Source organism: Phyllobates terribilis, unplaced genomic scaffold, assembly GCF_046119375.1.
Source record: "Phyllobates terribilis strain yellow unplaced genomic scaffold, ASM4611937v1 Scaffold_1__5_contigs__length_1240528914, whole genome shotgun sequence".
Classification (NCBI taxonomy): domain Eukaryota; kingdom Metazoa; phylum Chordata; class Amphibia; order Anura; family Dendrobatidae; genus Phyllobates; species Phyllobates terribilis.
The window spans coordinates 874,461,047-874,749,404 of NW_027362761.1; the positions used below are offsets into that span (position 1 = coordinate 874,461,047).

A 288,358-nucleotide genomic window follows, 5' to 3' on the forward strand; every position below is an offset into this window, starting at 1 on the left:
GGAGGATCTAAAGTAGGAGGAAGTGATAAACAGTGTCAAAGACAGAGGACAGGTCTAGGAGGAGGAGTATTGTCTGTTAGCTTTGGCAGTTAGGCTGTTTCAATGGAGAGGTGGTGAAGGAAGCCAGATTGTAGTTTGTCAAAGAGTGTGTTGTCAAGGACACAGGCCCCTCAAGTTCAACCTTTTTCTACCAGTTTTATATTCTCTATCGCTAAATTATTTATAACCCACAATGTCATCTGTTGTGAAAAAAAAACATCTACCTCTTGTGGTAAGTCATTCTACAGTCTGATTACTCTAACTGTAATAAACCCTTTCTTATTTAGACATCAGAATCGCCTTTCCTCCACGCGCAATGAATGTCCACTGGTCCTTTGCAAGGTCTCAGAAAGGAATTAAATCGTGTTAGTACTTTGTATTGAAAACACATCTAATTATACATATACAGTGATGAGAAAAAGGGTAGCAAACAATGTTTTGAACTTTTAATTTTCAGGCTCCATATCCCACCATCCACTACTGCTTTGAATGTGAGACTACCATCATTTTATAGACAATCATCTTGGATATCTCATACATAAATTTAACTTGCAACTATTTAGCATATGATTAGTTATGCAGATTCTTGTCATGTCACTGCATTGTTACTGTTTTGCTCCTAAAAATCTAAATTAAAATTTGTATTATTTTGTTGGTATTTTGTAAATCCACTTTTGACTTTCAACACTGCCTGAATCCTTCTGGGCATGCTCTCGATCAGATTCAAGCGTGTCTCAAACTGGTCGACTCACTTGGGTATGTATACAGTTTATTTCTTCAGCTCTACCCATAAGTGTTTGATTTGGTTGAGGTCTGGGGACTGTGAGGGCCAATCCACCACCTCTACTTCATTGTCATTGAACCATTTCTTTGCCAATCTCAACGTATGCTTGAGTTGTTGTCCTGCTGGAACACTATGCCATCCTTTTCATACCCATAGTACTCGAGTGTACAAAGTAATTCGTCTTGTAGGATACTCACATATAGCTCAGCATTGAGACCACCATCGATCCTGGTCAAGTATTCAATGACTTTGGGTGTGAAAGGTTTCCTTCACCAAACTTGACAGTTCCTTCATTTTCTCCATCCGTTAACCCCTTTTTCCCTTGTTTATTGCATACTGATATGCAACCATTAGAGCCTAGTCTATTGACTTTTGTCTCATCACTCCAAATCACCGGCTTCTAATCTTCATCTGTTCAGTTTTCGTACTTTTTTGCAATCTCGAGTCGACGCTTCTTATGACGATATTGAAGTTGAGGCTTTTTCACCTTTTTTTGAGCCACCATTCAACATGCATTGCACGATGCTTGCATAGATGTCTGTGATCTCACTATTACTAAGCTTACGAGTCACCTCCACTACCGTGTTTGCCGCACCAGAACTAATAGACCTTGTGATGAGCCAAATTGTTGACTCCAAAATTTTGCTTAGATGTCCACCTCTTGGCTTTGGAATGGATGGACAGACTTCATTTCGTATTCTTCCAACTGTCGTGGCACTTACATGATGCAGTTTGGCAATTTTCTTGGCCAACAGACAGCTATTGATGAGATGGATGATGCTGTTTCTTTTTTCTTGGGAAATCTTCTTCATGGATGCTTCTCGATTCAAACCAGTGACCTTTCCCTTGGTAACCAACCTAATAACATGCTGAGCTATTAGGGAATGTGAGAACAGGTTGTATTTTGTAGAAAACAGGAAGAAAAAGATTTTTCCACCATCAGGAGCAAAATAGTAACAATGCAGTGACATAACAAGAATCTGCTTAACTTATCAAATGCTAAATAGTTGTAAGTCACATTTATGTATGAGATAGCCAAGATGTGAAGTCTAAAAAATGATGGTAGTCTTATATTAAAAGCAGTAGTGGATGGTGAGATATGGAGTCTGAAAGTCAAAAGTTCAAAACATTGTTACCCTTTTGCTCTTCACTCTAAATGAGATCTGAGTTGTATTTTTTTCTAAGCTAAATTTGACAAGTTTTTCTAATCTATTATTATAGGAGATATTCTGCACCTTTGAACTGAGTTTCACTTCTGAATATCCTTTTTAATATGTGGAGCCCAAAACTGGATCCCATATTCAAGATATGTTCTTAACAGTGGCCTCAGACATATTGTTAAAGAGTTTGGAAGCGAACGGCGGTAGTGATATGGCGTGATAGCTAGATGTAGAGGTTGGTTGATTGTACAAGTCATGGCCGAAAGTATTGGCACATGCTTATTTCCTTTGTGTGTATTGGAACAAAACAAAAAACTAAGAGAAAAGGGCAAATTGTACATAATTAAACATAAAACCCCCAAAATGGGCCAGAAAAAAATTGTTGGCACCCTGAACTTAATATTTGGTTGCACACCTTTTGGAATAAATATCTGCAATCAATCGCTTCCTATAACCATCAACGGGCTTCTTACACCTCTAAACTGGAATTTTGGAACACTTTTCTTTTGAAAACTGCTACAGTGCCTTCTCCCAACAGCAATTTTAAGATCTCTCCACAGGTGTTTAATGGGATTTAAATATGGACTCATTGCTGGACACTTCAGAACTCTCCAGCACTTTGTTTATATCCATTTCTGGGACTTTTTGAAATATGTTTGGGGTCATTGTCCTGCTGGAAGATCCATGACCTAGGATGCAAACCCAGCTTTCTGACACTGGGCACTACATTGCGACCCAAAATCCTTTGGTAATCTTCAGATTTCATGATGCTCACAATCAAGGCACCCAGTGTCAGAGGCAGCAAAACAACCCCAAAATATCTTTGAACCTCCACCATATTTGACTGTTGGTAGACTGTATGTCTCTGTATCAGCAGTGGGGTCCTCCTGTACCTTCTGTCATAGCGTTTCATTTCATTCAAATGTCGACGGATAATTTGCGCTGACATTGATGCACTCTGAGCCTGCAGGACAGCTTGAATTTCTTTGGAACTTGATTGTGGCTTCTTATCCACTATCTGGACTATCCTCCATTGAAGCCTTTCATCAATTTTACTCTTCACGTCCAGATAGATTAGCTACAGTGCCATGGGTTGTAAACTTCTTGATTATGTTGTGCACAAAGGAACATCATGATCTCTGGAGATGGACTTATAACCTTGAGATTGTTGATATTTTTTAACACTTTTAGTTCTCAAGTCATCAGACAGTTCTCTTCTTTCTATTCTCCATGCTTAGTGTGGCACACACAGAGACACAATTCAAAGATTGAGTCAACTTCTCCCTTTTTTATTTGGTTTCAGGTATGATTTTCATATTTCCCACACCTGTTACTTGCCACAGGTGATTTTGAATGAACATCACATGCTTGAAATACACTTGTTTACCCACATTTTTGGATAGGTGCCAACAATTTTGTCCTCCCCATTTTGGGGGTTTGTGCCTTTTTTCTGTTTTTTTTTTTGTGTTGCTCCAACAGACACAAAGGAAATAAATATATGTATAACAAAACGTGTACTTGCAATAATTTTCTGGGAAAAATACTTCATTTTTTGGAACAATTTCAAGGGTGCCAATGTTTCATCAGACCACGGCACTTGCTTTCACTTATCTAATTGTTGAGTGGCCTAATTGAGGCATTCAGGTTTTCTCCTGGTGGCTCTTGCAAAGAGATCATGTTTGTGAATGCAACACTGCACAGTATACCTATTTACCACCACTTCTGTTTTACTTAAATATTACTGTTTGTCATTTGTAGTAAAGTAGTTTCTTTGCATATCTCTCCAGTTTAGTGGAGATATGTATTTTTCTAAAACAGTTTCACACTTCCACCTAAGAAGTTGTCTGAGATTTAAGAAAACGTTCTGCCCTTTTTAAAAACAGTGACACTTTTGTTCATGGTTTTCTGGTATAAACTTAGGAATAAGCTTCCGCACCAGACATAATCCTTTGACAAGAGTGCCACTGTTTCTGGAAAAGCTCAACCCTTTATTCAACCTTTATACTTCAATTTCATATTGACATGTCAGACAATGGATATTGCAATTAGAAAATGTTTAGGCTTTCTTCTCCTTTGTGAGAATCAATGATCTTTTTTTTTATATGCTAAGTCGCTTGTTCTGTGTAATCATTGGCTGTTTTGTGCAAGCACAGCACCCTTACAGCCTTCGAGGTTTACATAACATATCAGACAGGAAATAAAATATAAAAAGTTCTGAGACCTTACAAAAAATCTTACTGATGAATCGACTGAATTATGACTGGGTGAATTAGTGAAGTGACGATGACTTATTTCTATTGCAAATGTTAACTTTATTACAAGTAGACAAATCTTGGGTTCTTCTGTTTGGATTGTTCAGTGGTATGGTGGAGAGTCGTTCCAAGCTAAGCAAAGGTGTAATAGGAGAGATATTTTTCTACTTCCAACATAACAGCTTTCTGGATATCTATATCCTTTATCTAGCTGTTGGCCCTGTATAATGACCATAGAAGAACACAACTCATTGCAAAGCCACACACTGGGCTATGAAATCCCACCATGTAACATTGAGGCAGTCTTATATTTAAACAGCTTACAATTAAATTTAGTTAAACTTAAACTAGATGTGCCAAATCCCAGTGGTTAATGTTGAATATTAAATTTAAGACCACTTTGCCTTATGTCATTACCTCCTTAGTTTAATTTAGACCTCTTTTTTAAAGTCGAAAGTTTTGTACAAAGTGGCGCATCAGGCCCATTTCCACAAAGCAATGTATTTTCCTCATAAAGCCATGACCATTGACAAATCAGGCTCTAGAAGTGTTCAAAACATTTAATAAACGTGATGTACGGCATGTACACCAAAATTCTGACTCAATTTGAATAGTAAATCTGTAACATTGACATTTATTCTTATAGCATGTTTTTTCTGAGCAGTAAGTAAAACTGTAAAACTTACCTGGAACATAGTAAAAAAAAAGAAGGTGTCACAAATGTAGATGTAACATTACTATATTGTTGAAGAAACTAGGGAGCAAAAGCGCAAATAGGGTGATACCCGCGATACAAAGGGTGAGAAAACAGGGGGTGTAAGCTCACCTTGTTTTGTTGCAATTGCAACAATGAATATGCTTGAACAGCTGCCGCAGACTGGGGGTGATAGACCATTAGGATAGTAGAAGGAGATGGACGGCTTTCCTGCACTGTTGTCAATATCCCACAAAGGATAACGGAGAATCAATACGATAAAAACATTTGTTTATTCTGTAGTGTGGATCTATGCGTTTCAAGGTACTCCAACCTTGTCCTCGGGAAACAACCACATCAATGTGCTTTACTCTGAAATTTCAGAGAAAATACACATCAAAGATCCAACCGGGGACCTTAGCTGAAGTCCATATCAGTCCTATAGCTGAAGACCATCTTAGTCCGGCTACACCCTTAGCCAGCTATTCCCAGCACTGCCAGAGGTGAATAAATGGTCTCTACCATAGCAAGTGATCTGTTAATCACCTGCAGCGGCGCTGGGAATAGCTGGTTGGGGGTGTAGCCAGACTAGTCCTATCTTCCGCTAAGGTTTACTTATCCACAACTTTCTTACATGCAAAACTATACATTTTTTATGACTCTTGTAAGTATATTTTTTTTAAATAGTTTAAAAATTGTCTGGATTTATTTTACATTATTGAAGAATATAGGTGTCAAGCTAGGTATGGGGAGAACCAAGCGTATAACGATGGGAACAGGGGAAGGAGGCCTACAACTAGGGAAATGGGAGGTGGAAATCCCTAAGCAAATCTAACGACACCCTGACTCCCCTATCAACCCTAAATAGGTTCCACACCTATCATCAAGCAGGGCACCTTAGCCCTAGCTGACCCAAGAGCTAGGCCCTAGGTAGGGAGGGGAAGGGGAGAGCACTAGTCAGCCCAACTGCAAAGTAAAGTACAAACGAGGGAGACAAACAAGGGTATACACTTAGCTTAAAGATGACACCGGAGAGAACACGGCTACAATCCACAAAGGAACTCCAAGGAAATTCTAGCTGACTTCTAGAATTCCAGGCGTGAATAGAAGAGGAAGCTATCACCAGCAACTCACTTGAGAAACTGAGTGTATTTAAGGATCCAGCAAGGGTGTGGTAATTAGCAGCAGAAGGCGAAGATCACCGCTGGGTCCTAAAGGTATAATCCCCAAGCAAGGTGAAGATAATGAGAGAGGGATAATGAAAGGATCAGGAAAATGTGTGCAAAGCCAAATGCAGTGACCTTCTACAGCCGGATCCTGTATGACTGTCTGTCAAACCTGACACACCTGTGACAATAGGCCTATAAATGTTATATAAATTAGAATAAATTTTGCATTCATGCTTACATTTGCACACACAAACCGTCCCTTTCTCCCATAGCATATTAGTATACTTCACAAGCACTTCGGAATTCATTTTTTGAGACTATCACAATAGGCAACCAACAACGCCATTTCCTCAGAGTCTGCCTGGTACTTGCTGCAGAGGGAAGCAATGTTGACAAATTCATTAAAAGAGTCTGAAGTGAAACTGAATAAGCTCCTTGGGAAAACGCACATGTATAATTATAGGATTCTGAAGATTAAGGTTCTCTCATAAGCACTTTACTTTCAAATGTGGGTAATGAAAAACCACACAGAAGTCTTCATATGACTGCATAGATTACTATATGTAATTAGTAGTGCTTCGGTGGTGCTTCTTACCTTGCACCATTTGCAATAGAGCTATGAGTTAAAGAGAACCTCCCCTCTATCCCTTTCTAAGATTCATTTGCCTCTGCATATGTGGTATGGAAATTACTTCATAATTATTTTTTTCCTGACTCAAGGTTTATTTGTCGTTACTTTATAAGCATTCTTTTCTTGCTGAAATAGAAATCAGCTCTCCATGCACTGACGTCCTGCTGAGCCTCCGATAGACTTGTGTTCTCCATAGCAATCAGTTCGTATGATAAGGAAGAGAAACGCTGTGAAAGCCAATGATGAGACAGAGGTGTGTCTCAGACTAGCTGTAGACAATATGGCAAAACTGAAATCACAGGTCACAGCTCTGTCCTAATGGAGCTAAGTTAAAAAGCAGCCTAGCAGCAATAACTGAAAAAAAAAAAAAATAATTGGTAAATAGCCACTGTAGGTAATGACTTACATATAATTTTAAGAACATGACAAGACAGTGACAATTCATTCTTCTAACAAAAAAAATGAATTTTTGATTTGGTACAAATCATGCTGATGCTCTATATGACTGGAGCATCAGATATGTAACCATCAATCGATAATTATCAATCGGTCAGAAAAAAAAAAAGACGTTCAATTTTTATCCAATTTGTGGGCCAAAGTCACCGACTCAGTTGAATGGGTTTGTAAAAAAATGGATATCATGCGTATGCTATTCGTGTGTCATTTGAGTGATGTAGTTTTTCTACTCTCTTATAGGGGGAGCTTTGTTTTTTTTGCCATATGATGGTAAAAACTAACAAGGACAAAAAAAGATGAAAAGCAGATCCAGAACACTGAAAAACAACAGTCCTGTTATATCCTTACCTGGATCACATTCAGCAATGTCTGCCTCAGGTACCAGGAGGTGCCATATTCACCCAGCAAGCGGCGCTGGTGATGGAGGAGGCAGTACTACCGGCAATCCTGGGCGATGCAGAAGCTGCTCAGCTAAGAATATTGGTGTGGCTGTGACTTGCAGTGTAATTTGTGTTTATATATGCTCTCGAACTGCTCAGCAAGTGTAATCATCTCCCTGCTGTGGCATAAGGAGCAGTACCACACCCAATTTAAACTCCCACCCGTCTACTGGCAGTTGTCAGATACTGTTCAGCTTTCCTTGTATATATCAGTTGTTGTTTATCTGCTTATCTCTAGGACCTCATCTGGCTAAGACTTGGTTTGCTCTCTCAATCTCTTCTGATTTTGAAGAGATTAGGCTAGTCCGACCATGCTATTCCTGACTACAGATTTGTCTCCTGCTTCAGTCCCTGGTTCATAGAATCATAGAATCATAGAATCATAGAATGGTAGAGTTGGAAGGGACCTCCTGGGTCATCTGGTCCAACCCCCTGCTCAAAGCAGGATTCACTAGATCATCTCAGACAGATGTCTGTCCAGCCTCTGTTTGAAGACGTCCATTGAAGGGGAACTCACCACCTCTCGTGGCAGCCTGTTCCACTCATTAATCACCCTAACTGTCAAAAAGTTTTTTCTGATATCTAATCTGTGTCTCCTCCCATTTAGTTTCATCCCATTGCTTCTAGTCTTTCCTTGTGCAAATGAGAATAAAGATGATCCTTCTACAATGTGACAGCCCTTGACATATTTGTAGACAGCTATTAAGTATCCTCTCAGTCTTCTTTTTTGCAAGCTAAACATTCCCAAATCCTGCAACCGTTCCTCATAGGACATGGTTTGCAGACCAGTCACCATTCTGATCGCTCTTCTCTGAACTTGCTCCAGTTTGTCTATGTCTTTTTTAAAATGTGGTGCCCAAAACTGTACACAGTATTCCAGATGAGGTCTGACCAAAGAGGAGTAAAGACCGATAATGACTTCACGTGATCTAGACTGTATGCTTCTGTTAATACATCCCAGAATTGTATTTGCCTTTTTTGCTGCTGCATCACACTGTTGACTCATGTTCAGTCATGATCTATTAGTATACCTAAGTCTTTTTCACATGTACTGTTGCTTAGCTCTATTCCTCACATTCTGTATATGCTTTTTTCATTTTTATTGCCCAGATGTAGTACTTTGCATTTTTCCCTGTTAAAAACCATTCTGTTGGTTGCTGCCCACTGCTCCAGTTTATTTAGGTCTTTTTGAATCCTCTCTCTCTCTTCTCTAGTATTAGCTATCCCTCCTAGCTTTGTGTCATCAGCAAATTTAATCAGTTTACCCTCAATTCCTTCATCTAAATCATTGATAAAGATGATGAACAATACAGGTCCCAGGATGGAGCCCTGTGGTACCCCACTTGAGACATTCATCCAGCTGGATGTGAAGCCATTTACAACCACCCTTTGAGTCCGATCACTAAGCCAGTTATGAATCCATGTAGCGTCGGCGTCCCTGCCCTCTGCTAGGCAGGGACGCTGTTCCCCTCACCTCTCTGCTCCGAGCCCGGCGTCCTCCTCCCGCTCTGCTGGCAGCGCGCGCTCCTTCCCGGCCACTGTGCTTAGGGCGCGCGCGCGCTTCCTCCCTCTTAAAGGGGCCGAGCGCGCCGTCCTAAGGAGTCCCCGGCCAATGGCCGGAGGACTTCACCATATATAAGGCACCTCCTCCAAAATGGAGGTGCCCGAGCAATGTTGTTGCACTGTTCACTACTCTGCTTCAGCCCTCAGGTCCCGTTGCCAGTTACCTGCCTGATTCCTGCCAGAGTCCTGCCAGTTTGCTGTCTGTTTCCTGCCTGATATTCCTGCTACCTGCCTGCTAGCCTGAGGTCCGACGGTCTGCCTTACTACTCCTGTCAGTCTGTCTAAGGACCAGCTTGCCCGCTCACCTGGGAGCGCACATCAACTACCTGCCTGCTTGCCTGAGGTCCGACGGTCTGCCTTCCAACTCTTGTCAGTCTGTCTATGGACCAGCTTGCCCGCTCACCTGGGAGCGCACATCTGCTACCTGCCTGCTAGCCTACCTGGAGGCTCTGCCGTCACGTGCTGTGACCACCTGCCTGTCCAGTGACTCCTGCCCGATCACCTGGGAGCGCTCATCTGCTGCCTGTCTGCTAGCCTACCTGGAGGCTCTGCCGTCACGTGCTGTGACCAACCGCCTGTCCAGAGACTTCTGCCCGCTCACCTGGGAGCGCTCATCTGCCGCCTGTCTGTTGGTCTTCCTGGAGGCTCCGCCGTCACATGCTGTGACCATCCGTTTATCCAGAGACTCTCGCCTGCTCACCTGGGAGCTCACGTCTACCATCAGCCGCCACAGGTCGTACCAACCCTTTACCCAGAGACTGCCCCGATCACTTGCCGTGACCTCCTGCCCGTTCATCCAGAGACTGCCCCGGTCACTTGCCGTGACCTCCTGCCCGTTCATCCAGAGACTGCCCCGGTCACTTGCCGTGACCTCCTGCCCGTTCATCCAGAGACTGCCCCGGTCACTTGCCGTGACCTCCTGCCCGTTCATCCAGAGACTGCCCCGGTCACTTGCCGTGACCTCCTGTCCGTTCATTCAGAGACTGTCCCAGTCACCTGCTGTGACTGCCTGCCCGTCTACCCTGGTCGCCACCCGCTCCCTTACAAGGACCGCCCCCTTGTATAGTAGCTCAGAGGTTCCGCCTCCCAGACCCGTTACAGTTTGCTCGGGCCATGGAACCCGGTGGCACCCAAGCTCCCTCGCTCTCGGACCTCTGTCATGAACTGTCCCGTCAGAGGTCCCAACAGGAGTCCATCCTGGGTCACCTGCGGAATGTCAATTCTCGCCTGGACACTCTGACTGCTCCACCAGCAACCACCGCCAGTGCCCTGACTCGCAACCCGGCAGCTCCGCTGCCCACCAATACCATGGTATCCTACCCCGGACCCCGGCTTTCTGCACCTCCTCACTTCGGAGGCGACTCCGCCCAGGCTCGGGGCTTCATAAATCAGTGCACCCTGCACTTTGAACTCCTGTCCCACCAGTTTAACTCCGACCGGGCCAAAATTGCCTTCATCATGTCCCATCTCACCGGGGAGGCCCTGGCCTGGCTAAATCCTCTATGGGAGAGAGGAGACCCCCTGGTGTCCGACTTGCCTGCCTTTCTCATGGCTTTCCGGAAAATCTTCGACGAACCCGGACGGAAGACCTCATCCGCATCATCTCTGCTACGCCTCCGTCAGGGAAGTCTCACCGTGGGCCAATATGCCATACGGTTCCGTACCCTTGCCTCGGAGCTGGCCTGGGATAATGACGCTCTGGTATCCGTCTTCTGGGAGGGTCTGTCCGGCCGTATTAAAGATGAACTTGCCGGTCGGGACATTCCTACCACTCTCGATGACCTAATAACTCTTGCCACCCGGATTGACCTACGGTTCCAGGAGCGTGCCAAAGAGGTCACCCGTGAGAGGAGGTTTCCACGTCTAGCTCCTACTTTTCAGAAATCCGTCTCTCCCCAGGTACACTCTTCTGAGCCTATGCAGGTCGACCAGACCAAGATGGTCAAAACCCGTCAGGACTTACGCCGTGCCGAAGGGAGCTGCTTCTACTGTGGCAGTAAGGAGCACCGGATCCGTACCTGCCCGGAGAGGTCGGGAAACGCCTGTGTCTAGGTTCGCTCAGAGAGGTCAACCTAGACAAGAATAAATCCTCTCCATCTCTGCTACTGTCAGTCTCTATTATCTGTGGGGAGAATCGTTATTTCGAACTAGCCCAACTTGACTCTGGAGCGGCCGGGAATCTTATCTCACAGTCCCTGGTAGAAAAATACCGCATTCCCACCAAACCTCTGGCTGTACCATTATCTGTCGCTGCTGTGGATGGGGGCCTCTTACCACGTCCCATCCAACTCATCACCGAATCCGTAACTCTGCAGGTGGGAATGCTGCATTCTGAGAGCATCTCTTTTCATGTTCTGCCTGGACTCTCTCACGCCCTCTTACTAGGTCTACCTTGGCTCCAGAGACATGCACCCGTGCTTGACTGGCAGACTGGAGAAGTCCTTCGCTGGGGACAGGACTGTCATAAGACTTGTTTGGTTCCTGTTCATCCCGTCCGTCCTTCTCCTACCCCAACTAATCTACCTGGACTTCCGATTCCCTATTGGTCATTTGCTGATGTCTTTAATAAAAAAGAGGCAGAGACATTACCCCCTCATAGACCATACGACTGTCCTATCGACCTGTTACCCGGTACTACTCCTCCCCGTGGGCGTATTTACCCATTGTCCGCTGCTGAGACCCGGTCGATGTCCGAATATATTGAGGAGAATTTGGCCAGGGGATTCATCCGGAAATCTACCTCCCCGGCGGGAGCAGGCTTCTTCTTCGTAAAAAAGAAGGACGGCTCTCTCCGTCCCTGTATAGACTATAGAGACCTTAACCAGATCACGGTGAAGAATAAGTACCCCCTTCCGCTCATTCCAGAATTATTTGATCGCCTGAGGGGGGCTAGAGTCTTCACCAAACTGGACCTCCGTGGGGCGTACAACCTGGTCCGTATCCGTCAAGGGGATGAATGGAAGACTGTATTCAACACCCGGGACGGCCACTATGAATATCTGGTAATGCCCTTTGGTCTCTGTAACGCTCCTGCCGTCTTTCAAGAGTTGGTCAATGACATCTTCCGGGACCTTCTCTACTCCTGCGTTGTGGTGTACCTGGACGACATCTTGGTCTTCTCTCCGGATCTCCAGACTCACCGGAGGGACGTTCGTCAGGTCCTGCTCTGGCTCAGGCAGAACCACCTCTTCGCTAAATATGAGAAGTGCCTCTTTGAGCAGACCTCGCTTCCGTTTTTGGGCTACATTATTTCTCAGACCGGCCTACGAATGGATCCAGAGAAACTGTCTGCCATCGAGAAATGGCCCCGACCGGAGGGGTTGAAGGCCATTCAGCGGTTCCTGGGCTTCGCCAACTACTACCGCCTCTTCATACCGCACTTCTCTTCCCGGACTGCCCCAATTTCCGCGCTCACCCGTAAGGGTACTAATCCCAAAGAGTGGCCGCCCGAAGCAGAGGAGGCCTTTCTTTCCTTAAAACAGGCCTTCTCCTCCGCCCTGGTGCTGCATCGTCCGGACGGCAACAAGCAGTTCTTTCTGGAGGTTGACGGCTCCTCCTCTGGAGCCGGAGCTGTACTTACTCAAAAATCTTCTTCCGGGAGGATGGTAACTTGCGGCTTCTTCTCCAAACTCTTCTCCTCTTCTGAGCGCAATTATTCCATAGGAGACCGAGAGTTATTGGCCATCAAGCTGGCATTGGAGGAGTGGCGTTACCTACTCGAGGGGGCTCTTCATCCGGTAATAATTTACACTGACCACAAGAACTTGGCTTATCTCCAGCATGCCCAGAGACTTAATCCGCGCCAAGCCCGGTGGTCCTTGTTTTTTGCTCGCTTTGATTTTGTTCTACATTTTCGCCCGGCTGACAAGAACATCAAAGCAGACGCCTTGTCCCGATCCTTTCTGGTATCTGATCTCGAGGAAGAACCTAAACATATCATCGATCCCGCCAGAGTAATGCAGGTGGCTCCCGTGAGTCTAAATCGTCTCCCTCCCGGTAAGACGTTCGTATCGGTACCTGATCGGGAGAAGATCCTACATTGGGGTCATTCGTCTAAACTAGCTGGCCACGCCGGTCAGAAAAAGACCCTACAGCTTATTTCCCGGCACTACTGGTGGCCTAACCTGCGCAAGGATGTAATAGACTTTGTTTCTGCCTGTGTGTCCTGCGCCCGCAACAAAGTTCCGAGACACCTGCCAGCCGGTCGCCTTCTTCCTCTGCCAGTACCTGCTGCCCCCTGGCAGCATATAGCGATGGACTTCATAACTGATCTTTCCGTCTCTGCCGGTTGTACGGTCATTTGGGTGGTCGCTGACCGCTTTTCCAAGATGGCTCACTTCATTCCCCTGCCAGGCCTCCCGTCTGCACCCGAGCTGGCTAAAGACTTTATCCGCCACATCTTCCGTCTTCATGGCCTGCCCCGTCACATCGTGTCGGATCGTGGGGTACAGTTCACTTCTCGTTTCTGGAGAGCCACTTGTAAATTACTAGACGTCACCCTGGACTTCTCCGCTTACCATCCACAGTCTAATGGTCAAGTGGAGCGGATCAATCAGATCCTGACCTGTTACCTCCGGCACTTCGTTAATGCCCACCATTCTGACTGGGTGGATCTCCTGCCATGGGCCGAATTCTCGTACAACAATCACGAGAGCGAATCTTCCTCCAAATCCCCGTTTTTTGTAGTCTTCGGTCAGCATCCTCGGATCCCGTTTCCCGTCTCCACCTCGGTGGACAATCCGGCTGCGGAATCTCTTGTTAACAAATTTTCCTCCACATGGGAAAGTACCCGGTCCGCACTCCTTCTGTCATCCGAGCGTATGAAAAGACATGCCGACAAAAAACGTCTGGATCCTCCTCAATTCCGTCCAGGGGATAAGGTCTGGCTCTCGTCCAAGTATGTCCGGCTCAAGATTCCTTCCTATAAGTTAGGGCCTCGGTTCATCGGTCCTCTGGAGGTCATCAGTCAGATCAACCCGGTGGCCTATAAATTGAAACTCCCGGCCAACTTACGGATCCCTAACTCCTTCCATGTATCTCTCCTCAAACCTGTGGTACTTAACTCTTTTTCCAAGTCTACAGGTACGCCTCCTGCTCCGGTTTCTGCTGAGGACGAGTTTGAGGTAGAGAACATTCTTGCCACCAAAAGGGTAAGAGGAAAGACCTTTTTTCTAGTAGATTGGAAGGGGTTTGGTCCTGAGGAGAGAACGTGGGAGCCCCGGGAGAACATCCATGCCCCTCTCATTCTAGCTAAATTTCTGTCTGGCCTAAAAAAGGGGGGGCCTAAAGGGGGGGTACTGTAGCGTCGGCGTCCCTGCCCTCTGCTAGGCAGGGACGCTGTTCCCCTCACCTCTCTGCTCCGAGCCCGGCGTCCTCCTCCCGCTCTGCTGGCAGCGCGCGCGCCCTAAGCACAGTGGCCGGGAAGGAGCGCGCCGTGACCTCCTGCCCGTTCATCCAGAGACTGCCCCGGTCACTTGCCGTGACCTCCTGCCCGTTCATCCAGAGACTGCCCCGGTCACTTGCCGTGACCTCCTGTCCGTTCATTCAGAGACTGTCCCAGTCACCTGCTGTGACTGCCTGCCCGTCTACCCTGGTCGCCACCCGCTCCCTTACAAGGACCGCCCCCTTGTATAGTAGCTCAGAGGTTCCGCCTCCCAGACCCGTTACAATCCACCTAACAGTTGCCTGGTCCATTGCATACTTGGTCATTTTTTAAATAAGGATGGTGTGAGATACTTTGTCAAATGCTTTGCTGAAGTCAAGATATACTATATCTGCAGCATTTCCCTGATCCACCCAGTCAGTGATTCTGTCATAGAAGGAAATTAAGTTAGTCTGACATGACTTGTTAGTTACAAACCCATGCTGACTCTGGTTATTCACTTCATTCTTATTCATGTACTTACATACATGTTGTTTAATAATTTGTTCAAAGATCTTTCCTGGTATAGAAGTCAGACTCACCGGCCTATAGTTCCCTGGGTCCACCTTCTTCCCCTTTTTGAAGATAGGAACAACATTTGCTCTTCTCCAGTCTTCTGGGACTTCTCCTGTTCTCCAAGAATTTTCAAAGATTATGGAGAGTGGTTCTAAAATTTCTTCTACGATCTCCTTCAGTACTCTGGGGTGTAATTCATCTGGACCTGGAGACTTGAACTCATTTATGTTAGCTAAATATTCCCTCACAATCTTTCGGTTTACAGATAACTTGGATTCCTCTATTCCTTTAAAAGGACAGTGAAGATCAGTTGATGTTACATTTTCTTTCTGAGAGAAAACAGATGCAAAATAGGAATTAAAAAGTTCGGCCTTCTCAACATCCTCTCTTACCATTTCTCCATTTTCATCCTGTAAAAATCCTATAGCATCTTTGACTTTTCTTTTACTTTTGACATACCCCCAAAATCCTTTTTTATTGCTTTTGACATCTCTTGCAAGCCTTAATTCATTGTCAGCTTTAGCTAACCTGATACGTGCCCTGCAGGATCTGCAGACTGCATTATAATCTTCTTTAGATATGCCTCCCTCTTTCCATTTAATAAACATTTCTTTCTTTCTTTTTAGCATGTGTTTAAGTTCTGTGTTCATCCATCCTGGTTTCCTTAAATGCTTCCCATTCTTCCTACTTTTCGGGATTGTTAACGATTGTGCTTTGAGAATCTCATTTTTAAAAATTTCCCATCCTTCCTGGACATTTTTGTCCTTAAGGTCACTCCAGATGCTCACCAAGCTAGCTTGACTACTCTTGCCACTGGCTCACTCCTATAATTAGCAGCTACTTCATGGACACAACACAGGTGACCCCATTGTAGTCACAGATCTTTGTATCCTTTGATGGCCTCAGACAGACTTTACGTGGTTTTTTTTTCGTACACAAATAAATAAATGAATGCCTAAGGCTATGCTTAGATGAAGATTACCATTCTTGGATCAGTCATGAGTTAGTGGGTCTAAATAGATATGTGTGAGCTCTGATTCTGTTTGCGAAACACACATGTACAGAACATAGACCAATTATACATTCGACTGAACATTGCCTAAACTAGATTTCTATTGTAATAATTTTAGCTCTAATGTACAATAAGTTTAATCGGGAATAGAAAAGGAGAACAATTCTAAGTAAACTTAGACAAACCATTATTTCTATGTACATTCCCACACTTGCTGGTTCTTTAGAAAACTGTAAGCCAACACCCATGTATTGTGATAGTAGTTGAATTATTTAAAATATTTTTTAAAAAGTTGTCTACGGGTATAGTGTTCATTAGATTTAGCTTCCATTATATAGTGCATTAAAGGGGTTGTCTGGTCTAAAATGAAAAATTTGAACTTTGCCCTGGGAGGATTTGCAGGTTTCAGAGCCGGGGACGGCAATGATGTATGCAATATGCAAACTCCCAAGAAGAAGTTGTCTGGTGGGCGTGGCCTCACTCCAAAGAAGTATATTGAGTGAGGCCATAAACACTAGATGGCCGCGCCCGTTGGAAGCCCGCGCCCACTAGATGATAACGCCCTTGATCCATACACTTATATGCAATATGCGTACTCCTGGGCAGAAGCCGTCTAGAGGGCGCGGCCTCGCTCCATACAACTGTATGGAGCAAGGGAGCGGGCGTTTAGTGGGTGCAGGCATCCAGTGGTTGTGCCCGTCTAATGGGCGCAGCCTCATTCAATACACTTGTATGGAGCGAGGCCGCTCCCACTTGACAGCTGCTGCCAGAGAGTATGCATATTGCATACATCATCGCAGTTCCCGACTCAAAAATAGCAAATCCTCACCACACACAGTGCGTGTGGTGGGGGAATTCAAAAGTCTGCAGCTACATAGAGTGACTACAGACTTTTTCATTTTGAACCGGACAACCCCTTTAAAGTTAGTAATTTAGACTATAATAAAATTGTGGAAACAAACCTTTTAGGCACAGTAACAATCCTATATTGAATAACTAAGCTTGACAGGATCTTAGTATATTATTTAAATGTATTGAAATATGTGTACTTTGTAAACGTAAAAAAAACACATTGATAGAAACTAATTTTTATAGATAAAATGCCGATATTTTGAATACTAAAGTCCTTTATTTAACAACACAGAAATGTCACAAAAACAACTTTACCGGGCAAATTAATGTGTATTTTTTTAAAGTTTTTTACATGCCCCATAGGTGATTTTTTTTCTCATAAATACACTGTTTTCCAAAACTGCTTTTTCCATAACTGCACAAGCATACATACACCTTACACATATATCTGTTAGAAAATGTCATAGATTACAGCACAGTTCAGAAATAGGAGAACATCGTGATAGAAGTACATATTAGTGGGCCATAAATTTAAAAAAAAATAAATGCTGTTCCCATTTTTTTTATAGTGTGATCATTCTACCATCCAGTAGGAGCTGTCTTTTATTCGCTAGGAACATAGTAGATCTCAGTGTGAGACTGCCAAATTTAATGACAAACAAAATCTGGAACATTTAGTTGCTACATAGAACCAACTGTTAGAAATCACTATGCATCTAGCCATGATCAAAGACCTACTACTGTTATTTCGCTGAAGATATTCGACCCTAAATGGTATGTTCATTTAACACATTCTTTCCTCATTACCCGATTACAGATGTAACCAATATAAATATTGTTCTTCTTTTGAATTAATTGTAAGAGTTACATGCCAAGATTCTCAAACACAAATACGCTTCCTTATTTTTTTCTAACTTACAATGCAAAATTAAAATTTTACTCATTTTTGTGCAGGTTGAAAATAGTATTTTAGTACTGTCTATACCCTATATAAAAAAAAATCCACCATAACAGAAAGTGAACATCCATTTGGTAAAAAATGTTTGCTCATAACATGGGGGAGGATAAAAGATCATAACAATATATTATTAAAATGCCCATGTTTCTGCTGTCAGTTACTGTTTCACTGTATAACGACCATGATGATAAAGGCCCTCATACACATTAGATTAACATTGGCTAAACCCGACAATATCGCTGAACTTGGCTGATAGTCTAATGTGTATGTGGGTCTTCTGATGCTCTCCTGACACATAATGATGGGGGAGATAAGGATTTGGTATGACTGATTTCAGATTGCTGATTGATTTCTCGATTAGATAAGCAGTCGCCAGTGGAGTCGACAGCTATCTATTGTGTATGGGGGACTTCACAGCAGAAAACATCTGTTAACAATGTGGATACAGTAAATAAAAAAACAGAAACAAAAAAACCTAAATTTCTTGTACATGTGTTCATCAGCTAGCAGATACTATTAAAGGGAATATGACAGCAGGATTTCACACCCCAAATTATTTATAAGCACATGTACCTCTATGAAAGACAAGTCCAACAATACCTTTACATGTTCAGTCTGTTGCTCTATTACTGAGAAATCAGAGTTTAAATCGATCTACAAATGAGACTGAAGGACTATGACAGATCTGAATCCTGTCACTCCAGCTTTATCACCGCCCAGTGTCACCTCCTCCTTCTTGCTTGACTGACTGCTCCTTTGCCTGAAGTCACACAGCATAGAGGCTGATGCTAAAGCAGAAATAGGCAGTGCTAAGCAGGGAATAGAGCTGGAGTGATACAGGCTTCAGATCTACCATAGCCTTTCAGCTTCATTTACATATCAATTCACACAATGATTTCTCAGTAACAGAGGAACATTCTGGCAATGTAAAGGTATTGCTGGACTTGTCTTTGAAAGAGCTGCATGTACATATACAGTGGGGGGAAAACAAATATTTGATATACTGTCGATTTTGCAAGTTTTCCCACCTACAAAGAATGGAGAGGTCTGTAACTTTTATCGTAGCTACACTTCAACTGTGAGAGACAGAATCTAAAAATAAAAAACAGAAAATCACATTTTATGATTTTAAATAATTAAATTGCATTTTATTGCATGAAATAAGCATTTGATCACCTACCAACCACCAAGAATTCTGGCTCTCACAGACCTGTTAGATTTTCTTTAAGAAACCCTCCTACTCTGCACTCTTTAATTGCACCTGTTTGAACTCTCTACCTGTATAAAAGACACCTGTCCACACACTCAATCACTCTCCAACCTGTACACTCTGGCCAAGACCAAAGAGCTGTCTGAGGACACCAGGGACAAAATTGTAGATCTGCACAATGCTGGGCTTGACTATAGGACAACTGGCAAGCACTTTGGTGAGAAGGCAACAACTGTTTGCACAAATATCTTCCTCAGTCTGGGGATCCATGCAAGATCTCGCCTCGTGGGGTAAGGATGATTCTGAGAAAGGTTAGGAATCAGCCCAGAACTACATGGGAGGACCTGGTCAATAGACCTGAAAAGCGCTGGGTCCACAGTCTCAAACATTACCATAAGTAAAACCCTACGCACTCATGGATTACAATCCTGCAGAGCACGCAAGTTCCCCCTGCTCATGCCAGCACATATCCAGGCCCATTTGAAGTTCACCAATGACCATCTGGATGATCCAGAGGAGGCATGGGAAAAGGTTATGTGGTCTGATGAGACCAAAATAGATCTTTTTGGTATCAACTCCATTCACCGTTTGGAGGAAGAAGAAGGATGAGTACAGCACCAAGAACACAGTCTCAAAAGTGAAGAATGGTGGGGAAAATATCATACTTTGGGGGTGTTTTTCTGCAAAGGGGACAAGACGACTGCATCGTATTGAAGGGAGGATGGGTGGGGTCATGTATTGCGAAATTTTGCCCATTAACCTCCATCCCTCAGTAAGAGCATTGAAGATGGGTCATGGCTGGGTCTTCCAGCATGACAATGACCCAAAACACACAGCCAGGGCAAGTAAGGAGTGGGTCCATAAGAAGCATTTCAAGGTCCCAGAGTGGCCTAGCCAGTCTCCAGAACTGACTAAATAGAAAATCTTTAGAGGGAGCTGAAACTTGAAACATCTGGAGATCTGTATGGAGGAGTGGGCCAAAATCCCTGCTGCAGTGTGTGCAAACTTGTGTGTGCTCAAGAACTACAGGAAACGTCTGACCTCTGTAATTGCAAACAAAGGTTTCTGTACCAAATATTAAGTTCTGTTTTTCTATTGTATCAAAAACTTTTTTCATGCAATAAAATGAAAATTAATTATGTAAAAATCATACAATGTGATTTTCTGAATTTTTTTTAAGATTCTGTCTCTTACAGTTGAAGTGTACCAACGATACAAATTACAGACCTCTCCATTGTTTGTAGGTGTGAAAACTTGCAAAATCAGCAGTGTATCAAATACTTATTTTCCCCACTGTAGCTTGGGGGCTTTAAATCCTGCTGACAGATTCCCTTTAAAGAGGTTGTCTACTACTTTTAAATTGATGGCCTAGGCCATCAATGTCTTCTCGGCCGGGGTCCGACACCCGGCACCCCCACCGATCACCTGTCATCTGTGTTGGCAGTGGCGTACGCTTGCTGGAAGTAGTCACTTGCCGAGCTGGTCCATCTACTTGTAGTGGCTGCTGCAGTGTACTACACATCCGCAGACTATTGATTGAAATAGGAGATGGATGTGAAGTACCCTACCCCGGCCACTACAAGAAGATGGAGCAGCTTGGCAAGTGAGTACTTCCAGCCGGCGTCTGCTGCCAACACCGATGTCAGCTGATCGGCGGGGGTGCTGGGTGTCGGACTCTGGCCGATCAGACATTGGTGACCTATCAATGTAAAAGTAGTGGACAAGCATCTGCTGATATAAAAAATGTTTCTGCTCCCTACTTCCTACCCTTTCAAGAGTTACATGTATTGTACCCTAGGCACACACAGGCTGTAGGAATTGTGTGTCTTATTACAGTACTCCCTATAGTGCTGTATAATGGAAATGTGCTCCATTAGAATGTGATATTCAATGGAGTATGCCTCCATAGGAAGTCAGGGGCTTTCAAAGGTACAGTAGGGCTCTATAGGCTCTATGGGTACCATAGTATAGCGCCATACAACTGGGAGCCATTTTCCACTTGTGTGCATAAGATCTTAAAGAGGTTTCATAAGAGAAGAGAAGAAAAGAAAAATATGCTTTTTTTCCTAGAAAAAGTTCCATTATTGCTCATGGGCTGTGTCTGGTAATGCTGAACAAACATGAAACCCATTAAGTTCTATGCTCTGTACTGGGAACTTACCGCTCATTTACCAGTATTTTTTTTGCAGTGTGGATGGCAAGAACAGCTACTTCACACCTATGTAATAGAGCTCTGTGCAGCCATTTCTCCCAGAGGAATATACTGTACACAGCTGATAGAAGCTGTGTTATTGTATAACCTAGTGGAGCTCCACAAAAGTGACATTTTATTTTGTAGTTAACTTACCATTAAAAAAAGATACAAAAAAGACCACATTTTAAATTACAAATAAAAAAAACACTAAAATATATTCTGATTAAACATATATTCCAGGTTTATAAGTTGATTTTTTTATATAAATTGTAGAAGAATTACAGGATTAGCATTGCAGTAAACCTTCTTCCTTATTCTCTGTAATGTATAGCTTTAATTGGATTGGACACATAAGCAACACAATTACAATATACAGATCAACCAGTTTTTTAAAACAAAAAAAGCACACAAAAACATGCAACATTAGGGTATCAGACAGCGAGTACATTGGTAAGAAGAACTGTAGATATTGTACACCTAATGTAGCTTGAACTGAATCATTTTACATCTCAGAGAGAAAAATTACAACTTTTAGAAGGCTAAGAAAAAGTACTAGTAAAAGTGCAACAAAGGCTTTACTTGTGTCTGATCACTATTAGCGGATTGATACTTCTAGATAGTATCTTGTATTGGATAAACAGTGATATATAAAAAAAATCCTATTTAGATTGGTAAAGGTGGCTAATCAGATGAAATCATTTCTCATGTGTCTTTAAAGCTACCTAAGCATTTTAGATCTACTCAATGTAATTTTAAAACATTTACAAAAAACCCACAAAATTAAAACATTCAAGACTCACTTATAAGATACATACATAGCTAGAACATTAGGTAAAAATATTTATCTGCTGGAGGGGCTTTTAGATTGGTGCTGTTCAGTAGGTCTAACAAAAAAAGGACCATAAATTTCTACACAGGTATGAAAATGTCACAAGTATCAGCATGGTATAAAATAAAACAACATGGTGTAGGCAATTCCAGATTTGGAGTGATACAACTGACAAGGCATCCCATGGTAGGTATCAATGGGGCTTTTCAGTACAAGCTATCTCTAGAAGCTTTATTTGGTATTATGTGAGATAAAACAGTGCTACGCATTAGATCAGGGGCAGATTGAGACCTGGACCTTGGATTTATGATGTCACCTAATATGAAGTACTCAGTAGCTGATTGGCTGGGTTGACATTGCGTTTGGGTCATACGTTAGTGGCTTCATCAGGGCTTCCATGCAAAGCCATTGAAAATGGGATTGAGATGGATACCCTAAGAGGCTTCTTCACTATGAGGCAGATTGCGTCACTGTGTGTTCAGTCTAGCCTCCGTTTCCAGTGTGTACATCTTCTTGAGACGGGCACAAAAGCATGGTAGGTCCATCTCAAGAATGCAATGTGAACCTGGTCTAACAGCTCGAAGCAGAGACTATCCCTGGACTTGTCCAATGTGTACTGATAAACAAGGTCCTGAGAACCAACTTTGGAATTGGTGATGCCCAATAGTCTGACCACTCAATCTATCCCTGCAATGAATAAGGTTTTATACTAAAATCCTTCAGAAAAAATCTTCAAGTCTGGAGTTGCCTGGCTGTATCGGACATGACCTATATATACAGAAATATATATATATATTTATCTATATGCATGTTTTACTCTTGTCAATACAGTGAGAATGCATTTATATTTTACAGTGTTTACAGTTACTATAGAAAAAACTTAACCAGAAGGCATGTACTCAGTTACATGGTCACAGGACACTTCTGTTTCCCTGAACAAATAATTCAAAAGACTGGTCCGATCGGACAAACTACAATACCATATGCTGCTTTTACTCTGGTCTACAAAGCAGTGAAAATTGGGTCATCTGTGGTAAGTGCTTCTGGGGCAAATCCTCTTAATAACACAAGTGCTCACCCACATAGAGGTCAGAATGTTTGCATGGATTCCTCCTTTGATACATAAAAAGGGAGTATGGGCTCAGGAACAGGAAAATATCGCCGCGACGGACAGAAGACACTTTCCATACAGTTGACTGATTTGACAGTAGTCAATGTGTGGATCACATTTTTTTTAGATTTTGGAATTGCAGGTTTATTTCCTGGAAATGTACAGAATGCATGGCAAAATAAAAAGAAAGACATTGTGAAAAAAAAAAATACAATAAAAGAAAAAAAAGAAAACAGTGCTGTTGCTGCTGTGACTATCCAGCTGGCGAAATAATGTTTAAAGCTAGAATTTATTGCTCCAGATTTAAGTTGCAGAACCACACTGCTGCTTACAAACTGTTAATCTTCATATAGATGCTCAGACATGATTGTCTCCTTGTGTCTAAACGCACAAAATACAAGCTGCTATCTGTACAGTTTACAGTACTGAAACACATATTTGGAAATGAAGTATAGATATGATAATTTCTCAAAGATACATCATATTACAGCAGGGGTTTACCCAAATCTCTCCTTTTGTAGCCACTTTAAAGTAGACAACAATATCACTGTTAATTATAGCTAAAGTACATTAAAGAAAGAACCTGTGTACTAAATGTAAGTAAACCAGCCAGGCTCTGGTGACGTTTTTTTTTTTTTCTTTTTTTTTTTTATTATTATTATTATTATTATTATTATTATTTTTGCTTTTTTTAACATTATTTATATTTTTTTTGAGGAAACCCCTGTACACAAATGAAAATAGTGTCTCAGCATAATCTTCAGTCACGGACTTAGCAGTTCCCATAACAAGACCAGTGCTTGTCAATCACTTCAGAGCGCCTTGAAAATATGATATACATCTGCTTAAAAGAACCATCGGAATGCCTCAGCGCTGGGGACCGGTGTTCTCTGCAAAAAAATAGAAGAGAAAAGAATAGGTTACTATGCGGTAAATAACATTTCTGCTTCAATATCAATCTAATCGTTTCTAGATCACTTTAGGCGAGTTTAATATAAATCAACTACTTAAATATGGATCTTTTTTGTAAATTGCCTCCAGTTTTAATACTACAGTAAGGAGTTTTCAATTAAATCACTAAAATAATTTATGAATTCCAAATGTTTTAACTAATAGATTAAAATGGGTTTGAGATATCTCACACCTTTATCGAAGGAGAAGTGCTTTCTACGGTCCAAGATTAAAAGGAGCACTACACCTCAAGCTCTGAAGACAGAAAGGCATCATGTAGGTGGCTGAATTATACAGGTTGTCTGGCTGATTTTTTATCTATTAAGAGGGCTCAGAGTAAAAAAAAATAAGCGAAAAAAGTGACACTCGCCTCTCTGGTCACTCCCATTTCAACATTCCCCCACTGGTCTCTGTCTCCTGATCCCTCTGTAACACGGAGAAAATGCTACTCAACCAATCACAGGGTGACATCTTCAACCAATGATTGCCTGAGCTGCCACTTTTTGTGTGTCGATAGGAAACTAAGGAGCCGGGACCGTCGGGGCAGGAGCCATCACTTCTTCTCTTTTTTTATTCCATTCAGCCATAAAAATATTGATCAGCCAGGCAATCCTCAAGAGGTTCTCTAAACTGTAGCTAAATGAAAAAGTTAAAATCGTGAGATTTTTTTCATGGACCCCCGACCCCCTATCTGTCATCTCATTAATTAAAGGGAATCTGTCAGCAGGTTTTTGATACCTCACCAGAGAGCAGCATGATATAGGCAAAGAGAACCTGATTCTAGCAACGTATCACTTAGTTTACTGGGGGCATCAGTTGTGACACAATCAGAGTTCTTAGATGTAACTTGCAGCAGAGCTGAGAAACCTAACCTCGCCCACACCACAGCTCTCTGTGTACATAGTGTATTGACAGTGAACTGCTTATCATAGGAGGGGGCAGTGTCAGACGCCTTGGTACAGGGCAGCTAGTTACAGCAATGATAATGTCCTAGTGATAAAACCTTTATTGTAAGTAAACAACAGCACATAGCTTGATAAGTGACACATATCTGAATTCAGTGTTTTAACCCCTATCTCATGATGTCCTCAGATTACATAGCAAAAACCTGCTGATAGATTCCCTTTAACAGTACAATTAAACTTTCCCCACTTGAAATGTCTACTAAAAGGCAATAAATTACATGAAACTGTGCTGAGAACAGATATTAAATTCACTGTAAGTTCATTGCCCCTTTGGCAATTTTCAGAATCAAGCTTCCCCTTTAAAGATAGGGAAGTTCAGAGCAAATAATTTACTAAATTAAAAAAATATATACAGCTGATTTCAAGCTAAAAAATTGGGACTGGTCACCTATGATGTCAAGGACTTTCACCGTAAAAATTTCAATGTCACTCTGGGGCCTGTCAAAAGATCTGATCTCAAGTAGATCATATTTCCCTACCCTGTAGACTGTGTCTTCATCTTCTTGGTAAGCAATGATTTCAGAAAAAACACCTGTAAAGGTCTGGCCCAAAAAAATGACACCTGCTTTCTATTCTACATGGAATAGTAAGAGTGACTGCAAAAAAGGTGACCAAAATCCAGGTCTTTCTGACCCAGGATGATGGACAGAACATGGGTCAAGGAACAGCATCATGAACATGTACGTTCTCAGTTCTTGAACCCCTATTTCTCAATGATTGCTCTTGTTTAATACATATGAAGAACATATAGTAGAAGGCTTACCAACATGATTTGCCTGCTGTACACTTAGTAATTATTGCTATACAAATAGTAATTATTCTAATTAATAGTTTCATAGTTTGCCAAAATAAAGACAATATAATTCAAATCTAAAAACAGTAGGTAAGGCGGGTGGAGAGAATTTCATTTTCATTTCTATTAACAAATAATTGTATATTAGCAAATCTGGAAAAATTGGGAAAAATGTTAACCCATTAACAAACATTCAACATAACAGTATGTCTAGAATACAGATAAATTGTTCCTCAATATCGGCCCTATGCTTTCTCTGAAAGTTTATGGTGTTAGAAGAGTAAAAGTAAATTCATGCTAACCTTGTACATTGCATGCTATAGTAAATGTCTGTTATTCTGAAAACAAAAAAGAAAGTATAGATTAACACAGAGCTAAATAAAAGAACAAAACACATTCATCTACCATCATTTCTAAATAAAACTGCAGGACAAGCAAATTTTACAAAAACGTAAAATTCCATTCTGCAAGAATTGCTCTGTTTTAATTAGGATGCTCGATGCTGTAAAGCAATTAAATAGGTTGAAACAATCTCCTTCCACTGATTTTCAGAAAAATAGGGCATGCGATTGAATTATTCGAAAATTCTCAGATTCCTATTGTCAAATACATCTAGAAGATGCCAAACTAGAAGAGTCTTAAGTGGCAAATGTTATAACAGGTCAATTCAAAAAATGGTTGGCAATACACTGGCACGGAGAGATATGGGTTGACTCTCAAAGGACTCAACATTGCACAAACCACTGGAGGTGTCGAATGGAGTCTAGGAGCAGGAAGATTTCTTATTGACCATAGTCTTTCTACACATTTAGGGTTGGCTGATTAGTTTCAGAAATTTCCAGGACCATCCAATTCATCTATGAATGAGGCTTATATAAATACATGCACATGTTGCAGAATACAGAATATGCCCCAGTCACATGTATGAAACATTTTTTAAGTTGCAGATATTCATGTACAGCACCATGGAATCAATGGTGCTCCAAAAAGAAATAAAAATAGTAGAATTCAATCATCTCCTATAAGATACAGATGTGTTAACAAAAAAATTCAGTAAACAAAATAAAATTGAAATAAAAAAATGCAAAAGATTCAGTGTGGTGTAGTAAAAGTAGTCTTATTAAACTCTTATATAGTGCCTACAAGTAGTATTCAACCCCCTGCAGATTTAGGTGGTTGACACATGCGGAATTAACTTGGCATTGTGACATTTGTACTGTAGATCAGCCTGGAAGTGGGAAATGCACTGCAGCAACTTTTTTTTTGTTTTTTTGTTTTTTTAAAACGTTAAAAGTTAATTCAGAGTGTCATTTATTATTCAACCCCTCAAACCACAAGAATTCTGTTTGGTCCCCCTAAAGTATTAAGAAGTAGTTCAGGCACCAAGAATAATGAGCTTCACATGTGTGGATTAAAGATCTCTTTTGCCAGCCTTTTCTGACTATTTAAGACCCTCCCCAAACTTGTGAACAGCACTCAGACATGGTCAACATGGGAAAGACAAAAGAGCATTCCAAGGCCATCAGAGACAAGATCGTGGAGGGTCACAAGGCTGGCAAGGGGTACAAAACCCTTTCCAAGTAGTTGGGCCTACCTGTCTCCACTGTTGGGAGCATCATCCGTAAGTGGAAGGCTTATGGAACTACTGTTAGCCTTCCACGGCCTGGACAGTCTTTGAAAGTGTCCTCCCGTGCCGAGGCCAGGCTTGTCCGAAGAGTCAAGGCTAACCCAAGGACAACAAGGAAGGAGCTCCGGGAAGATCTCATGGCAGTGGGGACATTGGTTTCAGTCAATACCATAAGTAACGTACTCCACCGCACTGGTCTCCGTTCCAGACGAGCCCGTAAGGTACCTTTACTTTCAAAGCGTCATGTCAAGGCTCGTCTACAGTTTGCTCATGATCACTTGGAGGACTCTGAGACAGACTGGCTCAAGGTTCTATGGTCTGATGAGACCAAGATCGAGATCTTTGGTGCCAACCACACACGTGACGTTTGGAGACTGGACGGCACTGCATACGACCCCAAGAATACCATCCCTACAGTCAAGCATGGTGGTGGCAGCATCATGCTGTGGGGCTGTTTCTCTGCCAAGGGGCCTGGCCATCTGGTCCGCATCCATGGGAAGATGGATAGCACGGCCTACCTGGAGATTTTGGCCAAGAACCTCCGCTCCTCCATCAAGGATCTTAAGATGGGTCGTAATTTCATCTTCCAACAAGACAACGACCCAAAGCACACAGCCAAGAAAACCAAGGCCTGGTTCAAGAGGGAAAAAGTCAAGGTGTTGGAGTGGCCTAGTCAGTCTCCTGACCTTAACCCAATTGAAAACTTGTGGAAGGAGCTCAAGAATAAAGTCCACATGAGACACCCAAAGAACCTAGATAACTTGGAGAAGATCTGCATGGAGGAGTGGGCCAAGATAACTCCACAGACCTGTGCTGGCCTGATCAGGTCTTATAAAAGATGATTATTAGCTGTAATTGCAAACAAGGGTTATTCCACAAAATATTAAACATAGGGGTTGAATAATAATTGACCCACACTTTTATGTTTAAAATTTAATAAAATTCAACTGAGCAACATAACTTTTTGGTTTGTAAGATTTATGCTTCTATTCATAAAACCTACTCTCGTTTGCAGTTTGAAGGCTCTAACTTATTTGCATCTTATCAAACCAGCTAAATCTGCAGGGGGTTGAATACTACTTGTAGGCACTGTATGTACAGTACAGACAAAAAGTTTGGATACACCTTTTCATTTAAAGATTTTTCTGTATTTTCATGACTTTGAAACTTGTACATTCACACTGAAGGCTTCAAAACTATGAATTAACACATGTGGAATTATATACTCAACAAAAAAGAGTGAAACAACTGAAAATATGTCTTATATTCTAGGTTCTTCAAAGTAGCCACCTTTTGCTTTGATGACTGCTTTGCACACTCTTGGCATTCTCTTGATGAGCTTCAAGAGGTAGTCACCGGAAATGGTCTTCCAACAATCTTGAAGGAGTTCCCAAAGATGCTTAGCACGTGTTGGTCCTTTTGCCTTCACTCTGCGGTCCAGCTCATCCCAAACCATCTCGATTGGGTTCAGGTCTGGTGACTGTGGAGGCCAGGTCATCTGGCGTAGCACCCCATCACTCTCGTTCTTGGGCAAATAGCCCTTACACAGCCAGGAGGTGTGTTTGGGGTCATTGTCCTGTTGAAATATAAATGATGGTCCAACTAAACGCAAACCGGATGGAATAGCATGCCGCTGCAAGATGCTGTGGTATCCATGCTGGTTCAGTATGCCTTCAATTTTGAATAAATCCCCAACAGTGTCACCAGCAAAGCACCTCCACATCATCACACCTCCACCTCCATGCTTCACGGTGGGAACCAGGCATGTAGAGTCCATCGTTCACCTTTTCTGAGTCACACAAAGACACGGTGGTTGGAACCAAAGATCTCAAATTTGGACTCATCAGACCAAAGCACAGATTTCCACTGGTCTAATGTCCATTACTTGTGTTCTGTAGCCTAAACAAGTCTCTTCTGCTTGTTGCCTGTCCTTAGCAGTGGTTTCCTAGCAGCTATTTTACCATGAAGGCCTCCTGCACAGTCTCCTCTTAACAGTTGTTGAAGAGATGTGTCTGCTGCTAGAACTCTGTGTGGCATTGACCTGGTCTCTAATCTGAGCTGCTGTTAACCTGCGATTTCTGAGGCTGGTGACGCGGATAAACTTATCCTCAGAAGCAGAGGTGACTCTTGGTCCTCCTTTCCTGGGGCGGTCCTCATGTGAGCCAGTTTCTTTGTAGCGCTTGATTGTTTTTGCAACTGCACTTGGGGACACTTTCAAAGTGTTCCCAATTTTTCGCACTGACTGACCTTCATTTCTTAAAGTAATGATGGCCACTCGTTTTTCTTTACTTAGCTGCTTTTTTCTTGCCATAATACAAATTCTAACAGTCTATTCAGTAGGACTATCAGCTGTGTATCCACCAGACTTCTGCACAACACAACTGATGGTCCCAACCCCATTTATAAGGCAAGAAATCCCACTTATTAAACCTGACAGGGCACACATGTGAGGTGAAAACCATTTCCGGTGACTACCTCTTGAAGCTCATCAAGAGAATGCCAAGAGTGTGCAAATCAGTTATCAAAGCAAAAGGTGGCTACTTTGAAGAACCTAGAATATAAGACATATTTTCAGTTGTTTCACACTTTTTTGTTAAGTATATAATTCCACATGTGTTAATTCATAGTTTTGATGCCTTCAGTGTGGATGTACAATTTTTATAGTCATGAAAATACAGAAAAAAATCTTTAAATGAGAACGTGTGTCCAAACTTTTGGTCTGTACTGTATAAACCAATATCCCCTCAATAGAAATAAACCACAAGAGCAATATTAGCATAGATAAACATGAAAGATACCGTAATGACTAACGTCCCCAAAATCATGCAGATTTTGGTGTGGATCTTGCTACCAGTTTCTACATGGTAACCAGCCAAGTGCAAAATAAAAAAAATATTCACTTTCATCACCTCCATTAGAGCTTCAGAAGCTTCCTAAAGTTGAACCCTGCTGGTCTTGGTAGAATATGTCCTTCTGTGATGATGTCTTGTTCCTGCAGCAATCACAAGGAACGTGACATCATCGAATGAGGCTGGATTATAAAGCGACCAGCAGGGTGCCAGCCTGAACTACAAGGAGAGCAGAGAATAATTATGGCTTTTTTGAACTTTCAGATTTTGCTCCAGATTCACAGTTAATCTGCTGCAAAATTCATGACAAATGGGGTTTGTCAACTTCCTCATTGAGCTAAATTGTGTGCAACTACTGCAAAATATAAGTTCAGATGTTGCGAATTTTAAATTTGCAGACTGTGGATAACATTTGCTAAAAACTCATTTATTTGCTGCTACACAAATATTCTATGGATTTCCTGCCCATGAATCCAAAAGAAAAATAACCTGAATATCTGCTACATGTATACTAACTAGTGTTGAGCGAGTATGTTCTGTTCCGAGTACGCTCGGGCCGAGCTCCGAGTATTTACAGCTGCTCGGTGATATGGTTGAAGCGCTCCCGTGTCGACATTCCTCACATGTAATAAAGCTGTCAAACAGTTGCAAATCATGCACACGGGAGTGATTCAAACATATCACCGAGCAGCTGTAAATACTCGGAGCTCGGCCTGAGCACACTCGGAACAGAACATACTCGCTCAACACTAATACTAACCCCTTAGGCCATGTTCATACGTTCAACACTAATACTAACCCCTTAGGCCATGTTCATACGTTAAGTATTTGGTCAGTATTTTACATCTGTATTTGTAACCCAACAATCAGAGGAAAAGTATAACAGAAACACGTTACCACTTCTGTATTTTTCACCCACTCCTGGTTTTGGCTTACAAATACTGAGGTAAAATACTGACCAAATACTAAACGTGTGAGCGTGGCCTTACGGTCTAAATCTTTACCAGAGATATACAGTGGGTGCGGAAAGTATTCAAACTCCTTTAAATTCTAAAAAGTTCATCTTTTTTTCTCATTAAAGTACACTCTGAAAACAACAAAGGAGTGGCTTCAGAACAACTCTGTGACCATTCTTGACTGGCCCAGCCAGAGCCCTGACCTAAACCCAATTGAGCGTCTCTGGAGAGACCTGAAAATGGCTGTCCACCAACGTTCACCATCCAACCTGATGGAACTGGAGAAGATCTGCAAGGAAGAATGGCAGAGGATCCCTAAATCCAGGTGTGAAAAACCTGTAGCATCATTCCCAAGAAGACTCATGGCTGTACTAGCTCAAAAGGGTGCTTCTACTCAATACTGAGCAAAGGGTCTGAATATTTATGACCATGTGATATTTCAGTTTCTCTTTTTTAATAAATTTGCAAAAATGTCTACATTTCTGTTTTTTTTTTCAGTCAAGATGGGGAGCAGGGTGTACATTAATGAGAAAAAAATGAACTTTTTAGAATTCACCAAATGGCTAAAATGAAACAAAGAGTAAAAAATTTAAAGGGGTCTGAATACTTTCTATACCCACTTTATTACTAAACTGGAACAAATAGTATGTTTGGTTCTTTAGTTTAGCTTCCACTTGCATAATCTCGGAGAACCCCTTTAATGTCAATTTAGTAAAGACTTTGAGCAGCATTTACATAATTGGAGCAGCATTATGTGCTATGAATGCAGGTGTCGAACCAAATGTTCTCCACTAAAGAGGTAATATCCAATTTTAATAAACTGATCCCAGTTTTATTAAACTCTGAGGCATTTGTCTACTCATTGCTTTTAGGTAACATTTATAAATGTCAGGAATTAATTTTTTCTGAAGATGCTGGAATTTAATGCATCTGTTGAAAAAAAGCTACCAATTTTTCATATCATATTCTTCACAATAGAGGCTCATGCATGGACGCTTAAAGAGGATGTCCACTACTTTATCATTGATGATCTATCCTTAGGATAGGTCATCGCTGTCTGATCGGTCAGAATCCAACACACGGTACCCCCACTAATCAGCTGTGCTGCTGCCCGGAGGTGCTCAATTGCGAAGCTACTCCATCTTCTGATAGTGGCAGGGTACTGCACATCCTATTGATTTAAATAGGAGGTGAATGTGCCGTACCCTAACGCGGCCAGTATCAGAAGACAGAGTAGCTCCGCAATTGAGCACTTCTGGGCGGTAGCCGCCGCCGACACCAGGAACAGCTGATCAGTGACGGAACTTGGTGTCGGACTCCAACAGATCAGACATTGATGACCTATCCAAAGGATAGGTCATCAATGATAAAGTAGTTTTCAACCTCTTTAATAAGGCATCTGCACATTAATAATTATAATGTACATCACTCGTCACGTATAGAGTACCTATAGAAGGATGTCACAAATTTGCTAAGCTGCTTATAAATAAAGTCTACATCACTATTATTTTATGTTTCGTCTACAACTCACATGTGACTATATATTTCTGTGCTCCACATTGTTAGTGCCTATGCGACAGTATGCCTTCAATGGTGAGAGAAAACATACTACTCTAAGATTAGTCTGAGAGCCTTGCAGCAGCAAAGGGATTATTAATATTTAAACGTCAAAAGCGCCGACCTTCCCCACTGTATGCACTCTAGTGCCTGAATGCATGTCTATCCTTTTATCACTTTCTTTGTTTTCTATTATTGCAGAATACAATGGAAAATCTCAAAGAAGCACCAACTGCGAGAGAGCACGACATGCCAAACCTTATGGAAAGGGCAGTGACTTAACTGAATATGCTAAACACACGTGTCAACAGTAGATAGACAGATGCATACATACAGATGTGCATGAAAGTTTGTGAACCTGTAAGAATTTCCATATTTTAGCATAAATTTGACCTACAAAAACATCAGATTTTCAAACACATCCTAAAAGTAGATAAAGAGAACCAAATCAAAGAAAAGAGATAAAAATATTAGTTTGTTATCTTTTTATTGAGATAATGATCTATTATCATATGTCTGTGAGTGGCAAAAGTTTGTGAACCTTTGCTTTCAGTATCTGTGTGACCGACCCCCTTTGTGCAGCAATAATTGCACCTAAACATTTTGGGTTAATTGTTGATTAGTCCTACACATCGGCTTGGAGCAATTTCAGCCCATTCCTCTTTACAGAATAGCTTCAACTCTGTTATGGTGGTGGGTTTTCTCCCATGAACTACAGGCTTCAGGTCCTTACACAACACTTCTATAGGATAAAGATCAGGACTTTGATTTGGCCATTCCAAAACTGTAAAGGCATGTGCACACGTTAAGTATTTGTTGCAGACATTCCGTATCAAAAGCATGTCTCTTGGAAGGAAAAACACTGCATAAAAAAAACCTGTTTTTGATGCTTTTTGTATCTGTTTTTTTTTCCCTATTCATTAAAATGGGTGAAAAACACTGCAAGAATGCTCAAAGAACTGACATGCTGCAGATTTGAAACTGCTTCAAATCTGCAAGGAAACAAAAAAGCATTATGTGCATGAGATTTCAGAAATCTCATTCACAAAGCTGAGACACAAATATGCTACTTTTTTGCGGCATAAGAGTGCTGGGAAAGCGCAATGTCTGCACATACCCTAACTTCACACTTCTTTAACCAATATTTTATAGAATGACATGCATTTTGGGTGCTTGGATTTTTTGCATGACCCATGTTCTCTTAAAATGCAGTTTATAGACAGATGACCTGACATTTTCCTTTAGAATTTTCTGATATAATTTAGAATTCACTGTTGCATCAATGATGACAAGCCATCCTGGCCTAGATGAAGCAAAACCCAAACCATGATACTACCACCACCATGTTTTAGAGATGGTATGAGGTTTTTATGCTGCAATGCAGGGTTTTTTCTGTGTACACAGATAGTGTTTCTAATTTAAACCAAAGGGCTCTATTTGGTCCCATCTGTCCACAGAATATTGTTCTTAAAGCCTTCTGGCTTGATAAGATGATCTTTAGAAACTGCAAATGGGCATCGATGTTATTTCTGGAGAGTAGTGGCTTTAACTTTGCAATTCTGCCACGCACATCATTGTTGTTCTGTGTCCTTCTGGTGGTAGACTCATGAACATTTATATTAGCTAATATGAGAGAGCCCTTTAGTTTACCTTGGGTTACTTTTTGATCTCGTTGACTATTATACACCTTGCTCTTGGACTGATCATTGTTGAATGACTACTCCTGGGGAGGGTAACATTGGTCTTTAATGTCCTCCATTTCTCTCACTAAGGATTGGGGGCGAAACAACTCTTTAAAGTTGGTTTTGTATCCTTTTCTTTCCACATGAGCATAAACAACTCTTCTTTTGAGTTCTTTAGAAATCCATTTTGCTTGTGCCATGATACACTTCCACAAACATGTTGTGAACATCACATTCTGATAGATTCTTGTCCTTTAAATAAAACAGGAAGTGGAAGAACTGGAAAAAACAATAGCGAAATATGGTACTGTTAAAGATAGGACAGATGGGTGAGGGATTTGTTCACTTTCCTTGGGTTGTGCGACCACAACTACAGAATTCACTTAGAAAGGCTACTGCAGACCCACATGAAAGTATAATGCAATGCAATGGGAGGAGACGGGGTTAATCCTATGCTGCCTATTCAGATGAAGGATGATGGATGGAGCCAATGAAGAGTCAGATAAATGCAGTTAATATGTTGACGCGTTTTGAAGTATGTACACCTTCGATAGGGACCACATAACATAATTGACCCATATCAGCTGTCCGTCATCGGGAAGACCCGGGACACAGGGGGCGGTGATGGGGAGCTGGTATGCGCCACCATATGTTACCTTGTCCCTATGGAAGGTGTATATAGTTCGAAACGTGTTGACAAATAAACTGTATTTTATCTGATCCTTTTGTTGGCTCCATCCATCATCCTTCATTCGAAAAGGCAGAGCAGGATTAACCCCATCTCTTCCTACCACGTTGCGCTAAATAAAACAGATTGCCTACTTACACCCAATTGAAATACTATTGATTGAAAACAGCAGACTATAATTTCACCTTCAAATTATTTGCTAATCCTAAAAGTTCACATACTTTTGCAACTCACGGACATGTGATATTGATTTATTTTTCTTAATTACAAAGTCTAACATTTTTTATTCATTTGTTTGATTTGGTTCTTTTTAACTACTTTTAGTTCTTATGTGAAAGAAAATCTGATGTAGTGCCAGGTCAAATTTATGCAGATATATGGAAAATTCTGAAAGGTTCACAAACGTTAAAGCATCACTGTAGAGGGTCGCAAAAACATGTTGAGAAAAAAACACAGATTAACTGCCAAAAATTTGAGAAGAATATAACATGAAAGGATCGGGAAGCCATTACCCTCCAGTGCTATCATATTCCAGAACTGCAACCTCCCTGGAGTGTCCAGAAGTACAAGGTGTTCAGAGCTCAGAGACATGGCCAAGGTACGGAAGGTTGAAACCGAAACCCGACCACCACTAAACTAAACCCATAAGTCACTCTCATTTCATCTAAATATTTAATTATGAAAAAAAACACAAAATTCTTAGGCCTCAATTCATCGTTTGCGAGGTTTTTAAGTCCCCTTTCTTTTTTGTCTTCTTGTGTTCATTGCTTGTTTTTCCAGCAAATATTCAAAATGGTCCATGTGGTTCATGAATTTTGCTCAAAGTCAAAAATGGTCTTTATTTTCATCATTAACCTTTTTTATAAAGACGCACACTTTGTAAAATGGCAAAAAATGTAGCGCCTTTTCAAAAATTCACAAATAATAAATCAGGAGAGAACATCAAGAAACTTTAAATTTTGACTCACAATGGCAAACAAAAGAAAACCCAGGTGAACACATATAAATAGACCTTAAAAAAGGCGCAAATTACAAGAATTAGGTGTGAATGAAAAACAGGCGAAAAACACCAAAAACCTAGCAAAAAAGGCATAAATACAGTTATTAAATGGGCCCTTAGTATTCCTAATATAGTGTCCATAGTATATTTTATATATTTTTTAATTATTATATTTCTTACACACATACACCTTATTATACACACACTTTACATTTAGCTTTCATTTTATTTATAGCATATATCATTTTCCATTATTCAATGAGAAAAAGCGTACTTTATATTTAGAGATTATTATTGTCTCCATAGAATTGGTCCTAGTTGTGGTGGCGCAGCAGCAGCCTATAATGGTATTATATGGAATAATTGTGGCATTGAACACTACCTGTCTCTCTTCAAGGACAAAAACACAAAGCTGCTTGTTGCATCGGAGCTCTTCTTAGTATATTCAATTTGAAGGAAACAGTAACGAGGCTGTAGTGGGTATGTTTGTAGAAAAATATCCACCTTCACATGTTCCAATATATGAGAGACATATCAGCAATGGACAAGTGGTGGCACACAACCCACATGCAGCCCTCAGTATTCTCTACTACTTCAGGTTCCCATTATTTTTATCTATATTTTGTACAGATAAAAAGGAAAGTGTTAATAGAGCGGTATACTATGAATAATCACAGAATTGAGACGGTAATACTGGTGCCACCATACACATTTATAGTTAATTTAGGTTATGCCATAAATAATTGCTTGGTGAAAGTTTGAAACTCTACAAAACCAGTCTTAAAAACACAGGTCCTGTGTTGCCACCTAGAAAGTCACCCCATGCTACACTTGTAAGAAAAAGATACAGTACCTGCAAATGGAGTTCACCCATATACAATATTAGAGAGTGACTACATATGTATTTCCACTGCACTGTGGAAAACATGATATATTATTGGTGTTCTATTGGATGGATTTGAGGGTTTTTACACTATATACATTACATGGTCAAAAGTTTGAACACCACTACTCATGCGATGGTTTTCTTTGTTTTTATTGGAATGTGCTCATTGTAAATCCTGACTGAAGGCAAAACCACAAGGAAACACATATGGAACCAAATAGTAAAGAAAAACATGTGAAACTAATCAGAATGTGTTAAATCTTAGATTCCTCAACGTAACCCCTTTTACTCTGATGCTTGGAATTATCTGAGGCAGATTCATCAGATAGTCACCTGGAATGACTTTACAACAGTCTTGAAGGATTTCCCAGAGGAGCTCAACACTTGCTGATTGCTTTGCCTTCACTCTGCGGTCCATCCCACGCCAAATCATGTCAACTAAGTTGAGGCCTGGTGATTGTGGATGCCATGTTATCTGATGCATCACTCCATCCCTCTCCTTCTCAGTTACATAGCCTTTACATATCCTGGAGCTGTGTTTTGGGTCATTGTTCTGATGCAACCAAAATGATGGTCCCACTAAGTGCAAACCAGATGTGAGGGAATGTCATTGCAAAATGCAATGGTAGCCATGCTGTATAAGTGTGCTTTGAATTTGGAAACAAATCACCAACAGTTTCACCAACAAAGCACCCCCACACCACCAAGCCTCCCACTCCATGGCTTCAAGGTGGGCACCATGCATGTAAACCCATCCATTCACATTTCTTGGTCTCACAAAGACATGGCTGTTACTCCAAAAAGTCTAAAATTTTGACTCATCAGGCCACAGCACAAATGTCTACTGATCTACTGTCCAGTCCTTGTGTTGCATGACACAAACAAGTCTCTTCTTGTTTGCAGTCCTCAGTAGTAGCTTGCAGCAATTCAACTACAAAGGACTGATGCTTACGATCGCCTATGGACAGGTGATGTTGAGAGGTGTCTGTTTCTTCATTTCTGTGCATCATTTAGGAGAGCTGTTATCTAAGGTGCCATCAATTTGTGGTTCCTGAGGCTGGTAGCTTTGATGAACTTATCCTCTGCAACAGTGGCAATTCTTGTTCTTTCTCTCTTTGGGCAGTCCTCATTGGTTCATCAGAGATTTATGGTTTTCAATGATTGCACTTGATGATACCTTCAAGGTTATAGTACATTTCTGGATTGATTGACCTTTGTATCTTAAATTAATGATGGACTTTGCTTCTTCTCTACTTAGGTAAGTTATTCTTTCAATACACTGACTTAGAACAATGTGGAATAGGGCTCAGCAATGTATGGGAATGTGTACCAACATTACCTCTGCAAAACACACCTAATGATCACAAGTACTTTCTGAAGACCAGTGATTCAATAAATTAACTGTGATGAGGCATACCGGTATACTGGAACACATTTCCAAGTGACTACTTGAAGCTGCTTGGGAGAATAAGAAGAGTGTATAAAACTGTCATAAGAGTAAAAGGGGGCAACTTTGAGGAATCTAACATTTAACACATTCTGGTTTGATTCACACATGTTTCGTTGCTCCTTGTTTCAATATGTGTTCCTTCATAGTTTTCCCACCTATAGTCTGAATTTACAATGTGCCTATTCTAATAAGAAGAAGGAATCTCAGGAGAAGGCATGTCCACACTTTTGACTAGCAATGTACAGTTTAAGCAGATGTGGTAAAATGGTGCAGAGTTAGAATGCTTTAAAAATAGAAGTGTTATTAATTTATTTTATTAATTAACAAAATGCAAAGTGAATGAACAAAAGAGAAAGCATGATTTGCCTTCAAAACAGCATCAATTCTTCTAGGTACACTAGCACACAGTTTTTGAAAGAACTCATCAGACAGGTTGTTCCAATTATCTTGCATAACTAACTACAAATCTTCTGTTGTTGTCGGCTTACGCAAATTTTTCTGTCTTATCATGTAAATCCAGACAAACTCGGTGTTGAAATCAGGGTTCTGTAGGGACCATATAGTCACTTCCAGGACTACTTGCCTGCAACAGAAGGCAGTTTCTTTGCTAGAACAACTGGAGAGCAGTGCAATAATAATTGCCTACAGGCAACAGTGAAGCATGGTGGAGGTTTCCTTCATGTTTGGGGCTGTATTTCAGCAAATGGAGTTGAGGATATGCTCAAGATTAACGGGGTCTTAAATCCTGAGAAATATAGGCAGGTATTATCCATCATGCAGTACAATCAGGGAGGCTTCTGAATGGCTCCAAATGTATTCTGAAGCCGGACAATGACCCTAAACACACAGCCAATGTCATTAAAGGGAATCTGTCACCACTTTGGAGTTATCAGATCTCTACTATGGCCATAAAGGGTATAGAAAAGTAAATCTATACATACCGGTATGGCCCATAGTAGAGGTTTGATTGCAGAGAAAAGCGCTTTAATCAATTCTATTTTGTACAGGCTTGGCGTCGGGGAACGCCAAGCAATCCCCGCCTATGTGCTTATTATTCCCCCAAATCCCCGCCTATCTGCTTAATTATCATATTCCCCCCCTCCCCTGCATGTCACAGGGCACTGTGACAGGCCCTGTGACGTGCACTGTGCTCCCTGACTTCCCGGGTATGCACAAAGCGCCGCTCACATAGAGAGCGCTTTTCTTCATCCTGGCCCCGTGTGCCTGTGCACTGCACTGCAGGGTTCTATTGCGCAAGCGCCGGGAAGTGACAGTGACTCCCCGGCGCCTGGGCAATAGAAACCTGCGGCGCAGTGCACAGAGAGACGGGGCCGGGATGAAGCAAAGTGCGCTCTATGTGAGCGGCGCTTTGCGCATGCCCAGGAGGTCAGGGAGTAAAGTGCACGTCAGAGGGCCTGTCACAGCGCCCTGTGACGTGCAGGGGAGGGGGGGGGATATGATAATTAAGCATATAGGCGGGGATAGCTTGGCCTCCCCCGACGCCAAGCCTGTACAAAATAGAATTGATTAAAGCGCTTTTCTCTGCAATCAAACCTCTATAATGGGCCATACAGGTATGTATAGATTTACTTTTCTATAACCTGTATGGCCATAGTAGAGGTCTGATAACTCCAAAGTGGTGACAGATTCCCTTTAAGAACTATCTTTAGTCTAAAGAAGAACAAGGAATCCTGGAAGTAATGGTATGGTCTCGATTGGGCCCTGATTTTAACAACATCAAGTCGTTCTGAGGTAACATGAAGAGACAAGAAGATTTGCACAAGCCTACATCCACAGAAGATCTGTGGTTAGTTCTCCAAGATGTTTGAAACAACCTCCTTGCCAAGTCCCCTCAAAATCTGTGCAAATGTAACTAGAAGAATTGAAACATTGATGCTGTTTTGAAGGCAAATGGTGGTCACACCAAATATTGCTTTAATTTGGATTTCTCTTTTACTCATTCACTTTACAGTTGGTTACTTGATAAAAATTTACTATTAACACTTTTATTTTTCAAATGATTCTTAATATGTAGCATTTTTTTCACATCTGACTAAGATGTAGACAATTGGGAAAGGGGTGTATGAACTGGAAGAAAACTTTTCCTCAGTCTTTAAATACAAAAAAAGCAAACAAGAATATGTCAGAGGGTGTAGAAGGGTGCACCTTTATATAAAACTAGCTAATTGAGCCCGTTCTAGCTGGTATATGGTCTCCCATGCTGGTATGTGCTGCCCCCATCCTAGTATTTGTGCTCCCCAATCCCGTTCCCCTATCCTGTTATGTGCTTCCCTCATCCCTATCCTGGTATGCATGGCACGCCTCACCCCCAATCCTGGCATGTATGGCCTCCTCTTCCCCAAATCCTTATATGCATGGCACCCAAACCCTCATCCTGGTATGCATGGCTCCCTTATCCCTATCCTGGTATGCATGGCACCCCTCACCCCCAATCCTGGTATGTATGGCCTCCTCATCCCCCAATCCTGATATGCATGGCATCCAACAACCCATCCTGGTACGCATGGCACCCCTCACCCTCAATCCTGGTACACATGGCACCCCTCCCCCCCAATCCTGGTACGCATGGCACCACTCACCCTCAATCCTGGTATGCATGGTACCCCTCATCCCTATCCTGGTATGCATGGCCCCTCATCCGAATCCTGGTATGCATGGCCCCCCCATATCCCTACCCTGGTATGCATGGTACCCCTCATCCCCCAATCCTAGTATGCATGGTACCCCTCATCCCCCAATCCTGGTATGCATGGTACCCCTCAATCCTGGTATGTATGGTACCCCTCACCCCTCAATCCTGGTATGCATGGCACCCCTCTTCCCCCAATTCTGGTATGCATGGCACCCCTCATCCCCAATCCAGGTATGCATGGCACCCCGCCATCCCCAATCCTGGTATGCATGGCACCCCCCATCCCCAAGCCTGGTATGCATGGCACCCCTCATTTCAAATCTGGTATACATGGCACCCCTCATCCCAATCCTGGTATGCATGGCACCCCATCTCTCATCCTGTATGCATGGCACGCCTCATCCCAATCCTGGTATGTATGGCACCCCTCATCCCCCAATCCTGGTATGCATGGCACCCCCGATCCCCCAATCCTGGTATGTATGGTACCCAATCCCTCATCCTGGTATGCATGGCTTTCTCATCCCCAATTCTGGTATTTATGGCCCCCTCATCCCTATCCTGGTATGCATGGCTTTCTCATCCCCAATCCTGGTATCTATGGCCCCCTTATCCCTATCCTGGTATGCATGGCACTCCTCATCCCCCAATCCTGGTATGCATGGTACCCCTCATTCCCCAATCCTGGTATGCATGGTACCCCTCATCCCCCAATCCTGGTATGCATGGTACCCCTCATCCCCCAATCCTGGTATGCGCGGTACCCCTCATCCCCCAATCCTGGTATGCATGGCACCCCATCTCTCATCCTGTATGCATGGCACGCCTCATCCAAAATTTGATATACATGGCACCCCTCATCCCAATCCTGGTATGTATGGCACCCCTCATCCCCCAATCCTGGTATGCATGGCACCCCCGATCCCCCAATCCTGGTATGTATGGTACCCAATCCCTCATCCTGGTATGCGTGGCTTTCTGATCCCCAATTCTGGTATCTATGGCCCCCTCATCCCTATCCTGGTATGCATGGCTTTCTCATCCCCAATCCTGGTATCTATGGCCCCCTCATCCTTATCCTGGTATGCATGGCACTCCTCATCCCCCAATCCTGGTATGCATGGTACCCCTCATTCCCCAATCCTGGTATGCGTGGTACCCCTCATCCCCCAATCCTGGTATGCATGGTACCCCTCATCCCCCAATCCTGGTATGCGTGGTACCCCTCATCCCCCAATCCTGGTATGCGTGGTACCCTCACCCCCAATCCTGGTATGCATGGTCCCCTCATTCCCAATCCTGGTATGCATGGCACCCCTCATCCCCCAATCCTGGTATGTATGGTACCTTTCATCCCCCAATCCTGGTACGTATGGTACCCCTCATCCCCAAATCCTGGTATACGTGGCCCCCTCATCCCTCAATCCTGGTATGCATGGTCCCCTCACCCCCAATCCTGGTATGCATGGTTCCGTCATGCCCTAATCCTGGTACGCATGGTCCCCTCACACCCCAATCCTGGTATGTATGGTACCCCTCATCCCCCAATCCTGGTATGCATGGTCCCCTCACCCCCAATCCTGGTATGCATGGTCCCCTCATCCCCCCAATCCTGTATGTGTGGCCCCCTCATCCCTCAATCCTGGTATGTATGGTACCCCTCATTCCCCAATCCTGGTATGTGTGGCCCCCTCATCCCCCAATCCTGGTATGTGTGGCCCCCTCGTCCCCCAATCCTTGTATGTATGGCACCCCTCATCCCTTTCACTCTGCACACATACAAAAAAAATAAACACTTATACTCACCTTTCTTCCCTGTGCTCCAGCGCTGCTGTGTCCTGTTCTGCTGGAAGCCGGGGGAGGAGTGCGGCGCCGGAGCACCATGCTGTCTGGCGTCATTTTGATTAAGTAAATTCGCGCCAGATAGCGATATGCGCATGCGCCGATTCCGACGCCTTCACTCCGCCCCTGGTCTCCGGCCAGAAGAGAGGCACCGCGGCAAAGCTCCTCCCGGTCAGGTAAGTATGGCGCCGGAGATCACGGTATGCATTCAGTATCTTCGCATACCGCGAACTCCGGCGCCATATACACCCCTCTTACCTGTAATGGCTCCATGCGTTCTTCAGTCTGGAGCCAGAATGGGTGTCGCGCATGCGCAGTCTATAGAGGCATCAGACAGAGGGATGCTTGGCCGATTATATTATAGATTCTATAGTCTACCCATATCTGTGCAGATCTGTGGACACAATTAAAGAACGGTCTATGTAAATGGGCATAGCAATACTGGATAGTTGCATTGTATTTCTCTGATCACAATATTCACAAATAACAGGCTGCCAAAAACAGGAGCTGTAAGCAACTAAGAACACCTACAGGGTAGCAGCAGGGAATTGGCTGTGAAAGTCTATTTAAATTATTTCTGCTTATAAATTAAGCAATTCCAATAATTGCATTATTACCAGAAATTGCTGCTCCAAGATGGAGATTTCTATATGGGAAGTGGTCAGTTACTTCTTCTAAATAACACTTTTAACTTAGAATATCTATAAAAACATACCATGCTAAAAATGCATTTATTAAGTGTGGATTTAATTGTATAACAACATCAGACAAGTAAAAGTAACATTAATAATTATATCTCGGCTTTACAGTAGCAGAAAGTAAAGCAGGATACAATACAGGTGTCATCCAAAAGAAAATCACTCTATATAGAGGAGATGCTGACCTTTGGGATCTAATTTTCTATGATTCCATTGTGTCATTTCCAAGTCTCATAGAGAAAGCCTGAGTGCTGCTTTCCCCGCCCACACACTGCTGATTGACAGCTCGTTTTGTATGAGTTTCTAAGCAGGTTGAGCTGTCCATCACTATCTGTGGACAGGTCTCTGTGAGTCATGGCAACTGTTAACATAAAAAAAATTAAATAGAAAACTATGGCCCGGACACATTTCCATTTTTATTTTAAGTAACTTTTCTTATTGTATTGTGGTATTTGTTGCCATTTTTGTGTCAAATTCTTCCAAAATGGCGCACATGGTTCATGAATCTTTATTCTGGGGATTGTCCAGGTTTGGCATGAAAGTTTGCAGTCACTCTATTTGACTGCAGACTTGTGAATACTCACAGCACGCTGTCACAATCTTCCGATATCCAGGCGGTCCTGTGACTGCAAGTATGCAATATGTACACTTCCGGCCACATTCCGACTAGACGTGCGTGACTTCGCTCAATTCACTTGCATTGAGCAAGGCAGAGCACGTCCAGTAGTGATGTGGCCAGAAGTGTGCATATCACATATTTGCAGTCATATGACCACTCGTTTCCAGCACCGGCATTGGAGAATCCTGACTGTGTGCATTGTGAGGATTCACAAGACTGCAGACTTTTGTGTCAAACCTTAACAATCCTTAATGTTTTTTGTACTTTGGAGCCAAAGTCACACGTTCCACAAAATGCACAAAAATTGCTCCAAGTTATCTGGATTTCATAAAATTACTGCAGGGGAAACGGGAGTATGCTGACGACAAATTTTGTGACTTTTTGAAAAATGATGACTCAGGCAAAATACATCTAGAAAACCTAAATTCTGTCCACAATAGTGAACATAAAAAACACAAAATAGACTTCAAAAAAGGCACAAATGGATAGATGAATGTGGCACAAAAAAATCTACTAGATGGTGGCCCGATTCTAACGCATCGGGTATTCTAGAATATGTATGCGGCCGACCGGGCGCAATCAGCAGAGCGGTGTTTAAATTTGGCGCCAAAATCGCTGATTGGTCGCGGCCGGCAACCGCGACCAATCAGCAAAGCGATGTTTAAATTTGTCGGCAATATCGGTGATTGGTCGCAGGCGGCGACCGCGTGTTAGTGTTAGTGAGGACTGGAGAGCGTGTTTAAATTTGGAGCCAAAATCGCTGATTGGTCACGGCCGGCAACCGTGACCAATCAGCAAAGCGGTGTTAAAATTTGGCGCCTATATCGCTGATTGGTCACGGCCGGCGGTCGCAACTAATCAGCAGAGCGGGGTTTAAATTTGGCGCCAAAAATGCTTATTGGTCGCGGACAGTGAACGTGACCAATCAGCAGAGCGGGGTTTAAATTTGGCGCCAATAATGCTGATTGGTTGCGGCTGGTGGTCGCGACCAATCAGCAGAGCGGTGTTTAAATTTGGCGCCAATAATGCTGATTAGTCGCGACCGCCAGCCGCAACCAATCAGCAGAGCGGTGTTTAAATTTGGCGCCAATAATGCTGATTAGTCGCGACCGGCAACCGCGACCAATCAGCAGAGCGGTGTTTAAATTTGGCGCCAATATCGCTGATTGGTCGCGGCCGGCGACCGCGACCAATCAGCAAAGCGTTGTTTAAATTTGGCGCCAATATTGCTGATTGGTCACGGCCGGTGGTTGCAACTAATCAGCAGACCGGGGTTTAAATTTGGCGTCAACACTGATGATTGGTCGCGGCCGGCGACCGCGACTAATCAGCAGAGCGGGGTTTAAATTTGGCGCCAATAATGCTGATTGGTCGCGGCCGGCAACCGCGACCAATTAGCAGAGCGGGGTTTAAATTTGGCGTCAATAATGCTGATTGGTCGCGGCCAGCGGCCGCAACCAATCAGCGTCGTATTAGTGATTACCGGGGAGCGGCGCTGCTTGTGCAGGTACTTCCGCTGCGAGCAGCTGGGAGATGAGTGGCTGCTCGCAGCAGAAGCATCTCGACCGGCGGCGCCGCTCCCCGGTCCTCCGTTCACACTTGCCGTCGGGAGATCAGTGGCCCCAGCCGCTGATCTCCCGACGTTAGCCGCATGGAGGTCAGCGGCGCCGCCGGTCGGGGTAGTTCTGCTGCTAGCGCCGCTCATCTCCCGGCTGCATCGACGCTGACCTCTGTCCGGCAGATGAGCCGCTAACGGCTGCCATCTTTTTTTTTTTCTGAAATCCCGCGTCGCTGATTGGCCGCGGCCGGACCAATGAGCGACGTGGGATTTCCTGGACAGACAACGGCCAGACCAATGAGCGACGCGGGATTTCCTGGACAGACAGACAGACAGACAGACGGGATAAGACAATTATATATATAGATGAGTCCAGAATTTTTCTCTCAATGCTATGATACCAGATAGGGACCTGACAGATCTGCTTTAGGGCTCAAGCACATGACTGTATTTTTTTGTCCGGGGTGCTATCTGTTTAAAAAAAAAAAAAACGAACTTCGACCTATGTTATTCAATGTTGCAGTGCAGATGAATGATTATTTTCACTGTGTGAAAAAAAATCGCAGCATTCACAATTTTCCTCCAGAAATCAGACCAGACTCCCCCATTCAAGTCAATGGGTGCGAGAAAAAATTCAGAGGCCATACGCAGCTGATTTTTATGGATACATTGCAATTCTATAACACAGAAAACTGTAAATGGTTTTGTAAATGATTAATAGCTGCTGCTGTAAAAAAACAGACTGCGTATGGACTGAACGCAGGTGACAAGGGAGAAAATATTGTCCCACTTTTCTGGAGGAAACTCTGACCGATTTGTCATACTGTCCTGTGACCCCAGCCATAAAGAGGCAAGTATTATCCATTTCAAACATAGGAGTGACAGAACTTGCTATATCTTCAAAGGTTTATCTAACCGTTTACCACCGAACACCACGTTTATCATTTATATCTTATGTGGACAGCACGGTGGCCTTATAGCGCTGGGGGTCCAGGGTTCAAATCCCACCATGGACAACACGCGCCTGGAGTATGTATGTTCTCCTTGTGTTTGTTCTAGTATCTTCCTACACTCCAAGGACATACTGATAGGGAATGAAGATTGTGAGCCCCTGTGGGGACAGAGCCCATAATGTCTGTAAAGTGCTGTGGAATTAATGGCGCTATATGAGTAGAAAAAATAACTAAACAGGTCTAAAATTCTGTGCTGATTCCTCTTCTAATAAAGTCTTCATTAGGCCACATTTACACCTTCAGTATTTGGTCAGTATTTTTACCTCAGTCAAAACCAGGAGTGGAACAGAGGAAAAGTATAATAGAAACACATCTCCACTTCTGTATTTCTCACCCACTTCTGGTTTTGGCTTACAAATACTGAGGTAAAAAACTCAATAAATACTCAATGTGCGCACGTGGCCTAAGTGGTAGACCTCCAAACTTAAAGGGGTTTTCCCACAAACAAAAGTTAATTTTAATCCATGTCTATGTCTGAGCGTGTACTGAACATGGTCTGATTGTACCTGGTCAGGGGAGGAAGCAAAAGACAATACAGACATTACAGCAGGAGATCGCAGAGGATTCATTTTGTGAGGTAAAATATTTCACTGTCTGTTTTTAAACAATATTTTACCTCAAAAAATGAATCCTCTGCGATCTCCTGCTGTAATGTCTGTATACTCTTTTGCTTCCTCTCCTGTCCAGGAGATGTGGTATGATCAGACCATGTTCCTGTACAGTCAGACACAGCCATGGATTAAAATGAACTTTTGTTTGTGGGAAAACCCCTTTAAAGTTAGCATCAGTTTAGTTACAGAACTGATTTATAAAATTCTGCAGCTCATGCTCCGGAAGCTCTTGAAGAGGTTTTCCGGCTGCAGTTTAATAAACATACTCCGATTTCTGTTATTGTCTACAGTGCTGATGTCAACAAGCACTACAGCCGATAACTGAGCGCTGCGGCTCTTCCCGATTTGACGGCACAACTCACCGATTGCTGCGGCAGGGTCGATGTGACGTAAGTAGTGCAGACAATAACAAGTGCTGGGAACAGTGGAGAATCAATGCTGGACCAGAGGAGGGTGAGGAAAGCAACGTTTGTTTTTTTTAAAAAAAACTGTAGCCAGGAAACGAGAGTTTCTCAAAACCAAAAAACTCCTTTAAATGCCCGCTAGTTGTAACTGCAGGCAGCAACAATTTTATCATAGTTACATAGGTTGAAAAAAAGACACAGTCCAACCTTTCTCCACCAGTTATACATTCTGGATAGTTAGATTTATAACCCACAATACCATTTGCATCCAGCCCTTTTTTGAAAGCTGTTATAGTGTCTGCCATAACTACCTCTTGTGGTAGAGGATTCCACAGTCCGACTGCTCTAACTGTAAAGAACCCTTTCCTGTTGAAATTTACCTCTACTGTAATGTGATGGAATACAGGAAATTCAGAAACCTGGAACAGAGAAAATCATGGTTTTGACCCCTAAGATATATTATGAAATTATTAAAAGTCTAATTTAAACACTATATTGTTTCTTGGTCTTAAAAGTGTCTATTTATTTTAGATAATATAACATTGGACTTATATAACAGATACAGCATGGCAGTAGACACTTGTGCGTTTCCCCTTCTTGTCCATGTCCCTTGAGACGTCAAGTCACATAAACATAGCAGCTAATCCTGCCACTGCCCTTTAGAAATCAATATTTTATTAAAAAAAATGTAAAGCAAATGACCCATTATTCTATCATTTATCATCCTTTCTGTTGGACCATGCTTTTTTTTTTCTTTATGGAAAATGAAACGACGGACCGCAATAATGACAAAGCAATCAATTAACATCAGTATTTTCTGCAGGACGACAGGTAGCACTAAATCAGAAAAAGTAAGGAATACAATATTACATGTATTTTTATTTAAAATATTTTCGATTTTTTTACCTATAAAATGAGGTAAAAAAAAAATATATATGAACTGAGGAGCGAGCCCTTTAGAAATAACCATTAAGGTTTTGTATGAAGGTTCCTGGAAGAGGGAAATAAAGCAGCTTTTAGAGGTAAAAAGCAGAACATTTAGAAGGCAACTGTGTAAGATTTTCCCAAATTACTGCACGGGTCTTTGTCTCTCTGGGGTAAAGACTGGGCTAATATGACATTATTTCTCTTCTTCCTTAATGTGATAAAACAGATAGCTGAAAATTGCATTTTATTGATTTTGCTTCTATTCAATAAAATAAGAACCTTTGAATGAGGAACGTGGAGGACGAGGAGAACAATGTGCTGACCAATATTTCTCGTATTTTCTCGCCAAAATGGAAGAGGTTATCCATAGAAGAAATCTTGCTGCCAGACTGAGCACTAGCACATTAGCTGCTACGTGTTGGCCATTTCCTTTCAAGCGGTATAAATTCAAGAGACCCAGCTGGGGAATCAAGCTATTGATGAGATTACGGTGAATTTCTGGATCTCGGTTATGCTTGCAGGGAATCATTATCCTGAGTGACAGGGAAGACAGATTCCCTGGGAAATGAAAGCGGGGGAGGGGGGCGTTAGAGGATCCTGGCAGATCGCCATTGTCTGAGGCTGCCTTCGCTGCTCACGCAGGTGCAAATGCAGGCTACAGCAGCTCTGCTCCCTCGAGAGATAACACATGAAACCTGCAGCCATGACTCCCACTAAGAAGCAATGCCGTGAAGCAGGGTCAATGAATATATTATGCGCCGAAAACCTGAGCGGAATTGACCTTCACAGGCTTGACAGACGTAACCAGCTTTTCTCCAAAATTAAAAACCTTGCACGAGACCAGCGGATTGCGTATTACTCCGGCGATATTGATCATGAATTATGATGAGGGGTTATTAAGGGTGCAGTGTTTTTTGTTTTTTTTAAAGACTCCAAATTGGACATGTATTTAGCTTTTTGCGTCTTTTTCGACTTTACGCCTATGAAACAATTTTCCTATTCTTTTATTCTTTTTTAGCCTGATAATAAATTGCTAGTTAGGAGAATATATTTACAGAATACGTAACCTAAATGTTAATTTTAGATCAATACTAAAAGCCAATATAGATGATCCCTAATCTGTTAATCCAAGCCTCCCCCAAATAAATTCTTACCTCTGAGCCTCCCCTGATAGAGTGTAAGCGCCCCCCCTCCACAATGTAATATGCAGAATATCAGCACAATGCACACATATGCAATTACAAGGTAGAAAACTGACTGGGGGGGTAGGGTTGATTTTCAATTCAGCTACTGGCGTTAAAAGGGTCAGAGGTGAGGACTGCACTGGCAGAATTTGATTTAAGAAGCTTCCAGCTGAGCATAAGTCAGAGAGCGTGGGCTGTGCTGTTATGTCAGGTCTCGGGCTGGATGTCTGGTCACAGATGGATTTACCACAGAGGAGCACACTGCACCCTTGTAGACAGCTAGGGCTGCACTATACCACCTTAACGGCTGTACACTTATATTTATGTGACATGCTCAGCTCCCATCAGTAATATTTATGGCACAAGCTCTCGTCTCCCAGTAGTCTGTGCTTGATTGCATTTATGCACCTGCTCCAGGACCAGATATACAGATACCATATAGCGCATACGTTACACATTTCTTAGAAATGCATACATAACCTGTAGTAAATCAAATCATTTAAAATACATTATTACAACATCTTATTTGTTTATTATCCTATATAGTTTACATTTTTAAAGGCGTTGTATGGGATTACAGAGAGACGGCTGCTCAAAATAGCGCCACCCCTGTCTATTGCTTGTGTCTGGTATTGCAGCTCAGACACATCCACAAGAATGATACCAGGGTAGAGTGGATTTATGATATGCGCTGCTGATTAAACACAATCCAAAGGATATAATGAAAAAGTGGTTTAATGTCAACGCGTTTCAGAGACCATCTGACTCCTTCCTCAGGACAACCACAAATAAAAAAAATGTTTTGTTTCATTTCTGGTTGTCTTGAGGAAGGAGTCAGATGGACTCTGAAACGCGTTGACATTAAACCACTTTTTCATGATATCCCTTGGATTGTGTTTAATCAGCAGCACATATCATGAATCCACTCTACCCTGGTATCTCTTAAAACGCTCGTCAATATTGCAGCAACTGACATTTTTCGCCTTATCAGTGGTTGTGTCTTACACAACCTTATCAGGTGAGTTTATACCTGTTTTATCCTCACCAATTTGCTTGGATAAGACCCTATTGCGCCTTGCATTTTTTAATTTACCATCCACGGAATGGCCCTATTCATGGTACCACGCAACCACGTCTCTTATCTCATACAACCCTATGCTATGTAGCATTTCTTGAGTAAAGTATTTTAAATGGATCTCTATTTGTAAATACAGCAATAACAGTGTAGACTCAGAACCAAGCACTGTTAGCTATATGTGCTATAGCAGAACTAGTGCTGAGCAATATATTTCTACTGATACTACAGTTCTACTCACCAGAGCTGTCACTCAAGGAGAAGAGCCCACCCTGCCAGAAACCAGGACGTAAGAAAACCGTAAGGAGACTTCATTGCTCTCAACTGCTCAAAAGACAACTTGAGAATATGCCTTTAATTACACCTTTTTTCTCTACTCTGTGGTCCAGTTCTGAAACGATTCAATCATACCAAATATCAAAGAGAATCAGTCACCATGAAGATGCAGTCCAATCTGAAGACACCATGTTATAGGGCAGGGGGAGCGGAGTAGATTGATACAGGGCAGAGCAAAGTACTACACTGCGTATGCGCTGGGAAAGGTCAAAGAGCCACGGTGCATGCGCACTGCAGTACTTTACTCTGCCCTAGTCAGGGCAGAGAACTATGACTGCGCAGGAGCGCGATGCCGAGGAACATTGTGTGGATGACATAGGACGTGTCATCCATATGAAGCACAGAAGGAGGACAGCATCAAAAGAAGGGAGGCGCTGGACCAGGATCAGCGACATCCATCGGACCGCTCCGGAGGTGAGTATAATAAAGGATTTTTTCTTTTGTTGTAGGTCGGATCAGGGGCTTATATAGAGCATTATAGAATGCAGTGTATGAGGGCTGAAAGGGGGTGGCTGTATCTCATATGGGACAAACCTGGTGACAGGTTCCCTTTAAACCTTTGCTCTTTCTGGGATTTTTGGTCCAGTGGACGGGCCTATCAATGACCAACAGTTATCTATGTATAAGTGTGTATACAGTAATAACTGTCAGTCACTGATAGGACCACCCACTGGATCAAAAATCCCAGAAATAGCAGAGGATTAAATGATTAAACACAGGTTATACGCAATCTTTTCTCACAAAACTATATCTCAATCTGCTCCACAACCCCTACTCTATAACATGATGCTTGCAGATTAAACAGCATTTTCATGATGACAGGTTCTCTTTAACTTTTTAGCACTTTGTACTACATTATTTCTTATGAAGGATAAGACTGGGCAGGCACCTGATGTGTAATAATGAGCCCATGACTATGAAAGTGCCATTTAGTAAGTACTAATCAATTCATACCCGGACACCCCATAAGTTCTGTCTTTTTGAAGATGCTCCGATTCAGGAGTCTAACCATTACCAATTGATCTTGGTCAAAGTTGGTCAGATCTGAGGACCTGTCCATTTTAACTGATTCTCACAAATCAACCTCGAGAACTACCTGTTAATCTGCTACCTAATATATCCCACCCCTCAACAGGTTCTATTAGGTAAGGGCCACAATTAATTTGTTCCTTTGACCTAAGCTGTTGGGTGATGATCTGGCTGTTCTTTATGGTATTTCCATATTCAAAACTTAGCCAATCCAAGGCTGCATTTACCATCTATGAGAATGCAACAGATAGACATGAGCTATACTTGAATACCCATCGGCTTTGAATGAAACTTCGGTCACGTGCACTACCACGACATTCACAGAATAGACTCAAGACCAACGAGTCAGACCCTTATCAATTAGGCATTTTATCACCTATCCTGATAATTTTTTATATCAATTGCCAGACCTCAACCGATAATTTATATCAAAGAATCGATTCTGGAAAAGCCATAAATGTGCCCAAGTCTACAAGTAGATTACAGCCAGACAGAAGAGGCTTCTGTGCAAGGACAATATATGGAGGCCCTTGGCAGTCCAATAGTTCATTATAATGCACAATTCTATCTGCTTTGACACTGTAAGTGGGCCCCCTTATCTCTTGGGTCCCTATGCAGCCGCACACATTGCACCAATGGTATGTCCACCCTTGTTTACAGCTATCAAACAACAGCCATAAACTTCCTTGTATGTTATCATTGGAATGCTTTAAGGCCAGGGCCCCACTATCAGTATTTGGTCAGTATTTTTTCTCACAAGTGGGAGACAAAACCAGGAAAGGGTGATAAATGCAGAATTGGTGACTTGTTTCTATTATACCTTTTCTCTGATTGTTCCTCACCTGGTTTTGGCTTCCACTCCTGAGAAAAAATACTGACCGAATACTGACCAAATACTGATAGTGGGGCTGTGGCCTAAAGGGGATTTATTCTGATAAAACCTTATAATAAGGGACCGCTATTTACAGTGGTGGCCAAAAGTATTGGCACCCCTGCAATTCTGTCAGATAATACTCAGTTTCTTCCTGAAAATGATTGCAATCACAAATTCTTTGGTATTATTATCTTCATTTATTTTGCTTGCAAGGAAAAAACACAAAAGAGAATGAAGCAAAAATCAAATCATTGATCATTTCACACAAAACTCAAAAAATGGGCCAGACAAAAGTATTGGCACCCTCAGCCTAATACTTGGTTGCACAACCTTTAGCCAAACTAACTGCGAACAACCGCTTCCGGTAACCATCAATGAGTTTCTTACAATGCTCTGCTGGAATTGTAAACCATTCTTCTTTGGCAAACTGCTCCAGGTCCCTGATATTTGAAGGGTGCCTTCTCCAAACTGCCATTTTGAGATCTCTCCACAGGTGTTCTATGGGATTCAGGTCTGGACTCATTGCTGGCCACCTTAGAAGTCTCCAGTGCTTTCTCTCAAACCATTTTATAGTGCTTTTGGAAGTGTGTTTTGGGTCATTGTCCTGCTGGAAGACCCATGACCTCTGAGGGAGACCCAGCTTTCTCACACTGGGCCCTACATTATGCTGCAAAATTTGTTGGTAGTCTTCAGACTTCATAATGCCATGCACACGGTCAAGCAGTCCAGTGCCAGAGGCAGCAAAGCAACCCCAAAACATCAGGGAACCTCCGTCATGTTTGACTGTAGGGACCGTGTTCTTTTCTTTGAATGCCTCTTTTTTTTTCCTGTACACTCTATGTTGATGCTTTTTCCCAAAAAGCTCTACTTTTGTCTCATCTGACCAGAGAACATTCTTCCAAAACGTTTTAGGCTTTCTCAGGTAAGTTTTGGCAAACTCCAGCCTGGCTTTTTTATGTCTCGGGGTAAGAAGTGGGGTCTTCCTGGGTATCCTACCATACAGTCCCTTTTCATTCAGACGCCGATGGATAGTACGGGTTGACACTGTTGTACCCTCGGACTGCAGGACAGCTTGAACTTGTTTGGATGTTAGTCGAGGTTCTTTATCCACCATCCGCACAATCTTGCGTTGAAATCTCTCGTCAATTTTTATTTTCCGTCCACATCTAGGGAGGTTAGCCACAGTGCCATGGGCTTTAAACTTCTTGATGACACTGCACACGGAAGACACAGGAACATTCAGGTCTTTGGAGATGGACTTGTAGCCTTGAGATTGCTCATGCTTCCTCACAATTTGGTTTCTCAAGTCCTCAGACAGTTCTTTGGTCTTCTTTCTTTTCTCCATGCTCAATGTGGTACACACAAGGACACAGGACAGAGTTTGAGTCAACTTTAATCCATGTTAACTGGCTGCAAGTGTGATTTAGTTATTGCCAACACCTGTTAGGTGCCACAGGTAAGTTACAGGTGCTGTTAATTACACGAATTAGAGAAGCATCACATGATTTTTCATACAGTGCCAATACTTTTGTCCACTCTCCACTCCCTTTTTTAGGTTTGGTGTGGAATTATATCCAATTTGGCTTTATGACAATTCTTTTTGTGTTTTTTCATTGAAGACAAATTAAATTAAGATAATAATACCAAAGAATTTGTGATTGCAATCATTTTCAGGAAGAAACTGAGTATTATCTGACAGAATTGCAGGGGTGCCAATACTTTTGGCCACCACTGTATATAACTTCTGCTGATTACCCTATCAGTTTGAGGTGTAGTTTTGCACTGTTTTCTTTGCCAAGCATTCTAATAAACCAAACATTCTATAAAAGCATTTAGTTTACTGTGACGTGGGACTATCAACTGAATAAAAAGTACAAATCCTAAGTAATAAACATATAGAGGTCTTATTGGACAAATCCCATAATCAAACACCCCTTTATAGAATTAATTTCATAATCACTATAGACATCGCTGGGTACATATGTATGAAATCCCACAATTTTTTCTAAGCACGGAGACAAATATATTTCTGATGACAGGATACAAAACAGGTCTGCTGTGCTCTTAAAATGATAATGATATGTGGAATATTTGCCCACGGTAACCCATCAGATCCCATATGTCAGCAATGTCATTTTCAGGAGCTTAGGTTACACGGTAATATGGTGGTGACAAAATGATGCAGGCACAGCTAGTACAACCTCCATGGGTCGTGAGTAATATTGCAACATCACAGCCATCTATACAATGCAGACGCTTTCTAACAAAAAAGCTAGTAAGAATAAACATAGATACCTAGCTCTGGAATGAAAGGATGAATAGTTTTTAAAAATTGTATATAATGTAATTGTTAACTGCAACAAGGAGTCCCCTATGTGTCCATGTCCAATGTATGTTGCCTACATGAGAAACCACATTCTCCCAATTTCTTCTTGAAACCATACCATCATACAGAGAAGCAGGTCATATTTTTTACTTACGGTATCTATATTCAAATTGTTATGGACAAAATGACAATTTCTATGTATGCGACAAATAGCACTAAAAGGGGGATACAATTTATTAATTCTCAGTATCAATCCTAAATAGATAGCTAATAGTTTGCAGCTTTGGTCACCTTAATAATGCAGAAAATGGTGGGCCCTGGAACAGAAGCACAGCCAAGTAGGTCTAAAAGTCTATTACCAAGACAGTCCCGCTTTATTATAAAAAAATACCAGTGATTGTCTGCTGTCTCCTACATCATGTCCTGTATGTGATCTGCATACTTTCGACCACATTCCGACTAAATGAGTCTGGCTCGCTCAATTCTGGTGCATTGAGTGAGGCCGTGCACGTCTAGTCAGCAAGTGACCGCATGTATGCAAACCACATACATGCATTAGCTTCTGCCGGCGCTAGTACTAGAGAATCCTCACACCACGCAGTGCACACGATGTAAGGATTCACAAGTTTGTAGTCATGTAATGTGACTGCAGACTTGTACTTTAAGGCTGAACAATCATGGTACTACCATAATTCTCACCATAAGGTCACGGCCCCACTATCAGTATTAGGTCAGTATTTTTTCTCAGGAGTGGGAGCCAAAACCAGGAGTGGGTGATAAATGCAGAATTGGTGCACTAATTAATACTTGGTTGTACACTAGTGATGAGCGAACGTGCTCTCCACTACTCGGGACTCGCCAGAGCATCATGGTGATCGACAAGCTCGGCGAGTATTTACGGGTTGCTTGGGCAGGAACTCGGGTCCCTGCCCTGCATGTTTGGAGCTCTTTAGAGAACCAATGAACATGCAGGGATTGCTTGCCATGCACTGTAATGCCGCAGCCATGTTGGTTGTGGGCATTACAGTGATTGGGTGTCCGCACAGCGTCATCAGGTCTATATAAGACCTGGCTCCACTATGCATGTCACAGTCTACCCCGGAACCAGGCAGAGTAGGGAGAGCTGCTGCTGAGTCAGGGAGAGATTTGCTTGTTTATAGTTAGTATAGGTATTCCACAACATATATATATATATATCCATCTGAACTAACAATCCTTCTGAGGACTAATCCAGCTGCATATATTCAGTGGTGATAGCAGGAGTTAGGCAGGCAGGCAGTGTATGTGGCAGACTGCAGTGAATGATACAGCACAAGAGGGTTCATTGAACGTTCTGTCTGCTGCTGCTATTCTTACAGATATTTGTAGACATAGCCTCAGGTATCAGGGGCCAGGGCAATTTTTTTTTTATCGTAATCCTGGTTATTTGCTTAAAAAGTAATCCATTTGCTTGTTAGCATTGCAGAATACAGCCAGATCTTTTCCATGTTACAGCGATAAAAATCGAGAAATTTTAACTGAACATGGAAAATATTGGCCTCCTTTTCCATTTTGTTGCAGTGTGTCGGTCAAGCTATTCACAATAGGTCTCGATGAAGAATAATATTAGTAAACTACACGCCTGCTATTTAAAACCATGGCTCTGTCTCTGTCAGACGTATCACATATAACAGCTTTCCAAAATAAGCCATTTCTGCCTTCCATTTCCATTTCGTTGCAGTGTTTCGGTCAAGCTATTCACACTAGATCTCTGTGAAGAATAGTATTAGTAAACTACAAGGCCTGCTATTTAAAACCGTGGTTCTCTGCCAGACGTATCACATATAATAGTGTTCCAAAATCAGCCATTTCTGCCTTCCATTTCCATTTCGTTGCAGTGTGTCAGTCAAGCTATTCACAATAGGTCTCTGTGAAGAATAATATTAGTAAACTACAGGCCTGCTATTTAAAACCATGGTTCTCTGTCTCTGTCAGACGTATCACATATAACAGCTTTCCAAAATAAGCCATTTCTGCCTTCCATTTCCATTTCATTGCAGTGTTTCGGTCAAGCTATTCACACTAGATCTCTGTGAAGAATAGTATTAGTAAACTACAAGGCCTGCTATTTAAAACCGTGGTTCTCTGCTAGACGTATCACATATAACAGTGTTCCAAAATCAGCCATTTCTGCCTTCCATTTCCATTTCGTTGCAGTGTGTCAGTCAAGCTATTCACTCTAGGTCTCTGTGAAGAATAGTATTAGTAAACTACAGGCCTGTTATTTAAAACCTTGCTTCTCTGTCAGACGTATCACATATAAAAGCGTTCCAAAATCAGCCATTTCTGCATTCCATTTCGTTGCAGTGTGTTGGTCAAGCTATTCACAATAGGTCTCTGTGAAAAATAATATTAGTAAACTACAGGCTTTCTATTTAAAACCGTGGTTCTCTGTCAGATGTATCACATATAACATTGTTCCAAAATCAGCCATTTCTGCCTTCCATTTCCATTTCGTTGCAGTGTGTTAGTCAAGCTATTCACACTAGGTCTCTGTGAAGAATAGTATTAGTAAACTACAAGACCTGCTATTTAAAACCGTGGTTCTCAGTCAGACGTATCACATATAAAAGCGTTCCAAAATCAGCCATTTCTGCCTTCCATTTCGTTACAGTGTGTCGGTCAAGCTATTCACAATAGGTCTCTGTGAAGAATAATATTAGTAAACTACAGGCTTGCTATTTAAAACTGTGGTTCTCTGTCAGACGTATCACATATAACTGCGTTACAAAATAAGCCATCTCTCGTGAACGTGGAAAATATTGTCCTCCATTTAAAATGGGCAAGGTGTGTGGCAAGAGACGGGGAAGTGGACGTGATGGTGATGGTGTATGCCGAGGCCGAGGACGTAGGCAAGCTGATATTGTGCCACAACAAAACACCCACATCTTGTCGCTCGACCTTCCTGTCGCAATTACTGGGGGATCACAGCACACCAATATTGAACCCAGAGCAGTGTCAAAAGGTTGTTGGTTGGATAGCAGATAATGCTTCCAGTCACTTTGCCACCACCACCACCACACTGTTAAGTCTCAGTAGACGTGAGTCTGGATCGCATATTCCTCACCATGATCCTTCTTCCTCCCACCATGCCGAGTGCCCGGAGAAAACTGATCCCACACTTGGACACTCAGAAGAGCTGTTCACTTTTCCATTTGTAGATTCGGGTCTCTCGCCAGGCCAGCTTCAAGTAAGTCAAGAGAAGAACGTGTGTAGCGATGCCCAAATACTTGAGCAGCCACGGTCACACAAAGGTAACATTGGGAAAGTGCAATTACTGTCGCAAGAGGTGGATGATGATTATGAGACACAATTGGAGGAGGACCTGGGTGCGGGAGTGGATGACGAAGTGGTGTATGATATAGTAAATGACCCAACCTGGCAGGGGGACATACAGTGCGAAGACAGCGGCACACAGGGGAAGAGAGGCGTAGCGCCACAACAGGCAGGAAGAAGCAGTGTGGTGGCTGCAGACACAAGGCGGGAAAGCATTCCCCGTAACACCAACATGATGGAAGTTGCCAGTACAACTGTTAGGTCTTCTCGAGTCTGGTTGTTTTTTAAAGGCTCTGCAGATAACCCCAAAAAGGCCATTTGCACCACCTGCCAGGCCAGCATCAGCAGGGGTAGCAAAACTAGCAGCCTGACCACCACCAGCATGATCAGGCACATGGCAGCAAAGAATCCAATTAAGTGGGCCGAACCCGAGTTGCCAGAAACAGTGTCTACGGGTGACATCACTGTTTCTCAAAACATACCCGGATCTGCCAGATCTGCTTGTCAAAATACGCCGCGTGTGTGCCCATTTTAGAAAGTTAGCTACAGCTTCTGCCGCCCTTGCCGTGCTTCAGCAGCGCTTGCGAATTCCAGCTCACCGTCTGGTGTGCAATGTCCCCACGCGTTGCAACTCTACATTGCAGATGTTGGGAAGGATTTGTGAGCAGAAGAGGGCAGTTGTTGATTACCAGCATCAACAAGGCCATCGGTATTCAGTTCAGACTCCACATATAAGACTTCAAGAGTGGACATGGATGTCAGACATCTGTACCATCCTCCAAAACTTTGAATACTCCACTAAGATGGTGAGCGGCGATGAAGCCATAATTAACATCACCATCCTGCTTCTCTGTCTTCTGAAACGCTCTCTGCTCACAATTAAAGAGGATGCATTGCAGGCAGAGCACGATGAGGTGGAGCAAGGAACCATACAGGGTGATTCCACACAGCCCAGCCTCATCTCATCCCAACTTGTATTGGGTGACAATGCGGAAAAGGAGGAGGAGGATAAAGAACAGGAGCTAGTTTCCTGGGCTATAGACGGTACTACCTGCACAACTGTCAAACCGTCTGTTCAGCGTGGGTGGGCTGAGGACAGGGAGAAGGAGGAGGAGGAGGATGAGGAGGAGAGCATGGTCAGTCATCATCTTGGTGAGGACACGGAAGTCTTGCCTGTTAGCAGTCTGGCACACATGGCTGACTTTATGTTATGCTGCCTTTCCCGTGACCCTCGCGTTGTCCAAATTTTGGGCGACAGTCATTACTGGTGACACTTCTAGACCCAGGCTACAAGGAAAACTTTCTGTCTCTTATTCCTGCGCAGGACAGGCCTAATAAAATGGGGCAGTACGAGAAGGCCCTTGTTGCGGATTTAAAAAATTCCCATCTGAAAACGCTGTCGGCAGAGGTCACAGTTCATTGGACAACCAAGAAGTACAGATGAGAGAGACACAAATGCAATCCAGCAGAGGCAGGGGGACACTGTCAAAGTTCTGGGACAGTCTTCTCAGACCCTCCCGTCGCACAGGCCCTGAGGCGCGGGGTACCCTCACAAGGAGGGAAAAGTTTCGGAAGATGGTGAGGGAGTACCTTGCCAACCGTACCAACGTCCTCTGTGATTCCACTGTGCCTTATAATTATTGGGTATCCAAGCTGGACATGTCTCATGAACTGGCTCTCTACGCCTTGGAGGTCCTTGCCTGCCTTGCCGCTAGCGTTTTGTCAGAGCGGGTTTTTAGTGCTGCTGGTGGAATTATAACCAATAGGCGCATCCGCCTATCAACTGAAAATGCTGACTAGCTGACTCTTTTAAAAATGAACAAGGGCTGGATTGGGCCAGACTTCTCAACACCACCGAATGATAGCAGCGTAACATAAACTCAAATACAGTGTCTTTTTTTTTGGGAGGTCTAACTCTATTCCCATACACCTCTGTCTTCACACCCAGACATGGGTATACGCTTCCTGATTTTGCCTATTTTCTCTTGTCATCCTCCTTCTTCTCATCCTCCACCACCATATCAATCACCACCATATCTACCATATCACCATATCTACGTCTCTTGCAAGGGACATTAGAGTTCCTCCAAATTTTTGGCAGCCGTTGCATTCACTGCATAGGCAAACAGTATGAGAGACCCACTTCCTAATAATGGGAACATTGTTTTCAGGAGGCCCTCCGACCTCTACGTCTCTTGCAAAGGACATTGGAGTGCCTCCAAATTTTTGGTAGCCGTTTCAGTCACTGCATACGCAAGAACAGTATGGGAGACACACTCCTTTTTAATGGGAACATGTCGCTACTGTGGCCCAGCTCTATGTGTCTTTAAATTGTTATTGGGGTTTTTCCTAAATTTTGGCCAGCCGTTGGACTCACTGTATACTCTATAACTGTATGCAAGCCCTCTCCTTTCTAATGGGAAAATGTTGTACTCGTTATTGTGGCCCAGCTCCATGTGTCTTTAAATTGTTAGTCGGGGTTTTCCTAAATTTTGGCATCCGTTGGACTCACTGCAAACCCTATAACTGGATAGCACAACTGCTCCTTTCTAGAAACATGTCGTTACTGAGGCCCAGCTCTATGCGTCTTTAAAATGTTAGTGGGGTTTTTCCTAAATTTTGGCAGCCGTTGGACTCACTGAATACTCTCTAACTGTATAGCAGACCCTCTCCTTTCTAATAGGAACATGTCATTACTGTGGCCCAGCTCTATGTGTCGTTAAATTGTTATTAGGTTTTTTTTTCCAAATTTTGGCAGCCCTTGCAGTCACTGCATGGGCCACTATAGGAGACCCACTCATTTATAATGGGAACATTTTTTTTACTGAGACCCTCCTCTATGTCTCTTCAAAGGGGTATTGGGGTGCGTCCAAATTTTAGGCAGCCCTTGCAGTCACTGCATAACAGTATAGGAGACCCACTCTTTAATAATGGGAACAATAAAGCATAGCCGACTGCTGTCCCTTTAAGAATAGTAAGGGCAGCCTGATGGTCCTATAAAAATAATGTTTGTGACTTTCAGAGTCCCTCCTTCATAAATGAAACAGGATGTGTCTGATGATGTCTCACACACCACATGGCCAGATAAGGTAGTAAAATATTAAAATGACATTTCCCGGCGAATGCATGTTCCACCGTTGAAAGCAATGCAAAAGTGCAAAAATGCATCAAAAACGCTACGTGTGAACATTGCCCAAGGTGTGGAGGAGCATTTTTGTTTTTGGTTATTTATTTTGCCTCATATACTGTACAAGTCATTACCCTGGAAAGGATGTTTTAGCAGGAAAATCCATTTCGGTTTCATTTTTGTATGTTTTATTGTGAGTTGATAAAAGTAGCGCAATACCGCTGACAACATTGTTGACAGTAGTGACCTGGGAGTCAGGGAGCACTGTTCCCATCAATTTTGGCAGTTTTTAGGCTCTCTGCAGACCGCCGGGGGGAGGAGGGGGCCACCGGAAAAATGTTCGAGTTTCCCATAGACTTACATTAGGCTCGTTGCTCGGACCAAGCACTCGAGCATTTCAATTTGCGAGTACAAAAGCATTTTAGTGCTTGCTCATCATTAGTGCACTCGTTTCTATTATACCTTTTCTCTGATTGTTCCTCACCTGGTTTTGGCTCCCACTCCTGAGAAAAAATACTGACCGAATACTGACCAAATACTGATAGTGGGTCCTTGGTTAACTCTCAGGCAAGCCTGCTTTATTTACGTTGTATGTGAGTCAGATCTTTCCTTCATTCTCTATATCCGATCACTCACTTGCACCTTAGAATCATGCCTGCCCTTTTCTCACTATGGAACCTGCAAAAACACTAACTATTGCTCTGATTAAGTCACCTCTCCAATCTATCCTGGAAGAAACTGCAAAGCTCATATTTCTATCCAGTCACTATACTAATGTCTCCATCCTGTTCCAGTCATTGCTCTGGTTGCCAAGTTGCTTCAGAGTACAATATAAACTTATCAATCACGTCCACAAAGCTTTCCACAGTGCTGCACATGCTTACATGTCCTCCCTCATCTCTGTCTACCATCCTACCAGTGCTCCATGTTCTGCTAACTATCTATCATTAAAAAAAGGGCAGCACGGTGGCTCAGTGGTTAGCACTGTAGCCTTAGGGTCCTGGGTTCAAATCCCACCAAGAACAACATCTGCAAGGAGTTGGTATGTTCTCCCCATTTTTGTGTGGGTTTCCTCCGGGTTCTCCGGTTTCCTCCCACACTCCAAAGCCATACTGATAGGGAATCTAGATTGTGAGCCCCAATGGGGACAGTGCCGATAATGTCTGTAAAGCACTGTGGAATTAATGACGCTATATAAGTGAGTAAAATAAACATACCCAATAATCCGATCCTCTCACAACACCAGTCCTGTTTCCAAGGTGTTTCTCGTGCTGCACCAGTTCTCTGGATTGCACTACCCTATGCAATCTATTTCTCACTGTCAACAGCTTTAAATGTACTCTAATGCCACATTTTTTAGGCAGGCCTATGACATCACCTTACTAATTTTACTTCTTTCAGGTCTCCCTTCATACATCACTTCTCCAGGTTTCTTCTTACATTTGGTTCTCCTATACTCCATGCACTCAGTAACACTTCATATCAGTACACTGGTTCGTGACTAGTTAATTAAGCTTTACAAGAATACCCATATTTATTATAAAAGATGGCTGGACCATACAATACAAGTACTTTGTACCTTTTGTGTCATCCATATTTCCTTATAGTTTGCAAGCTTGCGGGCAGGACCCTCTATGCTAGTTTGATTTGTTGAATTACTTTGTATTCTGTTAGTCCATGTGCCCACAATGCAGAAATGCTCCGGATTTTTTCCTGAGCGTTTCTGCATCTCCCTGGCAGAAAAAACGCATGCGGATTGTACATGCAGATTGTACATGCGTTTTCCTGCCAGGGACATGCGGATGTGAAGCGTTCTTCACATGCATTTCCGCATGCGGGTTGACAAGCGCTTTCCAAGCGATTTTAGCATCACTTGGAAAAGTGCTTGACAACTTGGTCACACTATATAATTCCATGCAAACGGCATGGATTTATATAGTGTTTGCATGGATTTATATAGTGTGACCGTAAAGAATGTTAAAAAATAAAAAAATAAATCTATACTTACCTTCCGATAGCCCCCGGAGTCTTGATTCGATCCGTCCTGGCTTGCCGGCAGTTCGCGGTACACTGAAGGACCTGCCGTCACATGACTAAATGACGTCAGCGCAGGTCCTTCAGTCCACCGTGATCTGCCGGCAAGCAAAGACAAGCACACCGGGGTCCATCAGAAGGTAAGTATAATATTTATTTTTTATTTTATTCTTTTACAGGTTCTATGGTACCCGGGTCCGGAGGAGAGTCTCCTCTTCTCCAGACCCGGGTACCATCCGCACATTGAAACACTTGGATTCCGCATCTACAGATGCAGTGATGCGGATATCATGCGTTCCAATGCAAGTCAATGGCGGCGAAAACGCAGCGCTTCCGCAAAATAATTGGTAGTGCTGCGTTTTTTTCCGCAATGATAATCCGCAGCGGAAATTTCCACAGCATGTGCACAGCACATGCGGATTATCATTGGGGAACATGGCAGACCTTCTACCAAGCGTTTTTTTAAGCGTTTCTGCAGCGGAATTGCTGCTGCGGAAACGCTTAAAAAACGCATCGTGGGCACACAGCCTAACCCTGCAATGTCAGATATTGCTTGCACATGTACCCTCTCAATTGTATAGTGCTGCGGGATAAGTTGGTGCTACAGAAACTAAAATTATTATGTTAGAGTATCTAACAGTGCTAATGAGTGCACCTGTTAGAAAGCATGCTATAATAACTGAAGGGTTGTCTCACAAAGTTAACCCCTATCCAAATGCCTAATTACAGCATATGGATGTCACAGAAGGAAGTCCACCGCTCTGTGCTCCCGAGCCAGACTAGAGATGCCAACATAGAGCGCTCTCACTGTCACAGACTTTAAACATTAAAGTATTACATGGACATCTGTCCATGTGGTGCATCAGTGATGTGCTCTATTCAACTCTAATTACATTTTGGGAGCGTGCGATGAAAATAATTTCGGCACATATGATGTTACGTTGAGGCCTGCCTGTTTTTTTTTCATAAATTCAACGAAAATTCCCCAAAAATAAATTATGCCAAATTGTCCACAAAACTTTTAAAAGCACTGAGAAGAGGATAGATCATCATTGGTAAAAATCATTAAGGTACAGACCCAGGCATGAATTTATGAGTTGAGCTTCTCATAAACGTGTTTTATTAGGTGAGTAATCTGTCTTCTTATTTGATAACAATTCCTCTTTTTGGCCCAATTTTTTTTATTATTCTTTTATTTTCTTAATTTGCTTTACTTTAATGCCTTCCCTTGTGTAAAAAAATAACAAAATTAGGTTAACTGAACCCTGCAGGTCCACAGATGCCCTCAGATGTTGCCCATCACTGGGCTCATTGGTCTCATGCTACCTAACATCAGCATGACCATTGAGCCCTGTGACTGGACGCCGTCCGTGGTCACATACATCATGGGCGGCAACAGAGAAGAATCATTGTTCCGGTAACAGGTGAGATAACCTATTTAGACTGTGAGCCTGTGAGTAGACTGTGAGCCTGTGAGTAGACTGTGATCCTGTGAGTAGACTGTGAGCCTGTGAGCAGACTGTGAACCTGTGAACAGACTGTGTGCATACTGTGTGCATATTGTGAGCAGACTGGGAGCCTGTGAGCAGACTGGGAGCCTGTGAGCAGACTGTGTGCATACTGTGAGCCAACTGTGTGCATACTGTGAGCCGACTGTGAGCAGACTGAGTGAGCATGTGAGCAGACTGTGAGCAGACTGTGAGCAGACTGTGAGCAGACTGTGAGCCTGTGAGTAGACAGCGGGGACAGTGATAATGATGATGATGTCTGTAAAGCGCTGTGGAAGTAATGTCGCTTTATAAGTGAGTAAAATAAATGAGTAAAATAAATAAACCTAATTTCATTATTGTTACACTAGGGCAGTGTTGCAGCAAGTTTTTCGCTATGATATTCTAGCACTTTGTGATCTTGGAGGTTCTACCTGTTGGTTCACCGTCAATCCTTCTTTCACTTGCCTAGTAAAACCTCAGCCACCTATTGAGTAAGAAATTGCAGTTCCGTTTAAAGGGATGTTCACACTGCATCTTCTGGCATTTTTTCAGTGGTTCTGCTTATAAAAATGCCAGAAAAACTTTTAACTGTGATTGTGACTCTGACTGAAAACTGGAAAACGTTACAAACTTGGCACCATCCAATCAAGAGGCTGAAAAACACACTTCATGAAAAACAAAACCACTGCAAAAACGCTTGAAAAAAAATTTTCAAAACCGCTGCAGAAAACCCGAAAATCCTTGAAAAACTCCCCAAAGAAGTGGTTTCTAATAGAACACTTATGGGTTTTGACTGCAAGAAAAAAAAACTTGTACCCTCATTCGGGTTAATGGGGCTATTCTATAATGCATAACACAACTGCGAGCAACACTGTGCAGAAAAAATCTGAGAAAAGGAAGCAGAACTTTGCAGATTTTTCATTCTTGGGATGTGAGATTTCAGAGCTTGTAACCAATGGATCATAAACTGATGGCATATTATAACGATATGCCACCATTTTATAGGACAGAATCCTCTTTTAATGTCCCCACCCAACCATATAAACCTCTTTACACTGTGTGCCGAATTATTAGGCAAATGAGTATTTTGATCATATGATACTTTTTATACATGTTGTCCTACTCCAAGCTGCAGAGGCTTGAGAGCCAGCTACCAATTAAGTAAATCTGGTGATGTGAATCTCTGTAATGAGGAGGGGAGTTGACTAATGACATCAACCCCTATATAAGGTGTGCTTAATTATTAGGCAACTTCCTTTCCTTTGCAAAATGGGTCAGAAGAGAGATTTGACGGGCTCTGAAAAGTCCAAAATTGTGAGATGTCTTGCAGAGGGATGCAGCAGTCTTGAAATTTGCAAACTTTTGAAGCGTGATCACCAAACAATCAAGCGTTTCATGGCAAATAGTCAACAGGGTCGCAAGAAGCGTGTTGGCTAAAAAAGGCCCAAAATAACTGCCCATGAATTGAGGAAAATCAAGCGTGAAGCTGCCAAGATGCCATTCGCCACCAGTTTTGCCATATTTCAGAGCTGCAACGTTACTGGAGTATCAAAAAGCACAAGGAGTGCGATACTCAGGGACATGGCCAAGGTAAGGAAGGCTGAAAAACGACCACATTTGAAAAAGAAACATAAGATAAAATGTCAAGAATGGGCCAAGAAATATCTTAAGACTGATTTTTCAAAGGTTTTATGGACTGATGAAATGAGAGTGACTCTTGATGGGCCAGATGGATGGGCCAGAGGCTGGATAAGTAGAGGGCAGAGAGCTCCACTCCGACTCAGACGCCAGTAAGGTGGAGGTGGGGTACTGGTATGGGCTGGTATCATCAAAGATGAACTTGTGGGACCTTTTCGGGTTGAGGATGGAGTGAAGCTCAACTCCCAGACCTACTGCCAGTTCCTGGAAGACAACTTTCTCAACAGCGGTACAGGAAGAAGTCGGTATCATTCAAGAAAAACATGATTTTCATGCAGGACAATGCTCCATCACATGCATCCAACTACTCCACAACATGGCTGGCCAGTAAAGGTCTAAAAGAGGAAAAAATAATGACATGGCCCCCTTGTTCACCTGATCTGAACCCCATAGAGAACCTGTGGTCCATCATAAAATGTGAGATCTACAGGGAGGGAAAACAGTACACCTCTGGGAACAGTGTCTGGGAGGCTGCGGTGGCTGCTGCACGCAATGTTGATCGAAAACAGATCAAGCAACTGACAGAATCTATGGATGGATGGCTGTTGAGTGTCATCATAAAGAAAAGTGGCTATATTGATCACTAATTTTTTTAGTTTTTGTTTTTGCATGTCAGAAATGTTTATTTCTAAATTTTGTGCACTGATATTGGTTTACCTGGTGAAAATAAACAAGTGAGATGGGATTATATTTGGTTTTTATTAAGTTGCCTAATAATTCTGCACAGTAATAGTTACCTGCACAAACAGATATCCTCCTAAGATAGCCAAATCTAAAAAAAAAACCACTCCAACTTCCAAAAATATTAAGCTTGGATATTTATGGGTCTTTTGGGTTGATTGAGAACATAGTTGTTGATCAATAATAAAAATAATCCTCTAAAATACAACTTGCCTAATAATTCTGCACACAGTGTAGAAACCTTTTCTAAAATGTAAATCTTTCAACAGAAAACACATTTATTACAGTTATAAAAACTGTTTTCAAAATGTGCTGGAAAATACAAAACATAAAACCTAATTTATCATCCACACTCATCATGTAGGTTTTGAAAATTCTAAGCCAGTGCAAATAAACCTGGACCAGTTACCCAAAATTGGGTAAAAATGTTTTTTCTCTGAGGAGTAAGCATAAACTTATTACTTTAAAAGGAGTCTGTGCACCTTTCTTCTTCATCGAATGACAGGTCTGCATTTACAGGGGCCAGAAGAGGTCGAAAACAGAAAACAAGTAGGTGGGAACGTGAACTGGACTGATCGGCCATGCCAAAGGCACAATGAGCGCCTGTGTTTTTAGAAAAATCATTTGTGCTGACAGACTTCATTTAAAGGGAATCTATGAGCAAGTATGAGAGCAGCATGATGTGGGGGCAGAGACTCTGATTCGTTCGATGTTTCACTTAGTTTACTGGTGCAGCAGTTATGATGGAGTCACAGTTTTCTATGCTGCAGATCTAGCTGAGCTCAGATGTGGAGCTGTGTATAACCCACCCACACCTCAGCTTTTTGTGTACACTGTATAGTGACAGAGAGCGGCTAATCAATATTGGGGGTGTGGTTGGACTAGGACACGAGGACAGTTGTCCTCTAGTTATAACCTTCTGCTGATAAAACACTGATTGTATTGAAACAGGAAAACACAACCCAATAAGTGACACATCACTGTAATCAGGTCTCTTTTCCTGCATTATGGTGCTGTTAGATTACATAGCAAAAACCTGGTAACAGATTCCCTCATGAAAAATGTCTTTCCATAATCCATCCAATTATCTATGTAATGGTGTGTAACTATATTAAAATACGCTCCGGTCCAACATGAACACTTTGGAGGTTTTGCCAGCTAACAAATAAACCCCTGTTTTCATGTCACAAAGACGAGAAGTATATTAAAATGCTTCCCTGGTTTCCAATGACACTCTTGTCTGCATAAAGGGGTTTTCCCATGAACAAAAGCTTATTTTAATCAATAGATCTTTGAATAATAATAAGTTCCACAATTGGATGTGTTTAAATAAAATGTTCCTGTGCTGAGATAATCTTATAAACGTGCCCCTGCTGTGTACTGTGTAATGGCTGTGTCTGACCGTACAGGAACATGGTCTGATCATACCACATCTCCTGGGCAGGGGAGGAAGCAAAAGAGTATACAGACATTACAGCAGTGGATTGCAGCTGATTCTTTCTTTGAAGTAAAACATTGTTTAAAAATAGGCAGGGAAAGGTTTTACCTCACAAAAAGAATCAGCTGTGATCTGTGCTGTAATATCTGTATACTCTTGTGCTTCTTCCCCAGCCCAGGAGATGTGGTATGATCAGACCATGTTCCTGTGCGGTCAGACACAGCCATTACACAGTACACAGCAGGGGCACATTTATAAGATTATCTCAGCACAGGAACATTTTATTTAAATACATCCAATTGTGAAACTTATTATTATTCCAAGATCTATTGATTAAAATATACTTTTGTTTGTGGGATAAACCCTTTAAGGCCCATGTGACATGAAAACAGGGGTTTATAAGTGGACAGGAAGTCGTTTTCTCGATGTAAGTCTATAGAGTCTCATATTCTCATTCTGGGAAAGCAGCTACTGCTCCACACAGTACACACTGTGTTAGCTGGCAAAACTCTAACGTGATCACGTTGGACTGGAGTGGCACTGGAAACTCGAGAAGATGGTGATCGGTAAGCATTTTAACCCTTTCATGACCTTGCCATTTTCCATTTTGCTCTTTTGTTTTTTGCTCCCCTTCTTCCCAGAGCTGTAATTTTTTTTATTTTTCAATCAATATGGCTGTGTGAGGGCTTGTTTTCTGTGGGATGAGTTGTACTTTTGAATGACACCATTGATTTTACCATATAGTGTACTGGAAAACGGGAAAAAATTCAGCCTTGCTATGTGCAGCAGAAATGATTATCTCCTATGAACGCAGGCCACGGGCCAGTATTCATATATCTCTAATGACAGGCACACAGGTCTCCCGCAGACCCCGGTTGTCATGCCAACCCATCGGCGCCCTGTGATCATGCAACAGGGGTGCCGATGGGCGGGGTTTGTGACGCGCTTCCAGTAAGCGCGAGTTAGATGCCGCTGTCAGAGATTGACAGCGGCATTTAACATGTTAACAGCCGCGGGTTGATTGCGATTCCACGCTCGGGTGTTAGGGGAACATGTCAGCTGTACAGATAAGCTGTCATATGCCTGAAAAAGAGGAGGGAGGCGACCTATGACGTACCTATATGTCATAGGTCGTAAAGGGGTTAATTCACATTCACATACATAATCAGGAGAGATTCCGAAATAAAAAAAAAAATTGATGAGACTTCTTCTTTAAGATTGCCATGTATACAAAAATATATTTAAAAATCTATAAAGTATACCTATTAAGATGGAAATGGATGGAATAATGTAGAAATGACAAAGATCATTCAGAAATATTGTTTTTGTAATGTCATGAAGTAGCTCTTCTTCAGGGGTAATAATTATTTTCTGGTGAGTAGCTTTGGGTAATGAAGGTATAAATATAAGCCTATATTCACACATTCGAGTGGTACTACGGTTTTTCTGCATCCTTTTTTTTTCACTGAAGCAGTTAGACTGTTAAAAGTCAATAGATAGAGTTCAGACAATGTATCAGTTATAAACTGATTAAACTCAGAGGGAGCTATTAAGTACAAAGTATAGGGTTTCTGTGTGTCATCCGTTTTACACAGAAACCCTATACACTTTAATGACCGAATCTGATCTGCAAAATGGATGAGAATAAGACATGATGGAGTCTTGCAGACCAGATACAAAGATCCATTAAAAAAACTGAGGCAAGTATGGATCAATGAAACTCTATGGGTTCATGTGCTGTCCAAGAAAAAAAAAACTAGCACTTAGGCTATGTTCCCACATGTTGTGTTTTTTTTTACGTCAGAAATCTGCAGCAAAACTGATCTCTGGCAGGAAGTCAGCTGCGTCAAATCTGCAGGTTTTGCTGAGTTTTTGATGCGTTTTTTAACTGAAAAAAAACTCTGAAAGGCTGTGTGCCCACGATGCGTTTTTCAAGCGTTTACGCTGTGGACTTTCCGCAGCGTAAACGCTTGGTAAACCTTCCCCCATGGTCTCCAATGCAATTCCGCACTTTCAATGCCCATGCTGCGGATTTTTTTGCAGCGTTTATGCTGCGCTCAAAAATCCGCAGCATGTCCATTAATTTTGCGGAAGCGCAGCGTTTTCGCCGCCATTGACTTGCATTAGAACGCGCCAATTCCACAAGACAGCATCTGTACTTGCGTAATTGGCGCGTTCTAATGTGCAGATGGTACCCGAGTGTGGAGGACAGGAGACTCTCCTCCACACCCAGGTACCATAAAAAAAAGAATAAAATAAAAAATAAAGATTATATTCACCTTCCGACGGCCCCCGGACTCCTTCTCTTCGCTTGCTGACAGATCGCGCAGGACTGAAGGACCTGCGGTGACGTCACAGTCATGTGACGGCAGGTCTTTCAGTACAGCGTACCGCGATCTGCCGGCAGCCAGCACAGGAGCGCAGCAAGTCTCGGGGGCCATCGGAAGGTAAGTATAGGTTTATTTTTTTATTTTTAACCATTCTCTCGGGTCACACTATATAAATCCATGCCGTTTGCATGGATTTATATAGTGTGACCAAATTGTCACAAGCACTTTCCAAGTGATGCTATAATCGCTTGGAAAGCGCTTGTCAACCCGCATGCGGAAATGTCAGTGAAGAACGCTTCACATCCGCATGTCCCTGGCAGGAAAACGCATGTACAATCCGCATGTACAATCCGCATGCACAATCCGCATGTACAATCCGCATGCGTTTTTTTCTGCCAGGGAGATGCAGAAACGCTCAGGAAAAAATCCTGAGCATTTCTGCATCGTGGGCACATAGCCAAAGCAGTTACCTGCTCTATTTTCCAAAAACCCAACCAAGGCACAAAATACGCAGCAAAAAAAAAAAAGACGTGTGAACAGAGAATTCTGGTTTCTCATAGACTTTGCTGGTACTGCAAAACACAGCTGAAAATTTGCATAAAAGTCTGCAGCAAAATACACTGAAAAACCCAACATGTGTGAACATAGCCTTACAGAAGAGTCAGATGGCCACATAACTTGAATGGGATGCTCGGACTGGCCGGCAGCTTTCTCGACCTGAGCGTGACAACTGCATAGATATACATGCTGTCATGCTTTGGTCGGGAGACCCTCAGTCAGTCCGAGCATTGTGGTCCGATCCTCATCCGTCTGACTCTTCCCTAAGGAGCAGTATTTGAACACACTGACCGCAAACAAATAACATGTATAAAGTAGACTTTTCTGATAGCACTACGTGTTGCTATGCAGAAAGATGGAACACCATGAAATATGAATTTGGCGAGTCATCTCCACTTTATACACAGATATACTGTACATGCATAGATACTGTTATTTCCCATTTAACTCACTCTATTACTAATTATGACAACATTCACGAGATTGGTTAATTTTAGAGAACATCCATTTGTAAGGATCTCTAGAGCAAGGGATACTTTCATGCTGTCACTGATGAGATGTCACCATGTCGCTAATAAGATGCTATTACTTGTCACAACAATGCGGAAACCTATAACTGTGTGATGTCAGTGGAGATCACTCCTTCTATGTAATTACAATCAACGCCTGAAAGTGAAGCTGATGAAAACTCTTATGTTTGCATAAACCTATGGTAAAAATATACAAATATGCACTGATTTTCAACAGCAAAGGAACAGATTTCTTACTCTCAAAAAGCTAACCTATGAATAGTGCTAAAGCTTCAAAGGAATTAAAGAGAAACTTCCATTTTGGCCAACCAGTGTCCAAATTGTTAGGCCAAAACAGATCTATAAAATAAAGATACTTTGAAAACTCCCATATTGCACCTATAAGGCCACGTTCACACGTTCAGTATTTGGTCAGTATTTTACATCAGTATTTGTAAGCCGAAACCAGGAGTGGGTGATAAATACAGAAGTGGTGACGTGTTTCTATTATACTTTTCCTCTGATTGTTCCTCTCCTGATTTTGGCTTACAAATACTGATGTAAAATACTGATCGATTACTGAATGTGTGAATGTGACCTAAAAGTCTATATTCTAAGAGAAACACATCCAGTATAAAACCACAACACATGACCAAAAGACAACAAAATATATATAAACAGAAAGATACAAATGCAAAAATACAATCTTTATTCAAAAAGTACAATGAAACACTAAGTGTTAACAGGTAAGGAAAAGTAAATGGAGGTAAAATCAGAATCTGCACATGAAAAAGGAGGACATTGAAAAATAGCAACTCCAGTATAAAAACATTTAATGACAAAAAAACACCATAGTATTCATCCTAAATAGATTAGAGAAGGAATGCCAAAAGTGATAATGTAAAGTATTACGTGGAAACACTGGAGGGAAATCAAGGGGGCACGTTCTAGACAATAATCCTGTTTAACATGGCGAGCAAATAGGATAAAAAGTAAATCTAGACATAACACCCCTAACTGAAATGGTTAAAGAGATACAAGATCCACTTATGTACGTTTCGCTTCTACGCTTTGTCCGGGGATGTGACCGTCACCACTTGTGAAAGTATTTAAACCATTACCGACCAAATGCCACACCTTAGACAATATTCCCATATTACAACAATTCTGACCTACGGTAAGCCGAGATATAGACACAGCTAGAGACATTCAGCAGCAATGATGCAGTAAGAACCACACAGCAAGTTCCCACTGATATCACCGACAGTCCATGAAATGCATAGATGTGTCGGGGTCCTCCAGAGAGTAGAGGTCTAAGACAGAAGACATCCTTTGATTACTAAACACTCACACCTCACTCCTTGTTTTAGTTTATTAGATTTCACTTTTCAATGTCAATGAAGTGTATTGTTGATTTGGAGTCTAGTGCATAAAGAGCAGATTTTTATAAAATAAACAATTTTTTCTGCACCCAGTACCATATACCTAGAATGTTTTTTTGTCCAGATCACTAGAAATGGCTCTTCCTGGATAATACAGTCAAGGCTGAAAGTTTCAGGTGTGATTTTCATATTGCCCACAATGTTACTTGCCACATGTGAGTTTGAACGAGCATCACATGCTTGAAACAAAGCTGTTTGGAAAGGTGCAAACAATTTTGTCCGGCCCATTTTGGGGATTTCGTGTGGTATTATGTCCAATTTGCCTTTTTTTCTCAGTTTTTTGTGTTGTTCCAATACACACAAAGGAAATAAACATGTGTATAACAAAACATGTGTAATTGCAGAAATTTTCTAGGAGAAATACTTCATTTTCTGGAACAATTTCAAGGGTGCCAACACTTTCGGCCATGACTGTATGTGCTTGGCTTGCATAGCATTATAAAATGGAAAGCAGGCTATATTCATATATGATCGGCATGTTTAATTGGGAACAAACAAGAATTGATTAAAGGAGAAAATCTGAATATTTGACATCTAGTATTCTGATGATATTAGCAAAATGCATTTCTTAAAGTGGGATGTTCGTCTATTAATATTACAGTCAGGAATAAAACCTTCTCCCCTACAGATCAATGCAGGTGAGACTCACCCCGTAAGCAGCCATACTGACATCACCTTAGACACTGTAGCTAATGAAAATCAACAGTTAAGCAAACAATCACCTATGTGCCATGAAGAACAAATAATCACGGAACGTAAAGGTAGACCAGTGTTTTCAATCATTTATGTGGTTTGGCTTCCATATAATACATAGCAGGGTCATGTACGGAAGAGTAAGTTTAATTAAACTGTCTAAAAGGGGAAATGACAGATGTAATTAACAATACCAATCCAGCTTTTAAACCTTAAAGCGTAACCGTCACTATAATTTTTATTCCATAAATCAATAATACATGTGAAAATAAGCAACTTTGTAATATATCTTATCAGAAAAATGTCAATATTCAATACTGAAGAGCTGGGAAACGTTGCAAATCCGAATATATTAGTAAATTCTATGTTTTTTTTATATTTCAGGCGCATCTAATTTTTGGCAAAAAACAAAATCAAAAGCCAAAACCAGGAGGGGAACAATCAGAGGAAAAGTATAATAGAAACACGTCACCACTTCTGTATTTATCACCACTCCTGGATTTGTCTTACATATACTGATGTAAAATACTGACCAAATACTGAACGTGTGAATGTGGCGTAACACAATCCTATTCATTTGGGATAAACTGACATTCAGGCCCTCATTCATCAAAGAGTTTTTACCAGATTTCTGGCCTAAAACACTTTGATTAGCCACAATTTTTATGCGCAAGTCAAGGTTGCGGAAAAATAATGCGACTTTAGGCATGTTATAGTAAATGGGGTACACTGCTGGTGTCCAGTATGTGAGTAATCCGACATATGATAGTACTGTACATATTTCTGTGGGTTCCATATTACGGCTCAGTTCATCTCAGTGCCATATCACTGTTATATGTTGAAAAACAGCAAATTCTGAATAAACCCCTGCCGCTCCACCTTTGATCGCACTTTTTGCTGACTTGGTGTAACACACTGTAAGGCCTTATTCAGGCATCAGTGTTTTTCACATGCGCAAAAAAATGGAACTGGTGTCATTAGGGCGTCTTTCACACGTCCTGATATTTCCGGTACTGGAAAAAACAGTACCAGAGATATCCGTGTCCGTGTGCACCTTTGTGGCACCCAAGTGCCGCATCAGGAGCACACGTACCGGAGCTTGAGAATCAGCGGTACAGTTAGCGCTGTTCCCAAGCGCTGGGTGCTGAAAGCTGCCCTTATCATTGTCCCCTGCCGGCGCTGCGATCAGCAACAGCAGGGGACCATGATGAGAGTAGTATTCTGCTCCCACTGTCTCCAACTGTAAAAATAAGAATAAAATAAAAAATCCTTATACTCACCTGTCCTAAGTGTCCCCCGCTGTAATCTACCTGACCGCTCATGCCGAGGAGCTGGGGAGAATGACTCGCTCTAGCGAGCGAGCCCCGGAGCTGTGCTGAGCTCAGTGAGTGACAGGACACAGCTCGCTGAGCGCTGCTCAGTCATCAGTTTTTGGTGTGTGTGTCATCAGTGTTTGGTATGTGTGTCATCAGGGTTTGATGTGTGTGTCATCAGTGTTTGGTTAGTGTGTCATCAGTGTTTGGTCAGTGTGTCATCAGTGTTTGGTCAGTGTGTCATTAGTGTTTGATCAGTGTTTTGGTCAGTGTGTCATCAGTTACTTTCACGGATGGATATATAAATTACAAAGCTTCTCCTATCCTTTGCAATGTTAACTACGAACAGCACACTGGTGGCACATGGATGCCATCTGTGTGCTGTCTGTGTTTTTCAAGGACCCATAGACTTGTATTGGTACTTTTTATTCATGCTACCGGAAAAAAAAAAACTGACATGTGTCCATGATTTTTGCACGGACACACGGTGCGCAAAAAACATGGACGTGTGAATGGCAGCATAGAGTACAATGGGTATGTGTTCTATCCATGAAAAACACAGATATAACTTGTATGTGCAACACAGACGTCTGAATGAGACCTTACGATGACTTCACAATTATAAGATGTGCCCGCTGCAGCCAATCCTTGGGTTCAGCAGTCATGCCTATGTAGTTAGCATGAAACTGCTTAGCTTAGTGATTGGCAGCAGAGATCACGTCATGTTGATGTAAAGTCACCGATACAGCTGTGCCACCAAAAATTGGGGGTAATTATGACTCATTTTATTATCTTTAAGCAAAGAATGGCTGTGACGAAACAGCTTCTAATCTTAATCAGTCAGACGTCTAGATTTGTTAAGCCAAGAGAAATACACTATTGTGTCTGTGTTGACTTGTGAATGTATTTGTGCTTCTTTGGCTGGTCAAGGACAGTGACTCCGGGTGAAACAATGATGTTTGTTACTATGCTAAATTTATATACTAAAGCCAGCTAGATGTTGATTTAAAGAATCCCTCCTGCTATACCAATTATATAAATTGATTAAATGCACAAACAATGAGGCATGAGCCCTGTGGAATAATACCCTCCCTAATCCTTGATCTGTGGATGCGTACTTCAACGGACAATTGTAACTATTTTTAAGGGATTGAAAGAGACTTTACAAGGAGAATCAAAGATCAGACTCTCTTCAGACCATCAGCTTGGTAGCATGGCTTTATCCAAAGAGACACAGATTTGGATTCTACAGGCTTCCAGCCTAAGGGTATATGGCCCTGACTGGAAAGATACGGATCTGCTCCATTGACCATCAGACAACCCCTGGATACATTTGGGGAGACCAGGTTGAGACGATGAAGTCACCTGGCCTCATGGATATGTTGTTTGGGGGTTGCCAGGTGGGACCCTTTGGTCGCCTGGAACCCATGGAGACGTTTGGAGAAGCCAGATTGGGACCAGCCGGTCATCTGGCCCCATGGAAACTCTCGGAGAGACCAGGGTGGGACCCTCAGGTTTCCTGGCCTTGTACCTCGATGCACTGTCAGCTTCCCAAGCTTGCCTCCTCTTGGTGGGGGTCCGCCAAAAGCGGGGGGCCACTGGTTGAAGTAGTTTACTGATGTAAAATACTGACAAAACACTGAACGTGTGAACGTGGCCTTATGCATGTTTCTGAATCTTCTAACATACTGCACAATATGACGTTGCATTCTAATTAAATTACTGTAATTAGTAGTAAATTCCATGAAATGTTTCCAGTTGTTTTTATCAATATTCCTCAATGTGAAAAATTATCAAAAAGGCAACAAAACTATATCTAGTTATTTTTGGTATAAGTGTAAAAAAAATGCAACCTCTTTAATAGTTCTCAAAGCTCCAGTTAAACATTCAGCCTTTACTGCTACCCTGAGGGTCCGGAGTATTTATAGCTCCCAAAAGCAACTATTAAATGTGTTTTATAAGAAGAGCCCCCCAAAAATGCATGGCGGGAGATAATAAAAGCATGCTTGATCGGAGTGATTACAGTGATTGAAACAGGCATGAGAAGAATTTACATTTCTAAAATGTATTCTCCAAACAGCACATTTCAGCCGCTTCTAAGTGAAAGCAGGTAACGTGGCAGAAAAGGGAAGGAAACACAAATAAATATACACCTAATAAAAAGACAAGGATCGAGAACTGCTGGGAACATTCTAATGATGCCCATTAGGAGGCTCCCGCTGGAGCTGTTCCAGACGGATCCCAGAGAGAGGAAGCCCCAGGGCAGAACCGGAATACGCTGGAGAAATGAGATCTCAGCCCTTTGGCCTGAACCGCCTCTAAAGAGGGAAAGCAGCACATGACCAGACAAAGGGAAGCAAAGGCTGTGGATCTGCGCTCTGCGCTGCCATTACCCTCACTGAGAAAGACAGGAGGTGATGACGATGACCGTGATGAAGCACAGAAACAAGGCTTCACGAAGAAATACAACATGTGTAGCCAGTAGGCTGCAGTACATGCAGATAATTCTTGGTAAAAGTACTGACGGCTATTTACACACATAGAGGTAGGAAATCTCGGAATACAGCTCTACAGCCGACAACCGGGGAGAATTCCAGATCCTGCAGTGTTTGACAATCAAGCCTATAGCTGTCAGCGCACACAACAGCCTGCAGTCTGGAGCGCACCCAGGACAAGTGACAGACTACAGACCGCATGGAAAGGATGGGATCCCTGCAGCTGGGAGGCTTAGACTTTAGGGCAGAAGCTTTTACAGGGGCGCACAGATTCCCCCGCAGAGACTACATGTGCCGCCATATGGTTCTCTGTTAAGTGACATATCGTATGTACAAAGCATTCTATTACTAGAAACAACACTTGTAGGAAAGAATATCTCCGTAATGTGGAGATATACACAGGTATAGTAAGGCCCATTCATCACTATGCGTGACATATTATCACAGGTGGCTCAGTGGTTAGCACTGCAGCCTCCCTGGGGTCCTGAGTTCAAATCCCACCAAGGACAACATCTGCAAGGGGTTTGTATGTTCTCCCTGTGTTTGCGTGGGTTTCCTCTGGGTTCTCCAGTTTCCTCCCACTATCCAAAGATAGACTGATAGGGAATGTAGATTGTGAGCCCCAATGGGAATAAAGATTATTATCTGTGGAACGAACGGTGCTATATAAGACATAATTCACATGTTCTGTCCGTGTTGTACTGTTTTTATTTCACAGATGCCACACGTACCCATTATAACCTATGCTGCTATGCACATGTCCATGTTTTTCCCGGCAGCACAAATGACAAGTCTATGGGCCAGGGAAAAACACGGATAGCATCCGTGTGCCATTCATCTGCTGTATGTGTTTAACCCCTTAATAACATCTGACGTACTAATACGCGTCTGTGCCCTGGGACTTAAGAGCCAGACCCGTATTAGTATGTCATGGCGATCGCGCGCGCACACAGGCTGTGCGGGCGCGATCGCCGCCGGGTGTCAGCTGATTGTCACAGCTGACACCCGGTACTATGTGCAGGGAGCGGTCCTGCACCGCTCCCAGCACATTATTCCCCGCGATGCTGCGATCGAAGTCGATCGCGGCATTGCGGGGGCAAGGGGAGGTGATCGGCGATACTCACCTCCTCTTCCGGCTTCCAGCGCAGTCTGCAAAGGCTTCCCGGGTGTTGCCATGACGACCCGATGTCGTCATGACAACATCCGGGTCACCAGAGAGCAGGAAGATTGCTTGGGCATGCGCAGTGCATCTCCAAGCAATCTTCACACTGTGCACTTCTGACAGCCTTCATGGCATAGGGATGGTGCTTCATTCCTGTGCCATGCAGGCGATCAGAAAAAAAAAAGTGAAAGTCCCAGAGTGGGACAAAGTAATAAAGTGTATAAGCTGTGTGAAAGTGGAAAAAAAAAAATGTGCAAAAATATTATAAAAAAATAAAAAAAATAATACACCAAAAATAAAAATATAATGTACCCATCAATAAATATTATTATAAAAAAAACAAAACAATAAAAGTACACATATTTGGTATCGCCGCGTCCGGAACAACCTGACCTATAAAACTGTCCCACTAGTTAACCCCTTCAGTGAACACGGTAAAAAAAAAAAAAAAAAAACGAAGCAAAAAACAATGCTTTATCACCATACCGCCAAACAAAAAGTGGAATAACACGCGATCAAAAAGACGCATATAAATAAAAATGATACTGCTGAAAACGTCATCTCGTCCCGCAAAAAACAAGCTGCCATACAGCTCCATCAGCCGAAAAATAAAAAAGTTATAGTTCTCAGAATAAAGCGATGCTAAAAAATATTTTTTTCTATAAAATAGCTTTTATTGTGTATAAGCGCCAAAACATAGAAAAATGATACAAATGTGGTACCGCTGTAAACGTACTGACCCGAAGAATAAAGCTACCTCATCAATTTTACCACACGCGGAACAGAATAAAAAAAAAAAAAAAAAACAATTCCTGAATTCTTGGTTTTTGTTTATTCTGCCTCCCAAAAATCGGAATAGAAAGCGATCAAAAAATGTCACGTGCCTGAAAATGGCACCAATAACAACGTCAAGTCATCCCGGAAAAAACGAGCCGTCACATGACTGCCAAAATCTGGAAAAATTATAGCTCTCAATATATGGCGATGCAAAAACTAGATTTTACAAAAAATGCGTCTTTTAGTGTGTGACAGCTGTCAGTCATAAAAACCCCATATGATTCTGGCATTGCTGTAATCACACCGACCCGAAGAATAAAGTCGTCTAATCACTTATACCGCACAAGGAACGGCGTCAAAAATAAATTCTTGGGTTAGGATTGGGCTAGGGTTAGGGCTGGGTTTGGGGCTAGGGTTGTGCTGGGGCTAGGGTTGTGCTGGGGCTAGGGTTGTGCTGGGGCTAGGGTTGTGCTGGGGCTAGGGTTGTGCTGGGGCTAGGGTTGTGCTAGGGCTAGGGTTGTGCTAGGGCTAGGGTTGTGCTAGGGCTAGGGTTGTGCTAGGGTTAGGGCTGGGGTTGGGATTTTTTTCAAAAGTAAGAAAAAAAGATGACGATATGGCGACTAGTGTTGAGAGCAAGTGCTCGCTACTTGAGTTTGCATCGGGTGCTCTGGTATGCATTGAGTATCGTGGGTATTTGAGTGACATGCTCGAGTCTCTGCCCCATATGCTTCGCGGCCAAAAAACTTTACGGGGATTGCCTGCCATGCACGAGCGATCCCCGCATGTTTTTTTTTGGGTGTCTAATAACCGTGAAACATGCGGAGCAGGGACTCGAGCATGTCACTCGAGCACACGCTGTACATGGTGCATACCTGAGTACCCGATGCAAACTAAAGTAGCGAGCACTTGCGCTCAAGAATAATGACAACTTATTCAATATGATGACCTAATGTAAACAAATTCTGTGCCGTACCTCTGGGTTCAAAATGTTCACTATACACCTTAATAAAATCCTTGAGGGGTATAGTTTCCAAAATGGGGACACTTGTGGGGGAGCTCCACTGTTTAGGCACATCACGGGCTCTCCAAACGCGACATGGTGTCCGCTAACAAATTGAATGGAAAATCATCTCAAATTGTTAGCGGACGCCATGTTGCGTTTGGAGAGCCCCTGTGTGCCCAAACATTGGAGCTCCCCCACAAGTGACCCCATTTTGGAAACTAGACCCTCCAAGGCACCTATCTAGATGCATAGTGAGCACTTGGAACCCCCAGGTGCTTCACAAATTGATTCGTAAAAATGAAAAAGTGAAAAAAAAAACACTTTTTCATTTTTATGAATCAATTTGTGAAGCACCTGGGGTTCCAAGTGCTCACTATGAATCTAGATAGGTGCCTTGGGGGGTCTAGTTTCCAAAATGGGATGACTTGTGGGGGAGCTCCAATGTTTGGGCACACAGGGACTCTCCAAATGCAACATGATATCCGCTAACAAATTGTCGGCTCAATTTGTTAGCGGATATCATGTTGCATTTGGAGAGTCCCTGTGTGCCCAAACATTGGAGCTCCCCCACAAGTGACCCCATTTTGGAAACTAGACCCCCCAAGGCACCTATCTAGATGCATAGTGAGCACTTGGAACCCCAGGTGTTTCACAAATTGATTCATAAAAATGAAAAAGTGTTTTTTTTTTTCACTTTTTCATTTTTACGAATCAATTTGTGAAGCACCTGGGGATTCCAAGTGCTCACTATGCATCTAGAAAGGTGCCTTGGAAGGGTCTAGTTTCCAAAATGGGGTCACTTGTGGGGGAGCTCCAAAGTTTGGGCACAGAGGGGCTCTCCAAACGCAATGTGGTGTCCGCTAACAATTTGAGCCGATTTTCCATTCAATTTGTTAGCGGATACCATGTTGCATTTAGAGAGTCCCTGTGTGCCCAAACATTGGAGCTCCCCCACAAGTGACCCCATTTTGGAAACTAGACCCCCCAAGGCACCTATCTAGATGCATAGTGAGCACTTGGAACCCCTAGGTGCTTCACAAATTGATTCGAAAAATGAAAAAGTGTTTTTTTTTTCACTTTTTCATTTATACGAATCAATTTGTGAAGCACCTGGGGGTTCCAAGTGCTCACTATGCATCTAGAAAGGTGCCTTGGGGGGTCTAGTCTCCAAAATGGGGTCACTTGTGGGGGAGCTCCAAAGTTTGGGCACACAGGGGCTCTCCAAACACAACATGGCGTCCGCTAATTATTCAAGCAAATTTTACAATCAAAAAGTCAAATGGCGCTCCTTCCCTTCCGAGCCCTGCCGTGCGCCCAAACAGTGTTTTTTCCCCAAATATTGGGTATCTGCGTACCCAGGGGAAATTGCACAACAAATTTTGGGGTCCATTTTTTCTTGTTACCCCTGTGAAAATAGAAAAAAATTGGGTCTAAAGTAACATTTTTGTGAAAAAAGTTAAATGTTAATTTTTTTCTTCCACATTCAAAAAATTCCTGTGAAGCACCTGAAGGGTTAATAAAGTTCTTGAATGTGGTTTTGAGCACCTTGAGGGGTGCAGTTTTTAGAATGGTGTCACTTTTGGGTATTTTCTGTCAAAAAGACCTCTCCAAGTGACTTCAAATGTGATGTGGTCCCTAAAAAAATGGTTTTGTAAATTTTGTTGGAAAAATGAGAAATCGCTGGTCAACTTTTAACCCTTATAGCTCCCTAACAAAAAAAAATTTTGGTTCCAAAATTGTGCTGATGTAAAGTAGACATGTGGGAAATGTTATTTATTAACTCTTTTGTGTGACATATCGCTCTGATTTCAGGGCTTAAAAATTCAAATTTTGAAAATTGCTAAATTTTCAAAATTTTCGCCAAATTTCCGTTTTTTTCACAAATAAACACAAGTGATATCGAAGAAATTTTTACACAATCATGAAGTACAATATGTCACGAAAAAACAATCTCAGAATCAGGGGGATCCGTTGAAGCGTTCCAGAGTAATTACCTTATAAAGTGACAGTGGTCAGAATTGTAAAAATTGGCCCGGTCATTAACGTGCAAACCACCCGCGGGGCTTAAGTTGTTAAAGGGAACCTGTCACGTCCTAGCTGCCCTCTAGACTGCCCCCATAGCGTTGTTAGTAATGCAATGTGTATCACTAACAAGCTGTTTTAATGAAAATTGGTGCAGCTATAATGATTTTATAACGTTTAATATACTTAGATCCTACCTGACTTTTCAGTCATAGGGGCATGCTTGTCATATTCAGTCTGGGCGGGCGCATTCACTCACTGCTGGCGCCGCCCATGTATTTGAATCCTGCTCCCGGCAAGCGCTGATATTTTGGGGCGCAGGCGGTACTTGTAAATGCCTGGCCGCCTGCGCAGTGAGGCTGTGTGATTACCATCTTCACTGTGCACGCGCGGGGAACACAGCGTGTCATAGTGCATGCGCAGTGACACTGGTAATCACACAGCCTCACTGCGCAGATGGCCGGACATCTACAAGTACCGCCTGCGCCCCACAATATCAGCGCTTGCCGGGAGCAGGATTCAAATACATGGGCGGCGCCAGCAGTGAGTGAATGCTGCACCCGCCCATGACTGAATATGACAAGCACGCCCCTATGACTGAAAAGGCAGGTAGGATCTAAGTATATTAAACGTTATAAAATCATTATAGCTGCACCAATTTTCATTAAAACAGCTTGTTAGTGATACACATTACATCACTAACAACGCTATGGGGGCAGTCTAGAGGGCAGCTAGGACGTGACAGGGTCCCTTTAATATTGCAAAGGATAGGAGAAGCTTTGTAAATTAATGCTTTCTTTAACCATACTGAGAAAACACTGATGACCACGCTGATGGTAAACACGGACCCATAGATGACACACTGATGGAAAACACTGATGACACACTGATGACACACGGATGGAAAATACTGATGGAAAACACTGATGACACACGGATGACACAGTGATGGAAAACACTGATGACACACGGATGACACACTGATGGAAAACACTGATGACATGCTGATGACACAGTGATGGAAAATACTGATGACACACTGATGGATAACACTGATGACACACGGATGGAAAACACTGATGACACGGATGACACGGCGATGGAAAACACTGATGACACACTGATGGAAAACACTGATGACACACTGATGGAAAACACTGATGACACACTGATGGGAAAACACTGATGACACATGGATGACACACTGATAAAAAACACTGATGGTAACATTATTGTACAATACTAACAGCATATAGGGAATATCACTGTCTTTTATAAAACCTAGCTACAGGCAGCATGTCACAGAGGAGATCACATGGCCCCTGGCTGTCATATCAACCCATCGGCTCCCTGCGATAACATCGTGGGGAACCCAGTGGTCACCTGAGCTACCATCCAGGCCAGATCGTGAAAATTTAATGCTGCTGTCAATTACAGCATTTAAGAGGTTTACAACAGCGATCGGCAAGAGCACCGATCGCAGCGGTTAGAGGCAATAATAATGGTACCCATACGGCCCTGTTTAACAACCTCATAGCAATGGGCAGAAGTTATGCTTTTATACAGTGGGCTACTGCAAAAATAAGTAAACCAAGCAGTATATTTACCGTATTATTTTTACAACTGGGGCCAATGTATGATGTATGCAATCGTATGCCCAATATACACTGCTCAAAAAAATAAAGGGAACACTCAAATAACACATCCTAGATCTGAATGAATTAAATATTCTCATTGAATACTTTGTTCTGTACAAAGTTGAATGTGCCGACAACAAAATCACACAAAAATCATCAATGGAAATCAAATTTATTAACCAATGGAGGCCTGGATTTGGAGTCACCCCCAAAATTAAAGTGGAGAAACACACTACAGGCTGATCCAACTTTGATGTAATGTCATTAAAACAAGTCAAAATGAGGCTCAGTATTGTGTGTGGCCTCCACGTGCCTGTATGACCTCCCTACAACGCCTGGGCATGCTCCTGATGAGGTTGCGGATGGTCTCCTGTGGGATCTCCTCCCAGACCTGGACTAAAGCATCCGCCAACTCCTGGTCAGTCTGTGGTGCAACGTGACGTTGGTGGATGGAGCGAGACATGATGTCCCAGATGTGCTCAATCGGATTCAGGTCTGAGGAATGGGCGGGCCAGTCCATAGCTTCAATGCCTTCATCTTGCAGGAACGGTTGACACACTCCAGCCACATGAGGTCTGGCATTGTCCTGCATTAGGAGGAACTCAGGGCCAACCGCACCAGCATATGGTGTCACAAGGGTTCTGAGGATCTCATCTCGGTACCTAATGGCAGTCAGGCTACCTCTGGCGAGCACATGGAGGGCTGTGCGGCCCTCCAAAAGAAATCACTTTTCGGCAGTCTTCCTTTTTTTTGTGTGTTGTAGAAATGCTAATTCAGCTGTGTGAGCAGGACATGATCAGGACAGGTTTCCAGACACTGGAAGCAAGGCGGCTTTTTTACTTACTGATGAGTCCCAGAGCCCCAACTTGATTATAGCAGAGATTCGTATGTTCGACATCCTCTTCATTCATTGTCAATGGGGCTGCCAGAGTCCTGTTCTTGGAATATCTGGATGTCCCGTAGGTCATCAGCAACTTATCCATTCTCCTACTGACTTGTAATTTTGGGAAACCCAAAAAGTGCTTCTTTGTAGGCTTAACAGTTACTCAATTATTATACTATATAGTGTCCTAAAAAGGAAGCAAAATTTAGGCCAGGTCTAGTCCTCAATACATGTGCTCCAACAATATGTCATAAATCACTAGAATAAGCCATCATCTTCTACATGACAGCACCATCACTTATTCCCTGCTCAGCCAGGAACAACGCCGGGCAGGGAATGCACTGAAGGGACCCAAGTACCTCTGTTCTCATGATTGGCGTGGTTTCCATAGGTCGCACCCTCCACTATTGTACTGCTATGGCATATCTTAGTGTAATGGGAATAACCGTCTAATACTTTGATATATGATGGCTCAGTGTGATAAGTTTACATTGCTGGTGTTAATCATAAATAATGCTCATTTCTCCTTAACCCCACTAAAAATCGATTTCTGTTGCACATAAGCGACGCTCTCCTTATATCTGCCGAAACCACATAACGAACCATTTTTTTTCATACATGTGTGTTTAATTGTAGATCGGGGAAAGTGGAGAAGTGGTAATGCTCTGCCGGTGATATGTTACAGCGCAGGGACTACACAGCTACGCAATAAAAGCATATTAGCAGATACCAGCTCACAGTCTGGTGGGTAAAATTCACACGGTTACGGAAATGTAGCAGTAGAAATCCTGCTGCTCGCCTTGTGTCAGTGGGAGATGGATCAACCAGAAGGATTTGCACTTTGGTTTCTAAAGCATGGCCTGTGGCTACACAGAGGCGAGACCTCCTACATAGCGGGAGCTGGAAAGGGCTGAGCAGCTGTGTGTGGCCCACCAGAACTGTGCAAACAGCCGCAGATGCACAGAGCGAGCGCGGAGCATGGGTCCGTGTGTACAGCGTGGAGCTCGGCTTTCTATTATTTGTCAGCACTCAGGGTTAGAGCCACATTCTTAGAAATGCATGACAAACAAGTGTCACGGGATTAATAATGGATGCCCTATCACATTCCCAGACATTAACAAGTGTGGGGAATTATGGAGAATTGCTCGCACTGAATACATCTTGCACTTTGCTTAGTGCAGCGGTTTGAGATATTTCTTAAAGGTATTAGAAATACAACACTGCATAATTGTAACTATTTATAGACCTAATGGGGTATTTTTTATTCATCTATTTTTTTTTTGCTTATTGCCATTTTTTGTCGCTGAAGCTACAAGGCTATATAAAGCACAACTTTGTTTCCCCGCAGAAGTCGATGTAAAGTTTTTCCACAACAGGATATTACAGTTGAATTCTTAAAAAGGTTGTCCACTACTTGGACAACCCCTTCTCATTCATCATGCTTGGCCATTAAAATAAAAACACCTATACTTACCTCCGGTGCCGGCGCTATATCAGCTGTGTCGGTACTTGCGTTCTCGGGGCTCAAATGAGCCCTGCGCCCAATCAGCGCTGGTATCACTGTCCCAATCTTCGGACAAATCGAACATCAAGAGGAAGTCAGAGAGCAGCCGCAGCCCTGACTTCCTGTTGATGTTCAATAGGTCCGAACGTGGGTACAATGATGCCAGCAATGATTGGGAGCAGGGCTCACAAGACGCAACAACCTCACGTGAGCCCCGGGAATACAAGTGCCTACAAAGATGGAACGGCGCCGGCACGGGAGGTGAGTGTAGGTGTTTTTATTTTAATGGGCCAAATACGAGGAATGAGAGGGGGTAGTCCTAGTAGTGGATAACCCCCCTAATGCTTTCATACACATTCAATCCAGCTGAACCCATCAATATCAGTGAGAAAGGCCAACCAGCTAATATACAGTATATATGGGATTTCCCGACTCTCCAGACAGAAAGATAGGGCACTGACAAAGGTCAAGGTGTCTAGTGGTGACTTACTTCCCCCACCCATTGAAAATACATGAACGTTTGGCCAAGCTGAACATCCATGTATATGGGGAGAGTCGGGAACTTCCACTGCATAACCATGGTATCACATACAACTAAGGTTTTTCAATGGGATGTTCTAATGGATCTGTATTTGTTTCGTTTTTAACACATAAAGTTAATGGGTCGAATGTTAAAGCACGTTCAGAGTTTGCATAGTTAAATTTTTTAAATTTTTATAATTTTATATCAATTCTGTAACATTAGATACGCAGTAAATAAATGCTGAATCCTTTAACAAGAAAAAAAACATATGTAAGATGACAAAATGCAGCCACAAAAACAGAAAAATACAACATGGAAACCAAAACTGATAAAAATAAGTTGCATTGAGCACAATCAGTGTATAACATTGGCACCAACCTAGTAAATAGGTGGGGTGCCACATAACCAAAGCTTTAGCAATACAGCTAGAGCATAGCTGTGTGCAATATCACCACGTAATGGTAAATGTGAAAGCCAAAAACAATAAAATGGACATGAATCAATAAGTTAGTGCAGCCAAACACCTATAAATTGCATACAGTGCCTACAAGTAGTATTCAACCCCCTGCAGATTTAGCTGGTTGACACATGCGGAATTAACTTGGCATTGTGACATTTGTACTGTAGATCAGCCTGGAAGTGGGAAATGCACTGCAGCAAATTTTTTTTTATTTATTTATTTTTTTTAAACGTTAAAAGTTAATTCAGAGTGTCATTTATTATTCAACCCCTCAAACCACAAGAATTCTGTTTGGTCCCCCTAAAGTATTAAGAAGTAGTTCAGGCACCAAGAATAATGAGCTTCACATGTGTGGATTAAAGATCTCTTTTGCCAGCCTTTTCTGACTATTTAAGACCCTCCCCAAACTTGTGAACAGCACTCAGACATGGTCAACATGGGAAAGACAAAGGAGCATTCCAAGGCCATCAGAGACAAGATCGTGGAGGGTCACAAGGCTGGCAAGGGGTACAAAACCCTTTCCAAGGAGTTGGGCCTACCTGTCTCCACTGTTGGGAGCATCATCCGTAAGTGGAAGGCTTATGGAACTACTGTTAGCCTTCCACGGCCTGGACAGCCTTTGAAAGTGTCCTCCCGTGCCGAGGCCAGGCTTGTCCGAAGAGTCAAGGCTAACCCAAGGACAACAAGGAAGGAGCTCCGGGAAGATCTCATGGCAGTGGGGACATTGGTTTCAGTCAATACCATAAGTAACGTACTCCACCACAATGGTCTCCGTTCCAGACGAGCCCGTAAGGTACCTTTACTTTCAAAGCGTCATGTCAAGGCTCGTCTACAGTTTGCTCATGATCACTTGGAGGACTCTGAGACAGACTGGTTCAAGGTTCTATGGTCTGATGAGACCAAGATCGAGATCTTTGGTGCCAACCACACACGTGACGTTTGGAGACTGGATGGCACTGCATACGACCCCAAGAATACCATCCCTACAGTCAAGCATGGTGGTGGCAGCATCATGCTGTGGGGCTGTTTCTCTGCCAAGGGGCCTGGCCATCTGGTCCGCATCCATGGGAAGATGGATAGCACGGCCTACCTGGAGATTTTGGCCAAGAACCTCCGCTCCTCCATCAAGGATCTTAAGATGGGTCGTAATTTCATCTTCCAACAAGACAACGACCCAAAGCACACAGTCAAGAAAACCAAGGCCTGGTTCAAGAGGGAAAAAGTCAAGGTGTTGGAGTGGCCTAGTCAGTCTCCTGACCTTAACCCAATTGAAAACTTGTGGAAGGAGCTCAAGAATAAAGTCCACATGAGACACCCAAAGAACCTAGATAACTTGGAGAAGATCTGCATGGAGCAGTGGGCCAAGATAACTCCACAGACCTGTGCCGGCCTGATCAGGTCTTATAAAAGACGATTATTAGCTGTAATTGCAAACAAGGGTTATTCCACAAAATATTAAACATAGGGGTTGTATAATAATTGACCCACACTTTTATGTTTAAAATTTAATAAAATTCAACTGAGCAACATAACTTTTTGGTTTGTAAGATTTATGCTTCTGTTCATAAAACCTACTCTTGTTTGCAGTTTGAAGGCTCTAACTTATTTGCATCTTATCAAACCAGCTAAATCTGCAGGGGGTTGAATACTACTTGTAGGCACTGTATATATATGTAAGCTATAGATCAAAAATAATTACCAATAGATCACATACAAATGTGTACTATGTGAATGCTCAGTACAAAATATTAGGATTTGAGAGTCCTCAGTGGTTGATACCTTTTAATGGCTAACTGAAAATAAGGTAACAAATTACAAGCTTTCGAGCCTACTCAGGTCTCTTCATCAGGAGTGACTCTCAAAGACTTAGGATTTAGGACTAAGGACTCTCAAATCTTAATATTTTTCTATCTACTGGCTAACACGGTGCAAAGATATATCTTTTTCCAATACAAAATAGAACAACATATGTACAATACCAATAGAGTTCATTGAATCCATGTAGGCATATGACCTATGGTGCAACAAGGAAACGAAACAGGGAGAAGGGTATGAGCCCCACTTGTTCCACCAACTGTGGCTTTCTCAGGGAAATTATTTTCTCTGAAGAGGGGTCACTACACTATTTTAGTCACCAAAACTGCCTGTATGATAAAATTGAATGGACTGAGCCCCCGAAGCTCCTATCACAGATAACGATGATGACTTTATAGCTTTGATCACACAATTATAACAAAGAAGTTTACAGCTCAGGCTCCTGACTATATACTGATAATATATTAGCTAATTTAGTTGAATATAGTGAAAAGGATAATCATAGTGGTATCACAGAAGATAGAGATGGTACTGGTCCTTGATAATGCAATATGGGATTGAAAGCAGAGAATAGAGGAAAAATACAAGGTGAAATCTAAGAATCAAGATGGAGGCTGAAGAAAAGACAGAGGAGGCTGAACTACAGAGAAGTAAGAATACCATGTATATGATAAGAGCAGAGCGTAGCAGACATGGTGAGGGGGAAATGCTGGAAAAATAAAAGCTGTACTACTTTTTAAGAAAAATGACTCAAGGTTAAAATTTATCAAAACTTGCAACATAAGTAACTTTTCTTTTCCAAGTGGGCAGGTTCATCATGGTAGTGCTGTGTAAGCCATTGCTGCTCACAGCTCTGTGGTTAACAATGTTCACATTTGCGTTGGTGAGATGTATCCAAATGCATTAATACTACAGGTAAAAAAATAAAAATATCATCAGGAAATTTTAAGATAATCTGACAGTTTTTATCAAATGTTGTTACTTAGCAGTTTTCTAATTTGTGTGTGAAGCAATAATGGCATCCAGTATCTCCATAATAAAATAAATCAACAAAAAAAATAAAATATAAGCTTTCTTAAATGAACAATCTACATTTTTGAGAAATACGACTAGACCAAACCATAATCAATTCTACTACACAGATCCATAGCTATAATGATGAAGTACTAATCTACCTAATAAATCAGAAATTCCCAGAGGCTGCAAGAGTAATTAAAGGGGTTGTACTGATATGGACCACCCTCTGTTAGCCAGATAGTAGTGCTGCTACAAACAGCAACTGTCACAATGGAGCCCTCAACACCGCCATGTATTACCTGCTCATGTTCATTTGAATGTAATACCACAGCTCTCTTGCAGCAGTCACAGCAGTAAACATTTGCGGTCATCTGCACCTTTTCTTGGTGCAACCGCATCATCACTTAGGGAACATGCGATGAAGGGACAAAACCTTGAAAGGGACATCATGAGCACTCACATCTTAAAGGGGGTTTCCTATGAACAAAGTACATTTTAATCCATAGATCTTGGAATAATAAGTTCTACAACTGAATGTGCTAAAAAAATGTTCCTATCCTGAGATAATCTTAATAAATGTGCGCGTGCTGTGTCCTGTGTAATGGCTGTGTCTGACCGTACACAGCTGCTCCAGTTCAAGGTCAGCACATAACACAACTCTTGGCCAAAAGGGTAAGGAGCATAAGTCACTCACTCCTGTGTTACATCAGGCAGGAAAATGTGTCACCTCAGAAAGCAGAAGTTGCCCATACTGTTTCAGCTGTCCACTCACTTACTCTCATAACTGACTTATTCTATCTTGCCTGGCCAGGAGCTGTGGATGTGCCAACCATGAACTTGAGCAGCTCTGCACAGTTAGACACAGCCATTACATGGGGCAGATTTATAAGATTATCTCAGCACAGGAACATTTTTTTTAACACGTCCAATTGTGGAACTTTTTATTATTCCAAGATCTATTGTTTAAAATTTACTTTGTTCGTAATTAAGTAACTAAGAAATATATATATGTATAATACACATACATATATATATATATATATATATATATATATATTTGTAGCTGAGTGTCGCTCAGCATTTGATAGCTTGGAATGGTTTTCAAGTGGTACCTTGTGTGTCATTCACTGGAGAAATACGGCACAGAACAAATTGCAAAAATGCAAAATACTGAAACCATAGCGGAGCTTTTTATAGCCATGAAATAAATTAAGTAGAAGTCTAGGACGAGGGGAAAAAAAGTATTCCCATAATATTCGAGAGTAGAAGTTAACAAGCCTGCTGGGATCTTTTTAGCCCCTGCAGAGCTGAGACTTCAACATTATTAAATGTCTGTCGCATCTGAAGTATGGTGCAACGTAACTCAATAAACAACGGAAAGCGTATGATTCTGGGTGGGGGGAGGCATCACATTACCCTGCAGAATAATTCAGTTTGAGGACAGGTGTGACAGAACAAGATATGACTGGCGAGGAGACAGCGCGGCATGCTCCTTATAATAAAGTGTTAAACTGGAGCACATCAACATATCGAGCGATCACAGATGGTGACATCCTAGGGATTGTACTGAACCCTCTCATTGCCAAGTAGAGGCATAGACATATGATTGGACTATATATTCTCTAGTTATACAGTTTTATTTTAGTAAGCAGTGGAAGATTAAGTATTGTAACCTGTAGCAATAGTATATATTGAATGCACTGCTTTCTATACACCTAAACATCTGGAAATCATACCCTATAAGGAGAAATGAAAAAGAAAATGTACATAGGTTGAGATTTAGAGGAATTTAACATAACTTTGCATCTGTTGTATCTGTGAACCTTTAGCAGCTCAAATACATTACACCCCTTGTCCTATTAAGTAATTCAGATCATAAAATAAGGCATAATTGTCATTGATATATTGAGAAATGCTTGTAGTTGACCAAATCAGTTGAAAAAGGGCAAAAAAAATGGAAAGAGGTTTTGGACAGTCTAATTTAATGCGACCGGTACCATTAGAGGCGTATTCCCATCTCCAAGATCCTATCCCAATATGTAATAGGTGTAATAATAGTAATATTAGCAAATATCTCTAATTAGAAATGTAGTATAGCTTTTCTGATTCACTATCTCTTTCCTCATGTGAAGGCATCGCAGGACCTTAGGTATCCATGGTTACGACCACTAGCAACTAGCTAACTAAGGCTGAGTTCACATGATGCGTTTTTCATGCGTTTCCGCGGCGTTTTTGCAGTTGCGTAAACGCCGCGGAAACGCATGAAAAACGCATGGTAGAAGGGCAGCAATGTTCCCCAATGGAAATCCGCATGTGCTGTGCCCATGATGCGGATTTTTCCGCAGCGTAAACGCTGCGGTCAAAAATCCGCAGCATGTCAATTAATTTTGCGGAAACGCTGCTCTTTTGCCGCCATTGACTTGCATTAGACCGCATGGAATCCGCATCACTGTATATGTTGATGCGCTTTTCATGCGGTCTAATGTGCGGATGGTACCCGGGTGTGGATGAGAGGACTCTCATCCAGACCCAGGTACCATTAAAAAAAAAAGAATAAAATAAAAAATATATATATTCTCACCTTCTGACGGCCCGCGCTGCGTCCTGCCGGCTTCCCGCGCACTTCGCGGTTGAATGAAGGACCTTCGCTGACGTCAGAGTCATGTGACGGGTCACGTGACGCTGACGTCGGCAGGTCCTACAGTCTTCACTGCCGGCAGCCGGGACCGATGAAGCAGGACACCGGGGGCCATCAGAGGGTAAAGTATATATTTATTTTTTATTTTTTGACATCACACACTATATAAATCCATGCCGGCTGCATGGATTTATATAGTGTGAAGTTGACAAGCACTTTCCAAGTGATGCTAAAATCGCTTGGGAAGCGCTTGTCAACCCGCATGCGGAAATGAAAGTGAAGACCGCTTCATTTCCGCATGTCCCTGGCAGGAAACCGCATGTACAATCCACATGCGTTTTTTCCTGCCAGAGAGATGCAGAAACGCTCAGGAAAAAATCCTGAGCATTTCTGCATCGTGTGCACATACCCTAACTGTGACTTTATCTGTGGACGTAACCATGGATACCTAAGGTCCTGTGATGCCTGCACATGATGAAAGAGACATATTGAATCAAAAATACTATACTACATTTCTAATTGGATATATTTGCTAATATTACTATTACACCTACTATATATTGCGATAGGATCTTGGAGATGGGAATACCCCTTTAAGGCTAGCTAATCCCACTGGAGGCATATTAGGCCTGTTGATATTAGGCTTTCCTCACTGTGGAAGCCACTGGAAAATGGCTACGATAGATTCTTTGGTTCTAGTTACATCTACAGTTGTGCTCAAAAGTTTACATACCCCGGCAGAATTTTTGCTTTCTTGGCCTTGTTTCAGAAAATATGAATGATAACAAAAAAACCTTTTCTCCGCTCATGGTTATTGGTTGGGTTAAGCCATTTATTGTCAAACTACTGTGTTTTCTCTTTTAAATCTTAATGACAACCAAAAACATCCAAATGACCCTGATCAAAAGTTCACATACCCTGGTGATTTTGGCCTGATAACATGCACAGAATTTGACACAAATGGGTTTGAATGACTACTAAAGGTAACATCCTCACCTGTGACCTGTTTGCTTGTAATCAGTGTGTGTGCATAAAAGCTGAGTGAGTTACTGGGCTCCAGACAGACTCTTGCATCTTTCATCCAGCCACTGACAAATAAGTGAGTATTTTAATGTTAAAAAGTTACTCAAAGGTGAAAAAAACACAAAAAGACATGAAACGGTGTTACGATCCAAGGTGGCGCATGTGGTTCGTGGACCCATTGTGCCACGAGTCGGACTTACCCTAGAGGGGCGTGACTAAGCAGCTAACTTGGTATTCGCTGGAGCCTCTAGTGGTGAGGTCAGGCTTGTGCGGCAGTAGCTGCCAGGTGCCACTCCAGGGCGATGTCCGGCTGCAGCTGCTGACCCCAAAGGGCAGAGACGATACTTCAGATTCTCAACAGGGCAGGACAGCCACTCGGGATGAGTTCAGAGAGGACAGCAACTGGGACAGGTTCAGACTGGAGGGCCAGTGGGGCAGGTTCAAGCTATGCCGACAGAACAGCCACTGGGGCAGGTTCAGACTGTGCAGACAGGACGGCCAGTATTCAGCACCCAGGGTGGCAGACAGGTACTGGAGATACAGTCTCAGGATACGGACACCACCGGGCCTCACAGGAACAAGGGCAAACTAGACTGGACTAAAGTACTCCGGATACGGGATACAGGATAAATTTAACAGACTAGGGACGGGGGACCTGGCAACATACAGTTGCACACCAAACCAGCTAATATAACTATAGGTGTTGCTCAGGCACCTCCCTATTGGGTAGTATGCCTTTTATACAAGATGTCTCCTTGGCTGGGAGACACCTTGCAGGTGCAGACAGCTGGGAGCATTTAGCAAATGCGCACGCTGCCCCTTTAGGCGCAGGGAAGAGCGTGTGCACACACTAGGCGCACCGCCAGAACAGAATGAGGCGTGCATACCAGGAAGCAGGAGGAGAAACATACCAGGGACTGTGCCGAGGGCCGGGGTGGTGAGTAAGTCGGTGTACTTGCATGGAGGAAGAAGGGGACACCATGCAGGGGCCCTGGCAATAGCGCTATAAATGGGACGTAAAGAGCCCATGCAATGTGTTTCAACATTGGACCAATGTCTTCATCAGGAATCATGCTTTTTAACAATAAAATACTCACTTTTTCTACATCCTTTTGGATCCACTCTTCATTTCATCTGGACTTCCTCAACCAGTAGCACCCAAGGCTCAGTATTTCCATTCAGACTTTATTTTTAGCATTTTGCATTGATGTCCAGACATTACAAGTGCTCCTGAGCGGTGTCTGCAGCTGGTTCCTCATGCATTCAGATCTATACCATATGCTCACCCCAATGTTGTGCCTGCTCCCCACACAACTTCCTAAGGTGATCAGTTCTGCAGTGGGTCTCAACTAGCCTTGGGTTACAAACCCATCTTGAAGGTATTGTGCCGGGGGCTCCATGTTTTCTCCCTCTTTCTTTCCAGCCCTTTTCACACAACAAAAATGAAGGCAATGAAAAATCAGTCACATGATGGACAACAATGGCACTCGTTGGACACCAGTTACTATTATGGGGTTTGTAGGGTTTCTGGCATGGCACAATTCCCATTGAAAGGAGATTTCAAGAAAAAGACAAAAACTCTATAAAAGTCATTACTTTAAATGAAGAAAACTTCCCACCGTAGAGAACCTATCTAGGACTGAACAGCAAAACAATGTAACTGTAAAGGTGCAGCAATAGCCCATCCAGAAATTACAACTCTTACAACATGAAAACATCAACAATGTAGAAGATCCGTAGTAACAACTCTATGTCAGAGTAGGCTTTGTATTTGTATTAGTAGCTATGCTAGGGGCTCCAATCAAAAAAGTAGAAAAAAAATAGTGCAGCATGTTGTGCTATCTGTTTCCTAGTAAAATAAATCCATGACGGAAACAGAACGGACCCTGTTATAGTCACTTGGGTCTGTTGGTTGCTCTGTCACTGCACTCAATTTTGTGACAAGTCTTTTTCCGTTTAAGATTTCTGTTCCAAAAAATGAATCATACTTTGGGAAAAAATAGAAGCATCTAAAGACCAGACCCATATGGTTAGATGGCACTCACAGAAAAAGAGCACAATATTCATTTGTTCTTCAGCCGATGAATACAGTAAGTGCATACACATTAGTGACAATTTCCAAATATTCGGTTAAAAATAATACCATGAGGCTTTAAACTCTTGGCATCTTACAGCTGAATAGTAGCCAGCCGAATCTCTTATAATAACGTCGAAAGCCTCTTGAATTGGGCTTCACTTACAATTAGGACCTTTGGCTGGCTTTAAACACTTATGCCTTGAATTTAGCCAATAATTTACAATTTGGTTACTGAGAAGAAACATATAAAAGCGCAGAAATTCTCTCCTGTTCTTAGCTAACAGTAAGTTCATCACATTCAGAGTAAATGGGAAAAAAATTACAGAAAAAGCCTCCTTGGCTTCTAAAGTGTACAATACTTTGTCCATTCCTGGCTTGGAGGGTTTTCACACAAATAACTCATTTTCTTTATTAGAGCAGACAAAACACCGCAATTATTCACTAGGGATCAGTTAAAAATAAAACCCCATGCCCAGATATGATATTATGGCTGCTTTAGGTTTTCCTAGTAGGACCACATCATGTGGCCAGCACTGGTGGTCACATATGCCCAGTAGTTCAATGCCATAGTAGATCCTCTTCACCTATAGCAGGGGACTTATTCTCTCTATTGATCAAGCTGTCCAATAACAATCCTTAAACATAAAAAGTGTCTTCTTCTTTTTGACACTTGACACATTAGGTAAATGTCCAGAGAAGGGATCAAAAGAATAGCAAAGGCACCATAACAGGTATGTACCAGCAACACCTAGACACTGATTTTTTTTGCTTACATTTTGTTTTGTGTAATTGTAATAATTTTTATTGGATTCTTTAAAGCAAATATACTGTATTTTTCGGACTATAAGACACACCGGACCATAAAACGCACCTCAAATTTTGGGGTGGAAAATAGGAAAAAAAATATTTTTTATAAGATGGGGGTCAGTCTTATAGTCTGAATAAGTTTCTTACCTGGGGGGAGTTGGAGCGAGGGTCACAGGAGGCAGGGTCCTTCAGGAAGCCAGCAGAAGTGGGGCCTGGGCCTGTGGTGGGGCCTGGGCCTGTGATGGGGCCTGTGGTGGGGCCTGGGCCTGTGTTGGAGCCTGGGGTGGGGCCTGGGCCTGTGCTGGGGCAAGAGCCTGGCTGGGCCGGGTCCTGGGCCTGTGAGCGGCGTACGCTGCTGTCTGGTGGCTGCGGCGGTGCGGCAGAGCGGTGGTGGGTGCTGTGGTGCGGCTTTCCGATGGCCATAGCCATCTTCATGAAGCTGTGATCCACAGAAAAATGGCCGCCCGAGCTCCTAGACGGCGCATGCGCTGGCTCGGGTGGCCATTTTCCTGTAGATCACTGTGCACCCACGCTCTGCCTCGCCGCCGCAGCGCTGCACATCCACTCTGCCTCGCCGCCGCACAGCCGCTCTGCCTCGCCGCCGCACCCACCGCCGCTCTGCTGCATCGGCCCTGCCACCGAACTCACCACCGCAAGTATGTGGTAAGACGCACCCCCCATTTTCCTCCTAAATTTGGGGGGAAAAAAGTGCGTCTTATGGTCCAAAAAATACGGTATGCTAAAAAAAATTACAATATTCAATATTGTCTTACAAAATATATTTTTAAAATAAATAAGACAGCGTTGAGGGAGCATTATCCCAGTCTTGCTGATATAGAAGGCGCTGAATTCATTAAGAGGTGCACTCTATGTGGCGTACCCCTCCTTGCGCTGCGCCAGAAATATTACTCTAGTTGGGCACTGGAGTAGCATTACTAGAGTACAAAGTGCCAGCATTTTTCATGAATTTGATGCGTGGATGTGGCTCGCCCCGTACCACCTCAACTACACACATTTAGGCAGAGCTTACTCAAACTGTTCAAAAAAGGTCAAAGTCGCAACATTCTTGAGAACTTTCAAAGCTTTTACACCAGTTTTCTAGAGTAAAATCTTTGATGAACCAGCCCCTCTGTGAATCTCCTAGCTAGTCCAAGGCAGGTCCACAGTCGGCTTCCCCCTGCCCTGCTTCAGTTGTGTAACAGGTCTCTATGTGAGTAGGTAAGAAGAGACCTGTGAGTCAGTGAGATCAGGGCAAGGAAAAGCCGTCAGAACCCTGCCTTGAACTAGTCACCAGAGACACATAGTCCTCGGCCTGCTTTTCAGAGTAAATCATACTTGAGTGCAATCACGCCATCAATCAGACTTATACTGCTCGTGGTTTGGGCAGCATGAATGTGATGACAGCTTCCCTTTACTGTTACTTTTGTGTGGAGTAAAGATGAACCTTTAGAGCTACTTTAAATTGCATAAATTGTAGGTTTTACATTCCCAGCGGTTACGTGAACAATCTAGCTTAAGCTCACAGACCCTCACCAGTCCTATATTTGGCATGCCCAAGAATTAGCGATATGAAGATTTTGGCGGATCCTCACATTGATTACGCTATGTGGAAGCCTGTCACCTGAAGTGAAAAAAACAATAAGTCTTATTTATCAAACTGCCAAAACCTTGAACCGCCCTCTATGACATATATATGAACAACAGGGCATATGGGCAAAGGTTTTCTTTCTTAGACAATCCCTTTAACTGCTTAACACAAAAAGAAAGCTACACTATGATTAGTTGCTTTAGGCAACAAAGACAGTTTCAAATACACATTACAAACTCGTGTACTCAAAACCTGGCATGTTAAAGGTCTACTAAACCCAAAAAACATCTTAGGATGGCTAAACCCATAAGATAGATGGTAGTCAATTTCTTGTTTGAGTGACAGCCATTTCAGCTGAACTGAGCATACACATCCATGTATGGACGGCAACATATGTGTGTGTTCTCAAAGGGAGAAGAGAATGGGTTCCTTAAAGTGTGGATAATCTTCCTTGGCAAGAAAGGACTGGTCATGTTGAGATATAATATGCCTGATCCTTCTTCTCATTAAAATCTGCCTTTGACGAAGTGGAAGGACACTTAATAATAGAGATTATTAGTTGGTCACGGCCACCAAAATTGGCGTATTCGGTTGATGCGGGGTTAATATGTATGGTCAGCTTAAGGGCACCGTCAGACGCAGGGCTATGGAGTTGGAGTCGGAGTCCATTTTGGTGGAGTCGGAGTCGGTATAAAATGGACCGACCACCTCCTAAAATATATAATAAATTGCTTACAGTAGTTCAATGCAGTTTGTGGGGAATATTTTTCAGAACCGTTTGGGAAAGTTATGAAATGTCCTATAAATGTCTGTCCTATTCCTGATCTAAGGGTCTAGACTTTTAGCTGAGATGAATCTGTGCTACAGTAAATTTATCACTTAAACATGAGCCATGTATGAGGGAGTCCGAGTTGTGGAGTCGGTGTCATGGATATTGAGGAGTCAGAGTCAGAGGTTTGGCTTACCGACTCCACAGCCCTGGTCAGACGGCCGTATAACATGGACGACGATCGCATCGCAATGCTCGGACTGGCCAGCACCTCTCCAGACCAAAGCGTGAAAGCATGTAATTCTATGCAGCTATCACGCTCGGCTCAGGAGAGCCACCGGCCAGTCCATGCACTGCGATGCGATCGTCATCTGCGTTATACGGCCTTCTGCGCCCTTAGACTCCATGTTTGGTGTGCGTACAAGGGAAAATATCTTCCGATGTATACAGAGTATACATGCCGTATACTTGTAGGAGTTCATTATTATGCAAAAAGATTTTTTTTCTGGACTGTCGATTACACTTTTTAATAAAAAAGCCAGATAATAAAACCAGATATTTTAAAAACACACAAGTTAGACATATGTAGTCTACATAAAACTACACACTTCTGAAATATGGTCAGTCCTATAAATAGTAGCCTATAAATAAGTCAGGCATATACATGAGAAGATGTTATAGGTTTATAGCCAAAGCGTACACCAAATAGAGCTTAATTCATATTAAAAGATGTTTACTTGTGCAGTCGGTGTCATCTTTACAGACAGCGTATGTTATCATCAGCTAGTGTACAGCTCCATGTTGATGTATCTCCATGACATTTATCAACTCGGATATGATGCCACTTACTAATTAACCTTGAAGAAACACATCACAATTTCCTGAAGCCGGGCAACGTGACGCGCTGCTCTGGAAATGACACCCTGACTTATCTGAAAATATGACACGAGCTTCATCTTTTTGCAGAAATTCAAAGGCTTTAACATGCTCTATTAAAAACTATTTTGTGGGTAAAGTGGTAGGCATTGTTCTGTGGTACCAACCACGTACGCCGGGAACAGACTTACTGCACTGCCCATAATGTGGATTTCTACAAGCTTGCTGGATTCAGTAATCTCCCTGCACACTGCCAAAATGTCAACAGAAATATTCAAGAAACCTCTGAAAACTGATTGCACAAGTTTGTTACTCTTCCTAAAAGAGGACCTGTCAGCTCTTCTCACCTGTTATTTCATGAGGTAGTAGAGAAGAAATGGCGGTAATGTCCGGGAGCTACCAAGGATGTAATGATTAACCACGTGTTGAAGAAACAAATTTATTTTAAAAACAACGCGTTTCGCAGTTGGATCAACTTCTTCAGGTAACTGATCGACTGACAAAACACATTGCTTATCAAAAATAAATTTGTTTTTTCAACACCTAATTTATCATAACATCTTTGAGAGCGCCCAGACACCACCGTCGGTTCTACTACTTCGATCCTCGTCTCCACCAACTGGGTGCGAGTTCAGTGGCCGAAGCAGCAGCCTTCCAATGTTTGGTGTCACATGCACATGGGAGTTTTGTCGCGCACAACTCATCCAGGTGAGCAGCTCATATCCCCAATCACTATGCAGTTTTACACAGGGAGCGCTCACTTTCTCTTTTTCTCTGCTATTTCATGAAGAATTCAAGAGTTTATGAAAATTCTGGAGCCCCTTCTTAGTACTTTGCATTGTACCATCCCTCTGTTATTTCCACCTTGGAAATCTATAACTAATTTCCAACTTGGGTGTTTCCAATTGGGAGGGTGGAGTCCCTCCACACTGTCCAATCACTGGCAGCAGTGTCAGTCTGCATATCGACACACCGCTCTAACATGCAGAATGTTCTAGAACAGGGATGTCAAACTCAAATACACAGAGGGCCAAAATTAAAAGCTTGGACAAAGTCAGGGGCCAACCTTGATATTTATTAAAAATATGTCTACAATTGAGGAAGTTTTTCCTTATCAAATATAACGATAAAACTTTTCTTATGGAAACAAACTTAAAGGGGTTGTGCCACAAACAAAGTATATTTTAATTACTAGATCTTAGAATAATGTCCTCCACACATAATAATAGGCCACCTCATAGTCCTCCATACAATATAATGGACTCCACGTAGTCCTCCATACAGTACAATGGGCCCCACATAGTCCTCTATAGAGTATAATGGGCCCCAAATAGTCCTCTGTACAGTATAATGGGCCCCACATAGTCCTCTATACAGTATAATGGGCCCACGTAGTCCTCTATATAGTATAATGGGCCCCACATAGTCCTCTATACAGAATAATGGGCCCCACATAATCCTCTATACAGTATAATGGGCCCCACATAATCCTCTATACGGTATAATGGGCCCCACATAGTCCTCTATACAGTATAATGGGCCCACATAGTCCTCCATACAGTATAATGGGCCCCACATAGTCCTCTATACAGTATAATGGGCCCACGTAGTCCTCTATATAGTATAATGGGCCCCACATAGTCCTCTATACAGAATAATGGGCCCCACATAATCCTCTATACAGTATAATGGGCCCCACATAATCCTCTATACAGTATAATGGGCCCCACATAGTCCTCCATACAGTATAATGGGCCCCACATAGTCCTCTATACAGTATAATTGGCCCCATATAGTGCTCCATACAGTATAATGGGCCCCACATAGCCCTCCATACAGTATAATGGGCCACACATAATCCTCCATACAGTATAATAGGCCCCACATAGCCCTCCATACAGTATAATGGGCCCCACATAGCCCTCCATACAGTATAATGGGCCCCACATAGCCCTCCATACGGTATAATGGGCCCCACATAGCCCTCCATACAGTATAATGAGCCCCCCATAGTCCTCCATACAGTATAATGGGCCCCACATAGCCCTCCATACAGTATAATGGGCCACACATAGCCCTCCATACAGTATAATGGGCCCCGCATAGCCCTCCATACAGTATAATGGGCCCCACATAATCCTCCATACAGTATAATGGGCCCCACATAGCCCTCCATACAGTATAATGGGCCCCACATAGCCCTCCATACAGTATAATGGGCCCCACATAGCCCTCCATACAGTATAATGGGCCACACATAGCCCTCCATACAGTATAATGGGCCCCGCATAGCCCTCCATACAGTATAATGGGCCCCACATAATCCTCCATACAGTATAATGGGCCCCACATAGCCCTCCATACAGTATAATGGGCCCCACATAGCCCTCCATACAGTATAATGGGCCCCACATAGTCCTCCATACAGTATAATGGGCCACACATAATCCTCCATACAGTATAATGGGCCCCACATAATCCTCCTTACAGTATAATGGCCCCAAATATAATCACCCTGAGGGCCAGAGTTTGACATGTGTGTTCTAGAAGGAATAACAGAGGAAAGGAACAGCAAACAATTCTAAGAAAACATGTTCCAGAAATGTTTTTTTTCCATAGAAATAGAAGTATATATTAAAATACAAGTCAGAAGAATTGATGGGTCCCTCTTTAACCCTTTAAAGACCAATGTATTTTTCACCTTCGATTTTTTTCACTCTTGTGTTCCAAATGCTATAACATTTCTATTTTCTGGCCAGTGTAGTCGTATGATAGCTTGTATTTTCGTTAATAGGCCTATATTGGGGTACATATAATTTATCAGATTTTACCATTTCTTTTCGTAGCAGGGGAAAGCAAAAACAAAATAAGAAATATTGAACTTTTGGAGGGTTTGTTTTCTAGATTTTCTCATTCAGAGCATGGTATAAATGACAAATGTTAAATTTATATTGGTGGTCAGCACAATAAAAATGATGTCAAATTTAGGGAATTTTTTATACGTTATTATTTTTGTACAATCATAATTTGTTTTTGTGTTTCTCTTTTTTGAGCTATAACTTTTTAACTTTTCTGTGGATGGAGCTGTGTGGGGGGGACTTGTTTATATTTGCAGGATGACTTGAAGTTCTTTTGATGACTTTTTATTCTACGGATTGTGAGAAAGGACAAAAAGAAAAACACTTCTAATTTTTTTTTTGCAAATTAATTGAATTAAATACAGTGATCAGCTTATTTACATACTTTTATTTTTTCAATATAATAAAGCAATTTATATAGGAGAAAATGTTTCTTTGGGTGTTTTATTCTTATCAGTTTAATGAGTTTGAACCTAAACATTTTTTTTCTTGGGGGAGGTAGTACCTTTTTAGGTACTGACCATGTAAGAGACTGATAGCTCATATCATACGCTGCAATACCTCAGTATGGAGGAGCAATGGGAGCTGCCATAACAACCTCCTTGGCCTGATGTGATGACAATGTGGGAATGGAGGCTACAGAGTAACGAAGCCATTCACAGTGGCATCTAAAAGGTTAAACAGCTTTGGTACTGGCAGTTGTAGCAGGGGCAGGACTAGCCCATTCCTGCTGCTAATCAGTGCACTGGCGAGATCAGCCTGATATAAATGAACATCATGGTGCAGGAACTGGCATCCAACCATGATGTACATTTTCATCATAGATTGAGAAGGGATTAATAAAGCTAAACTACAAACACCTTTTTCATTCTTGTTCCTTAACCCCTTCACAACATCCGCCATATATACAGTACAGACCAAATGTTTGGACACACCTTCTCATTTAAAGATTTTTCTGTATTTTCATGACTATGAAAATTGTACATTCACACTGAAGGCATCAAAACTATGAATTAACACATGTGGAATTATATACTTAACAAAAAAGCATGAAACAACTGAAAATATGTCTTATATTCTAGGTTCTTCAAAGTAGCCACCTTTTGCTTTGATGACTGCTTTGCACACTCTTGTCATTCTCTTGATGAGCTTCAATTCGTACAGTTACAGATCTCCGACTAACATGGAACAACAATATGTGAGAGTATAATAAAACGTAACTTTTAATAAATAATTTAAGATCATAAGGGTGCTGCCTACACAGAGGACAGATTTCCTAACCAGGGTATAAGTAACCTTTTTGATGGATGGAGGTCTGTCTCTTTTATATAAAACCAAGGGCAACCAAACTATGATCCAGACTCCTCTACAGTAAGGCGGTCTTGGTAATGATAATTCAGGTTTGTATCGCGGATCAAGTGAGACACAAAGGACGATAGTCAAACCCCTGTCCTAAGGTTCACCATAATCCAAGACACAAATGTATCCTAATGCAGATTAGTTTTAGGACAATTGAACGTTATTTAGCTGTTAATTACATATAAATCAACACAAGTCATTTATCCAAATACACTAATACACAAATGCATCTCAATGGGGAGGGTGCAGCCATGCTGGGGGAAAAAATGGTCAGACGGATGGAGGAGCTTTTAAACTAGGATCTGGGGAGAGGGAGGGTATTCGTGCTAATAAGGGGATAGACAGAGTAGACAGAGAGAGTGGGACAGCGGTGGTTATAGAGGATCTGGGGGGCTGGGATACGCAAGGAAAGAAAGGAGCTGAGTAGGAGTCACAAATCTGCTAATGGTATTAAATGTCTGCTGGCAAATGCAAGAAGTCTCGCAAACAAAATGGCTGAACTGGAGACTCTTATGTCGGTCACAGAATATGATGTGGTGGACATTACGGAAACCTGGCTGGATGAAAGCCATGACTGGGTGACAAACAGAGGGATACACTACATTTAGAAAGAACAGGAAAGACAAAAAAGGTGGAGGGTGTGTATTTTTGTAAGATCCAACTTAAAACATGTGCTCAATGACGACATTGAGGGGAACTGCAACAATGTAGAGTCAGTCTGGGTAAATGTACATGGGGATGGCAATAATGGAAAGCTGCTAATTGGAGTTTGTTATAAGCCTCCTAATATGGCTGAACTGGTAGAGGACGAAATGCTGGAACAAATTAAAAATGCAGCAAATTATAATAGGGTCCTTATTATGGGGGATTTTAACTATCCAGATATTCAATGGGACATAGAATCTTCCAGTTGTGCTAAAAGCTGCAAGTTCTTATCCACAGTTCAGGACAATTACCTCTCTCAGCTGGTAGATGAACAAACCAGGGGAGGTAATCTGCTGGATCTGGTGCTGTCAAATAGACCAGATACAATTTCAGATTTACAGGTCTGGGAGTATTTGGGAAACAGCGACCATATTATGGTAAGTTTCAATGTAATATTCAATAAAACATTTCAAAAAGAAAATACAAAAACCAGGAACTTTAGGAAAGCTAATTTCAACAAATTAGAGGAAGAGCTTAATCGTGTAGACTGGGACCATGTCATGGTAACTGGGGATAATGAGCAAAAATGGGGCATGTTTAAGAAATACTACTAGAATCCTGTAGAAAATGTAAACCCCCTGGTAATAAAAATGTCCAGGAATAAAGAGAGATCATTACGGATAAATAAGACAGTACAAAGTTTAATAAGACAAAAACAAAGGGCATTCAAAATCTTGAAGCATGAGAATACAGAAATAGCATTATAGGAGTATAAAGACCTAAATAAGATATGTAAAAAACAAATCAAGCTACGAAAATTATCTACAGAGCAACAAATCGCTAGAGACATTACATTAAATCCCAAAAATTTTTATACAGGTGCATCTTACTAAACTAGAATATCATCAAAAAGTTAATTGATTTCAGTTCTTCAATACAGAACGTGAAACTCATATATTATATGGAGGCGATCAGCCTGTGGCACTGCTGAGGTGTTATGAAAGTCCAGGTTGCTTTGATAGCAGCCTTCAGCTCGTCTGTATTGTTGTGTCTGGTGTCTCTCATCTTCCTCTTGACACTACCCCATAGATTCTCTATGGGGTTAAGGTCAGGCGAGATTGCTGGCCAACCAAGCACAGTTATACTGTTGTTTTTAAACCAGCTATTGGTACTTTTGGCAGTGAGGACAGGTGCCACGTCCTGCTGGAGAATGAAATTTCCATCTCCAAAAAGCTTGTCGGCAGAGGGAAGCAGGAAGTGCTCTAAAATTTCCTGGTAGACGGCTGCGCTGACTTTGGTCTTGATAAAACACAGTGGACCTACACCAGCAGATGACATGGCTCCCCAAACTATCACTGATTGTGGAAACTTCACACTAGACCTAAAGCAGCTTGGATTGTGTGCCTCTCCACTCTTCCTCCAGACTCTGGGAGCTTGATTTCCAAATGAAAATTAGAACTCTGGGACCTTGTGGATTGTGTCAATAACTGCCTTCTGGACATCTCAAGTCAGCAGTCTTTCCCATGATTGTGGAGCCTACTGAAATAGACTAAGGGACCTTTTTAAACTCTTAGGAAGCCTTTGCAGGTGTCATTTGTTAATTATTTAAATTTTCTGAGATAATGACTTTTGTGTTTTCATTGGCTCTAAGCCATAATCATCAACATTAACAGAAATAAACACGTGAAATAGATCACTCTGTTTGTAATGACTCTATATAATATATGAGTTTCACTTTTTGTATTGGAGAAATGAAATAAATTAATTTTTTGATGATATTCTAATTTAGTCAGATGCACCTGTACATATATCACTGCCAAAAAGAGAAAATCAGATGGTTTCGCCCCCTTAAAAAATGATAATAACAAGATAATTATAGAGGACAAAGAAAAGGCTGAGATATTAAACAGACACTTTTCATCGATGCTCACCAACAAACAGTCTGTTCCATGGATCTTTCAGCAGGGAAAAAATCAAAGTTCACCACCTGATATAACTAGTTTAACACAAAAAGAAGTACGCTTGCGTCTGAGCAAATTAAACATTGACAAATTCCCTGGCCCAGATTGTATTCATCCACGGATACTGAGGGAATTGAGCTCAGTAATTGACAAACCGTTGCATCTCGTATTTTTAAACTCTCTTGTAACAGGGATAGTGCCACAGGATTGGAGGATAGCCAATGTGCTGATAGTCAGCAGTGGGGTGAAACAGGGATCTGTGCTAGGACCGATTCTTTTTAACCTCTTTATTAATGACCTTGGGGATGGGATTGAGAGTAAAGTGTCAGTTTTTGCTGATGATACCAAACTATGTAGGATATTAAAATCTGATCATGAATTACGATATTGCAGAACAATCTGGATAATATGACTGAATGGGCAGACACTTGGCAGATGAGGTTTAATGTAGGTAAATGTAGAGTAATGCACCTAGGACGGAGTAATCCTATTGCTACATATACATTAAATAGGAGTATACTCGGAACTATAGAACAGGAAAAGGACCTGGGTATTCTGGTTACAAGTAAGCTGAGCAGCAGTACTCAATGTCAAGCAGCAGCCGCAAAAGCAAACAGGATTTTAGAATGTATAAAAAGAGAATTAAAATCCTGCAATCCCAAAGTATTGTTAACACTTTATAAATCCATGGTGAAGCCACATCTGGAATATAGGATCCAGTTTTGGGCTCCACATTTTAAAAAGGATATTCAGAAGTTAGAGTCAATTCAAAGGTGGACAACTAGATTATTACAAGGGATGGAAGACCTCTCATATGTTGAAAGGTTGAAAAAGTTGAGCTTGTTTAGCTTAGAAAAACGACGCCTCAGAGGGGTTCTCATTTACATGTATAAATATATGTGTAGTCAGTACAAATGGCTAGCACATGACTTATTCCTTCCAAAGACCATACTAAGGACCAGGGGGCACTCATTACGGGTGGAAGAAAGGCACCTAAACAGGAAAGGGTTCTTTACAGACAGAGCAGTCAGACTGTGGAATGCCCTACCACAAGAGGTGGTGATGGCCGACACTATAACAGCTTTCCAAAAAGGGCTGGATGATTTCCTCATACAGGTAACATTGTGGGTTACAGTTAAATTAGGCAAAATGTTACACCTACAGTAGTACATTTGATCCAGGGTTCTTGAACTGATCGCCTTTCCTCGGGGTCAAGAAGGAATTTTTCCCCGTGATGCAAATTGTCCGAATGTGTGCTGAGGTTTTTGCCTTCTTCTGGATCAACATTTAGGTATAGGGATTTTATTAATACCATTATTAGAATCATAAGAGTAATACAAAATATAAACCTAATTAAAAAATTATAACTGGTTTGTAATTGTAAGTGCAGTAATAATAAAAATGGTTATAATACATTTGTGATGCCTAGTCCCAGTAAGTTAGTGTAGTGTTAGTGTAGGGATTACAATTGGGGGAGAAAGGTTGAACTTGATGGACCTAGGTCATTATTCAACCTACGTTACTATGTTACAATGTTGCACTCAATCAATAATCCAACCACTCCACCATGGTCAAGACCAAAGAGCTGTCTACGGACACCAGGGACAAAATTGTAGACCTGTATAAGTCTGGGATGGGCTACAGGACAATAAGCATGCAGCATGGTGAGAAGGCAACAAATGTTGTTACAATTATTAGAAAATGGAAGAAACCCAAGATGATTGTCAATCTTCCTCAGTCTGGGGCTCCATGCAAGATCTCACCTTGTGGGGTAAGGATGATTCTGAGAAAGGTCAGGAATTATCCCAGAACTACACGAGAGGACCTGGTCAAAGACCTGAAGAAAGCTGGGACACAGTCTCAAACATTACCGTTAGTAACACACTATGCCGTCATGGATTAAAATCCTGCAGGGTTTGCAAGGTCCCCCTGCTCACACTAGCACATGTCCAGGCCCGTTTGAAGTTCGCCAATGACCATCTGGATGATCCAGAGCAGTCATGTGGTCAGATGAGACCAAAATAGAACTTTTTGGTATCTATTCCACTCGTCGTGTTTGGAGGAAGAAGGAGGATGAGTACAACCCCAAGAACACAGTCCCAACCGTGAAGCATGGTGGGGGAAATATACTTTGGGGGTGCTTTTCAGCAAATGGGACAGGATGACTGCACCGTATTGAAAGAAGGATGGACGGGGTCATGTATCGCAAGATTTTGGCTAACAACCTCCTTCCCTCTGTAAGGGCATTGAAGAGGGGTCATGGCTGGGTCTTCCAGCATGATAATGACCCGAAACGCACAGCCAGGGCAACTAAGGAGTGGCTCCGTAAGAAGCATTTCAAGGTCCTGAAGTGGCCTAGCCAGTCTCCAGACCTGGACCCAGTAAAAAATCTTTGGAGGAAGCTGAAATTCAATGTTGCCCAGTGACAGCTGCCAACCCTGAACGATCTGGAGAAGATCTGATTAGAGGAGTGGGCCAAAATCCCTGCTGCAGTGTGTGCAAACTTGGTCAAGAACTAGAAGAAACGTCTGACCTCTGTAATTGCAAACAAAGGTTTCTATACCAAATATTAAGTTTGGTTCTCTGTTGTATCAAATACTTATTTCATACAATAAAATGCTAATTAATTATGTAAAAAATCATACAATGTGATTTTCTGGATTTAAATTTTAAGATTCTGTCTCTCACAGTTGAAGTGTACCTATGATAACCCATTCTTTATAGGTGGGAAAACTTGCAAAATCGGCAGTGTAGAAAATACTTATTTTGCCCACTGTATATATATATATACCCGATGGACAATTAAATTCAATTAAATAAACCTGTAAGGGACTTACTCCTTATTGTCCAGCCAATTTCCAGTAGTCACGCTGTGACCAGCTACAGCCATGAAGTGACTCCCGGATTCTTTAACAATATTTAAATGGCCCTTTTAGATGGGCTGAATTCGTACACTCAGCACAGGGTACTGGTGGTGTTATAATAACAGCGGGGGCTACTGGAAGCCCCCATGTCTGCCTTGCTTTTACTTCAATAAAGCTGCATAGGGGATTGTCAATTTTACAAAAGACTGCAATGCTGCATTAAAATACTACAGCACTGCAGTTCTAATTGCCCTCCTTTACCCAATTGTAAATAGCAAAATTCTAAGAAAAATAAAATAAATTTATGTTTGGTATCACTGTGCATAATCGTGCAAACTACGAAATTATCAAAATACGGTGAATGCCAAAATGGAAAAAGAAAAGAAAAACGTCAGAGTTGCTATTTTTTCCATCATCTTACCTGACAAAAAAAATAGAATAAAAAAGTCAGAAAATTGTATGGTAGTAAAAAACACTACAACTTATCCTGCAAAAAAACAAGTCTTCATACCACTTTATTTAACTGAGAAATAAAAAAAAGCTATGAATTTCATAATATGGAGAATAAATAACTGTACTGAATCGTACAGTTACAAGGTCATTTTTACAGCAAAATGAATGTTGTAAATACAATACCCAAAAAATGAAGCTGAAATTGTTGTACTTTTTTCAGTTCCATCCCACTTGGATTTTTTTCTTGTTTCTCAGTACATTATAAGGTAAAATGAATGATATTCTAAACTACAACCCCTCCTGCAAAAAAGCAAGTCATCACAAGACTAGGTCAATTCAATAATAATAAAAAAAAGCTATTACTCTTGAAAGATAAGAAGGAATAATGTCAGCGACTCCAATGGGCTAAAGCAGTGTTTTCCAAATCCAGGCTCACAGCCCCCCCAAAAGATCATGTTTTCCTTAAGATTTCCTTAGTATTGCCCAGATGATGGAATTATCAGAGCATCAGAGAATGTCACAGGTTCTCTCACTTATGCAATTCTAGGAAATCCTGACTACATGATGAGGAGTGGATCTGGGAAAAACAGGGCTATAAGTATACTAAGGCCACTGCCCCACTATCAGTATTTGGTCAGTATTCGGACAGTATTTTTTTCTCAGGAGTGGGAGCCAAAACCAGGTGAGGAACAATCAGAGAAAAGGTATAATAGAAACAAGTGCACCAATTCTGCATTTATCACCCACTCCTGGTTTTGTCTCCCACTCCTGAGAAAAAATACTGACCGAATACTGACCAAATACTGATAGTGGGGCTGCGACCTTAGAGAAAAAGTCCCAGCACTTTCTCAATCTCCTCCTTTTCTGTAATTCTATTTTGTCTCATATTATAATGAATACTAAAAAGTACAGTACCATACAAAAATTTTGGTCATGTGTGGAAAAAAAGTCTGCAAAGTACTGTAAGGATGCTTTCAAAAATAGAAGTGTTAATAGTTTAATTTTATCAATTAACAAGATGCAAAGTGAATGAAGAAAAGAGAAATCTAAATCAAATATTTGGTGTGACCACCCTTTGCCTTCAAAACAGCACCAATTCTTCTAGGAAAACTTGCACACAGTTTTCCAAGGAACTTGACAGGGAGGTTGTTCCAAACATTCCAAACATCTTGGAAAACTAACCACTAACAGCATAGTGGCTCATTGGTTAGGACTGTTGCTTTGCAGCGCTGGGGTCCTGAGCTTAGATCCCACCAAGGATATCATCTGCAAGGAGGTTGTATGATCTTCCCGAGTCTGCGTGAGTTTCCTCTGGGTTCTCAGATTTCTTCCCATACTCCAAAGACATGATAGGGAATTTAGATTGTGAACCTCAGTGAGGAAAGTGATTATGATATCATCATGTATAAAGCGCTGCAGAGTATGTTGGCGCTATATAAGCAAAATAAACAACAGATCTTTTGTGTGTAGGCTTGTGCAAAACATTCTATCTCTTAATGTAATCCCAGACAGACTTGATGATGTTGAGATTAATGTTTTGTTAGGCTATATCATCACTTCCAGGACTCCTTGTTCTTCTTACATTGAAGATAATTGTTAATGGCATTGGCTGTATGTTTGGGGTCGTTGTTCTGCAGAATAAATTTGGAGCTAAACAGATGCATCCCTAATGGTATTGGATGACGGATAAGTATCTTCCTGTATTTCTCCACATTCAGGACACCATAAATACAGTCCAAATCCCCAGCATTTGCTGAAATGCAGCTGTAAACTTGTAAGCAACTTCTACCATGCTTCACTGTTGCCTTGCAGATACTCAATATTATACCATGGTCCAGCCCCTCAGCAAAGTAACTTTTGTGACATCCAAATATTTCCATTTTTGACTTGCACATGTTTTTGCCCTTAGTTGAGTCACTTGGCTTTGTTTCTATGGATTTCTTCCATGGAGACCACTTCTGTCCACACTTCTCCAAGCAATGGATGGTTGCAGCTGGGTCCCACTGGTTGCTTCCAATTCTGAACTTATGGTACTGCTGGACATCTGATTTCAAAGGGAAGCTATTAGCATGATGTGTTTTTCATCTGCTGCACTAAATTTCCATAACTGACCACTGCGTCTATGGTCCGCAACGTTGTCCATTTCTTGGTGCTTCTTCAAAAAAGCTTAGACAACACATCTTGAAATCCAAGTCTGCATTGAAATTTTTGATGGCGAGATACTTTGCTGACGCAGTATAACTACCTTGTGTCTTGTTGCTCATTCTTAGGACTTGTGCACACTACCGTATTTCCGGTCCAAGTGCGATCTGACAAAACATCGGATCACACTCGGACTAATGTAGTCTATGGGGCCGTGCACGTGTCTAATTTTTTCCTCGGACAAAGTCTGTTCAAGGAAAAAAAATCACAGCATGGACTATTTGCATTCGATATTGCACTCGGCTATGCAAATCAATGAGTCCGTGGAAAACATAGGAATGCACTTGGATGACATCATGGACTGACAGAATGGACAATTAATTTTTTTCCATCTTCTTCACATAAAATACAGTGGTGTGACCTTAGCCTTACCGTGATGTATGACCGCTGACATGACAGTGTCTTCCACAACCTCACCTTTGTAGCAGAATTTGTCTGTTCATTACAGTTTAAATCCTTCTACACAGCTGTTTCTGTTTCAGTTAATGTCTGTCTTTCAACCTACATATAAAAATTATTAACACTAATATGCGTTTATTTTTTTTCATAAATGCCTACATATTTTGCACAATACTGTACACAAAAATATTGTGTTCCTCGGTAGCCCCCTTCTTCTCCTGTGTCTGACAACTGGCTGCAGCAGACCTCTCCCTGCTGTGCCCTGCCTACAATAGAACAAAGTATCACTAAGCTAGATCCCCTCATATAAGGAGGGACGAAGCTTCTGCCAGCCACCAGCCAAACCTGGAGATGATAAGCAGATCAACCATCTTCTCCCCAGGATTTCTACAAGACTGACTGTTTCAGGATCATGCAGAAAATGCTGGAGTTTAAGGGCTCATTCAAATGTCAGTTTTCACATGCGTTCTATCTGTGGTCAAGGAAATAATTTGTACCTATGTATTATAGTCTGAAGGGCTGTTCATATGTCCATGTATTTTTACAAACTGAGTGGTCCCCACCAAATCACAGAGACATGTCCGATTTTAATCCGAGGCATACATCAATCTTGCCAATGTAAGTCTATGGATCAGTGAAAAAAAACAGGACAGCAGAGGCAAGAATTCCATCACCTGTGCAATACTAAGGAGATCCTGAAAACATGACCTGTTGTTGGCTCTTGAGGACCAAAGTTGGGGAACACTGTCCTGCACTAACGCTGTTCCAGTGATCTCGGCGCCAGGTCACCCAAGGCTCGTTTGACATTGTTAGACCATGTAAATGCTGCTGCCAATCCGCTTGGACTAATGGGTTGCAGTTCTCACACTTCTTTTGGTTGTCCAAGTTTCGTCCGAGGAAGGGTGAGTGGAGCAGCCCATTAACTTCTACTGATTGTTAGGCCATGTGAATGCAGGAGCCAATGTCACAAAAGTGCTGGGAGACCTTGTGAAGATATCACTGGAAAGCCGTCAGTGCAGGCGCTATCTTACACTGGGGAATACAGTTTTTAAAAGGTTTGCTTGAGAAGTTGTGAATTAAAAAAAAAAAAGTGTTTCATGCAATGATCAACAATCTCTCGTAAGATTTATTCATGAATCACTTACACATCACTTATATTAAAAGAGGTAGCTTATGATCTATCAAGATTACTTGAGGAACTGTGTCACAGGAGGCTGACATCTGCTTCCACTGTATGTGACTGCATCTTAAAGTGAAATCTCCTTAAATTAATGGCTTGCTACTGGACGGCATGCTAGAAGACACGTATGTACTGTGCAGCACAATATATTTCTGCCTTACCTTACGCTGCAGCCAGTCAAGCAGAGCCTGAACAAATGCGTACTTTATAATGCAGCATTTAATACCTTAGCGCTGCCGCCATTTTTGGTGGCAATTTTATTTTAACTCCACCTCCCTAGAGCCATACCTTTTAAACTCTTTTTACAAGACGATTTGCATTTTGAATATACCATATACTATAATGAAAGAATTTCACTGTTCGGGTAGAAAAATATTTAGATTTGATAGTCCTCAGTGGTTGATACCTCTCGAAAGCTTGCAATTTGTTACTATCTTTTCAGTTAGCCATTAAAAGGTACAGTAGGTACAAAAATATATATTTTCACTGTTCGGGTACTGTTTTTGAGTTTCTTTTTTACGACACAATGTGTGGTAAAAATGACAAGTTAATGTTAATCAGCTGGACAGAACGCTATGATGCTACAGAATTTACAATGCTGCTAATGTTTTTATTTTAATGTTTATATTTGAAAAATGCTTTTTTATAAGCCTTACCTTTTATGTGTTTTCGATTACTTTTTATTTATTTTTATTCTTTAAAGTCTCTCACGTGTTGGACTTTACCTAGAGTTTCTGACATATGCGTTTTTTAAACTTCTAAGAGTATGTGCACATGATCCTTATATGTCAGCGCTTTGAATGCAGAATACTTGTGCTGCGTCCAAAGTGCTGCACGCAGGTGAAGACGCATGTGCTCATTGAACACATGCGGCTTCACCGCATCCTATCGTTTGCACTATAGAATTTCTCTTGCGGAGACTAGCGTCTCCACAAGAGAAATTGACATGCTGCGGTCTGTGAAGACGCGCCGCATGTCCGTCTAAGCGGGTGATCTGCAGGAGAACGGGAACGCATAGTGGGCATGGGATTTGTATAAATCCCATCCACTATGCTGTAACATCTGGCAGACAGAGTGACTGCAGACATCACTTTTGAGCGGACAACCCCTTTAGCCCCCCAAATCATATATATGATGGTGTAGTCCTTTAAAAGATTAGTCAGTCAATCTCTTTATGGCGCCAAAGCACTGCTAGAGCAGTGAGAAAGCACATTTTCAAGTTGTGTCTGTAAGTGCAAGATTCACTTACAGCTTCTCAGCCTCACACTGTATTTTGTACCTTGTCGCACCCTCTCCTGGCTGACTGACATGTCAGTGGCTGTGTTCCAGAGCAAATGACCTGCCAATCAGCCACGGGAGGGTGCTGATAGGATGGAAATCCAGTGTGAGGCTGAGGAGCTGTAAGTGCATTGCCATGCCCAATGTACTTGCAGATGTAACCTCAAAACTTGATTCCTCACTGCTAGAACATAAAGGGATTGACTGGTTTATCTTTTAAAGGGCTACATAATCATAATAATGCTTTGGGGATACATGTTTCTGACAGTTTCCCTTTAATATGTTTCCTGTAAGTTTTAGGAATATGCTATGAGGAAATTGTTTCGAAAATTGAAAGCCAGATGCTTTACAAATCTAATATATGTTTTGAGTTTACAGACAGCACATACAGATAATGTGATGGATGAAACTAAGAGCACTATACATGGATACTCAATCACTAGATGTAAACTTGTTGATTTAATAACAAAGATGTGGCAAACTATCTATATATATAATCGTCTTATCCAGTCTGTCTGTCTGTCTTTCAGTCTGTCTGTCCTGGAAATCCCGCGTCGCTCATTGGTCCGGCAGCGGCCAATCAGCGACGTGGGATTTCTGAAAAAAGATGGCGGCCGTTAGCGGCTCATCTGCGGGACGGAGATGCAGCCAGGAGATGACCGTCGCGAGGTGCTCACCTCCCGGCCGGTAGCAGCAGAAGGACATCGACCGCCGGCGCTGCTGACCTCCATGCGGAAGGGAGGACCGGGGAACGGCGCTGCGGGTCGGGATATTTTTGCTGCGAGCAGTCGCTCATCTCACGGCTTCTCGCAGCGGAAGTAACCTCACAGGCAGCGGCGCTCCCCGGTCCTCACTAATACGATTCCGCTCCCCGGTCCTCACCAATACGATTCGCTGATTGGTCGCGCTCTCCGCCCGCGACCAATCAGTGATCTTGGCGCCAAAGTTAAACACCGCTCTGCTGATTGGCCGCGGCCGCTGCCCGCGACCAATCACCGATTTGGGCGCCACATTTAAATAGCGGCCGCGACCAATCAACGATCTTGGCGCCACATTTAAACACTACTGTGCTGATTGGTCGCGGACGCTGCCCGCAACCAATCAGTGATCTTGCCGACACATTTAAACACTGCTGTGCTGATTGGGCGCGGACGCCAGCCGCGACCAATTAGCGAGATTGGCGCCAAATTTAAACAACGCTTTGCTGATTGATCGCGGACGCCAGCCGCGACCAATCAGCATTATTGGCGCCAAATTTAAACCCCGCTCTGCTGATTAGTCGCGACCGCCGGCCGTGACCAATCGGCGATATAGCCGCCAAATTTTAACACCGATTGGTGATTGGTCACGGTTGCCGGCCTCGACCAATCAGCGATTTTGGCGCCAAATTTAAACACCGCTCTGCTGATTGCGCCCTGTCGGCCGCATACATATTCTAGAATACCCGATGCGTTAGAATCGGGCCACCATCTAGTAATATATAAAAAAGCTTCATTAATATAAGGGCCCATCGCTGTCATACATGCACATGGATGTGTTACATGCACATGGCTGTCTTACATGCACATGTATGTGTTACAGATCAGTTTTGCACAGATCCAGAAAGTGTCATTGGAACATTATACAACTCAGAGATCACAGAATGGTATACAGGTGTCCTTTCATTAATGGGGAATCCTTGAGAAACAAAATGTGCAGTAAGCCCCATCACGTGCCATTCTATTAAGATGCATTCTATCATAAAAGCATTACTTCTATAAGAGAATACACAACAGTAGGGACTCTATTATAATAGAAAGACAATTAGGTACCAACATAAGATTTTAGGCATCCTCCTCTCCTGTTAAAGGGAATCTGTCAGTAGGATCAGCCTCCCTCCGCCGCCTATATGGGCATGTAGGTCATAGGAAGCTGAATAACATGATATCTTGATATCTGCGATCTGATGTTTTATTCTAGAGAAACCCATGTTTTTCTTATATGAAAATTAGCTGTCCCAGGCTATGAGCTTCTTATGACCTGCATGTCCATATAGACGGCTTAGGAGGGTTGATCCTACTGAAAGATTCCCTGTAAATTGGTAAAAACATATATTTGTTCCCTCTCTGTTTTTAAAAAAGGAGACAGGAAAAAAATGTCTACCTCTAATACTTCGATACAGCTGATCCTGAAAGACTGAAGTTTACACGGCCGCCACTTCCTATTGTCAATTCCAAAAAACACTAGCAAAATGAAAAAACGTCTGAACACAAATTTCTACAAATTTTGCAAGTGATGAAAAATGAAGAATTTGTATTTACCTGTGGTTTATTTTAGGACGAATGTGCTTCAAAAAGGTAAAAATGTTACATTTATTTCCCTAGGAAATACACTGACCTTGTTCTCTGCCAACTTCACAAACCACGGTTTCTTTATATAATTGGTATTCACCTGTTATAAACCTAGCACCATGCTCCTTATGATAAGCTCTTCCCTATTTCTACGTAATCCCCATCTCTTATCCTCAACAAGGCTCAGGAAATGAGGAAATTAACTTTTTCTGTGGTCTCAGGATACTTGCAAAATACGTCTATTCTAATGCACTACTGTACAAACCCACAGGTATGCTGGAAGATTTTTTTTTTTTTTATAGCTGAAGGAATCCATTTTTTGGAGACTTTAAAATGGCAAATGTACAATGTAAATCCAACCAAGTTACGCTACCGGAATTGTATTTTTTCTTTCTATTGCATATATACAAGAGAAGTATTCCCTGCCATATTCCGTCATACTTTGCAGATAAATGCAAAGTAAGACACTGCCTAGGCATTCACTGCTACACTATCAACCCTCATTGTGTGAAAAAAAACTATACTGTGTGATACACTGTTTTTAGTCATTAGTATAAAAAGAACATCAGACTAAACTTTTATATATATTAATATTAGCCCTGCATATACCAAAATGACACTGCTACTCCAAACATGTTCCTAAAAGATTCCCATTTTCATAGAAGGAGATTGCTGGATGGGCAGCACAGTGTCTCAGTGGTTAGCGCTGGGGTCCTGGGTTCAAATCCCACCAAGGACAACATCTGCAAGGAGTTTGTATGTTCTCTCCATGTTGGGTTTCCTCCGGGTTCTCCGGTTTTTTCCTGCTCTCCAAAGACATACTGATAGGGAGTGTAGATTGCAAGCCTCAATGGAGACAGTGATGAAAAGGTCTGTAAAGCGCTGTGGAATTAATGGCGCTATATAAGCGAGTAAAATAAATCAAACAAATAATTCAAGCACTTTTGCAGTTTACTGCGTATTACAATGTGCAGTCATTCTTGAGTTATGAACACTTTTCTTTTTTTTATAGCTTGCTTCCTAGGAGACCGACCACCACTGCTGTCTAGCCTGAAAGTACTGCACAGAAGCTGGCCAAGAATAAAAGGTAGCAGCGAGCTCCAGAGATCAAAAGCCAGCTCCAAAACAGTGCTCATAAGAGCTTATACACACTGCGCATGTTCTGCTGTCTAGCAGCAGTGGTCGGTCTCCAAAGCAACGAGCTGTAAACTAAAGAAAAATGTTAATACCTCAAGAACAGCTGAAAATTGTAATAAACCTATATTGTATTTACAAGCACTATCACACAATATCCATTTATAAAGATGGGGAAAACCAGTGGTATTATGCTACTGATAGGAGTCTATTTAGAGGGGAGGAGCTTTGCCTTTAGCTCCTCCCATCTACATAGACTCTCATTAGTAGCAGCTGCCATCTCCTATCTCAGTAATGGGAAAGTCTGTCTTCACTGAATACAGATTTTACCTCAGAAATGAGGATTTTGGTAATGACTGATCAATTCTGGCAGCGAAAGAAGCAGATTTCTCTGATAAGATGCTTTACAAAGTTGCTTATTTTCATGTGTATTATTGATTTATGAAATAAGAATTAAAACAGTGGTTACTCTTAGAAAAACCAAAAGGATCAGGTCTTTAAACAAAAAAATCTAATTCCAGAAGAGTGTGGGAGAAACTTACTCCACCCTGCCCATAGAGAACACACAGAGCTGAGCATTCTTGTGTAGGGGGTACTCGGGAGAGACAATTTTCATGCGTCTGTTCTGTATGATGTTTGGGCTCCCATACTCTCTGTTGTTTATATAATGTTTAGGTAAGCCCCAGCTAACTTACGAGGGTCTTCTTCACGGATGTTCACAGATTGCTAAGGGTCCCGATCTCCATTTGTGATCGGTAATATACATGCATACTGTGTCTTCTTGAAATCATAAGGGAAATAGGAATAGGATAAGGTCAGACCCAAGGACTGTCACCTGAGAGGGATTGTATTTAAGGCTTCAGGCTGCATGCCAATAACAAAGAGACGTTCCTCTAACAATGCACTTTCTCCTACGTCTAATCATTGCTATATCACATTTTGGCAATGACGCATAACGACATGGGCACACTGGCACACTTTATATGATGCAAATCTCTGCACCTGTGAAAATCATCCCATTTTGTCTATAACTCCATGCACTTAGGCTGTCTTCCGTGCAGACAAATGACAGAAAAGATCCCACTGAATCAACAGGGAGGCCTCTTTAACAATTTCAATATGATAATAGGTTTCCTTTCTAGTCCGTTCAAACTACTAACATCAAGCAGATGGTGGGTGGGACTGGGTGTACAGAGGGCTGCATGCTTCAGTCTCACAGATGCTAGGTACGCTCTGATAGATACCGGAAAGAAACCGCGGCATGTTTGCCAAGTAAACAGAGGTAAATTGATCATTTCAGGGCACTGACGAGAGGTGAAGCTTCACCTTTGGAACCATTTTAAATGGTATTATAGAAAACCACATAAAAGAATATATACACAGTTTTACCCTTTTCTAATGCATTTAAATGTTATTCAAAAATTGCAAGTCTTTTTATATTCTATTATCCACATACAGTACAGACCAAAAGTTTGGACACACCTTCTCATTTAAAGATTTTTCTGTATTTTCATGACTATGAAAATTGTACATTCACACTGAAGGCATCAAAACTATGAATTAACACATGTGGAATTATATACTTAACAAAAAAGTGTGAAACAACTGAAAATATGTCTTATATTGTAGGTTCTTCAAAGTAGCCACCTTTTGCTTTGATGACTGCTTTGCACACTCTTGGCATTCTCTTGATGAGCTTCAAGAGGTAGTCACCGGAAATGGTTTTCACTTCACAGGTGTGCCATGTCAGGTTTAATAAGTAGGATTTCTTACCTTATAAATGGGGTTGGGACCATCAGTTGTGCTGTGCAGAAGTCAGGTGGATACACAGCTGATAGTCCTACTGAATGGACTATTAGAATTTGTATTATGGCAAGAAAAAAGCAGCTAAGTAAAGAAAAACGAGTGGCCATCATTACTTTAAGAAATGAGGTCAGTCAGTCCGAAAAATTGGGCAAACTTAGAAAGTGTCCCCAAGTGCAGTTGCAAAAACCATCAAGAGCTACAAAGAAACTGGCTCACATGAGGACCGCCCCAGGAAAGGAAGACCAAGAGTCACCTCTGCTTCTGAGGATAAGTTTATCCGAGTCACCAGCCTCAGAAATCGCAGGTTAACAGCAGCTCAGATTAGAGACCAGGTCAATGCCACACAGAGTTCTAGCAGCAGACACATCTCTTCAACAACTGTTAAGAGGAGACTTTGTGCAGCAGGCCTTCATGGTAAAATAGCTGCTAGGAAACCACTGCTAAGGACAGGCAACAAGCAGAAGAGACTTGTTTGGGCTAAAGAACACAAGGAATGGACATTAGACCAGTGGAAATCTGTGCTTTTGTCTAATGAGTCCAAATTTGAGATCTTTGGTTCCAACCACCGTGTATTTGTGCGACGCTGAAAAGGTGAACGGATGGACTCTACATGCCTGGTTCCCACCGTGAAGCTTGGAGGAGGAGGTGTGATGGTGTGGGGGTGCTTTGCTGGTGACACTGTTGGGGATTTATTCAAAATTGAAGGCATACTGAACCAGCATGGCTACCACAGCATCTTGCAGTGGCATGCTATTCCATCCGGTTTGCGTTTAGTTGGACCATCATTTATTTTTCAACAGGACAATGACCCCAAACACACCTCCAGGCTGTGTAAGGGCTATTTGACCAAGAAGGAGAGTGATGGGGTGCTACGCCAGATGAGCTGGCCTCCACAGTCACCAGACCTGAACCCAATTGAGATGGTTTGGGGTGAGCTGGACCGCAGAGTTAAGGCAAAAGGGCCAACAAGTGCTAAGCATCTCTGCGAACTACTTCAAGATTGTTGGAAGACCATTTCCGGCAACTACCTCTTGAAGCTCATCAAGAGAATGCCAAGAGTGTGCAAAGCAGTCATCAAAACAAAAGGTGGCTACTTTGAAGAAACTAGAATATAAGACATATTTTCAGTTGTTTCACACTTTTTTGTTAAGTATATAATTCCACATGTGTTAATTCATAGTTTTGATGCCTTCAGTGTGAATGTACAATTTTCATAGTCATGAAAATACAGAAAAATCTTTAAATGAGGTGTGTCCAAACTTTTGGTCTGTACTGTATGTCTTCATATGTGTTACTAGCTTTGTCCATCTAGGGTGTGACCTCCAGTGACGGAGATAGAAATTCTAAATATATTATATTTTATTTATATGCGCCCTCGTTTTTCAGATAACCTTTTTTTGTATTTTATTATTTACAGCTTATTACTTATGTGACTGGTCTCCTCTGAGGCCAAACGTGCAGTGCTTACAAGCTCTTGCCTATTGAGCTTGTAAACCATGAAGCCGGCCAGGATCAGTGGAGCTCCTAATACCTGCGACCTCTGTGTGGTCCCAATAAGCTTCGATGTTGTGGAGGAAAATCTGTCTAATATAGTAGCATTGGAACGCACAACGTTCAGGCCAGCATCGCAACAAAGCTGTCGGACTGAACTGTTAGTTAAGAAGGAGCCTCTCCCCGAAGCAATCAGGACGGTGGAAAACATTAGAGTGATGCTCCTGAAAAAAGATTAGACAAACCCTTTAAAGTCAGTAAAAAATAGCCAAAGATTGACAGACAAAGAAAAAGATAGAGCCTAGGACCTCCAGGATTAGTGGAGGTCAGGTGGCAACGGATGATAAAATGATGACATACGCAAACACTTTATAAGATGGTAATAATCCCTTAAAGTTTTGTACACAGTCATAAAGTGTTAATAAGTATATAGAGAAGTGTTTACATTGTAATTCCATAATTTAATAATTTTTGAAACGCTTCCTTTATAGGTTGCCCTGTACATAACCTGTTTTACAAAGGATCTGCAGCGTGGCTATGTAAAAGGTGAAAATTCCCCACAATGCTGAATGTTACCCATAAGAACCACTGATCAACAGGGACCAAAACCATCACAAAAATTAATCCACAATCTCCTCTTGATTGATTCAGATTTAAAAAGGTACTCCTTGTAAAACTAACTTAGGCTATGAGCCCACGATGCAGAAATGCTCTGGATTTTTCCTGAGCGTTTCTGCATCTCCCTGGCAGAAAAAAACGCATGCGGATTGTACATGTGGATTGTACATGTGGATTTTACATGCGGATTGTACATGCGGATTGTACATGCGTTTTTCCTGCCACGGACAAGCGGAAGTGAAGCGTTTTTCACATGCATTTCCGCGTGCGGGTTGTCAAGCGCTTTCCAAGCTATTTTAGCATCACTTGGAAAGTGCTTGACAACTTGGCCACACTATATAAATCCATGCAACCGGCATGGATTTATATAGTGTGACCGTAAAAGAATGGTAAAAAATAAAAAATAAATATTATACTTACCTTCTGATGTCCCCCGGAGTCTTTATCCGATCCGTCCTGGCTTGCCGGCAGCTCGCGGTAGACTAAAGGACCTGCTGACGTCAGCGGACACGTGACCCATCACATGACTAAATGACGTCATGGCAGTTCCTTTTTAGACCATCGCGAGCAGCCGGCAAGCCGAGACGCATCGCTAAGGACACCAGGGGCCATCAGAAGGTAAGTATAATCTATATTTTTTATATTATTCTTTTTTTTACAGGTACTATGGTACCCGGGTCCGGAGGAGAGTCTCCTGTCCTCCACACCCGGGTACCATCCGCACATTGAAACGCATGGATTCCGCATGTACAGATGCAGTGATGTGGATTCCATGTGGTCCAATGCAAGTCAATGGTGGCGAAAACGCTGCGCTTCCGCAAAATAATTGGTAGTGCTGCGTATTTTTCCGCAATGATAATCCGCAGCGGAAATTTCCGCAGCATGTGCACAGCACATGCGGATTATCATTGGGGAACATTGCAGACCTTCTACCAAGCGGTTTTTAAGCGTTTCTGCAGCGGAATTGCGGCTGCGTAAATGCTTAAAAAACGGGCACACAGCCTTATTTGCAGCCAAATCATATTTCTGAAAAAAACACGTTAGAAGCCGAATACTCCGAAGAAGACGTTATAATCTGAATAAAATTATTATAACTCAAAAGGGAACAAAAGTGTGTGTGCACTTCAAAAAGGCTGTAAAACCAAAAGAGAAAATGTGTCAGTCTCTTCTGAGCTTTGTTTAAAAGGTGTCTGCATTTAGAAAACCCTTCTCAAATGATCCTATTATAGTAATCTATTATGCAGAGTTAATGGGCTTTTCGCTTTCACTAAAATGGACCCCAAATGCTCTAAAATACGTAAAATCAGATACAGACACTCACCCTTGTGGGTCCAGTGCCGCTGCTTGGTTTTCAGCCACAGCGGTGACATCCTGTTGACAGTCTCTATCGCCACTGTAGCCAATCACTGAGCTCAGCGGCTCATACAGTCTACCTCGGCACAGTAGCTCAGCTCAGTGAGTAGCTGCAGTGGTGATGCGCACTGTTAATGGTACGTCACCGCTGCAGACAAACATCAAGATCCAATGGGGAATCGGCGCTGGAATCGGGGAGGGCGAGTACCTCCCCTAGTTGGGATTTTAGGATGTTATTAAAAGTGGAAAACCCATTTAACAGAAGGGTGTCATTTGTACAGGCCATCTAATGGACATACTGGAGAGCAATAGAGAGTCTCTCATTCTGGAAGACCAGGACCTGAGCATTAGGCCACGGCCCCACTATCAGTATTTGGTCAGTATTCGGTCAGTATTTTTTCTCAAGCGTGGGAGCCAAAACCAGGTGAGGAACAATCAGAGAAAAGGTATAATAGAAACAAGTGCACCAATTCTGCATTTATCACCCACTCCTAGTTTTGGCTCCCACTACTGAGAAAAAATACTGACTGAATACTGACCAAATACTGATTGTGGGGCCGTGGCCTTACATGGACAGCACATTGATTTCAATGGAAACTGTTATGCTTAAAAGGGTTGTCCAGTGAAAAGAAATTGACACTTATCCAAAAGATAAGTGATACCCTATAGATTGGTGGGGGTCCAACCATTTGGACTCCTATTGATTGCCAGAAAGCAGGACTTTCATTTAAGTTGATGACCTTTAATGGCCAGTGGCCCATCATTGTTGGTCACAGGCATTATGAGGCACATGTGAAGGGAGTGCATGACTTGATAGTCTCAAGAAAAAAATCATTATCAACATCCAATAAAAGAAATTATAAAGTAGGAGCACAGTTGAAGGTCGGAGCTTTCCTTAAATGTCTATGATTTATAAAACATTGTAGTAAAGCAATTAACGGCAAAAGCGAGACCTTACATGGCACCAGCTAATGTGTAAAATCCCCCTTATCATGGAAGAATATAACAGACCATCACAGAAAACACGTCATCAGTATAGATCCAGGAACCCTGACCTGAGAGGAGTAGCGGGCTGTCCTTGTCCTCTGCACTTCTTGTCTCGCAGATACATGCTATACATGCACAGTGATATCCATATTGCATGCTCACCTGTAAATTATTCCTTCCCTCTTGATGGCCGGTTTGCTTCCAGACAGGTAAACAAGAATGGAAGTTTTGCTTATAAATAGAATATTCAGCAGTTGCCACGACAACCTGCCACGGCGAGATCGAGTTTAGCGAGGCACTGTACAATAGGTATCAGTTAACGCAGTATATAATAGGCACAATATACATATGCCTAGGAGAAATCCATGTATCACCTGCAGGTTACCACAGGATAGAAGGCACTACAGCTGACACACAACCACAGGATAGAAGGCACTACAGCTGACAAACCACCACAGGATAGAAGGCACTACAGCTGATACACAACCACAGGATAGAAGGCACTACAGCTGATACACAACCACAGGATAGAAGGCACTACAGCTGACAAACCACCACGGGATAGAAGGCACTACAGCTGACACACAACCACGTGATAGAAGGCACTACAGCTGACACACTACCACAGGATAGAAGGCACTACAGCTGACACACAACCACAGGATAGAAGGCACTACAGCTGACAAACCACCACAGGATAGAAGGCACTACAGCTGACACACAACCACAGGATAGAAGGCACTACAGCTGACACACAACCACAGGATAGAAGGCACTACAGCTGACACACAACCACAGGATAGAAGGCACTACAGCTGACACACAACCACAGGATAGAAGGCACTACAGCTGACAAACCACCACAGGATAGAAGGCACTACAGCTGACACACAACCACAGGATATAAGGCACTACAGCTGACACACAACCACAGGATAGAAGGCACTACAGCTGACACACTATCACAGGATAGAAGGTACTACAGCTGACACACAACCACAGGATAGAAGGCACTACAGCTGACACACCACCACAGGATAGAAGGCACCACAGCTGACACACTACCACAGGATAGAAGGCACTACAGCTGACACACAACCACAGGATAGAAGGCACCACAGCTGACACACTGCCACAGGATAGAAGGCACTACAGCGGACACACAACCACAGGATAGAAGGCACTACAGCGGACACACAACCACAGGATAGAAGGCACTACAGCTGACACACTACCACAGGATAGAAGGCACTACAGCTGACACACTACCACGGGATAGAAGGCACTACAGCTGACACACCACCACGGGATAGAAGGCACTACAGCTGACACACCACCACGGGATAGAAGGCACTATAGCTGACACACCACCACGGGATAGAAGGCACTACAGCTGACACAACACCACAGGATAGAAGGCACTACAGCTGACACAACACCACGGGATAGAAGGCACTACAGCTGACACACCACCACGGGATAGAAGGCACTACAGCTGACACACCACCACAGGATAGAAGGCACTACAGCTGACACACCACCACGGGATAGAAGGCACTACAGCTGGCACACTACCACAGGATAGAAGGCACTACAGCTGACACACTACCACGGGATAGAAGGCACTACAGCTGACACACAACCACGTGATAGAAGGCACTACAGCTGACACACTACCACAGGATAGAAGGCACTACAGCTGACAAACTACCACAGGATAGAAGGCACTACAGCTGACACACTACCACAGGATAGAAGACACTACAGCTGACACACAACCACAGGATAGAAGGCACTACAGCTGACACACTGCCACAGGATAGAAGGCACTACAGCTGAAACACTACCACAGGATAGAAGGCACTACAGCTGACACACTACCACAGGATAGAAGGCACTACAGCTGACACACTACCACAGGATAGAAGGTACTACAGCTGACACACTACCACAGGATAGAAGGCACTACAGCTGACACATGACCACAGGATAGAAGGCACTACAGCTGACACACCACCACAGGATAGAAGGCACTACAGCTGACACACTACCACAGGATAGAAGGCACTACAGCTGACACACTACCACAGGATAGAAGGCACTACAGCTGAGCTGACACACAACCACGGGATAGAAGGCACTACAGCTGACACACCACCACAGGATAGAAGGCAATGCAGCTGACACACTACCACAGGATAGAAGGCACTACAGCTGAGCTGACATACAACCACGGGATAGAAGGCACTACAGCTGACACACCACCACAGGATAGAAGGCACTACAGCTGACACACTACCACAGGATAGAAGGCAATACAGCTGACACACTACCACAGGATAGAAGGCACTACAGCTGACACACCACCACGGGATAGAAGGCACTACAGCTGACACACAACCACAGGATAGAAGGCACTACAGCTGACACACAACCACAGGATAGAAGGCACTACATCTGACACACAACCACAGGATAGAAGGCACTACAGCTGACACACAACCACAGGATAGAAGGCACTACAGCTGACACACAACCACAGGATAGAAGGCACTACAGCTGACAAACCACCACAGGATAGAAGGCACTACAGCTGACACACTACCACAGGATAGAAGGCACTACAGCTGACACACTACCACAGGATAGAAGGCACTACATCTGACACACAACCACAGGATAGAAGGCACTACAGCTGACACACTACCACAGGATAGAAGGCACTACAGCTGACACACTACCACAGGATAGAAGGCACTACAGCTGACACACTACCACAGGATAGAAGGCACTACAGCTGACACACAACCACAGGATAGAATGCACTACAGCTGACACACAACCACAGGATAGAAGGCACTACAGCTGACACACTACCACAGGATAGAAGGCACTACAGCTGACACACTACCACAGGATAGAAGGCACTACAGCTGACACACTACCACAGGATAGAAGGCACTACAGCTGACACACCACCACGGGATAGAAGGCACTACAGCTGACACACAACCACAGGATAGAAGGCACTACAGCTGACACACAACCACAGGATAGAAGGCACTACATCTGACACACAACCACAGGATAGAAGGCACTACAGCTGACACACAACCACAGGATAGAAGGCACTACAGCTGACACACAACCACAGGATAGAAGGCACTACAGCTGACACACAACCGGTTTAGGTGTTTTTTTTTGCCAGTGCCAGAAGTTGAATTTCCTTTAAATCTGTCCTTGTCTGACTAATAGGAAAATGAAAACACACAAAAAACCAACATCAACCACCCCATACTGCTCCACCCTGTTTTATGTAAACCTGGCCTTAGTTTTCTTACATTGCATTAGTCTAGAGCTCCATGGAGACATTTTGATCTGGTTGGCGCCTTTTAATCTTTTTACTAGGGCCCCTTAAATTCATATCTACAAAACTCTCTGTACGCTATGTATCCTTAAAGGGGTATTCTCATCTCCAACATTCTATCCCAATATGTAGAATATGTAATAACAATAATATTAGCAAATACCTCCAATTAGAAATGAATGTAGTATAGTTCTTCTGATTCACTATGTCGCTTACCCAAAGTGCAGGGCATTGTAGTACCTTAGGTATCCATGTTTATGACCACTAACAACTAAATAACTGTCACAATATGAGTGGTCATAACCATTGATACCTAAGCTGCCCTGCACATAGGGTAAGTGACATAGCAAATCAGAAGAACTATACTACCTTTCTGATTGAAGGTATTTGCCAATAGCTGAGTAGCTTGCAGTAGTGTCTCCTCCTGTACAGCCCAACAGCAAGTAACCATTGTGATATTACTTTAATGGACAGCCTCCAAGGGGTTTGACACGTCCCATTGCACTTCTAGCCTGATTTGCATCTGACTTCAATGCTAGATTTCCCAGAAATGGCATACTGAATTTCTACAAAAAGGTTTAAAGGGGTTGTCCACTACTTTAAATGATCCCCCAATGTATTCCCCCAGGGCCCATAAGTGTTTCTCTAAATACCTTGTGGTGCCTTTTCTACCTGTGAGTGGCGCTATCATTGTTCGCTCACAGGCATCACGTGACCGGGGCTCCCTCTTCCGCGTTCCACCGGTGGCTGCTGGGCTGTGGGCGGGGTTACCCCGCGCGTCACATCCGGCATCCACCGCGCGCTCTCCCTCTCCTCATTCACTGGGAAAACGCGCGGTTGATGCTGGGTGTGACGCACGGGGTCTTAGAATCACTACCCTCTTTACCATTAGCAATAAAAAAATAAGCAAATTTGGTACTGCCATATCCATAACAGTCTGATCTATCAAAATATATACCAGTAACTAATCCGAACAGTGAAGACTGATGACTAAAAAAATCAAAAATGCCAGAGTTGTGTTTCTTTGGTCGAGGCAATTCCCTAAAAAAAAAAAAAAAAAATAGGATTGCAAAGAGAAGAGGTAAAAAGGTATCAATAAAGAACATCAGTGTGCCACAGAAACTAAAAATGTATATTATATATATATATATTCACACACAAATAAAATTCCGAATTTTTTTTTTACCACTGAAGTAAAAAAAATAACAGACAGGCAACAAAAAAACAACTAAACATGTTTGGTGTCAACACAATTATACTGACATAAAGAATCATGTTGTGAGTAGTGTTGAGCATTCCGATACTGTAATATCGGGTATCGGCCGATATTCGCGGTATCGGAATTCCGATACTTAATTCCGATACTTTGACAATATCGGATACCGGAATCGGAAGTTCCCATAATGCCTGTGCTCTGCAGTGTCTCTGAAGGATGACAAGCTGGATGGCAGCGCTCAGCTGAGATCCAGCCTGTCATCAGAATGCCATCCCAGCGTGGGAGAATTCTCCTGATTGTTTAAAAGCCGGCGGGCGGTAAAAAGCCGCCGGCTTTTAAACAATCACACAGCCCCATACTGCTTCCCCGCAGCCTCCCACCCCGATCCTCCGCTCCCCTCGCCACCTCCCATCCCGATCGTAAGCTAGGACCGGGCGGGGAGCGCAGCACCAAGGAGCGAAGGACCCGGGCGGGGAAGCCGGCAATGAAAAGACTTCACCGCCGGCTTTCCCGTTCTGTGCTGCGCTTTCCCGCCGGTTATTTCAAATGAACAGCTGAGGTATCAGTTGATGCCGATCAGCTGTTCATTTGAAGTCGCCACGGTGCCCTCAGAGGGTTCATGTGAGTTCATGCTTGACTGCATGAACTCACATGAACTTTCCCACGGCCGCACAGGTCAGCCTCACCTCCCAGACCATCAGCCCGTCATGATTAGTGTGTGTGCGGGTGTGTGTGCGGGGTGTGTGTGCGGGGTGTGTGTGCGGGGTGTGTGTGCGATGTGTGCGGGTGTGCGCGGTGTCTGTGCGATGTCTGCGGGTGTGCGCTGTGTCTGTGCGATGTGTGCGGGTGTGTGCGTGCAGGCAGACATAGGCCGATGTGACACTACTACTCCCATCGGCCTATGTCTGTCCCCCGTCCACTCGTGCCAGCAGGATCAGCTCGATGGGAGCAGTAGTTCCCATCAGCCTGATCCTGCTATATAAATTGCCCTACTGTGTCCCCAATAAATTTTAAATACATGTCATTGGTGGCCAGTGGTTACCTACAATAAATTAGTTCATACATTACCTGTCCCCGCCGATCGCCACCTAAAATAAAGTAAAAAATAAAAAACTACACCTATACTCACCTAGACACCTAATTCCCCGAAGCCATCGATCTCCTGTAATAAAATATAAAATAATAAACCACAACCTTATCCTTACCCCTCCGTAGTAGTCCACGAGTGTCCCACGATGATCTCCAGTTCAGAGCAGCCACATAGAATGTGACCGCTCTGAACCGCTGCCGCCGCTAGAATGACGGGGCCGTAAGGGTTCACCGGAGTTCAGGCAGCGCTGCTCCGGTTAGCTCCTTTACGGCCCTGCTGTATCGTGAGAAATTCCCACGGTACAGCAGTGCCGTAAAGGGGGTCTCCGGAGCTGCGCTGACTGAATGCACTCCGGTGACCTCAGTCAGTGGCTCCCGCTGCCGGGAGCGGACGTGTTCCCGGCAGCGTGAGCTTACAGCAGCCATGACAGCTGTCACCATCTCCAGATGTGACAGCTGTGCATGGGAGATCACCGCAGGAACGTGGACAGGTAACTATTATTTTTAGTAAACTAAGAATTAAATAAAATTGTGTGTTTTATTTCAAATAAATTATAAAATAAAATATATTTTTTCTGGGTGTAGTGTGTTTTTTCTTTTTAACACTTTGTAGGTTAGTAATGGGGGTGTCTTATAGACGCCCATCATTACTAACCTGGGCTTCATGGCAGCTGGCTCTGACATGAACCCCAGCCCTATTACCCCCTGCCACCGCACCAGGGCAGCGTGGAAGAGTGAGGCTAAGTGCCAGAATTGGCGCATCCTATGGATGCGCCATTTCTGGGGCGGCTGACGGCTGGTGTTTCTAGCCTGGGAGGGGGCCATTATTCATGGCACCCTTCCTGGGCTATTAATATCAGCCCCCAGCTGTCTGCCTAGCCTTTGCTAGCTATTAAAATAGGGGGGACCCCACGTCATTTTTTTTTGGGGGGGTCCCCCATTTTAATAGCTAGTAAAGGCTAGGTATTCAGCTGGGGGCTGATATTAGTAGCCTGGGAAGCTCCGTGGGTATTACCCCCTTCCCAGGCTTCAAACATCTGCCCCAGCCGTCTGCTTAACCTCCGCTAGAGACTAAAATTATGGGGGATCCCACGTGATTTTTTTTTTAAATAAATCCTTTATTTTAACACTAAATGACATTTGAGGAGTTAATAAAGATGCAGTCCCTAAATTATTATTTATTTTTTAATAAATTTTTCCCAAAACTTTTGATGTGGGCTTCGCCATATTTTTGTATGCCAGCCAGGTACAGCATCCAGCTTCTATGAACGCGCCATTTTCCGGGGCGGCTGCGGACTGCAATTTTCAGCGGGGGGGGGGGGGGGGGGGGGCAGAAAGCTTGGGCCTCCCTGCGTTGCAGATTCCAGCCAGGAATTAAAAAAAAATTGACGTGGGGCTTCGCACTATATTTGTGTCCAGCCAGGTACAGCAGGCAGGAATGGGCTGCCCCCAACCACCAGCTGCCTATTTGTACCTGGTTGGACACAACAATATAGGGAAGCCCTTTTTTTCTTAATTATTCCATGAATTTCATGAAATAATTTAAAAAAAAAATGCGTGGGGCTTCGCCCTATTTTTGTGCCCAGCCAGGTACAACTAGGCAGCTGGGGGCTGGAATCCGCAGCGCAGGGAGGCCCAAGCTTTCTGGGCCACCCCCGCTGCAAATTGCAGTCCGCAGCCGCCCCAGAAAATGGTGCGTTCATAGAAGCGCCATCTTCTGGCGCTCTACCCAACTCATCCAGGGCCCTGGTGCGGTGGCTCACTGGGTAATAAAGGGGTTAAGGCCAGCTTGGCATTATCAGCTGGCCCTAAGCCCGAAATTCATGGGGTCACGCCAATATTAGACATGACCACCATGAATTTCTAGTAAAGTATTTAAAAAAAACACAACACCCAGAATAAAGTCCTTTAATTGAAATAAACACACAATTCTTTATTGTTCTAAATTAAACCATACTTACCATCACGCCCATTCCAGCTGAAGCCAACGATCTCCTGCAATAAAAGAAAAATAATAAAGCAACATCATCCTTACCTTTCCATGGTTCCCACGACAGCTTCAGCTCTGCTACATCGAGATGACAGGCTGGACCGCAGCAGAACGCTGCCATTCAGCCTGTCATCCCGAAGACACTGAGAAGCGCAGGCATGCTTGCGCTCCTCAGTGTCTGGCTGTGACGGCATAAAGATGAGCCGAGGTCATGTCCAATGAACTCAGCTCACCTCATGCACGTCACTGACAGCGTGGGAAAATTCTCCTGCACTCAGCGCTTCAGCGTGAGAATTTTCCCACGCTGTCAGTGACGTGCATGAGGTGAACTGAGTTCATTGGACATGAACTCGGCTCATCTGGATGACGTCACAGAGAGACACTGAGGAGCGCAAGCACGCCTGCGTTTCTCAGTGTCTGCGGGATGACAGGCTGGATGGCAGCGTTCTGCTGCGGTCCAGCCTGTCATCTCGATGTAGCAGAGCTGAAGCTGTCGTGGGAACCATGGAAAGGTAAGGATGAGGTTGCTTTATTATTTTTCTTTTATTGCAGGAGATCGTTGGCTTCAGCTGGAATGGGCGTGCCAGTAAGTATGGTTTAATTTAGAACAATAAAGAATTGTGTGTTTATTTCAATTAAAGGACTTTATTCTGGGTGTTTGTGTTTTTCTTTAACTTTGACTATGGGGTTAGTAATGGGGGTGTCTTATAGACGCCTCTCCATTACTAACCTGGGCTTGATGTCAGCTGGCATTATAAGCTGACATCAACCCCAGCCCTATTACCCCCTGCCACCGCACCAGGGCAGCGTGGAAGAGCGAGGCTAAGTGCCAGAATTGGCGCATCCTATGGATGCGCCATTTCTGGGGCGGCTGACGGCTGGTGTTTCTAGCCTGGGAGGGGGCCAATATTCATGGCACCCTTCCTGGGCTATTAAAATCAGCCCCCAGCTGTCTGCCTAGCCTTTGCTAGCTATTAAATTAGGGGGGACCCCACGTTATTTTTTTGGGGGGGTTCCCCCATTTTAATAGCTAGTAAAGGCTAGGTATTCAGCTGGGGGCTGATATTAGTAGCCTGGGAAGCTCCGTGGGTATTACCCCCTTCCCAGGCTTCAAACATCTGCCCCAGCTGTCTGCTTAACCTCCGCTAGAGCCTAAAATTACGGGGAACCCCACGCCAATTTTTTTTTTAAATAAATCCTTTATTTTAACACTAAATGACAAGTACAGTAATCAACACTGTCACTGTGCTTCTTATATGTGTGACTGACATGTTTCTATCTATCTAATCTATGTTTGATTCTCTATTCTTTCTATTCTAAATTGTCGGGTACAGATGCTGAATTGCCGGCCGGCTTTTTTAAAGAGACGGTGCACGAAAACACTAATATTTTTTTAAATAAATCCTTTACACTATATGACAAGTACAGTAACCAACACTGTCACTGTACTTCATATATGTGTGACTGACATGTTTCTATCTATCTAATCTATGTGTGAAGCTCTATTCTGTCTGTCATAAATTGTCGAGTACCGATGCTGAATTGCCGGCCGGCTTTTTTAAAGAGACGGTGCACGAAAACACTAATATTTTTTTAAATAAATCCTTTACACTAAATGACAAGTACAGTAAGCAACACTGTCACTGTACTTCTTATATATGTGACTGACATGGTTCTATCTATCTAATCTATGTGTGATTCTCTATTCTTTCTATTCTAAATTGTCGGGTACAGATGCTGAATTGCCGGCCGGCTTTCTTAAAGAGACGGTGCACGAAAACACTAATATTTTTTTAAATAAATCCTTTACACTAAATGACAAGTACAGTAAGCAACACTGTCACAGTACTTCATATATATGTGACTGACATGTTTCTATCTATCTAATCTATGTGTGAAGCTCTATTCTTTCTGTTGTAAATTGTCGGGTACTGGTGTATGCCGCTGATGAATTGCCGGCTTTTCATGTCATTCTACATTATTCTTAGTTGTTTTACTTCATGTAGAATTAACCTACAAGGAAAGAAAGGGTTTATTTTCATTCCGATATTTGTGTCCCATTGACTTGCATTGGTTTCCGGTATCGGAATCGGCGATATCCGATACTTTTTGGGTATCGGCCCGATCCAATCCGATACGATATTTCCTGATATCGGAAGGTATCGCTCAACACTAGTTGTGAGGACAAAAAAAAAAGCAGAATCAGGCTTTTTTTTAGCAATTTCAGCACACTTTTTTCCCTGTTTTCCAGCAAACTGTATGGTAAAACGAATGGTGTCACTCAAAATTACAACTCGTGAAACAACAAAAACAGTTGTTATGGCAAGAAAGGGAAGAAAAAAAGAGGGCAAGATGAAAAAACTGCCTGGGAGTGAAGTAGTTAAAGCAGATTGGTCATCATATTATGTTTCCCCCATAAATACTTATGAATCCGCTGGTACCCGCTATTTGCCAAAAGGTAAAATATTTTTTGCACCATTTGGGCTAACAGTACAGTTGAGCTCTCTCCATACAGAGCCCCTTTAGGCCGGTGTACACACAACATTTATCCGCATTTTTTATATAATTTTTGATGTGTTTTTTTTATTTATTTTTTTTAGAAAAAGCACTGTAGACAGATATTAATTTGAAGTCTATGGTAACATATTGTTAAAGCTACCTAGACAGCATTTTGGTTCTGACATTTGTGTGTTGTTTTTTTGAGTTAGTTGCAGCGTGTTCTATGAATAGTATTTTTTTTTCTGCCATTTTTCTCTCGCTTTCTTTATAAACCTTCAAGAACCTAATTGTGGCATAAAGGTAACCCTACTTTACAACACTCTTCTATCTCGGGATGCTGGGGCATTCAGCAGATGCAGTAGCGCACACTATCCGGTCTCAGTTAGGGCATCCAATATTTCCAGTTTATCCTCTTACATTTATTATTAAATCTTAGAGGGAGAAATGTGTGGTTTATGTGCTGCCAAACCTTCATGCCCCCTTTTATTTCCTGAGCTCTGCCACAATTTGGTCCTGAGTAGAAGCTCAGAGTAATCCGAGATGGACCGCTAGCCCAGTTGACAAAAGTAAGCAGGGGAAAAACACACAAAGACTGCATTCATCTGGCTGTATAACGTCTCTGTGTCACTGCCATATACTTGGCACCAATACTGGATTGAATCAAGTCATGGAAATGCAGGAAAATCTTTTGCAAATGTTTTTATTTTTTTTGGTTACAATCATTTTTTGGGGGAGAAAAATATAGCGTAAGGAGTTGTATATAACAAGCAATCTGATTCCAAGTTCTAAACAATTCCATCATTTAAACTGAAGAAGCAAAAGATGCTCAAAGAATGAGATTCTTTAAAGAGGACCTGTCACCAGGTCAAAAGTGGACATGTTTTGCTATTATTTCATTCCCGAATACTCCATTATTATTAGCTTTTTTTTAATCTGCCATGCAGTTTCAGAGATATAGGCCTTTTTATTTAGTGCTATATTTTATGGTCTTTTCCAAGGGGGCGTGTCTTCAGAATGCTCTGCATTTTTACCCTCTGAGCCACTCCCCCTTGATAAAGACCATAAAAATTGTCACGGAGTAAAACGGCCCGACCATATCTCGGGAATTGTAGGGGGGGATTTAAAAAAGAAAAACAAAAAATGTTATTCGGGAGAACAGCAAGAAGAGAATAAGAGCAAAAACTGGTAACAGGTCCTCTTAAAAGAAAAAGACCTTTCACTGGTTTATTAAATATAAACGGAGTGCCTCCTCCAATTGCTGCTGCTCCATTCTGGAGTTCTTCTTTCTCTTCTGTTGCCCCTCCTTTATGCCCCCCACCGCGGTATTAAAGATATTAATTTTCCCTTGAACCCACTGGGCATATATTCCAGAACTTCTCTGTAGGTGTTTGCTTTTTCTCCTCTATGGTATATAAAATACAAAAAGAATCCGACACTTGAAGGTGAATAAAAAATTAAAAATGGGACGTTTCAGTCATTCAGCCCTTCATCAGACATACACTAAAAGTAAAATATGATCCAGTGTGTCCGATAATCTTATGTACATCATTGGGCATAATAACATACAACCAGATGTTACAGAAGACTGAAAGGTGAAAAATATAAGCTATAAAGGAAGCAAAAAGTCCCACTGCGTCCCCTCGAGATATGGCAGAGCCCACAAAGAGTTCACAACCAGACTATCTGGTTACATATGTCAGCATACTCCATGACTCATAAGGTTATCTGATACAATTTTTATCTTTTACTTGTAGTGTATGACTGAATGACCGAAACATCATATTTTCCATCGTGTACTGAATGACATGAATAAACATTATTTTCTTCATTCACCAACGAGTTCTGGATTCTTTTGGGATTGATACTAACTGGGGTGGAACCCTATCGGTGGTGGGACCCTATCCACGCTATGCTTCCTAACTTCCATTAGAAGTTCTCTAGTATATGCGCAGCTGGTTGAAAGGAAAATGTGTTTATTACCTGGAGGCATAGCTTTGGAACAGAGAAGGGGCACAGGAAAAAAAGAAAACGGTTTCAGAATCAAGGAAAGGTTCACATGTGTATTTTCGGGTTGAATGCGGTCCATGAGAAAAAGGACAGCAGATATAGAGCACTCGGACTAATGTTATTCCATTGGGTAGTGCAGATGAGTGTTCTTTTTCACTGACCAAATTTGCATAAAAAAAATAATAAAAATCACAGCATGCGCTAGTTTCTTCAGTGTGTCGGGTCAAACTCGCCAATTCAAGTCTATGGGTTCATAGAAAAGCAGATCCCATATGAAACATCCATATAGCATCCAATTTTTTATGGTGACATTGCAATTCTTTAGCATAGGAGATTGTAAATGATATTGTAAATTATTAATAACTGCTGCTGTGGGAACAAAACAGATTGTGCAAGTTTTCTGGATGAAATTGACGACTTTTCATAAGGTCGGGTGAACCCAGCCAAACAGATATTGATGTAACCTTGTGCTATTGAAGGAGGGTGGGGGGCAGATGAAGACGCCATGGCAACACAAGGGTTAAGTGTGATGTGATATGTTATTAGTTTGTGTGATAAAAGTGTGTTATATTTTATCCCTATGGCTTGTGTTGTATGTCAGTTCTCCTCTCGGCTTTACTTTCCCTGGGAACGCGGGAGGTCTGTCCACTAGGGGAACCATACAGCAGATAGGGACATAGTTTACACACATAGGACACTTGACAGTGAACATTGGGATTGGTCCACAGTTTGGGAGGGGTTATGAGGATTTTATAGAAAAAGTTTTCCGGGTTACAGTCAGTCTAGTGTACACCAGAGTTCTTTCCATCTATATAAAAATCCAATAATAACAATTAATTTATTAATGACCTATGAAGTACATTATCGTCATAGCTCAATATAGAGTGTATAAAACAGTCTCGGGAGCTGAGCCTGCGTCATACACATCAGATGCCAGCTGTGTTCCTTAGCCGGAATCTGCCTGTAACTTGAGCTAAAGGAGCGTCCTCTGATCGCAATCGTTTAGGCACTTAAATGTTGCTGGGAACTGATGGGTTACAATGGCAGCCGAGGCCTGCTGAATGCTCCCCGTAACTGCCATCTTGGTCCTCCTGTGAAGCCAGCCACAGGCTGAGCGCCATAGAAGAACTGCAATTTTGTGATTTCCCTATATACTGAAATAATACTAGTTCAGAAATAGAGGCAAAGTGGTTCCAGCAGTCAGCTCACCCTTGTGAAGATCGACTGCACGGAAGCTTGTGGTGCAACAGGGAACTTTGAGGAGAAAGATGAATTCAAGCATCAGGATCTTCCATAAAAAGCCATAAATTTATTGATACAAAGAATTTCCAAAATATGACATGTCATGACAGGATATGATACGCCGTCCTTCCACATTTTTGACATGCAATGACTAAAGACATGCATCTGAAACACGTTTGTTGGAATTTTACATGTTTTTATAGTGGTAAGGTGATGGAGTTGCGATACTTTTGAAAAAAAAAATTTGTATCAATAAATTTATGGAAGATCATAATGTTGGAATTCATCTTTTTCCTCACTACTAGTTAACAGGTTCAAGTCCCCTAAGGGGAAATAAAAAGCTAATATATACTAAATTTGAATCAGCCCCATTTTCAACCATTAGAAATAAACTTACTTGGCATCACCATGTCTAAAAAAGTCCAAACAATAAAATTATTGAAACCATACGTTAGACACCTAAAAGAAAAAAAAAATCCAGAATTGCTGCACTTCCCACAAAAAATACCATAAAAAACAAATAAAACGGTATCAGTAAAAGCATCAGCTCAGCACACAACAGAAAAGCCCTAATACAGCACTATGAGGAGAAAAATAAAAAAAGTATCTGTTCTCAGAAAATGGTGGCACAAACAAAAACATTTTTTTTTCAACGAATTTCAGCTTTGTTTTCATCACTAAAATAGCAAAAGAAAGGGCAAGTTTGGTGCTGCCGTAATTCTACTGACTTGAAGAATCCAGGTTATTTTTACAGCACAATAATGCAAAACTGCTTTTTTTCACAACTTTGCAGCACATGTTGCTCTCGTCTTTCTGTTTATTCTATGGTAAAATGAATGGAGTTATTCAAACCTACAGCTTGTCCCCTCTTATACCGCTTTATCGACGGAAAAATAAGAAAGTTATGTTTCTTGGAACAAGGTGAAGGAAGAAATGAAAGCGCAAAGATGAAAAATTCCGGGATAGTTAAAGGGTAAAAGGATACTACTTAATACAATAGGATTCAGATATAAATAAAAATGTTCAATTTGGTGTCAATTTCAGACTTCATCTGGCTTACTTTTCTCTTTAGAAGTAAAGTCAATGAAAATGCAAGAAAATGCATTAACCTTTTAAGTAACAGGCCTAATTTCACCTCATTGTCCACACAACTTTGCTTTTACATTGTCACATTCCATTAGCCATGAATTCTTTAGTCAATGTAGCTGTACGAGGGCTTGTTTTTTTGCCAGATGAGTTGTATTTATTATTAACACCATTTTGGGGTACATACAACCTAATGCCTAAGTTTTACTCTTTATGACAAGAAATGGAAATAATACAGCAATTCTGCTGCTGTTTTTTGGCCATTTTAAATTTGACACTTCATTTGCTGCACAAATAAAGTGTTTGCTTTATTTAGTGGTTCAATTATGGAAATATTACATTTATAAAGTAATAATAATTTTTATTCCTATAGCGCCAACAAATTCCGCAGCACTGTACAATTAAGAGGGGACATGTGCAAATAATAAATACAAAACAAAGTAACACATAGTTCACCAGTTACAGGAGGAGTGAGGACCCTGCTCACAAGCTTACAATCTAAAAGGAAATAGGGGGGATACACTAGGTAGAACATGCTGTTATGTACGTTCCAGACATCAATATAATAAATAGGGGTTTTCATATAAAGCTGCATGATCCGGTCACCAGCCAGGAACTGTCTGAGTGCAGTTACCAAGTGCTATTGAGTGCATGGAGGATGTTGAGACTGATGAGTAGGAGGGAGCAAATTAGGATTAACATTTAGAAGGGGCGAACAAAGAAGAGTTAGATTAGTGAAGTGAGGGGATAGTCCTGTTTAAATAGATTTGTTTTTAAAGCACACTTAAAAACATGGGGGCTAGATATTAGTCAGATCATTAGGCGTAGTGCATTCCAGAACACTGAAACAGCACAAGAGAAGTCTTGGAGGTGAAGGTGCGAGATTAGGATTATGGAGGATGTTAGTCTTATATCAGTTGCAGAACGAGGGCACGGGTAGAGTGATAGACAGAAATGAGGGATGAGATATAGGGTGGTGCAGAACTGTGAAGAGCTTTGTAGGTGAGAGAGATACAGGTGCTTCTTACAAAATTAGAATATCATCAAAAAGTTAATTTTTTTCAATTCTTCAATACAAAAAGTGACACTCATAGATTATATAGAATACTTTATAATAACAGCTTGAAAAATGTTTTTAAAATCTGAAATGTTGGCCTACTGAAATGTATGTTCAGTAAATGCACTCAATACTTGGTTCGGGCACCTTTTGCATCAATTACTGCATCAATGCGGCGTGGCAAGGAGGCAATCAGCCTGAGGCACTGCTGAGGTATTATGGAAGCCCAGGTTGCTTTGATAGCAGCATTCAGCTCGTCTGCATTGTTGGGTCTGGTATCTCTCATCTTCCTGTTGACAATACTCCATAGATTCTCTATGGGGTTAAGGTCAGGGAAATTTGCTGGCCAATCAAGCACAGTGATACTGTTGTTTTTAACCAGGTATTGGTACTTTTGGCAGTGTGGACAGGTGCCAAGTCCTGCTGGAGAATGAAATTTCCATCTCCCTCGTCGGCAGAGGGAAGCATGAAGTGCTCTAAAATTTCCTGGTAGACGGCTGCGCTGACTTTGGTCTTGATAAAACACAGTGGACATACACCAGAAGATGACACGGCTCCCCAAACCACCGATTGTGGAAACTTCACACTAGACCTTAAGCAGCTTGGATTATGTGCCTCTCCACTCTTCCTCCAGACCTTGGGACTAGTGATGAGCGAGCATGCTCGTTACTCGAGATTTACAAGCATGCTAGGATGCTCTGCGAGCACATAGTATCTTCAGCGTGCTTATGTTTGAATCACTCCCGTGTGCATGGTTTGCAACTGTTTGACAGCTTTAATACATGTGAGGAATGCTTAAGAAGCAGACATTCCTCACATCTTTTAAAGCTGTGATTTAAACATAACACTGAGCACGCTGTAAATACTCGGTGCTCGCCCGAGCATGCTCGCTGAAAGGGTTAACAGAACATACTCGCTCATCACTACTTGGGACCTTGATTTCCAAATGAAATGCAAAATTTACTTTCATCTGAAAACAACTCCTTGGATCACTGAGCAACAATCCAGGTCTTTTTCTCGTTGGCCCAGGTAAGACGCTTCTGAAGTTGTCTATTGGTCATGAGTGGCTTGACTCAAGGAATGCGACACTTGTAGCCCATGTCCTGGATACGTCTGTGTGTGGTGTCTCTTGAAGCAATGACTCCAGCAGCAGTCCACTCCTTGTGAATCTCCCCTAAATTTTTGAATGGCCTTTCTTAACAATCCTTTCAAGGCTGTGGTTATTCCGGTTGCTTGTAAACCTTTTTCTACCACACTTTTTCCTTCCACTCAACTTTCCATTAATATGCTTGGATACAGCACTCTGAACAGCCAGCTTCTTCAGCAATTACCTTTTGTGGCTTACCCTCCTTTTGGAGTGTGTCAATGACTGCCTTCTGGACATCTGTCAAGTCATCAGTCTTCCCCATGATTGTGGAGCCTACTGAAACAGACTAAGGGACCTTTTTAAACGCTTAGGAAGCCTCTGCAGGTGTTTTTTGATAATTATTCTAATTTACTGAGATAATGACTTTTGTGTTTTCATTCGCTGTAAGCCATAATCATCAACATTAACAGAAATAAACACTTGGAATAAATCACTCTATAATGACTCTATATAGGAGTTTCACTTTTTGAATTGAAGAACAGAAATAAATTAACTTTTTGATGATATTCTAATTTTGTGAGAAGCACCTGTATCAATAGAGTTGAAGTAGTCCAGACGAAAATGAATAAGAGCGATAGTAAATGTTTTTGCAGTTTCAAAGGGGAGAGATATTTTTAATATGCAGGCTACATGAGCAAGTAAGTGATTAGACAGAGGGAATAAAGCAAAGTAGTTTTATTTATGTTTTATTAATTGTTTACAATAAATACTGCTAAAAAAATAATCTGTTTTTGTGTTGTCATAATCTGAGAGCCATAAATTAAACATTTTTCAGTCACTTGTGCTATACATTTTTGAAATAATTTTAAAAAATAAAATATTTCACTGAAATTTTTTTAATTATTTTTATTGTTTTGGTTGTTACAATACTTATTAGACCCATATGGGGACTTGAACACACAATCCCTTGATTGCATTGATAATATACTGAACTATTTCTGCAGTGCGGTGCATTATCCAGCCTGATCGGTGTAAGGCTAATGCAGCGTAAAAAGTGTCTTTTTTCCATTATGTATTTAACAGTTCAAGAAAAGTGGATGAGATTTTATAAAAACGACTCTGAATTTAAAGACACTGAGAGGCTGCCCAATAGTTGGGCATCTTGCACACACTAGGAACCAAAGTTAAGCCTCTGGTTGCCTTCTGTTAATATCCTTACACGAAGTGGTCACTATTGACCGAGGTATTTAAGGAGTTAATTGACAATGACAACACTCCTCTGCTATCAGGGGAAAATGAGTGCTGTCAGAGAAAGCCCGGGGTTCACAATCCCTGGATGACAATTCATTGTAACGTGGCATGTCCATTAATAAGTGATATGCCAGTGCTGTGACGTTATGTAGTTAAACAACTTGAGGTCTTTTTTTCCCCATTTCTTTTTTTCAACATGGATTGGAAAACAAACGTAATAATAGTACTGACTGGCTGCAACTCTCATGCGATGCCCATAATGGAGATTGGTGCGGGGCACAGTGCTGAGTACGAAGGAGCGACTCCTGTCCAGGAGCTGAGTATTGCATATTTCTTCCACCAATTTCTTTTGCCTCGCTGGGCTCATTAATAAGGGGTTGTCCAGTAGAAGAAAATCCATCCAATCTGTTTAGATCCATCATTTAAAAATAATATTTTAAATATCAAGTTTAGCTCCTATTTAAAGTATCTGAATAGGAATTTACACAGGAACGCGTCTACAATGTATATGAGAGGCCAAGATGAAGAAGACGGTGGCAGAGCATCTCCGTGTTGAAGCGTCCATAAAGTATGTACAGCAGGGCTGGGTGGATCTTCACAGATGCCTAATGCAGGTCTTGACTCTATGTCCAGTAAAAACCACAGATAGAGCTACATTTACACCACGGTAAGAGTCACTGTGGGAACGGCATACTTATTGCCAAAAACAGCAGCTCTGCTCTATCTGGAAGCAGACAATCCTTTTTCATTATGTATATTTATTTAGAATATTTGCAGCACATTAACTATTAAGATGACATAGCGCACGGCAAACCTGGATAGATTTATATTGCATCAGGATCATTAGTTTGCATTCATTATTTCACACCACCAGCTATTATTCCACAGTTCTAATACAGTCTGGGAACCGAGTGGCATGTTGCCAGCAATCACTGTGTAACTGCTGGGCATGCTATACTGCCTACACATTTTTTAATCAGTCTAGTTCCTCATCTGAGGTTCACAAGCAAGCATGTAATGTGAAGAAGTCTGCACACGTACCAGAAACCTTAAAGAAATACCAAACCTAGAAATACAGGATACAAGTAAACAGGTGGCAATCTTGCCCCGATTTCTGGCAGTCCGCAGCATTTTCTACATGTTTCTCGGTCTAGGTAGAAGGAGTTAGCTGATGGCAGCAAACAACCTGTTTGCTCTACTACAGACAAGGAAAAATGGGGAGAGGCTCATGGTGCAGGCAGTTGTCTTATATCCAAACAGGACAGTGCTGAAAACAAGGGGGTGGCATGGTTGAGTTTCTGGGACAATACAGAAGATTTCTTTTTATATTTCTCAGATTAAAAGAAGGAATTGTTGGGACATTATTATTATTATTTTAGCATTTATTTAAAAGGACAACTAATTGTCCTTTACCTCTTAAAATGTGTAACTCCTAATTGTAATGCGAAAAATATAACTTTAAATGACAAACTCATACACGCTGCAGCTGGATATTCTGAAATTCACGATTAATTTGTTAAAGACATTAACATTTTCAAGTGCACCCTCCTTCCTTTCTGGCTTTATCTTGACATAGTGAGATAAATCAGCAGCACGGCCATCTGTTGTCAACTGTATATTAAAAAAAAAAAATGCCTGACCCCACATTTCAGTGACAACACAAATGACATCAGCAATTCCCTGGCAGACATCCAGAATCCTGACACAGAGGAGAAGACAATCCTGTTTGTGTGCCTCTGTGCTGACAACAGCGCCATGAGTAAGGTGATCCTTCACAATGCCGAGGTTATTTGTAAGGCTTCTTACAAATGGTCGTAATAGAGGTACATTTTAGCCTAAGTAAAACAGGTAGGTTATAAGGACAAAACGCCCCGGCCGCAACAGGTTCTTCTCCATGGATTTAGATCACCATAGTAGGCTAGGATCTATGTTTAATTCCACAGAAATATGGAAGGTCCAGGCACTGTGTCCATAATATGGATACTAATATGGACCTGTTTAACGCACAGTCAGGTATATTTATCGAGCAAAGCGTGGCAGAATTGTGGCATAATTTGAGCCAAAAACTGTCTTTCACGACTTGCACCATATTTATTTTGTGCTTTAGACACTTCTTACGACTTGTACGAATAGGCAGCTTAGCCTCTCTGGATCTGGTTTCCATGCAACGAAATGTGGCAAAATATGCGGCAAAATTGTGGAGCACATTTCTGACACAAAGTAAGGCAACTAATAGGTGGTGTAAACGGACTAGATGGTCTTAAAATTCGACAGAATGAACAAAGAACATGAACCACTGAGATAAATTGGACCACTCCCTAAGTTTGTACTGTCTAGGGTTGAGCGAGTATGTTCTGTCTGAGTATGCTCGGCCGGGCACAGAGTATTTACAGCTGCTCGGTGATAAGGTTAAATCGCTCCCGTGTGCATGATTTGCAACTGTTTGACAGTTTTATTACATGTGAGGAATGTGTATATCTTACACATTCCTCACATGTAATAGAGCTGTCAAACAGTTGCAAATCATGGACACGGGAGCGATTCAACCATATCACCGAGCAGCTGTAAATAATCGGAGCTCGGCCCGAGCATACTCGGCGAAAGGGTTAATAGAACATACTCGCTCAACACTATTGTCTAACCATAAGTGCTGACTGATAAAAATGAGAAGATTTTCTTTATATTTTCCATTCCTTATAATGCACTTCTGGTCTTAGCTCAAAAAACTGAATCCAAACCTGCAGTGGGGTTTGTCCCAAAAAGTGTGGTGTGTGAAACTAACCTTCCACAAACAGCCCCACTATCAGTATTTGGTCAGTATTTGGTCAGTATATTTTTCTCAGGAGTGGGAGCCAAAACCAGGTGAGGAACAATCAGAAAACAGGTATAATAGAAACAAGTCCCCAATTCTGCATTTATCACCCACTCCTGGTTTTGGCTCCCACTCCTGAGAAAAAATATTGACCAAATACTGATAGTGGGGCCGTGGCCTAAGGGGTAGGGTCACACGAGCATATTTAAAAAAAAATGGTCAGAGTTTCATCCAGAAAAGTGGGACAATTTTTTTTCTCACTTGTCATCCGTGTGCTGTCTGTTTGCAATCTGCAGCTATCAATCACTTACGAGACCGTTTAAAGTTTCCTATGTTGCATAATTGAAATGTATCAGTAAAAATCGGATGCTGTACTGTGGCTTCATATGGCATCCAATTTTTTTATACACCCATAGACTTTAATGGGTGAGTCTCATCCAATTTAAGAAAGAACTAGTGCATGCTGTGATTTTGTTCATGTGCAGATTAAGTCAAGGAACAAAAAATGTTAACCTATACTGCCCCATTCAATAACATTGGTCCGAGTGCTGTCTGTTTTTCTCACTGACAGCACTCAGACTGAAAATAACAGTGAATACACCAAATCTAAGTAACCAAAACATCACAGCTGCTTGGTAGCTAGATACAACACTAATGTCCCAGAATTAATAGAAGGGATGTTTTAAAAATTTTCTGTTAGTAGTAAAAAAAAACAACACCCTGCACTTTAATTACCCTCCCAGGGTCTTAGCACTGAGTCTCGATTCTGCCCCAGTACCTGCTGCCTGCAGAGCTGAAGTCACTTTAATAACTGAGCTCAGTGGCTCTGTCCATTTAGACAGCACGAGCCGCTCAGAGCCACAAAGGTTAGATATTAGCAGTCTACGTGACGTCAGCGTTGCAGACAACACAGGGCAGGGCAGCAGTGGAGATTCAGTGCTTGATCCAGGCACAGTAAGTAAAGCGCAGTGTGTTTTTTCACTATTACTAAGGCCTCCTTCACATGTCCATATTTCCGGTACGTGTGGCATCCGTTTTCACACATACAGGAGACATGTACACACACCCATTATAATCTAAGGGGCTGCGCACATATCCGTGTTTTCACACACGCAGACATGTCAGTTTTTTTTCCGGCAGCATGGATGACAATACGTACCACACAAGCTCACACGCATTAAGTGTAACATCCCTGTGCCGTCCGTGTGACACGTACTGGAATAGAATGCAGAATAGAAATGAAAGAATTTTTAGGTGGTAAAGATGTGCAGAGATAGATATATAATTAGTGCCTTGTGTGTGTAGCTTACAGCACATAGATTAACCTAATAAATAAATGAAAAAAATGATGTGCCTCCCCCTCCTCCCCATTTTTAGTAACCAGCAAAGGTAAGGCAGACAACTCAGAGCTGATATTATCAGGCTGGGAAGGTCCATGGTTACTTGGCCCCTCTCAGCCTAAAAATACAAGCCATTAAATGCACCAATTCTTGCGCTTTGCCTCAGCCCTTCCCGATTGCCCTGTTTGGGTGGCAATCGGGGTAATGGGGCTTAGGGTTGATGTCAGCTGTGAATTGTCCAAAAACACAGCTGGCATCCAGCCCTAGTATTAGTAATAGAGAGGTGTCTATCAGACACTCCCTTTACTAACCCTATAATCCAAATAAAACCACACACAAAAAAAAAATGTTATTTAAATAAACAATACCCAATACTTTCCCTGGTTCACCAATTTATTAAAAAAAAAATCCCATGCAGGTCCGAATAGTCCACAAATGGAAACCTGAAAAACATAAAAGAGAAATAAAAACAAGACACTGCCACTCGTTCACCAATTTATTAAGAAAGTTCCCAAGGAGGTCCGATGTCCAGCGATTCCCACGACGTTCCCCCGAATCTGGCTGATGCTGAGCTCAGCGAAAACCGCCGACTGTGGAGAGCAGTAACATTACTAACGTCATTGCTCAGAGTTGCCGGGTCTCGCTGAGTGCAGCATGAGCAGGATTTGGGGAATGTCGTGGAAAGTGCTGGACTACATTGGACCTGCGTGGGAACTTTTTCTTATAATAAATTGGTGAACAAGGGACAGCGTCTTGTTTTTATTTCTCTCTTTTTATGTTTTTCAGGTATCCATTTGTGGACTATGTTGGATTCCCTGGACTACGTTGGACCTGCGTGGGATTATTTAAAAAAATAAATTGGTGAACCAGGAAAAGTGTCGAGGAGTGTTAATTTAAATAAAGTATTTTGTGTGTGTGTGTGTGTGTGTTTTTTTTTTTACTACTGGGTGTGTAATTAATTTGGAATAATGGGAGTGTCTTATAGACACCTCTCTATACCTAACACCAGGGCTTGATGCCAGCTGTGTTTTTGGACAATTCAGAGCTGACATCAACCCCAACTACCATTACCCAGATTGCCAACGCACCAGGGCAATCGGAAAAAGCCGAGACAAAGCGGCAGATGTAATATGCCACTTCTGGGGCTTGTATTTTTAGGCTGGGAAGGGCCCAATAACCATGGACTTTTCTAGCCTGATAATATCAGTTCTCAGCTGTCTGCTTTACCTTTGCTGGTTACCAAAAATGTGGGGGACCCCACGTCATTTTTTTCATTTATTAGGTTAACCCATGCACAGTAAGCTACACATGCAAGGCACTATTTATATATCTCACGGCTATCTATTATCCATCTATTTATATATCTATCATCTATTTACCCCATATCTATCTTTGCACATCTAAAATTTGTCATTTCTATTCTGCATTCTACTCTGGTACGTGTCATACGAATGATGCACACATACACACAGATGACGTACATGTTCACAAATATGTCACATGGCCACACAACACTGATAACACTAGTAGTGTTTTTTGCAGTACCGGTAAAATCAGGATGTGTGAAGGGGACTAACAGAGCTTGTAAGAAAAACATTTCTGAAAAAAGGACAGCCAAAAAAATCTGCAATTGTGCAATTATTACTGTGCAACTTAAATAACAGAATAAACTAAAGGATATGTTCACACTGTATTTTTGCTGCATTTTTTTCTGCAGAAGAGAAGCTATTTTTTACAATACTAGCAAAAGCTATGAGATTTCAGAAATCTCATGTTCATGCACACACTTGTTTTTTTTGGGTTTTCTAACTGAATTTGAGAACGCCGGCGTTTTTGAAATCTGTACCATGTGAATTCTTTCAGCATTTTTGCAGTGTTTTTCACTCGTATGAAGCAATGAGAAAGTGCAGAAAAGCTTTAAAAAAATGTTTTTTCGTGAATAAAACTAACATTATTAAACGTGATGTACTGTAGACAATTCACACAAGTAAAATGCAGCAAAAATTTGAGTTTTGAATGCAGCGTTTTTACTGCCAAGATAGCAGGTTTTAGCTGCAGAGCTGCAAAAATGCTGAACATAGCCTAAGGGTTCACTCACACGGAGCAGTAATGGCAGCAGAGAAAAAAATTGCGCATGAATATTCTAGTCTATTCTGCAGTATTGTGACTTGCTGTTCTTGCCCATATTCGTTCTAGGGTTGTAATTTAATGGCTTTTACGGAATAGTAATACAGGCATGTGTACGAGATGTGAGGCTGAATTCAATCACACTTTTCGATTCAGTTTTTTTCGTGAAAGTTTTATGTAGCAAAATATTTTAGTTTAATTCAAAAGTATAAGAAAACAAGTAAATATATGGTCTTATGTGAGTGCAGTCTAAGAAAAGCCGCTGCACTCGTGAATTATTGGAAAGTAACAGTTGTTAAAGTCTTCAGAGAATAAAGTGTTAAAAAAAAGGCTGAACACAAAGAAGGTGAACACCTATTGGATACTTGGGTGAAATGGAAGAAACATTGGGGGAGATTTAACAAAAATAAGCCATAAATCAAATGTCATAAAAAAGTGGAGTGCATGGGGTTTGGCAAATTTACGATTTCTTACAGGGACTTTGTACACTTCCTACAATATTTTTAAAGTAAGCAAAAATAAGATGAGCTTTTAAAAGTCATAAAATGTGCCACGTCTATCAAGATTGCATTTTTTTAAGAGTAAAATATTCATGTAGAGTAGAGAACACCAGAGCTTGATTGAGGAAAAGTGTCCACAACTTCGACAACCATCGCATGAAGATATATGTTGGACGCAGTCCCCTAGGTAAGTCATAGCTGGTCTGATGGCAAAATTTCACGCACATTTACACTTACCAATCTGCTCTTAAACATAAGGCTAAAGAAGAGAAATACAGGCGTCTGTTTGGCATTTAACAGCATGATCATATGTCCTGTCATATGCAATTACATATCTCAGCACCCAGGGGTCATTAAAATGCAGCTCTGCTAAATATAAGAGCAATCTCTAAAATTGTAATTTGTTGACATTACTGTAAAAATGTAATATTTCTTATTAATGGGAGTAATCATGTGATAAACCCCCTACTGTAAGTAGACTATAGCAATACAATCATGTACAACCTCAAAGGGGGATGGGTCAGCTGAAAGTATTCCGAAATTCCGCCGATTTTAGTCCATAAGGCTATGAAAAACATAACCACTATTGTAAAAGGTTCTTAAGACAAAACCACAAAACCAGACTTTCCTAAGAATTAGTGAACACTGCAACTCTACTCTGCAGTAGCAGTTTTACGTTTTTAACCCATCACATGCTGCAGTGCTCCAGAATAAAAAGACCAGATAAAACTTCTGCCGGGTAGTAATAGTCATACAGTCAAGCATTCACACTGTGACAAACCAAACTCGTGGTTACTAATCCACCTTTCAATGTTATACTCACAACCCGGCTTTACATCCACCGCTGACATTTATGGGAAGCAACGGACGTCACAGAAAACTTTAGATTGAAAAGAAAATCTAGTAAAATGGAAACAAAGTTCCTTTGATGGAAAAACAAGCCAATAAAACTTTGGAGTGAGCTTCCGGGCCGCCTTAGTTAAGTAAAATATCTATGAAAAGAATAATGATAGAGCATTCTTTTCCTACATTGCCTCCTTTCCTATACAGGTCACTAAACATTATATATTTCACTATGTTACAAAAACATATAAAGTATTTAGTCAGCCACCAATTGTGCAAGTTCTCCCACTTAAAAAGATGAGAGAGGCCTGTAATTGACATCATAGGTAGATGTCAACTATGAGAGACAAAATGAGAAAACAAATCCTGAAAATCACATTGTCTGATTTGGAAAGAATTTTCAAATTCTGGTGGAAAATAAGAATTTGGTCAATTACAAAAGTTCATCTCAATACTTTGTTATATATCCTTTCTTGGCAATGACAGAGGTCAAACGTTTTCTGTAAGTCTTCACAAGGTTGGCACACACTGTCGCTGGTCTGTTGGCCCATTCCTCCATGCAGATCTCCTCTAGAGCAGTGATGTTTTGGGGCTGTCGCTGGGCAACACGGACTTTCAACTCCCTCCAAAGGTTTTCTATAGGGTTTAGATCTGGAGACTAGCTAGGCCACTCCAGGACCTTGAAATGCTTCTTACGAAGCCACTCCTTCGGTGCCCTGGCGGTGTGCTTGGGATCATTGTCATGCTAAAAGACCCAGCCACGTTTCATCTTCAATGCCCTTGCTGATGGAGGGAGATTTGCACTCAAAATCTCACGATACATGTACACAGATGAGTCGTCCTAGTCCCTTGGCAGAGAAACAGCCCCAAAGCATGATGTTGCCACCCCCATGCTTCACAGTAGGTATGGTGTGTTTTGGATGCAACTCCGCATTCTTTCTCCTCCAAACATGCAGAGTTGTGTTTCTACCAAACAGTTCTACTTAGGTTTCATCTGACCATATGACATTCTCCCAATACTCTTCTGGATCATCAAATGCTCTCTAGCAAACTTCAGACGGGCCCGGACATGGCATGGCTTAAGCAGGGGGACATGTCTGGCACTGCAGAATCTGAGTCCCTGGCGGCGTAATGTGTTACTGATGGTAGCCTGTGTAACGTTGGTCCCAGCTCTATGCAAGTCATTCACTAGGTACCCCCATGTGGTTCTGGGATTTTTGCTCACCGTTCTTGACATCATTTTAACCCCAAGGGGTGAGATCTTGTGTGGAGCCCTAGATCGAGGGAGATTATCAGTGGTCTTGTATGTCTTCCATTTTCTAATTATTGCTCCCACAGTTGATTTCTTCACACCAAGCTGTTTGCCTATTGCAGATTCAGTCTTCCCAGCCTGGTGCAGGGCTACAATTTCGTTTCTGGTGTCCTTCGACAGCTCTTTGGTCTTCACCATAGTGGAGTTTGGAGTGTGACTGTTTGAGGTTGCAGACAGGTGTCTTTTATACTGATAAGTTCAAACAGGTTCCAGTACTACAGGTAATGAGTGGAGGACAGAGGAGCCTCTTAAATAAGAAATTACAGGTCTGTGAGAGCCAGAAATCTTGCTTGTTTGTAGGTGACCAAATACTAATTTTCCACCAAAATTTGAAAAAAATTCTTTCCAAATCAGACATTGTGGTTTTCAGGATTTGTTTTCTCATTTTGTCTCTCATAGTTGAGGTCTACCTATGATGTCAATTACAGGCCTCTTTCATCTTTTGGGAGAACTTGCACAATTGGTGGCTGACTAAATACTTTTTTTCCCCACTGTATAAGGATTAAAGGGTTATTCCCAAATTAAAAAAAAGTCACCTCCTATCCTATCCATAGGCTAGGTCAATAACTTGCTGACTGATAGGTGTCCCGAGCTTAGAACCCAGAGATCAGGGGTCTGCAGTCCCGTACCGAATGGAGCAAATGTTCACACACGTTGCTTCCACTCCATTCACTGACTATGAGACTAGCCGAGCACTGCAATTAGCAGTCCCACAGACCATAAATGGAGCATGCGCACTTCCATTAAATTCAGGACAGAGCTGCAGATACTTTCCCCTATGTCAACTGCAGATCTGAGTACACCCCTCTCCCCCTTCATGAGTAGGACCTCCAATGGATTGGTAACATTTTAGCAGATCATTTAGCTAGATAAAAGCACTTCAAGACATTCAGCAGCACCAAAAATGTAGTAAATGTTTAAGGCTACGTTACCCAGATCAGTATTTGGGGAGTCTTTGATGTTGCAGATTTTCTGCACCATTTCTGCTCCTATTAGGTAAATTAGCTGCTTATGTTTTTGTTCTACAGTATTTTTGAGTACTTTATTTTTTTTTACGTTTTTAAGGTTGTGGTTTTTGTCTTTTTTTTTTGGTGTGTCATGTTTTAAATAAAACTGCTTTGTTCTTGATACTTCCTGGTTTTTGGCTTTGACAAAATTTTATTGATACAGTCATGATGTGTGGACCCCTATATTGTCGGCAGGCATCACTAATTGTAATGATCTCGTGCATGCCAGATCGTTCCTAGGTCTGTGCATGCGTTGTTTTATTTCCTCGTAGGGGCGACTACTATGCAGAACGGCTACATACAAATCTTACAATTACTGACGCAGATGACAGATTGGTGACAGAGAATAGAGGCGTGGATAAGCCTGTATAATCACAATCATTACCATATGCAGGACTAGCCACCGCACGATCATCATTGACCGGACTAGGTAAACTTGCTACGTGCGCTATGTTTAGAAGGTTACAGCAAGAAAATCAAAGTAGGTAGAAAAATACAATTTACATGTTCAAAAAGGTCTGTCGAAGCATTATTACAGGATACCATTAGTATCATAACTAAATAATCACCTAACAGAGTCCCTTTAACCCGTTTACAACCCAAGGTGGTTTTCACCTTCATGATCGGGCCAATTTTTACAATTCTGACCACTGTCATTTTAGGAGGTAATTACTCTGGAACGCTTCAACGGATACCCCTGATTCTGAGACTGTTTTTTCGTGACATATTGTACTTCATGAGTGTGGTAAAATATCTTCGATATCACTTGTGTTTATTTGTGAAAAAAATGTAAATTTGGTGAAAATTTAGTAAATTTTGCAATTCTCAAAATTTGAATTTTTATGCCCTTAAATCAGAGAGATTTATCACACAAAATAGTTAAAAAATAACATTTCCCACGTGTCTACTTTACATCGGCACAATTTTGGAACCAAATTTTTTTTGTTAGGGAGCTATAAGGGTTAAAAGTTGACCAGCGATTTCTCATTTTTCCAACAAAATTTACAAAAACAGTTTTTTAGGGACCACATCACATTTGAAGTCACTTTGAGGGGTCTTTATGACAGAAAATACCAAAATGTGACACCATTCTAAAAACTGTACCCCTCAAGGTGCTCAAAACAACATTCAAGAACTTTATTAACCCTTCAGGTGCTTGACAGGAATTTTTAGAATGTGGAAGAAAAAAATTAACATTTAACTTTTTTCACAAAAATGTTACTTTAGACCCAACTTTTTATATTTTCGCAGGGGTAACAGGAAAAAAATGGACCCCAAAATTTGTTGTGCAATTTCCCCTGAGCATGCAGATACCCCATATGTAGGGAAAAAACACTGTTTGGGCGCACGGCAGGGCTCGGAAGGTAAGGAGCGCTATTTGACTTTTTGAATGTAAAATTTGCTTGAATAATTAGTGGACGCCATGTTGCATTAGGGGAGCCCCTGATGTGCCTAAACAGTGGAAACCCCATACAAGTGACACCATTTTAGAAACTAGACCCCACAGGGAACTTATCTAGATGTGTGGTGAGCACCTTGAACCCCCAGGTGCTTCACAGAAGTTTATAACATTGAGCCGTAAAAATTAAATTTTCACATTTTTCCCACAAAAATGTTTTTCAAACCCAAATTTTGCATTTTCATAAGGGTAATAGGATAAATTGCACCATGCAGTTTGTTGTGCAATTTCTCCTGAGTAAGTAGATACCCCATATGTGGGGGAAAACCACTGTTTGGGCGCATGGCAGGGCTCAGAAGGGAAGGAGCCCATTTCACTTTTTGAATGTAAAATTTGCTTGAATAATTAGCGGATGCCATGTTGCGTTTGGAGAGCCCCTGAGGTGCCTAAACAGTGGAAACCTCCCACAAGTGACACCATTTTGGAAACTAGACCCCTCAGGGAACTTATCTAGATATGTGGTGAGCACCCTGAACCCTCAAGTGCTTTACAGAAGTTTATAACATGGAGCTGTGAAAATAAAAAAATCAAACTTTTTCCACAAAAATGATGTTTTAGCCCCAATTTTTTTTATTTTCACAAGGGTAAGAGGAGAAAATGGACCCCAAAAACTTTTGTGCAATTTCTCCTGAGTACGCGAATACCTCATATGTGGGGAAAATACAGTATTTGGGCACAGGGCAGAGTTCAGAAAGGAAGGAGCACTGTGTGACTTTTTGAACGCAAAATTGGCTGGAATTGAGAGCGGACGCCATGTCGCGTTTGGAGAGCCCCTGATGTGCCTAAATAGTGGAAACCCCCCACAATTGACCCCATTTTGGAAACGACACCCTTCAAGGATTTTATCAAGGGGTATAGTGAACATTTTGAACCCAGAGGTACGACACAGAATTTGATAACATTAGGTCATCATATTGAATAAGTTGTCAATAGTCTTGAGCGCAAGTGCTCGCTACTTGAGTTTGAATCGGGTACTCAGGTATGCACCATATATCGCGTGTGCTTGAGTGACCTGCTCGAGTCCCCGCCCAAATGTTTCACGGTTATTAGACACCCAAAAAAAAACATGCGAGGATCGCTCGTGCATGGCAGGCAATCCCCGCAAGGTTTTTTTGGCCACGAAGCATGTCACTTGAGCACCCGCGATACTCAGTGCACACTCAAGCACCCGATGCAAACTGAAGTAGCGAGCACTTGCGCTCAACACTAGTCGCCATATTGTCATCTTTTTTTTTTTACTTTTGAAAAAAAAAACAACACTAACCCTAGAGTTTATTTTTTACGCCGTTCCTCGTGTGGTATAAGTGATTAGACGACTTTATTCTTCGGGTCGGTGCGACTACAGCGATGCCAGAATCATATCGGGTTTTTATGATTAACAGCTGTCACACACTAAAAGACGCTTTTTTTTGTAAAATCTAGTTTTTGGATCGCCATATTTTGAGAGCTATTATTTTTCCATATTTTGTCCGACAGTCATGCGACGGCTTGTTTTTTGCGGGACAAGTTGACGTTTTTATTGGTACCATTTTCAGGCACGTGACATTTTTTGATCGCTGTCTATTCCGATTTTTGGGAGGCAGAATAAACAAAAACCAAGAATTCAGGATTTTTTTTTTTATGCTGTTCCGCGTGTGGTAAAATTGATACGGTAGCTTTATTCTTCGGGTCAGTATGTTTACAGCGGTACCACATTTATATAGTTTTTCTATGTTTTGGCGCTTTTACAGAATAAAAGATATTTTAAAGAAAATTTTTTTTTTTTGCATCGCTTTATTCTGAGAGCTATATCTTTTTTATTTTTCGGCTGATGGAGCCGTATGGCAGCTTGTTTTTTGTGGGGCAAGATGACATTTTCAGCGGTACCATTTTTATTTATAATCGTCTTTTTGATCCTGTGTTATTCCATTTTTTGCTTGGCGGTATGATAATAAAGCATTGTTTTTTGGTTCTTTTTTTTTTTTTTTTTTTTACCGTGTTCACTAAAGGGGTTAACTAGTGGGACAGTTTTATAGGTCAGGTCGTTCCGGACGCGGCGATAGCAAATATGTGCACTTTTATTGTTTTTTTCTTTCATAATAATTTTTATTGATAGGTACATTATCGACTTCGATCGCAGCATTGCGGGGGTTAATGTGCTAGGAGCGGTGCGGGACCACTCCCAGCAAATAGCACCGGGTGTCAGCTGTGACAATCAGCTGACGCCCGGCGGCGATCGCGCCCGCACATCCTGTGTGCGGGCGAAATCAACAGGGCGTACTAATACGTACCTGGCTCTTAAAGCCCAGGGTGCAGGTACGTATTAGTAAGCCTTGGGCTTTTAAGGGGTTAAGCCTTTAATTTTCCTTTAAATATAGCCTGTATTTTGATATAGTATATTTATTTCACCAATTGTCAAGGACAGGAAGACAAAGGGTCACCCTGTTTCCAAATTCACTTTTTTTTTTACATTCTGCATAGAGAAAACATGAAATGAAAACTGTGAACACAGCAAGGGCGTGGATATGTATTATACAAATACTAGATGCAAATTATACACTGCTCAAAAAAATAAAGGGAACACTTAAACAACAGAATATAACTCCAAGTAAATCAAACTTCTGTGAAATCAAACTGTCCACTTAGGAAGCAACACTGGTTGACAATCAATTTCACATGCTTTTGTGCAAATGGAATAGACAATAGATGGAAATTATTGGCAATTATCAAGACACCCTCAATAAAGTAGTGGTTCTGCAGGTGGGGACCACAGACCACATCTCAGTACCAATGCTTTATGGCTGATGTTTTGGTCACTTTTGAATGTTGGTTGTGCTTTCACACTCGTGGTAACATGAGACGGACTCTACAACCCACAGAAGTTGCTCAGGTCGTGCAGCTCATCCAGGATGGCACATCAATGCGAGCTGTGGCAAGAAGGTTTGCTGTGTCTGTCTAGAGGCTGGAGGCGCTATCAGGACAGGCCAGTACACCAGGAGACGTGGAGGGGGCCGTAGGAGGGCAACAACCCAGCAGCAGGACCGCTACCTCCGCCTTTGTGCAAGGAGGAACAGGAGGAGCACTGCCAGAGCCCTGCAAAATGACCAACACCGTGCAGGACGCTTGGCATTTACCACAGAACACCAGGATTGGAAAAGTCGCCACTGGCACCCTGTGCTCTTCACAGATGAAAGCAGGTTCACACTGAGCACATGTGACAGACGTGACAGAGTCTGGAGACGCCGTGGAGAGCGATCCGCAGCTTGCAACATCCTTCAGCAAGACCAGTTTGGCAGTGGGTCAGTAATGGTGTGGGGTGGCATTTCTTTGGAGGGCTGCACAGCCCTCCATGTGCTTGCCACAGGTAGCCTGATTGCCATTAGGTACCGAGATGAGATCCTGAGACCCCTTGTGACACCATATGCTGGTGCGGTTGGCCCTGGGTTCCTCCTAATGCAGGACAATGCCAGACCTCATATGGCTGGAGTGTGTCAACCGTTCCTGCAAGATGAAGGCATTGAAGCTATGGACTGGCCCGCCCATTCCCCAGACCTGAATCCGATTGAGCACATCTGGGACATCATGTCTCGCTCCATCCACCAACATCACGTTGCACCACAGACTGTCCAGGAGTTGGCGGATGCTTTAGTCCAGGTCTGGGAGGAGATCCCACAGGAGACCATTCGCAACCTCATCAGGAGCATGCCCAGGCATTGTAGGGAGGTCATACAGGCACGTGGAGGCCACACACAATACTGAGCCTCATTTTGACTTGTTTTAATGACATTACATCAAAGTTGGATCAGCCTGTAGTGTGTTTCTCCACTTTAATTTTGGGGGTGACTCCAAATCCAGGCCTCAATTGGTTTGATTTCCATTGATGATTTTTGTGTGATTTTGTTGTCAGCACATTCAACTTTGTACAGAACAAAGTATTCAATGCGAATATTTCATTCATTCAGATCTAGGATGTGTTATTTGAGTGTTCCCTTTATTTTTATGAGCAGTGTATATATGTATAATGTTATACAAATTAAGAGTTTCCCTCCATTATTTAATATAATACACTATATATTATACCTACCACCAAATCTTCGGATCCAGTCCTATGCACAAGGTTTTCTTAAAGGGAATCTGTCAGCAGGTTTATGCAACCTCATCTGAGAGCAGCGTAATGTAGGCAAAGAGAAGCTGAATCCAATGATGTATCACTTAGATTACTGGGTGCAGCAGTTCTGACACAATCAGAGGTTTTAGAAATGGGATGTAGCAGAGCTGAGAAAGCTAACCCTGCCCCCACCAGGCTCTCTATATACAATCTCCATAGACAGTGAGCTGCTTATCACAGGAGGGGTTGTTGCTGGACTAGTCCAGCAATGTTAATCTCCTAGTGATAAATCCTTCATAGTTAGTAAACAACAGCATGCACTTTGACAAGTGACACATCCCTGAATTCTGTGTTTCAGCATCTATTCTCCTGCTGTCTTCAGATTACATAGCAAAACCTGCTGACAGATTCCCTTTAAATCATAGCTCAAAGTTAAAAATACCTAATGAAGACTGCAGATTGTCACAACATAGCAATTAGCAGCGGTCTGCAAACTACAGGAGGAAGGAAAAAAAGCTTCCGTCCCTAGTCACAGGTTTCAGAGTCATAGTTAATTGGATTGCAAATATAAAAACAGGAGAATCACCATATACAATGTACAAGTACATTATTAATATCTACCATAAGAGACATAAGGCAGATATATGACAGATAGACAGCTTAAGTTCACTTGCCTAAAGACTTACACCCTAACTTCTGTCTGAACATGCAATTGCTAAAAATCTACTTCTATTACAAATACTTTATAGCGAAATAATATCTAACAAAAATCAAAATCAACAGCAGGAAAATACCTTTGCTTCTCACGCCTAATAATTTCCAACCAGAAAATATAAACAATTTTTTTGCTTAGTATAAAATAAAAAAAACTTAAGTCACTGACAAAAGAAAAAGTATTTGAGCATTTGATGGGCATTATCCATCAAAGCAATCATCAGAGAGGAGCTTACCCTCCCCCATGGGTAGCACTGTCACTGCCTGGTGACAGTTGTTGCCAAAGCCTGTATGCAAACAATGCAAACACGAAACTCCAGTCTGGGTCTGTAGCTTTGTGACAATAAAACGTGTGGGCTAATCAATTTGATACTGTAGGTGCAGTCTCTCATCTCAGCAGAAACAACAGCATTAGACAGTTTACCAGCAGTGTCTAGTTTTGTCATTTGTTTTTTTCCCATTTAAATTGCACCTTTACATTCTCCTCTCATCATTCTAGTAAGTTTGATGTCATGTGATCTCCAAGGTGACCACCAGTCCAGTACACACTCTTATGTGTAAACAGGAGGTCAGTTTTTCACTTCCGGTCATCATCATCCTTCTTGATCTACTTTTTTTGAGAAAGGAGTTTACACTGTGAAACGCGTCCATACTGATCTAATAAAAGTTGTATTTATGACATCTACTGCTGAACAAAACTTTTATTTTGGAGCGCAGCCCTTTTGATGGTATTTTTTTAAAACGTTATTACAAATGCAAAACGCTTTTAACAAATAATACAGAATTAAGTTATTTCTAAGTATGAGTTCTGTTTCTGGACCGCCGAAAATACATCCATGACAATTTTTTAGCATAATTTTTCCAAAAACAACATGACAGAATATTGGAGGATAAAAAAAAGTGCAAATTTTGGGAAAGTGCTACTTTTTCGAATCCACAATGATCTGATCTTTTTTCTATAAACAGCTACTACAACAGAAACTGGTATAAGTTACAGCACAAATCTACAATAACACACAAGGTGCTCAAAAAGTAACCTTTATTTTCATTTTTATTTCATGAATCAATAGCAAATATGAAAATAAGTACTGTAACTTTGTAATATATCCTATCAGAGAAATCTGCTTCTTTCTCCTCCTGGATTGATTTTCAATCTCAATTAAAATCTGTATTCAGTGAAGACAGATTTTCGCACTACTGAGATAGGAGCTGGCAGCTGCTGCCAATAATATTCTATGATTCTATGTAGATAGGACAGGAGGATGGGGGAGAAGAAGGTAGAGGCAGACACACATTCTGCAGCAAGTTCTCCTGAAACGACATTTACACTTTAAATTTATGGTAAAAAAAAAAAGTATTACAGTGTAACGGTCATTTCGGTACAATTTGCAGCAAAATTTCTGTGTCTGCCTTTACCTCCCCCCTTTTCCTCTCCATTGAATCTTTAAGCACCAACTATCTAGTTATGTTAAAGTCTGTCTTCAATGAAATACAGATTTTACAGATGTTACCTATGGATTGAGAGTGAAACACTGAAAGATCAATTTAGGTGGAAAAAAAGCGGATTTCTCTGATGAAATATATTACAAATTTACTTATTTTCTTAGGTACTATTGATTTATGAAATACAAATTAAAATGACGCCCACTATTAACCAGCTACTGACCAGGCACATTTTCGGCCTTTTTCGTACATGCTTTTTAATAGACCTAAAAAAATTTCTTAATCAGATATTCAAATACTTTCGGCTTTTTTTCTCACGATACATGGGGTGCAATTATTATGTTATTTATACATACTTTTTTGCTCATATTGAGTGAAAATGTAAGGAAAAATAGGAAATGTGTCTTTCACATTTTCTATTTTTTGGGGTTTAGACCAAAGGAATGTTAAAAAAAAAAAAACATTTTAAATTGTGCCCCCCTTTCTGTAAAAAATATTTTTATATATTAGACATGTATTTTTTTGATTGCGAGTGGGTATATAAAAACACTAATTTGGAAGGTCAGTGTTTCTTTTCAATATTCTTTATTCATTTCACACACTGTGTCCCCTATATTCTCTTAAAGACTTTTTTTGGTAGGGAGGGGATTTAACATATTAATACATATTTTATTGCTGATTTCCCCTGTAGCTGGGGCTGGTATATTAACCCCAGTTACAGGGTAAATTCAGTCTTCTGCCTGCATAGCAGAGCTGATTGGGTTTCCCCAAGCAGCTCCTGCTCCCTCTGATTCTCTGATCAGTGGGCCAGATTAACCAACAGTGCTTCCTAATCAGTATACACAATGCTTGTTAGAGTTGTGTACACAGGGATCAGAAAGGCAAACATGATAATAAATCATGTCTGCCTTCTCTGTGGGGAGTCTGGCTATATCTGACAACTGGCTCCCTGACCCCACACAATCTCCTGAAAGCTGTTTACTCTGCTTTGACGTTTTAAAACATCAGTGCAAAGTAAAGTGTGGACCGTGTGGACATTTAAAGTATATGGACAGTCTAGAAATAGTTAAATTACTTTTTTACATAACGGATTTGAAAATGACTATTAGTTTCTACTACCAAGATGAAGCATCTATAGCATTAGGATACCCTGTGATCTGATTATAACAAAATTCTAACACTAGGTTTACAGCTGCGTTGAATACTTTGGTCTGCGCTTCGGTCACAGATTCAACTATGTAACCTAAAAGAAACCTGATGGAAGCGTATGTCAGTGAGGTACTAAACGAAACCACAACTCAAGATTTAACAGAGCGTGCTGAAAAAGGAATACTCCAATGCGGACAAAATATTTAAGCCTAAATACAACCCCAATTCCAACGCTGTGTACAATGTAAAGAAAACAAGAAATCAATGATTTGGAAACTCATTTAGAAATTGATGGCATTAACACATCTCAAAAAAGGGTTAACAAAATGCTGGAAACATGTTGCTAATAAAACCCAGCTGGAAGGTAAATTTTCATGCAAGTCACTGTATAAAAGAGCATATTATAAAGGCAGTCTCTCAGACGCAAAGATGGTCAGAGAATCACCAATATGTGAACAGCAACATCTAAAAATTGTGGAACAATTTTCTTCAACATAAAAACTGCAAAGACTTTGAATATCCCACCATAGTCAGTACATAATATCACCAAATGATTAAGAGATCCTGAAGCAGTTCAGGCGCACAAGGGACAAGGCCGACGATCAATATTGGATGCTTGTGATCTACAGGCCCTCAGGTGGTACTGCATTAAAAACAGCCATGATTTGTTAGTGTAAATTACTACATGGGTTCAGGAAAACTTCCAAAAATCATTGTTTGGGAGCAACCATGTAATCCACTAATGTAAGTAAACGCTCTATCATACAAAGAAGCCACAATCTAAAAAAGATGGTGTCTTGTCTGGGCCAAAACTCATTTAAAATGAACTGAGGCAAAATGGAAAACTGTTCTGTGGTCAGATGAATCAAAATTATGAAATTATATATGGAAACCACAGACAGAGGGTCCTGCAGACTCAAGAGTAAAGGGACCACCCAGCCTGTTATCAGCGCACAGTTCAAAAGCAGCTGCATCTCTGATAGTATGGGGCTGCATTAGTGCCTATAGCATGTGTAGTTTACACATCTTGAAAGGCATTATCAATGATGGGCATTATATGGAGATTTTAGATCATCATACATTCCCATCCAGACAACGTCTATTTCAGTAAAGGCTTTGCATATTTCAGAAAAACAATGATATACCGCAAACTGCATCCATCACAACTGCATGGCTTTGCAGAATAATAATTCAGGTGATGAACTGTCCCACCAATAGAAAACATTTAGGGCATTAAGAAACGAAAAATCCAGCAAAGACGACTCAAGACTGTTGAGCACCTAGAATCCTATATCAGACAAGAATGGGACAACATTCCTTTCCCAAAACTCCAGTAATTGGTCCCCTCACTTACCAGATGTTAAAAATAAATTAAATAAAAAGTAATTCCAATTATACTGACAAATAATCACTTTGCAAACTTGAGAAAAACTTGGGCCAACAATAAAAGAATACTTCAAGGCAAGTAGTCCAAAACATCCTTGAGAGCATTTATCATGACTGTCCTAAAGTTAGACAAGATAACATTAGACCAGACAGGTATAATGTGGGCCATATTTATCACAGTGGTGCATACTGGCTGGCTTACTGCCAAAATAATGGAGCGTGCTGTTGAAAAAGCTGGTGCACTTTACAACTCACTTTTCTAGAATAGGGACGCTTACACATCTCAAACAAAACCGGTGCTTGGCATGTACGGACAATATTTTGGCTCTTACCAGAATTATGGGTAGATTTGCCTAAGAAATATCTACCAATGTTTTTTGTTTTGTTTTTTTAAAAAAAAGAAAAAAAATGAACTTACAAAGCAGAATTTACTGTGTAAAAAAATACCACATAGAGAAACACATTTCATCTAATATTCATTTCTGATGTCAGTAATGGAAATCACTGGTCTGATCCGCAGTCTGTAAACTTGCCAAACAGCCAAAATAGGTGTGACTGGAAATTTACAGTACTATGGAAACTTCTGGACTTACATAAGAAAAAAATATATATTTGCTCCAACACATTCAATATATAGAGTATGGCTTACAGCTTACTACTGTGGTGCACCGGAGGTGAATTTGGCCAGTCGGTGGAACAAACCACTACCATGTAAAATGATCATTATTGCAGGGTTTTCTCTCACAATTAGGACTCCTTCATATGAAAATACAGATCAAGTACTAATGTGTAATGGAAATCTTATGAAGTTTGTTCCATTTATATTACAGTATTGCATTCCCTTTCTATATTGTGTTCTAAGTTGTCAGGGTTTTTTTTACTCTATTTTTATGGTGGGTATTAAAAATTTTTCTGCTTTTTAACGTGGCAAAAATACAAATTAAAAACAAACAAAAAAAAACCATATACATGCACAACTGTAAACACCAGAAACAAGATAAATCCACTAGAACAGGCATTGTATTAAACAACTTTATGTGCATAAAAAAGTGCCCAAAAATAATTTTAAAAAAATTATCCGGATCTACAATACACAAGTGTGTATGAGTTCTTAAGATTAATGCTTCAAATTATTCCCATACTAACAAAATATGCCAGACCGACATTCCAATAATGAATTCACATGTTCACTAGGTTGCGTTGTTTTATTTAGCACATTCCTAACGTTGCTAGTCAATTTCAAAACTTGGCCTGACTTGTAGAGAACTTCCCTTTCTTTACGTCCTTCCTGTCTGTCACTGCCTCTCTTCACCACACTGACATCACAAGGACAGACATAGTGATTTGTTGGCATAGGATGAGAACACCAATTACTGCATGAACTGAAACAGCCCCTCTAACCATTAATTATTCAGGAATTCAACGATTATGGTAGGAAGGATTTATGAGGGTCCTTGTAATCACCAACCTCCTTGATATATATCCCCCCACAACACCATAAAACAATTTATGGAATAAATAGTAATCTAAATGAGAGACATAAAGAAACCATATATACAACTTTCCTTATTTATTGCATAATCTGCCATATCACCCAGTAGCATGCAAAATAGTATCCTGGTATTTCTAGAATATATTGATGACAAACCATGTACTAATTAATTGTCACCCCAGCAACCGAGCTCAGTGCCGCTGAAAGAACGGTCTCGTGACTGACTCTGTGTCAGACACATCCGAGGGTGGGTAATCACATTCATTCATAAAGGACGCAGACTTGCATATTTCAAGCCTAATTATTCTCCTTCACATTTTGTTCACACCCAAGTCTGTCTATTTGCCCTGAAATAAAAAAAATAAAAAAACCACGACAAATGAAAAGCAGCACAGAGATTCAAAAATACACTTTACCTTCTATGGACAGACAAATGTGTATGCACCCTGCTGCACCGATACATTATGATCCCTAAACTTTATGGATAACTCACCCTTATGTGCACCCAAGTCTCCTACAGTAATCTTTCTGGCAGCTGAAATTGGTATGCTGTCTCCGCCTGATGTAATAATGCAAAGGAAAATTTATGCTTCCCCGCTACCAGGTGCTTTACGGAAAGAATTATGTAATCAGCCATTAGATGAGTTTTACTACACAGATGGTATGGCCTATCATTCATAGCTCCACCGCATCATTTTTTTCGGGGAGACGGGAACATTTCAAGGGCAAGAAATCTAGTGTTATATTCCAAGATTGCTAGAGGATGCTGTTACTTAAAGTAGCACTGTGGTGTTTTTATTTCTTTAAAATATTTACCCCTTTAGCCATAGGGGGTACTCATCGACTGCAGTCTTCTTCTTTTCCCAGTATCATTCCGATCCTCTTCTGTTCATGTGACCTCTATTCTAAGTAGCCTGTTCAGTAAATGTAAGTCACTTTCTTAATGGAAGTCTATGAGACGCCCATGAGGCTCTCTGAAGAAGAGGAGGATCGGAACAATACCAGGAACAAAAGGAGAACGATCGGCAAGTATCAGTAAGTACTTTAATATATGCACCATGAGCATACCTATGGCATAGGGCTCGTTCAGAGGTTCTTATCATAAGGATGTGAGCTTTTTATATATATATTTATATATAAATAATAATAATAAAAAAAAAAATCGGACAGCACACTGACAAATTTAATTCAATAAGGGTGTTCAGATGACAGTTCTCTCACATGAACCGAGTATCCGCCTCAAAAAAAAAAAAAAATTGCACTATTCTTTTCTATATTTCAGATGAGACTTGCCCTTTTTAAGTCTATGGGTGCGAAAAACAATTGGATCCCACATGGATCATATGTATTGCATCAGAATTTTACAGATTACATTGCCAATATTAATGTAGGAAACTGTATTTGATCATGTACATTTTAAACTGTTAATGTATAACCACAGATGCCACATAGCTGTAAAAAACAGACGGATGGATGACACAGAAATGGAATATGAATGACAATACGGATGAAATTTCAATGATTTTTCAGACATGCTTCTGTACCAAGCCTAAGGAAGTAGTTTATAAAAATAATGGCAAAGTACTACTTCTCTTCTCTCTATTATTTTTTAGTGCATAATAACATTGTGCTTCTCCATTGGCTAAAAAAAGAGGAGTGATGAGCCAGGAAGAAAAGTGTTCGTTGAAAGTAATACAACTGCAAGCAGGGAGAGCATACTGAGCATGCCTCAGAATTGACAACCAGCGCATGCTCAATATATCAGATGGAGATGAGCGAATCGCTTTAGGCTATAATGGTCCAGGTCAGTTCCTTCTGGCTGTGGTCAACGAGCTGCTCGAATTCCCTTACCCTCTGGGATCCCAGGCTCAGTTTATGATTTGCCTGGCTGGCACGTTGTCACTTGTGCGCCACATGACGCACAGATGATATCAACGCCCATAACATCCAGCTTCAGGCTGGTAACTGCAACTGTGGCAGTGACTGCAGCATCGCCCTTCCATGCCGTCAAATTGGAGAACCCCCATCAACTTATGCAAGAAGAAAAAACACTGATAGTAAGTTAGTGTAGAGAGGGAACGGTAATTCAATTTTTAATTGAAATGCGTCACATTATTTCTTAAAAATGTAATTGTTAAACAATAATATTAAATTAAAGGTTAGATTTCAGACAACCCTTTTTAAAGGTAACCAGTTAGGTAGTTTAATTTGCCATAAATGTTCATGTCAAAATGGACTGTCTTGTGTCTGGTATTGCGGCTCATGAATGTTTCAGTAAGTATAACAGAGCTGCAATTCTAGGCACAACCCATAAACAAAAGTGGCACTGAAATAAGAACCCTTTTTCTAATCCTGGATAAGTTCTTCAAAAGGTAAAAAGTCACTAGGTTTGGGTTCACCAAAATACCCAACGCCAAACATGTCATCTCAAGACTGGTGTTAGGTAATGAAAGAAATGATATATTAATGGAGATGTCTGGGACCAAACTAGCAGCATCAGGTATGTGCACGGTGGAGCGAAATTGCATCTTCATTTGCACAATGAACATGTGCAAAAAGCAGCAGGAATCTCCAGTAACTACTTTTATTAGATCCTTTTATCTAATCCTGGACAACCCCCTCACATAATGAGAATTCTCCTAACATAAGATGCAGATGTAAATTAGTAACAACTCAACACAAGAGGAAATCCTTAATAGCTAAATGTACAGTCGTGGCCAAAAGTTTTGAGACGGACACAAATTTTGATTACACAAAGTTTGCCGCTTCATTTTCTATCAGTGGCAATTTACATTTAATTCTAGATTGATAGATTAAGATCAGAGGAATTGCCAAAAACTTGCCTTCATTCCTTGCCATGGAAACTCTCTTAACCCTTTATTGCACAGTTTGGAAGTATCAATTTTAAAAATGTTTGTAGTCAGTAAGTAAGGTCTGTGTAGTTATATACATTTTGCTATACAATTTTCAATTTTAATTTATTTTCCCCAGATGGCAGCATACTATACAAAAATCATAGTGCTGTTTAGTTTACACTGTGCATAAACAGTAAAACTGTAACGTTGCTGGGTGTTCACAGTGTGACATGGCTGAAGTTTCCACTGAACGTCAGCCATGTCACAAAATGACCTGCTTATGTAATTTCAGTGACTTTCTCATTAGCTCAGGAGAAATTGTTAATGAAGACAAGGCAACTAATATTCTGTTATGCTGATTGAATTATAAGAACAGACTGCTTGCTTTGAAAGGGGGGCTGGTGCTTAAAATCAATGTCTTCTCCTGCTAACAACAGTTAACACCAAGAAACACGTGCAGCTATCAATCCTGTGCATCAAAAGGGCTTTACAGGCAAGGACATTGATGCTTGTAAGATTGCCCCTAAATCAAACATTTTTCAGATCATCAAGAACTTTAAAGACAGAGCTTCAATTGCTGCAAAAGCGTCACAGTGCCAAAGAACAACCACCAAGTTCAACACCAGTGCAGAGATTGCTTAGGAATGGCAGCAGGCAAGTATCGGTGCATCTACACACTCGGTGAGGCGAAGGTCTTTGGAGACTGGCCTGATGTCAATAAGGGCAGAAAGGAAGCCATTTCTCTCCAAGGAAAACAAAGGACAGACTGACATTCTGCAGGAAATACAGAGATTGGACTGCAGAGGACTGGGGTAAAGTTATTTTCTCTGATTAAGCCCTCTTCAGACTGTTTGGGACATAGGAAAGAATGATTGACCGGATAAGAATATGTGAGGGCTATCATTAGTCCTGTGTCATGCCAACAGTAAAGAATCCTGAGACCATTCATGTGAGGGGTTGCTTTTCATCCAAGGGAGTGGGGCTCTCTCACAATTTTGCGTAGGAACACTGCCATAAATAAAGAATGATATCTTTAAAAATATTCCATGGGCAACTTCTCCCAACAATCCAGGAGCAATTTGCTGAACAAAGCTTTTTCCAGCACAAGTCAAATGTGATAACTAAGTGGCTCGGTGACTAAAACATTGGAACTTTGGGTCCATGACCAGACATCTCTCCAAATCTCAATCCCATTGAGAACCTGTTATCAATCCTCAAAAAGCAGTGGACAAACAAAAACACAAACTGTGATAAACTCCAAGCACTGATTTGACAAGAATGTGTTGCCATCAGTCAAGTTCTGGCCCAGAAGCGGATATCCAGTATGCCAAAGCAAATTGAAGAAGTCTCGAAGAATAAGGGTCTACACTGTAAATATTGATTATTTGCATAAACTTGAAGTATTTCTTAATAAAAGTGTAAAAACTTGTGAAATGCTTCTACTTCAGTAACCACAGAAACATCAGAATAAAAGATCTAAAAACACTGAAGAAGCAAACAATGAAAACCAAACTTTGTGTCAGTCTCAAAACTTTTGGCCACGACTGCATCTGGCCACGAGTTTTTGTGATGTTCCATTCACCTAAATGGAGACTGCAGAAATCCAGGCGTATAGAATGAGTCCATCCACTTACAAAAATGTCTGCAAACAATCTGTCCCATTTCTCAATGTTTTTATTTCAGATTGATCTTAACTTGTTTTCACTGGACAACCTTCTTTATTACCTATCAAAAGGACAGGTGAGGGTTTGATCATTGGAAATTGCAGCAAATGGCAGAATGTTTTTTTTTTTTTTTTTTTTATACCCAACAGGAAACTTTCATCCACGTTAGAATGGAGTGGTAGGTCTAATACCCACCCTCTGCTTTATCCATTCACTATGGGATTGCCGGAATAAGCCAAGCGTAGTGCTTGGTAGTCCCACAGGGAATGAATCGAGCATGCGCACTTCCTCTCTATTCTAACGGGGATAAAAGTTCCCTGTTCTGCCGATCAGTGCAGCTCACAGCGGTTTCACCCCCATCAATCGATAAGTTATCACTTATCCTATAGTTATGTGATAAAAGGGGTTGTCTACTGAAAACAATTTAATATCGTAAAGTAAATTAGACAGTTTTAAAACAGTGGCTAAGTAATGAAAAACAAGAATAAATCAGGCCGTTTCCCCTGCACCAAAAAGCTCCTAATGCATACATCAGATGTACCCATAGACTCCCATTGTTTCAAGAGGCCAACAGCCATTTTGTCTTATGTCAGCTACGGTATATATTGGGGTACCATCTTTTTGTACTGTACTATTCAATTTAGACACATCTAGTAAAAAACACACAACAATGTATACATTCTTCTTTAAACATTTTATCCTATGGGCAACAGTGGCATCCATTAAACCTGTATGTCCGAGGTTTTCCTCTCAACAGAAACCTTAGACCAGCACTGCAGCAATTCCAAACACATACAACCAATACATGAAATACACACTTTATATAACAATTCTAAAATCTCAAGTGTGAAATTTTAAACTCACAGGAATTTCACAATTAATTCCTTTTTGTTTCAAGAGTGATGTGATAAAAGCTTTCAAAGCAGTTGGAATTAATGTTCCTTGCCCTGAGAACCTGTGGTTCTTCCTGCAGGGAAGCCGTGGTTCCCTATGACTATGTTACTGAAAAATTGCTGTCGCATGCATACATCCGATTTCAATAACCAACACACAATTTTTCTGTTCGTGGAAATAATCAAAACTTACAGGCTGAAAAAGTACTGACTCGTTTTGTAGGATTATTGCAACAAGAAATTAAGATCTGTATAGATTTATTAAGGCTGTACTCTGGTGGTGAAACGTACATTCCTCCTGAGCAACGGTAGCGGTATTAAACAGCAAAACATGAGGACCACCATGCTGGCATCACTAACATCTGGATGAGAAATTACAGCCTGGGAGGTTGGCATTTAGTGGCTGAAGCACACTGCCTAATTCATTCATTTACTCCAGCGGCCGGGCCGGCTGCTCCACATTTACTTAGAAGTTAATGGGCCATCAGTTTCGGTAAGGTATGTCATAGTTAAGGAAAAATAGCCTTTGGGATTCAGATTTATTTACCAAGTGCCAGCATAATCCACAGAAAGACGCTTAATGATAAATGCAAAAAAAAGAGAATAAGTAGTAATCAATCCTGTAATGTTTTAACACATAAAAATCCTACAATGGTAACCCGTAATCAAATGTATTAACACATAATGGTATATATAATGATAACGAGCTCTGACAAGGACAAGGCATGTCAAATATCAAGCAGGCCCACAGGAAATGTCATGTACTTGAAGGTTCTTCACGTTGCCCCTACCACCTTTACTAGCAAGATATACACTGCTGGATATGTCCTTTACAGGTGTTTCCATACCAGAATATAAAGGCACTTCCATACTGACGCTATATTTATATTGAGATCAAGGTTCTATAGAAACTTAAATGTCCATTTTGAGGATACAGCAGCTATTCATATCCATGTCCTCATGATAATACTGCTTTCCTAAGTTCTGTTCACATCATGGATTGAAAACATAATCCTCACGAGTAATACAGAAGAAATGGCGGCTTTTGGCATGAGTTCACAATGAATCCATAAAACATCAGTATAAAAAGACTCAACAAAGCAGAGACAAAAAGTGTAATCATAGGGGCATGGAAATCGATAACCTGCTTCAATAAAAGTAAGATATTAATATTTCCTCAATTGTCATGCACAATAAAGAGCTTTGTATGTGACATATTTGGTTATTCTCCTTTAGTCCAACTTCCAAGTTGAAAACAGCACCCCAGAATTTTTGTTTTTTTGCACATATAACACTTACTCGCCATCAATATTTCATCCTATCTTAGTTACATCTATTAATTTCCCTCTCTTTATTATGAAAAGTTGAGTCATGTGATCACTACTCTGACAAACAGTCCAGTAAATGCGCTAAAGTGTAGCCTGGAAGTGAATCTCTGACTTCCTGTGAACTTCAGCGTGACATCATCACCCTTCACATCCCTCCTGGACACTCTCAGACTCCTGCACTCCCAGCTCCACCCTCCTCGTTCCTCTGTCCTCTCATGGAGGTAAAGATATGGGCGAAGACTATGAAACTGTTAAAAAGAAAAACTTGCTTTTGCAGTTCACATCAGCCAATGAAAGAGGCTTTTATATTGTATTCTACTCTTGAAAAATGAAAGTTGCACTGTGCTTGGCTGCATTGGGCAGCAAAAAGTGCCATAAATCTGCCTCGTAGGATAAACTAAGACTCCGCTATATACTGTACTTCACATACGATACACTGACCATGCTATATATACACATCACATAGAATGAGACTACTATATCTATCTATATATTATATACACTGTACAGACCAAAAGTTTGGACACACCTCATTTAAAGATTTTTCTGTATTTTCATGACTATGAAAATTGTGTATTCACACTGAAGGCATCAAAACTATGAATTAACACATGTGGAATTATATACTTAACAAAAAAAGTGTGAAACAACTGAAAATATGTCTTATATTCTAGGTTCTTCAAAGTAGCCACCTTTTGCTTTGATGACTGCTTTACGCACTCTTGGCATTCTCTTGATGAGCTTCAAGAGATAGTCACCGGAAATGGTTTTCACTTCACAGGTGTGCCCTGTCAGGTTTAATAAGTGGGATTTCTTGCCTTATAAATGGGGTTGGGACCATCAGTTGTGTTGTGCAGAAGTCAGGTGGATACACAGCTGATAGTCCTACTGAATAGACTGTTAGAATTTGTATTATGGCAAGAAAAAAGCAGCTAAGTAAAGAAAAACTAGTGGCCATCATTACTTTAAGAAATGAAGGTCAGTCAGTCCGAAAAATTGGGCAAACTTTGAAAGTGTCCCCAAGTGCAGTTGCAAAAACCATCAAGCGCTACAAAGAAACTGGCTCACATGAGGACCACCCCAAGAAAGGAAGACCAAGAGTCACCTCTGCTTCTGAGGATAAGTTTATCCAAGTCACCAGCCTCAGAAATCGCAGGTTAACAGCAGCTCAGATTAGAGACCAGGTCAATGCCACACAGAGTTCTAGCAGCAGACACATCTCTACAACAACTGTTAAGAGGAGACTTTGTGCAGCAGGCCTTCATGGTAAAATAGCTGCTAGGAAACCACTGCTAAGGACAGGCAACAAGCAGAAGAGACTTGTTTAGGCTAAAGAACAAAAGGAATGGACATTAGACCAGTGGAGATCTGTGCTTTGGTCTGATGAGTCCAAATTTGAGATCTTTGGTTCCAACCACCGTGTCTTTGTGCGACGCAGAAAAGATGAACGGATGGACTCTACATGCCTGGTTCCCACCGTGAAGCATGGAGGATGTGTGATGGTGTGGGGGTGCTTTGCGGTGACACTGTTTGGGATTTATTCAAAATTGAAGGCATACTGAACCAGCATGGCTACCACAGCATCTTGCAGCGGCATGGTATTCCATCCGGTTTGCGTTTAGTTGGACCATCATTTATTTTTCAACAGGACAATGACCCCAAAAACACAGCTCCAGGCTGTGTAAGGGCTATTTGACCAAGAACGAGAGTGATGGGGTGCTAAACCAGATGACCAGGCCTCCACAGTCACCAGACCTGAACCCAATCAAGATGGTTTGGGGTGAGCTGGACCGCAGAGTGAAGGCAAAAGGGCCAACAAGTGCTAAGCATCTCTGGGAACTCCTTCAAAATTGTTGGAAGACCATTTCCGGTGACTACCTCTTGAAGCTCATCAAGAGAATGCCAAGAGTGTGCAACGCAGTCATCAAAGCAAAGGGTGGCTACTTTGAAGAACCTAGAATATAAGACATATTTTCAGTGTGTTCACACTTTTTTGTTAAGTATATAATTCCACATGTGTTAATTCATAGTTTTGATGCCTTCAGTGTGAATGTACAATTTTCATAGTCATGAAAATACAGAAAAATCTTTAAATGAGAAGGTGTGTCCAAACTTTTGGTCTGTACTGTATATATTACATATAATATACTGAAACTGCTGTATACATCACATAGGATACACTGACTGCTGTATATACATCACAATCACATAGGATACACAGACTCTGCTATGTAGATCACATACAATACAGTGCACCTCTGCTGTATTCATCACATAGGACAGGCTGCGACTCTGCTGTATACATCATATAGTGAGACTCTGCTGTACACCTCAGGTGACAGCAGCTCTATAATCACTGATCTATCACAGGGGCTGCCATTAGATCAAAGTAAGAATAATATGATGAGACACTGGCATCATGGGAAATGTAGTCTATGTTAGGAAAACCATATAAAATGGGAAGAAGAAATCAAGATTGCAGACAAGGCACATCAACTAACACAAGTATAAAGAAGGTATACACAAAAGCCTCTACACGATTCTTTAGTACCCTATGCTGCACTGCATAAGGAAAACACATTTTCAGTAAAGTGCTGATTCAAGGCTCCCCTATACATTGAAGAAAACCCACTGGTTTCAGTGGAACTGAAAAACCATTGGGCTTGTTGATCCCTAACACCCAATCCTTTTGTTCTACCAATAAATACTCCGCGCTTCCTATTGAAAATACATGAACACTATGATGATCCAGGAGTTCATGTGTCTGGGGACTCATGGGAGAAAACTGTCAGCCAAAAGATATCTAGGGTGTTTGGTACCTTTAGAGTTTTAAGCAGGTGATAGACATTATAATTGTAATCAACCACACTACACAATTCAAAAATTTGGATCAGCACAGAATTACATAAAAGTAACCAATAAATGAATCAATTGAGGAAGGATTTGTAGTAATTAATATGATCAGATACTTTAGAATCAATCACCAGTGATCCATTAAACAAACTTCACAATTGCCCCATAATGACAGTCTTTTAGGGGTTAAGTTTTGTTAATGTTTTATCATTGTTTATTGTAAAATTCTCACCATTTTCAAGATCTCTGCTTGCGGTTAGTAAAATGGAGAATGTATTTACATTCAAAAGCTGAAAACTGATTTTGCCCAATTATACCATATGTGTAGCCTGCATTCAGACTACATTAGAGTAGAAAAAAGTCTCCTGCATGAAATACATTTTCTAATGGAGGATCTCTTTATAATATAGTGTACTGTAGTTGTATACAAACAAAAAATGTATATGAAGATTTAGTAGTCGAACAGAGGACAAAAGGATACTCTTTCCACCTCCATCTGGTGAATGGGTGTCTATGGATAGGCCTTCTGACAATAACACATACTCCAAGCATGCAATGCAAATGCTGTGTAATGCACTCAGTCGCTCTATTATAAGAAGCCATTCGCTTGTGTCAGTTGCACATGTTTCCAGCCTCAGGATGTAATCAGGAACGCTCCCGTATATATCAACAGTAAGCAAAGATCTTGAAAATGGTGACGATCTACAATGTTAATCATATCTGATAGCAACATACCTTTTTATTATATAGTAACTAAGCTTATTTTATATAAATTCCAAAGACATGCTGGCTACAATGAAGTCACAACTATGATACTGCATGATTACGAATCATAAAATCATTGCACAAAAAGAAAGCTGTTCCCAAGCTACAAATGACTTCCTCTTCTCTAAGGGCATACAATCCCGTACAAATGTAAAAAAACAACTAATCCAGAAAGAACAAACAATTCTCAGACTCAAAGACACAACCGTTGTATCAAAATACTGCATTTCAGAGACGGATACGGTTACCTATACCTTGGTTTTCACCAGCACTGAGAACATTGACAGTATATCTCTTTGCAAGGAAACAATGCACAAACTCTAATAAAAACCTACATAAACTAAGGGCCGCACACTATAAATCACTCTGTCAGCTGTATATTGATTTTGTGGGGTGGGGAAAGGATGAAACTTCCAGCAGTTCAATGGCTTTATTAATATCAATAAAACAATTACCACTTCACTTAGTTTACAAGACGAAACGCAGAGACTTATATGAAAATCTTTAGGTGCCCTGGGCTCCGCAAAAAGGCGACACAGGCAGAGATGGTGGAGGCTGAGGGCTTGTGCGGGCCACAACTTGGGCCATGCTGATAACGACTGGACTTATTCTAATTGCAGGAAGATACTAGACGTAAAACAAAGCTCATTACTGAAAGAGTCGGGAGGCTGATAATTTATGAATGAAAGGAGTAACCTTCCGTGTCTCATTTACAACAGAAATAGCACAATGTTTCTACCAAGTAAGTTACATTAATCAAGCTTGTACTCTGTAAATGATAAAGCAGCACTGTCTGCATGGCCTTTATTACAAAAGTTAAAAAAATAATACTTGTACGGTGAAAGAGAAACAGCCTAAAGTCAAAAGCTTAAAACAGTAAAGCTTCTAAGAGCTGCTCATAGCATTCACTTATACAAATGGAAAAGTTTCCAGAACAGGAGATTCTGGAGGTAAAGAAATATTCATGGAGGTGGACATATTTCTGGACTTCCGGTCTGTGAAACCACTGAAGAACACTACTATCAGGCTCTCTCAGCCTGAAATGGTTGTTTACAGACAACAGATTACATAGCCTTTGTTTTCTACAGCAAAAGCACACATACAGTAGATCAACTGGTTTGTTAGCCTTAAAACAACAGATAAAGGGGTAGTCTGGGCCTTTAATATTGATGGCCTATTGCTAAAATAGGCCATCATTATAAGAATGGTGGGAGTTTGACAAATGACACTATCAATCTTAATAGTAAAGCCCAGGACAACCCCTATAATGGGCTATTCCGGCAGGAAGGAGTTAGTCCTATTAGAATTAACCAGCAGTAAGCATACTCAACCGCCGCTCCATTCATTTCTTATTTGACTGCCAGAATAATCCAAATAAAGCACTCAGGCAATCTTAACGAGACTAAACTTAGTGGTGGTTGAGCGTGTGCATTCTAATCCGGATAAAAGTGTTCCATTCTGTCGGTTGGTGGACAGATCTAAAAGTTATTGCTATCCTGCGGATAGGTGATAGATTCTTTCAACCAGAATAGTCTTTTAACTGTTGGTTTTAGGCAGTTGTAATGGATTAAAAAATTAAAGTAGATTTTTCACCAGATTTCACAATACAACATGCATTATTAAATCGATATTAGACCTGAGGAAGATGGTGTACTTCCTTAAACTCATGGACTCTTTCACTGGACTACAGGTCAGGACTATACAGCCATTTTGACAAGTATATGCAAAGCTAAGTACAGTCGTGGTCAAAAGTTTTGAGACCGATACAGATTTTGGTCTTCATAAAGTTTGCTGCTTTTAGTCGTTTTTAGATTTTTTTGTCACATATTTCTAATGGTGGATGGACTCATTCTATACTCCTGAATAGATGGATTTTTGCAGTCCCCATTCAGTTGAATGGAACATCACAGGAACTCCTGGCCAAATGCAGTTGTGCAAGCCAAAAGTTTTGAGACTGGTTTTCATAGTTTGCTTCTTCAGTGTATTTAGATAATTTATTCTGATGTTTCTATGGTCACTGAAGAACAATTCTAAGCATTTCATAACTTTTATACTTTTATTGACAACTTCTCCAAGTTTATGCAAATACTCAATATTTACAATGTTGTCCTTATTTTTTAAGACTTCTGCAATTTGCTCTGACAGATGGATAATGAGCTACAGGGCCAAATCCTGACTGATGACAACACACTCTTGTCTAATCAGTGCTTGGAGTTGAACACAATTTCTGTGTTTTTGTTTATCCACAGGTTCTCAAAGTGATTGAGATCTGGGGAGTTTCCTGGCCATGGACCCAAAATTTCACCGAGCCACTTTGTTATCACTTTTGCTCATGGCAGTGCTCACCTTTTTTTCTCCAATCATTGTTCCCTATGTCTTAAACCATCTGAAGGGGGCTTCTCGAGAGAAAATAATTTACTTTAGTCGTCTACTGTCCAATCCCTGTACTTCTTGCAAAATTATTTTCTCTGATAAGGCCTCCTTCAGACTTCACATCTGGAAGAAGGATTGTCCGGAGAAGGTGAGCGTTGCCATACGTCCTGTGTCATGCCAACAGTAAAGCATCCTGAGACCATTCGTGTGTGGGGCTGCTTTTCATAAAATGGAGTACGCTCACTCACAGTTTTGCCTAAAAACAATATCATAAATAAAGTATGGAATCTAAAAATATTCTCCAAGACCAATAATGCTTTTCCAGCATGATGGAGCACCTTTTCACAAGGCAACAGTGATAACTAAGTAGCTTGGTGAACAACACATTTACATTTTTAATCCATAGCCAGAAAACTCACCAGTTCTCAATCCCATTGAGAACCTTTGGTCAATCCTCAAAAAGCAAAGAGACAAAGAAAAACACAGAAATTGTAAGAAACGCAAGCATTGATTAGACAAGAATAGTTTGCCATCAGTCAGGATTTGGCCCAGAAGTTGGACAAAAGTATTGAAAAACAAGTGACAGCGCTGTAAAAATTAAGGCTTTGCATAAATTGGCTGTACTTGTCAATAAAAGTGTAAAAAGTTATGAAATGCTTTTAATTGTACTTCAGTAACCATAGAAACATTAGCCTATATGATCTAAAGTAGGAAACTGAAAAACAAAATTTACATCAGTCCCAAAACTTTTGGCCATAACTGTACACCAGACTCAACAGGCCTGTGGGATCAATTTAATAACTAATTCAGTTTGTATTAGTAAATCTGGTCATAAATCAGCTTTAAAAGCAGGGACTATGATAAAATAGTTAGAATAAAGTGTACTTACTGGTTCTAACACCCAATGCTTCAGCGGAGACAACTCTAGTGTGGTCTCTGCCAAATCAGGAAATTATGACATCCAGTTCTTTGATCACCATTGACCACTGAGGCCTGTGACTGGCTACAAGTCTGGAGACTCAAATGAATCGGTTTCACTCAAATGACGTGGTAGACAATCATGGGCCTCAATGGTTATGTGACCAAAGATCACTCAAATGACGTGGTAGACAATCACGGGCCTCAGTGGTTATGTGACCAAAGAACTGAACATCATCCCTTCCTGGCCCCAGATAGACCACTAAAGCAGCCTGCTCTGGAGGAATGTGAGTGAACTAATGAGTATACCTTCTTTTACTACTCCTTGCCTTTTAAAATCATTTCAACCTCTTGTTACAGGATATTGGCAAACAGACATGTAACTTTTGTAAAACTTAGTTTCTCGGTTGCATAGAATTAGATGCTTTGTGAGGTGTATTCTAAAGTTGATGTGCATCCATAGTGGTCAAGCAGCTTGGGCCAAGAAATAGAAAGTACTCTTGGTCTTATTTCCCCTTTAAGCCTCAGCACAAACTCCATGTATACCTGTGTATCCGCTATCTACATCTCAATCTGTACTCCCACACAAATCTATGAAATGCAAGGGAAAAAACAGGAACTTTGGACCAGACAAAAAGGAAAAAAAAGCTTTATCAGTAGCAATACAGCAGGCATTATTGCACTTCAGTATTAAGACTCACAGCACATAGTGTCCAAAAAAAACCCAGTTTGGCAGCAACACATTCACACATACACACACGCACATGGGTGTTTGGAGTGTAAGATAAAGTTTATTGCAGATTTCACTCATCATTAGTTTAGTGGTTAGGACTTTACAGGACCAAAAAAAAAAAACATTTTACATACATTTTCTGTATAATTTAATAGGACTTGGTACAGCAGCTCTTCAAACACAATCTTATGACACTGAAAATAAATTCAGATCTTGAGATGATCTTGCGCACACAATATATACTGTACCTCCCCGGTAGTGCAGGGTTAATACTTTCTATGTGTGAGAAAAAGTTGTAAAAGTGTCAAGCGGTATGGGCACACACACATACACACCAATAACCTCTCTGTGCACATCTGGCTGTGCATAAATGACAACCTCACAACCCGCAGGAGGTATCAGAAAAGGGATAATGCGTCTTGAAGCCAGACAAGAAGCACTGGAGGGGTGGAGGGATAGGGGGAAGAAGGGAGCTGGGAAGGCAGGGAAAGAAAGAATCATCTCCTCTGACCTCTAGTGAAGTGCCAGGTTTTTTCTTAAGCTCTTCACATTTCCTAAATTTGCAGATCTGGTGTCCTGTTTTGCGGTTCCTGCAACTGCTGCAGACTCCACAGTTGATGAGCCTCTTGCAGGGCACACAGACCCCACACCTTTTCCTCTTCTTCTTGGCAGGGTTCCCGCCGGCTCCCGAAGAATTATTCTGCGGGCAGTCTGCCAGATTGGCAATTTGAAACGCACTGTCTGTGACGGCTGCCGAGGCTGCTGCGGGGGAGTGAAGGGCTGTCATGACGATGACCCCTGGAGGTAATGAGATGCCCCCTAGAGCCGGAATAGCGGAAAAAGTTCCAACGCGTTCAGGGAGATTCATTATCTCTGCTTCAGCGGCGCCGCATTTGAGCTTGTTCATGCATTCCCCTGCCAAAGGTCTGCAGTGTTCAGGGGATAAGGTGGAAAGGAAATTATTATTTGCCATTTGCAACGACTCTGGCGCTCCGCCAGGCTTCCCCAGCCTTTGGGAGTCGTTTCTGTGCATGCTGGTCCTATTAGGGTTGATAGCTGCTGATTTCCTTCCCCAAAGCATTGCATTATCACAGTTCCAAGGAGACATGCCAATCCGGGCACTGGGGAAAATAGGAGTGGTGATCCTGGCAATCTTAGCAGCCTGAGGGAACGCACCATTGGTTTTGTAAAAGGTAGCAAAGGACCTATACCTCTCCATTTCCGAATTGTAATCCATGAGGCTGTTCAAAGCCCCCTCCACCAGGTTATCCTTGGGGAGCACGGCAGCCTCAGGGTTCTGTCCATTCTCCACACAAACATTAGTGTTCATATTGGACATCTCTGAGGAGGGTAGGTGGAAGGGGGTAGGAGGGGAGAGAGGGGGGAAACCACCGAAACTGCTTAATTCAGTCACCTTTATTTTTGGGTGAGACCCTCAATAAGCAACTGATTTGATCTCGATTTTGGTGGGCTTGAGAAATCGGGAGAAGTGCCTTTTATTTCTTTGTAGGTGATTTTTCAGCAGACAGCAGTTTGTCACGGAGCATCTTCTTGTGCATTATCACAAACGCCAACTGTTCCAAGTAAAACAAAGAGAATCATTCCAAAAAGGTGCACGGGAAAGAAAGAAAAAAATAAATACACTGTCAAAATCATTTCCATCACATTAATAAATATCACTCCCCCACCCCCTCCTATTCCCCCGAACATAATTGAATTGCATAATAGCATTAATAGCCGGATAGAATACCTGAGACTGGTGAGAGGGGAGAGGAGGAGGAGGAGGAGGAGAGCAAAATTGGGGGTGTTGACAAATGCCAAGGGAGACAGAAAGTAGAGATCAAAAGACATGTAAATCAGAGATGGAAAGGGTTATGGTACCTCTAACCAGAGGGCATTTAACGTTATGAAATGCATGAACAAAGTCTTGTCAAGGCACGGAAACGCTGCAAGCAAAATGGGCTTGAAGAGAAAAATGAACAGGAAATTAGCAAATTAAGTGCTGAGAAAGTCGACAATGCATCCGAGTATAAGCACAATGCCAGTGAGAGGCCGCCTGTACACAATCGCCACTAAAAAGGCAGGCAAAATAGGAACTACCAGCTGCCACAGTGTCCTTCTGTGTCTGACGGTCATTAGTTTGAATCCCAGCACAGCTGGCACTGCTAGGGTCTTAATTCAATGTACCAAGGACAGGTCTCAATTGGAACAGCCATTTAAATGATGGGGAGTGGGGAGGTGGGCCCCTGCAATGTGAAGGAGGGAGAGCGGATGCAAGGCAAGGAGAGGAAGAGATGAGAAAGGGGCCAGATAAAAATAAGTCAGGCAATTTCATATTCTTGTGGTGTTATCTAAGAGCCAGCAGCTGTACGGAGGCTGAGCTCTTTACAATCACAGAATGAGAAGCCCTCTGCATCCTAAGCCCTGGTGACAGCACACAGTGACAATAACAGGCACCTGCACACAACAGGACCGGAGAGGCGGCATTGTCTCCCCATAGGGGCCGCCAGCACTATAGTGCCTCCAACTTTTCCAGCATATGATCTAGACATCTGCATAGTAAACACCAACGCTCACAATCTAATCATCATCTTTTCCAGCAGAAATTAGCAAGTCAAGTCGGACCACTCGCTGGACCATGGCAGCCCCATTTCCCTAATAATCTAGAGATTCCTACTCAGGGATGCTCAGCCATGCAAATACCCAAAGTTCAGAACGGTTATCAGTTCCACTAATTAAACCTAGAATTAGATTAATGACGCATTTACTTCCTAGAATATGGCATTATCCCCATGCCCACAGCAGAATGTCAATATGGGAAGAAATAGGAAATACACGAGCCACAATTCTTCCTTTTTTTACAAGCCGTATCCTCCAAGAATACTGATAGGGATCTGAAATCCCAGTAAGACCTTGCTCTTTCTGCCAAGAGGAAGCACCGCTGTCTGTGCCCTCTATCAAGGAAAGCCAAGCCTCCGACACTCAGGGGTTTGATAGCAGTACAAAGGCTGCCCCAAAAGGCTCCAGGCTAAACGCAACCCGGAGAGAGGGAATAGGCATGCACAGGACAGACGACCCTGCCATAATGCAACCCGGAGAGAGGGAATAGGCATGCACGGGACAGACGGCCCCTGCCATAATGCAACCCGGAGAGAGGGAATAGGCATGCACTGGACAGACGGCCCCTGACATAATGCAACCCGGAGAGAGGGAATAGGCATGCACGGGACAGACGGCCCCTGACATAATGCAACCCGGAGAGAGGGAATAGGCATGCACAGGACAGACGGCCCCTGACATAATGCAACCCGGAGAGAGGGAATAGGCATGCACAGGACAGACGACCCTGCCATAATGAAACCCGGAGAGAGGGAATAGGCATGCACGGGATAGACGGCCCCTGCCATAATGCAACCCGGAGAGAGGGAATAGGCATGCACTGGACAGACGGCCCCTGACATAATGCAACCCGGAGAGAGGGAACAAGCATGCACGGGACAGACGGCCCCTGCCATAATGCAACCCGGAGAGAGGGAACAGGCATGCATGGGACAGACGGCCCCTGCCATAATGCAACCCGGAGAGAGGGAACAAGCATGCACGGGACAGACGGCCCCTGCCATAATGCAACCCGGAGAGAGGGAATAGGCATGCACTGGACAGACGGCCCCTGCCATAATGCAACCCGGAGACAGGGAATAGGAATGCACGGGACAGACGACCCTGCCATAATGCAACCCGGAGAAAGGGAATAAGCATGCACGGGACAGACGGCCCCTGCCATAATGCAACCCGGAGAGAGGGAATAAACATGCACGGGACAGACGACCCTGCCATAATGCAACCTGGAGAGAGGGAATAGGCATGCACGGGACAGACGACCCTGCCATAATGCAACCCAGAGAGAGGGAATAAGCATGCACGGGACAGACGACCCTGCCATAATGCAACCCGGAGAAAGGGAATAAGCATGCATGGGAGAGACGACCCTGCCATAATGCAACCCGGAGAAAGGGAATAAGCATGCACGGGACAGACGGCTCCTGCCATAATACAACGTGGAAACTTGCAAACTAGTTATGCCAGGAAACAACAAATGTGCCCTCATCACAAACATACATGAAGTACAGGAAAGTAGTGGCAAGAAGAAATAATGAAGAAGTGATGAGCTGGAGTGGCATGGAGCAGGTAGGGAGAACACACATAGTTGGTGCCCTCTTTAATGAGTATTGGTGTGCCAGGGGATTGGTAATATGCCATGTCTGCTGGGACTCCATACAGAGCAAAGGTCACAGTTCCCATCCTGGGGGGAGGGGCAGATTAATTAATAAATGAATCCAGCAGCACTTACCATTAGTCACATTACAGCAGAGGGCACAGGCACTGGGTGATGGCAGGGAGGAGGGGGACAAGCTGGAGGCACACAATCCGGGTACTTACCACTGGATGGAGGAGCGGAGGCTGCACACTGCTGCTGTCTGCGCTAATGCCCCCCACACATGGCACCTTGGGCAGGAGGGACACACTCCAGGTGCCCTGGCAGCTCCAGGACATGGACACTTAGTTCCCCCCTGCTGGTGTTACAGAACAGAGTACATGTGTGAGGAGGAGGAGGATGGTACCGCCGCCGGTCTCGGTGGTCCTGCTCTCCCCTCACTGTGTGTGTCTCTGGCTGGCTCTCCCTGTGCGCTGCTCTCCACTCAGTTTCCAGTCGATGTGTGTGAGGAGGGAGGGCGGGAGGAGGCAGCCTGGGAGTCAGTCAGTCTCTCTCTCTTTCTCTGCGTGTGGCTGAGAGGCATGGGGGGGCTGCGAGGGGAGGAGGAGGTGAGGGGGAGAGGAAGCAGGAGGGGGATGGGAGAGGCGAGGGAAGGAGGGAGGGAGGCAGGCAGCGGAGAGGTGGAGAGTTATTGGCGCCGAGGTGAGGAGGATGCAGGGATGTGGACACCTACTGATGATTGGCTGCAAATTACACCGGGAATCAGAGGCGCACACACGGCGGCCGCTGCTCTCTCTGTAGTCGCCCCCTCCTCCTCCTATTACACCCCCTCCACAGAGCAGCAAATCCTCCGCTCGGCTCCAGAGCGGCAGCCACGTCTCCTGCTCCCCCCGCAGCTCTCCGCAGGGACACGGCTGCCATTATTATTATTATTGTCTGGGGGTCGGAGTGAGGGGAGTGACACTGCCTCGTCCTGCGGGGGCTCATGGCGCGGGCGAGGAAGGAAGGACGGGCGGGCAGGGATAATAAACTTCACGCTTTTCAGCAGCATCCTTATTCTCTGGTGACAAGAGCTTTCATGTGACCTCCCTCTCCTTTATCCCCGAGGTGTGAGGCGGCGGCGGCGGGGGGTTTCCGTCAGAAAGCTGCCTGTATACTGTGTGCTATATGTGGCCACGTATATAATATATATTACACGTATACGTAGCCCCATCTGTCATATTCTGTATATGTGGCCACGTATATAATATATATTACACGTATACGTAGCCCCATCTGTCATATTCTGTATATGTGGCCACGTATATCATATATATTACACGTATACGTAGCCCCATCTGTCATATTCTGTATATGTGGCCACGTATATCATATATATTACACGTATACGTAGCCCCATCTGTCATATTCTGTATATGTGGCCACGTATGTCATATATATTACACGTATACGTAGCCCCATCTGTCATATTCTGTATATGTGGCCACGTATATCATATATATTACACGTATGCGTAGCCCCATCTGTCATATTCTGTATATGTGGCCACGTATATCATATATATTACACGTATGCATAGCCCCAACTGTGATATTCTGTATATGTGGCCACGTATATCATATATATTACACGTATACATAGCCCCATCTGTCATATTCTATATATGTGGCCACGTATAGATTATATATTACACGTATACATAGCCCCATCTGTCATATTCTGTATATGTGGCCACGTATATAATATATATTACACGTATACATAGCCCCATCTGTCATATTCTGTATATGTGGCCACGTATATAATATATATTACACGTATACATAGCCCCATCTGTCATATTCTGTATATGTGGCCACGTATATAATATATTACACGTATACATAGCCCCATATGTCATATTCTGTATATGTGGCCACGTATATAATATATATTACACGTATACATAGCCCCATATGTCATATTCTGTATATATGGCCACGTATAGATTATATATTACATGTATACATAGCTCCATATGTCATATGCTGTATATGTGGCCACATATATAATATATATTACATGTATACATAGCCCCATATGCTGTATATATGGCCACGTATAGATTATATATTACATATATACATAGCCCCATATATCATATCCTGTATATATGGCCACGTATATAATATATATTACATGTATACATAGCCCCATATGTCATATTCTGTATATGTGGCCACTTATATAATATATATTACACGTATACATAGCCCCATATGTCATATTCTGTATATGTGGCCACGTATATAATATATATTACACGTATACATAGCCCCATATGTCATATTCTGTGTATCTGGCCACTTATAAAATATATATATTACACGTATACATAGCCCCATATGTCATATTCTGTATATGTGGCCACGTATATAATATATATTACACGTATACATAGCCCCATATGTCATATTCTGTATATGTGGCCACGTATATAATATATATTACACGTATACATAGCCCCATATGTCATATTCTGTATATGTGGCCACGTATATCATATATATTACACGTATACATAGCCCCATATGTCATATTCTGTATATGTGGCCACGTATATAATATATATTACACGTATACGTAGCCCCATATGTCATATTCTGTATATGTGGCCACGTATATCATATATATTACACGTATACATAGCCCCATCTGTCATATTCTGTATATGTGGCCACGTATATAATATATATTACAGGTATACATAGCCCCATATGTCATATTCTGTATATGTGGCCACGTATATAATATATATTACACGTATACATAGCCCCATATGTCATATTCTGTATATGTGGCCACGTATATAATATATATTACACGTATACATAGCCCCATATGTCATATTCTGTATATGTGGCCACGTATATAATATATATTACACGTATACGTAGCCCTATATGTCATATTCTGTATATGTGGCCACGTATATAATATATATTACATGTATACATAGCCCCATATGTCATATTCTGTATATGTGGCCACGTATATAATATATATTACACGTATACGTAGCCCCATATGTCATATTCTGTATATGTGGCCACGTATATAATAGATATTACACGTATACGTAGCCCCATATGTCATATTCTGTATATGTGGCCACGTATATAATATATATTACACGTATACATAGCCCCATATGTCATATTCTGTATATGTGGCCACGTATATAATATATATTACACGTATACATAGCCCCATATGTCATATTCTGTATATATGGCCACGTATAGATTATATATTACATGTATACATAGCTCCATATGTCATATGCTGTATATGTGGCCACATATATAATATATATTACATGTATACATAGCCCCATATGCTGTATATATGGCCACGTATAGATTATATATTACATATATACATAGCCCCATATATCATATCCTGTATATATGGCCACGTATATAATATATATTACATGTATACATAGCCCCATATGTCATATTCTGTATATGTGGCCACGTATATAATATATATTACACGTATACATAGCCCCATATGTCATATTCTGTATATGTGGCCACGTATATAATATATATTACACGTATACATAGCCCCATATGTCATATTCTGTATATCTGGCCACTTATAAAATATATATTACACGTATACATAGCCCCATATGTCATATTCTCTATATGTGGCCACGTATATAATATATATTACACGTATACATAGCCCCATATGTCATATTCTGTATATGTGGCCACGTATAATATATTACACGTATACATAGCCCCATATGTCATATTCTGTATATGTGGCCACGTATATAATATATATTACACGTATACGTAGCCCCGTATGTCATATTCTGTATATGTGGCCACGTATATAATATATATTACACGTACAGTGCTGGCCAAAAGTATTGGCACCCCTGCAATTCTGTCAGATAATACTCAGTTTCTTCCTGAAAATGATTGCAATCACAAATTCTTTGGTATTATCCTCTTCATTTAATTTGTCTTCAATGAAAAAAACGCAAAAAGAATTGTCCTAAAGCCAAATTGGATATAATTCCACACCAAACCTAAAAAAGGGGGTGGACAAAAGTATTGGCACCGTTTGAAAAATCATGTGATGCTTCTCTAATTCGTGTAATTAACAACACCTGTCACTTACCTGTGGCACCTAACAGGTGTTGGCAATAACTTAATCACACTTGCAGCCAGTTAACATGGATTAAAGTTGACTCAACCTCTGTCCTGAGTCCTTGTGTGTACCACATTGAGCATGGAGAAAAGAAAGAAGACCAAAGAACTGTCTGAGGACTTGAGAAACCAAATTGTGAGGAAGCATGAGCAATCTCAAGGCTACAAGTCCATCTCCAAAGACCTGAATGTTCCTGTGTCTTCTGTGCGCAGTGTCATCAAGAAGTTTAAAGCCCATGGCACTGTGGCTAACCTCCCTAGATGTGGACGGAAAAGAAAAATTGATGAGAGATTTCAACGCAAGATTGTGCGGATGGTGGATAAAGAACCTCGACTAACATCCAAACAAGTTCGAGCTGCCCTGCAGTCCGAGGGTACAACAGTGTCAGCCCGTACTATCAGCCGGCGTCTGAATGAAAAGGGACTGTATGGTAGGATACCCAGGAAGACCCCACTTCTTACCCTGAGACATAAAAAAGCCAGGCTGGAGTTTGCCAAAACTTACCTGAGAAAGCCTAAAACGTTTTGGAAGAATGTTCTCTGGTCAGATGAGACAAAAGTAGAGCTTTTTGGGAAAAAGCATCAACATAGAGTGTACAGGAAAAAAAAGAGGCATTCAAAGAAAAGAACACGGTCCCTACAGTCAAACATGGCGGAGGTTCCCTGATGTTTTGGGGTTGCTTTGCTGCCTCTGGCACTGGACTGCTTGACCGTGTGCATGGCATTATGAAGTCTGAATACTACCAACAAATTTTGCAGCATAATGTAGGTCCCAGTGTGAGAAAGCTGGGTCTTCCTCAGAGGTCATGGGTCTTCCAGCAGGACAATGACCCAAAACACACTTCCAAAAGCACTATAAAATGGTTTTAGAGAAAGCACTGGAGACTTCTAAGGTGGCCAGCAATGAGTCCAGACCTGAATCCCATTGAACACCTGTGGAGAGATCTCAAAATGGCAGTTTGGAGAAGGCACCCTTCAAATATCAGGGACCTGGAGCAGTTTGCCAAAGAAGAATGGTCTACAATTCCAGCAGAGCATTGTAAGAAACTCATTGATGGTTACCGGAAGCGGTTGTTCGCAGTTATTTTGGCTAAAGGTTGTGCAACCAAGTATTAGGCTGAGGGTGCCAATACTTTTGTCCGGCCCTTTTTTGGAGTTTTGTGTGAAATGATCAATGATTTGATTTTTGCTTCATTCTCTTTTGTGTTTTTTCCTTGCAAGCAAATTAAATGAAGAGAATAATACCAAAGAATTTGTGATTGCAATCATTTTCAGGAAGAAACTGAGTATTATCTGACAGAATTGCAGGGGTGCCAATACTTTTGGCCAGCACTGTATACGTAGCCCCATATGTCATATTCTGTATATGTGGCCACGTATATAATATATATTACACGTATACATAGCCCCATATGTCATATTCTGTATATGTGGCCACGTATAATATATTACACGTATACATAGCCCCATATGTCATATTCTGTATATGTGGCCACGTATGTCATATATATTACACGTATACATAGCCCCATATGTCATATTCTGTATATGTGGCCACGTATATAATATATATTACACGTATACGTAGCCCCATATGTCATATTCTGTATATGTGGCCACGTATATAATATATATTACACGTATACGTAGCCCCATATGTCATATTCTGTATATGTGGCCACGTATATAATATATATTACACGTATACATAGCCCCATATGTCATATTCTGTATATGTGGCCACGTATATATTATATATTACACGTATACATAGCCCCATATGTCATATTCTGTATATGTGGCCAAGTATATAATATATATTACACGTATACATAGCCCCATATGTCATATTCTGTATATGTGGCCACGTATATAATATATATATTACACGTATACATAGCCCCATATGTCATATTCTGTATATGTGGCCACCTATATATTATATATTACTCGTATACATAGCCCCATATGTCATATTCTGTATATATGACCACGTATATAAAATATATTACATGTATACATATCCCCATATGTCATATTCTTTATATATAGCCACGTATATAATATATATTACATGTATACATAGCCTCATATGTCATATGCTGTATATTATGTGGCCACGTATATAATATATAACATGTATACATAGCCCCATATGTCATTCTGTATATATGGCCACGTATATAATATATATTACATGTATACATAGTGCCATATGTAATATATTGTATATTATGTGTATGTGGCCACATATATAATATAAATTATCTGTATACATAGTCCCATAAGTAATATACTGTAAAATATGTCTATATGTGGCCACGTATATATTGCATGCATACATAGCCTCATATGTAATATACTGTATATATGGCCACCTATAATATATTACATGTATAAATAGCCCCATATGTAATATACTGTATATTATGTACGGTATATATATATATATATATATACACAGTACAGACCAAAAGTTTGGACACATCTTCTCATTTAAAGATTTTTCTGTATTTTCATGACTTTGAAAATTGTACATTCACACTGAAGACATCAAAACTATGAATTAACACATGTGGAATTATATACTTAACACAAAAGTGTGAAACAACTGAAAATATGTCTTATATTCTTGGTTCTTCAAAGTAGCCACCTTCTGCTTTGATGACTGCTTTGCACACTCTTAGCATTCTCTTGATGAGCTTCAAGAGGTAGTCAGCGGAAATGGTTTTCACTACGCAGGTGTGCCCTGTCAGGTTTAATAAGTGGGATTTCTTGCCTTATAAATGGGTTTGGAACCATCAGTTGTGTTGTGCAGAAGTCAGGTGGATACACAGCTGATAGTCCTACTGAATAGACTGTTAGAATTTGTATTATGGCAAGAAAAAAGCAGCTAAGTAAAGAAAAACGAGTGGCCATCATTACTTTAAGAAATGAAGGTCAGTCAGTACGAAAAATTGGGCAAACTTTGAAAGTGTCCCCAAGTGCAGTTGCAAAAACCATCAAGCGCTACAAAGAAACTGGCTCACATGAGGACCGCCCCAGGAAAGGAAGACCAAGAGTCACCTCTGCTTCTGAGGATAAGTTTATCCGAGTCACCAGCCTCAGAAATCGCAGGTTAACAGCAGCTCAGATTAGAGACCAGGTCAATGCCACAGAGTTCTAGCAGCAGACACATCTCTACAACAACTGTTAAGAGGAGACTTTGTGCAGCAGGCCTTCATGGTAAAATAGCCGCTAGGAAACCACAGCTAAGGACAGGCAACAAGCAGAAGAGACTTGTTTTGGCTAAAGAACACAAGGAATGGACATTAGACCAGTGGAAATCTGTGCTTTGGTCTGATGAGTCCAAATTTGAGATCTTTGGTTCCATCCACCGTGTCTTTGTGCGATGCAGAAAAGGTGAACGGATGGACTCTACATGCCTGGTTCCCACCGTGAAGCATGGAGGAGATGGTGTGGGGGTGCTTTGCTGGTGACTCTGTTGGGGATTTATTCAAAATTGAAGGCATACTGAACCAGCATGGCTACCACAGCATCTTGCAGCGGCATGCTATTCCATCCGGTTTGCGTTTAGTTGGACCATCATTTATTTTTCAACAGGACTGTGATGAAAGCCGGCCGGTGGGTGCAGCTCTCTGGCGCCCCCTTACCTCTCAGGTCAGTCAAGGTACTGCACCTAGAGAAAGTAGTGCCAGGTAGCTGCAACCAGCGCAGGGAACACGGTAGTGTGTTATCCCTTCAACGTCACTAAACCGTAACGTCACTACACAGCACAACTCGCTAGCGCCCTCTTAGCCTCAGGTCAGTCAAGGAACTGCACCTAGGATAAGCGGTCGCCAGGGAGACTGTCCTGTAACCTACTGGGTATCGGGGCCCTCTGTAGTGAGGGCGGTATATATATCTTCCTTGGCCACGCCAGGAATATATATATCTGAACCTCCGACCGTCACTACCAGCCTTCCCCAATCCCCAGTTGGTATGCTGCCACCAGTCCCTATTTTAGATATACGCCCAGTCCGTGAATGGGCCTATATCGGGTCAGGAACCAACCCTGGGTAGCGTTTTGGCTTGAGCCGAGCTCACACGGACGTGCGTTCGTTATGCAGAATAAAAGGCAGGCCCACAATTACTTGAGGTAATTGATTATAATAATACACTAGATACACGATATACAACTAAATATACACAGGTATAAGGTCAGGCTAAACTATACAACAATGGAATACAACACACAGAATCACCACAGCATATCAGTTACCGGTTTCTTGATTTTCTTGTGACGCAGGGAGAGGATTCTGCGGTCGCAGGCACGGTTCTTTGTTACAGGCTGAGGCCTACCACCGCATGGTCAAACTGCTCCTCCCCTTGGTGGCCTCAGCTGGTGCTCAGATGTTCAGCACACCACTCTTGGGTCAAGACTGACTTGTCTCTTGTCTGTCCTGCTATCTTACCTGCCCCGTCCCGCCCACTGCTGGTGAGGTCAGCTGACTCAGTCTCCACCCTCAGGTCTAACTTCGATCAGAAGCCCAAATTCTATGGAACCCAATAACTTCTTCTGGGATGGTCTCATGATACCCCCAGGGGTTCCCATGGATTCGGGCCGCCGTAACCGACCTTTTGATATCAATTATGATACCATACGGTCCTCAGGAATGGCTCCGCGCTATATCTTGGCTTCCAGAGCACGTACAAACGTCTACCGCGGAGGCTTGTGTGCGCAATGGCTCCGGGACGCCGTGATATTTTTTTATTGGCCCATCCCATGCAACATGCGTGTACTTTTCATGTTTCTATATCTTATGCCTCCATGCTTGTGACAGACAAAGAAACTAGTCCTATGGGACAAATGGTCAGGTACAGATAGACGAAGCACCCCCCCCTGCTGGCTGTGTTTCCTCTCGAAGTCTTTGAAGCTCCTAGCATTCAAGTGTTAAGTAGGCTTCTTATCTTACAGGAGCCTGGATGGGGGGAAACTATCTAGTTGACGTTTTAACAGAAGGTCCCAAGGGTGGGGGCTGCTGAAGTGTGGCCATCCCTGGATATGATTTATCATTACCAAGATGGCGGCTACAGGTTCATCACACCTCCCCCTATACGAGGGCGCGAGGGGGTAGCACATTCCTGTGTTCCCCCGTGCGTCCTTCTGCACCCTCCCCTTGCCGGGATAACCCGTCAGCGTTACCGTGGTCACGGCCTCTTCTGTGGCGAATGGAGAAGTGGTACTGCTGGAGAGCGAGGCTCCAGCGTAGCAACCTGCCATTCGACCCAGAGACCGTGTGTAACCAGCTGAGGGGGTTGTGGTCCGTCTCCACGGTGAAATGGCTCCCGTACAAGTAGGGCTGCAGACGCTGCAGGGCCCATACAATTGCCAGGCATTCTTTTTCCACCGTGGAGTAAGCCACCTCCCGGGGCAGTAGCTTCCTGCTCAGGTACAAGACAGGATGTTCCTGGCCTGTCGTGTTGACCTGACTTAGCACAGCACCGAGGCCAAAGTCACTGGCGTCGGTCTGTACCACAAACGGCCGGTCGAAGTCGGCAGCTTGCAGTACAGGGGAGCTACTTAGGGCGGCCTTGAGTGCCCCGAAAGCTGTCTCGCAGGCGACTGTCCAGTCGACTGCGACGGGCAGCTTCTTCTTGGTGAGGTCCGTCAGGGGCTTGGCCAGGGTGCTATAGTGTGGGACGAACCTCCTATAGTACCCGGCGGTCCCCAAGAAGGACATCACCTGCTTTTTGGTCCTAGGAGTGGGCCAGGATGCGATGGCATCCACTTTCCCCGGTTCTGGCTTCAGAACCCCCCCGCCTACCCGGTGACCCAGGTAGAGGACCTCACTCATGCCCAGCTGGCACTTTTCCGGCTTGATGGTCAAGCCTGCCCGGTGGATCCGACCGAGCACCTGCCGCAGGTGCTCTAGGTGATCCTCCCAAGTGGGACTGAAGACTGCAATATCGTCCAAGTACGCAGCCGCGTACCCTTCAAGTCCCTCAAGCAGCGTATTGACCATCCGCTGAAAAGTGGCAGGGGCATTCTTCATGCCGAATGGCATCACTGTGGACTCGTACAGTCCAAAAGGGGTGATAAAGGCAGAGCGTTCCCTTGCCGCGGGGGTCAGAGGAATCTGCCAGTACCCCCGGCTCAGATCCATGATGGTCAGGTACTTAGCCCCGGCCATCCGATCGAGCAGGTCATCGATGCGTGGTATGGGGAACGCATCGGTGGCCGTTACAGCGTTGAGCCCCCGGTAGTCCACGCAGAACCGTGTAGTTCGGTCCTTCTTTGGAACGAGGACTACAGGCGAGGCCCACGCGCTGCTGGATGCCTGGATCACCCCCAGCTTCAGCATCTCGTCTATCTCTTGGCGCATGTTTCCCTGCACCTCGAAAGAGACCCGATATGCTGAACGCCGGATCGGCGGGTGATCGCCAGTGTCCACGTCGTGGACAGCCATCTCGGTCCTTCCGGGCAGGCTGCTGAACAGCCCCCGGAAGGGGTGCAGGGTGGTCCCCAGCTGGGACCGTTGGTCCTCCGTGAGCTGGTGGCCAACCCCCGCATCCTCGATGGACCCACCCGCCTTGGCTTGGGTGAGCAGATCCAGGAGGGTTTCTACCTCTCCTTCCTCGGGAAGGTTGCACACTGGGTGGGCAGTCGCTTCCCGCTCATGATGAGCCTTCATCATGTTCACGTGGAAGGCCTTCCTCCTTCCACGGGCGTGATCCAGGGTGACCAGATAGGTGACGGCATTGAGTTTCTGGTGCACGAAGTAGGGACCTTCCCAGGCTGCCTGAAGCTTGTTCTGTGGTACGGGGACCAGTACCCACACCTTTTGACCCACCTGGTAGGTCCTCTCACAAGCATTCTGGTCGTACCACCGCTTCTGGTCGGCCTGGGCCTGGGCCATATTGTCCTGCACCAGCTTTGCCAAGGCCATCATCCTGTCCCGGTGGCGCACGACATACTCGATGACCGACACCTCGGGGGTGGCCAAATCCCCTTCCCATGCTTCCTTCACCAGAGCCAGGGGGCCCCGTACCCGTCGCCCGTACAGGAGCTCAAAGGGGGAGAACCCCGTTGAGGCCTGCGGAACCTCCCGGTAAGCAAATAGGAGGTGTGGGAGGTAACGCTCCCAGTCTCTCCCGTGGGAGTCGACCAACATCTTAAGCATCTGCTTTAAGGTGCCATTGAACCGCTCACACAGGCCATTGGTCTGTGGGTGATACGGGCTGGCCACCAGATGTTGCACCTGCATTTGCTTACAGAGGGACTCCATCAGCCGCGACATGAACTGGGTCCCTCGGTCGGTGAGCATTTCTTGGGGGAAACCCACTCTGGAGAAGATCTCCAGTAAGGCGGTAGCCACCTTGTCGGCCCGAATGGACGACAAAGCTACCGCTTCCGGGTACCGGGTGGCATAGTCCACTACCGTGAGTATGAAGCATTTCCCGGAGTGGCTGGGAGTGGACAGAGGTCCAATAAGATCCACAGCGACCCTCGAGAAAGGCTCTTCGATGATTGGCAGAGTTACCAGTGGGGCTTTGGGGCGCGGCCCCGCCTTCCCCACCCTCTGACAGGTGTCACACGAACGGCAGTAGGCACCCACCGCGGCTCCCATCCCAGGCCAGTAGAAATGCTGAGCTATCCTGGCCTTGGTTTTAGCGATCCCTAGGTGTCCGGCCATCGGAATCTCGTGTGCGATCCGCAACAATTCCGCCCTGAACGGATAGGGTACCACTAACTGTCGGTCCCTGGGCCACGCCTCCGGTGAACCCTGCTGGACCGTTACCCGGTACAGCCGTCCCTGGTCCCAGACCACACGCTCGCAGTCTGACTCCATGGGAGGCTGTGCCGCCTGTTCCTTGAGAGCTTTCAGGCTGTCGTCTGCTTCCAACGCAGCCTGAAATTCCTGACTTGATGTGGCCAGAATCGACGAAACTGCCACATCCTCCGTCAGCCCCTCCGGGCATGTCACCTGGCCGCTGTCTGACCCGGCAGACACTTGGTCAGAAGTGGGGAAGCCGTCGGACCTCTGCAAGGCTCCTTGGGCTCCGGCGCTCCCACTCCTGGTGACAGCGGCTATGACCGCTGTGACCGTGGGTAGTGCCTGCTTCCCCTCTGTTTCTGACCAAGCCGCCCGATCAGGCAGGCTTCCTAGGCCTTTGGACATCTCGGATGTGGGGAACTCCTGCCCTGGGGTCTTACCTGGCGGCTCCTCTCTTGGGACACCCCCACCTCCCATGGCCTGTTCCTCCCCCTGCAGTGGGCCTATACTCAGCAGCCTGGATACCCCTGGGAGCCCTACACTGCCGGTAGCTGCCCCCCTCTCCATCCCTGAGCTTCCCTCTACAGAATCCTGCCCGCCCCCTCCCTCACCGGAGGACAAGAGGTCACGGCACGCCGGCTGAGCACCTCTGCGGGCATCCCCACACTCCCCACCTGCTTTCACTAACCCTGTTTGTGTTGTGTCTGTGCAGGTGTTACCCTCAGGTTTCACTCCCTCCTCCTCAGCAGGACACACACTACATACAACATGGTTGGCATTAGCAGCAGACAAATCAATACACTCTTGGGGGGCCGAACTTGGGGGTTCAGAGGGTACATACTGCGATACTAGACGCCCCAAGTCGGTCCCTATTAAAACATTTGCGGGAATATTTGGCGTTACTCCCACCTCCCGCATCCCCCTTCCGGCACCCCAGTCCAAATACACCATGGCAACGGGAAGTGCCGGCTCCACGCCTCCAACCCCGGAGACGGAAAGAGTCTTCCCTGGTACCAAGTCCTGGGGGGACACCACCTCAGGCCGTACCAGTGTTCGTTCAGCGCCCGTGTCCCGCAGTCCCATGACCGCAGAACGGCCTATGGTGACGGGTTGGATGTTGTCCAGGGACCTACCACCACCCCCTCCCACACACAAAACATTGGGCGCTCTCTGGGACTGGGATGGGGTCTTTTGGCGCTGGGGACACTCAGCCCTAAAGTGTCCTGGTTTGTTGCATAGATGACAACGTCTTACGTCTGGTCCTTGCCTGGAGAGGGCAACAGGGGGATACACCCCTTGTGTTCTAGGGGCCGGGGAAACAGGGGCATGACTGGGCTTACCCCCTCTCCAGGTGCTGCTGGCAGACTTCTTCAGCTCAGGCGCCCTGTTATTGGCATACTCGTCTGCCAGGGCGGCTGTAGCAGAAGCCCCTGTTGGTTTTCGGTCACGGAGGAACTGTCGGAGGTCCTCTGGGCAGTTCCACAAGAACTGCTCCGTGACGAACAGTTCCTGGACCTCCTGGCGGGTAGTAAGCGCTAGACCCGAGGTCCAGTGCTCTGCGGCTCTCAACAGCGCCCGCATATGATCGGTCCAGGTGTCCTTGGGGCCACGCAGCAGGCTCCGGAACTTCTGGCGGTACGACTCGGGAGTGAGGTTGTACTGCCGGATCAGGGCCCGCTTGATGCAGTCGTAGTTCTGTACCTCCCCGGCAGGTAAGTCCCCCAAGGCATCCAGGGACTTACCCCTCAAACGGGGGGTCAGGTATCTGGCCCACTGATCCCGGGCCAGATGGTGCTGAAGACAGGTCCGTTCAAATGCCACCAGAAAGGAGTCCAGGTCCCCATCCTTCTCCAGTAGAGGGAAGTCCTCAGCTCGGACTTTGGACGACTTGGTCTCCTGATGGGTTGGTTGCTCTAGCGGAAGCCCCCGCTGGGCCAGGTCCAGTTGGTGCTGGCGCTCCGCAGCTCGCTCTGCACGCTCCGCAGCCTCCCGGCGCTCTGCAGCTTCACGCTCCGCAGCCTCCCGGCGCTCTGCAGCTTCGCGCTCCTCCTCCGCTGCCTTCTCTGATGCTGCCAGGAGGGTTTTGTAGACGGCATCGCCATGAGACTGGAGACTTGCCATAGCCGCTTGTAAAAGGGCTTGTGATCTGGACAGGCTGGGCTGGGTAGGTGGTGGGCAGCCCACTGCGGGACCGTATACTGGGGACTGGCTCCCTGAGGTGCCCGGGCTGGACTCCTCCTCGCCATGAGTAACAATGTCCTCCCCTCCTGCCACACGGACCGTAGCATTAGCCTCCTGCAGGGTCTTGCTCCTGGTGCCGTCTGCCATCTTGGTAACCGACACCGCTGCAACCCTGAGTTTGCACACACCTTGTTATACTTTTAGCCTGACCGTCTAACGTTGGGCTGACCTTAAGACTCCAGCAGTGGAAGTTACCACTGGCAGTCTTTAGTGCCTGGGAGTAGGGGTCCCACAACACTATTATTCTGCAATCCCACCGCTCTGCCACCAATGTGATGAAAGCCGGCCGGTGGGTGCAGCTCTCTGGCGCCCCCTTACCTCTCAGGTCAGTCAAGGTACTGCACCTAGAGAAAGTAGTGCCAGGTAGCTGCAACCAGCGCAGGGAACACGGTAGTGTGTTATCCCTTCAACGTCACTAAACCGTAACGTCACTACACAGCACAACTCGCTAGCGCCCTCTTAGCCTCAGGTCAGTCAAGGAACTGCACCTAGGATAAGCGGTCGCCAGGGAGACTGTCCTGTAACCTACTGGGTATCGGGGCCCTCTGTAGTGAGGGCGGTATATATATCTTCCTTGGCCGCGCCAGGAATATATATATCTGAACCTCCGACCGTCACTACCAGCCTTCCCCAATCCCCAGTTGGTATGCTGCCACCAGTCCCTATTTTAGATATACGCCCAGTCCGTGAATGGGCCTATATCGGGTCAGGAACCAACCCTGGGTAGCGTTTTGGCTTGAGCCGAGCTCACACGGACGTGCGTTCGTTATGCAGAATAAAAGGCAGGCCCACAATTACTTGAGGTAATTGATTATAATAATACACTAGATACACGATATACAACTAAATATACACAGGTATAAGGTCAGGCTAAACTATACAACAATGGAATACAACACACAGAATCACCACAGCATATCAGTTACCGGTTTCTTGATTTTCTTGTGACGCAGGGAGAGGATTCTGCGGTCGCAGGCACGGTTCTTTGTTACAGGCTGAGGCCTACCACCGCATGGTCAAACTGCTCCTCCCCTTGGAGGCCTCAGCTGGTGCTCAGATGTTCAGCACACCACTCTTGGGTCAAGACTGACTTGTCTCTTGTCTGTCCTGCTATCTTACCTGCCCCGTCCCGCCCACTGCTGGTGAGGTCAGCTGACTCAGTCTCCACCCTCAGGTCTAACTTCGATCAGAAGCCCAAATTCTATGGAACCCAATAACTTCTTCTGGGATGGTCTCATGATACCCCCAGGGGTTCCCATGGATTCGGGCCGCCGTAACCGACCTTTTGATATCAATTATGATACCATACGGTCCTCAGGAATGGCTCCGCGCTATATCTTGGCTTCCAGAGCACGTACAAACGTCTACCGCGGAGGCTTGTGTGCGCAATGGCTCCGGGACGCCGTGATATTTTTTTATTGGCCCATCCCATGCAACATGCGTGTACTTTTCATGTTTCTATATCTTATGCCTCCATGCTTGTGACAGACAAAGAAACTAGTCCTATGGGACAAATGGTCAGGTACAGATAGACGAAGCACCCCCCCCTGCTGGCTGTGTTTCCTCTCGAAGTCTTTGAAGCTCCTAGCATTCAAGTGTTAAGTAGGCTTCTTATCTTACAGGAGCCTGGATGGGGGGAAACTATCTAGTTGACGTTTTAACAGAAGGTCCCAAGGGTGGGGGCTGCTGAAGTGTGGCCATCCCTGGATATGATTTATCATTACCAAGATGGCGGCTACAGGTTCATCACAAGGACAATGACCCCAAACACAGCTCCAGGCTGTGTAAGGGCTATTTGACCAAGAGAGAGAGTGATGGGGTGCTACGCCAGATGACCTGGCCTCCACAGTCACCAGACCTGAACCCAATCGAGATGGTTTGGGGTGAGCTGGACCGCAGAGTGAAGGCAAAAGGGCCAACAAGTGCTAAGCATCTCTGGGATCTCCTTCAAGATTGTTGGAAGACCATTTCCGGTGACTACCTCTTGAAGCTCATCAAGAGAATGCCAAGAGTGTGCAAAGCAGTCATCAAAGCAAAAGGTGGCTACTTTGAAGAACCTAGAATATAAGACATATTTTCAGTTGTTTCACACTTTTTTGTTAAGTATATAACTTCACATGTGTTAATTCATAGTTTTGATGCCTTCAGTGTGAATGTACAATTTTCATAGTAATGAAAATACAGAAAAATCTTTAAATGAGAAGGTGTGTCCAAACTTTTGGTCTGTACTGTATATATACTGTGTGCAGAATTATTAGTGCAAATGAGTATTTTGATCACATGATACTTTTTATACATGTTGTCCTACTCCATGCTGCATAGGCTTGAGAACCAACTACCAATTAAGTAAATCTGGTGATGTACATCTCTGTAATGAGGAGGGGTGTTGACTAATGACATCAACACCCTATATAAGGTGTGCTTAATTATTAGGCAACTTCCTTTCCTTTGGCAAAATGGGTCAGAAGAGAGATTTGACGGCCTCTGAAAAGCCCAAAATTGTGAGATGTCTTACAGATGGAGGCAGCAGTCTTGAAATTTCCAAACTTTTGAAGCGTGATCACCGAACAATCAAGCGTTTCATGGCAAATAGCCAACAGGGTCGCAAGAAGCGTGTTGGCCAAAAAAGGCGCAAAATAACTGCTTATGAATTGAGGAAAATCAAGCGTGAAGCTGCCAAGATGCCATTCGCCACCAGTTTTGCTATATTTCAGGGCTGCAACGTTACTGGAGTATCAAAAAGCACAATGTGTGCGATACTCAGGGACATGGCCAAGGTAAGGAAGGCTCAAAAACGATCACCTTTGAACAAGAAACATAAGATAAAACGTCAAGAATGGGCCAAGAAATATCTTAAGACTGATTTTTCAAAGGTTTTATGGACTGATGAAATGAGAGTGACTCTTGATGGGCCAGATGGATGGGCCAGAGGCTGGATCAGTAAAGGGCAGAGAGCTCCACTCCGACTCAGACGCTAGCAAGGTGGAGGTGGGGTCCTGGTATGGGCTGGTATCATCAAAGATGAACTTGTGGGACCTTTTCGGGTTGAGGATGGAGTGAAGCTCAACTCCCAGACCTACTGCCAGTTTCTGGAAGACAACTTCTTCAAGCAGTGGTACAGAAAGAAGTCGGTATCGTTCAAGAAAAACATGATTTTCATGCAGGACAATGCTCCATCACATGCATCCAACTACTCCACAGCATGGCTGGCCAGTAAAGGTCTAAAAGAAGAAAAAATAATGATATGACCCCCTTGTTCACCTGATCTGAACCCCATAGAGAACCTGTTGTCCATCATAAAATGTGAGATCTACAGGGAGGGAAAACAGTACACCTCTCGGAACAGTGTCTGGCTGTGGTGGCTGCTGCACGCAATATTGATTGAAAACAGATCAAGCAACTGACAGAATCTATGGATGGAAGGCTGTTGAGTGTCATCATAAAGAAAGGTGGCTATATTGATCACTAATTTTTTTGGCTTTGTGCTCACCCGTATGGCAGGCAGCTCGGGCCTTCCTGGAATGTCGCTCCCACGTGGCGGTGCTGGGCCCTCTGGTGCTGCTGAGCCTCCGGGCTTCTGATGGGGCCAGGAGACCTGCAGTCTCCAGCCCTCCGGTTTCTGCTGCTGGGCTTTCGGTGCCCCTTAACCTCGGACTCCGTTGTCTGGTTCTTCTGCGCTTCCTCTCTGGGGTGAACTGCCATGCAACTCCACTCCCCAGGTCCTTCCTCCTCGCTGTCCTGACTTCAACTCCTCTCACTAAGTCTAACTAACCCCGCCTCCAGATCCCAGTTGCCAAGGGGAGGAGCTCCCCTTGCTGGTCTGGAGCCAGGAAAGTGTTGCATGCTAGCAAAACCTGATTAGGGGACCCCTGCTTGCTTCCAGGCATGGCATCACCAGGGAGGCAATGCCACTGTGGCAACCGGACTTCTGGGGTGCCACATTTACTTGACCGGGAGGAGCATTGCCGCGGCGCCTCTCTTCGACGGAGACCAGGGCAGGAGTGAGGCGCCTGATCGGCGCATAGCGCTATCCGGCGCCATTTTACTGAAGACACATTTGCAGTGTGTCTTCAGCAAAATGGCGCCAGACAGCACGGTGCTCCGACGCCACACTCCTCCTCCGGCCTCCGGCAGGACACCGCAGCGCTGGAGCACAGGGAAGAAAGGTGAGTATAAGTGTTTATTTTTTTGTATGTGTGCAGCGTGAAAGGGATGAAGGGGCCACACATACCAGGATTGGGGGGTGAGGGGACCATGCATACCAGGATTGGGGGGTGAGGGGACCATGCATACCAGGATTGGGGGGGTGAGGGGTACCACACATACCAGGATTGGGGGTGAGGGGACTATGCATACCAGGATTGGGGGGTGAGGGGTACGACACATACCAGGATTAGGGGTGAGGGGACCATGCATACCAGGATGAGGGGTACCATTCATATCAGGATTGGGGGGTGAGGGGACCATGCATACCAGGATTGGGGGGTGAGGGGACCATGCATATCAGGATTGGGGGTGAGGGGACCATTCATACCAGGATCGGGGGGTGAGGGGTGCCATGCATACCAGAATAGGGATGAGGGGCACCATGCATAACAGGATGAGGGATGGGGTGCCATGCATACCAGGATAAGGATGAGGGGTGCCATGCATACTAGGATGAGGGATTGGGTGCCATGCATACCAGGTTTCTGGGATGAGGAGGTCATACATACCAGAATTGGGATGAGGGGTGCCATGCATACCAGGATGAGGGGTACCATGCATACCAGAATACGGATGAGGGGTGCCATGCATACCAGGATGAAGGGTGCCATACATACCAGGATAGGGATGAGGGGTACCATGTATACCAGGATTGGGGATGAGGAGTGGCATGCATACCAGGATGGGGGTGAGGGAGCCATACATACCAGGATTGGGGATGACGGGGCCATGCATACCAGGATTGGGGATGAGGGGTGCCATGCATACCAGGATTGGGGATGAGGGGTGCCATGCATACCAAGATTGGAGATGAGGGGTACCATGTATACCAGGATTGGGGATGAGGGAGCTATGCATACCAGGATTGGGGATGAGGGAGCCATGCATACCAGGATTGGGGATGAGGGGAGCCATGCATACCAGGATTGGGGATGAGGGTTGCTATGCATACCAGGATTGGGGATGAGGGAGCCATGCATACAAGGATTGGGGATGAGGGAGCCATGCATACCAGGATTGGGGATGAGGGGTACCATGCATACCAAGATTGGGGATGAGGGGTACCATGCATACCAGGATTGGGGATGAGGGAGCCATGCATACCAGGATTGGGGATGAGGGAGCCATGCATACCGGGATAGGGGATGAGGGGTGCCATGCATATCAGGATTGGGGTTAAGGGGTGCCATGCATACCGGGATTGGGGATGAGGGGTGCCATGCATACCGGGATTGGGGATGAGAGGTGCCATGCATACCGGATTGGTGATGAGGGGTGGCATGCATACCGGGATTGGGGGTGAGGGGTGCCATGTATACCGGGATTGGGGGTGAAGGGTGCCATGCATACCGGGATTGGGGGTGAGGGGTTCCATGCATACCAGGATAGGATGGTGGGGACAGGATGGGGGCAGCACAAATACCAGGAGGGGAGCAGCACATACCAGCATGGGAGACCATATACCAATAAAAATGCTCGCTACCCGGGCATAGAACGGGTTCAATAGCTAGTGTATATATATAATGAATATTATCTGTATACATAGTACCATATGTTATATACTGTATATTATGTCTATATGCAGCCACATATATAATATACTACATGTAGGCTAAGTGCCCACGATGCAGAAATGCTCCAGATTTTTCCCGAGCGTTTCTGCGTCTCCCTGGCAGAAAAAACGCATGCGGATTTTACATGCGTTTTTCCTGCCAGGGACAAGCGTAAGTGAAGCGTTTTTCACATGCGATTTCACATGCGGGTTGTCAAGCACTTTCCAAGCGATTTTAGCATCACTTGGAAAGCGCTTGACAACTTGGTCACACTACAGTATATAAATCCATGCAACCGGCATGGATTTTATATAGTGTGACCAAGTTAGTTAAAAAAAAAGAATAAAAATGGTAAAAAATAAAAAAAAAACACATACTCATCTTCCGATAGCCCCGGTCTCCCTATCCGATGCGTCCAGTCTTCCCAGTGTCTCGCGGTTGTGTAAAAGGACCTTCCATGACGTCATTTAGTCATGTGACAGGTCACTCACGCGACCACTGAAGTCAGCGGTCACGTGATCCATCACATGCCTAAATGACGTCATGGCAGGTTCTTTTAGACCATCGCGAGCTGCCGGGGAGCCAGGACGCATCGCTATGGAGACCGCGGGCCATCAGAAGGTGAGTATAAGATTATTTTTTATTTTAATTCTTTTTTTTACAGGTACTATGGTACCCGGGTCTGGAGGAGAGTCTCCTCTTCTCCAGACCCAGGTACCATCCGCGCATTGAATCGCTTAATATCCACATGTGCACATGTAGTCATGCGGATATTAAGCGATTCAATGCAAGTCAATAGTGGTGAAAATGCAGCGATTACGCAAAATAATTGGTAGTGCTGCGGCTATTTTTTTACAGGTACCATGGTGCCCGGGTCTGGAGGAGAGTCTCCTCTTCTCCAGACCCGGGTATCATCCGCACATTGAATCGCTTAATATCCACATGTGCACATGTAGTCAGTCAGATATTAAGCGATTCAATGCAAGTCAATGGCGGCGAAAACGCCGCGATTACGAAAAATAATTGGTAGTGCTGCGGATTTTTCCTCAATGATAATCCGCAGCGGAAATTTCCGCAGCATGTGTATAGCACATGCGGATTATCATTGGGGAACATGGCAGACTTTCTACCAAGCGTTTTTTAAACGTTTCTGCAGCGGAATTGCCTAGTGGGTACACAGCCTTATACATAGTCCCATATGTAATATACTGTATATATGTGACCACGTATATAATGTATATTATCTGTATACAGGAAGCTCATTCTGAGAGTGAAGTCAGGCAAAAGCCAAAAAGAGGTAGTTATGGAATTCAACTGTTCTCAGAGTCAAGTGTCACGTACATAAAAGAAAGAAAAAGAAGGTTATAGGACAGCTGACAAACCTAGAAGAATGACCACAGAAAACTTCCTCCACAGTTCATCACATTATTAAGAAAAAGTCTGTAACTGATGTCCATAAAAGTGCTGTACAGATTTCACCCGAAAGGAATGAAGATATTCAAAGGTCAAAGTGAGTCGCCAAACTGTGGTGCGATGGCTAAGAGCAGTAGGGTTGAATGCACTAGTTCCAGTCAAGAAGCCTTTCGTTTCTGCAAAGAACCAGAAGGTCCTACTTGAGTTTGCCACAGAACACAGCCAATGGAAAGAGACAGATTGGTCTAAGGGGTTGTGGTTGAATCCTTGTTCAATCTGTTTGGTAGTGATGGCAAGCACTATATATACCGCCCAATTGTAAAACGTAATGATACAAGGTACCAAACACCTACAGTGAAACGTGGTGGCAATGTCATGGTTTGGTGCTGCATTTCTGCATCTGCCATTGGCCCTCTACATAGAATTGATGGAAATATGAATGCTACCATGTACAAGGATGTACTGGAGAATGCAATGCTGCCACATGGTAAAACCAAAATAGGCAAGGGATGGAAATTACAGCAAGACAATGATCCTAAGCACACATTCTATTTAGTCAAAAATTGGTTAGCAGAGAAAAATGTTCACATGTTGCAATGGCCAAGTCAATCACCTCATTTACACCCTATAGAGCACCTTTGGGATGAGTTAGGGCGATCAGTTGGGGCCCTTTCCCATAGAAATAAAGATGAATTGTTTGCAGATTTGCAAATGGAATGGAGCAAGATCCATCAAGGTGTCTTGAATCCCCTAGTGGCTTCAATGCCCCGTCGTTTTGGTGAAGTAATTAAAGCAAGAGGTTATGCTGCAAAATACTCAGTTATGGCATTATCAACAATGAATTACTCTCTATGTTGTGATTAATAAATAGTATATGCAGAACTTTTATCGGTCAGTTTTCTTTAATTAAATGACCATATCTATATTCAAAAGCATTCTGGTTAAAATTAGGTTCTTGCATAATGACAACTTCATGCACTTTCAAGTTCATCACCAGGGAAATGGCATCACAACAACCAGACAGAAGTACTCACACCTTTAAAGAAAATGCAAAACTTTTGGTCACTACTATATATATATATATATATATATATATATATATATACACTGCTCAAAAAAATAAAGGGAACACTCAAATAACACATCCTAGATCTGAATGAATGAAATATTCTCATTGAATACTTTGTTCTGTACAAAGTTGAATGGGCTGACAACAAAATCACACAAAAATCATCAATGGAAATCAAACCAATTGAGGCCTGGATTTGGAGTCACCCCCAAAATTAAAGTGGAAAAACTCACTACAGGCTGATCCAACTTTGATGTAATGTCCTTAAAACAAGTCAAAATGAGGCTCAGTATTGTGTGTGGCCTCCACGTGCCTATATGACCTCCCTACAATGCCTGGGCATGCTCCTGATGAGGTTGCGGATGGTCTCCTGTGGGATCTCCTCCCAGACCTGGACTAAAGCATCCGCCAACTCCAGGACAGTCTGTGGTGCAACGTGACGTTGGTGGATGGAGTGAGGCATGATGTCCCAGATGTGCTCAATCGGATTCAGGTCTGGGGAACGGGCGGGCCAGTCCATAGCTTCAATGCCTTCATCTTGCAGGAACTGCTGACACACTCCAGCCACATGAGGTCTGGCATTGTCCTGCATTAGGAGGAACCCAGGGCCAACCGCACCAGCATATGGTCTCATAAGGGGTCTGAGGATCTCATCTCGGTACCTAATGGCAGTCAGGCTACCTCTGGCGAGCACATGGAGGGCTGTGTGGCCCTCCAAAGAAATGCCACCCCACACCATTACTGACCCACTGCCAAACCGGTCATGCTGAAGGATGTTGCAGGCAGCAGATCGCACTCCATGGCGTCTCCAGACTCTGTCACGTCTGTCACATGTGCTCAGTATGAACCTGCTTTCATCTGTGAAGAGCACAGGGCACCAGTGGCGACTTTGCCAATCCTGGTGTTCTGTTGCAAATGCCAAACGACCTGCACGGTGTTGGGCTGTGAGCACAACCCCCATCTGTGGACGTCGGGCCCTCATACCACCCTCAGGGAGTCGGTTTCTAACCGTTTGTGCAGACACATGCACATTTGTGGCCTGCTGGAGGTCATTTTGCAGGGCTCTGGCAGTGCTCCTCCTGTTCCTCCTTCCACAAAGGAGGAGGTAACGGTCCTGCTGCTGGGTTGTTGCCCTCCTATGGCTCCCTCCACATCTCCTGGTATCTGCTCCATGCTCTGGACACTGTGCTGACAGACACAGCTACCCTTCTTGCCACAGCTCGCACTGATGTGCCATCCTGGATGAACTGCACTACCTGAGCAACTTCTGTGGGTTGTACTGTAGACACCACCTCATGCTACTGTACCTCTAGGGGTGAGAGCAATGGCAAAATGAAAAAGTGACCTAAACAACAGCCAAAAAGGATGAGAACAGAGAAATGGTCTGTGGTCACCACCTGCAGAACCACTCCTTTATAGGGGGTATCTTGCTAATTGCTTATCATTTCTACCAGTTGTCTGTTCCATTTGCACAACAGCAGGAGAAATTGATTCACAATCAGTGTTGCTTCATAACTGGACAGGTAGATTTCACAGAAGTGTTATTGACTTGGAGTTACATTGTGTTGTTTAAGTGTTCCATTTATTTTTTTGAGAAGTTATATATATATATATATATATATATATATATATATATATATATATACATACAGTGGAGTAAATAATTATTTGGTCCCTTGCTGTTTTTGTAAGTTTACCCACTGACAAAGACATGAACAGGCCATAATTTTAAAGGTAGGTTAATTTTAACATTGAAAAATGGAATATCTGAAAAAAAATTCAAGAAAATCACATTGTATAAATTAGATAATTTTTTTTTGCATTTTGCAGTGAGAAATAAGTATTTGATCCCTCTGGCAAACAACACTTAATACTTGGTGGCAAAACCCTTGTTGGCAAGCACAGCAGTCAGACGTTTTTTGTAGTTGATGATGAGGTTTGTGCACATGCCAGGAGGAATTTTGGTCCACTCCTCTTTGCAGATAATCTCGAAATCATTCAGATTTTGAGCCTGCCGGTTGGCAACTTGGAGCTTCAACTCCCTCCATAAGTTTTCTATGGGATTAAGGTCTGGAGACTGGCTAGGCCACTCCATGACCTTAATGTGCTTCTTTTTGAGCCACTCCTTTGTTGCCTTGGCTGTATGTTTTGGGTCATTGTCTTGCTGGAAGACCCAGCCACGACCCATCTTCAATGCTACTACTGAGGGAAGGAGGTTGTTGGCCAAAATCTCGCGATACATGACCCCATCCATCTTCCCTTCAGTACAATGCACTTGTCATGTCCCCTTTGCAGAAAAGCACCCCCAAAGTATAATGTTTCCCCCACCATGCTTCACAGTTGGGACGATGTTCTTAGGGTTGTACTCATCCTTCTTCTTCCTCCAAACACGGCGAGTTAAGTTAATGCCAAAGAGCTCAATTTTTGTCTCTTCTGACCACAACACCTTCACCCAATAACTCACAGAATCATCCAAATGTTCATTGGCAAACTTCAGAGGGGCCTGCACATGTGCCTTCTTGAGCAGTGGGACCTTGCGGGCACTGAAAAATTTTAACCCTTTAAGGCGTAATGTGTTACCAATGTGTAGTTTTAGGCTGATCTCTCACCTTCCTCATGATCAAGGATACCCCATGTGGTGAGATTTTGCATGGTGCCCCAGATCGATGTTGATTGACCGTCATTTTGTATTTCTTCCATTTTCTTACTATTGAACCAACAGTTGTCTCCTTCTCACCCAGCGTCTTACTTATGGTTTTGTAGCCCATTCCAGCTTTGTGCGGGTCTGTGACCTTGTCCCTGACATCCTTAGAAAGCTCTTTGGTCTTGCCTATGTTGTAGAGGTTAGAGTCTGACTGATTAATTGAGTCTGTGGACAGGAGTCTTTTACAGATGACTATGTAAGACAGCTGTCTTTAACGCAGGTAACGAGTTGATTAGGAGCGTCTAACTGGTCTGTAGGAGCCAGAACTCAATGGTTTGTAGGGGATCGAATACTTATTTCTCACTGCAAAATGCAAATACATTTATCTAATTTATACAATGTGATTTTCTTGATTTTTTGGGATATTCTATCTCTCAATGTTAATATTAACCTACCCTTAAAATTATAGACTGTTCATGTCTTTGTTAGCGGGCAAACTTACAAAAACAGCAAGGGATCAAATACTTATTTCCCCCACTGTATACAGTACAGACCAAAAGTTTGGACACACCTTCTCATTTAAAGATTTTTCTGTATTTTCATGACTTTGAAAATTGTACATTCACACTGAAGGCATCAAAACTATGAATTAACACATGTGGAATTATATGCTTTACAAAAAAGTGTGAAACAACTGAAAATATGTCTTATATTCTAGGTTCTTCAAAGTAGCCACCTTTTGCTTTGATGACTGCTTTGCACACTCTTGGCAAACTCTTGATGCCTTTGATGAGTTGACTGAGCCGCCGTGCGACCTTGGTCGGACCGAGTTGATACTTAGTCACGCCCCTCTGGCCCCTCCTTGCACCACAGCACAGAGGTTCCACCACCCGGATCCGTAACAGGTTTTATGTGAAAATATGTCCAATTTGCCCTTTTTTCTCTGTTGTTTTGTGTTGTTCCAATACACACAAAGGAAATCAACATGTGTATAACAAAACATGTAATTGAAATAATATTGTGGGAGAAATACCTCACTTTCTGGAACAATTTCAAGAGTGCCAACACTTTTACACTTTTAGCCAGGACTATATATATATATATATATATATATATATATATATATATATATATATATATATACACAGTATATATATATATATATATATATATATATATATATATATACACACAGTGGTGGCCAAAAGTATTGGCACCCCTGCAATTCTGTCAGATAATACTCAGTTTCTTCCTGAAAATGATTGCAATCACAAATTCTTTGGTCTTATTATCTTCATTTAATTTGCTTGCAAGGAAAAAACACAAAAGAGAATGAAGCAAAAATCAAATCATTGATCATTTCACACAAAACTCCAAAAATGGGCCAGACAAAAGTATTGGCACCCTCAGCCTAATACTTGGTTGCACAACCTTTAGCCAAAATAACTGCGAACAATGAGTTTCTTACAATGCTCTGCTGGAATTGTAGACCATTCTTCTTTGGCAAACTGCTCCAGGTCCCTGATATTTGAAGGGTGCCTTCTCCAAACTGCCATTTTGAGATCTCTCCACAGGTGTTCTATGGGATTCAGGTTTGGACTCATTGCTGGCCACCTTAGAAGTCTCCAGTGCTTTCTCTCAAACCATTTTATAGTGCTTTTGGAAGTGTGGTTTGGGTCATTGTCCTGCTGGAAGACCCATGACCTCTGAGGGAGACCCAGCTTTCTCACACTGGGCCCTACATTATGCTGCAAAATTTGTTGGTAGTCTTCAGACTTCATAATGCCATGCACACGGTCAAGCAGTCCAGTGCCAGAGGCAGCAAAGCAACCCCAAAACATCAGGGAACCTCCGCCATGTTTGACTTTAGGGACCGTGTTCTTTTCTTTGAATGCATCTTTTTTTTCCGGTACACTCTATGTTGATGCTTTTTCCCAAGAAGCTCTACTTTTGTCTCATCTGACCAGAGAACATTCTTCCAAAACATTTTAGGCTTTCTCAGGTAAGTTTTGGCAAACTCCAGCCTGGCTTTTTTATGTCTCGGGGTAAGAAGTGGGGTCTTCCTGGGTATCCTACCATACAGTCCCTTTTCATTCAGACGCCGACGGATAGTACGGGTTGACACTGTTGTACCCTCGGACTGCAGGGCAGCTTGAACTTGTTTGGATGTTAGTCGAGGTTCTTTATCCACCATCCGCACAATCTTGCGTTGAAATCTCTCGTCAATTTTTCTTTTCCGTCCACATCTAGGGAGGTTAGCCACAGTGCCATGGGCTTTAAACTTCTTGATGACACTGCGCACGGAAGACACAGGAACATTCAGGTCTTTGGAGATGGACTTGTAGCCTTGAGATTGCTCATGCTTCCTCACAATTTGGTTTCTCAAGTCCTCAGACAGTTCTTTGGTCTTCTTTCTTTTCTCCATGCTCAATGTGGTACACACAAGGACACAGGACAGAGGTTGAGTCAACTTTAATCCATGTTAACTGGCTGCAAGTGTGATTAAGTTATTGCCAACACCTGTTAGGTGCCACAGGTAAGTTACCGGTGCTGTTAATTACACGAATTAGAGAAGCATCACATGATTTTTCAAACAGTGCCAATACTTTTGTCCACCCCCTTTTTTAGGTTTGGTGTGGAATTATATCCAGTTTGGCTTTAGGACAATTCTTTTTGTGTTTTTTCATTGAAGACAAATTAAATGAAGATAATAATACCAAAGAATTTGTGATTGCAATCATTTTCAGGAAGAAACTGAGTATTATCTGACAGAATTGCAGGGGTGCCAATACTTTTGGCCACCACTGTATATATATATATATATATATATGTGTGTGTGTATATACATATATAGCCACATAACGGGGGGGGGGTGTGTCAATGGTTGAGGCACCACAAAATAACTATACACATTAAGTTACACTAATATGCGAGTGCACACCAACCGACAACCGACATGAAGAAGGTAAGTGGTTCAGTATGACAAACTCAAATCATATAGAAAAAATGTACACACAAACCATGAACTAAAATATGTACATTGTATTAATCACACAGGAAAAACCACAAAATGCAGTAAAAAATTTCAAAAAGGTAGCACCACACACTCACTAAACAGACTAATTAGGAGATGGTATCAGAATGCTCCAAATATGAAGATATAGCATCGGACTAACCCTAAGTACAAGTATCTAAGACAAAGTATAACATTGAACTAATCTCAGACATTGTTGTCTAACACCACAAAGAAAGCTAGTGAACAAAATAAAGTTCATATATGAGTATAACTGTTACAATTTCTTACCTCCTGTGGGTGGTGGTGCCTGCTCCAACGCGCGTTTTGGTGCACTGCCTTCTTCTGGGGGTGAAATATATAGCCATATTTATGCTGTATACTGTATAATATAAACATATATAGCCACAAACATATAATGTATTTTACATATGTGTATACATAGCCAAACATATACAGTATAGTATATTATGTATTGCGTATTATATATACCGTGTTCGAGTTTATTATGAAAATTGTATTTAAGTGTCATAAAAATATAATTTTTTGTTTTTAAAATAAAGTCATGGATGATATTGTGTCTCAGGGCTCTTTTCTGTTTGAAATCAATCTCAAACAACTGTGAATTTGTTTGTCAGGTGAGCCCAATTAATGGAACACTACTTAAGGACGTTCCACGTTATTATGCAAGCCACAGATTTCAAGCAATATGGGAAAGAGAAAGGATCTCTGCTGCCGACAAGTGTCAAATAGTGCAATGCCTTGGACAAGGTATGAAAACATTAGATATTTAATGAAAAGTTAAACATGATAATCATAATGTGAAGAGATTTGTGGCTGATACAGAGAACAGACGGGTTTGTGTAGATAAAGGCATAATGAGGAAGGTTTTTGCTAGACAAATTCATCGGATTAAAAGAGCAGCTGCTACAATTCCATTACAAAGCAGGAAACAGATAATTGAAGCTGCTGGTGTCTCTGGAGCCCCACAAATCTCAAGGTGTAGGATCCTCCAGATGATTGCAGTTGTGTATAAACCTACTATTTGACCACCCCTAAATAGTGCTCACAACCAGAAATGGTTGCAGTGGGCCCAAATATACATGAAGTCTTATTTTAAAACAGTATTTTTTACTGATGAGAGCCGTGCGACTGAATGGTCCAGATGGATGGCTGGTGGATGACCGCCATGTTTCAACAAGGCTGCAATGACAGCAAGGAGGTGGTGGAGTTATATTTTGGCTGGAATAATTGGGAAAGCACTGGTAGGCCTTTTTAGGATCCCAGAAGGTGTGAAAATAACCCCAGCAAAGTATATAGAGTTTCTGACTGATCACTTTCTTCCATGGTAAAGAAAAAAGAACTGACTAGCAAAATCATCTTCATGTTGACAATGCACCATCTCATGCTGCAAAGAATACCTCTGAGTTATTGCCTGATATGGGCATAAAAGGAGAGAAGCTTGTGGTGTGGACACCATCCTCCCCTGACCTCAACCCTATTGAAACCTATGGAGTATCCTCAAGCAAAAGATCTATGAGGGTGGCGAACAGTTCACATTAAAACAGCAGCTCAGGGAAGCTATTCTGACACCCTGCAAAGAAATCAAGCAGAAACTATCCAAAAATTCACAAGTTCAATGGATGCAAGAATTGTGTAGGTGATATCAAAGATGGGTCCAATGTTAACATCTAACTTGGCCTGTTAAGATGTTTTTGATTGGAAAAGCTTTTGATTTCAGTGACTTATTAATGCTGCAAATTAAACAAATGACCATTTTCAATTCTTCAAAACCTATATATAGAATGTTTGGTAACTGTTGTGCACAATAATTTGGAACAATTCATTTTGAGTTTAGAAAAAAAATATTTTTATAATTGGGAGGTTTGTCCAATAAAATGTGATTTATACTCTAATGGTTGATGATTTGAACATTATTCTGACACAGTTGCAAAAACCATTTAGGAAAATCAGAGAAAAAAAGTATTTACGTAACAATTTGGAACTCGGTGTACGATTAAATCTTACATATGTACACATAGCCACATGAATATTGTGAAAATTTGTTGCCTGCCAATTTGCTTTGCTCGAGTCTAAAGGCACCACAGAAGGGATATTTTGATCCTCACCTCTTTTCTAAGGCCGCCCACTTAGCAATGAGACAAAAAATAATTAACCAATTATGTTAGGGCACATAGGATATAAAGCACCACCTACAAGCCACGTGTAAATATAATAAACTTCTGATTAAATACAAAATAATTTATTGGATGGGATAAAGGTGCTGCCTTCAGACTCGAAGAAAGAAAAATTACAGATAAAGTTTCTACTGCCCATAATGTAGAAGTAGATCTGGTATGATGTACGTTAAGTGGGAAAAACTTGAGATAGTTTTTCCTAGTTACAAACTTTCATGATAAAGGTCCTTCTTATTCATCTGTCTAAGGCTATGTTCACACATTGCATTTTTTCAGCGTTTCTTTTCTGCAGCAAAACCTGATATCTTTCCAGGAGGTTTGTTCAGGATTTTGCTACGTTTTTTTTTCTTGTTTTTTTGCTGCGTTTTTGCTGCATTTTTTTCACTGGTCTTTTGTCTTTTTATGCATGAACATTAAGGTCAGTGAAAAAAAAAATCTCAATCTGGTTTTGGCACAAAAAACGCTGAAAAGCCTGACACCTGCATTTTTGGTGCATTTTTTCTGGGTTTTTTTCACCACCCATTACTTCCAATGGGTGAAAAATGCTGAAAAAACGCAGAAAGAAGTGACATGCTCTATTCTGCAAAAAAACATGCAAAGCACAAAATACTGAAACAAAAACCAAGGTGTATGCATGAGATTTCTGGGATCTTATAGACTTTGCTGGTACTGTAAAACGCAGCTGAAAATTTGCATAAAAAAAACACATTAAAAAAATGTGTGAACATAGCCTAAAGCCTTTGGCTGTGTGCCCACGATGCGTTTTTTAAGCGTTTCCGCAGCGGCAAAAATGCTGCAGAAACGCTTAAAAAATGCATGGTAGAAGGCCTGCCATGTTCCCCAATGATAATCCGCAGAAAAAAACATTTTCGCCGCCATTGACTTGCATTGAATCGCTTGGATTCCGCATCACTGCATCTGTACATGCGGAATCCAAGCGTTTCAATGTGCGGATGGTACCCAGGTGTGGAGGACAGGAGACTCTCCTCCGGATCTGGGTACCATAGAACCTGTAAAAAAAGAATAAAGTAAAAAAATAAATATTATATTTACCGGCTGACGGGCCCCGCTGCGCTTGTCCTCCCTTGCCGGCAGATCGCGGTGGACTGAAGGACCTGCGCTGATTGTCATGTGACGGCAGGTCCTTCAGTGGAGTGTACCGCGAGCTGCCGGCACGCCAGGACGGAGCGAAGAAATAGTCTGGGGGCCATCGGAAGGTAAGTATAGATTTATTTTTTACCATTCTTTCGGTCACACTATATAAATCCATGCCGTTGCATGCATTTATATAGTGTGACCAAGTTGACAAGCACTTTCCAAGTGATGCTAAAATCGCTTGGAAAGCGCTTGTCAACCCGCATGCAGAAATGCAAGTGAAGAACGCTTCACATCCGCATATCATACAGCTTATAGAAATGTAAATCTATACTCACCTGTACGGCCCATATTACAGGTTTGATTGTAGAGAAATCTCTTTTTATTCAATCCGTTTTTCTAGGCTTCGCATCCGGGGAATGCAAAGAAATGCCCGCCTATATGCTTAACTTAAATATTCCCCCCTCCCTTGCCCTGCCCTGCACATCACAGGGCCCTGTGACGTGCAGTCTAGAGCTGAACATCCCGCGCATGCGCAATGTGCCTATAGCTGAGGGCACTTCTTTTTTTTTCTCCCTGTGCTATTTTACTTGTCTGCTCTAGTGTGCAGGCGCTGGGAGTCACTGTGACTTCCGCTCCAGTGACCTCCGGCGTGTGCAACAATGAGGTTTGGTCCCCACTTCCTCCCGGCATCCTGCTATCCTGGAGGAAGTGGGGACCAAACATCATTGTTCCCCTAGAAAAACGGAATGGGGAGGGGAGAATATTTTAAAACAGGAGACTGTTTTTACAAGATGAGTGAGAGACCCTAAAAGGTTACTGGAGGATGGAACATGGCCCCAGGATTCTTGAGTCTTCAAGAATCTAAAATTTTGTACAGAACGAAATTTGAACCCAGGACCTCATTGCTGCAAGACATCATCACTATCTGCTGAACCACCTAGGAAGGAGGTGTAATGAAACATTCTTTTAGTACTTAGTAAGATTTGAACCCAGAACCTCAGTGCTGCAAGACAGCATTACTATTCATTACTATTCACTGAGCCACCTATGAAGGAGTTATAACCAAACATCCTTTTCATTATTGTACTAAGCGAAATTTGAACACAGGACCTCAATGCTGCAAGATATCATCACTATCCACTGAGCCATAGAAGAAGGAGTTTCAATTAAGAATTTGAGATTGTAAAACTTTCCGTCCGTAAAACAGTTGATAGCAGTGCTATAAGGGTCTTGGTTCTGAGATCCTTATGGCCAACTGAAAATATGTTAACAAATAGCAAGCTTTTGACACTAGGCGTGTCTACTCAATCCAATATCAATCCAATATTGACTTTTAGGATTGCTACTTCTAAAAGGTGGCATTAGAGTACAAGTCTTCTTTCTCTTTGAATAGACATTTTGCATGTTTAATTTCCCAGTAGAGCATTGCATTTGTATGACCTATAAGCCTCCTTACCTTGTCATGACAGGCTTATCACTCTCCATAAGGAGAAATATTACCTCTTACACCCCAGTCAGAGGCCTCTCATACAGCCAAATCAGATCTCATACTTTGCACTAGGGAGGGGAAACATCCCAAACTATATGTCTGCAAATTGAGATTCTGGTTTGGCTTTTATCCTACGTCAAGTGGCAAAGCTCGTTAAAGAGTCGCTTATGACTTTTAGAATTGCTACTTCCAATAGGTGGCGCTAGAGTTCAAGTCCTCTTCCTCTCTGAAGAGGCAATTTGCATACTCCTTATTAAAGTACATATTCCTGAAATAGCTAGGGGTCCTAGTACATGCCACCATATAGAGAATCACACTTCTCTATTAGATCCAAGAACCGAAAGGTGGGCATTGTCAGCCTATGCAGGTGAGAGATCTGCTGCACCTAGAGATCAGGACAAAATAAAGCACATGAGAATATTATAGGTGGCGCTGTATATACTATGTGCTTTGACATAATTGGTTATTGGTTAAGTGGCCTGGCTTAGGAAAGAGGTGAGGATCAAAATATCCTTGTGTGCTGCTTGAGGGTGAAGAGCAAAGTATATTATATATAGCCACATGTATATTATATGTACTATATAATATACCATGTATATTATATGTACTATATAATATACAAGTTTACATGTCCTCACACGGCATACTATATACTGTATACAAATTATATCAATCTTTATACAAGGCCAAACATGTATAAAGAATATTATATATTTTTATGTAATGCATGTACAGTACATAACGACTCACTTATATATTATATGCGGTATTTTATAGTTTAGATATAAATATGTATTATACATTGCCATGTGTATGCAGCATATTAACTGCTATGTATATACTGTATATATATATATATATATACAGTACAGACCAAAAGTTTGGACACACCTCATTTAAAGATTTTTCTGTATTTTCATAACTATGAAAATTGTACATTCACACTGAAGACATCAAAACTATGAATTAAAACATGTGGAATTATATACTTAACAAAAAAGTGTGAAACAACTGAAAATATGTCTTATATTCTAGGTTCTTCAAAGTAGCCACCTTTTGCTTTGATGACTGCTTTGCACACTCTTGGCATTCTCTTGATGAGCTTCAAGAGGTAGTCACTGGAAATGGTCTTCCAACAATCTTGAAGGAGTTCCCAGAGATGCTTAGCACTTGTTGGCCCTTTTGCCTTCACTCATCCCAAACCATCTCGATTGTGTTCAGGTCTGGTGACTGTGGAGGCCAGGTCATTTGGCGTAGCACCCCATCACTCTCCTTGGTCATATAGCCCTTACACAGCCTGGAAGTGTGTTTGGGGTCATTGTCCTGTTGAAAAATAAATGATGGTCCAACTAAACGCAAACCGGATGGAATAGCATGCCGCTGCAAGATGCTGTGGTAGCCATGCTGGTTCAGTATGCCTTCAATTTTGAATAAATCCCTAACAGTGTCACCAGCAAAGCACCCCCACACCATCACACCTTCTCCTCCATGCTTCACGGTGGGAACCAGGCATGTAGAGTCCATCCGTTCACCTTTTCTGCGTCGCACAAAGACACGTTGGTTGGAACCAGACGTGTTTCAAACAACACATGTTCTTAAACTTGGTATAGGATCACTGTACTAAGCTTAGTGCTGTATTTGTGTACTGATGATTGTTCTGGTGCTATATTCATATAATATATTCATTATATTCATATAAAGATGTTGTTTCTGGTGCTGTTTTAATACACAGATGATGGTTCTGATGTTGTATTCATGTACTGATGGTGGTTATGGTGCTGTATTAATATACTGATGGTAATTCTTGTGTTGTATTCATACACTGATCATGTATTGATTAAGTATTCATGTGCTGATTATTGTTCTGATACTGTATTCATGTACTGAATATTGAGTATGATGCTGTTTTCATGTACTGATGATGGTTCTAGTGCTGTATTCATTTACTGGTGTTGGGTCTGTTGCTATATTCATGTACTGACAATGGCTCTGTTGATGTATTCATATACTGATGATGGTTCTGTATTCATGTACTGATTGTGGCTCTGGGGCTTAATTCATGTACTGAAGGTTAGATATGATGCTGTGTTCATGTATTGATGATGGCTCTAGTGGTGTAGTAATTTACTGTTGTTGACTCTGGTACTGTATTCATGTACTCACGACGGTTCTGGTGATATATTCATCTACTGAAGGTGGAGTAGAATGCTGCATTCATGTACTGATGATGGTTTTACATTTATGTACTGATGGTGGTCCTGTACTGTATTTATGTACTGTAGGCTGTGTATGATGATGTGTTCATGTACTGATGGTGGTTCTGGTGATGTATTCAACTACTGAAGGTTAGGTATGATGCTGTATTCGTCTACTGGTGATGGTTCTGGTGATATATTCATCTACTGAAGGTGGAGTAGAATGCTGTATTTATGTACTGATGAGCGTTCTGTATTTACGTACCGATAGTGGTTCTTTGCTGTATTCATGTACGGAAGGTTTGGTATGATGTTTTTATGTGCTGACGATAGTTCTAATGTTTTATTTGTGTACTGATGTTAGCTCTGGTTTTGTATTCATGTACTGTACTTATGCTGGTTTATCTGCTGTATTCATGGACCGATAGTCATTCTGTTGCTGTACTTATGTGCTGATGCTGATTCTGGTGCTGTATTCATCTACTGTTGATGGTTCTAATGTTGTATTAATGTACTGATCATGGTTAAGATGTGTTCATGTACTGATGCTGGTACTGGTGCTGTATTCATGTACTTATGATGGTTCTGTAATAATGCACTAATGGTGGTTTTGGTGCCATAATTAGGATTAAAATCCTTTACCCATGTACTGATGTTGGTCCTTGTGCTGTATTCATGTACTGATGATGGTTCTGGTGCTGTATACATGTACTCATGATGGTTCTGGTGCTGTGTATATGAACTGATGGGGGTTCTAATCCTGTAAAAATGCAGCAATCCATAACGTGTCAGGTGGCATGCTACATGGCTATGTTAAAACACCACTGCAGTGTTCCTTCTTGCAGCGCTGAAGTGGTGGTTCTAATCTAAGGTCTCTGCACCTAGTCTTATACTTACCTACCGCCGTCTTTACCTTCTATCACTGCCTCTCTCGTCGGTCTCCAGAAGTTTCTGACCTGCCGGATCACTCCAGTGCTTGCTGGAGCGAGACAAAGGTCACTTTTCAATTCAAGTCTCCGAAAGCTTCATTTTGGCTCTCATACACTTGCATTGAGAGCTTGTGACCGTTAAGTCTCACTTGCGCAAAGTCAGAAGTTGTGGTCACAAGATAGTGCCATGGGTCCGGAGAAGCATTTATAAAAGGCGAACACAGCGGTGGGTAACTATAAGACTACAGTCAGGGACCTTAGATTAGAAGCACTACTCTTGCTCTGAAATAAAAAAAAAACGCTGGAGTGGTGCTTTAAGAAAGATATGTGCCTTCTGTAAAGATAAGGACTAGTACATCTTTATTTTTGCTAGGAGCATTAACCTTTCATTTGGTGGGTGCAGAAATATGGGAGTCCTACTTTGATGTGCTGTTTAACTGCAGATTATGTAATTCTATGGAATACTTGTATAATAACTACTACATTATCAGTACTCTAAGAGGTATTACTGTGTGCTATTTGTGATGTTACATAGGACTGCAGGGATCATCTACTTTATCTGGGAAAAAAACTATAAAAATAATATGCAGCCAAGTTTGAGGTATAAATTGTCATTATCAATATATACAGTTAGGTCCATATATATTTGGACAGAGACAACATTTTTCTAATTTTGGTTCTAGACATTACCACAATGAATTTTAAACAAAACAATTCAGATGCAGTTGAAGTTCAGACTTTCAGCTTTCATTTGAGGGTATCCACATTAAAATTGGATGAAGGGTTTAGGAGATTCAGCTCCTTAACATGTGCCACCCTGTTTTTAAAAGGACCAAAAGTAATTGGACAATTGACTCCAAGGCTATTTCATGGACAGGTATGGGCAATCCCTTCATTATGTCTTTCTCAATTAAGCAGATAAAAGGCCTGGAGTTGATTTGAGGTGTGGTGCTTGCATTTGGAAGGTTTTGCTGTGAAGTAAACATGCGGTCAAAGGAGCTCTCCATGCAGGTGAAACAAGCCATCCTTAAGCTGCAAAAACAGAAAAAACCCATCCGAGAAATTGCTACAATATTAGGAGTGGCAAAATCTACAGTTTGGTACATCCTGAGAAAGAAAGAAAGCACTGGTGAACTCATCAATGCAAAAAGACCTGGGCGCCCACGGAAGACAACAGTGGTGGATGATCGCAGAATAATCTCCATGGTGAAGAGAAACCCCTTCACAACAGCCAACCAAGTGAACAACACTCTCCAGGAGGTAGGCGTATCAATATCCAAATCTACCATAAAGAGAAGACTGCATGAAAGTAAATACAGAGGGTTCACTGCACGGTGCAAGCCACTCATAAGCATCAAGAATAAAAAGGCTAGACTGGACTTTGCTAAAAAACATCTAAAAAAGCCAGCACAGTTCTCGAAGAACATTATTTGGACAGATGAAACCAAGATCAACCTCTACCAGAATGATGGAAAGAGAAAAGTATGGCGAAGGCGTGGTACAGCTCATGATCCAAAGCATACCACATCATCTGTAAAACACGGCGGAGGCAGTGTGATGGCTTGGGCATGCATGGCTGCCAGTGGCACTGGGTCACTAGTGTTTATTGATGTTGTGACACAGGACAGAAGCAGCCGAATGAATTCTGATGTATTCAGAGCCATACTGTGTGCTCAGATCCAGCCAAATGCAGCCAAACTGATTGGTCGTCGTTTCATACTACAGATGGACAATGACCCAAAACATAAAGCCAAAGCAACCCAAGAGTTTATTAAAGCAAAGAAGTGGAATATTCTTGAATGGCCATCCTCTATTCCCCCCCCCCCATCATGGGCCCCTATGTATCATACTCTTTTTCCCCCCGCCATCACATACAGGGAGGAGGCATATTAGCTCCTGCTCTTAGCAGAAACATACAGGGTTTTCAACCAAGTACTAGAAATTAACATTTTATTTACAATTATTTAATCTGTCCAATTACTTTTGGTCCCTTTAAAAACAGGGTGGCACATGTTAAGGAGCTGAAACTCCTAAACCCTTCATCCAATTTTAATGTGGATACCCTCAAATGAAAGCTGAAAGTCTGAACTTCAACTGCATCTGAATTGTTTTGTTTAAAATTCATTGTGGTAATGTCTAGAACCAAAATTAGAAAAATGTTTTCTCTGTCCAAATATATATGGACCTAACTGTATATAAAAGATAGGTGACACAAGTGCAACACATGCAGTAGGATGAGATAATAAAATTGAAGATTTCCCATGCTGGTCTCCTCCTGCTGCAATGGCAACATTCCAGCAGAATAAGTTTAACATAGGTAGGCTTCAATTTTAACCCCTTCATGACATCCGTCGTACATGTACGGCGCTGCGGGAGGTGCGTTCCCGCAAACCACCGTCTTGTACAACGTGAAGATTGCGCAGGCTCACTGTGTGAGTGCTGGCGTGATCAAAAGTGGTTGTCAGCACTATATGAGAAATTACACCCTGCAGCAACACCCACAATCGGTGCTAGCGCCGATCACGGGCATTTAATCCCTGTGATGCCGCTGTCAGTAGTGACAGCGACATCGATCTGCATAGCAGAGGAAGGTAGCTCCCTCTCTGCATCGATCCGCACAACGTGATTGTGAAAGATGGTCATGGGGTCACCTAGGTATGGTGGCCTGTATGTTTCTGCTAAGAGCAGGAGCTAATATGCCTCCTCCCTGTATGTGATGGCGGGGGGAAAAAGAGTATGATACATAGGGGCCCATGATGGGGGGGGGGGAATAGAGGATGATACATAGGGGTCCATGATGGATGGGAAGGAAAGAGGATGATACATAGCGGCCCATGATGGGGGGGAAGAGGAAGATACATAGGGGCCCGTGATGGGGGAAAGATGATGATACATAGGGGCCCATGATGGGGGGGGGGAAAGAGGATGATACATAGGGGCCCATGATGGGGGGGGAGAATGATACATAGGGGCCCATGGGGGGAAGAGGATGATACATAGGGCCCAAGCTGGGGGAGGACAATAATACATAGGGGCCCAAGATGGGGGAGATGATACATAAGGGTCCATGATGGGGGGATGATACATAGGGGCCCATGATGGGGGAGGAGGAAAGAGGATGATACATAGGGGTCCATGATGGAGGGGGAGGAAAGAGGATGATACATAGGGGCCCATGATGGGGGGGAGAGGATGATACATAGGGGCCCATGATGGGGGGAAAGAGGATGATACATAGGGGCCCATGATGGGGGTGAAGAGGATGATACATAGGGGCCCATTAATGGGGGGAAAAGAGGATGATACATAGGAGTCCATGATGGGGGGATGATACATAGGGGCCCATGGGGGGGGGGGAGATGATACATAGGGGTCCAAGCTGGGGGGATGATACATAGGGGCCCATGATGGAGGGGGAGGAAAGAGGATGATAAATAGGGGTTCATGATGGAGGGGGAGGAAAGAGGATGATACATAGGGGCCTATGATGGGGGGGAAGAGGATGATACATAGAGGCCCATGATGGGGGGAAGAGGATGAGACATAGGGGCCCATGATGGGGGGGGAGGAAAGAGGATGATACATAGGGGCCCATGATGGGCGGATGATACATAGGGGCCCATGATGGGGGGGAAGGATAACACATAGGTACCCATGATGGGGGGTGATATTTACAGGCCCAGGATGGGTGGATGATACATACAGGCCCAGGATGGGTGGGAGGGATGCATGGGAGCCTAGGATGGGGGATATTATTAAATAAAGGTGGCCAGGATGGGTGACAATTACAGTATGGGGGCCAGAATGAGGTATTATTAGTTTATGATGGCAAGTGTGGACATAATTACTGTAGGGGACATGACTGCTGTAATATAATTTACTTTTGAGGATACTGTTCTCCATGGGGGAGTAACAAAAGGGGGGTGCTGTTACTGTGCAGGGCGGCATTATGTCGCTTGTTTTCTTCATCTGGTGTAGTGTAGAAATCAGTGTGGAATGTGCTGTAGAAGTGATCAGCTATTGATAACTGTGTGTTATTTTCTGCAGCGACAAGTCCTGGCTGGAAGAAGTGATGGCGGTTTGTGCCAGATATAAAAGAAAAGCGAAGATGATGGACTTCAATTAGAGATGTCACTGGTGAGTCAGTGTGTTACCTGTACACTGACACTGTACACTATATAGCATATGAAAAACCTACAAGAAGCAAAATGAACATAAACCCTGCAGTAAATAAATAAAAAGCAAGTGCATTTAAATAAAATAGGGTTCTTAATAATACTGTTTTTGATCAAAAATAGTATGTTAGCTTTCCTACCGCAACAAGGTGAACCCGCTCGGAAAAGTCCTACACTGTCCAATATTAAAAACTTTACCATGTGTCAAAGTTGACCTCTGTGTGAATAAGGGCTGACAAAGGACTGGATCCCGAACTGTGGACACCAGCCAGGGGGAGCTTTTTAAATGTACTATCCAGCTCTACGAAAGGAGGCCACACCCTAGTTTGCACAGAATGCAAAAAATACAAAGAAAAAACGCAAAATTTGAGCTTGGTTTAAGATGGTATACATGCAGCACACAAATGCATGTTTCACAATGGCCATGAATCAGAAAAACCTACAAGAAGCAAAACGAACATAAACCCTGCTGTAAATAAATCAAAAAAATGTAATAAAATAGTTTTTATTGTGTAAAAGTGCCAAAACATAAAAAAATTATATAAATGTGATATCGCTGTAATCGTACTGACCCGAAGAATAAAGTTGTCTTATCACTTTTACCACACGGTGAAAGCATTAAAACAAAACAAAACAAAAAAACAACAATTCCTGGATTGCTGTTTTTTTGTTCATTTTACCTCCAAAAAAATCGTAATAGAAATCGATCAAAAAATGTTATGTCTTTGAAAATGGTGCCAATAAAAACGTCAACTCGTCCCACAAAAAACAAGCCCTCACATGACTCGGTCTGCAGAAATAGCGTCTTTTAGTGTGTGATAGCAGCCAAAGATAAAAAACTGATATAAATCTGGTATCGCTGTAATTGCACCCACCCGAAAAATAAAGTTGTCAAATCACTTATACCGCAAGAGGAACGGCGTAAAAAATAAATAAAACCAATTCTTAATCTGCTGTTGATTTGTACGTAAGGCTCAGTTCACATTTATCCTGAGCTCTACGCTGAGCGCATACACTGGGGTTTCCTTGTAAATCTCTGAAATATGTGATTCAGACAGAACCCCCGGCGGAAGATTCCCTATAATAATGCAGATGGAGGCACTGTGGTCGCCGTCTGGCCTATGATCCGGCGGTGTCCGTCTTTTTAAAAGAAAATGACACCTTGGAACAGAGACCAGACAGAGCCCAGAGTAACTCTGCTGCCTCATTACACTGTGTTCCAAATTATTATGCAAATAATATTTTCTCAGATTTTCCCAAATTACCTATATGAATTGCAGTCATTGTAATTTTCCAATCAAATAACTATTAGAGTACAATTGAAAGGTTTTTGTACAAACTGCATTTGATAACAGTATATTTTAAAAAAAATAAAACACTCAAACTGCACTCAAAATGCATGTTCCAAATTATTATGCACAGCAGAGTTTTCAACCTTTTCATTTTAATAAAGAACAAAAAAATGGTCATTTTTGAAATTATAAGCATTAGCAGGTTATTACAAACTGAAATCAAACAGTTTTCAACTCAAAACTTTATTCTAGGTGATGTAACATTTGCACATAGGACCCCTTGTTCGAAAGGAGCTTCTGAACTCTCTCATTCATTGAATTTGTCAGGTTTTAGATGGTTTCTGCTTCAATTGTTTTGCATGAGGACAGAATACCCTCCCAGAGCTGTTGCTTAGATGTGAACTGCCTCCCGCCATCATAGACACTCCTTTTGATGATGCTCCAGAGGTTCTCAATGGGGTTGAGGTCAGGGGAGCTTGGGGGCCACACCATAAGTTTGTCCCCTTTGATGCCCACAGCAGCCAGAGATGCAGATGTGTTATGTGCAGCATGAGACGGGGCATTATCATGCATGAAATGATCTCGATGGTCCAGATGGATGGAGTGGAGGATGGCTGGTTGATGGACACCCCATGCAAACACGGCTACGGCGCCAACAAGGAGGAGGTGGAGTAATGTTTTGGGCTGGAATCATGGGGAGAGAGATTGTCGGCCCTTTTAGGATCCCTGAAGGGGTAAAGATGAACTCCATAATGTATGTTGAGTTTCTCAAACAGCACTTGCTGCCATGGTTCAAGAAGAAGAACCGTGCATTCTGCAGCAAGATCATTTTCATGCATGATAATGCCCGTCTCATGCTGCACATAACACATCTACATCTCTGGCTGCTGTGGGCATAAAAGGGGACAAACTTATGGTGTGGCCCCCATGCTCCCCTGACCTCAACCCCATTGAGAACCTCTGGAGCATCATCAAAAGGAGTGTCTATGATGGCGGGAGGCAGTTCACATCTAAGCAACAGCTCTGGGAGGGTATTCTGTCCTCATGCAAAACAATTGAAGCAGAAACTATCCAAAACCTGACAAATTCAATGGACGAGAGAGTTCAGAAGCTCCTTTCGAACAAGGGGTCCTATGTGCAAATGTAACATCACCTAGAATAAAGTTTTGAGTTGAAAACTGTTTGATTTCAGTTTGTAATAACCTGCTAATGCTTATAATTTCAAAAATGACCATTTTTTTGTTCTTTATTAAAATGAAAAGGTTGAAAACTCTGCTGTGCATAACAATTTTGAACATGAATTTTGAGCGCAGTTTGAGTGTTTTATTTTTTTAAAAAATATACTGTTATCATAGGCAGTTTGTACAAAAACCTCTCAATTGTACTCTAATAGTTATTTGACTGGAAAATTACAATGACTGCAATTCATATAGGTAATTTGGGAAAATCTGAGAAAATATGATTTGCATAATAATTTGGAACACAGTGTATATATAAAAGTTTAAATCACCCCCCTTTCGCCCCATTCAAAATAAAACAATAAAAAAATCAAATATACACATATTTGGTATAGCTGCGTTCAGAATCGCCTGATCTATCAATATAAAAAAATAATTAATCGGATAAACGGTAAACGGCGTAATGAGAAAAAGAATCAAAATGCCAGAATTACTTTTTTTTGGTCGCCTCAACATTGCAATAAAGTGCTATAACGGGTGATCAAAACACCGTAACTACCCAAAATGGTATAAATAAAAACGTCAGATTTTTTTTTTAACAAATTTTGGATTTTTTTCACCACTTAAATAAAAAATAACCTTTACATGTTTGGTATCTACGAACTCATAATGACCTGGAGAATCATAATGGCAGGTCAGTTTTAGCATTTAGTGAACATGGTAAAAAAAAAAAAAAAAACAACAACTGTGGAATTGCACTTTTTTTTGCAATTTCAATGCACTTGGAATTTTTTTTTCCTGTTTTCCAGTACACGATATGGTAAAATTAATAGTTTCCTTCAAAAGTAATACTTGTCCCTAAAAAAATAAACCCTCACATGGCCATATTGACGGAAAAAATAAAATAGTTATGACTCTGGGAAGAAGGGGAGCAAAAAACAAAAGAGCAAAAGCGGAAAATGGCCTGGGGGTGAAGGTGATGAAGGGAATAAATGTGTCAAACCAATCATAATGCGGATATTTCACTGAAGTGGGGCAGATCGCAATGTCATAATTATACAGTACAGACCAAAAGTTTGGACACACCTTCTCATTTAAAGATTTTTCTGTATTTTCATTACTATGAAAATTGTACATTCACACTGAAGGCATCAAAACTATGAATTAACACATGTGGAATTATATACTTAACAAAAAAGTGTGAAACAACTGAAAATATGTCTTATATTCTAGGTTCTTCAAAGTAGCCAACTTTTGCTTTGATGACCGCTTTGCACACTCTTGGCATTCTCTTGATGAGCTTCAAGAGGTAGTCACCGGAAATGGTCTTCCAACAATCTTGAAGGAGTTCCCAGAGATGCTTAGCACTTGTTGGCCCTTTTGCCTTCACTCTGCGGTCCAGCTCACTCCAAACCATCTCGATTGGGTTCAAGTCTGGTGACTGTGGAGGCCAGGTCATCTGGCGTAGCACTTCATCACTCTCCTTCTTGGTCAAATAGCCCTTACACAGCCTGGAGGTGTGTTTGGGGTCATTGTCCTGTTGAAAAATAAATGATGGTCCAACTAAACGCAAACCGGATGGAATAGCATGCCGCTGCAAGATGCTGTGGTAGCCATGCTGGTTCAGTATGCCTTCAATTTTGAATAAATCCCCAACAGTGTCACCAGCAAAGCACCCCCACACCATCACACCTCCTCCTCCAAGCTTCACGGTGGGAACCAGGCATGTAGAGTCCATCCGTTCACCTTTTCTGCGTCGCACAAAGACACGGTGGTTGGAACCAAAGATCTCAAATTTGGACTCATCAGACCAAAGCACAGATTTCCACTGGTCTAATGTCCATTCCTTGTGTTCTTTAGCCCAAACTTGTCTCTTCTGCTTGTTGCCTGTCCTTAGCAGTGGTTTCCTAGCAGCTATTTTACCATGAAGGCCTGCTGCACAAAGTCTCCTCTTAACAGTTGTTGTAGAGATGTGTCTGCTGCTAGAACTCTGTGTGGCATTGACCTGGTTTCTAATCTGAGCTGCTGTTAACCTGCGATTTCTGAGGCTGGTGACTCGGATAAACTTATCCTCAGAAGCAGAGGTGACTCTTGGTCTTCCTTTCCTGGGGCGGTTCTCATGTGAGCCAGTTTCTTTGTAGCGCTTGATGGTTTTTGCAACTGCACTTGGGGACACTTTCAAAGTTTTCCCAATTTTTCGCACCGACTGACCTTCATTTCTTAAAGTAATGATGGCCACTCGTTTTTCTTTACTTAGCTGCTTTTTTCTTGCCATAATACAAATTTTAACAGTCTATTCAGTAGGACTATCAGCTGTGTATCCACCTGACTTCTGCACAACACAACTGATGGTCCCAACCCCATTTATAAGGCAAGAAATCCCACTTATTAAACCTGACAGGGCACATCTGTGAAGTGAAAACCATTTCCGGTGACTACCTCTTGAAGCTCATCAAGAGAATGCCAAGAGTGTGCAAAGCAGTCATCAAAGCAAAAGGTGGCTACTTTGAAGAACCTAGAATATAAGACATATTTTCAGTTGGTTCACACTTTTTTGTTATGTATATAATTCCACATGTGTTAATTCATAGTTTTGATGCCTTCAGTGTGAATGTACAATTTTCAAAGTCATGAAAATACAGAAAAATCTTTAAATGAGAAGGTGTGTCCAAACTTTTGGTCTGTACTGTATGTCACATGTGCAGTCTTGCTGTCACATCACTCCTGTCACATACTAGCCAAACTGAAGGGAAACAGAAGGCTCGCCCCAATGGTTAGATCACAACCCATTGATCCAATCAGATCACAATAGTGTGTCATCTCTTGCTATTTGCCTGCATCAGACCACGTAAGAGAATATCTGAGTATGAGTCAGTCATCTATATGACTCGCCCCCTGGGCCATGGGGTACCCGGAACCGGGCTTCTGTACGATGCTGGGGGTAGTAGTGGCAACCCGATCCTGTGGCTCAGGGTGGTCAGACCAAATGGTGGCAGTCTATTTATCAGTGTTTTGTGACTGTCCGACTACGTCTCCCGTGGATTGTGGTCAGGGATAACCGCCGCTGCAAGGCAGACCGCTGAGGCTGGTGTTGGTGTGCAGCACAGGGGTAGGATAACTCCCCACGGGAAGAGTGTAGCCTCAGGGCAGTGTAGGTGGATGCTGGGGGTGATAGTGCAGGCCGCAATAGTAAGAGTTCAGAGTCCGCTTCAAACAGTCCAGGGTCTTTATTGTAGGTATTATTAATGACCCAACAGTGGTACCGGTTAGGAATGGGCCTGGGTGTCTGAGAGCATTCGGGCGAGCCCCACTGGTCAGGGTGAGTGTGTAGGCCTACCGTTCTCTCTATGCTCTTTCTGACTATCCCCCTCTTCGTGGTGTAATAGCCCACGTCCCTGAGCTGGCCGTGTACTTCTCGCCTGTATGGCTTGCGACTCGGGCCTTGGGTACCTTTTGCTTTCTCCTCGCTGTACTGGTCCCTCTGTGTGGCAGAGCCTCCAGACTTCTTAGGCCAAGGGACCTGGAATCCCTCGCAGGTTGGTTCTTTGCTGCTGGGAATGATAACCCGGACAGCCTCGGATCCCAATGTCCGGTAGAATGGTTCTCTGCCAGGACTAGCTCTCGTCGCCTCTGTCCCTGGCTTGCAGTTTCTCCTCTGCCTCACAGACTCCTCAGCTGCTGCTGACCTGTCCCTCTTCTTTGAGAACCCTTCTGGACACTTCAGAAGTGGGTTCTGGTCTCTCTAACCCTGCCCCAGTTCCAGCTTTTATAGGGCAGCCAGCTCCCCCTACTGGCCTGGGACAGGAGGTGCTGAATGCTAATTGTCCCTAACCAGGGAACCTCCCTCCTGCTCTCAGACACAGATTATTGTTTGTGGCATCCAGGCCTGGGGTGACACATATACAATATCAATAGTGTTTAAATGTTAATAGGATGGAACAAGAAGAGGGAAATGAAGGGAATGGGAGGAAGAGAGAAAAATGGAAAATAAATAATAAGGCTGGATATAAATGAAAATAAAGAAAATAATAATAAGAAAATAAAGAAAAAAATTTAAATAAATGTATGGGAGAAAAAAATATGCATAAGAATAAGGAAAAGAATAAAAATTAAACTTAAAATAAATAATAAAACATAAATAAATGAAAAGAAAAATGGAGAACAAGAAAAAGGGGAAGAAAAAGAGAAGAAAGAGGAAAACAAGGGAGAGGGAAGGAAAGAAGAAAGGGGAGAGAATGAGGGGGAAAAATGAAATGGGAAAGAAATAAGGTAAGAAGAGAAAAGAGAAGTAAAAAAAAGGAAAAGGAAATAAGGGAAGATCAAACACAGAAAAAGCAAAAGAAGAAAAAAAGGAATAAAAAAGACCAAAGGGAAAAAAGGAAAAGAAAAGAAAAACGAAGAAAGAAGCAAAAAGAAAGGAGAAAAAGAGAGATTAAAGGGGAAAAAAAGAAAAAAGAATGAAGAAGAAAGAGAAAGGAAAAATTATACTTACACGGGGACCCTCACTGTCATTACATCCTACAACATAAAGTGCAATAATTAAATAAATGGAAGAACATTAAAGTCAGAATTCAAACCTTTAGGATTCATTGTGTTCAATCTATGGAACCACATCATCTCCTTTTTCTTTAAGAACATCACCACCTCGTCTCAACGGTAGTACTTGGTCAATGACCTGGAATCTCATTTGATTTATGTTATGTCTCTTTTAAATAAAATGTCGTGGGATAGGAAAGTCAATTTTCTTACTACGAATATTAGACTTATGCTGACTTATTCTATTTTTAACAGGCTGAGTCATCTCCCCTACATATTGTAGTCCACAAGGGCCTATTATAAGATAGACGACAAAGTCTGTATTACAGGTACAAAAATTGCTAAGAACTTCCTTCCTGTTTGAGAATGTCTAAAAAATCACCTTTAATGACACTATTATAATTACAAGACAAACAGGGAAAAGTACCCTTTTTAAGCCGTGACAAGAACCATTGTTGGGGACTCGCTGAACCCAAATCTGTCCTTACTAATTGGTCTTGAAGTTTGACCCTACAATAAGCCATAATGGGTGGTTGTTGGAACTCCAACAGCCCTGGATGAAATCCACTCACTATAGGCCAGCACTTACGTAAAACCTGGCCAATTTTTTTTACTTTGAGGACCATATGTAGATACAAATGGAATAAAATGGTATAAAATTCTGTTACACACATTTGATGTCAATATGATCACTGCACCCCAAAATGAATTCATTAAGAGGTGTAGTTTGTAAAATGGGGTCACTTATGGGGGTGTTCTGCTCTTCTGGCACTTCAGGGGCTCTGCCAATGTGACATGGCACGCTTAATCCATTCCAGCAAAATGTACATTACAATATGACGCTCCTCCCCTTCTGAGCTTTGCACTGTTCCTCAAAAGTAGTTTTTGATCACATATGAGGTATTGGCATACTCAGGCGAAATTGTGTAGCAAATTTTGTGGTACATTTTCTCTTGTTGCTCTTTTGAAAATTAAAAACTTGGGGCCAAAGTAACATTTTAGTGGAAAAAATTGTATTTTTTCCATTGACTCAGCCCAATGTTATACAATTCTGTGAATTGCCTGAGGGTTTAAAACGCTCACTATACCACTAGATGAATTCTTCAAAAGGTGTAGTTTCCAAAATTTGGTCATTTGAGGGTGTTTCTGCAGTTTTGGCATGTCAGGGGCTCTTCCAATGTGACATGGCATCTGCAATCTGTTCCAGCCAAAATTGCGCTGCAGAATTAAATTCCCTTCCGAACCCTGCCGTGTGGCCAAACTGTACTCTTCCACCACATATGGGATATCGGCATACTGTGCAAATGCTAAATTTGGGGCTAAATGAACATTTTTGTGGGAAAAATTAAAATGTTCATTTTTTTCTTTCCACATTGCTTTAATTCCTGTGAAGCACCTAAATGGTTAATAAACTTCTTGAATGTGGTTTTGAGCACTTTGAGGGGTACAGTTTTTAAAATTGTGTCACTTTTGGGTATTCTCTGTTATATAGGCCCCACGAAGTCACTTCAAACGTGATTTTGTCCTTAAAAAAACAGTTTTGTAAATTTTGTTGGAAAAATTAGATATTGCTGATAAACTTTTAACCCTTCTAATGTCCTTACAAAAAAAATATTATGTTTCAAAAATAATGCTGATGTAAAGTAGACATATGGGAAATATTATTTATAAATTATTTTGTACAGCATGGCTAACTGGTTTAAGGATTTAAAAATTGAAATTCTGTCCATTGAAATTGAAATATGATGTCCAAGTTCCTTTTAGGGCAAGAGGACATCATAGGAATAGTATCCCCTATTTTAGCTCATCTCTACTTGCAAGAACTAAGAGACTCTTTGTAAGATTGGACTCAAGCTATCCTTGTATTACATAGATGACCATTTGATTGACAGCCATGTTCATATCATCTGCAGTGGCCACTGCAGTGGATATTCTTAGCTGGCTGCACTTTCCCTGGTAAAATCAGGGAGCAGGACCAGGACAATTTGTGAAATATAAGGTTTCACTTTAATTTAATATTCTTAACATCATCATATTCTAGTTTCATATATACTGTATGTGCAGATACTGTACTATAACATGCCAATGAGCTCACATAATTATAAAGCAAGTGGGCATATACATGTGAATAACCTGCACTTACTTTCTGTACTCTTTAGACAGTATTGGATCTGTCTCTCCAGTGTTAGACATACACACTGTGCACTGACCTGGAGCAGAAAATTAGTCACCCAGGAAACATAATAGCAATAATCTGACCGAGGCAAGGATGGGTCAGCTAATGCACATTCCAATTTGAGGACACATGGCAGAACTTCCCTCTAAAACATCTCGTCTTTTCCTTTCAGTTATGTTTTGTTCTTTGAATGGCCGCTAGCAGGATGAGTATTTTTCTTGTTTTTGTTATAATATAATCATTACTTAAAGCACCACTCCAGTGTTTTTTTTTTATTGACAGCTAGAGTAGTGCCATTAATCTCAGTTCCTTGCCAAAATATCATACTCACTAGCCGCTGTCTTCACCTTTTAGCCCCGCTCCAGTCGATTTCTGCAGGTTGTGACCTGCCAGATCGCTCCAGTGTCTACTGAGTGATCCAGAAGTCATTACTCAATGTAATCAAATGCAAGAGCCTTATTCTGGCTCTCATAGACTTACATTGGGACCCGTAGACGTTCAGGTTCTGGTACCCTACCCAAACTTTATTCCAAAGTTCGGTTCGGGTATCAGAACTGTACACGAATTTGAACCAGAACCTGAACCCCATTGAATACAATGGGGACCCGAACTTTTGAGCTGGAAAATTCCCTCTCTCTCACTATCTGCCCGGTACAAACCTCGAACTTTTAAGTTTGAATTCGCTCATCTCTACCTCTGACTTCCGGTCAGTCAGTAGTTGGGATCACAAGATGGTGTAGCAGGATTGGAGCGGCGATGGGAACAGCTGAAGACGGTGGCTGGTGAGTATAATACTAGGTGCAGGGAACTTAGACTTAGATTAGTGGCACCACTCCAGCGCTGAAATAAAAAAAAAAAACACTGAAGTGGTGCTTTAAAGAGACATTTCTTCTTTTTTTTTTAAAGTAAATGCGTATCCAAGGATAGTAAGTTATTACCTAGCCATAGGATAGGGGGTAACTTACTGATTTCTAGGTGATATGACCACTGTGACTCTCTACAGTCCAGAGAATGGGGGCTATGGAACCCGGGCACTGGTCTCTGTTCATTTCAGACCCATCTTGAGTGGAGCACGTGTGCATGTTAGACAGGCATTCCACTCATCTGTGGGACTACTGTAGAAAGCGTTCAGTTATTTCCTCCAGTCCCAATGAACTATGCAGAACAAAAAATGCAGTGTGCAAACAGACAGATTCATATTTCATGTGAGTTCCGTTTCTCTATTTCGAGAATGCTGATGTGAACAGAGCCTATAGGGGAGTACAAAAGATGGTGATGACACTTCGATAGACTATGCCATTGCTTGCTGATTGATTAAGGTCTGACTGCTGCATCCTCAACCAATTTTTAAAATAAATTAGCTCTGAAGTTCCTTCACAGTGTTTTCCTGCACATCTGCAGACTGACGTTCCTGGCCACACATTGACGCTCCTGGCCATGCATTTACTTTAATGGAGCTGTGTTATAGCACCCTACACCTTGGATATCAGGGAGCATGACACCGGAAGAACTGCCAAGGAGACTTCTTTCCCTTGTGACAAAATCACTGGCTAAGTACTGGAGGGAGATATGTAGCTCTGAGATTGTTAGCTACAGTAATATAAACATAGGAAAATGTTGCAGCACACTAAGTAACAATGGGTTTTGTTTTGCTAACGTTGCCATAGTTTATGCAGTGCTCTTAATAAACCACAGAAGATTTTAAGAGATAGTGTTCCTGTGTCTACCTCTATGTGCAACCAAGTGAGCCAGTCTACCACAGTTAGTGTTAGAAATGCCGGCAAGATCCCCAGGAAGCAAGTGTGATGACTGTGGACAGACAGCATGTCTTGGGTGATGGCAGCTGTAAGGATGGAACAGCGGTCAGACAAAATGGAGGAGCTGATAAAGTACCTGGTCCAAAGGCAGCACCAGCAGCACCTGCAGCAGCTGCAGCAGCCCAGTGAGCAGCAGCAGCTCCAGCAGCACCGCAAGCAGCAGCAATAGCTCCAGCAACGGCTGCAGCAACAGCACCAGGAGCAGCTCCGACAACAGCAGCAGACTGATTTACTCACAGAGGCAATTTGCAGCTCCGACCCCAATGTCAGCTGATGATTTCTCTGTCCGGATGGCGGTGAGGAGAGCTTTGCAGAAGATGACCCCAGGTGACGACATAGAGGCCTTTTTAACCATTTTTAAAGGGTCGCCGATAGAGAGAAACTCCCACCAGAGCAGTGGGTAGAAGTCCTGGCACCATACTTAACAGGGGAGCCACAAAAGGCCTACTATGATTTTGGCTTATAGGATGCCAAAGAATATGAAAAATTTAAAACAGAAGTTTTGGTGCGCTTGGGGGTGACAATGTCTGTCAGGGCACAACAAGTTCACTGATAGGCATTCACCGTGACAAACCCCCTTGTTCCAGATGTTTGATCTGCTGCACCTTGTCCAAAAGTGATTACAGCCGGAGTCCTCTACCTCAGTGCAGATGGTGGAGCGAGTTATAATGAACCGGTTCGTGCACTCCCTTCCAAGCCCGATGCAGACTTGGGTTGCCCAGGGAGAACCCTGGAATGCCGATGACTTGGTCAGACTGGTGGAAAGGTATTAGGGGGTCAACGGATCCGTGGGGAGGCAACCCATTCCATACTGGGAGGCAGAGGTTAAAAAGGGGGTTGGGTATCCAAAGTCCAAGGAGGCGGCAGAGATCATGCCAAGGCCCTGATCAGGGGATGTAATTTGCTGCAGATGTCACGGCCCAGGTCATATAGCAGCCCATTGTTCCCTGACCATCAAGCAAATGGCCTGTAGCATGGGACACCGGTGTTTCTTCTACGCATAGCCAGCTTGCAGTGTGGACTGTCCACCCGGCAAGAGGCTCCAAACTTGTTCTGTGAAAGTGAATCGCCTTAAAATGACTGGACTACTATACTCAGGGAGTTTGGTGACAGTCGTGAGGGCCACACTCCCTCTCCAATTGATCTCCGGGAAGAAGGTTGGCATCCGCTGCATTCACGGGGATGCTAAAAACTATCCGGTGGTCCAGGTGGTCATTGAAACGGCTGGATTTGTTGCACCCAATTATCATAGGCCGGGACTTTGTGTTGTTTTGGGACTTGTAGGGGAGGGACGGATACCTCAATTACTTGAGTAAGAAACGCGGTGGACCTAAAATATTTTAACCAACCCGAGAGTCTGACTGGTTTCCTTTCTGTGTAATGGGAGAAGAGGAGAAACTAGTATCCCAGGAGGCAGACATTCGTGAGATAGGGGTGACCAGAGAAAAATTTGGGTTTACTCAACTTAGGGACCTATCTCTAAAAGAAGCGCTCAATAAGGTAATGGTTATAAACCACATGGCACAGGAGTCGGTGGTTGACACTAGGTTTCCCTATTTCATGTTTGAGTTGCGACTTGTACAGGGTTGCTAATGTGAGGGAGGAGATAGTGGAGCAATTGTTGGTACCATGATCCTATAGACAAAGGGTGTTGGACAGGGCCCATTCACATGTCTTGGGTGGCCAGCTGGGAGTGGACAAAACTCAAGAACGGGTCATGTGGAGGTACTATTTGTTAGAACCTTGCTGTTAGGTTTTTTTTCCTTTGCTGGTCACATGACCTTGTTGGCCTATTTAATCCTGCTCCGCCCTTCTGGCTTTGCTGGACTTCATTGTATATCTACTTTCTAGCTAGCCTGTGCTCTGTATCTAACTCTGTTAGTTTGCTTGGTCTACGGACCTCTAGGTTCTATCTATTTTGTTTGTTCGTCTGTCTGCTACTATTTCTGTTAGGAGGTGTCCCATATTCCTCCCAGTCCTTAGTACTTGTAGGGATTCCCTCCCCAAATCTATAGGTCTCCGTACAGACTAGATTAGGACTTTAGCAGGTCTGATCGCAGGATCAGGTTCCCTGTTACATCGTAGGGATTCAGCTGAGTCTTATAGTAGGGACAGATCTCCTCTCTTTCCTTAGCTTTGGTAGCAGAACATAACAGTAAGTCCAGCCTGTAAATTCTCTAAGGAAAGATTTTTTTTTGTTCCATCATGGTGTCGGTTCAGGATTTGGCTAAACACCTGCAGGGACTCTCTCTGGAAGTGGCCGAGCTCCGTCAGCACGTGAGTAACTGTCCTGGAGCATATTTCTTGGAGCCTAAGGTATGTTTGCCGGATTTATTTTTTGGTGAACATCGAGAATTTTTTTCATTTAAAAATGCTTGCTTATTGTATTTTCGTTTGAGACCCAAGTCCTCTGGGGATGAATCCCAGCGCGTAGGGTTCATAATGTCACTTTTGCGCAAAGAGCCTCAGGAGTGGGCCTTTTCTTTGCAACCTAGTGATACATGCTTCAGATCAGTGGATAGTTTTTTTTCTGCTTTAGGACTATTATATGATGATCCTGACCGTGTGGCATCAGCTGAGACTGAGTTGAGACGTTTAAAACAAGGATCAGGTAATATGGAAAAATATTGTACACATTTTCGTCGTTGGTCCACTCAAACAGGGTGGAACGATTCTGCTCTGAAAAGTCTATTTCTTGCTGGGCTCAGTGAAAAGGTTAAAGACCTGCTAATTGCTTATCCTACACCTGAGGATTTGCAACAGGCTATGCAATTAGCTATACGGGTGGACAGAAGACTGCGTGCTAGGGTTAATGAGAGCAAATCCTCTGCTATGTCAGTTTCTGGTTATGATAATGTGTGTACTAACAGTGGTGAACCGATGGAGATTGGATCGGTGGCACCTCGCTCTCAAGAAAAACACCGTCGTTTTTCAGAAGGCTTGTGTTTCTATTGCGGGAAATCTGGTCATTTGATTAAAGGCTGTGAGCTTCGTATGAAGAAAGAAAAAAAAATGGTCAGTCACGCCCGTATTGCCTGTTTAAATTCCAAGGGTATATTTTTAGCTGCTTCCACGATTGCTCAGGAAAAATTAATGGAATTTCGGGTGTTTGTTGATTGCGGGTCTACACTGAATGTTATTGATGGGGGATTCGTGGAAAAACTCAATTTAAAACCTGAACCTTTATCATCCCCCATTGCTGTGGTTTCTGTGGATGGCTCCCCTTTGAAGAATATTACTCTCAAGGTCAGTGAATTTCCTCTCACTATTAATGGTGTTCACCATGAGAAATTGGATTTGGTAGTGTTGAATAACTTGCCTTCTCCAGTAATATTGGGTTTGCCCTGGTTAAAATTTCACAATCCTGTACTGGATTGGTCTACCAGTGAAATTAAATCCTGGAGCCATAAATGTTATGACAAGTGTTGTAACGGGCGTATTGCAGCTTTGGATAGGGGAGAATTGCCTGTTCCTATTCAGGATTTTTGGAGAGTTTTTTCTGAGAAAGAATCGCAGGTTTTGCCTCCCCATAGAGACTATGATTGTTCTATTGAATTTGTCCCTGGAGCGACTCTTCCTAAAAGTCGTTTATTTAACCTTACTATTCCTGAGAGGAAGGCTTTGGAGGAATACATACAGACAAGTTTGGCCGCCGGTCACATTAGGCCCTCTAAGTCTCCTGTGGCGGTTGGATTTTTTTTTGTAAAAAAAAAGGACGGCGGTTTACGTCCTTGTCTGGATTTTCGTGAGATTAACAAAATTACGGTACGCAATCCTTACCCACTGCCATTGATTCCTGATCTGTTTAACCAGTTATTGGGGGCCAAGTGGTTCTCTAAAATTGACCTTAAGGGGGCATACAATCTGTTGCGCATGAAGGAGGGTGATGAATGGAAGACTGCTTTTAACACTCCTGTGGGTCATTTTGAGAATCTGGTTATGCCTTTTGGTCTTACTAATGCTCCTGCATTTTTTCAGAATCTGATTAATGACATCCTTAGACCTTTGATCGGTAAAAATGTGGTTGTGTATTTGGATGACATTTTGATTTATTCGCCAGATCTGGAGTCTCATTGGCGGAGCGTGCGTGAGGTATTACAGTTATTAATGGACAATTCGCTTTTTGCTAAGCTGGAGAAATGTGAGTTCGCTGTACAGAGAATTAGTTTTTTGGGCTACATTATCTCCAGCAAAGGTTTTGAGATGGATCCGGTTAAGGTTCAGGCTGTGCAGGAATGGCCTAGGCCTATTGGTTTGAAATCAATACAGAGGTTTTTGGGTTTCGCCAATTACTATAGAAAATTCATAAAAAATTTTTCTAGTATTGTCAAACCTCTGACTGATCTCACCAGGAAAGGTGCTGATGCGGTTCAGTGGTCTTCTGAGGCCATTGAAGCTTTTGTGTATCTCAAGGAGAGGTTCACCTCTGCTCCCATCCTTATGCAGCCTGATGTTACTAGGCCGTTTTTGGTTGAGGTTGATGCTTCCTCTGTGGGGGTTGGCGCAGTATTGTCTCAGGATAACGGGGATGGATTACATCCCTGTGCATTTTTTTCAAAAAAATTTTCGGAGACTGAATTGAATTACGATATTGGTAATCGGGAATTATTGGCTATTAAACTCGCATTTGAACACTGGCGCCACTTCTTGGAAGGTGCGGAATTTCCCGTTCAGGTTCTTACGGATCATAAAAATCTGATATATCTTGACGCTGCCAAGCGCCTGAATGCCCGTCAGGCTAGGTGGGCACTGTTTTTCTCGCGGTTTAATTTCTCCGTTACTTACATCCCTGGTACTAAGAATGTTAAGGCGGATGCCTTGTCTCGCAGTTTTTCTCCCATAGTCGGTGCTGAGAAAGAGGAAAACATTTTACAAGAAGGTGTTGTGATAGCTGCTTTAGACTCCGTTTTGGAAGATGAGATTCTTAAAGCTCAGGAGAATGCCCCATCTAACACTCCTCATGGGAGGTTGTTTGTGCCTGGGACCTTTAGGAGAGATTTGTTTGTTGAGTGTCACGAATCTCGGTTGGCAGGTCATCCCGGAATCTCTGAGACCAAGAGACTGGTGGGTCGCAGTTTTTGGTGGCCTGGATGGCAGAAGGAAGTCATTAAGTGGGTGCGCCAATGTACTATATGTGCTAGATCTAAGTCCTCACATACTCCTGCTGCGGGGTTGCTTTGTCCTTTGGAGGTCCCCAGTGCTCCTTGGACACATTTGGCTATGGACTTTATAACTGACCTTCCCCCCTCTGAGGGTTTTACTGTCATCTGGGTGGTCGTGGACCGTTTTAGCAAGATGTGTCACTTGGTTCCCTTCGTCAAACTGCCCTGCGCTAAAACTCTCGCTAAGGCCTTTGTCAAGGAAATTGTCAGACTTCATGGCGTTCCTACTGACATTGTTTCTGATAGGGGTCCTCAGTTCGTGGCTCGTTTTTGGCGTGCCTTTTGTGACAGGTTGGGAATTCATTTGTCGTTTTCGTCCGGATATCATCCTGAATCTAATGGCCAGACAGAAAGGAAAAACCAGGATGTTGAGCAGTTCTTGCGTTGTTTTGTGGCAGACAATCAAGAGGGGTGGTCTGAGTTTCTGCCACTTGCCGAATTTGCTCTGAACAATCATACATCTTCTTCTGCTGGTTGTTCGCCTTTTTTTTGTTGTTCTGGGAGACATCCGTCATTTGGGTCGTTCTCCAAGTTGGGATCTGCCGTGCCTGAGGAGGAGAATTTTTCCGGTGATTTGGAAAGAGTTTGGACGGATGTGCGTGGTAATCTTCAGGAGGCCAACAGAAAATCTAAAGACTACTTTGATAGGAAACGACAGGAGGTTTTGTTCGCTGTTGGTGACATGGTTTGGTTGTCCTCTAGGAATCTGCGGTTGAGGATTCCTTCTAAGAAATTGGGTCCCAAGTTTGTAGGGCCCTTTAAGGTGCTTCAGGTTGTCAACCAATCTGCTGTCAGGTTGGAGGTTCCTACCTCCTGGAGAATTAATCCGGTCTTTCATGTCTCTCTGTTAAAAAAAGCTGTTGTGTCGGATGGTGACGCCTCTGCCTCTGTTCCTCCGGTGGTGGAGGACGGGGAATATGAAATTTCTCGCATCCTTGACTCTAGACGGTATAGAGGTAGTTTGCAGTATCTTGTGGCCTGGAAAGGTTTCGGACCCGAGGATAACTCTTGGGTGAGGTCAGATGATGTTTCCGCGTCCAGACTTATCAGAGCGTTTCACAGGAGATTTCCTGATAAGCCTGGTCCTAGGGGATCCGGAGGATCCTCTTAGAAGGGGGGGTACTGTTAGAACCTTGCTGTTAGGTTTTTTTTCCTTTGCTGGTCACATGACCTTGTTGGCCTATTTAATCCTGCTCCGCCCTTCTGGCTTTGCTGGACTTCATTGTATATCTACTTTCTAGCTAGCCTGTGCTCTGTATCTAACTCTGTTAGTTTGCTTGGTCTACGGACCTCTAGGTTCTATCTATTTTGTTTGTTCGTCTGTCTGCTACTATTTCTGTTAGGAGGTGTCCCATATTCCTCCCAGTCCTTAGTACTTGTAGGGATTCCCTCCCCAAATCTATAGGTCTCCGTACAGACTAGATTAGGACTTTAGCAGGTCTGATCGCAGGATCAGGTTCCCTGTTACATCGTAGGGATTCAGCTGAGTCTTATAGTAGGGACAGATCTCCTCTCTTTCCTTAGCTTTGGTAGCAGAACATAACACTATTGGCCCAGATGTCACCATGAAATGCTAAGATATTGCAAGTCATGTCCAACCTGCCAGTTAACCGCTACCACCTCTCCCTTCCAAAATCCTCTCAAGCCGCTATCCATCAAGGCAGCACCACCGAGAAACCTTGTTGAAACTCGATGTTGGCTGGATAGACCAGAAGAGGACACTAAGGGTGTCACTGTGTCACAGACACTATCATCGGCCCAGAAACAACAGTGCCGAGAACTGCTTCAGCGGAACCAGGACCTGTTTTTGGAGTTGCCAAGACAGACACAGGTTGGTGAACATGGAATCCTGATGGAACCACATGTACAGGTGAACCAAAAGCCGTATAGAATCCCCGAAGCCCGCCACAAAGTGATTTAGAAGGAGGGGGTTAAATTTGACGTGTATCCGATACCCCACAATGATGAACTCATAGAGAAGCTAGAGTCAGCCAGATACATCACCTCCCAGGACCTAACGAAAGGTTACTGACAAATCCTCCTCTCTCAAAGTGCCAAGAAGAAGACGGCCTCTTTTACACCCGATGGGTGCTTCCAGTATACCAGAAGCTCATTCGGGCTGCAAGGAGACCCAGGTACCTTCCAGAGGGCCATTGACCGGCTCTTAGCTCATCAAAAAAGTACGCCGCAACTTGCCTCAACGATATTGTGATATTCAGCCGGATTGGGGAAGTCATCTGCAGAATGTCCAGGCCATGCAGGATGCGCTGAGGAAATTGGGGTTTACCATGAACCCAAAGAAGTGTACCATCGGAAAAATAAGGGAAAATACCTGGGCTACATCATCAGAAGAAGCTAAGTAAAGCCGCAAGTGAATAAGGTGGAGGCAGTCCAAAATTGACTGAAACCGGTCTCCAAGGAACAGCTTCGGGCATTTCTGGGAATGGTAAGATACAATTGCCATGATAGCCGCACTCCTGACCGACCTTCTTAAGGGCACAAAGACATCAATGGCCAAATGGTCTCTTGAAGCAGAGATGGCGTTCCAAGAGTTGAAAAGTCAGGGCTATAGGTCTTCATCTTTCATGTGGAACACAGGCCTGGGAAGCTGCACAGTAACACAGATGCCCAGTTTAGACTTCCATGTTTGGTGACTGAAGGTGTCAAAACTAGTGTTGAGCCACCCCCGTAGTGTTCGAGTTCGGTTCGGTTCGTCGAACACCCGTGTGTTCGCCGAACTGTTCGTCGAACTGTTCGTCGAACACCTTCGAACACCGTTAAAACCAATGGCAGGCAAACAAAAACACATAGAAACACATAGAAAACACCTTCAAAGGTGTCCAAAAGCTGACAAACTGCTCAGAAGACACAACTAACACATGGAAAAGTGACAAGTACATATAGTCATGTGAAAATAAAAGAGGTGGAGGAGTAAAAGGAGGGGGAGACACAGATATAGGCATGTCATGCCCTTCTAAAATCCAAAAAGTGAGAAGCCGACACGGCCAGTCCGCTCCTGCCCGTGCCACCTCCGTGTCGCCGGGTTTGTGCCAGAGCCGCGGTGAACCCTGATGGCCAGCCCCCCTCTCCCAATACTGGTGCCTGTCCGCTGGTGGGTCGAGCGAGCCCCCCTGTGGTGGAGGCAGCTCTAAGCTTTTTAATTTAAATTGTCTCTCTAATTTGAATGAATACACTTTAAATCCATTTACAAGGATCTATTGGAGGGCAAGTCTCATGCCAGCAGCCGCGTAATTCCAGCTCCAGTAGCGTCCACTAAAGCTGCTGCAGTTAAAAAGCTTTTATAAGGATCGAGCTCGGCTGTCCACCGCAAGGCATCCTACTGCCAGTCCCAGCCCCTATGCCTTGGGGTGCCTCCTGATGCTCTTCACTGAGTATCCCATGGTCCCGAAGCATTTCCTTTGAAAAAATTAAGTGTCTAAACTACAGGTGGTGTAGCTTGCTTAACAGCCGGGATAATCCGCTGACTAGCAGACACTGCTACTAGGCACAAAGTATTTCCTGGGCTAGATGCAGTTAAAAATTTGTAATTAGATACTCTCGTTGGATGCTGAGAAAGCATTCCATAGAGTCTCCTGGCACGCCATATATGATTCTCTTAAAAAGCTTGGGGTAGGGGTCTAGGGGACCCTTTTATAGCCAAAATCACGGCCCTGTATCGCAATACGTCACCTAGGCTGAAGATAAATGGAACTGTAGCACCCTGAGGGCTCGGTTGCTACAGACGTATTGCACCTCACCCAGAGGTGTGATATCTCACTCTCAGGTAAGGATGGAGTGTGGATCAGGACCCAACACCTGCATGCATTACACCACATTGCCGTGGGGCAGGGCGACCAATATGCCCCTGAGATGGGCACGACAGTCCCTGTCCCTGGCTGGAGTGGGGGGAGGGAACACTGAGGAAGGGGAACCCTGTAGTGCAGGAGCAGGGAGGAAGCAGTTCCTGGGTGCATTGAGAAGGGAGTATAAAAGGTGGGCACCATCTTAGTTCAGTGCAGAGAAGTCTGAGCAGAAGTGGCAGGGAGCAGGGGCTCTGCATGAGCTCTGCTCCGGAGGCGGGCCTAGTAACAGAGGCCCAGGCCTGGAAGAGGGAGAAGGAAGGAAGGAAGAGGAGCGGAGAAGGCTCCAGGAACGAGGAATGAAGGGATCCCAGGGGTGCGGACGGGCGAGTCGCCACCGCACGCCCGAATCCACCTGCGTGGAGGGGTCAGGCCAAAGGGGGAGACCGGTCCCCGAACTAGTGGAGGCAGGAAACGACCCTCAGCTAGAAACCGGAGGCTCTGACATTTTATGTGGCGCAGCCCCTCGCTACACCCGCTAGGAAGGCACCACATAGGGTCAGGGAAACTGGCGCCAAGTTTACCAAGAGGAGGCCCGAGGCAGCCGGACAGAAGTGTTGGTAAGAAAGGCCAGACAAAGGACACACAAAGGGGGTCCTGTGAAGTGCTCCAAAGTTATCTGGGAGTTGTCTGAGCCCCTCACCTGGTGAGCACAGTACGACGTGGGCAGCCGTTACCTGCAGACGTGGTCTGGATAATAAGAACTGTGAGTAAAGGCCCTGGACTGCATACACTGCCCTGAGGCTATACTCCTCCCGTGGGGAGTTATGCTACGCTCTGCTGCACCCACAACACCAGCCTCAGCGGTCTGCCCTGGAGCGGCGGTTCACTCTGACCGCAATCCACGGGTGGCGTAGTCGGACATTTAAACATCAAAACCACATAAATAGTTCCGCCACTGGTTTGACCGCCCTGAGCCACGGAACCGGGTCGCCGCCACGAAGACTACAACCACCAGCATCCACCAAAAAGGGTCCGGCTCCGGGTGTCCCAAGGCCCAGGGGGTGCGTCAGAACATTTTCATCACCTTTCACAATCACCAATGGGACAAGGCAGGGATGTCCTCTGTCCCCTCTCTTATACATCCTAGTGACGGAGCACCTGCTCTCATCAATTCGCCATAACCCCAATATTAGGTGGATTGAGGTGGGAGGCACCGAGTACAAGTGCTCTCTATTTGCTGATGATGTCCTAGTATATATCACTCAATCACATATATCCATCCATGCTGTTATGGCTGAAATAGATCACTTTGTTACATGGTAAAATTTTAAAATCAATGCAGCGAAGTCTGAGGCCCTCGATGTCTCCCTCCCCAAATCCATATAGGATTCCATCCAGTCCAACTTTCCCTTTGCCTGGCCCTCACAGGGTATCAAATACTTAGGAATTCCTATTCATAGAGACCTCTCCCATCTATGTTATCTTAATTTTGGGCCCTTTATTGAACAATTCCATACAGACCACGGTTGGCAAGTTAGAACTGTAAGATTCACTACGTGAACCGCTGGTGTTTTGTGGAAAAGCACATGTACACCGCGTTCCAAATTATTATGCAAAAAGTGTTTAGGAGTGATAAGGGAAGAATTTGTTTGTTTGTCAGTTAAACTCATTGATGGTGATGTGTGTCAGGGCTCTTTATATCACTGTAAGCAATTGCAGACACCTGTGCTAATTAGTTTGGCAGGTGTGTCCAATGAAAGGCAAGACTACTTAAGAAGGCTCTCTCACATTATTAAGCAGCCTACATTTTCTGCCAAAATGGGAAAGAAAAAGGATGTGTCGGCTGCTGAGAAGCAACAAATTGTGGAGTGTTTAGGTCAAGGCATGACTACAATCAACATTGTGCGATGATCAGGATGAAGTGTCTTGGCAATCAAGAAGTATGTAGCTGATTCACAGTACACACGTGTGCGTGCTGATAAGGGCAAATTGAGGACTCTTTCCTACAGGCAATTACGTCAGGTTGAAAGAGCAGCGGCAAAAAAGCCTTGTCATAGCAGCAGACAAGTTTTTGAAGCTGCTTGTGCCTCCAACGTCCCCCGAACAACAAGATGCAGGGTCCTTCAGAGGTTTGCAGCTGTGCATACGCCATCCTGTCGACCTCCTCTATCCACTTCACACAAGCAGAAACGGCTCCAGTGGGCCAAACATTACATGAAGACTGATTTCAAAACTGTTTTGTTCACGGATGAGTGCCGTGCAGCGCTCGATGGTCCAGATGGATGGAGTGGAGGATGGCTGGTTGATGGACACCCCACGCAAACACGGCTACAGCGCCAACAAGGAGGAGGTGGAGTAATGTTTTGGGCTGGAATCATGGGGAGAGAGATTGTCGGCCCCTTTAGGATCCCTGAAGGCGCTAAAGATGAACTCCATAATGTATGTGGATTTTCTCAAACAGCACTTCCTGCCATGGTTCAAGAAGAAGAACCGTGTATTTCACAGCAAGATCATTTTTCTGCATGATAATGCACCATCTCATGCTGCACATAAAACATCTGCATCTCTGGCTGATATGGGCATAAAAGGGGACAAACTTATGGTGTGACCCCCATGCTCCCCTGACTTCTACCCCATTCAGAACCTTTGGAGCATCATTAAAAGGAGTGTCTATGATGGCGGGAGGCAGTTCACATCTAAGCAACAGCTCTGGGAGGGTATTCTGTCCTCATGCAAAACAATTGAAGCAGAAACCATCCAAAACCTGACAAATTCAATGGACGAGAGAGTTCAGAAGCTCCTTTCGAACAAGGGGTCCTATGTGAAAATGTAACATCACCTAGAATAAAGTTTTGAGTTGAAAACTGTTTGATTTCAGTTTCTAACAACCTGCTAATGCTTATAATTTCAAAAATGACCATTTTTTTGGTCTTTATTAAAATGAAAAGGTTGATCGAAAAGTTTGGGGGATCTAAGAGTGTGGCAACCCAGTAGTCATGATTACTTCGAATTCTGACAATATGAGGGTCATGCTGCAGGTAGTGCAGCAAGAAGGCACTTATGTGTCTTGCGCATCTCGGAGCCCCAAAATTATTTTCCGGGCTAGATGCAGCTAAAAATTATTTTTAATTTTAAATCTGGTGGAGCTTATTATAGATGGCCTAATAGGATCAGTGCTGCACACTGCTACAAAGCCCAAATTATTTTCCAGTCAAGATACAGATAAACATGATTAGTAATTTGAAAGCTTAAAACGTTTGGTAGGGTGATTTTAACCAATCATCAAGCTTTTACTCTCCCCAGGATGACACAGGGGTAGAAAAGTCGTTTCGGATCCATGATTTGTTCATCTTTATGAACGTGAGTCTGTCTACATTATCAGTGGAGAGCCGAGTGCGCTTATCTGTCAGCACACCACCAGCAGCGCTGAACACACGTTCAGACAGAACGCTGGCTGCGGGGCATGACAAGATCTCCAAGGCGTAAGTGGCTAGCTCCGGCCATTTATCCAGATTGGAAGCCCAAAAAGAGCAAGGGTCCAGTGACACAGTCGTGGCTTCAATGTTTACTTGGAGATACTCCTGTACCATCGTCTCTAGGCGTTGACTATGTGTCAGACTTCTTGTCTCCTGTGGCCTTGCAAAGGATGGGCTAAAAAAGTGGTGAAATGATTCCGCAAAATTGATGTTACCAGCAGATACTGTGGTTCTGTTACGGTTTGAGTGCTGAACACTTGACGGTCCCACGGTTGGCAAGTTGGAACTGTGAGATTCACTACGTGCACCACTGGTATTTTGTGGAAAAGCACATGTAAGATTCTGCAACAGTCTCTGCTGATACTCCTGCATGCGTGCATCCCTTTCTATGGCAGGAATAATTTCTGCAAATTTACTTTTGTACCGGGGATCTAACAGTGTGGCAACCCAGTAGTCAGGATTATTTCTAATTCTCACAATTCGAGGGTCATGTTGCAGGTAGTGCAGCAAGAAGGCACTCATGTGTGTTGCGCATCCAGGAGCACCAAGTCCCTGTTGTGTTGGTGGCGAGGTAACAATCATGCTTCCTTCCTCTGTCCTCTCCCCCCAACCTCGCACAACAGAAATGTGATCAAGGTCTCCCTCATCTGATGAGTCTTCCATCAGTTCGTCCTCCACTTCTTCCTGGGCTCCTGCACCTTCCTCACTAGTTTGGCTGCTACCATGCGCCCTGGTAAAACCATCTCCCCCACCCTCACATGCCTGCCGCCTTGGTGCTGCCGACCTTCTGGACCTTGCAGATGTTAGCCCTTCCGCATACAACTCCTCGTCCTCTACTTCCTCCACCTCCTCTTGTGCCACCACCTGACTCCGAATTCTGTTTAACATGTGCTCCAGCATGTAAATCACCGGAATAGTCATGCTGATAATGGCATCGTCAGCACTAAACATCTTCGTCGCCATTTCAAAACTGTGCAGAAGGGTGCATAGGTCCCTGATCTGAGACCACTCCTCCAGCGTGATTTGCCCCACCTCTGAATCTCGTTGGCCCAGGCTATACGTCAGAACGTATTGCACCAGGGCTTGTCGGTGCTGCCACAGTCGCTGCAACATGTGCAGAGTTGAATTCCACCGGGTAGGCACATCGCATTTTAGCCGGTGAAGTGGCAGGCCCAACGACTTCTGTAGAGATGTAAGTCGCTGAGCTGCGGGATGCGAACGGCGGAAGTGAGCACACAGCGACCGTGCCCTCTGCAGAAGGCCATCTAGTCTGGGATAGTGGGCTAAAAATTGCTGGACAACCAGGTTCAACACGTGAGCCATACAAGGCACGTGTGTGACATTGCCCCGGCGAAGGGCCGCACCCAGGTTTGCAGCATTGTCGCACACGGCCTTCCCTGGTTTCAGGTCCAGTGGAGACAACCATTCATGAAATTGGTTCTCCAGAGCTGACCACAACTCCTCAGCTGTGTGACTCACATTTCCCAGACATTTCAATGTAAAAACCGCCTGATGACGTTGAGCCCTACTGCGAGCATAGTAAGGAGGTGTGCAGGATCCCTTCTGCGCAGTTAGAAAGCTTGTGGCATGACCAGACAGGCTTTGGGTGCAGGTGGAAGACCGAGAGGAGGTTGAGGAGGCAGAAGCAGTGGAGGAACTTTGACATAAAGAGGATTGACGCACAACTCGTGGGGACGGCAAGACTTGGACAGCAGCCCCTTGTCCTGCTGTCACCATAGTTACCCAGTGCCCAGTCAGCGACATGTAACGCCCCTGTCCATGCCTACTCGTCCAAGTGTCTGTGGTGAAATGCACCCTGTCACACACAGAGTTTCTCAAAGAAGCGGTGATGTTGTGTGCGACATGCTGGTGGAGCGCAGGCACACCTTTCTTTGAGAAGTAGTGCCGACTGGGCATCTGGTACTGGGGCACTGCGACGGACATAAGGTCTCGAAAATCCTCTGTGTCCACCAGGCGGAAAGGCAGCATTTCTGTAGCCAAGAGCTTGCAGATGGTGAAATTCAACCTCTTAGCTTTCTCATGGCTAGGAGGAAATGGTCTTTTACTTGTCCACATCTGAGGGACCGAGGGCTGGCTATTGTGCTTAGACGGGGTTGATAAGGGTGTCCCCGGCAAACTGCCGGTCTGTGAGGAAGATGCAGGCGGACATGTTAGGTTGCCTTCATCCAAAAGTGGTGCTATCGATGTCGGACAGCGCTCAACACCAGCTGGTGTTACCACCTCCAAAGAAAATGATGACCTGCCAATCACGCTGGCTGTTGCGGATAAAGAGGTGGCAGGTCTGCGCCCCAAAACAGGTGTGACTGCTGTCCCCCCAGTCACAGAGGATGAAGAGGCCGCGGATGCACAAGATATGGCAGACGGTGGTTGGCCCGGCCGGCTAGGCCGCATTGTAGCACACTGAGCTTCCCACTGCAACTTATGCTTCATGTCCATGTGCCGGTTCATGCATGAAGTACTCAAACTATGTATTTTTTGGCCTCTACTTAGCTTTTGCTGACAAATGTTACAGATAACACGAGTTGGGTCATCTTTATCGATCTGAAAAAATGCCCAGGCTATGCAAGGCTTAGCACCCATGCGACCTGAAGAGCCACCACGACTTGTGGTGAGAGGCAGAGTTGTGTTTGAGGATGCAGTTGTTGACGTGCTTCCAGTACTACGTCTCTGTCCAGGAAGGCGCAACCTGACCTCGTCGTCACTAGCATCTTCCTCCACCTCCTCTGCTGACCTCATCTCTTGGCTGACTGTGGGTTGACAGTAATTGGGATCTCCGACCTCATCATCATCACCCTGTGCGTTATCACACCCGTCGTCCTCAGAGCCAACCTGTTCCTGCCCTGACAAAAAACTAAAGTTGTCGCTCCAATCAGGTATTTGAGTCTTATCATCGTCTTCCTCATTGTCTCCACCAACAGGAGTTACAGTTTGGGAATGAGGGTCTACATTATGGTCAGAACCTTCTGCGTCTGGTCCTGGATCCGACTCATAAAGATTCTGGGCATCAGTGCAGATCATTTCCTCGTCTGGATTCACAGAAGCGCTGGAGTCGACCTCTGATTCCCAGGCTATAGTATGAGTAAACAGCTCTGCAGACTCAACCATCTGTTCTACCTCATACTCAGACGGGCAGCTGGAGATTTGGGAGCTGTGAGGAAGCAAGTGCGATTTGGGTGACACCTTTGAGGACTGGAGTATTTGTGATGTTGAAGTTGATGTGGAGGAGAGCCCACTTAAAGGAGCACTTGATATCCGTTGAAGCACCTGCTGTTTTTGTGCCTCATCTGGAATTTGTAGCGATTGGCGTGGCCGTAAGAAAGGGATCTTATCACATTGTCCGCTAAAAGAAGTAGACATTTTAGTTTGGCTGGAAGATGGTCTTTCTTCTGCAGATGTTACTGTTGCTTTAACACCTACCCCACGGACAAAACCTTTTTTCCCCTTCCCAACACGCCTATTCCCCTTTCCACCAGCAGCAGGCCTTTTTCCACTCATTTTGGTGGTTAACTAATTCACAACTCTGGAGTTGTTTGCACAAAAAAACAATGGATGGTAACCGAGCAGAGCTGAGTGGCCAAACTGTGGTATTAGGCCAAAACTATTGGCTGGGTTAGATGCAGAAAAAAATTATTTTGAATTTGCAACCTGATGGAGGTCAGTATAGATGGACTAATAGAGAAAGTCCGACACACTACTAGAAGGCCAAATATTTTTTCAGAGGTAGATGCAGAAAAAAATATATTCAGTTTCCAACCTGATGGAGGTCAGTATAGATGGATTAATAGAACAAGACCAACACACAGCTAGAAGCCCAATATTTTTTCAGAGGTAGATGCAGAAAAAAATATATTCAGTTTGCAACCTGATGGAGGTCAGTATAGATGGACTAATAGAACAAGTTCCACACACTGCTAGAAGCCCAAATATTTTTTCAGAGGTACTGTAGATGCAGATAAAAATTAGTTTTAATTTGCAACCTGATGGAGGTCAGTATAGATGGACTAATAGAGAAAGTCCGACACACTACTAGAAGGCCAAATATTTTTTCAGAGGTAGATGCAGAAAAAAATATATTCAGTTTGCAACCTGATGGAGGTCAGTATAGATGGATTAATAGAACAAGACCCACACACAGCTAGAAGCCCAATATTTTTTCAGAGGTAGATGCAGAAAAAACTATATTCAGTTTGCAACCTGATGGAGGTCAGTATAGATGGACTAATAGAACAAGTCCCACACACTGCTAGAAGCCCAAATATTTTTTCAGAGGTACTGTAGATGCAGATAAAAATTAGTTTTAATTTGCAACCTGATGGAGGTCAGTATAGATGGACTAATAGAGAAAGTCCGACACACTACTAGAAGGCCAAATATTTTTTCAGAGGTAGATGCAGAAAAAAATATATTCAGTTTGCAACCTGATGGAGGTCAGTATAGATGGATTAATAGAACAAGACCCACACACAGCTAGAAGCCCAATATTTTTTCAGAGGTAGATGCAGAAAAAAATATATTCAGTTTGAAACCTGATGGAGGTCAGTATAGATGGACTAATAGAACAAGTCCCACACACTGCTAGAAGCCCAAATATTTTTTCAGAGGTACTGTAGATGCAGATAAAAATTTGTTTTAATTTGCAACCTGATGGAGGTCAGTATAGATGGACTAATAGAACAAGTCCCACACACTGCTAGAAGCCCAAATATTTTTTCAGAGGTACTGTAGATGCAGATAAAAATTAGTTTTAATTTGCAACCTGATGGAGGTCAGTATAGATGGACTAATAGAGAAAGTCCGACACACTACTAGAAGGCCAAATATTTTTTCAGAGGTAGATGCAGAAAAAAATATATTCAGTTTGCAACCTGATGGAGGTCAGTATAGATGGACTAATACAACAAGTCCCGCACACAGCTAGAAGCCCAAATATTTTTTCAGAGGTACTGTAGATGCAGATAAAAATTATTTTTAATTTGCAACCTGATGGAGGTCAGTATAGATGGACTAATAGAGAAAGTCCGACACACTACTAGAAGGCCAAATATTTTTTCAGAGGTAGATGCAGAAAAAAATATATTCAGTTTGCAACCTGATGGAGGTCAGTATAGATGGACTAATACAACAAGTCCCACACACAGCTAGAAGCCCAAATATTTTTTCAGAGGTACTGTAGATGCAGATAAAAATTAGTTTTAATTTGCAACCTGATGGAGGTCAGTATAGATGGACTAATAGAGAAAGTCCGACACACTACTAGAAGGCCAAATATTTTTTCAGAGCTAGATGCAGAAAAAAAATTATATTCAGTTTGCAACCTGATGGAGGTCAGTATAGATGGATTAATAGAACAAGACCCACACACAGCTAGAAGCCCAATATTTTTTCAGAGGTAGATGCAGAAAAAAATATATTCAGTTTGCAACCTGATGGAGGTCAGTATAGATGGACTAATAGAACAAGTCCCACACACTGCTAGAAGCCCAAATATTTTTTCAGAGGTACTGTAGATGCAGATAAAAATTAGTTTTAATTTGCAACCTGATGGAGGTCAGTATAGATGGACTAATAGAATGATGCTATGCCCAAAAGATTTTACTTCACTAGGTGCAGTAAAAAAATTGGTATTCTATACACAGGTGGTATATCTTGCAACACAGATAGGCTACTCCACTGACTAACACACTCTGCAATAGGCCAAAAAGGATTAGCTTTGCTAGATTCAGCCAAATGCTGTGAAAAAAACTTGCACAGCACTGGCACAGACCTGCCTGGCAAAAACTGATAGGAACTCATGTAACCTAGTCCTGAAAAGGACTGCAATTACAATTAGTCTTTACTCCCACAACCGATCTATTTAAGAGCACAGACCTCCCTGATAAAAGTCGTAGGAAATGCTGTAACCTAGTCCTTAAAATGACTGCAATCACAACTATTCCCTACTCCCAAGCTATCTGTATATTTGTGCGAAAATTGGCTTGAAATTAACAAGGTATAGCGCACACAGCAACAGCGGTGCCGTCTAACACGCAGCTGCAGCAGTGAGAAAATGGTGGCGACGGGGAAAATGGCTTGGTCTTATAGGGCAAGGACATGTGACATACACTGCCAATGACACATGCCCTTGCTTGTGTGAAAAAAAGCACTTCGCTCCGTGTGTGCGCTGCTGATAGGCTGACAGATTGCACCTCCCCACTGTAAATGCGGGAAAGAGAAAAAAAAATGGAGATCTTCATTGTTCCTGCAGAGATCCATCCCATGCCCCTCCCCCCACCCCGCTGTACACTCAAACTGCGTATTAACATTAATTTTCATCATTACTGAGAAAAAATCCAGTTATGATTTTGGTGCACGAACAGTTATCGAACATAACCTCGAACAGCCGAATTTTTCTCAAATTGTTCGTGTTCGCCGAACGGCTCGAACACCACCCAAAACAGCTCGAATTTGAGATTGGCGAACAGTTCGAGTAGAACAACGCTCATCTCTAGTCAAAACCTACAGCTTTGGGCAGAGGGGGATGATATGTGACAAAGTCACTGGCAAAGTACTGGAGGGGAGATGTGTAGTACTGAGATTGTTAGCTCCAGTAATATAAATATAGGAAAATGCTCCAGCACATGAAGTAACAAGGGGTTAATTAGCCATGTTTAGTGCTAGGGTGCTTAAACACCTGTAGAAAGGGAGGAACTTAGAGGATAAATTCCCAGACTTATAAAGCATTTGGTGTGGGGTGGGTCTGGAGGCACAAGATCTGGAGCAGTTTTGTCATGTGAAGGAAAGCTAAACCTTGGGTTGTTTGTTCCTGAAGCTGGCGGTTACCCGTAGCAACAAGGACTGTGCCATACGGAAGGCCTTGTTTGTTTTGCTAACGTTGCCATGGTTTACGCAGTGCTCTTAATAAACCACAGGAGATTTACAGAGACAGTGTTTCTGTGTCTACCTTTTTATGCAACCAAGATGAGCCAATATACCGCACCCTATATTCTCTAATTTAGAGGGGTCTAAGAGGGTGCATCACTGAGGAGTAAGAGAGAATCATAGAGCCTGGTGCTGTATGGTACTTAGGTTGGGTTCTTATATGTGAGATTATAATATACTATCCATTGAGCCCGTTCTACGCCCGGGTGCTGAGCATTTTTATTGGTATATGGTCTCCCATCCTGGTATTTGTGCTGCCCCCATCCTGGTATTTTTCCTGCCCAATCCTGTTCCTCCATCCTGTTATGTGCTGCCCTCATCCCTATCTTGGTATGCATGGCATGCCTCATCCCTATCCTGGTATACATGGCACCCCTCTCCCCTAATCCTGGTATGCATGGCACCCCTCACCCCCAATCCTGGTATGCATGGCACCCCTCACCCCCAATCCTGGTATGCATGGCACCCGTCATCCCCAATCCTGGTATGCATGGCACCCCTCATCCCCAATCCTGGTATGCATGGCACCTCTCTTCCCCAATCCTGGTATACATGGTACCCCTCTCCCCCAATCCTGGTATGCATGGCACCCCTCACCCCCAATCAGGGTATGCATGGCACCCCTCACTCCCAATCCTGGTATGCATGGCACCCCTCACCCCCAATCCTGGTATGCATGGCACCCGTCATCCCCAATCCTGGTATGCATGGCACCCCTCATCCCCAATCCTGGTATGCATGGCACCTCTCTTCCCCAATCCTGGTATACATGGCACCCCTCATCCCCAATCCTGGTAGGCATGGCACCTCCCATCCCCAACCCTGGTATGCATGGCACCCCTCATCCCCAATCCTGGTATGCATGGCACCCCTCATCCCCAATCCTGGTATGCATGGCACCCCTCATCCCCAATCCTGGAATGCATGGCACCCCTCATCCCCAATCCTGGTATGCATGGCTCCCTCATACCCAATCTTGGTATGCATGGTACCCCATCCCTCATCCCTATCCTGGTATGTATGGTACCCCTCATCCAGGTATGCATGGTACCCCTCATCCCTATCCTGGTATGCATGCACCCCATCCCTCATCCTGATATACATAGTACCCCTCATCCCTACCCTGGTATGCATGCACCCCATCCCTCATCCTGATATACATAGTACCCCTCATCCCTATCCTGGTATACATGGCCCCTCATCCGAATCCTGGAATTCATGGCTCCCCCAGATCCCTATCCTTGTTTGCATAGCCCCCCAGATCCCTATCCTGGTATGCATGGTACCCCTCATCCCTTTCCTGGTATGCATGGTACCCCTCATCCCTATCCTGGTATGCATGGCGCCCCTCATCCCCAATCCTGGTATGCATGGCTCCCCTCATCCCCAATCCTGGTATGCATGGCACCCCTTATCCCAAATTTGATATGCATGGCACTCCTCATCCCTATCCTGGTATGTATGGTACTCCTCATCCTGGTATGCATGGCACCCCATCCCTCATCCTGGTGTGCATGGTACCCCGCATCCCTATTCTAGTATGTATGGTACCCCTCATCCCAATTCTGGTATATATGGCCTCCTCATCCCTCAATCCTTGCATGCATGGTTCCCCGCATTCCTATCCTGGTATGCATGGTACTCCTCATCCCTATTCTGGTATGCATGGTACCCTTCATCCTGGTATGCATGGCACCCCATCACTCATCCTGGTATGCATGGTACCTCTCATCCTCCAATCCTTCTATATATGACCTCCTCATCCCCCAAACCCGATATGCATGGCACCCAACCCCTCATCCTGGTATGCATGGCTCCCTCATCCCCAATCCTGGTATGTATGGCCCCCTCATCCTTATCCTGGTATGCAAGGCACCACATATTCCTATTCTGGTTTGCATGGTACCCCTCATCCCTATTCTGGTATGCATGGTAACCCTCATCCTGGTATGCATGGCACCCCATCCCTCATCCTGGTATGCATGGTACCCGACATCCCTATTCTGGTATGTATGGTACCCCTCATCCTGGTATATATGGCACACCTCATCCCAATTCTGGTATGTATGGCCTCCTCATCCCTCAATCCTGGTATGCATGGTACCCCACATTCCTATCCTGGTATGAATGGTACCCCTAAACCTTATTCTGGTATGCATGCTACCCCTCATCCTGGTTATCATGGCACCCCATCCATCATCCTGGTATGCATGGCACCCTATCCCTCATCCTAGTATGCATGGTACCCCACATCCCTATTCTGGTATGTATGGTACCCCTCATCCTGGTATACATGGCACCCCTCATCCCAATTATGGTATGTATGGCACCCCTCATCCTCCAATCCTTCTATGTATGACCTCCTCATCCCCCAGTACCGATATGCATGGCACCCAACACCTCATCCTGGTATGCATGGCTCCCTCATCCCCAATCCTGGTATGTATGGCCCCCTCATACTTATCCTGGTATACAAGGCACTTCTCATCCCCCAATCCTGGTATGCATGGCACCACATATTCCTATTCTGGTATGCATGGTACCCCTCATCCCTATTCTGGTATGCATGGTAACCCTCATCCTGGTATACATGGCACCCCTCATCCCAATTCTGGTATGTATGGCACCCCTCATCCTCCAATCCTTCTATGTATGACCTCCTCATCCCCCAGTTCCGATATGCATGGCACCCAACCCCTCATCCTGGTATGCATGGCTCCCTCATCCCCAATCCTGGTATGTATGGCCCCCTCATCCTTATCCTGGTATACAAGGCACTTCTCATCCCCCAATCCTGGTATGCATGGCACCACATATTCCTATTCTGGTATGCATGGTACCCCTCATCCCTATTCTGGTATGTATGGTTCCCCTCATCCTGGTATACATGGCACCCCTCATCCCAATTCTGGTATGTATGGCCTCCTCATTCCTCAATCCTGGTATGCATGTTACCCCACAATCCTATTCTGGTATGCATGGTACCCCATATCCCTATTCTGGTATGCATGGTACCCCTCATCCTGGTATGCATGGCACCCCATCCCTCATCCTGGTATGCATGGCACCCCATCCCTCATCCTAGTATGCATGGTAACCCACATCCCTATTCTGGTATGTATGGTACCCCTCATCCTGGTATACATGGCACCCCTCATCCCAACTCTGGTATGTATGGCACCCCTCATCCTCCCATCCTGGTATGTATTGCCTCCTCATCCCCCAATCCCGATGTGCATGGCACCCTCATCCTGGTATGCATGGCTCCCTCATCCCCATCCTGGTATGTATGGCCCCCTTATCCCTTTCCTGGTATGCAAGGCACTCCTCATCCCCCAATCCTGGTATGCATAGCACCACATATTCCTATTCTGGTAAGCATGGTACCCCTCATCTCTATTCTGGTATGCATGGTACCCCTCATCCTGGTATGCATGGCACCCCATCCATCATCTTGGTATGCATGGTACCCCGCATTCCTATCCTGGTTTGCATGGTACTCCTCATCCCCAATGCTGGTATGCATGGCACCCCTCACCCCGCAATCGTGGTATGCATGGCATCCCTCATCCCCAATCCTGGTTTGCATTGCCCCCCTCATCCCCAATCCTGGTATGCATGGTACCCCTCATTCCCCAATCCTGGTATGCATGGTTCCCTCACCCCCAATCCTGGTATGAATGGTCCCCTCACCCCCCAATCCTGGTATGCATGGTACCCCTCATCCCCCAATCCTGGTATGCATGGTACCCCTCATCCCCCAATCCTGGTATGCATGGTCCCCTCACCCCCAATTCTGGTATGCATGGTCCCCTCACTCCCCAATCCTGGTATGCATGGTCCCCTCATCCTTCAATCCTGGTATGCATGGTCCCCTCAACCCTCAATCCTGGTATGTGTGGCCCCCTCATCCCCCAATCCTGTAATGTATGGTACCCCTCATCCCCCAATCCTGGTATGTGTGGCCCCCTCAACCCCCAATCCTGGTATGTGTGGCCCCCTCACCCCCCAATCCTGGTATGTATGGCACCCCCCAATTCTGATATGTGTGGCCCCCTCAACCCCCAATCCTGGTATGTGTGGCCCCCTCATCCCCCAATCCTGGTATGCATGGTACCCCTCATCCCCCAATCCTGGTATGCATGGTACCCCTCATCCCCCAATCCTGGTATGCATGGTACCCCTCATCCCCCAATCCTGGTATGCATCGTCCCCTCACCCCCAATCCTGGTATGCATGGTCCCCTCACCCTTCAATCCTAGTATACATGGTTCCCTCATCCCTCAGTCCTGATATGCATGGTCCACTCACCCCCCAATCCTGGTATGCATGGCCCCCTCATCCCCTAATCCTGGTATGTGTGGCCCCCTCATCCCCCAATCCTAGAATATATGGTACCCCCCATCCCCCAATCCTGGTATGTGTGGCCCCCTCATCCCCCAATCCTGGTATGTATGGTACCCAATCCCTTATCCTGGTATGCATGGCTTCCTCATCCCCAATCCTGGCATGTGTGGCCCCTGTTATGTTCTGCTACCAGAGCTAAGGAAAGAGAGGAGATCTGTCCCTACGATAGAACTCAGCTTGATCCCTACGATGTAACAGGGGACCTGATCCTGCGATCAGACCTGCTAAAGTCTTCAGCTAGTCTTTACGGAGACCTATAGATGTGGGGAAGGAATCCCTACAACTTCTAGGGACAGGAAGCAAAATGGACACCTCCTAACAGAAATAGTAGCAGACAGACGAACAAACAAATAATATAGAACACAGAGGTCCGAAGACCAAGCAAACTAACAGAGTTAGATACTGAGCACAGGCTAGCTAAAGAGTAGTAATACAATGAAGTCCAGCAAAGCCAGAAGGGCGGAGCAGGACTAAATAGGCAAACAAGGTCATGTGACCAGCAATAGAAAAAACCTAAGAGCAAGGTTCTAACAGTACCCCCCCTTCTAAGAGGATCCTCCGGATCCCCTAGGACCAGGCTTATCAGGAAATCTCCTGTGAAACGCTCTGATAAGTCTGGACGCGGAAACATCATCCGACCTCACCTATGAGTTATCCTCGGGACCGAAACCTTTCCAGGCCACGAGATACTGCAAACTACCTCTATACCGTCTAGAATTAAGGATGCGAGAAATTTCATATTCCCCGTCCTCCACCACCGGGGGAACAGAGGCAGAGGCGTCACAATCCGACACAACAGCTTTTTTCAACAGAGAGACATGAAACACGGGATTAATTCTCCAGGAGGTAGGAACCTCCAACCTAACAGCAGATTGGTTGACAACCTGAAGCACCTTAAAGGGCCCTACAAACTTGGGACCCAATTTCTTAGAAGGAATCCTCAACCGCAGATTCCTAGAGGACAACCAAACCATGTCACCAACAGCGAACAAAACCTCCTGTCGTTTCCTATCAAAGTAGTCTTTAGATTTTCTGTTAGCCTCCTGAAGATTACCACGCACATCCGTCCAAACTCTCTCCAAATCGCCGGAAAAATTCTCCTCCTCAGGCACGGCAGATACCAACTTGGAGAACGACCCAAACGACGGATGTCTCCCAGAACAACAAAAAAAAGGCGAACAACCAGCAGAAGAAGATGTATGGTTGTTAAGAGCAAATTCAGCAAGTGGCAGAAACTCAGACCACCCCTCTTGATTGTCTGCCACAAAACAACGCAAGAACTGCTCAACATCCTGGTTTTTCCTTTCTGTCTGGCCATTAGATTCAGGATGATATCCGGATGAGAACGACAAATGAACTCCCAACCTGTCACAAAAGGCGCGCCAAAAATGAGCCACGAACTGAGGTCCCCTATCAGAAACAATGTCAGTAGGAACGTCATGAAGTCTGACAATTTCCTTGACAAAGGCCTTAGCGAGAGTCTTAGCGCAGGGAAGTTTGACGAAGGGAACCAAGTGACACATCTTGCTAAAACGGTCCACGACCACCCAGATGACAGTAAAACCCTCAGAGGGGGGAAGGTCAGTTATAAAGTCCATAGCCAAATGTGTCCAAGGAGCACTGGGAACCTCCAGAGGGCAAAGCAACCCCGCAGCAGGAGTATGTGAGGACTTAGATCTAGCACATATAGTACATTGACGCACCCACTTAATGACTTCCTTCTGCCATCCAGGCCACCAAAAACTGTGACCCACCAGTCTCTTGGTCTCAGAGATTCCGGGATGACCTGCCAACCGAGAATCGTGACACTCAACAAACAAATCTCTCCTAAAGGTCCCAGGCACAAACAACCTCCCATGGGGAGTGTTAGATGGGGCATTCTCCTGTGCTTTAAGAATCTCATCCTCCAAAACGGAGTCCAAAGCAGCAATCACAACACCTTCTTGTAAAATGTTCTCCTCTTTCTCAGCACCGACTATGGGAGAAAAACTGCGAGACAAGGCATCCGCCTTAACATTCTTAGTACCTGGGATGTAAGTAACGGAAAAATTAAACCGCGAGAAAAACAGTGCCCACCTAGCCTGACGGGCATTCAGGCGCTTGGCAGCATCAAGATATATCAGATTTTTATGATCCGTAAAAACCTGAACGGGAAATTCAGCACCTTCCAAGAGGTGGCGCCAGTGTTCAAATGCGAGTTTAATAGCCAATAATTCCCGATTACCAACATCGTAATTCAGTTCAGTCTCCGAAATTTTTTTTGAAAAAAAGGCACAGGGATGTACTCCATCCCCGTTATCCTGAGACAATACTGCGCCAACCCCCACAGAGGAAGCATCAACCTCAACCAAAAACGGCTTAGTCACATCAGGCTGCATAAGGATGGGAGCAGAGGTGAACCTCTCCTTGAGATACACAAAAGCCTCAATGGCCTCAGAAGTCCACTGAACCGCATCAGCACCTTTCCTGGTGAGATCGGTCAGAGGTTTGACAATAATAGAAAAATTTTTAATGAATTTTCTATAATAATTGGCGAAACCCAAAAACCTCTGTATCGATTTCAAACCAATAGGCCTAGGCCATTCCTGCACAGCTTGAAATTTCACCGGGTCCATCTCAAAACCTTAACTGGAGATAATGTAGCCCAAAAAACTAATTCTCTGTACAGCGAACTCACATTTCTCCAGCTAAGCAAAAAGCGAATTGTCAATTAACAACTGCAATACTTCACGTACGCTCCGCCAATGAGACTCCAGATCCGGCGAATAAATCAAAATGTCATCCAAATACACAACCACATTTTTGCCGATCAAAGGTCTGAGGATGTCATTAATAAGATTCTGAAAAAATGCTGGTGCATTGGTTAGACCAAAAGGCATAACCAGATTCTCAAAATGACCCACAGGAGTGTTAAAAGCAGTCTTCCATTCATCACCCTCCTTCATGCGCAACAGATTGTATGCCCCCCGAAGGTCAATTTTAGAGAACCACTTGGCCCCCACTAACTGGTTAAACAGATCAGGAATCAATGGCAGTGGGTAAGGATTGCGTACAGTAATTTTGTTAATCTCACGAAAATCCAGACAAGGACGTAAACCGCCGTCCTTTTTTTTTACAAAAAAAAATCCAACCGCCACAGGAGACTTGGAAGGCCTAATGTGACCGGCGGCCAAGCTTGTCTGTATGTATTCCTCCAAAGCCTTTCTCTCAGGAATAGTAAGGTTAAATAAACGACTTTTAGGAAGAGTCGCTCCAGGGACAAATTCAATAGTACAATCATAGTCTCTATGGGGAGGCAAAACCTGCGATTCCTTCTCAGAAAAAACTCTCCAAAAATCCTGAATAGGAACAGGCAATTCCCCCCTATCCACAGCTGCAATGCGCCCGTTACAACACTTGTCATAACATTTATGGCTCCAGGATTTAATTTCATTGGTAGACCAATCCAGTACAGGATTGTGCAATTTTAACCAGGGCAATCCCAACACCACCGGAGAAGGCAAGTTATTCAAAACTGCCAAATCCAAATTCTCATGGTGAACACCATTAATAGTGAGGGGAAATTCACAGACCTTGAGAGTAACATTCTTCAAAGGGGAGCCATCCACAGAAACCACAGCAATGGGGGATGACAAAGGTTCGGGTTTTAAATTGAGTTTTTCCAAGAATCCCCCATCAATAACATTCAGAGTAGACCCACAATCGACAAACACCCGAAATTCCATTAATTTTTCCTGAGCAATAGTGGAAGCAGCTAAAAATACACCCTTGGAATTTAAACAGGCAATACGGGCATGACTGACCATTTTTTTTTCTTTCTTCATACGAAGCACACAGCTTTTAATGAAATGACCAGAATTTCCGCAATAGAAACACAAACCTTCAGAAAATCTGCGGTCCTTTTCTTGAGAGCGAGGTGCCATCGCTCCAATCTCCATCGGCTCTCCACTGTCAGTACACACATTCTCATGATCAGAAACTGACATAGCAGAGGATTTGCTCTCATTAACCCTTGCACGCAGTCTCCTATCCACCCGTATAGCTAATTGCATAGCCTGTTGCAAATCTTCAGGTGTGGGATAAGCAATTAGCAAGTCTTTAACCCTTTCACTAAGCCCAGCAAGAAACAGACTCTTCAGAGCAGAATCGTTCCACCCTATTTGAGTAGACCACCGACGGAAATGAGTACAATATTTTTCCACATTACCTGATCCCTGTCTCAAACGTCTCAACTCAGTCTCAGCAGATGAGACACGATCAGGATCATCATATAATAGCCCCAAAGCAGAAAAAAAACTATCCACTGATCTAAAGCATGGATCACTAAGTTGCAAAGAAAAGGCCCACTCCTGAGGCTCTTTGCGCAAAAGTGACATTATGAACCCTATGCGCTGGGATTCATCCCCAGAGGACCTGGGTCTCAAACGAAAATACAATAAGCAAGCATTTTTAAATGAAAAAAATTCTTGATGTTCACCAAAAAATAAATCAGGCAAACGTACCTTAGGCTCCAAGAAATGTGCTCCAGGACAGTTACTCACGTGCTGACGGAGCTCGGCCACCTCCAGAGAGAGTCCCTGCAGGCGTTGAGCCAAATCCTGAACCGACACCATGATGGAACAGAAAAATCTTTCCTTAGAGAATTTGCAGGCTGGACTTACTGTTATGTTCTGCTACCAGAGCTAAGGAAAGAGAGGAGATCTGTCCCTACGATAGAACTCAGCTTGATCCCTACGATGTAACAGGGGACCTGATCCTGCGATCAGACCTGCTAAAGTCCTCAGCTAGTCTGTACGGAGACCTATAGATGTGGGGAAGGAATCCCTACAAGTTCTAGGGACTGGAAGCAAAATGGACACCTCCTAACAGAAATAGTAGCAGACAGACGAACAAACAAATAATATAGAACACAGAGGTCCGAAGACCAAGCAAACTAACAGAGTTAGATACTGAGCACAGGCTAGCTAAAGAGTAGTAATACAATGAAGTCCAGCAAAGCCAGAAGGGCGGAGCAGGACTAAATAGGCCAACAAGGTCATGTGACCAGCAATAGAAAAAACCTAAGAGCAAGGTTCTAACAGCCCCCTCATCCTCTAATCCTGGTATGTGTGACCCCCTCATCCCCCAATCCTGGAATATATGGTACCCCTCATCCCCCAATCCTGGTACGTATGGCACCCCTCATCCCCGAATCCTGGTATGTATGGTACCCAATCCCTTATCCTGGTATGCATGGCTTCCTCATCCCCAATCCTGGTATGTGTGGCCCCCTCATCCCTCAATCCTGGTATGTGTGGCCCTCTCTCCCCCCAATCCTGGTATGTATGGCCCCCTCATCCTTATCCTGGTATGCAAGGCACTTCTCATCCCCCAATCCTGGTATGCATGGCACCACATATTCCTATTCTGGTTTGCATGGTACCCCTCATCCCTATTCTGGTATGCATGGTAACCCTCATCCTGGTATGCATGGCACCCCATCCCTCATCCTGGTATGCATGGTACCCGACATCCCTATTCTGGTATGTATGGTACCCCTCATCCTGGTATACATGGCACCCCTCATCCCAATTCTGGTATGTATGGCCTCCTCATCCCTCAATCCTGGTATGCATGGTACCCCACATTCCTATCCTGGTATGAATGGTACCCCTAAACCTTATTCTGGTATGCATGCTACCCCTCATCCTGGTTATCATGGCACCCCATCCATCATCCTGGTATGCATGGCACCCCATCCCTCATCCTAGTATGCATGGTACCCCACATCCCTATTCTGGTATGTATGGTACCCCTCATCCTGGTATACATGGCACCCCTCATCCCAATTATGGTATGTATGGCACCCCTCATCCTCCAATCCTTCTATGTATGACTTCCTCATTCCCCAGTACCGATATGCATGGCACCCAACACCTCATCCTGGTATGCATGGCTCCCTCATCCCCAATCCTGGTATGTATGGCCCCCTCATCCTTATCCTGGTATACAAGGCACTTCTCATCCCCCAATCCTGGTATGCATGGCACCACATATTCCTATTCTGGTATGCATGGTACCCCTCATCCCTATTCTGGTATGCATGGTAACCCTCATCCTGGTATACATGGCACCCCTCATCTCAATTCTGGTATGTATGGCACCCCTCATCCTCCAATTCTTCTATGTATGACCTCCTCATCCCCCAGTTCCGATATGCATGGCACCCAACCCCTCATCCTGGTATGCATGGCTCCCTCATCCCCAATCCTGGTATATATGGCCCCCTCATCCTTATCCTGGTATACAAGGCACTTCTCATCCCCCAATCCTGGTATGCATGGCACCACATATTCCTATTCTGGTATGCATGGTACCCCTCATCCCTATTCTGGTATGTATGGTACCCCTCATCCTGGTATACATGGCACCCCTCATCCCAATTCTGGTATGTATGGCCTCCTCATTCCTCAATTCTGGTATGCATGGTATCCCACAATCCTATTCTGGTATGCATGGTACCCCATATCCCTATTCTGGTATGCATAGTACCCCTCATCCTGGTATGCATGGCACCCCATCCCTCATCCTGGTATGCATGGCACCCCATCCCTCATCCTAGTATGCATGGTAACCCACATCCCTATTCTGGTATGTATGGTACCCCTCATCCTGGTATACATGGCACCCCTCATCCCAACTCTGGTATGTATGGCACCCCTCATCCTCCCATCCTGGTATGTATTGCCTCCTCATCCCCCAATCCCGATGTGCATGGCACCCTCATCCTGGTATGCATGGCTCCCTCATCCCCATCCTGGTATGTATGGACCCCTCATCCCTTTCCTGGTATGCAAGGCACTCCTCATCCCCCAATCCTGGTATGCATAGCACCACATATTCCTATTCTGGTAAGCATGGTACCCCTCATCTCTATTCTGGTATGCATGGTACCCCTCATCCTGGTATGCATGGCACCCCATCCATCATCTTGGTATGCATGGTACCCCGCATTCCTATCCTGGTATGCATGGTACTCCTCATCCCCAATGCTGGTATGCATGGCACCCCTCACCCCGCAATCGTGGTATGCATGGCATCCCTCATCCCCAATCCTGGTTTGCATTGCCCCCCTCATCCCCAATCCTGGTATGCATGGTACCCCTCATTCCCCAATCCTGGTATGCATGGTTCCCTCACCCCCAATCCTGGTATGAATGGTCCCCTCACCCCCCAATCCTGGTGTGCATGGTACCCCTCATCCCTATTCTGGTATGCATGGTACCCCTCATCCTTGTATGCATGGCAACCCATCCATCATCCTGGTATGCATGGTACCCCACATTCCTATACTGGTATGCATGGCACCCCTCACCTCCCAAATCTGGTATGCATGGCACCCCTCATCCCCCAATCCTGGTATGCATGGTACCCCACATGCCCCAATCCTGGTATGCATGGTACCCCTCATCCCCCAATCCTGGTGTGCATGGTACCCCTCATCCCTATTCTGGTATGCATGGTACCCCTCATCCTTGTATGCATGGCAACCCATCCATCATCCTGGTATGCATGGTACCCCACATTCCTATACTGGTATGCATGGCACCCCTCACCTCCCAAATCTGGTATGCATGGCACCCCTCATCCCCCAATCCTGGTATGCATGGTACCCCACATGCCCCAATCCTGGTATGCATGGTACCCCTCATCCCCCAATCCTGGTATGCATGGTACCCCACATGCCCCAATCCTGGTATGCATGGTACCCCTCATCCCCCAATCCTGGTATGCATGGTACCCCTCATCCCCCAATCCTGGTATGCATGGTCCCCTCACCCCCAATTCTGGTATGCATGGTCCCCTCACTCCCCAATCCTGGTATGCATGGTCCCCTCATCCTTCAATCCTGGTATGCATGGTCCCCTCAACCCTCAATCCTGGTATGTGTGGCCCCCTCATCCCCCAATACTGGAATGTATGGTACCCCTCATCCCCCAATCCTGGTATGTGTGGCCCCCTCACCCCCAATCCTGGTATGAATGGTCCCCTCACCCCCCAATCCTGGTGTGCATGGTACCCCTCATCCCTATTCTGGTATGCATGGTACCCCTCATCCTTGTATGCATGGCAACCCATCCATCATCCTGGTATGCATGGTACCCCACATTCCTATACTGGTATGCATGGCACCCCTCACCCCCTAAATCTGGTATGCATGGCAGCCCTCATCCCCCAATCCTGGTATGCATGGTACCCCACATTCCCCAATCCTGGTATGCATGGTACCCCTCATCCCCCAATCCTGGTATGCATGGTACCCCTCATCCCCCAATCCTGGTATGCATGGTCCCCTCACCCCCAATTCTGGTATGCATGGTCCCCTCACTCCCCAATCCTGGTATGCATGGTCCCCTCATCCTTCAATCCTGGTATGCATGGTCCCCTCAACCCTCAATCCTGGTATGTGTGGCCCCCTCATTCCCCAATACTGGAATGTATGGTACCCCTCATCCCCCAATCCTGGTATGTGTGGCCCCCTCACCCCCCAATCCTGGTATGTGTGGCCGCCTCACCCCCCAATCCTGGTATGTATGGCACCCCCCAATTCTGATATGTGTGGCCCCCTCAACCCCCAATCCTGGTATGTGTGGCCCCCTCATCCCCCAATCCTGGTATGCATGGTACCCCTCATCCCCCAATCCTGGTATGCATGGTACCCCTCATCCCCCAATCCTGGTATGCATGGTACCCCTCATCCCCCAATCCTGGTATGTGTGGCCCCCTCATCCCCCAATCCTGGTATGCATGGTACCCCTCATCCCCCAATCCTGGTATGCATGGTACCCCTCATCCCCCAATCCTGGTATGCATGGTACCCCTCATCCCAATTCTGGTATGTATGGCCTCCTCATCCTTATCCTGGTATACAAGGCACTTCTCATCCCCCAATCCTGGTATGCATGGCACCACATATTCCTATTCTGGTATGCATGGTACCCCTCATCCCTATTCTGGTATGTATGGTTCCCCTCATCCTGGTGTACATGGCACCCCTCATCCCAATTCTGGTATGTATGGCCTCCTCATTCCTCAATCCTGGTATGCATGTTACCCCACAATCCTATTCTGGTATGCATGGTACCCCATATCCCTATTCTGGTATGCATGGTACCCCTCATCCTGGTATGCATGGCACCCCATCCCTCATCCTGGTATGCATGGCACCCCATCCCTCATCCTAGTATGCATGGTAACCCACATCCCTATTCTGGTATGTATGGTACCCCTCATCCTGGTATACATGGCACCCCTCATCCCAACTCTGGTATGTATGGCACCCCTCATCCTCCCATCCTGGTATGTATTGCCTCCTCATCCCCCAATCCCGATGTGCATGGCACCCTCATCCTGGTATGCATGGCTCCCTCATCCCCATCCTGGTATGTATGGCCCCCTTATCCCTTTCCTGGTATGCAAGGCACTCCTCATCCCCCAATCCTGGTATGCATAGCACCACATATTCCTATTCTGGTAAGCATGGTACCCCTCATCTCTATTCTGGTATGCATGGTACCCCTCATCCTGGTATGCATGGCACCCCATCCATCATCTTGGTATGCATGGTACCCCGCATTCCTATCCTGGTTTGCATGGTACTCCTCATCCCCAATGCTGGTATGCATGGCACCCCTCACCCCGCAATCGTGGTATGCATGGCATCCCTCATCCCCAATCCTGGTTTGCATTGCCCCCCTCATCCCCAATCCTGGTATGCATGGTACCCCTCATTCCCCAATCCTGGTATGCATGGTTCCCTCACCCCCAATCCTGGTATGAATGGTCCCCTCACCCCCCAATCCTGGTATGCATGGTACCCCTCATCCCCCAATCCTGGTATGCATGGTACCCCTCATCCCCCAATCCTGGTATGCATGGTCCCCTCACCCCCAATTCTGGTATGCATGGTCCCCTCACTCCCCAATCCTGGTATGCATGGTCCCCTCATCCTTCAATCCTGGTATGCATGGTCCCCTCAACCCTCAATCCTGGTATGTGTGGCCCCCTCATCCCCCAATCCTGTAATGTATGGTACCCCTCATCCCCCAATCCTGGTATGTGTGGCCCCCTCAACCCCCAATCCTGGTATGTGTGGCCCCCTCACCCCCCAATCCTGGTATGTATGGCACCCCCCAATTCTGATATGTGTGGCCCCCTCAACCCCCAATCCTGGTATGTGTGGCCCCCTCATCCCCCAATCCTGGTATGCATGGTACCCCTCATCCCCCAATCCTGGTATGCATGGTACCCCTCATCCCCCAATCCTGGTATGCATGGTACCCCTCATCCCCCAATCCTGGTATGCATCGTCCCCTCACCCCCAATCCTGGTATGCATGGTCCCCTCACCCTTCAATCCTAGTATACATGGTTCCCTCATCCCTCAGTCCTGATATGCATGGTCCACTCACCCCCCAATCCTGGTATGCATGGCCCCCTCATCCCCTAATCCTGGTATGTGTGGCCCCCTCATCCCCCAATCCTAGAATATATGGTACCCCCCATCCCCCAATCCTGGTATGTGTGGCCCCCTCATCCCCCAATCCTGGTATGTATGGTACCCAATCCCTTATCCTGGTATGCATGGCTTCCTCATCCCCAATCCTGGCATGTGTGGCCCCTGTTATGTTCTGCTACCAGAGCTAAGGAAAGAGAGGAGATCTGTCCCTACGATAGAACTCAGCTTGATCCCTACGATGTAACAGGGGACCTGATCCTGCGATCAGACCTGCTAAAGTCTTCAGCTAGTCTTTACGGAGACCTATAGATGTGGGGAAGGAATCCCTACAACTTCTAGGGACAGGAAGCAAAATGGACACCTCCTAACAGAAATAGTAGCAGACAGACGAACAAACAAATAATATAGAACACAGAGGTCCGAAGACCAAGCAAACTAACAGAGTTAGATACTGAGCACAGGCTAGCTAAAGAGTAGTAATACAATGAAGTCCAGCAAAGCCAGAAGGGCGGAGCAGGACTAAATAGGCAAACAAGGTCATGTGACCAGCAATAGAAAAAACCTAAGAGCAAGGTTCTAACAGTACCCCCCCTTCTAAGAGGATCCTCCGGATCCCCTAGGACCAGGCTTATCAGGAAATCTCCTGTGAAACGCTCTGATAAGTCTGGACGCGGAAACATCATCCGACCTCACCTATGAGTTATCCTCGGGACCGAAACCTTTCCAGGCCACGAGATACTGCAAACTACCTCTATACCGTCTAGAATTAAGGATGCGAGAAATTTCATATTCCCCGTCCTCCACCACCGGGGGAACAGAGGCAGAGGCGTCACAATCCGACACAACAGCTTTTTTCAACAGAGAGACATGAAACACGGGATTAATTCTCCAGGAGGTAGGAACCTCCAACCTAACAGCAGATTGGTTGACAACCTGAAGCACCTTAAAGGGCCCTACAAACTTGGGACCCAATTTCTTAGAAGGAATCCTCAACCGCAGATTCCTAGAGGACAACCAAACCATGTCACCAACAGCGAACAAAACCTCCTGTCGTTTCCTATCAAAGTAGTCTTTAGATTTTCTGTTAGCCTCCTGAAGATTACCACGCACATCCGTCCAAACTCTCTCCAAATCGCCGGAAAAATTCTCCTCCTCAGGCACGGCAGATACCAACTTGGAGAACGACCCAAACGACGGATGTCTCCCAGAACAACAAAAAAAAGGCGAACAACCAGCAGAAGAAGATGTATGGTTGTTAAGAGCAAATTCAGCAAGTGGCAGAAACTCAGACCACCCCTCTTGATTGTCTGCCACAAAACAACGCAAGAACTGCTCAACATCCTGGTTTTTCCTTTCTGTCTGGCCATTAGATTCAGGATGATATCCGGATGAGAACGACAAATGAACTCCCAACCTGTCACAAAAGGCGCGCCAAAAATGAGCCACGAACTGAGGTCCCCTATCAGAAACAATGTCAGTAGGAACGTCATGAAGTCTGACAATTTCCTTGACAAAGGCCTTAGCGAGAGTCTTAGCGCAGGGAAGTTTGACGAAGGGAACCAAGTGACACATCTTGCTAAAACGGTCCACGACCACCCAGATGACAGTAAAACCCTCAGAGGGGGGAAGGTCAGTTATAAAGTCCATAGCCAAATGTGTCCAAGGAGCACTGGGAACCTCCAGAGGGCAAAGCAACCCCGCAGCAGGAGTATGTGAGGACTTAGATCTAGCACATATAGTACATTGACGCACCCACTTAATGACTTCCTTCTGCCATCCAGGCCACCAAAAACTGTGACCCACCAGTCTCTTGGTCTCAGAGATTCCGGGATGACCTGCCAACCGAGAATCGTGACACTCAACAAACAAATCTCTCCTAAAGGTCCCAGGCACAAACAACCTCCCATGGGGAGTGTTAGATGGGGCATTCTCCTGTGCTTTAAGAATCTCATCCTCCAAAACGGAGTCCAAAGCAGCAATCACAACACCTTCTTGTAAAATGTTCTCCTCTTTCTCAGCACCGACTATGGGAGAAAAACTGCGAGACAAGGCATCCGCCTTAACATTCTTAGTACCTGGGATGTAAGTAACGGAAAAATTAAACCGCGAGAAAAACAGTGCCCACCTAGCCTGACGGGCATTCAGGCGCTTGGCAGCATCAAGATATATCAGATTTTTATGATCCGTAAAAACCTGAACGGGAAATTCAGCACCTTCCAAGAGGTGGCGCCAGTGTTCAAATGCGAGTTTAATAGCCAATAATTCCCGATTACCAACATCGTAATTCAGTTCAGTCTCCGAAATTTTTTTTGAAAAAAAGGCACAGGGATGTACTCCATCCCCGTTATCCTGAGACAATACTGCGCCAACCCCCACAGAGGAAGCATCAACCTCAACCAAAAACGGCTTAGTCACATCAGGCTGCATAAGGATGGGAGCAGAGGTGAACCTCTCCTTGAGATACACAAAAGCCTCAATGGCCTCAGAAGTCCACTGAACCGCATCAGCACCTTTCCTGGTGAGATCGGTCAGAGGTTTGACAATAATAGAAAAATTTTTAATGAATTTTCTATAATAATTGGCGAAACCCAAAAACCTCTGTATCGATTTCAAACCAATAGGCCTAGGCCATTCCTCCACAGCTTGAAATTTCACCGGGTCCATCTCAAAACCTTAACTGGAGATAATGTAGCCCAAAAAACTAATTCTCTGTACAGCGAACTCACATTTCTCCAGCTAAGCAAAAAGCGAATTGTCAATTAACAACTGCAATACTTCACGTACGCTCCGCCAATGAGACTCCAGATCCGGCGAATAAATCAAAATGTCATCCAAATACACAACCACATTTTTGCCGATCAAAGGTCTGAGGATGTCATTAATAAGATTCTGAAAAAATGCTGGTGCATTGGTTAGACCAAAAGGCATAACCAGATTCTCAAAATGACCCACAGGAGTGTTAAAAGCAGTCTTCCATTCATCACCCTCCTTCATGCGCAACAGATTGTATGCCCCCCGAAGGTCAATTTTAGAGAACCACTTGGCCCCCACTAACTGGTTAAACAGATCAGGAATCAATGGCAGTGGGTAAGGATTGCGTACAGTAATTTTGTTAATCTCACGAAAATCCAGACAAGGACGTAAACCGCCGTCCTTTTTTTTTACAAAAAAAAATCCAACCGCCACAGGAGACTTGGAAGGCCTAATGTGACCGGCGGCCAAGCTTGTCTGTATGTATTCCTCCAAAGCCTTTCTCTCAGGAATAGTAAGGTTAAATAAACGACTTTTAGGAAGAGTCGCTCCAGGGACAAATTCAATAGTACAATCATAGTCTCTATGGGGAGGCAAAACCTGCGATTCCTTCTCAGAAAAAACTCTCCAAAAATCCTGAATAGGAACAGGCAATTCCCCCCTATCCACAGCTGCAATGCGCCCGTTACAACACTTGTCATAACATTTATGGCTCCAGGATTTAATTTCATTGGTAGACCAATCCAGTACAGGATTGTGCAATTTTAACCAGGGCAATCCCAACACCACCGGAGAAGGCAAGTTATTCAAAACTGCCAAATCCAAATTCTCATGGTGAACACCATTAATAGTGAGGGGAAATTCACAGACCTTGAGAGTAACATTCTTCAAAGGGGAGCCATCCACAGAAACCACAGCAATGGGGGATGACAAAGGTTCGGGTTTTAAATTGAGTTTTTCCAAGAATCCCCCATCAATAACATTCAGAGTAGACCCACAATCGACAAACACCCGAAATTCCATTAATTTTTCCTGAGCAATAGTGGAAGCAGCTAAAAATACACCCTTGGAATTTAAACAGGCAATACGGGCATGACTGACCATTTTTTTTTCTTTCTTCATACGAAGCACACAGCTTTTAATGAAATGACCAGAATTTCCGCAATAGAAACACAAACCTTCAGAAAATCTGCGGTCCTTTTCTTGAGAGCGAGGTGCCATCGCTCCAATCTCCATCGGCTCTCCACTGTCAGTACACACATTCTCATGATCAGAAACTGACATAGCAGAGGATTTGCTCTCATTAACCCTTGCACGCAGTCTCCTATCCACCCGTATAGCTAATTGCATAGCCTGTTGCAAATCTTCAGGTGTGGGATAAGCAATTAGCAAGTCTTTAACCCTTTCACTAAGCCCAGCAAGAAACAGACTCTTCAGAGCAGAATCGTTCCACCCTATTTGAGTAGACCACCGACGGAAATGAGTACAATATTTTTCCACATTACCTGATCCCTGTCTCAAACGTCTCAACTCAGTCTCAGCAGATGAGACACGATCAGGATCATCATATAATAGCCCCAAAGCAGAAAAAAAACTATCCACTGATCTAAAGCATGGATCACTAAGTTGCAAAGAAAAGGCCCACTCCTGAGGCTCTTTGCGCAAAAGTGACATTATGAACCCTATGCGCTGGGATTCATCCCCAGAGGACCTGGGTCTCAAACGAAAATACAATAAGCAAGCATTTTTAAATGAAAAAAATTCTTGATGTTCACCAAAAAATAAATCAGGCAAACGTACCTTAGGCTCCAAGAAATGTGCTCCAGGACAGTTACTCACGTGCTGACGGAGCTCGGCCACCTCCAGAGAGAGTCCCTGCAGGCGTTGAGCCAAATCCTGAACCGACACCATGATGGAACAGAAAAATCTTTCCTTAGAGAATTTGCAGGCTGGACTTACTGTTATGTTCTGCTACCAGAGCTAAGGAAAGAGAGGAGATCTGTCCCTACGATAGAACTCAGCTTGATCCCTACGATGTAACAGGGGACCTGATCCTGCGATCAGACCTGCTAAAGTCCTCAGCTAGTCTGTACGGAGACCTATAGATGTGGGGAAGGAATCCCTACAAGTTCTAGGGACTGGAAGCAAAATGGACACCTCCTAACAGAAATAGTAGCAGACAGACGAACAAACAAATAATATAGAACACAGAGGTCCGAAGACCAAGCAAACTAACAGAGTTAGATACTGAGCACAGGCTAGCTAAAGAGTAGTAATACAATGAAGTCCAGCAAAGCCAGAAGGGCGGAGCAGGACTAAATAGGCCAACAAGGTCATGTGACCAGCAATAGAAAAAACCTAAGAGCAAGGTTCTAACAGCCCCCTCATCCTCTAATCCTGGTATGTGTGACCCCCTCATCCCCCAATCCTGGAATATATGGTACCCCTCATCCCCCAATCCTGGTACGTATGGCACCCCTCATCCCCGAATCTTGGTATGTATGGTACCCAATCCCTTATCCTGGTATGCATGGCTTCCTCATCCCCAATCCTGGTATGTGTGGCCCCCTCATCCCTCAATCCTGGTATGTGTGGCCCTCTCTCCCCCCAATCCTGGTATGTATGGCCCCCTCATCCTTATCCTGGTATGCAAGGCACTTCTCATCCCCCAATCCTGGTATGCATGGCACCACATATTCCTATTCTGGTTTGCATGGTACCCCTCATCCCTATTCTGGTATGCATGGTAACCCTCATCCTGGTATGCATGGCACCCCATCCCTCATCCTGGTATGCATGGTACCCGACATCCCTATTCTGGTATGTATGGTACCCCTCATCCTGGTATACATGGCACCCCTCATCCCAATTCTGGTATGTATGGCCTCCTCATCCCTCAATCCTGGTATGCATGGTACCCCACATTCCTATCCTGGTATGAATGGTACCCCTAAACCTTATTCTGGTATGCATGCTACCCCTCATCCTGGTTATCATGGCACCCCATCCATCATCCTGGTATGCATGGCACCCCATCCCTCATCCTAGTATGCATGGTACCCCACATCCCTATTCTGGTATGTATGGTACCCCTCATCCTGGTATACATGGCACCCCTCATCCCAATTATGGTATGTATGGCACCCCTCATCCTCCAATCCTTCTATGTATGACTTCCTCATTCCCCAGTACCGATATGCATGGCACCCAACACCTCATCCTGGTATGCATGGCTCCCTCATCCCCAATCCTGGTATGTATGGCCCCCTCATCCTTATCCTGGTATACAAGGCACTTCTCATCCCCCAATCCTGGTATGCATGGCACCACATATTCCTATTCTGGTATGCATGGTACCCCTCATCCCTATTCTGGTATGCATGGTAACCCTCATCCTGGTATACATGGCACCCCTCATCTCAATTCTGGTATGTATGGCACCCCTCATCCTCCAATTCTTCTATGTATGACCTCCTCATCCCCCAGTTCCGATATGCATGGCACCCAACCCCTCATCCTGGTATGCATGGCTCCCTCATCCCCAATCCTGGTATATATGGCCCCCTCATCCTTATCCTGGTATACAAGGCACTTCTCATCCCCCAATCCTGGTATGCATGGCACCACATATTCCTATTCTGGTATGCATGGTACCCCTCATCCCTATTCTGGTATGTATGGTACCCCTCATCCTGGTATACATGGCACCCCTCATCCCAATTCTGGTATGTATGGCCTCCTCATTCCTCAATTCTGGTATGCATGGTATCCCACAATCCTATTCTGGTATGCATGGTACCCCATATCCCTATTCTGGTATGCATAGTACCCCTCATCCTGGTATGCATGGCACCCCATCCCTCATCCTGGTATGCATGGCACCCCATCCCTCATCCTAGTATGCATGGTAACCCACATCCCTATTCTGGTATGTATGGTACCCCTCATCCTGGTATACATGGCACCCCTCATCCCAACTCTGGTATGTATGGCACCCCTCATCCTCCCATCCTGGTATGTATTGCCTCCTCATCCCCCAATCCCGATGTGCATGGCACCCTCATCCTGGTATGCATGGCTCCCTCATCCCCATCCTGGTATGTATGGACCCCTCATCCCTTTCCTGGTATGCAAGGCACTCCTCATCCCCCAATCCTGGTATGCATAGCACCACATATTCCTATTCTGGTAAGCATGGTACCCCTCATCTCTATTCTGGTATGCATGGTACCCCTCACCTCATCCTGGTATGCATGGCACCCCATCCATCATCTTGGTATGCATGGTACCCCGCATTCCTATCCTGGTATGCATGGTACTCCTCATCCCCAATGCTGGTATGCATGGCACCCCTCACCCCGCAATCGTGGTATGCATGGCATCCCTCATCCCCAATCCTGGTTTGCATTGCCCCCCTCATCCCCAATCCTGGTATGCATGGTACCCCTCATTCCCCAATCCTGGTATGCATGGTTCCCTCACCCCCAATCCTGGTATGAATGGTCCCCTCACCCCCCAATCCTGGTGTGCATGGTACCCCTCATCCCTATTCTGGTATGCATGGTACCCCTCATCCTTGTATGCATGGCAACCCATCCATCATCCTGGTATGCATGGTACCCCACATTCCTATACTGGTATGCATGGCACCCCTCACCTCCCAAATCTGGTATGCATGGCACCCCTCATCCCCCAATCCTGGTATGCATGGTACCCCACATGCCCCAATCCTGGTATGCATGGTACCCCTCATCCCCCAATCCTGGTGTGCATGGTACCCCTCATCCCTATTCTGGTATGCATGGTACCCCTCATCCTTGTATGCATGGCAACCCATCCATCATCCTGGTATGCATGGTACCCCACATTCCTATACTGGTATGCATGGCACCCCTCACCTCCCAAATCTGGTATGCATGGCACCCCTCATCCCCCAATCCTGGTATGCATGGTACCCCACATGCCCCAATCCTGGTATGCATGGTACCCCTCATCCCCCAATCCTGGTATGCATGGTACCCCACATGCCCCAATCCTGGTATGCATGGTACCCCTCATCCCCCAATCCTGGTATGCATGGTACCCCTCATCCCCCAATCCTGGTATGCATGGTCCCCTCACCCCCAATTCTGGTATGCATGGTCCCCTCACTCCCCAATCCTGGTATGCATGGTCCCCTCATCCTTCAATCCTGGTATGCATGGTCCCCTCAACCCTCAATCCTGGTATGTGTGGCCCCCTCATCCCCCAATACTGGAATGTATGGTACCCCTCATCCCCCAATCCTGGTATGTGTGGCCCCCTCACCCCCAATCCTGGTATGAATGGTCCCCTCACCCCCCAATCCTGGTGTGCATGGTACCCCTCATCCCTATTCTGGTATGCATGGTACCCCTCATCCTTGTATGCATGGCAACCCATCCATCATCCTGGTATGCATGGTACCCCACATTCCTATACTGGTATGCATGGCACCCCTCACCCCCTAAATCTGGTATGCATGGCAGCCCTCATCCCCCAATCCTGGTATGCATGGTACCCCACATTCCCCAATCCTGGTATGCATGGTACCCCTCATCCCCCAATCCTGGTATGCATGGTACCCCTCATCCCCCAATCCTGGTATGCATGGTCCCCTCACCCCCAATTCTGGTATGCATGGTCCCCTCACTCCCCAATCCTGGTATGCATGGTCCCCTCATCCTTCAATCCTGGTATGCATGGTCCCCTCAACCCTCAATCCTGGTATGTGTGGCCCCCTCATTCCCCAATACTGGAATGTATGGTACCCCTCATCCCCCAATCCTGGTATGTGTGGCCCCCTCACCCCCCAATCCTGGTATGTGTGGCCCCCTCACCCCCCAATCCTGGTATGTATGGCACCCCCCAATTCTGATATGTGTGGCCCCCTCAACCCCCAATCCTGGTATGTGTGTCCCCCTCATCCCCCAATCCTGGTATGCATGGTACCCCTCATCCCCCAATCCTGGTATGCATGGTACCCCTCATCCCCCAATCCTGGTATGCATGGTACCCCTCATCCCCCAATCCTGGTATGCATCATCCCCTCACCCCCAATCCTGGTATGCATGGTCCCCTCACCCTTCAATCCTAGTATGCATGGTTCCCTCATCCCTCAGTCCTGATATGCATGGTCCACTCACCCCCCAATCCTGGTATGCATGGCCCCCTCATCCCCTAATCTTGGTATGTGTGGCCCCCTCATCCCCCAATCCTGGAATATATGGTACCCCTCATCCCCCAATCCTGGTATGTGTGGCCCCCTCATCCCCCAATCCTGGTATGTATGGTACCCAATCCCTTATCCTGGTATGCATGGCTTCCTCATCCCCAATCCTGGTATGTGTGGCCCCCTCATCCCCTAATCCTGGTATGTGTGGCCCCCTCATCCCCCAATCCTGGAATATATGGTACCCCTCATCCCCCAATCCTTTTATGTATGGCACCCCTCATCCCCCAATCCTGGTATGTATGGTACCCAATCCATTATCCTGGTATGCATGGCTTCCTCATCCCCAATCCTGGTATGTGTGGCCCCCTCATCCCTCAATCCTGGTATGTGTGGCCCTCTCTCCCCCCAATCCTGGTATGTATGGCATCCCTCATCCCTTTCACACTGCACATATACAAAAAAACCCACTTATACTCACCTTTCTTCCCTGTGCTCCAGCGCTGCCGCATCCTGTTCTGCCGGAGGCCGGGGGAGGAGTGTGCCCATACCGCGCTGTCCAGCGCCATTTTGCTGAAGACACACTGCAAATGTGTTTTCAGTAAAATGGCGCCGGATAGAGCTATGCTCATGCGCTGACTCCGATGCCTTCACTCCAGTCCCAGTCTCCGGCGAGTAGAGACGCGCCGCGGCAAAGCTCCTCCCAGTCAGGTAAGTATGGCGCCATAGATCGCAGTATGCGTTCAGTGTCTACACATACGGTGATCTTCGGCGCCATTCACACTCCTCTTACCTGTAACGGCATTACCTGTATGCGTTCTTCTGTCTGGAGCCAGACTGCTCAGCCATGTCGCGCTTGCGCAGTCTATCAAGGCTTCAGACAGAGGGACGCCACTCCGTTTATATATATATTTAGTACATATAATATACATGTGGCTATATATAATATACTTTCCTCTTCACCCTCAAGCAGCACACAAGGATATTTTGATCCTCACCTCTTTCCTAAGCCAGCCAATAACCAATTATGTCAAAGCACATAGTATATACAGCACCACCTATAATATTCTCATGTGCTTTATTTTGTCCTGATCTCTAGGTGCAGCAGATCTCTCACCTGCATAGGCTGACAATGCCCACCTTTTGGTTCTTGGATCTAATAGAGAAGTGTGATTCTCTATATGGTGGCTCCATGCGTTCTTCTGTCTGAAGCCAGACTGCACGTCGCGCATGCGCAGTTTATAGAGGCTTCAGACAGAGGGACGCTTGCATCGTTATATTATAGATACGGAGTATTTGTGGGTGTGTATACAGACTGTATGAGTGTGTATGTTCTTTAGTTATGTATGTATATATATATACAGTACAGACCAAAAGTTTGGACACACCATCTCTTTTAAAGATTTTTCTGTATTTTCATTACTTTGAAAATTGTACATTCACACTGAAGGCATCAGAACTATGAATTAACACATGTGGAATTATATACTTAACAAAAAAGTGTGAAACAACTGAAAATATGTCTTATATTCTAGGTTCTTCAAAGTAGCCACCTTTTTGCTTTGATGACTGCTTTGTACACTCTTGGCATTCTCTTGATGAGCTTCAAGAGGTAGTCACCGGAAATGGTCTTCCAACAATCTTGAAGGAATTCCCAGAGATGCTTAGCACTTGTTGGCCCTTTTGCCTTCACTCTGCGGTCCAGCTAACCCCAAACCATCTCGATTGGGTTCAGGTCTGGTAACTGTGGAGGCCAGGTCATCTGGCGTAGCACCCCATCACTCTCCTTCTTGGTCAAATAGCCCTTACACAGCCTGGAGGTGTGTTTGGGGTCATCTTGCAGTGGCATGCTATTCCATCCGGTTTGCGTTTAGTTGGACCATCATTTATTTTTCAACAGGACAATGACCCCAACTGCACTTGGGGACACTTTCAAAGTTTTCCCAATTTTTCGGACTGACTGACCTTCATTTCTTAAAGTAATGATGGCCACTCGTTTTTCTTTGCTTAGCTGCTTTTTTCTTGCTATAATACAAATTCTAACAGTCTATTCAGTAGGACTATCAGCTGTGTATCCACCAGACTTCTGCACAACACAGCTGTTGGTCCCAACCCCATTTATAAGGCAAGAAATCCCACTTATTAAACCTGACAGGGCACACCTGTGAAGTGAAAACCATTTCCGGTGGTACTGTATATACTGTATATAAAGCAGAAAATGTGTGTCCTGAAGGATCTCAAATCTCAATTATGAAAACTGCTTCAGAGGCAGATTGTTCCAGTTGTCCATAACAACCAATCAGAGCCCAGCTTTCACTTTACCTCAGCAGCTTCAATGCTGAAAGCTACATTCTTGGTTGCTACAGGCAACCAGAATGATCTTACTATGAGACAATTTTCATAAATGAGGCCCCAGTTACTTCTGCAACAGCTGTTGCTATAATTACAGTCTTTAGAGCGACTTTTCAGGTTGCCCCACCTTAGCAGCTATATGGTTGCTTTAAGACCCTTTGGGCAAAAACTGTGGTTTTGAATTCAACACACAGACATCCATTTTCTCCTTTATTTCTATAAATAGGGTGGGAAGAAACCGGAGAACCCGGAGGAAACCCACGCAAACACAGGAAAAACATAACCTAAATTCGGGGGGCCAAATCTCATGAAGGGGGAGAGATTTTGAGTTTTAATGTACGCAGTATTTTTAGTCTTGAGCAAAAATTCACTCGAATCGGGTGAAAAATGTGGTTTTGTATTCAACGGGCTACCACACACAGATTTTCTGCTTTATGTCGTGTGTGTGTATATATATATATATATATATATATATATATATATATATATATATATATTTTTTTTTTTTTTTATTATTTATGTTGTATTTTGCTGATTATAATACATACTGAATTATAAGATGCACCCCAAATTTTTGGAGGGAAATTAGGAAATACTTTTTTTAATATATTGGTGGTGCATCTTATAATCCACTTTTTTGGTGGCTTACCAGGGCGGCTGTGGTGGTGGAGTGGGGTCTCAGGTGGCAGGGTCGCTCCTGCAGGAAGCTGGCGGTGGCGCATGAGGCAGGAGATGCTGTGGGCCCCAGGCTGCTAGGAGGTAATGTTTGGCGGAGGTAGGAGTGGGTCGATGCTGTGGGCCCCAGGCTGGTAGGAGGTGGTGTTCATCGGTGCTGGAGCTCTGCTGACATTTTGTGAAAGCCAGGAGCCCCCCGCACTTTCCATGGTTTTCAATGTGGTGGACCCTGGGAAAATGGCCGCCGGAGGCGGTGCATGCGCAATTGAAATCTTAGGATCTGAGATCTCAGGAGACGAGACTGATCACTGAGGTCTGACTGTTGGGACCCTCAGTGATCCCAAGAACAGCAAGCTTAGCCTCCCCTCCATTCATTGCCTATAGGACTGCCCAAAGTAGCCAAGAACAGCGCTCCGCTAGTTCTATCAATCTCATAGACGATGAATGGAGCGATGGTTGACCATACACACTGCCGCTCCATTCAGTCTTAATGGTAGTGCTGAATACCAGCCGAGCGCAGTGCGTTGGAATAAGCCTCGCTCTTAGAGAGAATAAATGGTATGGTAGTGCACATAATTGACCATTGCTTCTTTCACACAGGGCTCTTTAAAGCCCCTGTTCTTGGGATCTGTGAGGTTCCCAGTAATTGGACCCCCAGCGATAGGAAGTAATTCCCTATCCCCTGAATAGGGGATAACTGTGAAACTTGGTACAACCCCATTTGAAAGAGTTGTTTCCATCCATGGCTGCCTAAGTGTAAGGTTGGGGGGATTCTGACAGCCGACCCAACTAATCAAAGCATGTTGGCATATTGGAATGGTATTGCACCCATTTTGTGATGGAAAGAAAATTATTATTATATACAAAATAATATATAGATGTTTGATAGACTACAGCAGGCCATAGATTATGAGTAAGCTCCTTTGGCTTCTGTACTACTGTCTTACATTGTATACAGCAGTGAACACTGCCCACTACATGGACCGTGATCATCATGAATATCGGCTTTTACAATGGAGTCCACTGGATTCTTTCTAAGTATTAGTGTACAAAGTAATATTGGTTTAAAATCACCTCTGTTCATGGAAGCATTGTTATAGGATATATTTATGTTTTCCATTACAAATTTGGGCTATCGCAAGTTACATACTCCTTCTGGCTAAAAATACTAAGAGAAGTATTTTTACCCTTCAGTAAAAAAATGTAGCATGACCTCTGGTTGCTAGAGTCTCAAAGATCAAGTGTCTAGACCCAAGGGATGTCTCCCCAACAGTACAAGCTGAACAGATTGATGTATAGGTTGGTGGGAAAAGACTTGTACTCTATTCAGTGAAATCCCTGCTCTTTCTGTGCAGTCAGGTCAAGTGGGTGGTTTTTATCAGTTTTTGACAGCTATCTCTGCTTGCACACTTACAAAGGGAAAACTGTTAATCTGACTAGGTGGGCTGACTGGACCTGTGTGCAAAAAAAGAGCAGGGGATTTCATTGCATAAAATGCAAGTCATATTGAATCTTTTCCCACAAAACTGTAAATCAATCTCTTTAGCTCCTACTGCTCTATAACACTTCAGAGTGACTCAATTACAGAACTGCACATCTAAACTGTAACTAAACAACCCCTCCCAAAAACAAAACCCTATAATAAGAAAACAGTATTATCACCATGCAGCATGCAGTGACTATATAAATGCCAATTCTGTAGACCATGATTTTAGTACGGTTATATATAGGGACTTACAGTTGACACTATTTCTGATTAAAGTCATTCACTTTTCCCATCTTTTCCACCTGGCCCAGACAACCATGGCAACTCCTTGATGACTGGTATCCACAGAAGTTTTGACGCAGGCACATTTCCAGCCCCCACCTATTCTTGACTTATCCCCACCTCCAAGTATCCACTTCAATAATAATACCCCCAGAGTGCCCCTTCAATAATAATGCCAACAGAGAGACCCTCCAGTAATATTCTCATCCAGGGTGCCCCTTCCAGTAATAATCCCACCAAGAGTGCCCCTTTCAGTATTTATTTATTTTACTCACTTATATAGCACCAAAAATTCCACAGCACTTTACAGACATTATCATCACTGTCCTCATTGGGGCTCACAGTCTAGATTCCCTATTAGAGTTGAGCCACCCCCGTAGTGTTCGAGTTCGGTTCGGTTCATCGAACACCCGTATGTTCGCCGAACTGTTCGTCGAACTGTTCGTCGAACACCATCGAACACCGTTAAAACCAATGGCAGGCAAACAAAAACACATAGAAACACATAGAAAACACAAAGAAAACACTTCAAAGGTGTCCAAAAGCTGACAAACTGCTCAGAAGACATAACTAACACATGGAAAAGTGACAAGTACATATAGTGATGCAAAAAGAAAAGAGGTTGAGGAGTAAAATGAGGAGGAGACACAACTATAGGCATGTCATGCCCTTCTAAAACCAAAAAAGTGCGAAGCTGACACGGCCAGTCCGTTCCTGCCCGTGCGACCTCCGTGTCGCCTGGTTTGTGTCAGAGCTGCGGTGGACCCTGATGGCCAGCCCCCCTCTCCCAATACTGGTGCCTGTCTGCTGGTGGGTCGAGCGAGCCCCCCTGCGGTGGAGGCAGGTCTAAGCTTTTTAATTTAAATTGTCTCTCTAATTTGAATGAGTACACTTTAAATCCTTTTACAAGGATCTATTGGAGGGCAAGTCTGATGCCAGCAGCCATGGGAATTACAGCTCCAGTAGCGTCCACTAAAGCTTTCAGTTAAAAAGCTTTTATAAGGATCGAGCTTGGCGGTCCACTTCAAGGGGCCCTACCGGCAGTACCAGCCCCTGTGGCTTGGGGTGCCTCCCGATGCTCTTCACTGAGTGTCCAGGGGGCCCGAAGCATTTCCTTTGAAAAAATTAAGTGTCCAAACTACAGGTGGTGTAGCTTGCTTAACAGCTGGGATAATCCGCTGACTAGCAGACACTGCTACTAGGCACAAAGTATTTCCTGGGCTAGATGCAGTTAAAAATTTGTAATTAGATGCTCTCGTTGGATGCTGAGAAAGCATTCCATAGTGTCTCCTGGCACGCCATATATTATTCTCTTAAAAAGCTTGGGGTAGGGGTCTAGGGGACCCTTTTATAGCCAAAATCACGGCCTTGTATCGCAATACGTCACCTAGGCTGAAGATAAATGGAACATTTTCATCACCTTTCATAATCACCAATGGGACAAGGTAGGGATGTCCTCTGTCCCCTCTCTTATACATCCTAGTGACGGAGCACCTGCTCTCATCAATTCGCCATAACCCCAATATTAGGTGGATTGAGGTGGGAGGCACCGAGTACAAGTGCTCTGCATTTGCTGATGATGTCCTAGTATATATCACTCAATCACATATATGACATACACCCCCGGGTACTAAAAGAATTAAGTAATGTGATAGACAGGCTGCTGTATCTTATATTCAAGCACTCTTTAAGGACAGGGACTGTCCCACTAGACTGGCGCCAAGCAAATGTGTTACCAATATTGAAAAAGGGGTCTAAAAGTGACCCTGGGAACTATAGACCAGTCAACTTAACGTCTGTTGTGGGTAAATTGTTTGAAGGATTTCTTAGAGATGCTATTGTAGAATATCTTAATGATAATAACTGTCTAACTCCATATCAACATGGATTCATGAGGGATCGCTCCTGCCAAACAAACCTGATCGCCTTCTACGAGGAGGTGAGCTCACAGCTGGACTGGGGAGAGTCAGTGGATGTTGTATACCTTGACTTCTCCAAAGCGTTTGATACCGTGCCACACAAAAGGTTGGTATATAAAATGAGAATGCTTGGTCTGGGGGATAATGTGTGCAAGTGGGTAAATAGCTGGCTGAGTGATAGAAAGCAGAGGGTGGTTATCAATGGAGTAAGCTCAGGGTGTGTCAGGGTTACTAGCGGGGTGCCTCAAGGGTCTGTCTTGGACCCTATATTATTTAATATATTTATTAATGATCTAGTGGAAGGGTTGCATAGTAAAATAGCAATATTTTCAGATGATACTAAACTTTGTAAAGTAGTTAATACAGATGAGGATAGGGCACAGCTACAGGAGGATTTAGATAAATTGGGGAGTTGGGCCAAAAAATGGCAAATGGGGTTCAATGCCGATAAATGTAAGGTCATGCACATGGGAAAGAAAAACAGCAGTCACCCATATATATTAAATGGGAAACCGTTGGGGAAATCTGACATGGAGAAGGACCTGGGCGTCTTGGTTAATAGCAAATTAAATTGGAGTGCCCAGTGTCAGGCAGCAGCTGCGAAGGCAAATAGAGTCATGGCATGCATCAGAAGAGGAATAGGGGCATATGATGAGAACATTGTTCTTCCTCTGTATAAAGCGCTGGTAAGACCGCACTTAGAATATTGTGCACAGTTCTGGGCTCCGGTGCTCAGGAATGACATATTGGAGCTAGAGAGGGTACAAAGGAGGGCGACTAAGGTAATAAAGGGAATGGAGGGACTAGAATACCCAGAGAGGTTGTCAAAATTAGGCCTATTTACATTGGAAAAGAGAAGGCTTAGGGGAGACCTCATAAACATGTATAAATACATCAGGGGGCAGTACAGAGATCTCTCCAATGACCTGTTTATACCAAGGATGGTGACAAAGACGAGGGGGCACACTATGCGTCTGGAGGAAAGGAGGTTCCTGCACCAGCATAGAAGGGGATTCTTTACGGTCAGAGCCGTGAGACTCTGGAACTCTCTGGGAGAGGAAGTGGTGATGTCCAACTCACTTAATGAGTTCAAGAGAGGCCTGGACGCCTTTCTTGAGAACAATAAAATTACATCTTATGCTTAGTGATAGTTAATTAATCCAGGGATTTAATCTGACTGCCAGATTGATGTCGGGAAGTGAATTTTTCCTCAATGATGTAAATTGGCCTATACCGCATGGTTTTTTGTTGCCTTCCCCTGGATCAACGCTGCGGAATAGCTGCAGTGCACAAGAAATAGGCTGAACTGGATGGACGCTTGTCTTTTTTCGGCCTTATAAACTATGTATGTATGTATCCATCCCTGCTGTTACGGCTGAAATAGATCACTTTGTTACATGGTCAAATTTTAAAATCAATGCAGCGAAGTCTGAGGCCCTCGATGTCTCCCTCCCCAAATCCATACAAGATTCCATCCAGTCCAACTTTCCCTTTGCCTGGCCCTCACAGGGTATCAAATACTTAGGAATTCGTATTCATAGAGACTTCTCCCATCCATGTTATCTTAATTGTGGGCCCTTTATTGAACAACTCCATACAGACCATGGTTGGCAAGTTAGAACTGTAAGATTCACTACGTGAACCACTGGTGTTTTGTGGAAAAGCACAAAGTTAGCATCCAAATTATTATGCAAAAAGTGTTTAGGAGTGATAAGGGAAGAATTTTTTTGTTTGTCAGTTAAACTCATTGATGGTGATGTGTGTCAGGGCTCTTTATATCACTGTAAGCAATTGCAGAAACCTGTGTAAATTAGTTTGGCAGGTGTGTCCAATGAAAGGCAAGACTACTTAAGAAGGCTGTCCCACATTATTAAGCAGCGTACATTTTCTGCCAAAATGGGAAAGAAAAAGGATGTGTCGGCTGCTGAGAAGCAACAAATTGTGGAGTGTTTAGGTCAAGGCATGACTACAATCAACATTGCCAAGACACTTCATCCTGATCATCGCACAATCAAGAAGTATGTAGCTGATTCACAGTACACACTTGTGCGTGCTGATAAGGGAAAATTGAGGACTCTTTCCTACAGGCAATTACGTCAGGTTAAAAGAGCAGCAGAAAAAAAGCCTTGTCATAGCAGCAGACAAGTTTTTGAAGCTGCTGGTGCCTCCAATGTCCCCCGAACAACGAGATGCAGGGTCCTTCAGAGGTTTGCAGCTGTGCGTAAGCCATCCTGTCGACCTCCTCTAACCACTGTACACAAGCAGAAACGGCTCCAGTGGGCCAACCAATACATGAAGACTGACTTCAAAACTGTTTTGTTCGCCGATGAGTGCCGTGCAACGCTCGATCGTCCAGATGGATGGAGTGGAGGATGGCAGGTTGATGGACACCCCATGCAAACACGGCTACGGCGCCAACAAGGAGGAGGTGGAGTAATGTTTTGGGCTGGAATCATGGGGAGAGAGATTGTCGGCCCCTTTAGGATCCCTGAAGGGGTAAAGATGAACCCCATAATGTATGTGGAGTTTCTCAAACAGCACTTCCTGCCATGGTTCAAGAAGAAGAACCGTGTATTCCGCAGCAAGATCATTTTCATGCATA

General features: G+C 43.3%; 1 protein-coding gene and 1 long non-coding RNA gene across 5 annotated transcripts; one reads left to right on the top strand and one right to left on the bottom strand.

Moving 5' to 3' along the window:
- Nucleotides 1-23,916: 23,916 nt before the first annotated feature.
- Nucleotides 23,917-185,371, bottom strand: CXXC4 (CXXC finger protein 4). Of its 4 annotated transcripts, XM_073639424.1 has the most exons (4): nt 184,852-185,273; nt 180,923-181,985; nt 26,304-26,339; nt 23,917-24,182 (listed from the first exon to the last, which is right to left on the bottom strand). In XM_073639424.1, the coding sequence occupies exons 2-3, from the start codon at nt 181,748-181,750 to the stop codon at nt 26,319-26,321; spliced, it is 849 nt and encodes a 282-aa protein (XP_073495525.1). In that variant the 5' UTR covers nt 181,751-181,985; nt 184,852-185,273; the 3' UTR covers nt 23,917-24,182; nt 26,304-26,318. The 4 variants fall into 4 exon arrangements, with proteins under 4 accessions (XP_073495525.1, XP_073495518.1, XP_073495509.1 ...); XM_073639417.1 differs by lacking the exon at nt 26,304-26,339 and having other exon boundaries at nt 184,852-185,272; XM_073639408.1 differs by lacking the exons at nt 23,917-24,182; nt 26,304-26,339 and having other exon boundaries at nt 180,329-181,985; nt 184,763-185,371.
- LOC141154037 (uncharacterized) lies at nt 185,281-213,490 on the top strand. Its single transcript, XR_012247388.1, has 3 exons — nt 185,281-185,329; nt 210,440-210,626; nt 213,373-213,490. It is a non-coding gene; the product is annotated as an uncharacterized lncRNA (long non-coding RNA).
- The last annotated feature ends 74,868 nt before the right edge of the window (nt 213,491-288,358 follow it).

What these genes read in the sequence shown, in the direction of transcription:
- CXXC4 (XM_073639408.1), bottom strand. Translation starts at nt 181,750, where the DNA reads ATGTCCAATATGAACACTAATGTTTGTGTGGAGAATGGACAGAACCCT.